This window comes from Vanellus vanellus (assembly GCF_965231255.1).
Source record: "Vanellus vanellus genome assembly, contig: HAP1_SCAFFOLD_34, whole genome shotgun sequence".
NCBI lineage: Eukaryota > Metazoa > Chordata > Aves > Charadriiformes > Charadriidae > Vanellus > Vanellus vanellus.
Genome location: NW_028128340.1, coordinates 2,518,204 through 2,802,534, shown reverse-complemented (window position 1 = coordinate 2,802,534; position 284,331 = coordinate 2,518,204). Strand labels below are relative to the sequence as shown.

The window sequence follows — 284,331 nt, the reverse complement described above, 5'->3', positions numbered from 1 at the left end:
GAGTCTTTATTCCGGTGGTTTAGCGCCCTGCCATCCTGGGTAGCAATCCCAGACTCCTCCAGGGAAGATACCCGAGATGATTTTTCTCCTTGGACAATGCTCCATCCTCTGGGATGCATCCGAGACTTGTCGCAGCTATGTCCCTGAGTCTTTTTTCTCGCGGTTTAGGGTTCTGTCATCCCAGGTAGCAACCCCAGACTCCTCCAGGGAAGACACCCAATATGATTTTTCTCTCTTGACAGTGGTCCATCCTGCGAGATCTACCCAGAATTCCTCCCAGGCGCCTCCCGCAGAGTTTTCTCCAGTGCATTAGGGCCCTGTGATCCCGGGTAGCAACCCCAGACTCCTCCAGGGAAGATACCCGAGATGATTTTTCTCCTGGGACTAAGCTCCATCTTCTGGCATGCATCTGAGATTCCTCCCAGGCATCTCCCAGACATTTTTCCTGTGGTTTGGGTCCCTGTAATCCCGGGTAGGAACCCCAGACTCCTCCAGGGAAGATACCCGAGATGATTTTTCTCCTTAGACAAAGCTCCATCTTCTGGGATGCATCTGAGATTCCTCCCAGGCGTCTCCCGCAAACATTTTTCCTGTGGTTTGGGTCCCTGTAATCCCGGGTAGCAACCCCAAACTCCTCCAGGGAAGATACCTGAGATGATTTTTCTCCTGGGACAAAGCTCCATCTTCTGGGATGCATCTGAGATTCCTCCCAGGCGTCTCCCGCAAACATTTTTCCTGTAGTTTGGGTCCCTGTAATCCCGGGTAGCAACCCCAGACTCCTCCAGGGAAGATACCCGAGATGATTTTTCTCCTTAGACAATGCTCCATTCTCTGGGAAGCATCCGAGACTCCTTGCAGGTATGTCCCTGAGTGTTTATTCCGGTGTTTTGGGGCCCTGTGATCCCGGGTAGCAACCCCAGACTCCTCCAGGGAAGATACCCGATATGATTTTTCTCCTTGGACAATGCTCCATCTTCTGGGATGCATCTGAGATTCCTCCCAGGCGTCTCCCGCAAACATTTTTCCTGTGGTTTGGGTCCCTGTAATCCCGGGTAGCAACCCCAGACTCCTCCAGGGAAGATACCCGAGATGATTATTCTCCTTGGACAAAGCTCCATCCTCTGGGAAGCATCCGAGATTCCTTGCAGGTATGTCCCTGAGTCTTTATTCCGGTGGTTTAGCGCCCTGTGATCCCGGGTAGCAACCCCAGACTCCTCCAGGGAAGATACCCGAGATGATTTTTCTACTTGGACAATGCTCCGTCTTCTGGGATGCATCTGAGATTCCTCCCAGGCGTCTCCCGCAAACATTTTTCCTGTGGTTTGGGTCCCTGTAATCTAGGGTAGCAACCCCAGACTCCTCCAGGGAAGATACCCGAGATGATTTTTCTCCTGGGACAAAGCTCCATCTTCTGGGATGCATCTGAGATTCCTCCCAGGCGTCTCCCGCAAACATTTTTCCTGTGGTTTGGGTCCCTGTAATCCCGGGTAGCAACCCCAGACTCCTGCAGGGAAGATACCCGAGATGATTTTTATCCTTGGACAATGCTCCATCCTCTGGGAAGCATCCGAGACTCCTTGCAGGTATGTCCCTGAGTTTTTATTCCGGTGTTTTGGGGCCCTGTGATCCCGGGTAGCAACCCCAGACTCCTCCAGGGAAGATACCCGAGATGATTTTTCTCCTGGGACAATGCTACATCCTCTGGGCTGCATCCGAGACTCCTTGCAGGTATGTCCCTGAGTGTTTATTCCGGTGTTTTGGGGCCCTGTGATCCCGGGTAGCAACCCCAGACTCCTCCAGGGAAGATACCCGAGATGATTTTTCTCCTGGGACAAAGCTCCATCTTCTGGGATGCATATGAGATTCCTCCCAGGCATCTCCCAGACATTTTTCCTGTGGTTTGGGTCCCTGTAATCCCGGGTAGCAACCCCAGACTCCTCCAGGGAAGATACCCGAGATGATTTTTCTCCTTGGACAAAGCTCCATCCTCTGGGAAGCATCCGAGACTTGTGGCAGCTATGTCCCTGAGTCTTTTTCTCACGGTTTATGGTTCTGTCATCCCAGGTAGCAACCCCAGACTCCTCCAGGGAAGACACCCAATATGATTTTTCTCTCTTGACAGTGGTCCATCCTGCGGGATCTACCCAGAATTCCCCCCACTTCTCCCGCAGAGTTTTCTCCAGTGCTTTAGGGCCCTGTGATCCCGGGTAGCAACCCCAGACTCCTCCAGGGAAGATACCCGAGATGATTTTTCTCCTTGGACAATGCTCCATCTTCTGGGATGCATCTGAGATTCCTCCCAGGCGTCTCCCGCAGACATTTTTCCCGTGGTTTGGGTCCCTTTAATCCCGGGTAGCAACCCCAGACTCCTCCAGGAAAGATATCCGGGATCATTTTTCTCCTTGGACAATGCTCCATCCTCTGGGATGCATCCGAGACTTGTCGCAGCTATGTCCCTGAGTCTTTTTCTCACGGTTTATGGTTCTGTCATCCCAGGTAGCAACCCCAGACTCCTCCAGGGAAGACACCCAATATGATTTTTCTCTCTTGACAGTGGTCCATCCTGCGGGATCTACCCAGAATTCCTCCCAGGCGTCTCCCGCAGAGTTTTCTCCAGTGCTTTAGGGCCCTGTGATCCCGGGTAGCAACCCCAGACTCCTCTAGGGAAGATACCCGAGATAATTTTTCTCCTTGGACAATGCTCCATCCTCTGGGAAGCATCCAAAACTCCTTGCAGGTATGTCCCTGAGTCTTTATTCCGGTGTTTTGGGGCCCTGTGATCCCGGGTAGCAACCCCAGACTCCTCCAGGGAAGATACCCGAGATGATTTTTCTCCTTGGACAATGCTCCATCCTCTGGGAAGCATTCAAGACTCCTTGCAGCTTTTTCCCTGAGTGTTTATTCTGGTGCTTTTAGGCCCTGTCATCCCGGGTAGCAACCCCAGACTCCTCCGTGGAAGATACCCAAGTTGATTTTTCTCCTTGGACTATTGTCCATCCTGCGGGATGCACCCGAGACTCCTCCCAGCTCTGTTTCTGAGTGTTTTCTTCCTGGGGTTTAGGGCCCTGTGATCCCGGGTAGCAACCCCAGACTCCTCCAGGGAAGATACCCGAGATGAGTTTTCTCTTTGGACAATGCTCCATCCTCTGGGATGCATCTGAGATTCCTCCCAGGCGTCTCCCGCAGACATTTTTCCTGTGGTTTGATTCCCTGTAATCCCGGGTAGCAACCCCAGACTCCTCCAGGAAAGATACACGAGATTATTTTTCTCCTTGGACAATGCTCCATCTTCTGGGATGCATCTGAGATTCCTCCCAGGCGTCTCCCGCAGACATTTTTCCTGTGTTTTGGGTCCCTGTAATCCCGGGTAGCAACCCCAGACTCCTCCAGGGAAGATACCCGAGATGATTTTTCTCCTTGGACAAAGCTCCATCCTCTGGGAAGCATCCGAGACTCCTTCCAGGTATGTCCCTGACTCTTTATTCCGGTGGTTTAGCGCCCTGTCATCCTGGGTAGCAACCCCAGACTCCTCCAGGGAAGATACCCGAGATGATTTTTCTCCTTGGACAATGCTCCATCCTCCTGAATGCATCTGAGACTTGTCGCAGCTATGTCCCTGAGTCTTTTTTCCCACGGTTTATGGTTCTGTCATCCCAGGTAGCAACCCCAGACTCCTCCAGGGAAGACACCCAATATGATTTTTCTCTCTTGACAGTGGTCCATCCTGCGAGATCTACCCAGAATTCCTCCCAGGCGTCTCCCGCAGAGTTTTCTCGAGTGCTTTAGGGCGCTGTGATCCCGGGTAGCAACCGCAGACTCCTCCAGGGAAGATATCCGAGATGATTTTTCTCCTTGGACAATGCTCCATCCTCTGGGAAGCATCCGAGACTCCTTGCAGCTTTGTCCCTGAGTGTTTATTCCAGTGCTTTAGGGCCCTGTAATCCCGGGTAGCAACCCCAGACTCCTCTAGGGAAGATACCCGAGATAATTTTTCTCCTTGGACAATGCTCCATCGTCTGGGAAGCATCCGAAACTCCTTGCAGGTATGTCCCTGAGTCTTTATTCCGGTGTTTTGGGGCCCTGTGATCCCGGGTAGCAACCCCAGACTCCTCCAGGGAAGATACCCGAGATGATTTTTCTCCTTGGACAAAGCTCCATCCTCTGGGCTGCATCCGAGACTTGTCGCAGCTATGTCCCTGAGTCTTTTTCTCACGGTTTATGGTTCTGTCATCCCAGGTAGCAACCCCAGACTCCTCCAGGGAAGACACCCAATATGATTTTTCTCTCTTGACAGTGGTCCATCCTGCGGGATCCACCCAGAATTCCTCCCAGGCGTCTCCCGCAGAGTTTTCTCCAGTGCTTTAGGGCCCTGTGATCCCGGGTAGCAACCCCAGACTCCTCCAGGGAAGATACCCGAGATGATTTTTCTCCTTGGACAATGCTCCATCCTCTGGGAAGCATCCAAGACTCCTTGCAGCTTTTTCCCTGAGTGTTTATTCCGGTGCTTTTGGGCCCTGTCATCCCGGCTAGCAACCCCAGACTCCTCCGTGGAAGATACCCAAGTTGATTTTTCTCCTTGGACTATTGTCCATCCTGCGGGATGCACCCGAGACTCCTCCCAGCTCTGTTTCTGAGTGTTTTCTTCCTGGGGTTTAGGGCCCTGTGATCCCGGGTAGCAACCCCAGACTCCTCCAGGGAAGATACCCGAGATGATTTTTCTCTTTGGACAATGCTCCATCCTCTGGGATGCATCTGAGATTCCTCCCAGGCGTCTCCCGCAGACATTTTTCCTGTGGTTTGGTTCCCTGTAATCCCGGGTAGCAACCCCAGACTCCTCCAGGGAATATACCAGAGATGATTTTTCTCCTTGGACAAAGCTCCATCCTCTGGGAAGCATCCGAAACTCCTTGCAGGTATGTCCCTGATTGTTTATTCCGGTGTTTTGGGGCCCTGTGATCCCGGGTAGCAACCCCAGACTCCTGCAGGGAAGATACCCGAGATGATTTTTCTCCTTGGACAAAGCTCCATCCTCTGGGAAGCATCCGAGACTCCTTCCAGGTATGTCCCTGAGTCTTTATTCCGGTGGTTTAGCGCCCTGTCATCCTGGGTAGCAATCCCAGACTCCTCCAGGGAAGATACCCGAGATGATTTTTCTCCTTGGACAAAGCTCCATCCTCTGGGAAGCATCCGAGACTTGTGGCAGCTATGTCCCTGAGTCTTTTTCTCACGGTTTATGGTTCTGTCATCCCAGGTAGCAACCCCAGACTCCTCCAGGGAAGATACCCGAGATGATTTTTCTCCTGGGACAAAGCTCCATCTTCTGGGATGCATATGAGATTCCTCCCAGGCATCTCCCAGACATTTTTCCTGTGGTTTGGGTCCCTGTAATCCCGGGTAGCAACCCCAGACTCCTCCAGGGAAGATACCCGAGATGATTTTTCTCCTTGGGAAGAGCTCCATCCTCTGGGAAGCATCCGAGACTCCTTGCAGGTATGTCCCTGAGTGTTTATTCCGGTGCTTTTGGGGCCCTTTCATCCCGGGTAGCAACCCCAGACTCCTCCAGGGAAGATACCGAAGTTGATTTTTCTCCTTGGACTATTGTCCATCCTGCGGGATGCACCCGAGACTCCTCCCAGCTCTGTTTCTGAGTGTTTTCTTCCTGGGGTTTAGGGCCCTGGAATCCCGGGTAGCAACCCCAGACTCCTCCAGGGAAGATACCCGAGATGATTTTTCTCTTTGGACAATGCTCCATCCTCTGGGATGCATCTGAGATTCCTCCCAGGCGTCTCCCGCAGACATTTTTGCTGTGGTTTGGGTCCCTGTAAACCTGGGTAGCAACCCCAGACTCCTCCAGGGAAGATACCCGAGATGATTTTTCTCCTGGGACAATGCTACATCCTCTGGGAAGCATCCGAGACTCCTTGCATGTATGTCCCTGAGTGTTTATTCCGGTGTTTTGGGGCCCTGTGATCCCGGGTAGCAATCCCAGACTCCTCCAGGGAAGATACCCGAGATGATTTTTCTCCTTGGACAATGCTCCATCTTCTGGGATGCATCTGAGATTCCTCCCAGGTGTCTCCCGCAGACATTTTTCCCGTGGTTTTGGTCCCTTTAATCCCAGGTAGCAACTCCAGACTCCTCCAGGAAAGATATCCGGGATCATTTTTCTCCTTGGACAATGCTCCATCCTCTGGGATGCATCCGAGACTTGTCGCAGCTATGTCCCTGAGTCTTTTTTCTCGCGGTTTAGGGTTCTGTCATCCCAGGTAGCAACCCCAGACTCCTCCAGGGAAGACACCCAATATGATTTTTCTCTCTTGACAGTGGTCAGTCCTGCGGGATCTACCCAGAACTCCTCCCAGGCGTCTCCCGCAGAGTTTTCTCCAGTGCTTTAGGGCCCTGTGATTCCAGGTAGGAACCCCAGACTCCTCCAGGGAAGGTACCCGAGATGATTTTTCTCCTTGGACAATGCTCCATCCTCTGGGAAGCATCCGAGACTCCTTGCAGCTTTGTCCCTGAGTGTTTATTCCAGTGCTTTAGGGCCCTGTGATCCCGGGTAGCAACCGCAGACTTCTCCAGGGAAGATATCCGAGATGATTTTTCTCCTTGGACAATGCTCCATCCTCTGGGAAGCATCCGAGACTCCTTGCAGCTTTGTCCCTGAGTGTTTATTCCAGTGCTTTAGGGCCCTGTAATCCCGGGTAGCAACCCCAGACTCCTCCAGGGAAGATACCCGAGATGATTTTTCTCCTTAGACAATGCTCCATTCTCTGGGAAGCATCCGAGACTCCTTGCAGCTTTGTCCCTGAGTCTTTTTTCTCACGGTTTAGGGTTCTGTCATCCCAGGTAGCAACCCCAGACTCCTCCAGGGAAGACACCCAATATGATTTTTCTCTCTTGACAGTGGTCCATCCTGCGGGATCTACCCAGAATTCCTCCCAGGCGTCTCCCGCAGAGTTTTCTCCAGTGCTTTAGGGCCCTGTGATCCCGGGTAGCAACCCCAGACTCCTCCAGGGAAGATACCCGAGATGATTTTTCTCCTTGGACAATGCTCCATCTTCTGGGATGCATCTGAGATTCCTCCCAGGCGTCTCCCGCAGACATTTTTCCTGTGGTTTGGGTCCCTGTAATCCCGGGTAGCAACCCCAGACTCCTCCAGGGAAGATACCCGAGATGATTTTTCTCCTGGGACAAAGCTCCATCTTCTGGGATGCATCTGAGATTCCTCCCAGGCGTCTCCCGCAAACATTTTTCCTGTAGTTTGGGTCCCTGTAATCCCGGGTAGCAACCCCAGACTCCTCCAGGGAAGATACCCGAGATGATTTTTCTCCTTGGACAATTCTCCATCCTCTGGGATGGATCCGAGACTTGTCGCAGCTATGTCCCTGAGTCTTTTTTCTCGCGGTTTAGGGATCTGTCATCCCAGGTAGCAACCCCAGACTCCTCCAGGGAAGACACCCAATATGATTTTTCTCTCTTGACAGTGGTCCATCCTGCGGGATCTACCCAGAATTCCTCCCAGGCGTCTCCCGCAGAGTTTTCTCCAGTGCTTTAGGGCCCTGTGATCCCGGGTAGCAACCCCAGACTCCTCTAGGGAAGATACCCGAGATAATTTTTCTCCTTGGACAATGCTCCATCCTCTGGGAAGCATCCGAAACTCCTTGCAGGTATGTCCCTGAGTTTTTATTCCGGTGTTTTGGGGCCCTGTGATCCCCAGTAGCAACCCCAGACTCCTCCAGGGAAGATACCCGAGATGATTTTTCTCCTTGGACAATGCTCCATCCTCTGGGAAGCATCCGAGACTCCTTGCAGCTTTGTCCCTGAGTGTTTATTCCAGTGCTTTAGGGCCCTGTGATCCCGGGTAGCAACCCCAGACTCCTCCAGGGAAGATACCCGAGATGATTTTTCTACTTGGACAATGCTCCGTCTTCTGGGATGCATCTGAGATTCCTCCCAGGCGTCTCCCGCAAACATTTTTCCTGTGGTTTGGGTCCCTGTAATCCCGGGTAGCAACCCCAGACTCCTCCAGGGAAGATACCCGAGATGATTTTTCTCCTGGGACAAAGCTCCATCTTCTGGGATGCATATGAGATTCCTCCCAGGCGTCTCCCGCAAACATTTTTCCTGTGGTTTGGGTCCCTGTAATCCCGGGTAGCAACCCCAGACTCCTGCAGGGAAGATACCCGAGATGATTTTTCTCCTTGGACAATGCTCCATCCTCTGGGAAGCATCCGAGACTCCTTGCAGGTATGTCCCTGAGTTTTTATTCCGGTGTTTTGGGGCCCTGTGATCCCGGGTAGCAACCCCAGACTCCTCCAGGGAAGATACCCGAGATGATTTTTCTCCTGGGACAATGCTACATCCTCTGGGCTGCATCCGAGACTCCTTGCAGGTATGTCCCTGAGTGTTTATTCCGGTGTTTTGGGGCCCTGTGATCCCGGGTAGCAACCCCAGACTCCTCCAGGGAAGATACCCGAGATGATTTTTCTCCTGGGACAAAGCTCCATCTTCTGGGATGCATATGAGATTCCTCCCAGGCATCTCCCAGACATTTTTCCTGTGGTTTGGGTCCCTGTAATCCCGGGTAGCAACCCCAGACTCCTCCAGGGAAGATACCCGAGATGATTTTTCTCCTTGGACAAAGCTCCATCCTCTGGGAAGCATCCGAGACTTGTGGCAGCTATGTCCCTGAGTCTTTTTCTCACGGTTTATGGTTCTGTCATCCCAGGTAGCAACCCCAGACTCCTCCAGGGAAGACACCCAATATGATTTTTCTCTCTTGACAGTGGTCCATCCTGCGGGATCTACCCAGAATTCCTCCCAGGCATCTCCCGCAGAGTTTTCTCCAGTGCTTTAGGGCCCTGTGATCCCGGGTAGCAACCCCAGACTCCTCCAGGGAAGATACCCGAGATGATTTTTCTCCTTGGACAATGCTCCATCTTCTGGGATGCATCTGAGATTCCTCCCAGGCGTCTCCCGCAGACATTTTTCCCGTGGTTTGGGTCCCTTTAATCCCGGGTAGCAACCCCAGACTCCTCCAGGAAAGATATCCGGGATCATTTTTCTCCTTGGACAATGCTCCATCCTCTGGGATGCATCCGAGACTTGTCGCAGCTATGTCCCTGAGTCTTTTTCTCACGGTTTATGGTTCTGTCATCCCAGGTAGCAACCCCAGACTCCTCCAGGGAAGACACCCAATATGATTTTTCTCTCTTGACAGTGGTCCATCCTGCGGGATCTACCCAGAATTCCTCCCAGGCGTCTCCCGCAGAGTTTTCTCCAGTGCTTTAGGGCCCTGTGATCCCGGGTAGCAACCCCAGACTCCTCTAGGGAAGATACCCGAGATAATTTTTCTCCTTGGACAATGCTCCATCCTCTGGGAAGCATCCAAAACTCCTTGCAGGTATGTCCCTGAGTCTTTATTCCGGTGTTTTGGGGCCCTGTGATCCCGGGTAGCAACCCCAGACTCCGCCAGGGAAGATACCCGAGATGATTTTTCTCCTTGGACAATGCTCCATCCTCTGGGAAGCATCCAAGACTCCTTGCAGCTTTTTCCCTGAGTGTTTATTCCAGTGCTTTTGGGCCCTGTCATCCCGGGTAGCAACCCCAGACTCCTCCGTGGAAGATACCCAAGTTGATTTTTCTCCTTGGACTATTGTCCATCCTGCGGGATGCACCCGAGACTCCTCCCAGCTCTGTTTCTGAGTGTTTTCTTCCTGGGGTTTAGGGCCCTGTGATCCCGGGTAGCAACCCCAGACTCCTCCAGGGAAGATACCCGAGATGATTTTTCTCCTTGGACAATGCTCCATCCTCTGGGAAGCATCCGAGACTCCTTACAGCTTTGTCCCTGAGTGTTTATTCCAGTGCTTTAGGGCCCTGTGATCCCGGGTAGCAACCCCAGACTCCTCCAGGGAAGACACCCAATATGATTTTTCTCCTTGGACAATGCTCCATCTTCTGGGATGCATCTGAGATTCCTCCCAGGCGTCTCCCGCAGACATTTTTCCCGTGGTTTGGGTCCCTTTAATCCCGGGTAGCAACCCCAGACTCCTCCAGGAAAGATATCCAGGATCATTTTTCTCCTTGGACAATGCTCCATCCTCTGGGATGCATCCGAGACTTGTCGCAGCTATGTCCCTGAGTCTTTTTCTCACGGTTTATGGTTCTGTCATCCCAGGTAGCAACCCCAGACTCCTCCAGGGAAGACACCCAATATGATTTTTCTCTCTTGACAGTGGTCCATCCTGCGGGATCTACCCAGAATTCCTCCCAGGCGTCTCCCGCAGAGTTTTCTCCAGTGCTTTAGGGCCCTGTGATCCCGGGTAGCAACCCCAGACTCCTCCAGGGAAGATACCCGAGATGATTTTTCTCCTTGGACAATGCTCCATCCTCTGGGAAGCATTCAAGACTCCTTGCAGCTTTTTCCCTGAGTGTTTATTCCGGTGCTTTTAGGCCCTGTCATCCCGGGTAGCAACCCCAGACTCCTCCGTGGAAGATACCCAAGTTGATTTTTCTCCTTGGACTATTGTCCATCCTGCGGGATGCACCCGAGACTCCTCCCAGCTCTGTTTCTGAGTGTTTCCTTCCTGGGGTTTAGGGCCCTGTGATCCCGGGTAGCAACCCCAGACTCCTCCAGGGAAGATACCCGAGATGATTTTTCTCTTTGGACAATGCTCCATCCTCTGGGATGCATCTGAGATTCCTCCCAGGCGTCTCCCGCAGACATTTTTCCTGTGGTTTGGTTCCCTGTAATCCCGGGTAGCAACCCCAGACTCCTCCAGGGAATATACCAGAGATGATTTTTCTCCTTGGACAAAGCTCCATCCTCTGGGAAGCATCCGAAACTCCTTGCAGGTATGTCCCTGATTGTTTATTCCGGTGTTTTGGGGCCCTGTGATCCCGGGTAGCAACCCCAGACTCCTCCAGGGAAGATACCCGAGATGATTTTTCTCCTTGGACAAAGCTCCATCCTCTGGGAAGCATCTGAGATTCCTCCCAGGCGTCTCCCGCAGACATTTTTCCTGTGTTTTGGGTCCCTGTAATCCCGGGTAGCAACCCCAGACTCCTCCAGGGAAGATACCCGAGATGATTTTTCTCCTTGGACAAAGCTCCATCCTCTGGGAAGCATCCGAGACTCCTTCCAGGTATGTCCCTGACTCTTTATTCCGGTGGTTTAGCGCCCTGTCATCCTGGGTAGCAACCCCAGACTCCTCCAGGGAAGATACCCGAGATGATTTTTCTCCTTGGACAATGCTCCATCCTCCTGAATGCATCTGAGACTTGTCGCAGCTATGTCCCTGAGTCTTTTTTTTCACGGTTTATGGTTCTGTCATCCCAGGTAGCAACCCCAGACTCCTCCAGGGAAGACACCCAATATGATTTTTCTCTCTTGACAGTGGTCCATCCTGCGAGATCTACCCAGAATTCCTCCCAGGCGTCTCCCGCAGAGTTTTCTCGAGTGCTTTAGGGCGCTGTGATCCCGGGTAGCAACCGCAGACTCCTCCAGGGAAGATATCCGAGATGATTTTTCTCCTTGGACAATGCTCCATCCTCTGGGAAGCATCCGAGACTCCTTGCAGCTTTGTCCCTGAGTGTTTATTCCAGTGCTTTAGGGCCCTGTAATCCCGGGTAGCAACCCCAGACTCCTCTAGGGAAGATACCCGAGATAATTTTTCTCCTTGGACAATGCTCCATCGTCTGGGAAGCATCCGAAACTCCTTGCAGGTATGTCCCTGAGTCTTTATTCCGGTGTTTTGGGGCCCTGTGATCCCGGGTAGCAACCCCAGACTCCTCCAGGGAAGATACCCGAGATGATTTTTCTCCTTGGACAAAGCTCCATCCTCTGGGCTGCATCCGAGACTTGTCGCAGCTATGTCCCTGAGTCTTTTTCTCACGGTTTATGGTTCTGTCATCCCAGGTAGCAACCCCAGACTCCTCCAGGGAAGACACCCAATATGATTTTTCTCTCTTGACAGTGGTCCATCCTGCGGGATCCACCCAGAATTCCTCCCAGGCGTCTCCCGCAGAGTTTTCTCCAGTGCTTTAGGGCCCTGTGATCCCGGGTAGCAACCCCAGACTCCTCCAGGGAAGATACCCGAGATGATTTTTCTCCTTGGACAATGCTCCATCCTCTGGGAAGCATCCAAGACTCCTTGCAGCTTTTTCCCTGAGTGTTTATTCCGGTGCTTTTGGGCCCTGTCATCCCGGCTAGCAACCCCAGACTCCTCCGTGGAAGATACCCAAGTTGATTTTTCTCCTTGGACTATTGTCCATCCTGCGGGATGCACCCGAGACTCCTCCCAGCTCTGTTTCTGAGTGTTTTCTTCCTGGGGTTTAGGGCCCTGTGATCCCGGGTAGCAACCCCAGACTCCTCCAGGGAAGATACCCGAGATGATTTTTCTCTTTGGACAATGCTCCATCCTCTGGGATGCATCTGAGATTCCTCCCAGGCGTCTCCCGCAGACATTTTTCCTGTGGTTTGGTTCCCTGTAATCCCGGGTAGCAACCCCAGACTCCTCCAGGGAATATACCAGAGATGATTTTTCTCCTTGGACAAAGCTCCATCCTCTGGGAAGCATCCGAAACTCCTTGCAGGTATGTCCCTGATTGTTTATTCCGGTGTTTTGGGGCCCTGTGATCCCGGGTAGCAACCCCAGACTCCTCCAGGGAAGATACCCGAGATGATTTTTCTCCTTGGACAAAGCTCCATCCTCTGGGAAGCATCCGAGACTCCTTCCAGGTATGTCCCTGAGTCTTTATTCCGGTGGTTTAGCGCCCTGTCATCCTGGGTAGCAATCCCAGACTCCTCCAGGGAAGATACCCGAGATGATTTTTCTCCTTGGACAAAGCTCCATCCTCTGGGAAGCATCCGAGACTTGTGGCAGCTATGTCCCTGAGTCTTTTTCTCACGGTTTATGGTTCTGTCATCCCAGGTAGCAACCCCAGACTCCTCCAGGGAAGACACCCAATATGATTTTTCTCTCTTGACAGTGGTCCATCCTGCGGGATCTACCCAGAATTCCTCCCAGGCATCTCCCGCAGAGTTTTCTCCAGTGCTTTAGGGCCCTGTGATCCCGGGTAGCAACCCCAGACTCCTCCAGGGAAGATACCCGAGATGATTTTTCTCCTTGGACAATGCTCCATCCTCTGGGAAGCATCCGAGACTCCTTACAGCTTTGTCCCTGAGTGTTTATTCCAGTGCTTTAGGGCCCTGTGATCCCGGGTAGCAACCCCAGACTCCTCCAGGGAAGACACCCGAGATGATTTTTCTCCTTGGACAATGCTCCATCTTCTGGGATGCATCTGAGATTCCTCCCAGGCGTCTCCCGCAGACATTTTTCCCGTGGTTTGGGTCCCTTTAATCCCGGGTAGCAACCCCAGACTCCTCCGTGGAAGATACCCAAGTTGATTTTTCTCCTTGGACTATTGTCCATCCTGCGGGATGCACCCGAGACTCCTCCCAGCTCTGTTTCTGAGTGTTTCCTTCCTGGGGTTTAGGGCCCTGTGATCCCGGGTAGCAACCCCAGACTCCTCCAGGGAAGATACCCGAGATGATTTTTCTCTTTGGACAATGCTCCATCCTCTGGGATGCATCTGAGATTCCTCCCAGGCGTCTCCCGCAGACATTTTTCCTGTGTGTTGATTCCCTGTAATCCCGGGTAGCAACCCCAGACTCCTCCAGGAAAGATACACGAGATTATTTTTCTCCTTGGACAATGCTCCATCTTCTGGGATGCATCTGAGATTCCTCCCAGGCGTCTCCCGCAGACATTTTTCCTGTGTTTTGGGTCCCTGTAATCCCGGGTAGCAACCCCAGACTCCTCCAGGGAAGATACCCGAGATGATTTTTCTCCTTGGACAAAGCTCCATCCTCTGGGAAGCATCCGAGACTCCTTCCAGGTATGTCCCTGAGTCTTTATTCCGGTGGTTTAGCGCCCTGTCATCCTGGGTAGCAATCCCAGACTCCTCCAGGGAAGATACCCGAGATGATTTTTCTCCTTGGACAAAGCTCCATCCTCTGGGAAGCATCCGAGACTCCTTGCAGGTATGTCCCTGAGTGTTTATTCCGGTGTTTTGGGGCCCTGTGATCCCGGGTAGCAACCCCAGACTCCTCCAGGGAAGATACCCGAGATGATTTTTCTCCTGGGACAAAGCTCCATCTTCTGGGATGCATATGAGATTCCTCCCAGGCATCTCCCAGACATTTTTCCTGTGGTTTGAGTCCCTGTAATCCCGGGTAGCAACCCCAGACTCCTCCAGGGAAGATAACCCGAGATGATTTTTCTCTTTGGACAATGCTCCATCCTCTGGGATGCATCTGAGATTCCTCCCAGGCGTCTCCCGCAGACATTTTTCCTGTGGTTTGGTTCCCTGTAATCCCGGGTAGCAACCCCAGACTCCTCCAGGGAAGATACCCGAGATGATTTTTCTCCTTGGACAAAGCTCCATCCTCTGGGAAGCATCCGAGACTTGTGGCAGCTATGTCCCTGAGTCTTTTTCTCACGGTTTATGGTTCTGTCATCCCAGGTAGCAACCCCAGACTCCTCCAGGGAAGACACCCAATATGATTTTTCTCTCTTGACAGTGGTCCATCCTGCGGGATCTACCCAGAATTCCTCCCAGGCATCTCCCGCAGACTTTTCTCCAGTGCTTTAGGGCCCTGTGATCCCGGGTAGCAACCCCAGACTCCTCCAGGGAAGACACCCGAGATGATTTTTCTCCTTGGACAATGCTCCATCTTCTGGGATGCATCTGAGATTCCTCCCAGGCGTCTCCCGCAGACATTTTTCCCGTGGTTTGGGTCCCTTTAATCCCGGGTAGCAACCCCAGACTCCTCCGTGGAAGATACCCAAGTTGATTTTTCTCCTTGGACTATTTTCCATCCTGCGGGATGCACCCGAGACTCCTCCCAGCTCTGTTTCTGAGTGTTTTCTTCCTGGGGTTTAGGGCCCTGTGATCCCGGGTAGCAACCCCAGACTCCTCCAGGGAAGATACCCGATATGATTTTTCTCTTTGGACAATGCTCCATCCTCTGGGATGCATCTGAGATTCCTCCCAGGCGTCTCCCGCAGACATTTTTCCTGTGTGTTGATTCCCTGTAATCCCGGGTAGCAACCCCAGACTCCTCCAGGAAAGATACACGAGATTATTTTTCTCCTTGGACAATGCTCCATCTTCTGGGATGCATCTGAGATTCCTCCCAGGCGTCTCCCGCAGACATTTTTCCTGTGTTTTGGGTCCCTGTAATCCCGGGTAGCAACCCCAGACTCCTCCAGGGAAGATACCCGAGATGATTTTTCTCCTTGGACAAAGCTCCATCCTCTGGGAAGCATCCGAGACTCCTTGCAGGTATGTCCCTGATTGTTTATTCCGGTGTTTTGGGGCCCTGTGATCCCGGGTAGCAACCCCAGACTCCTCCAGGGAAGATATCCGAGATGATTTTTCTCCTTGGACAATGCTCCATCCTCTGGGAAGCATCCGAGTCTCCTTGCAGCTTTGTCCCTGAGTGTTTATTCCAGTGCTTTAGGGCCCTGTAATCCCGGGTAGCAACCCCAGACTCCTCCAGGAAAGATACCCGAGATGATTTTTCTCCTTGGACAATGCTCCATCTTCTGGGATGCATCTGAGATTCCTCCCAGGCGTCTCCCGCAGACATTTTTCCTGTGGTTTGGGTCCCTGTAATCCCGGGTAGCAACCCCAGACTCCTCCAGGGAAGATACCCGAGATGATTTTTCTCCTTAGACAAAGCTCCATCCTCTGGGAAGCATCCGAGACTTGTGGCAGCTATGTCCCTGAGTCTTTTTCTCACGGTTTATGGTTCTGTCATCCCAGGTAGCAACCCCAGACTCCTCCAGGGAAGACACCCAATATGATTTTTCTCTCTTGACAGTGGTCCATCCTGCGGGATCTACCCAGAATTCCTCCCAGGCATCTCCCGCAGAGTTTTCTCCAGTGCTTTAGGGCCCTGTGATCCCGGGTAGCAACCCCAGACTCCTCCAGGGAAGATACCCGAGATGATTTTTCTCCTTGGACAATGCTCCATCCTCTGGGAAGCATCCGAGACTCCTTACAGCTTTGTCCCTGAGTGTTTATTCCAGTGCTTTAGGGCCCTGTGATCCCGGGTAGCAACCCCAGACTCCTCCAGGGAAGACACCCGAGATGATTTTTCTCCTTGGACAATGCCCCATCCTCTGGGAAGCATCCGAGACTCCTTACAGCTTTGTTTCTGAGTGTTTATTCCAGTGCTTTAGGGCCCTGTGATCCCGGGTAGCAACCCCAGACTCCTCCAGGGAAGACACCCAATATGATTTTTCTCCTTGGACAATGCTCCATCTTCTGGGATGCATCTGAGATTCCTCCCAGGCGTCTCCCGCAGACATTTTTCCCGTGGTTTGGGTCCCTTTAATCCCGGGTAGCAACCCCAGACTCCTCCAGGAAAGATATCCGGGATCATTTTTCTCCTTGGACAATGCTCCATCCTCTGGGAAGCATCCAAGACTCCTTGCAGCTTTTTCCCTGAGTGTTTATTCCGGTGCTTTTGGGCCCTGTCATCCCGGGTAGCAACCCCAGACTCCTCCGTGGAAGATACCCAAGATGATTTTTCTCCTTGGACAATGCCCCATCCTCTGGGAAGCATCCGAGACTCCTTACAGCTTTGTCCCTGAGTGTTTTCTTCCTGGGGTTTAGGGCCCTGTGATCCCGGGTAGCAACCCCAGACTCCTCCAGGGAAGATACCCGAGATGATTTTTCTCTTTGGATAATGCTCCATCCTCTGGGATGCATCTGAGATTCCTCCCAGGCGTCTCCCGCAGACATTTTTCCTGTGGTTTGATTCCCTGTAATCCCGGGTAGCAACCCCAGACTCCTCCAGGAAAGATACACGAGATTATTTTTCTCCTTGGACAATGCTCCATCTTCTGGGATGCATCTGAGATTCCTCCCAGGCGTCTCCCGCAGACATTTTTCCTGTGTTTTGGGTCCCTGTAATCCCGGGTAGCAACCCCAGACTCCTCCAGGGAAGATACCAGAGATGATTTTTCTCCTTGGACAAAGCTCCATCCTCTGGGAAGCATCCGAGACTCCTTCCAGGTATGTCCCTGAGTCTTTATTCCGGTGGTTTAGCGCCCTGTCATCCTGGGTAGCAATCCCAGACTCCTCCAGGGAAGATACCCGAGATGATTTTTCTCCTTGGACAAAGCTCCATCCTCTGGGAAGCATCCGAGACTCCTTGCAGGTATGTCCCTGAGTGTTTATTCCGGTGTTTTGGGGCCCTGTGATCCCGGGTAGCAACCCCAGACTCCTCCAGGGAAGATACCCGAGATGATTTTTCTCCTTGGACAAAGCTCCATCCTCTGGGATGCATCCGAGACTTGTCACAGCTATGTCCCTGAGTCTTTTTCTCACGGTTTATGGTTCTGTCATCCCAGGTAGCAACCCCAGACTCCTCCGGGGAAGACACCCAATATGATTTTTCTCTCTTGACAGTGGTCCATCCTGCGGGATCTACCCAGAATTCCTCCCAGGCGTCTCCTGCAGAGTTTTCTCTAGTGCTTTAGGGCCCTGTGATCCCGGGTAGCAACCCCAGACTCCTCCAGGGAAGACACCCAATATGATTTTTCTCCTTGGACAATGCTCCATCTTCTGGGATGTATCTGAGATTCCTCCCAGGCGTCTCCCTCAGACATTTTTCCCGTGGTTTGGGTCCCTTTAATCCCGGGTAGCAACCCCAGACTCCTCCAGGAAAGATATCCGGGATCATTTTTCTCCTTGGACAATGCTCCATCCTCTGGGATGCATCCGAGACTTGTCGCAGCTATGTCCCTGAGTCTTTTTCTCACGGTTTATGGTTCTGTCATCCCAGGTAGCAACCCCAGACTCCTCCAGGGAAGACACCCAATATGATTTTTCTCTCTTGACAGTGGTCCATCCTGCGGGATCTACCCAGAATTCCTCCCAGGCGTCTCCCGCAGAGTTTTCTCCAGTGCTTTAGGGCCCTGTGATCCCGGGTAGCAACCCCAAACTCCTCCAGGGAAGATACCCGAGATGATTTTTCTCTTTGGACAATGCTCCATCCTCTGGGATGCATCTGAGATTCCTCCCAGGCGTCTCCCGCAGACATTTTTCCTGTGTTTTGGGTCCCTGTAATCCCGGGTAGCAACCCCAGACTCCTCCAGGGAAGATACCCGAGATGATTTTTCTCCTTGGACAAAGCTCCATCCTCTGGGAAGCATCCGAGACTCCTTGCAGGTATGTCCCTGATTGTTTATTCCGGTGTTTTGGGGCCCTGTGATCCCGGGTAGAAAACCCAGACTCCTCCAGGGAAGATATCCGAGATGATTTTTCTCCTTGGACAATGCTCCATCCTCTGGGAAGCATCCGAGACTCCTTGCAGGTATGTCCCTGAGTGTTTATTCCGGTGTTTTGGGGCCCTGTGATCCCGGGTAGCAACCCCAGACTCCTCCAGGGAAGATACCCGAGATGATTTTTCTCCTTGGACAATGCTCCATCTTCTGGGATGCATCTGAGATTCCTCCCAGGCGTCTCCTGCAGACATTTTTCCTGTGGTTTGGGGCCCTGTGATCCCGGGTAGCAACCCCAGACTCCTCCAGGGAAGATACCCGAGATGATTTTTCTCCTTGGACAAAGCTCCATCCTCTGGGATGCATCCGAGACTTGTGGCAGCTATGTCCCTGAGTCTTTTTTCTCACGGTTTAGGGTTCTGTCATCCCAGGTAGCAACCCCAGACTCCTCCAGGGAAGACACCCAATATGATTTTTCTCTCTTGACAGTGGTCCATCCTGCGGGATCTACCCAGAATTCCTCCCAGGCGTCTCCCGCAGAGTTTTCTCCAGTGCTTTAGGGCCCTGTGATCCCGGGTAGCAACCCCAGACTCCTCCAGGGAAGATACCCGAGATGATTTTTCTCCTTGGACAATGCCCCATCCTCTGGGAAGCATCCGAGACTCCTTACAGCTTTGTCCCTGAGTGTTTATTCCAGTGCTTCAGGGCCCTGTGATCCCGGGTAGCAACCCCAGACTCCTCCAGGGAAGATACCCGAGATGATTTTTCTCCTTGGACAAAGCTCCATCCTCTGGGAAGCATCCGAGACTCCTTCCAGGTATGTCCCTGATTGTTTATTCCGGTGTTTTGGGGCCCTGTGATCCCGGGTAGCAAGCCCAGACTCCTCCAGGGAAGATACCCGAGATAATTTTTCTCCTTGGACAATGCTCCATCCTCTGGGAAGCATCCGAAACTCCTTCCAGGTATGTCCCTGAGTCTTTATTCCGGTGGTTTAGCGCCCTGTCATCCTGGGTAGCAATCCCAGACTCCTCCAGGGAAGATACCCGAGATGATTTTTCTCCTTGGACAAAGCTCCATCCTCTGGGAAGCATCCGAGACTCCTTCCAGGTATGTCCCTGAGTGTTTATTCCGGTGTTTTGGGGCCCTGTGATCCCGGGTAGCAACCCCAGACTCCTCCAGGGAAGATACCCGAGATGATTTTTCTCCTGGGACAAAGCTCCATCTTCTGGGATGCATATGAGATTCCTCCCAGGCATCTCCCAGACATTTTTCCTGTGGTTTGGGTCCCTGTAATCCCGGGTAGCAACCCCAGACTCCTCCAGGGAAGATACCCGAGATGATTTTTCTCCTTGGACAATGCTCCATCCTCTGGGATGCATCCGAGACTTGTGGCAGCTATGTCCCTGAGTCTTTTTCTCACGGTTTATGGTTCTGTCATCCCAGGTAGCAACCCCAGACTCCTCCAGGGAAGACACCCAATATGATTTTTCTCTCTTGACAGTGGTCCATCCTGCGGGATCTACCCAGAATTCCTCCCAGGCGTCTCCCGCAGAGTTTTCTCCAGTGCTTTAGGGCCCTGTGATCCCGGGTAGCAACCCCAGACTCCTCTACGGAAGATACCCGAGATAATTTCTCTCCTTGGACAATGCTCCATCCTCTGGGAAGCATCCGAAACTCCTTGCAGGTATGTCACTGAGTTTTTATTCCGGTGTTTTGGGGCCCTGTGATCCCGGGTAGCAACCCCAGACTCCTCCAGGGAAGATACCCGAGATGATTTTTCTCCTTGGACAAAGCTCCATCCTCTGGGCTGCATCCGAGACTTGTCGCAGCTATGTCCCTGAGTCTTTTTCTCACGGTTTATGGTTCTGTCATCCCAGGTAGCAACCCCAGACTCCTCCAGGGAAGACACCCAATATGATTTTTCTCTCTTGACAGTGGTCCATCCTGCGGGATCTACCCAGAATTCCTCCCAGGCGTCTCCTGCAGAGTTTTCTCTAGTGCTTTAGGGCGCTGTGATCCCGGGTAGCAACCCCAGACTCCTCCAGGGAAGATACCCGAGATGATTTTTCTCCTTGGACAATGCTCCATCCTCTGGGAAGCATCCGAGACTCCTTACAGCTTTGTCCCTGAGTGTTTATTCCAGTGCTTTAGGGCCCTGTGATCCCGGGTAGCAACCCCAGACTCCTCCAGGGAAGACACCCGAGGTGATTTTTCTCCTTGGACAATGCTCCATCTTCTGGGATGCATCTGAGATTCCTCCCAGGCATCTCCCGCAGACATTTTTCCCGTGGTTTGGGTCCCTTTAATCCCGGGTAGCAACCCCAGACTCCTCCAGGAAAGATACCCGAGATGATTTTTCTCCTTGGACAATGCTCCATCTTCAGGGATGCATCTGAGATTCCTCCCAGGCGTCTCCCGCAGACATTTTTCCTGTGGTTTGGGTCCCTGTAATCCCGGGTAGCAACCCCAGACTCCTCCAGGGAAGATACCCGAGATGATTTTTCTCCTTGGACAAAGCTCCATCCTCTGGGAAGCATCCGAGACTCCTTGCAGGTATGTCCCTGATTGTTTATTCCGGTGTTTTGGGGCCCTGTCATCCCGGGTAGCAACCCCAGACTCCTCCAGGGAAGATACCCGAGATGATTTTTCTCCTTGAACAATGCTCCATCTTCTGGGATGCATCTGACATTCCTCCCAGGCGTCTCACGAAACATTTTTCCTGTGGTTTAGCGCCATGTCATCCTGGGTAGCAACCCCAGACTCCTCCAGGGAAGATACCCGAGATGATTTTTCTCCTTGGACAAAGCTCCATCCTCTGGGAAGCATCCGAGACTCCTTCCAGGTATGTCCCTGAGTCTTTATTCCGGTGGTTTAGCGCCCTGTCATCCTGGGTAGCAATCCCAGACTCCTCCAGGGAAGATACCCGAGATGATTTTTCTCCTTGGACAAAGCTCCATCCTCTGGGAAGCATCCGAGACTCCTTGCAGGTATGTCCCTGAGTGTTTATTCCAGTGCTTTAGGGCCCTGTGATCCCGGGTAGCAACCCCAGACTCCTCCAGGGAAGATACCCGAGATGATTTTTCTCCTTGGACAAAGCTCCATCCTCTGGGATGCATCCGAGACTTGTCACAGCTATGTCCCTGAGTCTTTTTCTCACGGTTTATGGTTCTGTCATCCCAGGTAGCAACCCCAGACTCCTCCAGGGAAGACACCCATATATGATTTTTCTCTCTTGACAGTGGTCCATCCTGCGGGATCTACCCAGAATTCCTCCCAGGCGTCTCCCGCAGAGTTTTCTCCAGTGCTTTAGGGCCCTGTGATCCCGGGTAGCAACCCCAGACTCCTCCAGGGAAATTACCCGAGATGATTTTTCTCCTTGGACAATGCTCCATCCTCTGGGAAGCATCCGAGGCTCCTTGCAGCTTTTTCCCTGAGTGTTTATTCCGGTGCTTTTGGGCCCTGTCATCCCGGGTAGCAACCCCAGACTCCTCCGTGGAAGATACCCAAGTTGATTTTTCTCCTTGGACTATTGTCCATCCTGAGGGATGCACCCGAGACTCCTCCCAGCTCTGTTTCTGAGTGTTTTCTTCCTGGGGTTTAGGGCCCTGTGATCCCGGGTAGCAACCCCAGACTCCTCCAGGGAAGATACCCGAGATGATTTTTCTCTTTGGACAATGCTCCATCCTCTGGGATGCATCTGAGATTCCTCCCAGGCGTCTCCCGCAGACATTTTTCCTGTGTTTTGGGTCCCTGTAATCCCGGGTAGCAACCCCAGACTCCTCCAGGGAAGATACCCGAGATGATTTTTCTCCTTGGACAAAGCTCCATCCTCTGGGAAGCATCCGAGACTCCTTGCAGGTATGTCCCTGAGTGTTTATTCCGGTGTTTTGGGGCCCAGTGATCCCGGGTAGCAACCCCAGACTCCTCCAGGGAAGATACCCGAGATGATTTTTCTCCTTGGACAATGCTCCATCTTCTGGGATGCATCTGAGATTTCTCCCAGGCGTCTCCTGCAGACATTTTTCCTGTGGTTTGGGGCCCTGTGATCCCGGGTAGCAACCCCAGACTCCTCCAGGGAAGATACCCGAGATGATTTTTCTCCTTGGACAAAGCTCCATCCTCTGGGATGCATCCGAGACTTGTGGCAGCTATGTCCCTGAGTCTTTTTTCTCACGGTTTAGGGTTCTGTCATCCCAGGTAGCAACCCCAGACTCCTCCAGGGAAGACACCCAATATGATTTTTCTCTCTTGACAGTGGTCCATCCTGCGGGATCTACCCAGAATTCCTCCCAGGCGTCTCCCGCAGAGTTTTCTCCAGTGCTTTAGGGCCCTGTGATCCCGGGTAGCAACCCCAGACTCCTCCAGGGAAGATACCCGAGATGATTTTTCTCCTTGGACAATGCCCCATCCTCTGGGAAGCATCCGAGACTCCTTACAGCTTTGTCCCTGAGTGTTTATTCCAGTGCTTTAGGGCCCTGTGATCCCGGGTAGCAACCCCAGACTCCTCCAGGGAAGACACCCAATATGATTTTTCTCCTTGGACAATGCTCCATCTTCTGGGATGTATCTGAGATTCCTCCCAGGCGTCTCCCGCAGACATTTTTCCCGTGGTTTGGGTCCCTTAAATCCCGGGTAGCAACCCCAGACTCCTCCAGGAAAGATATCCGGGATCATTTTTCTCCTTGGACAATGCTCCATCCTCTGGGAAGCATCCAAGACTCCTTACAGCTTTTTCCCTGAGTGTTTATTCCGGTGCTTTTGGGCCCTGTCATCCCGGGTAGCAACCCCAGACTCCTCCGTGGAAGATACCCAAGTTGATTTTTCTCCTTGGACTATTGTCCATCCTGCGGGATGCACCCGAGACTCCTCCCAGCTCTGTTTCTGAGTGTTTTCTTCCTGGGGTTTAGGGTCCTGTGATCCCGGGTAGCAACCCCAGACTCCTCCAGGGAAGATACCCGAGATGATTTTTCTCTTTGGATAATGCTCCATCCTCTGGGATGCATCTGAGATTCCTCCCAGGCGTCTCCCGCAGACATTTTTCCTGTGGTTTGATTCCCTGTAATCCCGGGTAGCAACCCCAGACTCCTCCAGGAAAGATACACGAGATTATTTTTCTCCTTGGACAATGCTCCATCTTCTGGGATGCATCTGAGATTCCTCCCAGGCGTCTCCCGCAGACATTTTTCCTGTGTTTTGGGTCCCTGTCATCCCGGGTAGCAACCCCAGACTCCTCCAGGGAAGATACCCGAGATGATTTTTCTCCTTGGACAAAGCTCCATCCTCTGGGAAGCATCCGAGACTCCTTACAGCTTTGTCCCTGAGTGTTTATTCCAGTGCTTTAGGGCCCTGTGATCCCGGGTAGCAACCGCAGACTCCTCTAGGGAAGATACCCGAGATAATTTTTCTCCTTGGACAATGCTCCATCCTCTGGGAAGCATCCGAGACTCCTTGCAGGTATGTCCCTGAGTGTTTATTCCGGTGTTTTGGGGCCCTGTAATCCCGGGTAGCAACCCCAGACTCCTCCAGGGAAATTACCCGAGATGATTTTTCTCCTTGGACAATGCTCCATCCTCTGGGAAGCATCCGAGACTCCTTGCAGCTTTTTCCCTGAGTGTTTATTCCGGTGCTTTTGGGCCCTGTGATCCCGGGTAGCAACCCCAGACTCCTCCGTGGAAGATACCCAAGTTGATTTTTCTCCTTGGACAAAGCTCCGTCTTCTGGGATGCATCTGAGATTCCTCCCAGGCGTCTCCCGCAGACATTTTTCCTGTGTTTTGGGTCCCTGTAATCCCGGGTAGCAACCCCAGACTCCTCCAGGGAAGATACCCGAGATGATTTTTCTCCTTGGACAAAGCTCCATCCTCTGGGAAGCATCCGAGACTCCTTGCAGGTATGTCCCTGATTGTTTATTCCGGTGTTTTGGGGCCCTGTGATCCCGGGTAGCAAGCCCAGACTCCTCCAGGGAAGATACCCGAGATAATTTTTCTCCTTGGACAATGCTCCATCCTCTGGGAAGCATCCGAAACTCCTTCCAGGTATGTCCCTGAGTCTTTATTCCGGTGGTTTAGCGCCCTGTCATCCTGGGTAGCAATCCCAGACTCCTCCAGGGAAGATACCCGAGATGATTTTTCTCCTGGGACAAAGCTCCATCTTCTGGGATGCATATGAGATTCCTCCCAGGCATCTCCCAGACATTTTTCCTGTGGTTTGGGTCCCTGTAATCCCGGGTAGCAACCCCAGACTCCTCCAGGGAAGATACCCGAGATGATTTTTCTCCTTGGACAATGCTCCATCCTCTGGGATGCATCCGAGACTTGTGGCAGCTATGTCCCTGAGTCTTTTTCTCACGGTTTATGGTTCTGTCATCCCAGGTAGCAACCCCAGACTCCTCCAGGGAAGACACCCAATATGATTTTTCTCTCTTGACAGTGGTCCATCCTGCGGGATCTACCCAGAATTCCTCCCAGGCGTCTCCCGCAGAGTTTTCTCCAGTGCTTTAGGGCCCTGTGATCCCGGGTAGCAACCCCAGACTCCTCTACGGAAGATACCCGAGATAATTTCTCTCCTTGGACAATGCTCCATCCTCTGGGAAGCATCCGAAACTCCTTGCAGGTATATCACTGAGTTTTTATTCCGGTGTTTTGGGGCCCTGTGATCCCGGGTAGCAACCCCAGACTCCTCCAGGGAAGATACCCGAGATGATTTTTCTCCTTGGACAAAGCTCCATCCTCTGGGCTGCATCCGAGACTTGTCGCAGCTATGTCCCTGAGTCTTTTTCTCACGGTTTATGGTTCTGTCATCCCAGGTAGCAACCCCAGACTCCTCCAGGGAAGACACCCAATATGATTTTTCTCTCTTGACAGTGGTCCATCCTGCGGGATCTACCCAGAATTCCTCCCAGGCGTCTCCTGCAGAGTTTTCTCTAGTGCTTTAGGGCCCTGTGATCCCGGGTAGCAACCCCAGACTCCTCCAGGGAAGATACCCGAGATGATTTTTCTCCTTGGACAATGCTCCATCTTCTGGGATTCATCTGAGATTCCTCCCAGGCGTCTCCCGCAGACATTTTTCCTGTGTTTTGGGTCCCTGTAATCCCGGGTAGCAACCCCAGACTCCTCCAGGGAAGATACCCGAGATGATTTTTCTCCTTGGACAAAGCTCCATCCTCTGGGAAGCATCTGAGACTCCTTGCAGGTATGTCCCTGATTGTTTATTCCGGTGTTTTGGGGCCCTGTGATCCCGGGTAGCAAGCCCAGACTCCTCCAGGGAAGATACCCGAGATAATTTTTCTCCTTGGACAATGCTCCATCCTCTGGGAAGCATCCGAAACTCCTTCCAGGTATGTCCCTGAGTCTTTATTCCGGTGGTTTAGCGCCCTGTCATCCTGGGTAGCAATCCCAGACTCCTCCAGGGAAGATACCCGAGATGATTTTTCTCCTTGGACAAAGCTCCATCCTCTGGGAAGCATCCGAGACTCCTTCCAGGTATGTCCCTGAGTGTTTATTCCGGTGTTTTGGGGCCCTGTGATCCCGGGTAGCAACCCCAGACTCCTCCAGGGAAGATACCCGAGATGATTTTTCTCCTTGGACAAAGCTCCATCCTCTGGGAAGCATCCGAGACTCCTTGCAGGTATGTCCCTGATTGTTTATTCCGGTGTTTTGGGGCCCTGTGATCCCGGGTAGCAACCCCAGACTCCTCCAGGGAAGATACCCGAGATAATTTTTCTCCTTGGACAATGCTCCATCCTCTGGGAAGCATCCGAAACTCCTTCCAGGTATGTCCCTGAGTCTTTATTCCGGTGGTTTAGCGCCCTGTCATCCTGGGTAGGAATCCCAGACTCCTCCAGGGAAGATACCCGAGATGATTTTTCTCCTTGGACAAAGCTCCATCCTCTGGGAAGCATCCGAGACTCCTTCCAGGTATGTCCCTGAGTGTTTATTCCAGTGTTTTGGGGCCCTGTGATCCCGGGTAGCAACCCCAGACTCCTCCAGGGAAGATACCCGAGATGATTTTTCTCCTGGGACAAAGCTCCATCTTCTGGGATGCATATGAGATTCCTCCCAGGCATCTCCCAGACATTTTTCCTGTGGTTTGGGTCCCTGTAATCCCGGGTAGCAACCCCAGACTCCTCCAGGGAAGATACCCGAGATGATTTTTCTCCTTGGACAATGCTCCATCCTCTGGGATGCATCCGAGACTTGTGGCAGCTATGTCCCTGAGTCTTTTTCTCACGGTTTATGGTTCTGTCATCCCAGGTAGCAACCCCAGACTCCTCCAGGGAAGACACCCAATATGATTTTTCTCTCTTGACAGTGGTCCATCCTGCGGGATCTACCCAGAATTCCTCCCAGGCGTCTCCCGCAGAGTTTTCTCCAGTGCTTTAGGGCCCTGTGATCCCGGGTAGCAACCCCAGACTCCTCCAGGGAAGACACCCGAGGTGATTTTTCTCCTTGGACAATGCTCCATCCTCTGGGAAGCATCCGAGACTCCTTGCAGGTATGTCCCTGATTGTTTTTTCCGGTGTTTTGGGGCCCTGTCATCCCGGGTAGCAACCCCAGACTCCTCCAGGGAAGATACCCGAGATGATTTTTCTCCTTGAACAATGCTCCATCTTCTGGGATGCATCTGACATTCCTCCCAGGCGTCTCACGAAACATTTTTCCTGTGGTTTAGCGCCCTGTCATCCTGGGTAGCAACCCCAGACTCCTCCAGGGAAGATACCCGAGATGATTTTTCTCCTTGGACAAAGCTCCATCCTTTGGGAAGCATCCGAGACTCCTTGCAGGTATGTCCCTGAGTGTTTATTACGGTGTTTTGGGGCCCTGTGATCCCGGGTAGCAACCCCAGACTCCTCCAGGGAAGATACCCGAGATGATTTTTCTCCTGGGACAAAGCTCCATCTTCTGGGATGCATATGAGATTCCTCCCAGGCATCTCCCAGACATTTTTCCTGTGGTTTGGGTCCCTGTAATCCCGGGTAGCAACCCCAGACTCCTCCAGGGTAGATACCCGAGATGATTTTTCTCCTTGGACAATGCTCCATCCTCTTGGAAGCATCTGAGACTCCTTACAGCTTTGTCCCTGAGTGTTTATTCCAGTGCTTTAGGGCCCTGTGATCCCGGGTAGCAACCCCAGACTCCTCTAGGGAAGATACCCGAGATAATTTTTCTCCTTGGACAATGCTCCATCCTCTGGGAAGCATCCGAAACTCCTTGCAGGTATGTCCCTGAGTTTTTATTCCGGTGTTTTGGGGCCCTGTGATCCCGGGTAGCAACCCCAGACTCCTCCAGGGAAGATACCCGAGATGATTTTTCTCCTTGGACAAAGCTCCATCCTCTGGGATGCATCCGAGACTTGTCACAGCTATGTCCCTGAGTCTTTTTCTCACGATTTATGGTTCTGTCATCCCAGGTAGCAACCCCAGACTCCTCCAGGGAAGACACCCATATATGATTTTTCTCTCTTGACAGTGGTCCATCCTGCGGGATCTACCCAGAATTCCTCCCAGGCGTCTCCCGCAGAGTTTTCTCCAGTGCTTTAGGGCCCTGTGATCCCGGGTAGCAACCCCAGACTCCTCCAGGGAAATTACCCGAGATGATTTTTCTCCTTGGACAATGCTCCATCCTCTGGGAAGCATCCGAGACTCCTTGCAGCTTTTTCCCTGAGTGTTTATTCCGGTGCTTTTGGGCCCTGTCATCCCGGGTAGCAACCCCAGACTCCTCCGTGGAAGATACCCAAGTTGATTTTTCTCCTTGGACTATTGTCCATCCTGAGGGATGCACCCGAGACTCCTCCCAGCTCTGTTTCTGAGTGTTTTCTTCCTGGGGTTTAGGGCCCTGTGATCCCGGGTAGCAACCCCAGACTCCTCCAGGGAAGATATCCGAGATGATTTTTCTCCTTGGACAATGCTCCATCCTCTGGGAAGCATCCGAGACTCCTTGCAGGTATGTCCCTGAGTGTTTATTCCGTTGTTTTGGGGCCCTGTGATCCCGGGTAGCAACCCCAGACTCCTCCAGGGAAGATACCCGAGATGATTTTTCTCCTTGGACAATGCTCCATCTTCTGGGATGCATCTGAGATTCCTCCCAGGTGTCTCCCGCTAACATTTTTCCTGTGGGTTGGGTCCCTGTAATCCCGGGTAGCAACCCCAGACTCCTCCAGGGAAGATACCCGAGATGATTTTTCTCCTTGGACAAAGCTCCATCCTCTGGGATGCATCCGAGACTTGTGGCAGCTATGTCCCTGAGTCTTTTTTCTCACGGTTTAGGGTTCTGTCATCCCAGGTAGCAACCCCAGACTCCTCCAGGGAAGACACCCAATATGATTTTTCTCTCTTGACAGTGGTCCATCCTGCGGGATCTACCCAGAATTCCTCCCAGGCGTCTCCCGCAGAGTTTTCTCCAGTGCTTTAGGGCCCTGTGATCCCGGGTAGCAACCCCAGACTCCTCCAGGGAAGATACCCGAGATGATTTTTCTCCTTGGACAATGCTCCATCTTCTGGGATACATCTGAGATTCCTCCCAGGCGTCTCCCGCAGACATTTTTCCTGTGGTTTCGGTCCCTGTAATCCCGGGTAGCAACCCCAGACTCCTCCAGGGAAGATACCCGAGATGATTTTTCTCCTTGGACAATGCTCCATCTTCTGGGATGCATCTGAGATTCCTCCCAGGCGTCTCCCGCAAACATTTTTCCTGTGGTTTGGGTCCCTGTAATCCCGGGTAGCAACCCCAGACTCCTCCAGGGAAGATACCCGAGATGATTTTTCTCCTTGGACAAAGCTCCATCCTCTGGGAAGCATCCGAGACTCCTTGCAGGTATGTCCCTGATTGTTTATTCCGGTGTTTTGGGGCCCTGTGATCCCGGGTAGCAAGCCCAGACTCCTCCAGGGAAGATACCCGAGATAATTTTTCTCCTTGGACAATGCTCCATCCTCTGGGAAGCATCCGAAACTCCTTGCAGGTATGTCCCTGAGTTTTTATTCCGGTGTTTTGGGGCCCTGTGATCCCGGGTAGCAACCCCAGACTCCTCCAGGGAAGATACCCGAGATGATTTTTCTCCTTGGACAAAGCTCCATCCTCTGGGATGCATCCGAGACTTGTCACAGCTATGTCCCTGAGTCTTTTTCTCACGATTTATGGTTCTGTCATCCCAGGTAGCAACCCCAGACTCCTCCAGGGAAGACACCCATATATGATTTTTCTCTCTTGACAGTGGTCCATCCTGCGGGATCTACCCAGAATTCCTCCCAGGCGTCTCCCGCAGAGTTTTCTCCAGTGCTTTAGGGCCCTGTGATCCCGGGTAGCAACCCCAGACTCCTCCAGGGAAATTACCCGAGATGATTTTTCTCCTTGGACAATGCTCCATCCTCTGGGAAGCATCCGAGACTCCTTGCAGCTTTTTCCCTGAGTGTTTATTCCGGTGCTTTTGGGCCCTGTCATCCCGGGTAGCAACCCCAGACTCCTCCGTGGAAGATACCCAAGTTGATTTTTCTCCTTGGACTATTGTCCATCCTGAGGGATGCACCCGAGACTCCTCCCAGCTCTGTTTCTGAGTGTTTTCTTCCTGGGGTTTAGGGCCCTGTGATCCCGGGTAGCAACCCCAGACTCCTCCAGGGAAGATACCCGAGATGATTTTTCTCCTGGGACAAAGCTCCATCTTCTGGGATGCATATGAGATTCCTCCCAGGCATCTCCCAGACATTTTTCCTGTGGTTTGGGTCCCTGTAATCCCGGGTAGCAACCCCAGACTCCTCCAGGGAAGATACCCGAGATGATTTTTCTCCTTGGACAATGCTCCATCCTCTGGGATGCATCCGAGACTTGTGGCAGCTATGTCCCTGAGTCTTTTTCTCACGGTTTATGGTTCTGTCATCCCAGGTAGCAACCCCAGACTCCTCCATGGAAGACACCCAATATGATTTTTCTCTCTTGACAGTGGTCCATCCTGCGGGATCTACCCAGAATTCCTCCCAGGCGTCTCCCGCAGAGTTTTCTCCAGTGCTTTAGGGCCCTGTGATCCCGGGTAGCAACCCCAGACTCCTCTACGGAAGATACCCGAGATAATTTCTCTCCTTGGACAATGCTCCATCCTCTGGGAAGCATCCGAAACTCCTTGCAGGTATGTCACTGAGTTTTTATTCCGGTGTTTTGGGGCCCTGTGATCCCGGGTAGCAACCCCAGACTCCTCCAGGGAAGATACCCGAGATGATTTTTCTCCTTGGACAAAGCTCCATCCTCTGGGCTGCATCCGAGACTTGTCGCAGCTATGTCCCTGAGTCTTTTTCTCACGGTTTATGGTTCTGTCATCCCAGGTAGCAACCCCAGACTCCTCCAGGGAAGACACCCAATATGATTTTTCTCTCTTGACAGTGGTCCATCCTGCGGGATCTACCCAGAATTCCTCCCAGGCGTCTCCTGCAGAGTTTTCTCTAGTGCTTTAGGGCCCTGTGATCCCGGGTAGCAACCCCAGACTCCTCCAGGGAAGATACCCGAGATGATTTTTCTCCTTGGACAATGCTCCATCTTCTGGGATTCATCTGAGATTCCTCCCAGGCGTCTCCCGCAGACATTTTTCCTGTGTTTTGGGTCCCTGTAATCCCGGGTAGCAACCCCAGACTCCTCCAGGGAAGATACCCGAGATGATTTTTCTCCTTGGACAAAGCTCCATCCTCTGGGAAGCATCTGAGACTCCTTGCAGGTATGTCCCTGATTGTTTATTCCGGTGTTTTGGGGCCCTGTGATCCCGGGTAGCAACCCCAGACTCCTCCAGGGAAGATACCCGAGATAATTTTTCTCCTTGGACAATGCTCCATCCTCTGGGAAGCATCCGAAACTCCTTCCAGGTATGTCCCTGAGTCTTTATTCCGGTGGTTTAGCGCCCTGTCATCCTGGGTAGCAATCCCAGACTCCTCCAGGGAAGATACCCGAGATGATTTTTCTCCTTGGACAAAGCTCCATCCTCTGGGAAGCATCCGAGACTCCTTCCAGGTATGTCCCTGAGTGTTTATTCCGGTGTTTTGGGGCCCTGTGATCCCGGGTAGCAACCCCAGACTCCTCCAGGGAAGATACCCGAGATGATTTTTCTCCTTGGACAAAGCTCCATCCTCTGGGAAGCATCCGAGACTCCTTGCAGGTATGTCCCTGATTGTTTATTCCGGTGTTTTGGGGCCCTGTGATCCCGGGTAGCAACCCCAGACTCCTCCAGGGAAGATACCCGAGATAATTTTTCTCCTTGGACAATGCTCCATCCTCTGGGAAGCATCCGAAACTCCTTCCAGGTATGTCCCTGAGTCTTTATTCCGGTGGTTTAGCGCCCTGTCATCCTGGGTAGGAATCCCAGACTCCTCCAGGGAAGATACCCGAGATGATTTTTCTCCTTGGACAAAGCTCCATCCTCTGGGAAGCATCCGAGACTCCTTCCAGGTATGTCCCTGAGTGTTTATTCCAGTGTTTTGGGGCCCTGTGATCCCGGGTAGCAACCCCAGACTCCTCCAGGGAAGATACCCGAGATGATTTTTCTCCTGGGACAAAGCTCCATCTTCTGGGATGCATATGAGATTCCTCCCAGGCATCTCCCAGACATTTTTCCTGTGGTTTGGGTCCCTGTAATCCCGGGTAGCAACCCCAGACTCCTCCAGGGAAGATACCCGAGATGATTTTTCTCCTTGGACAATGCTCCATCCTCTGGGATGCATCCGAGACTTGTGGCAGCTATGTCCCTGAGTCTTTTTCTCACGGTTTATGGTTCTGTCATCCCAGGTAGCAACCCCAGACTCCTCCAGGGAAGACACCCAATATGATTTTTCTCTCTTGACAGTGGTCCATCCTGCGGGATCTACCCAGAATTCCTCCCAGGCGTCTCCCGCAGAGTTTTCTCCAGTGCTTTAGGGCCCTGTGATCCCGGGTAGCAACCCCAGACTCCTCCAGGGAAGACACCCGAGGTGATTTTTCTCCTTGGACAATGCTCCATCTTCTGGGATGCATCTGAGATTCCTCCCAGGCGTCTCCTGCAGACATTTTTCCCGTGGTTTGGGTCCCTTTAATCCCGGGTAGCAACCCCAGACTCCTCCAGGAAAGATACCCGAGATGATTTTTCTCCTTGGACAATGCTCCATCTTCAGGGATGCATCTGAGATTCCTCCCAGGCGTCTCCCGCAGACATTTTTCCTGTGGTTTGGGTCCCTGTAATCCCGGGTAGCAACCCCAGACTCCTCCAGGGAAGATACCCGAGATGATTTTTCTCCTTGGACAAAGCTCCATCCTCTGGGAAGCATCCGAGACTCCTTGCAGGTATGTCCCTGATTGTTTTTTCCGGTGTTTTGGGGCCCTGTCATCCCGGGTAGCAACCCCAGACTCCTCCAGGGAAGATACCCGAGATGATTTTTCTCCTTGAACAATGCTCCATCTTCTGGGATGCATCTGACATTCCTCCCAGGCGTCTCACGAAACATTTTTCCTGTGGTTTAGCGCCCTGTCATCCTGGGTAGCAACCCCAGACTCCTCCAGGGAAGATACCCGAGATGATTTTTCTCCTTGGACAAAGCTCCATCCTTTGGGAAGCATCCGAGACTCCTTGCAGGTATGTCCCTGAGTGTTTATTACGGTGTTTTGGGGCCCTGTGATCCCGGGTAGCAACCCCAGACTCCTCCAGGGAAGATACCCGAGATGATTTTTCTCCTGGGACAAAGCTCCATCTTCTGGGATGCATATGAGATTCCTCCCAGGCATCTCCCAGACATTTTTCCTGTGGTTTGGGTCCCTGTAATCCCGGGTAGCAACCCCAGACTCCTCCAGGGTAGATACCCGAGATGATTTTTCTCCTTGGACAATGCTCCATCCTCTTGGAAGCATCTGAGACTCCTTACAGCTTTGTCCCTGAGTGTTTATTCCAGTGCTTTAGGGCCCTGTGATCCCGGGTAGCAACCCCAGACTCCTCTAGGGAAGATACCCGAGATAATTTTTCTCCTTGGACAATGCTCCATCCTCTGGGAAGCATCCGAAACTCCTTGCAGGTATGTCCCTGAGTTTTTATTCCGGTGTTTTGGGGCCCTGTGATCCCGGGTAGCAACCCCAGACTCCTCCAGGGAAGATACCCGAGATGATTTTTCTCCTTGGACAAAGCTCCATCCTCTGGGATGCATCCGAGACTTGTCACAGCTATGTCCCTGAGTCTTTTTCTCACGATTTATGGTTCTGTCATCCCAGGTAGCAACCCCAGACTCCTCCAGGGAAGACACCCATATATGATTTTTCTCTCTTGACAGTGGTCCATCCTGCGGGATCTACCCAGAATTCCTCCCAGGCGTCTCCCGCAGAGTTTTCTCCAGTGCTTTAGGGCCCTGTGATCCCGGGTAGCAACCCCAGACTCCTCCAGGGAAATTACCCGAGATGATTTTTCTCCTTGGACAATGCTCCATCCTCTGGGAAGCATCCGAGACTCCTTGCAGCTTTTTCCCTGAGTGTTTATTCCGGTGCTTTTGGGCCCTGTCATCCCGGGTAGCAACCCCAGACTCCTCCGTGGAAGATACCCAAGTTGATTTTTCTCCTTGGACTATTGTCCATCCTGAGGGATGCACCCGAGACTCCTCCCAGCTCTGTTTCTGAGTGTTTTCTTCCTGGGGTTTAGGGCCCTGTGATCCCGGGTAGCAACCCCAGACTCCTCCAGGGAAGATATCCGAGATGATTTTTCTCCTTGGACAATGCTCCATCCTCTGGGAAGCATCCGAGACTCCTTGCAGGTATGTCCCTGAGTGTTTATTCCGGTGTTTTGGGGCCCTGTGATCCCGGGTAGCAACCCCAGACTCCTCCAGGGAAGATACCCGAGATGATTTTTCTCCTTGGACAATGCTCCATCTTCTGGGATGCATCTGAGATTCCTCCCAGGTGTCTCCCGCTAACATTTTTCCTGTGGGTTGGGTCCCTGTAATCCCGGGTAGCAACCCCAGACTCCTCCAGGGAAGATACCCGAGATGATTTTTCTCCTTGGACAAAGCTCCATCCTCTGGGATGCATCCGAGACTTGTGGCAGCTATGTCCCTGAGTCTTTTTTCTCACGGTTTAGGGTTCTGTCATCCCAGGTAGCAACCCCAGACTCCTCCAGGGAAGACACCCAATATGATTTTTCTCTCTTGACAGTGGTCCATCCTGCGGGATCTACCCAGAATTCCTCCCAGGCGTCTCCCGCAGAGTTTTCTCCAGTGCTTTAGGGCCCTGTGATCCCGGGTAGCAACCCCAGACTCCTCCAGGGAAGATACCCGAGATGATTTTTCTCCTTGGACAATGCTCCATCTTCTGGGATACATCTGAGATTCCTCCCAGGCGTCTCCCGCAGACATTTTTCCTGTGGTTTCGGTCCCTGTAATCCCGGGTAGCAACCCCAGACTCCTCCAGGGAAGATACCCGAGATGATTTTTCTCCTTGGACAATGCTCCATCTTCTGGGATGCATCTGAGATTCCTCCCAGGCGTCTCCCGCAAACATTTTTCCTGTGGTTTGGGTCCCTGTAATCCCGGGTAGCAACCCCAGACTCCTCCAGGGAAGATACCCGAGATGATTTTTCTCCTTGGACAAAGCTCCATCCTCTGGGAAGCATCCGAGACTCCTTGCAGGTATGTCCCTGATTGTTTATTCCGGTGTTTTGGGGCCCTGTGATCCCGGGTAGCAAGCCCAGACTCCTCCAGGGAAGATACCCGAGATAATTTTTCTCCTTGGACAATGCTCCATCCTCTGGGAAGCATCCGAAACTCCTTCCAGGTATGTCCCTGAGTTTTTATTCCGGTGGTTTAGCGCCCTGTCATCCTGGGTAGCAATCCCAGACTCCTCCAGGGAAGATACCCGAGATGATTTTTCTCCTTGGACAAAGCTCCATCCTCTGGGAAGCATCCGAAACTCCTTGCAGGTATGTCACTGAGTTTTTATTCCGGTGTTTTGGGGCCCTGTGATCCCGGGTAGCAACCCCAGACTCCTCCAGGGAAGATACCCGAGATGATTTTTCTCCTTGGAGAAAGCTCCATCCTCTGGGCTGCATCCGAGACTTGTCGCAGCTATGTCCCTGAGTCTTTTTCTCACGGTTTATGGTTCTGTCATCCCAGGTAGCAACCCCAGACTCCTCCAGGGAAGACACCCAATATGATTTTTCTCTCTTGACAGTGGTCCATCCTGCGGGATCTACCCAGAATTCCTCCCAGGCGTCTCCTGCAGAGTTTTCTCTAGTGCTTTAGGGCCCTGTGATCCCGGGTAGCAACTCCAGACTCCTCCAGGGAAGATACCCGAGATGATTTTTCTCCTTGGACAATGCTCCATCCTCTGGGAAGCATCCGAGACTCCTTACAGCTTTGTCCCTGAGTGTTTATTCCAGTGCTTTAGGGCCCTGTGATCCCGGGTAGCAACCCCAGACTCCTCCAGGGAAGACACCCGAGGTGATTTTTCTCCTTGGACAATGCTCCATCTTCTGGGATGCATCTGAGATTCCTCCCAGGCGTCTCCCGCAGACATTTTTCCCGTGGTTTGGGTCCCTTTAATCCCGGGTAGCAACCCCAGACTCCTCCAGGAAAGATATCCAGGATCATTTTTCTCCTTGGACAATGCTCCATCCTCTGGGATGCATCCGAGACTTGTGGCAGCTATGTCCCTGAGTCTTTTTCTCACGGTTTATGGTTCTGTCATCCCAGGTAGCAACCCCAGACTCCTCCAGGGAAGACACCCAATATGATTTTTCTCTCTTGACAGTGGTCCATCCTGCGGGATCTACCCAGAATTCCTCCCAGGCGTCTCCCGCAGAGTTTTCTCCAGTGCTTTAGGGCCCTGTGATCCCGGGTAGCAACCCCAGACTCCTCCAGGGAAATTACCCGAGATGATTTTTCTCCTTGGACAATGCTCCATCCTCTGGGAAGCATCCAAGACTCCTTGCAGCTTTTTCCCTGAGTGTTTATTCCGGTGCTTTTGGGCCCTGTCATCCCGGGTAGCAACCCCAGACTCCTCCGTGGAAGATACCCAAGTTGATTTTTCTCCTTGGACTATTGTCCATCCTGCGGGATGCACCCGAGACTCCTCCCAGCTCTGTTTCTGAGTGTTTTCTTCCTGGGGTTTAGGGCCCTGTGATCCCGGGTAGCAACCCCAGACTCCTCCAGGGAAGATACCCGAGATGATTTTTCTCCTTGGACAAAGCTCCATCCTCTGGGATGCATCCGAGACTTGTGGCAGCTATGTCCCTGAGTCTTTTTTCTCACGGTTTAGGGTTCTGTCATCCCAGGTAGCCACCCCAGACTCCTCCAGGGAAGATACCCGAGATGATTTTTCTCCTTGGACAATGCTCCATCTTCTGGGATGCATCTGAGATTCCTCCCAGGTGTCTCCCGCTAACATTTTTCCTGTGGGTTGGGTCCCTGTAATCCCGGGTAGCAACCCCAGACTCCTCCAGGGAAATTACCCGAGATGATTTTTCTCCTTGGACAAAGCTCCATCCTCTGGGAAGCATCCGAGACTCCTTGCAGGTATGTCCCTGATTGTTTATTCCGGTGTTTTGGGGCCCTGTGATCCCGGGTAGAAAACACAGACTCCTCCAGGGAAGATATCCGAGATGATTTTTCTCCTTGGACAATGCTCCATCCTCTGGGAAGCATCCGAGACTCTTTGCAGCTTTGTCCCTGAGTGTTTATTCCAGTGCTTTAGGGCCCTGTAATCCCGGGTAGCAACCCCAGACTCCTCCAGGAAAGATATCCGAGATGATTTTTCTCCTTGGACAATGCTCCATCTTCTGGGATGCATCTGAGATTCCTCCCAGGCATCTCCCGCAGACATTTTTCCTGTGGTTTGGGTCCCTGTAATCCCGGGTAGCAACCCCAGACTCCTCCAGGGAAGATACCCGAGATGATTTTTCTCCTTAGACAATGCTCCATTCTCTGGGAAGCATCCGAGACTCCTTGCAGGTATGTCCCTGAGTGTTTATTCCGGTGTTTTGGGGCCCTGTGATCCCGGGTAGCAACCCCAGACTCCTCCAGGGAAGATACCCGAGATGATTTTTCTCCTTGGACAATGCTCCATCTTCTGGGATGCATCTGAGATTCCTCCCAGGTGTCTCCCGCTAACATTTTTCCTGTGGGTTGGGTCCCTGTAATCCCGGGTAGCAACCCCAGACTCCTCCAGGGAAGATACCCGAGATGATTTTTCTCCTTGGACAAAGCTCCATCCTCTGGGATGCATCCGAGACTTGTCGCAGCTATGTCCCTGAGTCTTTTTCTCACGGTTTATGGTTCTGTCATCCCAGGTAGCAACCCCAGACTCCTCCAGGGAAGACACCCAATATGATTTTTCTCTCTTGACAGTGGTCCATCCTGCGGGATCTACCCAGAATTCCTCCCAGGCGTCTCCTGCAGAGTTTTCTCTAGTGCTTTAGGGCCCTGTGATCCCGGGTAGCAACTCCAGACTCCTCCAGGGAAGATACCCGAGATGATTTTTCTCCTTGGACAATGCTCCATCTTCTGGGATGCATCTGAGATTCCTCCCAGGCGTCTCCCGCAGACATTTTTCCCGTGGTTTGGGTCCCTTTAATCCCGGGTAGCAACCCCAGACTCCTCCAGGAAAGATATCCAGGATCATTTTTCTCCTTGGACAATGCTCCATCCTCTGGGATGCATCCGAGACTTGTCGCAGCTATGTCCCTGAGTCTTTTTCTCACGGTTTATGGTTCTGTCATCCCAGGTAGCAACCCCAGACTCCTCCAGGGAAGACACCCAATATGATTTTTCTCTCTTGACAGTGGTCCATCCTGCGGGATCTACCCAGAATTCCTCCCAGGCGTCTCCCGCAGAGATTTCTCCAGTGCTTTAGGGCCCTGTGATCCCGGGTAGCAACCCCAGACTCCTCCAGGGAAATTACCCGAGATGATTTTTCTCCTTGGACAATGCTCCATCCTCTGGGAAGCATCCAAGACTCCTTGCAGCTTTTTCCCTGAGTGTTTATTCCGGTGCTTTTGGGCCCTGTCATCCCGGGTAGCAACCCCAGACTCCTCCGTGGAAGATACCCAAGTTGATTTTTCTCCTTGGACTATTGTCCATCCTGCGGGATGCACCCGAGACTCCTCCCAGCTCTGTTTCTGAGTGTTTTCTTCCTGGGGTTTAGGGCCCTGTGATCCCGGGTAGCAACCCCAGACTCCTCCAGGGAAGATACCCGAGATGAGTTTTCTCTTTGGACAATGCTCCATCCTCTGGGATGCATCTGAGATTCCTCCCAGGCGTCTCCCGCAGACATTTTTCCTGTGGTTTGATTCCCTGTAATCCCGGGTAGCAACCCCAGACTCCTCCAGGAAAGATACACGAGATTATTTTTCTCCTTGGACAATGGTCCATCTTCTGGGATGCATCTGAGATTCCTCCCAGGCGTCTCCCGCAGACATTTTTCCTGTGGTTTGGGTCCCTGTAATCCCGGGTAGCAACCCCAGACTCCTCCAGGGAATATACCCGAGATGATTTTTCTCCTTGGACAAAGCTCCATCCTCTGGGAAGCATCCGAGACTCCTTGCAGGTATGTCCCTGATTGTTTATTCCGGTGTTTTGGGGCCCTGTGATCCCGGGTAGAAAACCCAGACTCCTCCAGGGAAGATATCCGAGATGATTTTTCTCCTTGGACAATGCTCCATCCTCTGGGAAGCATCCGAGACTCCTTGCAGCTTTGTCCCTGAGTGTTTATTCCAGTGCTTTAGGGCCCTGTAATCCCGGGTAGCAACCCCAGACTCCTCCAGGAAAGATATCCGAGATGATTTTTCTCCTTGGACAATGCTCCATCCTCTGGGAAGCATCCGAGACTCCTTGCAGGTATGTCCCTGAGTGTTTATTCCGGTGTTTTGGGGCCCTGTGATCCCGGGTAGCAACCCCAGACTCCTCCAGGGAAGATACCCGAGATGATTTTTCTCCTTGGACAATGCTCCATCTTCTGGGATGCATCTGAGATTCTTCCCAGGTGTCTCCCGCTAACATTTTTCCTGTGGGTTGGGTCCCTGTAATCCCGGGTAGCAACCCCAGACTCCTCCAGGGAAGATACCCGAGATGATTTTTCTCCTTGGACAAAGCTCCATCCTCTGGGATGCATCCGAGACTTGTGGCAGCTATGTCCCTGAGTCTTTTTTCTCACGGTTTAGGGTTCTGTCATCCCAGGTAGCAACCCCAGACTCCTCCAGGGAAGACACCCAATATGATTTTTCTCTCTTGACAGTGGTCCATCCTGCGGGATCTACCCAGAATTCCTCCCAGGCGTCTCCCGCAGAGTTTTCTCCAGTGCTTTAGGGCCCTGTGATCCCGGGTAGCAACCCCAGACTCCTCCAGGGAAGATACCCGAGATGATTTTTCTCCTTGGACAATGCTCCATCTTCTGGGATACATCTGAGATTCCTCCCAGGCGTCTCCCGCAGACATTTTTCCTGTGGTTTCGGTCCCTGTAATCCCGGGTAGCAACCCCAGACTCCTCCAGGGAAGATACCCGAGATGATTTTTCTCCTTGGACAATGCTCCATCTTCTGGGATGCATCTGAGATTCCTCCCAGGCGTCTCCCGCAAACATTTTTCCTGTGGTTTGGGTCCCTGTAATCCCGGGTAGCAACCCCAGACTCCTCCAGGGAAGATACCCGAGATGATTTTTCTCCTTGGACAAAGCTCCATCCTCTGGGAAGCATCCGAGACTCCTTGCAGGTATGTCCCTGATTGTTTATTCCGGTGTTTTGGGGCCCTGTGATCCCGGGTAGCAAGCCCAGACTCCTCCAGGGAAGATACCCGAGATGATTTTTCTCCTTGGAGAAAGCTCCATCCTCTGGGCTGCATCCGAGACTTGTCGCAGCTATGTCCCTGAGTCTTTTTCTCACGGTTTATGGTTCTGTCATCCCAGGTAGCAACCCCAGACTCCTCCAGGGAAGACACCCAATATGATTTTTCTCTCTTGACAGTGGTCCATCCTGCGGGATCTACCCAGAATTCCTCCCAGGCGTCTCCTGCAGAGTTTTCTCTAGTGCTTTAGGGCCCTGTGATCCCGGGTAGCAACTCCAGACTCCTCCAGGGAAGATACCCGAGATGATTTTTCTCCTTGGACAATGCTCCATCCTCTGGGAAGCATCCGAGACTCCTTACAGCTTTGTCCCTGAGTGTTTATTCCAGTGCTTTAGGGCCCTGTGATCCCGGGTAGCAACCCCAGACTCCTCCAGGGAAGACACCCGAGGTGATTTTTCTCCTTGGACAATGCTCCATCTTCTGGGATGCATCTGAGATTCCTCCCAGGCGTCTCCCGCAGACATTTTTCCCGTGGTTTGGGTCCCTTTAATCCCGGGTAGCAACCCCAGACTCCTCCAGGAAAGATATCCAGGATCATTTTTCTCCTTGGACAATGCTCCATCCTCTGGGATGCATCCGAGACTTGTGGCAGCTATGTCCCTGAGTCTTTTTCTCACGGTTTATGGTTCTGTCATCCCAGGTAGCAACCCCAGACTCCTCCAGGGAAGACACCCAATATGATTTTTCTCTCTTGACAGTGGTCCATCCTGCGGGATCTACCCAGAATTCCTCCCAGGCGTCTCCCGCTAAGTTTTCTCCAGTGCTTTAGGGCCCTGTGATCCCGGGTAGCAACCCCAGACTCCTCCAGGGAAATTACCCGAGATGATTTTTCTCCTTGGACAATGCTCCATCCTCTGGGAAGCATCCAAGACTCCTTGCAGCTTTTTCCCTGAGTGTTTATTCCGGTGCTTTTGGGCCCTGTCATCCCGGGTAGCAACCCCAGACTCCTCCGTGGAAGATACCCAAGTTGATTTTTCTCCTTGGACTATTGTCCATCCTGCGGGATGCACCCGAGACTCCTCCCAGCTCTGTTTCTGAGTGTTTTCTTCCTGGGGTTTAGGGCCCTGTGATCCCGGGTAGCAACCCCAGACTCCTCCAGGGAAGATACCCGAGATGATTTTTCTCCTTGGACAAAGCTCCATCCTCTGGGATGCATCCGAGACTTGTGGCAGCTATGTCCCTGAGTCTTTTTTCTCACGGTTTAGGGTTCTGTCATCCCAGGTAGCCACCCCAGACTCCTCCAGGGAAGATACCCGAGATGATTTTTCTCCTTGGACAATGCTCCATCTTCTGGGATGCATCTGAGATTCCTCCCAGGTGTCTCCCGCTAACATTTTTCCTGTGGGTTGGGTCCCTGTAATCCCGGGTAGCAACCCCAGACTCCTCCAGGGAAATTACCCGAGATGATTTTTCTCCTTGGACAAAGCTCCATCCTCTGGGAAGCATCCGAGACTCCTTGCAGGTATGTCCCTGATTGTTTATTCCGGTGTTTTGGGGCCCTGTGATCCCGGGTAGAAAACACAGACTCCTCCAGGGAAGATATCCGAGATGATTTTTCTCCTTGGACAATGCTCCATCCTCTGGGAAGCATCCGAGACTCTTTGCAGCTTTGTCCCTGAGTGTTTATTCCAGTGCTTTAGGGCCCTGTAATCCCGGGTAGCAACCCCAGACTCCTCCAGGAAAGATATCCGAGATGATTTTTCTCCTTGGACAATGCTCCATCTTCTGGGATGCATCTGAGATTCCTCCCAGGCATCTCCCGCAGACATTTTTCCTGTGGTTTCGGTCCCTGTAATCCCGGGTAGCAACCCCAGACTCCTCCAGGGAAGATACCCGAGATGATTTTTCTCCTTAGACAATGCTCCATTCTCTGGGAAGCATCCGAGACTCCTTGCAGGTATGTCCCTGAGTGTTTATTCCGGTGTTTTGGGGCCCTGTGATCCCGGGTAGCAACCCCAGACTCCTCCAGGGAAGATACCCGAGATGATTTTTCTCCTTGGACAATGCTCCATCTTCTGGGATGCATCTGAGATTCCTCCCAGGTGTCTCCCGCTAACATTTTTCCTGTGGGTTGGGTCCCTGTAATCCCGGGTAGCAACCCCAGACTCCTCCAGGGAAGATACCCGAGATGATTTTTCTCCTTGGACAAAGCTCCATCCTCTGGGATGCATCCGAGACTTGTCGCAGCTATGTCCCTGAGTCTTTTTCTCACGGTTTATGGTTCTGTCATCCCAGGTAGCAACCCCAGACTCCTCCAGGGAAGACACCCAATATGATTTTTCTCTCTTGACAGTGGTCCATCCTGCGGGATCTACCCAGAATTCCTCCCAGGCGTCTCCTGCAGAGTTTTCTCTAGTGCTTTAGGGCCCTGTGATCCCGGGTAGCAACTCCAGACTCCTCCAGGGAAGATACCCGAGATGATTTTTCTCCTTGGACAATGCTCCATCTTCTGGGATGCATCTGAGATTCCTCCCAGGCGTCTCCCGCAGACATTTTTCCCGTGGTTTGGGTCCCTTTAATCCCGGGTAGCAACCCCAGACTCCTCCAGGAAAGATATCCAGGATCATTTTTCTCCTTGGACAATGCTCCATCCTCTGGGATGCATCCGAGACTTGTCGCAGCTATGTCCCTGAGTCTTTTTCTCACGGTTTATGGTTCTGTCATCCCAGGTAGCAACCCCAGACTCCTCCAGGGAAGACACCCAATATGATTTTTCTCTCTTGACAGTGGTCCATCCTGCGGGATCTACCCAGAATTCCTCCCAGGCGTCTCCCGCAGAGATTTCTCCAGTGCTTTAGGGCCCTGTGATCCCGGGTAGCAACCCCAGACTCCTCCAGGGAAATTACCCGAGATGATTTTTCTCCTTGGACAATGCTCCATCCTCTGGGAAGCATCCAAGACTCCTTGCAGCTTTTTCCCTGAGTGTTTATTCCGGTGCTTTTGGGCCCTGTCATCCCGGGTAGCAACCCCAGACTCCTCCGTGGAAGATACCCAAGTTGATTTTTCTCCTTGGACTATTGTCCATCCTGCGGGATGCACCCGAGACTCCTCCCAGCTCTGTTTCTGAGTGTTTTCTTCCTGGGGTTTAGGGCCCTGTGATCCCGGGTAGCAACCCCAGACTCCTCCAGGGAAGATACCCGAGATGAGTTTTCTCTTTGGACAATGCTCCATCCTCTGGGATGCATCTGAGATTCCTCCCAGGCGTCTCCCGCAGACATTTTTCCTGTGGTTTGATTCCCTGTAATCCCGGGTAGCAACCCCAGACTCCTCCAGGAAAGATACACGAGATTATTTTTCTCCTTGGACAATGGTCCATCTTCTGGGATGCATCTGAGATTCCTCCCAGGCGTCTCCCGCAGACATTTTTCCTGTGGTTTGGGTCCCTGTAATCCCGGGTAGCAACCCCAGACTCCTCCAGGGAATATACCCGAGATGATTTTTCTCCTTGGACAAAGCTCCATCCTCTGGGAAGCATCCGAGACTCCTTGCAGGTATGTCCCTGATTGTTTATTCCGGTGTTTTGGGGCCCTGTGATCCCGGGTAGAAAACCCAGACTCCTCCAGGGAAGATATCCGAGATGATTTTTCTCCTTGGACAATGCTCCATCCTCTGGGAAGCATCCGAGACTCCTTGCAGCTTTGTCCCTGAGTGTTTATTCCAGTGCTTTAGGGCCCTGTAATCCCGGGTAGCAACCCCAGACTCCTCCAGGAAAGATATCCGAGATGATTTTTCTCCTTGGACAATGCTCCATCTTCTGGGATGCATCTGAGATTCCTCCCAGGCGTCTCCCGCAGACATTTTTCCTGTGGTTTGGGTCCCTGTAATCCCGGGTAGCAACCCCAGACTCCTCCAGGGAAGATACCCGAGATGATTTTTCTCCTTAGACAATGCTCCATTCTCTGGGAAGCATCCGAGACTCCTTGCAGGTATGTCCCTGAGTGTTTATTCCGGTGTTTTGGGGCCCTGTGATCCCGGGTAGCAACCCCAGACTCCTCCAGGGAAGATACCCGAGATGATTTTTCTCCTTGGACAATGCTCCATCTTCTGGGATGCATCTGAGATTCCTCCCAGGTGTCTCCCGCTAACATTTTTCCTGTGGGTTGGGTCCCTGTAATCCCGGGTAGCAACCCCAGACTCCTCCTGGGAAGATACCCGAGATGATTTTTCTCCTTGGACAAAGCTCCATCCTCTGGGATGCATCCGAGACTTGTCGCAGCTATGTCCCTGAGTCTTTTTTCTCACGGTTTATGGTTCTGTCATCCCAGGTAGCAACCCCAGACTCCTCCAGGGAAGACACCCAATATGATTTTTCTCTCTTGACAGTGGTCCATCCTGCGGGATCTACCCAGAATTCCTCCCAGGCGTCTCCCGCAGAGTTTTCTCCAGTGCTTTAGGGCCCTGTGATCCCGGGTAGCAACCCCAGACTCCTCCAGGGAAGATACCCGAGATGATTTTTCTCCTTGGACAATGCTCCATCTTCTGGGATACATCTGAGATTCCTCCCAGGCGTCTCCCGCAGACATTTTTCCTGTGGTTTCGGTCCCTGTAATCCCGGGTAGCAACCCCAGACTCCTCCAGGGAAGATACCCGAGATGATTTTTCTCCTTGGACAATGCTCCATCTTCTGGGATGCATCTGAGATTCCTCCCAGGCGTCTCCCGCAAACATTTTTCCTGTGGTTTGGGTCCCTGTAATCCCGGGTAGCAACCCCAGACTCCTCCAGGGAAGATACCCGAGACGATTTTTCTCCTTGGACAATGCTCCATCCTCTGGGAAGCATCCGAAACTCCTTGCAGGTATGTCCCTGAGTCTTTATTCCGGTGTTTTGGGGCCCTGTGATCCCGGGTAGCAACCCCAGACTCCTCCAGGGAAGATACCCGAGACGATTTTTCTCCTTGGACAAAGCTCCATCCTCTGGGATGCATCCGAGACTTGTGGCAGCTATGTCCCTGAGTCTTTTTCTCACGGTTTATGGTTCTGTCATCCCAGGTAGCAACCCCAGACTCCTCCAGGGAAGACACCCAATATGATTTTTCTCTCTTGACAGTGGTCCGTCCTGCGGGATCTACCCAGAATTCCTCCCAGGCGTCTCCCGCAGAGTTTTCTCCAGTGCTTTAGGGCCCTGTGATCCCGGGTAGCAACCCCAGACTCCTCTAGGGAAGATACCCGAGATAATTTTTCTCCTTGGACAATGCTCCATCCTCTGGGAAGCATCCGAAACTCCTTGCAGGTATGTCACTGAGTTTTTATTCCGGTGTTTTGGGGCCCTGTGATCCCGGGTAGCAACCCCAGACTCCTCCAGGGAAGATACCCGAGATGATTTTTCTCCTTGGACAAAGCTCCATCCTCTGGGCTGCATCCGAGACTTGTCGCAGCTATGTCCCTGAGTCTTTTTCTCACGGTTTATGGTTCTGTCATCCCAGGTAGCAACCCCAGACTCCTCCAGGGAAGACACCCAATATGATTTTTCTCTCTTGACAGTGGTCCATCCTGCGGGATCTACCCAGAATTCCTCCCAGGCGTCTCCTGCAGAGTTTTCTCTAGTGCTTTAGGGCCCTGTGATCCCGGGTAGCAACCCCAGACTCCTCCAGGGAAGATACCCGAGATGATTTTTCTCCTTGGACAATGCTCCATCCTCTGGGAAGCATCCGAGACTCCTTACAGCTTTGTCCCTGAGTGTTTATTCCAGTGCTTTAGGGCCCTGTGATCCCGGGTAGCAACCCCAGACTCCTCCAGGGAAGACACCCGAGGTGATTTTTCTCCTTGGACAATGCTCCATCTTCTGGGATGCATCTGAGATTCCTCCCAGGCGTCTCCCGCAGACATTTTTCCCGTGGTTTGGGTCCCTTTAATCCCGGGTAGCAACCCCAGACTCCTCCAGGAAAGATATCCGGGATCATTTTTCTCCTTGGACAATGCTCCATCCTCTGGGATGCATCCGAGACTTGTCGCAGCTATGTCCCTGAGTCTTTTTCTCACGGTTTATGGTTCTGTCATCCCAGGTAGCAACCCCAGACTCCTCCAGGGAAGACACCCAATATGATTTTTCTCTCTTGACAGTGGTCCATCCTGCGGGATCTACCCAGAATTCCTCCCAGGCGTCTCCCGCAGAGTTTTCTCCAGTGCTTTAGGGCCCTGTGATCCCGGGTAGCAACCCCAGACTCCTCCAGGGAAGATACCCGAGATGATTTTTCTCCTTGGACAATGCTCCATCCTCTGGGAAGCATCCAAGACTCCTTGCAGCTTTTTCCCTGAGTGTTTATTCCGGTGCTTTTGGGCCCTGTCATCCCAGGTAGCAACCCCAGACTCCTCCGTGGAAGATACCCAAGTTGATTTTTCTCCTTGGACTATTGTCCATCTTGCGGGATGCACCCGAGACTCCTCCCAGCTCTGTTTCTGAGTGTTTTCTTCCTGGGGTTTAGGGCCCTGTGATCCCGGGTAGCAACCCCAGACTCCTCCAGGGAATATACCCGAGATGATTTTTCTCTTTGGACAATGCTCCATCCTCTGGGATGCATCTGAGATTCCTCCCAGGCGTCTCCCGCAGACATTTTTCCTGTGGTTTGATTCCCTGTAATCCCGGGTAGCAACCCCAGACTCCTCCAGGAAAGATACCCGAGATGATTTTTCTCCTTGGACAATGCTCCATCTTCTGGGATGCATCTGAGATTCCTCCCAGGCGTCTCCCGCAGACATTTTTCCTGTGGTTTTGGTCCCTGTAATCCCGGGTAGCAACCCCAGACTCCTCCAGGGAAGATACCCGAGATGATTTTTCTCCTTGGACAAAGCTCCATCCTCTGGGAAGCATCCGAGACTCCTTGCAGGTATGTCCCTGAGTCTTTATTCCGGTGTTTTGGGGCCCTGTGATCCCGGGTAGCAACCCCAGACTCCTCCAGGGAAGATACCCGAGATGATTTTTCTCCTTGGACAAAGCTCCATCCTCTGGGCTGCATCCGAGACTTGTCGCAGCTATGTCCCTGAGTCTTTTTCTCACGGTTTATGGTTCTTTCATCCCAGGTAGCAACCCCAGACTCCTCCAGGGAAGACACCCAATATGATTTTTCTCTCTTGACAGTGGTCCGTCCTGCGGGATCTACCCAGAATTCCTCCCAGGCGTCTCCCGCAGAGTTTTCTCCAGTGCTTTAGGGCCCTGTGATCCCGGGTAGCAACCCCAGACTCCTCCAGGGAAGATACCCGAGATGATTTTTCTCCTTGGACAATGCTCCATCCTCTGGGAAGCATCCGAGACTCCTTACAGCTTTGTCCCTGAGTGTTTATTCCAGTGCTTTAGGGCCCTGTGATCCCGGGTAGCAACCCCAGACTCCTCCAGGGAAGACACCCGAGGTGATTTTTCTCCTTGGACAATGCTCCATCCTCTGGGATGCATCTGAGATTCCTCCCAGGCGTATCCCGCAGACATTTTTCCCGTGGTTTGGGTCCCTTTAATCCCGGGTAGCAACCCCAGACTCCTCCAGGAAGATATCCGGGATCATTTTTCTCCTTGGACAATGCTCCATCCTCTGGGATGCATCCGAGACTTGTCGCAGCTATGTCCCTGAGTCTTTTTTCTCACGGTTTATGGTTCTGTCATCCCAGGTAGCAACCCCAGACTCCTCCAGGGAAGACACCCAATATGATTTTTCTCTCTTGACAGTGGTCCATCCTGCGGGATCTACCCAGAATTCCTCCCAGGCGTCTCCCTCAGAGTTTTCTCCAGTGCTTTAGGGCCCTGTGATCCCGGCTAGCAACCCCAGACTACTCCAGGGAAGATACCCGAGATGATTTTTCTCCTTGGACAATGCTCCATCCTCTGGGAAGCATCCGAGACTCCTTCCAGGTATGTCCCTGAGTCTTTATTCCGGTGGTTTAGCGCCCTGTCATCCTGGGTAGCAACCCCAGACTCCTCCAGGGAAGATACCCGAGATGATTTTTCTCCTTGGACAAAGCTCCTTCCTTTGGGAAGCATCCGAGACTCCTTGCAGGTATGTCCCTGAGTGTTTATTCCGGTGTTTTGGGGCCCTGTGATCCCGGGTAGCAACCCCAGACTCCTCCAGGGAAGATACCCGAGATGATTTTTCTCCTTGGACAATTCTCCATCCTCTGGGATGGATCCGAGACTTGTCGCAGCTATGTCCCTGAGTCTTTTTTCTCGCGGTTTAGGGATCTGTCATCCCAGGTAGCAACCCCAGACTCCTCCAGGGAAGACACCCAATATGATTTTTCTCTCTTGACAGTGGTCCATCCTGCGGGATCTACCCAGAATTCCTCCCAGGCGTCTCCCGCAGAGTTTTCTCTAGTGCTTTAGGGCCCTGTAATCCCGGGTAGCAACCCCAGACTCCTCCAGGGAAGATACCCGAGATGATTTTTCTCCTTGGACAATGCTCCATCCTCTGGGAAGCATCCGAGACTCCTTACAGCTTTGTCCCTGAGTGTTTATTCCAGTGCTTTAGGGCCCTGTGATCCCGGGTAGCAACCCCAGACTCCTCCAGGGAAGACACCCGAGGTGATTTTTCTCCTTGGACAATGCTCCATCTTCTGGGATGCATCTGAGATTCCTCCCAGGCGTCTCCCGCAGACATTTTTCCCGTGGTTTGGGTCCCTGTAATCCCGGGTAGCAACCCCAGACTCCTCCAGGGAAGATACCCGAGATGATTTTTCTCTTTGGACAATGCTCCATCCTCTGGGATGCATCTGAGATTCCTCCCAGGCGTCTCCCGCAGACATTTTTCCTGTGGTTTGGGTCCCTGTCATCCCGGGTAGCAACCCCAGACTCCTCCAGGGAAGATACCCGAGATGATTTTTCTCCTTGGACAAAGCTCCATCCTCTGGGAAGCATCCGAGACTCCTTGCAGGTATGTCCCTGATTGTTTATTCCGGTGGTTTAGCGCCCTGTCATCCTGGGTAGCAATCCCAGACTCCTCCAGGGAAGATACCCGAGATGATTTTTCTCCTTGGACAAAGCTCCATCCTCTGGGAAGCATCCGAGACTCCTTGCAGGTATGTCCCTGAGTGTTTATTACGGTGTTTTGGGGCCCTGTGATCCCGGGTAGCAACCCCAGACTCCTCCAGGGAAGATACCCGAGATGATTTTTCTCCTGGGACAAAGCTCCATCTTCTGGGATGCATATGAGATTCCTCCCAGGCATCTCCCAGACATTTTTCCTGTGGTTTCGGTCCCTGTAATCCCGGGTAGCAACCCCAGACTCCTCCAGGGTAGATACCCGAGATGATTTTTCTCCTTGGACAATGCTCCATCCTCTGGGAAGCATCCGAGACTCCTTACAGCTTTGTCCCTGAGTGTTTATTCCAGTGCTTTAGGGCCCTGTGATCCCGGGTAGCAACCCCAGACTCCTCTAGGGAAGATACCCGAGATAATTTTTCTTCTTGGACAATGCTCCATCCTCTGGGAAGCATCCGAAACTCCTTGCAGGTATGTTCCTGAGTTTTTATTCCGGTGTTTTGGGGCCCTGTGATCCCGGGTAGCAACCCCAGACTCCTCCAGGGAAGATACCCGAGATGATTTTTCTCCTTGGACAAAGCTCCATCCTCTGGGATGCATCCGAGACTTGTCACAGCTATGTCCCTGAGTCTTTTTCTCACGGTTTATGGTTCTGTCATCCCAGGTAGCAACCCCAGACTCCTCAAGGGAAGACACCCAATATGATTTTTCTCTCTTGACAGTGGTCCATCCTGCGGTATCTACCCAGAATTCCTCCCATGCGTCTCCCGCAGAGTTTTCTCCAGTGCTTTAGGGCCCTGTGATCCCGGGTAGCAACCCCAGACTCCTCCAGGGAAGATACCCGAGATGATTTTTCTCCTTGGACAAAGCTCCATCCTCTGGGAAGCATCCGAGACTCCTTGCAGGTATGTCCCTGATTGTTTATTCCGGTGTTTTGGGGCCCTGTGATCCCGGGTAGAAAACCCAGACTCCTCCAGGGAAGATATCCGAGATGATTTTTCTCCTTGGACAATGCTCCATCCTCTGGGAAGCATCCGAGACTCCTTGCAGGTATGTCCCTGAGTGTTTATTCCGGTGTTTTGGGGCCCTGTGATCCCGGGTAGCAACCCCAGACTCCTCCAGGGAAGATACCCGAGATGATTTTTCTCCTTGGACAATGCTCCATCTTCTGGGATGCATCCGAGATTCCTCCCAGGCGTCTCCTGCAGACATTTTTCCTGTGGTTTGGGTCCCTGTAATCCCGGGTAGCAACCCCAGACTCCTCCAGGGAAGATACCCGAGATGATTTTTCTCCTTGGACAAAGCTCCATCCTCTGGGATGCATCCGAGACTTGTGGCAGCTATGTCCCTGAGTCTTTTTTCTCACGGTTTAGGGTTCTGTCATCCCAGGTAGCAACCCCAGACTCCTCCAGGGAAGACACCCAAGATGATTTTTCTCTCTTGACAGTGGTCCATCCTGCGGGATCTACCCAGAATTCCTCCCAGGCGTCTCCCGCAGAGTTTTCTCCAGTGCTTTAGGGCCCTGTGATCCCGGGTAGCAACCCCAGGCTCCTCCAGGGAAGATACCCGAGATGATTTTTCTCCTTGGACAATGCTCCATCTTCTGGGATACATCTGAGATTCCTCCCAGGCGTCTCCCACAGACATTTTTCCTGTGGTTTCGGTCCCTGTAATCCCGGGTAGCAACCCCAGACTCCTCCAGGGAAGATACCTGAGATGATTTTTCTCCTTGGACAATGCTCCATCTTCTGGGATGCATCTGAGATTCCTCCCAGGCGTCTCCTGCAAACATTTTTCCTGTGGTTTGGGTCCCTGTAATCCCGGGTAGCAACCCCAGACTCCTCCAGGGAATATACCCGAGACGATTTTTCTCCTTGGACAATGCTCCATCCTCTGGGAAGCATCCGAAACTCCTTGCAGGTATGTCCCTGAGTCTTTATTCCGGTGTTTTGGGGCCCTGTGATCCTGGGTAGCAACCCCAGACTCCTCCAGGGAAGATACCCGAGATGATTTTTCTCCTTGGACAAAGCTCCATCCTCTGGGAAGCATCCGAGACTCCTTGCAGGTATGTCCCTGATTGTTTATTCCGGTGTTTTGGGGCCCTGTGATCCCGGGTAGCAAGCCCAGACTCCTCCAGGGAAGATACCCGAGATAATTTTTCTCCTTGGACAATGCTCCATCCTCTGGGAAGCATCCGAAACTCCTTCCAGGTATGTCCCTGAGTCTTTATTCCGGTGGTTTAGCGCCCTGTCATCCTGGGTAGCAATCCCAGACTCCTCCAGGGAAGATACCCGAGATGATTTTTCTCCTTGGACAAAGCTCCATCCTCTGGGAAGCATCCGAGACTCCTTGCAGGTATGTCCCTGAGTGTTTATTACGGTGTTTTGGGGCCCTGTGATCCCGGGTAGCAACCCCAGACTCCTCCAGGGAAGATACCCGAGATGATTTTTCTCCTGGGACAAAGCTCCATCTTCTGGGATGCATCTGAGATTCCTCCCAGGCGTCTCCCGCAAACATTTTTCCTGTGGTTTGGGTCCCTGTAATCCCGGGTAGCAACCCCAGACTCCTCCAGGGAAGATACCCGAGATGATTTTTCTCCTTGGACAATGCTCCATCCTCTGGGATGCATCCGAGACTTGTCGCAGCTATGTCCCTGAGTCTTTTTTCTCACGGTTTATAGTTCTGTCATCCCAGGTAGCAACCCCAGACTCCTCCAGGGAAGACACCCAATATGATTTTTCTCTCTTGACAGTGGTCCATCCTGCGGGATCTACCCAGAATTCCTCCCAGGCGTCTCCCGCAGAGTTTTCTCCAGTGCTTTAGGGCCCTGTGATCCCGGGTAGCAACCCCAGACTCCTCTACGGAAGATACCCGAGATAATTTCTCTCCTTGGACAATGCTCCATCTTCTGGGAAGCATCCGAAACTCCTTGCAGGTATGTCACTGAGTTTTTATTCCGGTGTTTTGGGGCCCTGTGATCCCGGGTAGCAACCCCAGACTCCTCCAGGGAAGATAACCGAGATGATTTTTCTCCTGGGACAAAGCTCCATCTTCTGGGATGCATATGAAATTCCTCCCAGGCATCTCCCAGACATTTTTCCTGTGGTTTGGGTCCCTGTAATCCCGGGTAGCAACCCCAGACTCCTCCAGGGAAGATACCCGAGATGATTTTTCTCCTTGGACAAAGCTCCATCCTCTGGGAAGCATCCGAGACTTGTGGCAGCTATGTCCCTGAGTCTTTTTCTCACGGTTTATGGTTCTGTCATCCCAGGTAGCAACCCCAGACTCCTCCAGGGAAGACACCCAAGTTGATTTTTCTCTCTTGACAGTGGTCCATCCTGCGGGATCTACCCAGAATTCCTCCCAGGCGTCTCCCGCAGAGTTTTCTCCAGTGCTTTAGGGCCCTGTGATCCCGGGTAGCAACCCCAGACTCCTCCAGGGAAGATACCCGAGATGATTTTTCTCCTTGGACAATGCTCCATCTTCTGGGATACATCTGAGATTCCTCCCAGGCGTCTCCCGCAGACATTTTTCCTGTGGTTTCGGTCCCTGTAATCCCGGGCAGCAACCCCAGACTCCTCCAGGGAAGGTACCCGAGATGATTTTTCTCCTTGGACAATGCTCCATCTTCTGGGATGCATCTGAGATTCCTCCCAGGCGTCTCCCGCAGACATTTTTCCTGTTGTTTGGGTCCCTGTAATCCCGGGTAGCAACCCCAGACTCCTCCAGGGAAGATACCCGAGATGATTTTTCTCCTTAGACAATGCTCCATTCTCTGGGAAGCATCCGAGACTCCTTGCAGGTATGTCCCTGAGTGTTTATTCCGGTGTTTTGGGGCCCTGTGATCCCGGGTAGCAACCCCAGACTCCTCCAGGGAAGATACCCGAGATGATTTTTCTCCTTGGACAATGCTCCATCTTCTGGGATGCATCTGAGATTCCTCCCAGGTGTCTCTAGCAAACATTTTTCCTGTGGGTTGGGTCCCTGTAATCCCGGGTAGCAACCCCAGACTCCTCCAGGGAAGATACCCGAGATGATTTTTCTCCTTGGACAAAGCTCCATCCTCTGGGATGCATCCGAGACTTGTGGCAGCTATGTCCCTGAGTCTTTTTTCTCACGGTTTATGGTTCTGTCATCCCAGGTAGCAACCCCAGACTCCTCCAGGGAAGACACCCAATATGATTTTTCTCTCTTGACAGTGGTCCATCCTGCGGGATCTACCCAGAATTCCTCCCAGGCGTCTCCTGCAGAGTTTTCTCTAGTGCTTTAGGGCCCTGTGATCCCGGGTAGCAACCCCAGACTCCTCCAGGGAAGATACCCGAGACGATTTTTCTCCTTGGACAATGCTCCATCTTCTGGGATACATCTGAGATTCCTCCCAGGCGTCTCCCGCAGACATTTTTCCTGTGGTTTCGGTCCCTGTAATCCCGGGTAGCAACCCCAGACTCCTCCAGGGAAGATACCCGAGACGATTTTTCTCCTTGGACAATGCTCCATCCTCTGGGAAGCATCCGAAACTCCTTGCAGGTATGTCCCTGAGTCTTTATTCCGGTGTTTTGGGGCCCTGTGATCCCGGGTAGCAACCCCAGACTCCTCCAGGGAAGATACCCGAGATGATTTTTCTCCTTGGACAAAGCTCCATCCTCTGGGCTGCATCCGAGACTTGTCGCAGCTATGTCCCTGAGTCTTTTTCTCACGGTTTATGGTTCTTTCATCCCAGGTAGCAACCCCAGACTCCTCCAGGGAAGACACCCAGTATGATTTTTCTCTCTTGACAGTGGTCCGTCCTGCGGGATCTACCCAGAATTCCTCCCAGGCGTCTCCCGCAGAGTTTTCTCCAGTGCTTTAGGGCCCTGTGATCCCGGGTAGCAACCCCAGACTCCTCCAGGGAAGATACCCGAGATGATTTTTCTCCTTGGACAATGCTCCATCCTCTGGGAAGCATCCGAGACTCCTTACAGCTTTGTCCCTGAGTGTTTATTCCAGTGCTTTAGGGCCCTGTGATCCCGGGTAGCAACCCCAGACTCCTCCAGGGAAGACACCCGAGGTGATTTTTCTCCTTGGACAATGCTCCATCCTCTGGGATGCATCTGAGATTCCTCCCAGGCGTATCCCGCAGACATTTTTCCCGTGGTTTGGGTCCCTTTAATCCCGGGTAGCAACCCCAGACTCCTCCAGGAAGATATCCGGGATCATTTTTCTCCTTGGACAATGCTCCATCCTCTGGGATGCATCCGAGACTTGTCGCAGCTATGTCCCTGAGTCTTTTTTCTCACGGTTTATGGTTCTGTCATCCCAGGTAGCAACCCCAGACTCCTCCAGGGAAGACACCCAATATGATTTTTCTCTCTTGACAGTGGTCCATCCTGCGGGATCTACCCAGAATTCCTCCCAGGCGTCTCCCTCAGAGTTTTCTCCAGTGCTTTAGGGCCCTGTGATCCCGGCTAGCAACCCCAGACTCCTCCAGGGAAGATACCCGAGATGATTTTTCTCCTTGGACAATGCTCCATCCTCTGGGAAGCATCCGAGACTCCTTCCAGGTATGTCCCTGAGTCTTTATTCCGGTGGTTTAGCGCCCTGTCATCCTGGGTAGCAACCCCAGACTCCTCCAGGGAAGATACCCGAGATGATTTTTCTCCTTGGACAAAGCTCCTTCCTTTGGGAAGCATCCGAGACTCCTTGCAGGTATGTCCCTGAGTGTTTATTCCGGTGTTTTGGGGCCCTGTGATCCCGGGTAGCAACCCCAGACTCCTCCAGGGAAGATACCTGAGATGATTTTTCTCCTGGGACAAAGCTCCATCTTCTGGGATGCATATGAGATTCCTCCCAGGCATGTGGCAGACATTTTTCCTGTGGTTTGGGTCCCTGTAATCCCGGGTAGCAACCCCAGACTCCTCCAGGGAAGATACCCGAGATGATTTTTCTCCTTGGACAATGCTCCATCCTCTGGGAAGCATCCGAGACTCCTTACAGCTTTGTCCCTGAGTGTTTATTCCAGTGCTTTAGGGCCCTGTGATCTCGGGTAGCAACCCCAGACTCCTCCAGGGAAGACACCCGAGGTGATTTTTCTCCTTGGACAATGCTCCATCTTCTGGGATGCATCTGAGATTCCTCCCAGGCGTCTCCCGCAGACATTTTTCCCGTGGTTTGGGTCCCTTTAATCCCGGGTAGCAACCCCAGACTCCTCCAGGAAAGATATCCGGGATCATTTTTCTCCTTGGACAATGCTCCATCCTCTGCGATGCATCCGAGACTTGTCGCAGCTATGTCCCTGAGTCTTTTTCTCACGGTTTATGGTTCTGTCATCCCAGGTAGCAACCCCAGACTCCTCCAGGGAAGACACCCAATATGATTTTTCTCTCTTGACAGTGGTCCATCCTGCGGGATCTACCCAGAATTCCTCCCAGGCGTCTCCCGCAGAGTTTTCTCCAGTGCTTTAGGGCCCTGTGATCCCGGGTAGCAACCCCAGACTCCTCCAGGGAAGATACCCGAGATGATTTTTCTTCTTGGACAATGCTCCATCCTCTGGGAAGCATCCAAGACTCCTTGCAGCTTTTTCCCTGAGTGTTTATTCCGGTGCTTTTGGGCCCTGTCATCCCGGGTAGCAACCCCAGACTCCTCCGTGGAAGATACCCAAGTTGATTTTTCTCCTTGGACTATTGTCCATCCTGCGGGATGCACCCGAGACTCCTCCCAGCTCTGTTTCTGAGTGTTTTCTTCCTGGGGTTTAGGGCCCTGTGATCCCGGGTAGCAACCCCAGACTCCTCCAGGGAAGATACCCGAGATGATTTTTCTCTTTGGACAATGCTCCATCCTCTGGGATGCATCTGAGATTCCTCCCAGGCGTCTCCCGCAGACATTTTTCCTGTGGTTTGGGTCCCTGTCATCCCGGGTAGCAACCCCAGACTCCTCCAGGGAAGATACCCGAGATGATTTTTCTCCTTGGACAAAGCTCCATCCTCTGGGAAGCATCCGAGACTCCTTGCAGGTATGTCCCTGAGTGTTTATTACGGTGTTTTGGGGCCCTGTGATCCCGGGTAGCAACCCCAGACTCCTCCAGGGAAGATACCCGAGATGATTTTTCTCCTGGGACAAAGCTCCATCTTCTGGGATGCATATGAGATTCCTCCCAGGCATCTCCCAGACATTTTTCCTGTGGTTTGGGTCCCTGTAATCCCGGGTAGCAACCCCAGACTCCTCCAGGGTAGATACCCGAGATGATTTTTCTCCTTGGACAATGCTCCATCCTCTGGGAAGCATCCGAGACTCCTTACAGCTTTGTCCCTGAGTGTTTATTCCAGTGCTTTAGGGCCCTGTGATCCCGGGTAGCAACCCCAGACTCCTCTAGGGAAGATACCCGAGATAATTTTTCTTCTTGGACAATGCTCCATCCTCTGGGAAGCATCCGAAACTCCTTGCAGGTATGTTCCTGAGTTTTTATTCCGGTGTTTTGGGGCCCTGTGATCCCGGGTAGCAACCCCAGACTCCTCCAGGGAAGATACCCGAGATGATTTTTCTCCTTGGACAAAGCTCCATCCTCTGGGATGCATCCGAGACTTGTCACAGCTATGTCCCTGAGTCTTTTTCTCACGGTTTATGGTTCTGTCATCCCAGATAGCAACCCCAGACTCCTCCAGGGAAGACACCCAATATGATTTTTCTCTCTTGACAGTGGTCCATCCTGCGGGATCTACCCAGAATTCCTCCCAGGCGTCTCCCGCAGAGTTTTCTCTAGTGCTTTAGGGCCCTGTAATCCCGGGTAGCAACCCCAGACTCCTCCAGGGTAGATACCCGAGATGATTTTTCTCCTTGGACAATGCTCCATCCTCTGGGAAGCATCCGAAACTCCTTGCAGGTATGTCACTGAGTTTTTATTCCGGTGTTTTGGGGCCCTGTGATCCCGGGTAGCAACCCCAGACTCCTCCAGGGAAGACACCCGAGGTGATTTTTCTCCTTGGACAATGCTCCATCTTCTGGGATGCATCTGAGATTCCTCCCAGGCGTCTCCCGCAGACATTTTTCCCGTGGTTTGGGTCCCTTTAATCCCGGGTAGCAACCCCAGACTCCTCCAGGAAAGATATCCGGGATCATTTTTCTCCTTGGACAATGCTCCATCCTCTGCGATGCATCCGAGACTTGTCGCAGCTATGTCCCTGAGTCTTTTTCTCACGGTTTATGGTTCTGTCATCCCAGGTAGCAACCCCAGACTCCTCCAGGGAAGACACCCAATATGATTTTTCTCTCTTGACAGTGGTCCATCCTGCGGGATCTACCCAGAATTCCTCCCAGGCGTCTCCCGCAGAGTTTTCTCCAGTGCTTTAGGGCCCTGTGATCCCGGGTAGCAACCCCAGACTCCTCCAGGGAAGATACCCGAGATGATTTTTCTCCTGGGACAAAGCTCCATCTTCTGGGATGCATATGAGATTCCTCCCAGGCATCTCCCAGACATTTTTCCTGTGGTTTGGGTCCCTGTAATCCCGGGTAGCAACCCCAGACTCCTCCAGGGAAGATACCCGAGATGATTTTTCTCCTTGGACAATGCTCCATCCTCTGGGATGCATCCGAGACTTGTGGCAGCTATGTCCCTGAGTCTTTTTCTCACGGTTTATGGTTCTGTCATCCCAGGTAGCAACCCCAGACTCCTCCATGGAAGACACCCAATATGATTTTTCTCTCTTGACAGTGGTCCATCCTGCGGGATCTACCCAGAATTCCTCCCAGGCGTCTCCCGCAGAGTTTTCTCCAGTGCTTTAGGGCCCTGTGATCCCGGGTAGCAACCCCAGACTCCTCTACGGAAGATACCCGAGATAATTTCTCTCCTTGGACAATGCTCCATCCTCTGGGAAGCATCCGAAACTCCTTGCAGGTATGTCACTGAGTTTTTATTCCGGTGTTTTGGGGCCCTGTGATCCCGGGTAGCAACCCCAGACTCCTCCAGGGAAGATACCCGAGATGATTTTTCTCCTTGGACAAAGCTCCATCCTCTGGGCTGCATCCGAGACTTGTCGCAGCTATGTCCCTGAGTCTTTTTCTCACGGTTTATGGTTCTGTCATCCCAGGTAGCAACCCCAGACTCCTCCAGGGAAGACACCCAATATGATTTTTCTCTCTTGACAGTGGTCCATCCTGCGGGATCTACCCAGAATTCCTCCCAGGCGTCTCCTGCAGAGTTTTCTCTAGTGCTTTAGGGCCCTGTGATCCCGGGTAGCAACCCCAGACTCCTCCAGGGAAGATACCCGAGATGATTTTTCTCCTTGGACAATGCTCCATCCTCTGGGAAGCATCCAAGACTCCTTGCAGCTTTTTCCCTGAGTGTTTATTCCGGTGCTTTTGGGCCCTGTCATCCCGGGTAGCAACCCCAGACTCCTCCGTGGAAGATACCCAAGTTGATTTTTCTCCTTCGACTATTGTCCATCCTGCGGGATGCACCCGAGACTCCTCCCAGCTCTGTTTCTGAGTGTTTTCTTCCTGGGGTTTAGGGCCCTGTGATCCCGGGTAGCAATCCCAGACTCCTCCAGGGAAGATACCCGAGATGATTTTTCTCTTTGGACAATGCTCCATCCTCTGGGATGCATCTGAGATTCCTCCCAGGCGTCTCCCGCAGACATTTTTCCTGTGGTTTGGGTCCCTGTAATCCCGGGTAGCAACCCCAGACTCCTCCAGGAAAGATACCCGAGATGATTTTTCTCCTTGGACAATGCTCCATCTTCTGGGATGCATCTGAGATTCCTCCCAGGCATCTCCCGCAGACATTTTTCCTGTGGTTTGGGTCCCTGTAATCCCGGGTAGCAACCCCAGACTCCTCCAGGGAATATACCCGAGATGATTTTTCTCCTTGGACAATGCTCCATCCTCTGGGAAGCATCCGAGACTCCTTCCAGGTATGTCCCTGAGTCTTTATTCCGGTGGTTTAGCGCCCTGTCATCCTGGGTAGCAATCCCAGACTCCTCCAGGGAAGATACCCGAGATGATTTTTCTCCTTGGACAAAGCTCCATCCTCTGGGAAGCATCCGAGACTCCTTGCAGGTATGTCCCTGAGTGTTTATTACGGTGTTTTGGGGCCCTGTGATCCCGGGTAGCAACCCCAGACTCCTCCAGGGAAGATACCCGAGATGATTTTTCTCCTGGGACAAAGCTCCATCTTCTGGGATGCATATGAGATTCCTCCCAGGCATCTCCCAGACATTTTTCCTGTGGTTTGGGTCCCTGTAATCCCGGGTAGCAACCCCAGACTCCTCCAGGGAAGATACCCGAGATGATTTTTCTCCTTGGACAAAGCTCCATCCTCTGGGAAGCATCCGAGACTTGTGGCAGCTATGTCCCTGAGTCTTTTTCTCACGGTTTATGGTTCTGTCATCCCAGGTAGCAACCCCAGACTCCTCCAGGGAAGACACCCAATATGATTTTTCTCTCTTGACAGTGGTCCATCCTGCGGGATCTACCCAGAATTCCTCCCAGGCGTCTCCCGCAGAGTTTTCTCCAGTGCTTTAGGGCCCTGTGATCCCGGGTAGCAACCCCAGACTCCTCCAGGGAAGATACCCGAGATGATTTTTCTCTTTGGACAATGCTCCATCCTCTGGGATGCATCTGAGATTCCTCCCAGGCGTCTCCCAGACATTTTTCCTGTGGTTTGGTTCCCTGTAATCCCGGGTAGCAACCCCAGACTCCTCCAGGAAAGATACCCGAGATGATTTTTCTCCTTGGACAATGCTCCATCTTCTGGGATGCATCTGAGATTCCACCCAGGCGTCTCCCGCAGACATTTTTCCTGTGTTTTTGGGTCCCTGTAATCCCGGGTAGCAACCCCAGACTCCTCCAGGGAAGATACCCGAGATGATTTTTCTCCTTGGACAAAGCTCCATCCTCTGGGAAGCATCCGAGACTCCTTGCAGGTATGTCCCTGATTGTTTATTCCGGTGTTTTGGGGCCCTGTGATCCCGGGTAGAAAACCCAGACTCCTCCAGGGAAGATATCCGAGATGATTTTTCTCCTTGGACAATGCTCCATCCTCTGGGAAGCATCCGAGACTCCTTGCAGCTTTGTCCCTGAGTGTTTATTCCAGTGCTTTAGGGCCCTGTAATCCCGGGTAGCAACCCCAGACTCCTCCAGGAAAGATACCTGAGATGATTTTTCTCCTTGGACAATGCTCCATCTTCTGGGATGCATCTGAGATTCCTCCCAGGCGTCTCCCACAGACATTTTTCCTGTGGTTTCGGTCCCTGTAATCCCGGGTAGCAACCCCAGACTCCTCCAGGGAAGATACCCGAGATGATTTTTCTCCTTAGACAATGCTCCATTCTCTGGGAAGCATCCGAGACTCCTTGCAGGTATGTCCCTGAGTGTTTATTCCGGTGTTTTGGGGCCCTGTGATCCCGGGTAGCAACCCCAGACTCCTCCAGGGAAGATACCCGAGATGATTTTTCTCCTTGGACAAAGCTCCATCCTCTGGGATGCATCCGAGACTTGTGGCAGCTATGTCCCTGAGTCTTTTTCTCACGGTTTATGGTTCTGTCATCCCAGGTAGCATCCCCAGACTCCTCCAGGGAAGACACCCAATATGATTTTTCTCTCTTGACAGTGGTCCATCCTGCGGGATCTACCCAGAATTCCTCCCAGGCGTCTCCCTCAGAGTTTTCTCCAGTGCTTTAGGGCCCTGTGATCCCGGGTAGCAACCCCAGACTCCTCCAGGGAAGATACCCGAGATGATTTTTCTCCTTGGACAATGCTCCATCTTCTGGGATACATCTGAGATTCCTCCCAGGCGTCTCCCGCAGACATTTTTCCTGTGGTTTCGGTCCCTGTAATCCCGGGTAGCAACCCCAGACTCCTCCAGGGATGATACCCGAGATGATTTTTCTCCTTGGACAATGCTCCATCTTCTGGGATGCATCTGAGATTCCTCCCAGGCGTCTCCCGCAAACATTTTTCCTGTGGTTTGGGTCCCTGTAATCCCGGGTAGCAACCCCAGACTCCTCCAGGGAAGATACCCGAGACGATTTTTCTCCTTGGACAAAGCTCCATCCTCTGGGATGCATCCGAGACTTGTCGCAGCTATGTCCCTGAGTCTTTTTCTCACGGTTTATGTTTCTGTCATCCCAGGTAGCAACCCCAGACTCCTCCAGGGAAGACACCCAATATGATTTTTCTCTCTTGACAGTGGTCCATCCTGCGGGATCTACCCAGAATTCCTCCCAGGCGTCTCCCGCAGAGTTTTCTCCAGTGCTTTAGGGCCCTGTGATCCCGGGTAGCAACCCCAGACTCCTCTAGGGAAGATACCCGAGATAATTTTTCTCCTTGGACAATGCTCCATCCTCTGGGAAGCATCCGAAACTCCTTGCAGGTATGTCCCTGAGTCTTTATTCCGGTGGTTTAGCGCCCTGTGATCCCGGGTAGCAACCCCAGACTCCTCCAGGGAAGATACCCGAGATGATTTTTCTCCTTGGACAATGCTCCATCTTCTGGCATGCATCTGAGATTCCTCCCAAGTGTCTCCCGCAGACATTTTTCCTGTGGTTTTGGTCCCTGTAATCCCGGGTAGCAACCCCAGACTCCTCCAGGAAAGATACCCGGGATGATTTTTCTCCTTGGACAATGCTCTATACTCTGGGATGCATCCGAGACTTGTCGCAGCTATGTCTCTGAGTCTTTTTTCTCACGGTTTATGGTTCTGTCATCCCAGGTAGCAACCCCAGACTCCTCCAGGGAAGACACCCAATATGATTTTTCTCTCTTGACAGTGGTCCATCCTGCGGGATCTACCCAGAACTCCTCCCAGGCGTCTCCCGCAGAGTTTTCTCCAGTGCTTTAGGGCCCTGTGATCCCGGGTAGCAACCCCAGACTCCTCCAGGGAAGATACCCGAGATGATTTTTCTCCTTGGACAATGCTCCATCCTCTGGGAAGCATCCGAGTCTCCTTGCAGGTATGTCCCTGAGTATTTATTCCGGTGCTTTGGGCCCTGTCATCCCGGGTAGCAACCCCAGACTCCTCCAGGGAAGATACCCAAGTTGATTTTTCTCCTTGGACTATTGTCCATCCTGCGGGATGCACCCGAGACTCCTCCCAGCTCTGTTTCTGAGTGTTTTCTTCCAGTGGTTTAGCACCATGTGATCCCGGGTAGCAACCCCAGACTCCTCCAGGGAAGATACCCGAGATGATTTTTCTCCTTGGACAATGCTCCATCCTCTGGGAAGCATCCGAGACTCCTTGCAGGTATATCCCTGAGTCTTTAGTCCGGTGGTTTAGCGCCCTGTGATCCCGGGTAGCAACCCCAGACTCCTCCAGGAAAGATACCCGAGATGATTTTTCTCCTTGGACAATGCTCCATCCTCTGGGAAGCATCCGAGACTCCTTGCAGGTATGTCCCTGAGCCTTTATTCCGGTGGTTTAGCGCCCTGTGATCCCGGGTAGCAACCCCAGACTCCTCCAGGGAAGATACCCGAGATGATTTTTCTCCTTGGACAATGCTCCATCTTCTGGGATGCATCTGAGATTCCTCCCAGGCGTCTCCCACAGACATTTTTCCTGTGGTTTGTGTCCCTGTAATCCCGGGTAGCAACCCCAGACTCCTCCAGGGAAGATACCCGAGATGACTTTTCTCTCTTGACAGTGGTCCATCCTGCGGGATCTACCCAGAACTCCTCCCAGGCGTCTCCCTCAGAGTTTTCTCCAGTGCTTTAGGGCCCTGTGATCCCGGCTAGCAACCCCAGACTCCTCTAGGGAAGATACCCGAGATAATTTTTCTGCTTGGACAATGCTCCATCCTCTGGGAAGCATCCGAGACTCCTTGTAGGTATGTCCCTGAGTGTTTATTCCGGTGTTTTGGGGCCCTGTGATCCCGGGTTGCAACCCCAGACTCCTCCAGGGTAGATACCTGAGATGATTTTTCTCCTTGGACAAAGGTCCATCTTCTGGGATGCATATGAGATTCCTCCCAGGCATCTCCCACAGACATTTTTCCTGTGGTTTGGGTCCCTGTAATCCCGGGTAGCAACCCCAGACTCCTCCAGGGAAGATTCCCAAGGTGATTTTTCTCCTTGGACTATTGTCCATCCTGCGGGATGCACCCGAGACTCCTCCCAGCTCTCTTCCTGAGTGCTTTCTTCCTGGGGTTTAGGGCCCTGTGATCCCGGGTAGCAACCCCAGACTCCTCCAGGGAAGATACCCAATATGATTTTTCTCTCTTGATAGTGGTCCATACTGCGGGATCTACCCAGAACTCCTCCCAGGCGTGTCCCGCAATGTTTTCTCCAATGCTTTAGGGCCCTGTGATCCCGGGTAGCAACCCCAGACTCCTCCAGGGAAGATACCTGAGATGATTTTTCTCCTTGGACAATGTTCCATCCTCTGGGTTTCACCCGAGAATCCTTCCAGGCTTCTGTTGTTGTCTTTTGTCATGTATTTGAGGGGCCTTAGATCCCTGTAGGACCTCCAGACTCTCCAAAGGGAGATACCTGTGATGGTTTTTTCTCATTGGGAAGTAACCTATCATGTTTTTTCTCTTTTAGGCAAAGCTTTTTACCCCGCAAAAAACCCATGGCTCCTTCCAGGCATCTCCCAGAGACTTTTGATCTCTAGTTGAGGGACCTGATATCACAGGTAGCTACCAAGACTCCTCCAAGGAAGCTTCCTTCTGTTTTGCCAATAGGTCTCTGTTCCTGGATCCATCCAACCCTCCCATTAGCGTTAGGTTAGGGTGTGCGTTCTGTATGAGAATCCCACAGCTCCAGGGACACGTGGCTGGAAAAGGTATGTCGAGGAGGGAACGGCATTGCACCAACATCACTCCCTTGACACTGTCATGGTGTGCTCCCCCTCCCCGCCTTCCAACCTGACCTTTATCTCCCGTGACCCTGCCCAAGCACTAACACCCGTGGTGGTCACAATGGGCACGTGTACTTGTGATGGCTGCCCCCGGCTCGATGTGGTTTCGGGGAAACACATAACACCACAGTAGCCAAGGGCTAACTTGAGCAGTGCTGGTACTGTGGCCAATATGCAGATATGACTATAGGTCAGTCATCTCACCCACATCAATAGTGAACAGCCCAAGAGCCCTTTGAGCTCCCCTGCACGCCAGGATCTCCCCATGAGCGGGGACGCCTCTCAAGGTTACTCCTTGAGCTTCACAGATTCTTTGCCGCAACAGATCCTCAGTCAGTGACTAATAGCACGCGAAACTGTGAAATCTTAGCTAAGTGATAGAAAGGATTGATTGCACATATATAATCCCTTAGACATAAACCGTTGACCCAGTCTGGGACCAGGATTGGATCCAGCTGCACCCAGACTCCTCTCTGAGAAGGAGGTTAGAAAGCAAGGGGCTCCTTTCCGAACCTCAGCCCAACAGGAGGGTCTCCCTGGCAGTTCTGCCTGACCCTGTCCTCCATGCAGGAAATAACCAAGTGTACCTTGCCATCGAATCCTGCTAAAGCACTGTCGCATTTACTCTCAAACTTTGTTAAATCCCTGTTTTGTATCAATAAACGTGTCGCTGCTTCTCTCTACGAGTGAAGTGCATCGCTCCATCCGCAACAGACACCTCTCTCCTCTGGGCCACCCGTGCTGCTGGGGACCTCAGCCTCAGCCCACGCTGCCATTAGCTGCCTGTCAAAGCGCTGCTACGGGATGGTGAAGGCAGGAACAGCTTTCCATCCTTGCTCCTTTTGTGTAGGAGCAGTCGCTGGATGTTTTCCATTTTGGAGCGGGGCTCTGGCGAGTGTGGGAGAGAGTGTTGGGATCGTTACGGTGCAAGGAAAGCGCAGAGCCCCAGTGTTGGTCGGGCTGTGAAAGTGCTGCCGAGGGATAGTGAGGGCAAGCAGTCTAATATGACCGAATTGAATGAAACAATCCAGGAATTCTTTACTTACAGAATCTCACTTGGATACAGCCCACACTAAGGGATGCTGGACTAAATTCACACTCCTTTTCTTTGGAGGAATTCTGAAAGGAAAAGGAACCAAAGAACTGTTACACAATGTAAAATTCTATTGTACAGGAGAAGTTTATTTGTTTGCTTGCTTTAAGAACTAAAGGCGGTTTCAAACCCTAAAAATGCAAGATAACCAAAGTACAGAACGAGATACCCGAGCTAAACAAAAGACATCTCTCTCGTCTGTGCTATCGCCTAGCAGCCAACTACTCCCCTCGATAAATATCACCGTCAGGAGGAGCCCAATTTGACCTCTCCCTGAATGGCAGCTGGACTGCACGCCAGGCGACTCTCCCCGTGGGCAGGGGCGACTCTCAAGGTTAGAGATTCCTTACCTGAGACTGAGAGCCTTCCTCACCCAAGGGGAGAGATGCCTTAGCTGCGGCAGATCCTCAGTAAGTGACTGAGAGCGTGCTGAATTAGTACTAATGAGACATTACTAATCCATGCAGCTACTCAATATTATTGCAAACATTGTATAGATAATTCCGTTAGACATAAGCTGTTCTCCAAGTTTGAGACCGGGGCTCCATAAGGAGTTTAGAAGGCAAGGGGATCCACTCTGAACCTCGTGACTCAATGGGAGGGTCTTCCTTACTCTGCGTCTCCAGTCCCCGTGTGAATCAGCCTAACCTGCTTCTAACTCAGTTTTCCTTTGTATGTTTTTTCCAAGCGGTAGGTAATCATAGAATGGGCTGGGTCGTCTTCAATTGGATCTGGTTGCTCAGAGCCCCATCCAACCTGACCTGGAATGTTTCCAGGTATGGGCCATCTCCCACCTCTTTGGGCAACCTGGGCCAGTGTCTCCCCACCCTCATCATCAAAAAACATAATCTTCCCAGATGCCCCATCCCTGCTTATTGCAGGGGGTTGGACTCAACAACCTCTAAAGGTCCCTTCCAACCCAAATGATTCTATGACACTGTGATTTCACTGATGTTTCCCTGTTGGCTTCTGTTCCGTCAGAAGCCCCTGGCTCATCTCCATAAGACTCCGAGTGTGCTGCACCCAGCACGTCTCAGACCAACAGGCTGAGGGTCCTCGCTGGCGCCCCGTCCCCCTGACCTTAGCATGTTCCCGCAGCTTGTCATGGGCAAGCCTGATCCTATCCCTGACCCCTTCAAGCCTGATCCTGTCCCTGACCCCTTCAAGTCTAGTTTAAAGCTCTGCCAATGAGCCCCACTGGCTCCTGAGCAAAGACCCTCTTCCCCCTTTCAGAAAGCTCAATCCCATCTGACCCCAGCAGGCCTTGCACCATGGAGGCCGCCCTATTTGTGCAAAAAAAACGAAAATTGTGGTGGTGACAGCAGCCACGGAGCCAGGTATTAAGAGACAAGGTCCGTCTGTTCCTTCCAGTGTCGCTGTGCATAACTGGAAGGAGAGAGGAAAAATAGCCGGCGCTCCAGATTCCCTTACCACCCATCCCAAGGCCCTGAAGTCTCTCCGGATCGCCCTCGGACTACGCATTGTGGCTTCGTGGCCACCCACAGGGAAGAGCAGCGCTGGGCAATAGTCCGAGGGCTGTACCAGGCCGGGAAGTTTCCTAGTGACGTCCTTAACCCGGGCCCAGGGGGGCAGCAGACTTCCCCAAGAGGAGGGTCTGCCCGGTGAGTCAGGGGTATGCGATAGAGACAATAACACATTGTGCACTGATTGACTAGCAGTGATTCATAACCTAAAGGACAGGCCTGATAAAAATGGGCGAAGCAAGAAGTCTTGAGATTGCCAAGGACAGCTCCTGATAACGAATAAGAGTGTGCCTTGAAAAGCGGCTGAAACCAACCCTGCGGTCTGGACAAAGACCAAAGAAGAACTGAGTCTGCGCAAGGACAAAGAGTTACTTGCGGTGATGAAGAGGAATCATCAGCCTTCATGGTCACGACCCTCAGCGGCCACCACCAGGAGGCATTGCGCAAGCGCAGTTGGGAGGAGTTTATGGAAATGACTTCTTAGAGCTAATTTTAATACGAAGTGGGGAGAGGTTATGCATATGTATAGGCGTATTGGGAAATCTTATGATTATGTAATTAAGAACTATATATATTTGAGAAGGCCGCTGCATTGGGCGCGCACGATTGTGGTGGGGCGACCCCCCGTGCTGCCCAGCGCTGAATAAATATACCCACTTTACAACCTTCTCAGTTGTGGAGTCTCTGGAGTTTCGTTTCCGCATGTCACCGGCAGATCCGGTCCTCTGTTCCCGTCCCCGTCTCCGGGAGGGCAGAGCGTGGCTCCAGCGGCCCCTCTCTCTCTCGCTCACGCTCCCGGCTGCTCCTCAGCCTTTCTCCTTCCCCCCCGGCTCTGCCGCCAGGCCGAGCGCACCGTCCCCCTGCTCCCCCCTCACGCTGCGCTGCTCTCCGCCGCGGAGCGGGCCGGCCCCGGAGCGGCTCCCTCGGCCACCGGCCGCTCCCTCCGCTGCGGCGCGTTTGAGCCTCCCGCCGTTGCCCGGGCAACGCCCAGGTCTCGCCAGCGGCTGTGGCGAGAGGTACCGGCTGCCGCTCGGCTCCGCTCGGCAACACTCGGCCCCGCTCGGATCGGCTCGTCATCTCGCGGCCCCTCTCGGCCGGTCAGGGCCGTCCCCGAGCGCGGCGGCGGGGCCGGGCTGGCGCAGGGCGGGCAGAGGAGCGGCGGGCGGAGGGGCCGAGCCGCCCCGGGAGGCGGCCGCGGGGCGCTCCCCTCCTGCGCTGCCCCGAGGTCCCGGCCGGTCCGGGGCAGCCGCTCGGTGTCCCTCGGGTCCCCGCTGTCCGGGCGTCGGGGCAGCCCCGGGGCTGGGCTGGGGCCGGCTCCGTCCCGGCGGCCATCCCCCTTTGGCGGGGCAGCCGGCGGGGGGCACGGCCGGACCCTCCTGCCTGCCCCGGGCCCCGCCGCACGGGCTCTGTGCCGCACACACCGTCCCGTCCGTACCCGCCCTCTCCCCCGCTGGGAGGGCGGTGGGGCCACCGCGGGGCGGGCAGAGCCCTGTGGGGCTGCGCCCGGGAGTCACCGAGCGCCGCAGGTTGCCCGATGCGGAGCGAAAGAAGCCCGAGGGGCCGCCCAGAGCAGCCCCCGCAGCGCAGCGCAGCGCAGCGGCACAGGCAGCGGCAGGAGGGGCAGCCCCCGGCCGGGGGAGCCCCCGTCGGGGCGGGTAAGTAGCACAGCCACGTCTGCGCAAGAGGAGCAACGCAGAAGCCTTTTCCCGCCCCGACTGCTCCCGCCAGCGAGCTCGGGGCCGGTGGCACTGACGGCGGCAGCCAGGAGCATCGGGCCCCGAGTCACCGGTGCCGACAGCACAGGCGCCGCTGGAGGCGTCCGCCTCTTCCCGCCCCGACGGGATGCCGAGGGCAAGAGCGGGAAGAGGCCCCCAGACGCAGCCCCGCTGCCTTGCTGCGGCTCCTCTGCTTCCAGTACCTTTCCCTTTCCTTCCACAAGGCCGCCGTATCTTCACCATCTTGACTTTTTTCATGCTGGGAAGCAGAGGCCCGGCTCATACTAGAAACCTCTGCTGCTTCTTGGAGGGAATGAGTGTTTTCTGCCGGGGTAAGACTGATTAAAGACTGATTAAAATAACACCAAGTTCCAAGTTGCTGCTTCTTTTATTAGAATCCCATAGAACAGTTTTTCAAAGGCACATTGCCACTTTGTGACACGCAAGGATCAAAATCTTAAAGCTTGTTGCTCTTTTCCCCAAAACTCTAGGTTGTGCAGAAAAACACATTCCAACCCAACACCTTCAGTACATCAATTTGGAAACATAAACAAAGTAGCATTTCACTTAAAGCATTCACTAGCTGAGACAAGCCATGTGAAAAGCAGAGTTACACAAGAAACAATACCACCAAATAGTCACACTACAAGTTTACCTTTCCACAACAATCAGTGCTTCCAGGTCAGTTCTTTCCACCAAAAAGATGCTGGAGTGGCAAAAAGATGATGCTGGGGAAACAACAAGAGCACGTTACACTGCCAGTCCTTCTCTGAGAATTGTAATGACAAGGCCATTTCTGGCCACCGGAAAGACACAACCCCAGCACAAAACAGACAGGGAAAGACTGAAAAAATAGAGACAACATAAAGAATAACTGGTGCACGGTGATGTTAATTTCAGTTTGCAATGGTGTCTTCAGGAGTGTTATGATTTGAGAGACCCATAACAATTTGTTGTCATTTAGACAATCATTCTATCACCTGATGACCCCTCCCCACCCGGGAAAGGGAAATTGGGAAAAACAAGAAAACCCGAGAGCTGAAGTATAAACAGATTTAATAGAATAAGATTAGATAATTAACATTAACAGCACTAAAGAACTGATATTGATCCCAACACCAATACAGAATATGCAAAGATTATACTCGGCCAATTCTATCAGTAGGAAGCTGTGCACTCCCAGCAGTGGACAGCAAATGTGGGACACTGCGAGCACTACGGCTTCAGGAGGAAGGGAAGGCCTCAGGGCTCCGGCACCAGGGCACGAAGTTCTCAGGATGGCAGCCATCAAGGGAGAGAGAGCACTTCGCAGCAAGCTTTCTAATTTATAATGAGTGTGACGCTGATGGTATGAAATAATCCTGTTGGCCAGCTTGGGTCAAGTGCCCGGGTCTCGCTCCTCCTCATCCCTGCACCTGGCTAGCTCGAAAACACTGAGACCTTGAGACCCACACACCATAGCTGGCTGTAAAGTAAATATTTTCACAAATTCAGACACTGGAGTCTTCTGAAAGTGCAGTTTTCCCAAGTGTTAGAAGAGAAATTAGTCCTGTGTCTCTCAAACCAGGACACCCGCCTACTTGTTTTTCGGCACATGGGAACAGCCTGCTCCTGTGCCTTTAAGACTTCTTTCTTGAAGTATGTCCATCCTTCCTGGACTCCTGTATCCATCAGGGCATCCTCCCAAGGGATTCTGTCTAGCAGTCTTCTGAATAGATTAAAATTTGCCCTCCAGAAATCTAAGGTGGCAGTTTTGTTAACCTTTCTCCTATATAATAGAGTAGATATTTTTTTTAGAGTAGGTTTTTATTTTGAACTCCTTCGATATACATAAATGAATGCTCATTTATCAACATAGATTAAAATAAGGGCTTTTTCTCCATTTCAGTGCCTCACACACACATTCACAGGTTTTAATGGTATTTAATCCCCCCATGAACTTCCAGACATTTTGGGGCTGTGACCCACCTCTTTTGGAGCGACCCCCGCATGACCCTCCCCATCCCCCACTCCCCTGCTCCTCCACCGCAGCACTGCCCCCCGCCCCCCACCCCCCACCCCCGGTGACCTTGGGCTGCCCCAAATGACACCATCGCCCACTCTGACACACACAGAGCCCCACTCGCAGCCTCGAGTGCGGTTTCGGCCGGCTGGCGGCGCGGGGCACGCGGGAGTTGTAGTCCCCGTGCCATTCCCTTGGGGTGCGCATCCGCACGACGCCTCACGCCGTCCCCGCTGTACCGCGCTGCCCGGGGCAGAGCCGCTAGGGCTCGGGAGTGGAACGGGCGGAGCGTGGTGCCGGCGCGTGTTCGTGTGGTGTCTGTGGACGCAGAAACTCCCCCGTGCACCAGGGACCATTGTGCAACAGAAGCATTGGTGCTCACGGAACCCCCACCCTGCACCAGGGGTGATTGTGCAACACAACGGCGGGTGTGCACAGAGGCGCCCTGTGTACCAGGAACACTCGTGTGAGCCTGACTCCGGCACCGCTGCGCGGGACAACGCGGATCCACCGTGCAACTCGCACGTGCACAGAGCCCCGTGCTGGGCAGGGGGCAGATCTGGAGTAGGTTCCCCCCCCAAAAAAAAACATGCAGAGGAAGGTTGGGGATCTGCAGAAACACCTTTTTTTTCTTTTTTTAAATAGGGAGAATACACCTCCCCATCTGCTTCCAACCCCCCCTGCCACCACAGAGGCACTGGGGACAAGGATGCTTTGGGGGTCACCAGCCACCCAGGGGGGGCCACTCATCCTGTAGCAGCGGGTCAGGGTGTCCCCATGACCCTTTCCCGGTCCCTCAGGGGGTGACACCCGTCACAGGACCCCATCACAGCTCACGTGTGGTGTCGGCATCAGCTTGTCCGGCAGTGCAGAGCTCAGCATTGTGGCAGCTGAGGGCAAAGAGGCGGCCAACAGCCAGCAGTGCGACAGCTGCGCAGACACCGAACATGCTCCTGATGCCTGTCTGATGGTTGCTGTCATGGAGAGCCAGTAGATCCAGACAGGCCAGTAAGTTCAAGGGGAGGCAAAACCAGTTCATCACCCCCAGGTCATCCTTCTCAGGCACTACTTTCCATCAGAGCAAACCAATGGCTGGGAAGTAGAGCCCACAGTAGAGTTCAATGAGGAGGAAGTTGAGGAAGGACTCAGCAGGGCTCCTGGCTGGGCTTGGTGGAGAAGGCAAGCATGAAAAGGCAGAAGACCAGGAGGCTGGCAAGGGAGAGGAGGTGGACAGGCTGGAGGTGGTACCTCTGGGAGATGGCCAGGTGATACAGTGGGAAGCTGATGCCCACGGGAGTGCCATGGGGATCCAGGACAGGGGTCCAGAGGAAGATGAAGATGTAGATAACACTTTCAAAAGGAGTCTGGATGGCACCCAGGAGAAGGATGTGCCAGTTGGAGAGGAGGCACTTCAAACCATTGCCACAGGTTTTGGAGATAGCTCATTAATTCCCATAGTTTTCATTCCAATTTTTCATGGCAAAGACCCCTGACAGCACCGGGAGAGGGATGGAGACCATGAATAGAGCCACCAGGCTCAACCTACATGTCCCGCAGGAACGCTGGCACACCTCCAGGAGCCGGACAGGAGCAATGCCGGGGGATAAGGCCCAGGGCGGTGGCACTCCGAGCTGCTGAAGGCACCCAGGTCTGAGCTCTGCAGAGGCCGCTGGCACCGGGCTGTGCAGGAGGCGTTGGCTCGGGCCTCCCAGGGCCTCTCTGAGGGGAGAGCAGGGGCTGACCCATGCCGGGCATGGCCACCTCGGAGCCATGGCACAACCAGTCCCAGCTGGTCCCAGCCGGTCACGGGCGTGGGCATCACCACGGCGACTGCCAGCGCTTTGTGATGGGGGCACTGCATCATGCCCAGCAGCCATTGTGACATGGGTGGCCACAGTGACCGTGGGGTATAGAAGGGGCCAGAGCCCTGGGGTGCCCACTCCCAGGAGAGCACCTGCCTCAGGAGGCAGCATCTCCCCTGGGTGCCCACGGCGGCTCTACGGCACAGGACGCCGAAGACGCCCATGGACAGAGAGGCGAATATGCCATCTCAGCCCAACAAGGGGCTGCTGAGCCTGCGGAAGAGGCGCCAGGTGAGGGATAGGGCAGGAGGGAGAGGCTGCTGGTGGGACGGGGCCACACTGAGCTGCCTTGGTGCCGAGGCCGGGCTGGGTGGCACTCTGGGGGCCACTGTGCCAAGGCAGCCACCTCCATCCCATGCCTTCTCCTTCTTCTGCCCGCAGGTGGGCCAGAGGCCACCAACGCCAGCGCCGCAGGGCAGGCAGAGCCCAGCCTCGTCCCTCCACGGGGTCAGGCTGCCAGAGCTGCCCTGCCCAGAGAGCTTGCAGGCCGCTGGGAGTCGCCACGCACAGGTAGGGAACCTGCGAGAGACGGGGCTGAATGTTTTCCCGACCCTGGGGAGCTGCCAACGGGCAGGTGGGAGGTGCAGGAGAGGACAGGCGGGCTCGGCCCCTGTAGCAAGCTGGACCCCCTGTGCCATGCCCATCAGGCTGCCTGGGCATGCCGGGGATGCTCCTGCGGGGACCAGCCCTCTCCCAGCCGGCTGTGGGAACAGGGCGGCAGCTGCCTGTGGGGCTGAGCGCTGCCCTGGGGGCTGGCGGGGGAGCCCAGACACAGGAGCTCTTCCAGCTGTTACAAGGGGGGCAAGGGCCACCGTCTCACAGCCTCTCTCCTCAGCTTCTTTTGCAGACAGACAGCGTGGCACACATGGAGGCACTGCCCTGCAACCGGATGGTACTGCCCAGCATCGTGGAGAAACTGGAGACTCTGCCCGGGCGGGCAGCGGCACCCAGATACGCACCCGCAGCTCGGCTACCAGCAGCTGACAGCACCCGCTGCAGGCTGCCTGCTCTGCCAGCAGCACCCGCTGCACCTTCTGCCGGGGCATGGGACACGGCCAGCAGCAGTGCAGCCATCAGACACCCACAGCCAGTCCCACCTCCTCGGGGCACCTGCAGTGAGCGGGGCAGACCTGCGAGGGTCAGGAGATTCAGGCCTGCCACGCAGAGCCCTGCGGCCTATACACCAGCTGTGAAGGGGACAGCTCCGTGCCTCACCAGTGAGGTCCCAGGCAAGGTTTTCCGTGGGAGCTGGAGTCACAGCCAGCAGGCAGTGGCACCGTGGGACTGGGCACGTAACAGGGCCCTGTCAATAACAGCAAGAACAGACGAGGTCCAGGTGTCAATGGGAGCAAGGCTCCTGCAGCTCAGCTCTCGCCTGATCCCCATGCATGGGGGGGACACTGATGCTGCCATCAGGGGCCCTGCACCAGCTGCCCGGGGACAGCATATGAGGCCGGGGTGCTGGGGACACGCAGCGGAGCACAACCCAGCAATGTGGGCGATGTGGATCAGGTGCGACCTCTACAAGCGATCACCGGGGGTGCACCACCAGGCTTCCGCAGAGCATGTGGACATCCTATCCATCAAGATGCAGGCTCCGGAGGAGCTGGGGAGGAGCTTCCTGGCCCGCACCGGGCACAGTCTGGCCCAGCTCAGGAATGCCAGCCTGCAGTGTCAGCGGGACTGCCCAGAGGAAAAGGCCTTGGCCGAGGAGGAGTGTCAGAACGACAGTGACAAAGAGCTGACCCAGGGGGAAGACATCAACATCCCCAGCATCTGTGTCAACAACTCCTTGGTCCAGGAGCTCTTCCAGGATGCCCACTCTAGTCCCCAGGAGGGGCCTGGCTGGCCCAGCAGCATGGACACAGAGGGGACTGGAGACAGAGCTGGGGATCTGCAAAGTCCCAGCTATGGTCCCAGGGACATTGAACCAACAGCTTCTGGCCTGGCCGGAGCTCATGAGGAAGAGGGGCAGCACACACCACTCGCTCCTGTGGCACAAGAGGAGGCAGAGGAGCCAGCTTCTGCCTTTGGCGAGCAGGCCCCAGCAGCAGAGGCAAAGAGCCGGGCAGCTGCCCCACACAACCCCGCAGGCTACGAGGCAGCACTGCAGGACGCAGCCTGGTGCATTGTGAGGGAGGTTGTGGCCAGCGCTGTGCTTGTATTCCAACAAGAACAGGCAGCAAGAACACCGGCAGTACCTCAGGGCACCGAGGGTCCGGTGACCACAGAGGCTCATGGAGAGGACAGCACAGCTGTTGTCTCCCCGGCAGCGCAGGAGGATGAAGTGGCTGCTTCAGTGCTCCAAAACGCTCCGGCAGACGGCGCACCCCACTTTGCCCCAGCAGAAGAGGCAGAGAGCCAGGCACCTGCCCCGCACAGCCCCACAGCATATGAGGAGGCTCTGCAGGACGTTGCCTGGCACACTGTGCGGGAGGCCGTGGCTGGTGCTGTGCTTGTGATCCAGCAGGAGCAGGCACAGAGCGCGGACGCAGAGACGGCTGCGAGAACACCTGCAGCACACCAAGACACCGAGCGTCTCTTGGCTGCAGAGCCTCACGTAGAGGCCAGCACAGCCCCTCTCGCCCCAGCTGCAGACGACCAGGGAGGTGCAGCAGCTTCTCCCGTGGCTCAGGAACCTCAGCACCAGGTGAGCCAGGCGCACGTGGCCAGCACCGGGCATCCTGAGTTGCCAAAGGCAGGCGCAGCGCCCAGGCTGTGTGTAGCAGGGAGATGCCTGGTGCCCTCCAGGTCTCCCGCTGACATCCCCTCCCTCCCCTACCTCTGCTCTTGCTCTTCCCCTGCAGGCGCTCTCCGAGCATCCAGGCGGTGCACAGCCCTCCTGTGGCTGCAGGGACGTTCAGGAGGATGTCCCAGGTAGGTCCCTGAGCCGAGGGCAGGCCTGGCTGGGTGCTGCTCATCCCGGCGAGCAGCACCCAGGGCAGGTCGGCAGCACTGCACACACGGGGACTGGCCGTGCTGTGGCCACCCCTCCCTGGGGAACCGCATCGGTGGCAGGGGGCTGGCAGCGGCTTGCCCGTTGCCTGCCCAGCCCCTCACCTACAGCTCTCTGTTCCCCGCAGGCATCGTGGCCCTGCCACACACCCCGGCTCGACAGCGACGGCCCTCCTTCTTCAGGAGGGCGCTCAGGGCTCTGCGCAGGGCTTTCCGCTGTACCTGTATAGCAGGACAGAAAGAACAGTAGTGTCCTGCTGCCAGTGCCAGGTGGGTCCCCAGAGATGGCATCTGGCCCTGAGCCTGCACAGCATCCAGGCAACCGAAGGATGGGTGCATGGACAGCGCCCCAGACATTCATCTGCCCTGAGGACATCGTGCTGCCAGCCTCCGCTCGGCTATGGAGGCTTTCTGAGGCCAATAAAAGATGACAATTTTCCCCCAATGCTTGTCTGTGCCTGGCCCATCTCAGGAGAAAGATGGCTATTGACCAACACCCCCAGGTCCCTTTCTGCCAGGCAGCTTTCCAGCCACACTTCCCCAAGCCCGTAGCACTGCACGGGGTTGTCACCCAAGTGCAAGACCTGACACTTGGCCTTGTTGAAACTCATACCGTTGTCTGCAGCCCAGCCAGCCAGCCTGTCCAGATCCCTCTGTAGAGCCTTCCTACCCACCACTAGATCAACATTCCCACCCAACTTGGTGTCCTCTACAAACTTAGCGAGGCTGCACTCGATCCCCTCCTCCACATCGTTGATAAAGACATTAAACAGAACCGGCCCCAGCACCGAGCCCTGGGGAGCTAGGAGAGCACCCACCCGCCTTGTGCCCACGCAGCCTTACTTTGCCAATAATGAAGATGTTGGAGAGCCTGGTAGCAAAGCTATTGCCATTGGCATCCTTCACGTGACCCACGTCGAATGACCCGGGGTGTCTCTCCCGGTTGGTGATCACTCCAGTATGGCCCAAGTTGGCACGGAATACAGGTGTGAGAAGAGCTGGCACCAGGAGCTGTGGTGAAGGCCTTCCGCTTGGCTCCTTGAGGAGCACCACTGGAGAAGGGCAGCGACAGGGCCACACTGGCCCACGGAGCGGCCACCAGAGCACCTGGGGACACCTGTATGTCCCACAGGAACACTGGCACACTTCGAGGAGCCAAAGAGCTCTCTCTGGTCCCAAGACTCAAGCAACCCCTCCACCAGCTCATTGCTTTTACCTGGTGCCTGCTTGCTTTTGGAATCCCTCCAAGTCCCTATGCCAAACGCCTCCTACACGGGAGGAAACCCTGCTCCAGGTGGTTTCTTGGGAAACCACCCCTTTCCCAAGACTGCCACCACTGCTTCTTTATTTTAGAGAAAAGCTGTTTGGCATTTGTACTTAACTCCTGTACTGCTCTCCACAGTGGGGAACTGCCACATGGGGTGCAAGACCCACCTGTGTCAAACTTGATGAAATCTGTGATCTTGCCTGTCTCCAGGTCAGTCTGGACCGTATCATTCACCTTGATGAGGGGGTCTGGATAGCGGATGGTGCGGGCATTGTGGGTGACCAGATGAGGGATTCCTTTGGTGCCCACGAAGACCTTCCTCGCTTTGCACAGGTTGTACTGCAAACAGAACCCAACGCTGCTTAGCTGAGGCAGTGCAGCACCATGGACCAGGGGACTCTTGTCCCCTGTGGGAAACCTCGGCTGGTCCGAGGGATCAGAATGCGAGTTTAACATTGACCTTGAGCAGATATCCGTGGACCCTTGAAGAGACTGGGGAGTCCTGAGAAGAGCTAAGTAAAAAGATAAGGGTTGGCAAACATCCTGGCTCTGACCAGAGCATGAACAGCGTGTGATGTGAGAGCGTATCGGGCAAAAGTAGAATGCTGAATATATGCATAGATAAGCACCTGGGTAAAGAATATAAAAAAGCACTGCTTGTTAAATAAAGAAATTGGATTGCTGCAACTTGATGTCCAGTGTCGTGTCCGTCCCAACAACGACACACCCTCATTTTGGGGAGGGCTGGGCTGGTTTTGGGGTGGTCCCGGCTCATTTTGGGGAGGGCTGGGCTGGTTTTGGGGTGGTCCCGGCTCATTTTGGGGAGGGCTGGGCTGGTTTGGGGGGGGTTCCGGCTCTTTTTGGGGAGGGCTGGGCTGGTTTCTTCGGCCTCGCAGTGCCCGGGGCGGAGGAAAGCGGTGGCGCGGGGCTGAGGGGCCCTCGTTCTCCTCGGCGCGGCCGCCCCCCGCTGGGGGGCGTGGCCCGGGTCTGCCCCTCGGCGCACGCGCGGGTGGGCGGACGCGAAGGAGAACGTTTCCGGTGTGCGGCGGCGGTCGGGAGGTGCGGCGGTCGGTACCGGGGGAGACGGGGGACCGGGGCGGGGTGGCGGCAGGAGCGGTGGTGCGGAGGTGTCCAGGGCCATTTCGGGGGGTTTGTGGGGTGTCGGGACCGGGCTGGGGGGCTCGGGGGTGGCCTGGGCCTGTTTGGGGGGGGCAGAGCCGAGTGGGGGGTCCCCGGGGAGAACAGGGCCGATTCAGGCTCCCCCGTCCCCCGCTGCCGCCCCCTCACCCCCCGCTCGCTCCCCGCAGGTGGCGGCAGCCCCGGCCGCAGCGCAGGGTGCCCGGGGCCGGCCTGTCCGGGCGCTTGGCTCCGCTCTGGGCTCCGCTCTCAGCCCCCCCCGGCAGGTCAGCCCGGCCGTGCCCCCTTCGCCCGCCTCCAGCCCACGGCCGAGCCCCCCCAGGTACCCCCGAGATGGGTCGGGGGGTGTCAGCGGTGGGCCCCCTGAAGCGGGGGTGGGTGGTGGGCACGGGCATTGCTGGGAGCCCGTGGGCAGCCCTGGGACCCCCTTAAAGCCTACGGAGAGCCCCGGGGCCCCCTTGTCTCCCCCAGAGCCGACGGGGAGCCGTAGCTGTGGAGTCAGCTTAAGGAGTCTGCCCTAAGGACTGCTGCTTTTTGGAGCGTTGGGGGAGGGGGAGGGTTGTCGGTGTGGGGAGTGGAGGTGTGTGGGAGGAGTCCCGTGTCGTGAGGGAGGTTTGGGGATGTTGGGCAGATTTGGGGGAGTGGGGGAGGGGTCCCCTCACTTGGAGCTCACTGGTTCTTTTCTTCCAAACTGTGGGAGGCAGCGGGCGAAGGGGGAAGGCAATAGAGTGGGTTGCTGTATTTCAGTCCTTGGTTGAGAGTCAGCGACTCTGCTCCCTTGCTGCTCAGCAGACTATTAGCTCCGTGGGGCTCTTTCTCCAGGCAGGCTACGACTACAGAAATGGCCCCACTTCCTCGGAAGAGTTGTTAGCGGTGACGTCTCCTGGGAATGTACTGCCTGACATTGGATAGACCTGGCACCACGCAGCAGCTCAGAGCCCCACAGTGTGTGCTTCCACACTCAGTCCCGTCCCCTGCCTGGGAACCCGCTCTTTCTCGGTCCCTGCTGGCAGCTCCTGTGGAGGTTCATGTCCGAGGACCGGCCCCGGTTTCCCCACTGCTCCATCAGCAGCCATGGGAGAGCGGGGTTGTCCTGAGTGTGTGAGCACCACTGGCTCTGTTGCTGCACTGGGCCAGGCCTCCAGGAAGTGGTAGAGGGAGCTCTGGGAAGAGGAGCTGCTCCTCAACAGGCTGCTGCAGTCCTCCGAGTTGTCCAGCGAGCACAGGCTGCAGGGGCTGTTGCGGTGGCCCTCGGGGGGCCCAGGAGCCCGGGGGTTGCCTGGACCAGAAGGAGGTGTCCCCACTGATAGGACCTATAGGCAGCAGAGGAGGGCAGGGGGACGTGGGGGCTTGGGGTGTGCAGGGGGTAGAGAGAGGCATCACTGCTCAGATGGTATATGGTTGGCAGGGAGCCCAGTGGGTCCTGTGGGGCCCGGTGCTCCCTCCTCTCTGCCTCCTCGGTTGCCCTGCAGAAGAGGAGAGTGAAGAGAGCCCGCTGCACCCCGTCTCCTCCGTCGGGGCCCGCAGGCAGCACCCCTTCCTCAGCAGGCGGGCAGGGCTGCCCAGCGCAGGCAGGGCAGGGCACGGGCTGAGGGTCTGGGGCAGGATCTGGGGGTCTCCCCCACACTCCCTGCTTCTCCTGTGTTGACTCTAGCTCCCATCCTTCATCCGCTAGCCGAGAAGCTGCTGAGGGAGGGGACGGAGTGAGCGGCCAGCAGCCCTGGGCACAGCCCCGTCCCTTGGTTTGGCTACTTCCAGTCCGTCTCCTGGACCCCGGGAGCTGGGTGAGTGGGAGCAGCTCCCAGCCCCATGCCACAGCCCCCCACCCCACCCCACGCTGCGGCACAGTGCGGTGCAGCAGTCGCCTACCTGGAGCCGCTTGGTCCGTAGCACAGAAGAGACCGCGCTGAGCCCCATCAAAAGCATCACGCGCGGAGCCAGGTGAGCTGTGGGGGGGACGTTGGAGTCCCTCCTGGCACCAGCTGCGGTGCAGCCACGCAACCCTTTGGTGACCCCATGGGAAACGTTAAAGAAATAAAATGTTGGTCTCTATCCCTGGTGCTGTGGTTCCTCCTCCCATCCCGCGGCTGGGGCTGTGCCCCCCTCAGTGCCCGACCCAGTGGGACAGGCTGGCACTGCTGGCACCCACCAACCTGGGGGGGGGTGGTGGTTTCGGGGGAGCTGGGTGGGCTGGAGAAAGGGAGGAAGCACCTCTTGAAACCGGCTCGGCCCTCTCCAGACACAAAACCCTCCCCAGAGGCACCAGAGGGGACCCCCAGATCCTTGAAGGGCTGCCCCAGACTCCCTCTGGCCTGCAGGAGTCCCCCCCAGGACCCCATAAGGGCTGCCCAGGACCCCTTACACACACCCCAGTGGCGTCCCAAATCTGGGTTCTTTACCTGCTGGGCAAGCCAGTAACACACTGTGTGGGAGCAGCCAGCCAAGCCGGTTTCAGAGCACCAGAGGTGAGAGGCAGGGAGCTGCCATCCCACTCAGCTCCATCTCCGCCATGCCTTGGCTGTGCAGAGAGAACTTGGGGGGAGCTGCAAAACAGCTCAGCCCGGGCTTATCTCCAGATGGCACAGAACAACCAAAACCAAATGGCCCTTAACAAACAAAATGCCCCGAGTCCCATCCCACCACTCTGCCCGTGACGTTGAGTGCTGGACATCACAAATTGGCAACAGAGACTTCGCTATGGCACCACCAGAGGGAAATATCCCAGACAGTGTAATCCACTCGGGCATAATCCTGCACCCTCACCGAGTCAGGAAATATAAACCGCAGGGTCTGGGGAGACAAATGGGGAATCCTCCAAGGATACAGCTGGCCCCTAGGAGATCCGCCCCCCCATCCAGGACGCTGTACAGGGTAACTTCCCCGGGATGGAGCGACCTCACCTGAGAGAGAGAGGGTAAGTGACTAAGAAACATCCGTACGGTATAGGGCATGCGATTGAGTTTGTGACTGGTGCACTCTTCTAAGGCATTAATATCTAGCGCCCTTGTGGTTTGTGTTGCTACTTGTCGGGGGCATTTGTAGCTCGCAATAGTGGATCCCGCTAATTTCTTTTAAACCGCAATAGTGCAATCGCCATCGCACACACAGAACTTGCAGTAGTGATGTATTGGGCCCGTGAGGGAAGTCCAAAGAAATTGTTAATTTGAACCTCTCAGTGAAGTCCTTTTTTCCGTTTCGTCACACTCCCCAAGCCACTGGGTAAAGCGACACCTGGCAAAAAAACCCACACCACCCTCAAAAACCCCACACCACATCCCCCACTCCCCACCCACCCCTTCTCCCCCCATCACAGCCATGGGGCAAACTCCCACCACCACCCCACTCTCAGCTCAGCTATGACCCCCCCCCCCCCCCCTCCCCGAGTCACTGGAAAGAGAGCAATGGAGAGCGAGCTCAGGCTCTTGTGAGCTGGAGAGATTTCTCTTTGTTTTTTTATGTTGTTGTCGTTGGATGGGATTTGTTTGTTTTTTTTTCACAGAACACTTTGCAGTGTGGTGTCACAGCCCCCGGGGCCGGCGCTGGCACCGCCACCTCACCCCCTGGCTCTTGTCCCTCCTCTTGCCCGAAGGCTTTCACCACTTACTTTGCTTGGTTTTTTTAGGGTTTTTTTTCCTTTCTACCTTTCTTTTTTTATATTTGGGGTTGTTGGGTTTTTTTCCCTTTTTTTTTTCTTTTCCCCCCTTTTTATCTCTTTTTCCCTTTTTTCTTCTTTCCCCTCGTTTTTTTCCTCCCCCTCTTTTTTTCTTTTATTTTTTTTTTCTCTTTCTCTTTTTAAACATCTCAAGCTTTCTCCGAAGGAACGGCCCCTGGCTCTCAGCCAGCAGAAGGAGACTATGGAAGAGCTCTGGCACCCGTGGGATTGCTTTCCTTCTCCCGCCTCGCACTCAGTAGAGCGTGTTTTCCAACTCTTTTTTTTTTTTTTTATTAAGAAAATAAACAAAAATAACGTGCCAGCTATCAGTTTTGTAAGGCACACAAAATCTCTAAAAGGGAAACAGAAGCGCAATGTGCTGAGGTAAACCCTGAGGTAGTTTTTGTGTGTGGTTGTGTGTGTGTCATCTGGGGTTGAGGGTTGTATGCGTTTTATTTTTGAAATTAAAAAAAAAAAAATTATTTTGCTAGTGTGTTTTTTTTTTCCCCCAGCCCTGGGCTGACAACCTCTTGGAAACCTGGCTTTCCACCCCTGCCCCTCTTTCCCCCTTCTCTCCTTACAACCGGGATCATTCCCCAAAGTGTTTACAGCCGAGCATGGCCTTTCCTTTAACCTCTAGAAAATCCGGCTTGTGCTAAAAAATAAACATCCTCCTCCTGCCCCCACCCCCTCTGAAATGAAATAAATAAAGAATTAAAATCCTTAAAAAACTTAAAAATCGCCGTTAGTTTCGTTATTGTTACATTAATTCTAAAAACTGATGAGCCGCTGCGCTGCGTGACGCAGCCCAACCTCCCCCCCTGAACACTGGGTGAGCTCCTCTGGCCATGCCTGGGATGAAAACCGGGTGGTTTTTAGGAAATAAAAAAATTTTTAAAAAAGAATAATAACAACTCTCTTTCTCTCTCTCTCTGCCTATGTTAGTCCAACTAAAGGGATAGTGTCGGGAGGTGATGGAGAGAGCCTTCCCCACACCCCTCGGTTGCGCATCCTCACAGTGCCACGTGGAATGGGGGGGGGAGGGGGGAGGTGTGTTTGGGAGGGCTCTTTGGTTTGCTCCCCTGACCTGCTGGGGGTGGGGGAGGGGGGGCAAAGTCTGGCAGTGGGGTTACATTCATTGGGCAGTGCTGGGCATCATTGCGGGAGCCTCCCTTGCTGTGCTGCGAGGCCGGGGCTCCCGGAGCGTGTTTCTGCTCCTGCTGCTTCCCCTGCTGGAGCATTTCCCTCATCTTGCGCTGTGCAGTCTTGGGGAGGAGAGGGGAAAAGCAAGAGGTGGGGGTCAGGGCACTGTTTCTCCCCCTACCACCCACCCCCAAGCCCCCACCGAGCATCTCACTGCTCCCAACTTGTCACTCTGAACAAGCTGTAAGTAATTTCAAGGGTTTTTTTGTTTGTTTGTTTGTTTGTTTTTTGTTTGTTTGTTTTTTGGTTTTTTTTTTTTTTTTTTTAAACTTGTGCTTCCTCCATCGCTCCTCAAGACCACCTGAATTTTTCTGGGGGGCCACCATCCCTCTCGAGTGGACAAGAAACAAGGTTATGGAAGATGCACCCAGGTGGGATGCGCGTGGCTTTGCCCGCACCGAGGAGTCCATTCACACCCTGGGTGCCGCTCTGCACAGCATCCAAAACACACATTTTTAGATCAATCGAGCCAATCTTCAATTTCAGCACTCCCACAGCCGGGGGGAGCTACTGAAACACCTTCAGTGCCTCTTGGGGGCACAGGGACCACCTGAAAGAAGAGCGGCAGGACGCTCGGGTGGTGCTGGGCTCAGCACACACTGCGCCTTTCCTCGGTGGACGGAAGCAGCCGGGGAATATTGGGTAAAGCCACGGCCAAACCGTACTTGACTGGCAAAGAAGTGCCCAATGATTTTAATGATGACCTCCTCGTTCTTGTACAGGGTTTGGTCTCGTGGCACAAGGACTTCCACACTGGTTAAAATTTGCAGTTCATTCACCTGGAGCGAACCACAAGAGGGTTTTGTTGTGGAAGAGCCAAAATGCTCTGCTGCCGGTGTCACCACGGCACCAGGCACCCTGTGTGTCTCCCCCTTCCTTGGGACCAACAAGAACCACCACCAGGACATAGGGGCTGAGGGTCAAGACATCGCCGAAACCACTGTGCACCCGGGATTTGTCCCCCTGGGGTGGGCAGGGGTGACGCCTGATGCCCAACTCTGCGTCCCCGGGGCACCACCACCTACCATCTTGCCACCTTTGCCTATAACATGGCCGGTGGCGAAAGAAGGCACCTTGATGTGGGCTTCAAGCTTCACGTCTTTCGCGTTTTCCTCTTTTATCTTCCCAAAATATTCACCCCTGGGCCTGGGGAGGAGACGGACAGAAAGGAAAACCATCAGGCAGCACCCACTGTGCCTCTCCATCCCCAAAGCTGACGATGTCCCCATGTCCAGCAGCATCAAAACCACTGTACCCAGCAAAGAGCTCCCCTGGCGCTGAGGGAGGCCAAGGCAGGCTGCCAGCACAGTGGTGACCACAGGGATGCCCTCGACTTGTCCCTTACTGTCGCCCCCCCCATAGCCCCCACCCAGCGCACCTTGAACTGAGCCTTGGGAAGCCCCGTGATGACCATCCGCTCGCTGGCCTCGGGACCTTCTGCCGGGGCGATCTGGGGAGCGATGAGGGAGAGGGAGCATGAGCGCAGCCCCCACTTCAGCAAGACCTTCCCTTGGTGGGATGTACCCCCCCAACGCAGGGCAACCGCCCCATGCAGGAGCATCCCCTCCCACCTGAGCTGGGCTGATAACCAGGGTGCTGCAGGCCTGGCCTTCTACTAACGACAGGCTGGAGAGGTGGGCACATGCCAACCTCATGAAGTTCAAGGAGGCCAAGTGCAAGGTCCTACACATGGGTTGGGGCAATCCCCAGCAAAAATCCAGGCTGGGCGGAGAATGGATGGAGAGCAGCCCTGAGGAGAAGGACCTGGGGGTGCTGATTGATGAGAAGCTCAACATGAGATGGCAAGAGAAGCTGTGGCTGCCCCATTCCTGGAGGTGTTCAAGGCCAGGTTGGTCAGGGTTTGGAGCAACCTGGGCGGGTGGGAGGTGTCCCTGACCAGGGCAGCAGGGTGGACTGGATGGTCTTCAAGGTCTCTGTCAACCGAAACCATTCTATGATAATTTGGGGAGCAACACTGTAACCCGCAGACTCCCATTCCCTGCCCTCGGCAGTGGGGAGGGGAAACTGAGGCACAAAACACAGGACCAGCCCCGCGGCCCCTTCCTCACCTTGATGGAGGCACCCAAAAACCGCACCAGCTGCTTGATGTGCTGCCCCTTCTTCCCGATGATGGCCCCCACCGCCTGCGTCCCGATGAACAGGTTCACAAACTCTTGCTCCGGCAGCTGAAGGGGCACAGAAGAGCGAGAGGGTCAGGGGACCGGACGGACAAGGGACAAGGGAGGTGGCTGTCCCCATGTTACCATCCCATGGTAGTAGCTGCTCACCCTCCCAAGGTGCCCAAGTGAAGATCTCCTGGAAAGGGGTAGCAGGCACTTACTGGGTGCTGATGGCGGAAGGCACCGGCCGGTGGGGGCTCCATACACACCCAAGAGGTACATCATTTCCCTCCCTTCACCAGGAGGCTCGTTCCTTGTCCTCCATCCTTCCCACGACTCTACAGCTCCACAGACGAAGCTACAGCCCAAGACACCAGCTCCTGCTCAGGACATTTGCTCCTCTTACACTTAAAAACCCCTCTGGAAAAGCCTCTCCGCCACGGGGCTGCAGCAACACCCGCACATGTCCACCCCCCGTTAACGACGGGCGAGCACCGCATTGAAAAGCCTCCTTAGGAGCAAGGGCAGGGCGAGGCAGCGCCCCAAGAGCCAGCCAACCCCCCGCACACAGCTCAGCGCTCACCACACGCTCGCCGGCCCCCGCAGCAGCGGCTCGAGCGGGGCTGCCCGCGGCCGGCGGTTGGGCGCCGCTCCATCGCAGCCGCTCACCATGGTGGAACGCCGAACGCAGTCCGCGTCCTTCCAGTCGCACCGCAGCCATGGCGCAGCCGGATGCGGCCACCGGAGCTCCGCGCCAGAGGGGCGCAAAGCGCCGTGCGAGCGCGCAGGAAAGGGCTCGGTAAGCCCGGGACTGGCATTCCCTCACCCACCGAGGGCAGAGGAGGCAGGAGGGGGCGCGCAAGAGCCCGCGCCGCCGGGCGGTGCCGCTCGCCTCAGTCCTGCGGGACGCCGGAAAGCTTCTCCGCTCTCGGGGGGGCCCTCCGCTCTCTGGGAGGCTTCTGGGGGGCCCCCTCCGGCCTCTGTGGGGGCCTCTCCCCGAGGGCAGACAGGCCTCTTCCCCTCCTCCGGCCACCCCCCGGCGCCCAGCTGCCAGCCGGGGCCCGGCTCGGGGCTTTCGGAGAAGGGCCAGCGCCTCCCCCAGACAGAGGAGGGCGAGGCGGGACGGCGCCGGCCCGGCCCCACCGCAGGGCAGGGCAGAAGCGGGCCGGGCGGCCCTTAACGGCCCCCTCAGGCAGAGCACAGACGCGGCGCGCCTGCGCGCGCGCACCCACCGCCCCGCCCCTCTCTCCCCCCTCAGCCGCCCCTGTACCGATGGCTGCGGGGGGCCCTCGGCGCCCTCCTCGCCGCCCCCGGCCCCGCCGCCGCGCAAGAGGCCGCCCCCCAGGTCAGCGAGCCGCCCCGCCGCCTCAGGGCCGCCCCCGGGCATCGCCCCGGCGCCCACTCCCCCCCCCGCCTGGGGCCTGCGGTACCCCCGGGGCCTCCTTGGCGGGAGCCCGCCCGGCGCCTCGGCCGGGAGCGGCGTTAGTCGCTCTGTGGGCTCGGGTGCAGGGCGGGGTCTTGCTCTGGGGCTCCCCTGGCTCTGGCCTCGGCCCCTCTGCCCGCCCAGAGCCCCCCCTCCGGGGCGGTGGGGCTCGTGGTGGGCCCCGGCAGCCCCGTGCCCCCCCCGCCCTCTCCCAGCCCGGCAGCCCCGTCCTTCCGGCCCTGTGCGGCGGCTGTGGCTCCTGCCGCTGTGGGCTCGCCCCGGGCCGCAGTCAGAGTCGTTCCCCTGTGATGCTGAGATGACTGTGGCTTCCAGATGTTCCCCCCAAATCCGTGGGCAAAGCCACCCCCTCGTTGGCTTTCCGTCTGCACAGCGGGGGCTTGAAAAGGGAAAAAGAGGGGGTGGAGACTTGGAGTGGTGAAGGAGCGGGGAGCAGCTTAGTACAACTTCCCAGGAGAGAATTCCTCTTTTCTCGCCCTCAAACTGATCCTAAACCTCCAAGTGGCTGGTAAAGTAAAAAAGGACAAAACAAGGCTCTCCCAGGTGCCGGGTGCTCTGGTAAAGCTGGAGAAAGCGGCATTTCTGTTCACAGGCAGTTGCCGTAAGTGCCGTCAGGTATTGAAACTGCGCTTCTCTCAGGACGTAGCCTTGAGCCTGGAGAGCAGCTCAGAAGGAGTTAGCTCCTGCGAACAATTGAGCAGGACGATACAAAGATTTTGCCTTCTTTACTTTTGCCTTCTGAAGTATCAAATATGCTGAGTAAGAATGCATTTTCATGGGAAGATATTTACCTCTAATGCCTACCCCCCGATATTTTCTGCCTGACTTTAATAGCATAGTAATAGCCAATACTCTTGACATTGTATGAAAGGTGCCGTTAGGGACTTCTTTGTGCTCCTGATACAGAGAAGATAGTCCAGAAGCAATGATATCAGCAGGGTTCGGGGGCATAACATTTTAAAAGAAATTCCTTTGTGTAAGAAAGACCAAAGAATTCTTCAAAGAATCCTTGCCGTCTGTCATGACATTTGGGGGGGCAAATAGAGGCAAAAACCCACCTAGGACCATCCTTTGTGCTCCATTCCCAAAGGAAAAAGTGATTGAAGTGGGTGTATGCATGAGTTGCTTTCCCACCTTTTATTTCCTGTCCTCCTTAGACCTTTCTTTGCAAATCAGTGTAGTGATTTACGAAATGAGATGGTGTAGTAATCTCTGGTGTGCTGCTTTCGCTGAGGAAAGAGGAAAACATTACATATAAACTCAATTTTTTGGCGATAGGAACAAATGTAAAATGTTGGGAAGCATTAACGGAATGAGCCAAAGAGGCCTAATGTGCTGCAGCGGGATCATTAGCTCTCTGAGAGCGGTCGTTGGCTGGGAGAGGTTGGGGGGTGTTGAGGAGGGCTGCAGTTAGGTGTATGTGCCTGAGATGATCCCAGGGGCGCTTGGAGGGGGAGGCCTTCGGGATAGGAAAAGTAACTTTGAAAGTTTGGGCCCTGTGAAGGGAAGTCAGCCTGTTGGGAGCTTCCCTAGGGCTGCAAAACACTGTTGTGTGTGTTCTTTCCTCAGCGTTTGGATACCTGTGGACGATGGTGACGAGAGTCCGGCGAAAAAGAAAATATCAGGTATTGCACATTACAGAAGTATTGAATATGCCTGATTTTTCTGAGGTTTCGTGTCCCTTGGAAAAGTCTGGCTTTTGTGCGCTGGCATTGTTCCTGAAACTGTGGCTTTTCAAGCTGTTCTTTCCTTGTGGCTATCTATCCCTATAGCCAATGGCTTGAGGGTGTACGGTAGGGCTTAGCCCTCTGTATGACGTTATCTGCGGTGACTGTGGCAGGGCACAGTACTTTTACTGCCAGCAGGAGATAGCCCAGGTCTCTGGCGGTGAGCCCGCGCCTGTCAGCAGAAAGAGTATTTTAAATCCAAGCTGTGTGCTCCCTCCTGTCTGTATTCGCAATGTACCTCTGTTGGTTTTCTATCATGTTCTTACATGGCCTGTCTTTGTTTTTTAGATTATTCCATCTCTGAACAGAAAGAGAAAGTTTCTGCTGTGGTGCAGTTGCCGACCAAGGCAACCAAACGCCCGGCGGCTTCCGTCAGCGAAGATGCTCCATTCACAGAGTGTGCGGAAGAGGTTAGCGAGGGGTTTGAAATATTAGGATCTGTGCAAGGTGCGAGAGCAAGCAGCTCTCCCTAATGCATCTTGAGGTTGAGCCTGCTCTGAGCCTGTACAGCTGTAGGTGGTTCTTTTCCATTTCTAGCAGACAGCTATGATGTGGGCTGGGTTTGCCTTACTCAAGTCTGCGTTATTCTCTTTCTCGAGTTTGTGGTTAAGGAATCAAAATACACTACCTGACAAGAAAAACTGCGTACTTCCTGTGGATAAACCTCTTTCTGCTCATTATCCACCAGCCCAGGAGAGGATTCCTGTAGGACTTTGGCTCTGTAAAAATGAGCCACCTTGACTGCCTAGTTTGGTTCAAAGGTGTAGTGCTATTTTTCTTATTACCCCATGGAATTAGAGGCCTAAGAGACTGTCGGGCTCTAATTCTTCATTCCTGAGAGAGTCGTTAACTCTTATTTGTACAAAATATATTTTTCAAGGGCTGAATTATCACACTTTGGAATGTTTAGGAGCTGACTGCACGTATGAGAGCCTGTATTCAAAAATTAAAGCGTACCTGTCAAAGATCCTGCAAAGATTGGCATTCTTCTGCAATCTGAACCAACAAGTCATGGTCCCCAAGTCATAGCAGAGCTGACTAAGTCTCAGGAAGTGTGTTTGCTTGGTTTCTCATTCAGGTTATACTCACATTGGTACTTTTTTTTTGTTTTCTTTTAAGATTCGGTCCACTTCTTTTGAGCCTTCAAGTAAAAGACCAAGATTTTCATCGCTCGATGTAGCAATGCTACAAATTGGTAAGGCTGACATCAAGTTATACGACTTGTTTCATTTTCACCCTACCTTGTGTACCGTCCAAGCCTACCCCTGGGGTTCTGTAGGGATTATTGCAGGCACAGGACGAGGCGGCATCTGGGAAGACTTGAGCGTGACCTCTGTTTCTTACCTGCATCCTTGCATTGCTTCTGGAGTGGGGCCGGGCGTTTATCTTGTCATCTCAGTACCAGAGCTGCCTTGGATGCAGTCCTTCCGTTCTGATAGGTCCACTGTTAGCTTGCCAGAAGTAAATTGTTTTCAATGCTTCTTTTAGGTAGTAGATCCCGAGAAGCCTTTTGTATTTCAGGTTTTGGCTGGCAATACCTTGTGCGCACAACTTGCTGTAGTTGCCGGTGTGAAAACCTGAAAATGTCCTCAAGTGACATAACAGAAATAATATGATGATGTGAGAGAGAAAATGACAGTTTATCTTTGTTGAAGCTCGTTACTGTAAACTCATGAACCTCTTCAGTTTCCTTTTAGAGTTCCTGATGCCTTATGCTCTTCCCTCGTAGGTCAGATGCCGTGTGGAACCCATGCTCACCTGACGAAGGAACCACTATCCCATCCTCACAAGATAATTCCACGTCTGAGGTAAAAATCCTTCTGTTTTCTTTGACTTCTTCCCCAAAAGGTTTACTGCCTATGGTAAGGGAGGTCTCCAGCTGCTTCCCCCCTGAAGAACCAATTTTCAACTTTTTCTTTAAACCCAGCTACTTAATTGACGCAGGAGATTAGGTAGAGATTAAAGGTCTGCAGTAAGAGGAAGTGTTGAACTTGAGAGGAGGCTGAGGACACAATCAACAGCGTATCTTCATCTGAAAGTCATGAACATCTCGTGTCTGTCTCCATCATCATCGGTGTACGTGCTTGACAAAGTAGTTGGTGGTGGAGGTGCATATTGGAATGTTCTCTGGATACCATTTCTTTTGCCGTTGATGTTTTCAGCACAATCCGGAATGGCAAACAGAGCATCAAAGCTGGTCCAGACAGCTTCTTACCCCTGAGGCCGCCCATTAAGGAGCGCGCTGCGCCAGAATCCGCCACTTCAGATGAAAATCCATATCATGAAAATGATACAGAAAACAGTTTCTCATGTAATTTTGTGTGCACTGAGTTTAAGTGCACTGCATTTGAGAGCGGGTCAAGACTCTGCTTTGGGCGTCTAATCTGCCAGTCGTTGCTTATTGTGGTTTGGCTCATATTTTGGAGCAGATCTGGAGCATGAGAAAGAGATTCCTTTCAGAGGAAGGTAAACCAGAGAAGGTTCCTGGGGAAGGTGTCTAATGCACTCCAACTGCTACTGAGCATATAGTCCCTGAGGTCAGAGCAGGGCAGGTCTGAAGTAAAATGTCCCAGCAGTGTGGATGTTGTGGACATTGCCATTCTCACTGTCAGCATAATCTTTAACAAATAGATTGAGCAGAATTGGTCAGGGCTGGTTGAAATGAACGCTGTCTTGTCCCGCAGAGTAAAGTGGCCTCCTCAGGTTGATGCAGATATTTGTCGGATGTGCAAAGAATATTTTTTTCTTTTCAAAGAAAAACCCCAAAAGCCACCGTGAATTGGTATACACTGATAACAAATGCCCCACATATAAAAATTGTGATTCTCCTCTGTTGTTCTTTCCTGCCCCAAAGTGTTCAAGCCTCCTCTAAGGAACCAGTGACGACTGTGAGTCACCTGGAAGAACCAAAATACGGAGGAGAGGTCTATCCACGTCCAACACTAAGGACCGGTGAGTATCCCCATGATTCCAATCCGTTCCACTTTGTAGGTAGACTTCAAATCGGAATAGGGCATTTCTTATACACTGGCAGATGATGTTCAAAGCGCTTGCCAGAATTCGAACTTCCTGACCATACAGTCAGCATTCAAAGTTTTTCTTTTTTTTTTTATTTATCACTCAGAAATGGAGAGCTATGTACATCCGATGGTGACTGAAAGTCGACTTCTTGTTTTCTTACTACTGCTTTCCTGTGCAGGTGTCGAATGTATAGATGTTTGCTGCCCGCAGCGGTCGCAGAGAGGTGATACGATCAGGTAGAGTCTCTTTTAATGTAGTAATGAGTAGCTACCTTGCGGCTCCGGAATTGCTCGCAAGCCAGTTGCATCTCCAACACAGCTGCCATGTGAGAGCCGTGCTGCGTGACAAAGAGGGTTGTGCTGGTGTGGTGTTTGCTGTGGGAAGAAAGCCAGTAAGGGTGCGAGTGGTGGCCGTCCCAAGTTGTCCTTGGATGTGCAGAATCCATTTTTGTTTGTGAGTCGTTCTGCCGAGCCATCAAGGAGCTGACATTTCATTTCTTTCACTTGGAAACCCGCATCCTGAGCATAAGGATTAGAGAGCTTGTAAAGCCTGGTGGGACTTGAGGCAGTTTTGGGGACTTAGAGGATGCGTGGGGTTTGACTAGGAGGGGGAAAAAAGCAGCGTGCGGTTGGGTTTAAGAGGCCAGCAGCCTCTCTCAAAGGGGTCTTTTGGTGACAATGCGAATTCTTGTTTTTGAAGCAGGGACATATATCTGGACAACTTTAATGTCTGTGTATTTGTTTGCTCTTCAGAGTCTGTGTGGTTTGAATGACAATCCTCTCCAAATGGGGATAGTCACTCTCTTGACTGGCCTGTAGAAGGCAAGTAAACATCCTGTCGCTGTCCCATTTGGAATTCAGTGTGCTGGCCTTAGTTTCCCGAAGCTCACTCTGTTTGGATGCAAGTCTAGTTGCAGATGTTCCTGTTATACCTTGCAGTAGAACACCCAGCGTGCAGTGTTTATCAGCAGTAGATCACAAAGCACTCGATAGAGGAAGTGCTGGTTGCTTCTCTGTTTTCTAAATAATGCAACTGATAAAGAGAAGGAAAAGGAGTCTTGTACAAGTAAATGGGAAAAAAAAAAAATTGCAAAGCTCCCAGCTCTTCATTCTATCCCAGTCCTGCTGCTAAGAAAGAATGGTGCTGGACGTTGAGGCAATATTGTCACGTGTTGATGTGTGCAACTGGGGCTGTAGTCAGAATAAGCCTTGAAAAAGCCTTTCTTGTCCAGAAGGTGAATTCCTGAGAATTCCATGGGAGAGGACGGATACAAAGCTCACTTCTCTCTCTCCCTCTCCTGGCAGGTACTGCACACCAGAAGAAAACTCTCAGGAAGAGGAAGGAGCAGCGAAACAAACCATCGCGGGGGTAAGCTTGCGTTATTCACAAGGAAAATAGAGCTATTTGTGATCAGAAACTTCAGCACTCTCCACTTCACATGACTTCCTCAACAATATCTGTATTTGCCCAGGTTGTTTTTCCCCGGGAAAGCGGGAGCGTTATTTGATGAGTAGCGCTATGGCAAAGTGTTTTCTGCTACCGTTAATTTTGTTTCTGGACTATTAGGAGCACGCTACACTATAGCATTTTGATTCTTCCCCTTTCATGTGTTGGGTATAGCCTCAAAATCTTTACTGCACAGCCTTAGTTGACCTGCAAAGCTGGACTGGGGTGTCTTTAGTCTTATCTTGTTTGCTGGGATGGGAAGTACATCCCTGACTTCCATCTCTGGTCAGGATTGAGGTCAAAAATAAAATTTTAATCATGGAAATCATAAATAGTAGTCTCACTCTCAACTTAATACCTACACGTGGAGGCTTTGCTGGGGTTCTTAACGCTAGCCCAAGCCAAACGAGCTCTCTGCCTCTCTTGCCTCCAAGTGCAGCACTCCATGGGTGCACAGTTGGAATGCAGTCGTCAATAAAAAGTCACTTTGGGGTTTGCTGTTTGGATGTGTGTACAAAAACTCTTCCAGTTTTCTGTCCTGTCCCCAAGGAAACAAATCTGTGCTTGATTGCTAGCTTAATGTCCGTTTGTCTAACAGAGGCAGCATGGAGCTGAAATCTCAGAAGATGCGTTATTCCAAGGACATCCTATACCTGTTCGGTCCAAAAAGTCAGCCAGCCTCAGTGTGGAAGGAAAGAAAGTGCCAGGCTTGGGAAAAACAGCGGAACGCTTTCCTCCGCTCACAGAGGTACCACAGCCGACAGTCTGTTAGACAAAAGAGAAGGTTGTGACAGAGCTGCAGGGAACTCCTCTTATTCTCGGTGGTTCTTGAGGCTTTTTGAAATCTGAAGAACTTGCATTGAACCTGTTAGCGAGTGTCTGCGGCTGTGACTTCACAGTGAGAGGGTCAGCACTAAAGCTGGTTTGAAGGATTTCGTGTGCTCCAGCGCTCCTTCAGTTGTGCTGCCTTGAGGGTTTGTGGGCCTTCTGTTAGCAGGACAAAAAATGAGTCCAGGTTGAACACCAGTCTCCAGAGCAGTGCTAACCCGACTCATCCAGTTATATTGGATGTGCCTCTTGTCCTACCGTGGTGATAGAACCTGAAAGATCAGCTTGTGCTGGTCCGTGATGCCGTTCCCCAGGGAGTGGGAGTTCAGTTTCCCCTGCTTGTATGAATTTTGGCTGCTTTTATTCTTTGGAGTTGCAGTCTAATTGAGCTCCCCCCACCTTTTCCTGCCTGTTGAGGATGGACTCGGAAAGGGCGGGCAAATGCAGAGTTTACAAAGTCTGCAGAGTTGATGCTGGGTACAAAGGAAACCGGGTGGTTTTCTTATTTTGCTCGCCCAGATTCAAGCAAGAAGGAGATGCTATTGCAGATCAGAGTATTTTATACCACCATCCGTAGTGGTTTCTTTGCATTCCCCGCTGGGGTTGGCTTAAACCTGGGTATTGCGAGGGCCGCGGCAGCACGTGGGAAAGGGGTTTGCCAGAGTTGTGTTCCATTTTCAGCTGCTTTAGCGTGTTTGCTGAGTTTACGGGTTTTATCCCAACGTCCTTGGTGAAAAGAAATGGCAGCAAGCCTGGGCTGTGAAGTTCAAAGTTAGGATGCTGAAACCAACCAAGCAAGGCAAAAGCGCTATCGCTCACTGAGGCAGGAAACCGTCGAAGGCAGTTGCTCTGTCACCTGAGCTGAATTTACAGGCCGTGTTTCAGTGGAAAGCTGCCCCCAGGTCAGCGTGCTCCATGCTCTGTTTCACAAGTCCTTCCCCATTTAATTGTTCCTTTCAGGCCATGGAAAGAGAGGTCAGTGCCGCATTTGGCAGAGGTGAGCCAGATGAGATCATGAGCAGTGCCTTCAAACTAAAGGTCACTCGCGAAGACATCCGCACGCTCAGGAACCTTTGCTGGCTAAATGATGAGGTAAAACCAGCTGCAGCACAGGGCTAGTCTCACTCAGCCTTTATTGAAAAATACCCCTCCGCCCTGTACAGAAGTCCCGTCAACGTTCTTTGACGACCTCCGTGGCAGAGCCTAAAAACCTCTGTAGAAGTCTTATTTGAGGTATTGAAGGGTCGAGCGTTTCTGGAAGTTCCGTTACTTCTTGTATGACGCAGCTTCCCGGAGTTCGTCCGGGTTTTTGGCGTGGGTGGCAGGTGTTTTGATCAAACTGCCGATGTAGCCCCGTGTGAAATTCTGGGGAACAAAAGCCGACAGCTGAGGCTGGAGTTCTCTCCGCTGCGTGCTTAAGGGTGGCCAGAAAAGACATGGTGCTGTATTTTTCATTGGGGAAGGCAGCGTCTTATTTTTACACCTCACGTTTCCTCTTTATGGTACAGGTCGTTAATTTCTACATGGGTCTGCTGATGGAAAGAGGCAAGAAGGAAGGATATCCAGCGGTCCACGCTTTCAGTACTTTCTTTTATGCCAAACTAAGATCTGGTGGCTACGATGCAGTAAGAAGATGGACCAGAAGTGTTGATGTCTTCAAGCAGGACATCATCTTCGTGCCTGTAAACTTGAAAGCGCACTGGACACTAGCCGTGAGTCCCACGGGCTTTTTCTTTAGAATTGGACGGGGAGCAAAAACTGGCAAGAGAAGTCATTTAGGTGTTGGGGGGTGTGCGGCACAAGGTTGTGCTTTGTCTAATGGTCACCTTTTAATAACAGGTCATAGATCTCAGGAGGAAGACCATCATGTACTTGGACTCTCTGGGCCAGAAAGGGGACAAGATTTGTCAGACTTTGCTGTAAGTAACCGCTCCGTCACTGCTTTTATGGTGTGAATGAGGAGAGGGATTTTAGATTGAGTCCCTGTAAGGCGACTGCAAGTTTTCACATGGCTTGTAGATAACCAACCCGGAATCTTGGCGTTGCTTGCTGCGACTTGTCTGGCATCGGCTGCTTATCTGGTGTCACAGCGTCCCCTCCACCCAGGGTCTGGGGTGCCTGGATTCTGCCACCTTCCCGTGAGAGGCACAGCCAAATCCACCATAGCCCCGTGGCACACGTCTACCGGCTTTGTTAGTTGGATCCCAGTATGTGGGATGAAGGCACACGGTGGAATTATGGCATTACAGTTCCTTGCTTGGTTTGTCTCTTTGTCTTCTGATAACATGTGATTTGGGGCTTTTTGACCTCTCTGAAGCAATGGAATCATTGGCCTTGTTCTTGACCATTAGCTCACAGCCTCTCCCTGTGTTTGTAAGTTTCAGATTGGGATTTTTCCTCAAAATCAGCCTTAAATCAGCTGCTGTGAGGATCCTCTGACATTTTACTGTCCTGCCGTTTGTCTTCCTGTGATTCTTCAGCCACTTTATTTTGTTGTTGGCCTAAATTACAGAGATGAAAAGGGATTTTTTTTTCCCTTTTGTTTTAACCAGCCAATACCTGCAAAAAGAAAGCCGGGAAAAAAGAAACCTGGAGCTGAATGTTTTGGAGTGGACTCTTCACAGCATGGAGCCACGTGTACGTGAGCACCCCTTGGGTTTGTAATGCGAACTGTAAGTGCTTCTTTGGGGCCCAGATCCTGGCACGTGACAAAGAAAGGGCTGAGCTGATGTTTCTCGAGGAGTTGATAGTAAAAAGCAGTCCCTAAAGACCGGATTTAAGAAAGGTCACTTAAGAAAAAGGCGGTGCGAACCTCGAGAGGCCTCGCAGGGAGGAGGGCTGCTGCCCCTTCTGGGCCTGCCAAGAATTTGGATTGTAGTGTCCGAGTCCGGGAGGCAGAGGGGAGGGATGGTGTGCAGTGAACTGGGTCTGTTCCTCATGGGCGGGAGTGGGTATCGGGGATTAGGCAAGTAGGGTCAGGAGTGTGCGGTGAGCGCAGTGTCGGTGTGGGTAATGTGCGCTACTTCCAAGTTGCTTTTCTTTTGAGATAGAGGGAAATCCTCCATCTTCTTTGCATTCCTTAGGAGATCCCTCAGCAGCTGAACGGAAGCGACTGCGGTGTCTTTATGTGCAAATACGCAGAGTACATCGCCAGAGAGAAACCGTTCAACTTTACCCAGGTGAGTGAAGGTCATAAACCCCTCCAGCCCCTCTCGCCCAGGGACAGGAGCCGGGGAGGTTAGGCAGCAGCTCTTCATTGTGTCCGGGGCAGGGGCTGAGGTTTCGTACCCCGTTTCGGTGCGTAGTTGCTGGGATCAGAACTTCCAAGTGGCCTGGGCAGGGCAGAGCTGTGGTTCTCCATCCCCGCCTTTGGGAGCTGCTGCCGGTGAGATTCCTCTTGGGCAAGGTACTGCCGCCAGCGGGTTTGGCATATCTGGGCTCGGTATCTTTTGGAGAAATGGCTTCTACCCTTTGACCAGTCAAGACAGCGCTTATTTTTATTGATTTCATTTTACACCGGTCTTTTATTAGCGTGCTTGTAAGCTGTCGCGCAGTCAAGTCAATCTGGTTTTGTCGGGTTGTCGTGTCACCCTCTTAGGAACCGCGTGGGGTGTTGTACCCAAACGGTTGACAGTTCTTAAAGGGAACTTCATATTAAGGACTCCGCGGGGCGTTTATGCCTGTTTGCCGCCTCTTTCTACCGTGATGTCATTATTTAATGGATTTCTCTTCTCTTTTCAGACTCACATGCCATACTTCCGCAAGAAGATGGTGTGGGAGATAATCCACCAACAGCTGCTGTGACACGTGGACTCTTAGAGTTCTTATTTTAATTACGTTTCTTAGACCTTAGTTACATTTCTTAGACCTTTAGTTATTTTCTTAGACCTTTAGTTAGTTTTCTTAGACCTGTAGTTACATTTCTTAGATAAATTTTCCTCTTTAGGTTATGAAGTAGAAGTTAAGATGGTTTATTCCCCCCACCTCCCTTATTTTGGAGACAGTAACTCTGGGGTTTTGGGGGTTTTTTTTGCCAACACCACCAACAGCTGCTGTGAGATGTGCACTATTAGAACAACGCTGTGATCACCTCCGGGTGACTAGTTGTTATTGTAGTTACATTTCTTAGACCTTATTTGGAACAGCAGCAGGCACACAAATTTTCCTCTTCAAGTTATGAAGTAGTGGGTTAAGACAGTTTATTTCCCCGCCCCCCCGCCCCCCCCCCTTATTTTGGAGACAGTAACTCTCTTTGAAATTAGTTAACGCACTTTAAGCGAGAGCCAGAAAGATGGGTGTGACCTCGTTAAGGGCAGAGTGAAGAAGGAACATCGTCAACTTCCATGGCTGAGCCACACGCTCGCGCCTCGCAGCGCACGCGACCACATTACAGACAAATGGGAAACATCTGTGGTGGTGGTTACAGTCGTGTTTGCCCAACTTACCTTCCCAAGGACAACGTGCTGAACTACCGTCTCCTCAAAGAGAGTTTTCCTCTGTTTCTGGAATATCTACCGTCTACTTGATTCCTAAAACTGGATTTGTCATGACCACGGAAAGAAAGCGTTTACCATCTCTTGATTTCTCACCAAAGCCCCTGTCATTTGGGCTGGTTTGGGGTGGTTTGGTTTTTGCTGTCTCCAGGGAGTTATCTAATGTGAAAAGAGAAGTATTTATTTCTTTATATAATTTAAATATTTATTTTAATAAAAAGAGCCTTAATGGAACGAAACTCTCCCTGTGTCCTGGTTTGAGGTAAAACAGAACCAATTTTGTTCAGTAACTTTGCTTCTTAGCGGGGCCTCTTCTAACTACTGAAGTTAACTGCATATGGTGCAGACAGTGTTCACTCTCTCAGAGAGGTCAGACCAATGGTTACAGCTGATGCCCGGGCGTGGGATGCAGAGAGGCTCTTGCTTATACTCATTGCTATAACCCCCACGGCCAAACAACTTTGTTATTTGCCCCGTTGGAGGGTCGGAAGCGGAAAAGCATAGTGGGGTCCCACCTGCGGGGAGGAGCAGACAGGACAGGTGACCCCAAACTGACCAACAGGGTATTCCATCCCATCTGCCTCATGCTCAGTATAAAAGCTGAGGGATCAAAGGGTCAGTGCTCTTCCTTCAATGGCCGATGTCTGAGGGGGACTCTGTTTGTCTGCCTGTGATCCCCATCCTGAATGCCGATCCGGAATCCAGTTCCTGTCCGTCACTGAGTCCAGCCTGGGACTGCCCCAGTGCCAGCCGGTGACGTGATTGTCATCTCGGGAGCTTGATACGGTTTTGTATATATTTTTCATTATTTCTTTTTATTTTATTATTAATATTTCATTAAAGTAGTTTAGTTCCTTCTAAACTCATAAGTCTCTTTTTCCTCCTCTGCCTCTCTCTTTGAAGAGGGGTAGAGGGGAGCATCTGTCGGTCCCGTTTGGGGTCCCCCAGGTCCCCAGTGGTGGATTTGGCCTAAACCACGACAGATTAATTGGCGCCCAACGTGGGGCCCGAGCAGTGCTCCACCAGAGCTGTGATAAGTTGCCCGAATAGTTTGAATTCCAGTTTGCTCAGAGATTAGAACAGACAGCTTGCATCATGTCGTTCTTAGACGAAATCGTGTATCATGCCTTTAAACAGCTTTGTTGGACCTTAATGCAGTCAACTTGGTTTAACCTGCCAAAGGTGTTGCAAACTTCATTTATTCTTTGTCTTTTTATGCGAAGGTTTAAAGGTGCTGTTTTGGTGTGGTTCGCAATTCAGATGTATAACACGATGAGTTGGGTAACGGCTCTACCTGTATATCTCGGGCATCAGGTGATGGGTTCTGTTATTAATTATACTTTCGGTTCTACCTGGGGAATGTTTACTTCGCCCTTTGATACTTATGCTGATGTGACACCCTCAGAGCTGGGGCATGGAAACCTTTTGGGCTCTGGTACCTTCTCAAGATCGTGATTTTGTTGTTGGTGCTCCTGAATGTGTTGCAGGGGTGGTTTCATAGGAAACATGGGCACAGGGGAAGCCGTAGGGGCCATGCGCTGCCGCCACTCAGACCCGCGCAGCCGCTCGGCGATCTGCAGCGGTGCAAACCGCAGCCCCGCCCGGCCCGGCCGCAACCGCCCCCCCACCACAGCGGCACCGGCATCACTGGCAGCCGCCCCCCCCACGGCACCGGCGCCACCGGCAGCCGCCCCCCCCACCGCCACGGCACAGGCGCCTCCGCCGCCGCCTGCACCGGCACCGGCACCCGCACCACCGGCAGCCGCCCCCCCCACCGCAACAACACCGGCCCCTCCGCCGCCCGTCCCGGCACAAGCCGCGCCCCCCCCGCAGCGGCACAAGCCACGCCGCCGCCTCTCCCGGCACAACCTACTGCAGCCACTACAACCAGTACCAAAACTACTCCAACTCCATCAAAATCGGTACAAGCCGCCCCGGTAACCAGGAGCAGGAAGAGGAGGTCAACTCCTTCCCCTGCCCCTTACCACAAAGACCACCTCAAGTCACATAGCTTGGGGGAGAGTTCTGAACAAGATCCAGGGGAGGGTCCTTCAAGACCACAGAAGGGAAAGAGACCTTTGAAAACAGACAAAGGTGAGAGTCCTTCTAGAGCAGATGCTGCAGAGGCCCCTTCCGGGGCAGCCTCACCACAGGAGGACTCAGATGTAGAGGGAGTTGTTCAATCCTTCTCCGTGAAAGATCTGAGAAATATCAGGAAGGACTTTAGTCGTCATGAAGGTGAAACACTTGTCTCCTGGTTGCTCCGATGCTGGGATAGCGGGGCAGATACCCTAGACTGAGATGGCAGAGAAGCTAGGCAATTGGGAAACCTGGCCAAGGATGGAGGGATTGATAAAGAAATTGGGAGAAAGACAAGCACTCTCAGTCTCTGGAGGCGACTGGTGTCAGCCATAAAGCGCAGGTATCCCTTCAAGGACGATATCAAATGCCGTCCAAGTAAATGGACCAACATGGAAAAAGGTATTAAGTACCTGAGAGAATTGGCTGTGCGAGAGGTGATTTATAGTGATGGGCAAGTGATTGTAGACCCTGAGGAAATGCCATGCAAACGGTCTGTGCTGAAAAAGTTTGTACAAAGTGCACCATCAACATATTCCCACACATTGTCAACAATGGTCTGGGGAGGATCCGATACTGACACACCAACTGTAAATGAAGTGGTTAATAAGGTACGACAGTATGAAGACAGTCTCTCTGGTCCCTTCTCTGTGGCAGCCATAGAAAAGCTGACTGTGACCACCGAGAAAATGACTGAGAAACTGACTGAGAAAATAGAGCAAATGACCCAGAGATTAGTTGAGCAAACCGATAAACTGTTTGATAAACTAACCAAGGTGGAGGAAAAACTCCATTCTTCCCCTGTACAGACTCATGTTGCAGCTGCTAAGAGGAAACGCCCTCCTACTCAAGAGAAAAACCACCCTCTGACTCAAGACAAATCAAAGCTGATGCGAGATATCCTGTGGGTTTGCCTCTGTGAATATGCAGAAGACATGAAGAAGTGGGATGGAGAACCTACCTCAGCCCTACAGGCACGGGTGCTTGAGCTGCAAAATGAAGCCGATAGAAGAAAGGATTCTTACAGGAGGAAGGCTGCTCCGACCTACAGTAGGCGATCCTACGGACCAGGTAGGAACCAATCTGATAATCGTAGGTACTACGGTCAACAGTAGAGGTGCCCTGCCTCCAGCCAGGAGGAGGAGAGGGACAACCGAATTTATTGGACTGTGTGGATTCGACGGCCTGGCACATGAGAGCCACAAAAGTATAAAGCCCTGGTGGACACTCGTGCACAGTGGTGGTGCTTTTTTTTTTGCTGTCTCCAGGGAGTTATCTAATGTGAAAAGAGAAGTATTTATTTCTTTATATAATTTAAATATTTATTTTCATAAAAAGAGCCTTAATGGAACAAACCTCTACCTGGTAATAAGAGAGGGTGATTTATTCTTTTTTTTATTTAACTGAAAAAAAGTTGGATGTAGCGATGTGGTTTTTTGCTCCCTCACAATCCCCCAGGAAGAGGATTGGAGCCAGGATGAGCATCGGAGCACAAAAGCCACGAAGCGATGGTCACAATGATCTGAAGGGGCAATCGGGGAGTTGTTCAGCGGTGAGATGAGCAAGCAGCATCCCGAAAATCCGCCCCTGGAGAGGGGTTAGTGGTGTACGGACACTCTCTGTGTTCTGTAAACCCCCTGTGGGGAGCCCCTGCTGCCCCCTTGGCAGCGCCCGGGTGGCTGTGACTGCTGAAAGCTGGTTTGGTGCACTGAGGTGTTAGATGGGGTGGCACAGCCCCTGCCCGCCCCGGGAGGGGGGACACCACCTCTCTGGTGGCACTGGATGGGTGGGAGGGAGGGAGGGAGCACAGCTCTGGGAGCCATGGAGAAAGGCGTGGGGGTGTCCCTCATCGTGGCAGCCCCAGCAGCCCTACCCTGCCACCCGGCCACCCCAAGGGACACCCAAGCCCCATCTTGGTCCTCTCCCCGTTGGGTGACGCCCTTCCACCCACCCCGGAGGTGCGCTCCTCTCCTGCGGGGGGGACGCCCAGCGCTCGCCTGGCTAGAGAAGCACCCGGGGGGGGGGATGGGGGTGGGTGACTGGGGGCATCTGAGCTTCCCAGTTACACGGGCGTAATTAGTGCACCATTAATAACCATTAGTAACCACTTTGGCTCTGCTAACCAACTGCGGCGAGGCCCCCACCCCGCTTTAGCACAGGCTTCCTGATGCCAACACCTCCCCGAGCCACTGGGTAAAGCGACGCCTGGCAAAAAAACACCACCACCCCAAAAAAACCCCACAGCACAGCCCCCACTCCCCACCCACCCCTTCTCCCCCCATCACAGCCATGGGGCAAACTCCCACCACCACCACCCCCCAATCTCAGCTCGGCCATGACCCCCCCGAGACACTGGAAAGAGAGCAACGGAGAGCAAGCTCAGGCTCGTGTGAGCTGCAGAGATTTCTCTTTTTCTTGTGATGATGTTGTCGTTGGGTGGGGTTTGGTTGTTTTTTTTTCACGGAACACTTTGCAGTAGAGGACAAAAATATGGTGTCACAGCCCCTGGGGCCACACTGGCACCGCCACCTCACCCCCCCCCCCCCCCCCTTCGCTCCCGTCCCTCGTCCATCCTCTTCCCAGTGGCTTTCACCACTTTCCTTGCTTGGCTTTGTTTTGTGTTTGTTTGTTTTTTTTTTTTTTTCCTTACAACCTTTTTTTATATTTGAGTTGGGGTTCTTTTTCCCTTTTTTTTCCGCCTTTCTTCCCCCCCTTTTTTCTCTTTCTCCTTTTTTTTTTCTTTTCTCCTTTTTTCTTTTGCTTTTTTTTCTTTTCCCCCTTTTTCTTTCCACCACTTTTTTTTCACCTTTTTTTTTCCTCCTTTTTAACATTTCTCAAGCTTTCTCCAAAGGAACAGCCCCTGGCTCTCAGTTAGCCAAAGAAGACTACGGAAGAGCATTGGCACCCGTGGGAGTGGTTTCCTTCTCCTGCTTCACACTCGGTCGAGATCGTTTTTTCCAACTTTTCCAAAAGTTTTTTCCAACTTTTTTTTTTTAACAAATTAAACAACAAAAAAAGCTCCAAGTATCAGTTTTACAAGGCACACAAAATCTCTAGAAGGGAAACACAAACGCAAGGTGCTGAGGTATGAAAACCTGAGGTGTTTTTTTCTGTGTGGATGTGTGTGTGTCATCTGGGGTTGGGGGTTGTGTGTGCTTTATTTTTTAAATTTTAAAAAAATAATAATTTTGCTAGGGTTTTTTTTTGTTTTTTTTTTTTTGTTTGTTTGTTTTTTTCCCCAGCCCTGGGCTGACAACCTCTTGGAAATCCGGTGTTTCCCCCGTCGTGGTTTGGCCTCAGCCGGCAACAAAGAACCACGCGGCCGCTCGCTCCACTCCCGCAGCCGGGGGCAAAATCGGAAGAAAAAGGCAAAAAACTCGCGGGTTGAGATAAAGGCAGTTTAAGAGAAGAGCAACGGGAAGGGCAAACAATCCCAATAACAGCGGTAAAGGAATAGACGGACGCGATGACAGCGCCTCCGCGCACCGACCGGCCCCGCACCGCCGCAGCCCGCTCCCAGCCGCCACTTCCCGCCCCCTCCCCCGGCGAGCTCCCCCCAGCCCCGGGCATGGCTCACAGGGGATGGGATACCTGTGTCCCTGCCGGCTCCTCGGGGAAATTAACCCCATCCCTGCCGGAACCAGGACACCCCCCGCCCCTCTTTCCCCCCTTCTCTCCTGCAACCCGCATCTTTCAGCCGCGTCGGGGCGGTGATGGAGAGCGAAGGGACAGAGGGACAGCCGGGACAGGGGGACGCAGCAGATGCCAACCCCAGTTTGGGACTCAGGGAAGCAAAGAGGAAAGGGCGCGTGAAAGAGAAATGCCTCTTTGAGGAGACGGGATCCCTTCTCTTGGCTCATACAGGCACTGCTCTTCTCAAAGCCCTTAAGAAATCGCTTTTTAACGCTCCTTTAATTATTATGGGGGGTTTCACCCCCTGCTGGCAATCCTACATCCCTGCTCTACTGGGCATTAGAGAACCACTGGACTAGTTCCTGTCCTTGAACCTCGAGAAAAGCCGGCTTTGGCTAAAAACCAAACATCCTCCTCCCGCCCCCACCCCCTCTGAAAAAAAAAAAAAAAAAATTAAAATCCTTACCGCCTCCCCCACGGCACCGGCGCCACCGGCAGCCGCCCCCCCCACCGCCACGGCACAGGCGCCTCCGCCGCCGCCTGCACCGGCACCGGCACCCGCACCACCGGCAGCCGCCCCCCCCACCGCAACAACACCGGCCCCTCCGCCGCCCGTCCCGGCACAAGCCGCGCCCCCCCCTGCAGCGGCACAAGCCACGCCGCCGCCTCTCCCGGCACAACCTACTGCAGCCACTACAACCAGTACCAAAACTACTCCAACTCCATCAAAATCGGTACAAGCCGCCCCGGGAACCAGGAGCAGGAAGAGGAGGTCAACTCCTTCCCCTGCCCCTTACCACAAAGACCACCTCAAGTCACATAGCTTGGGGGAGAGTTCTGAACAAGATCCAGGGGAGGGTCCTTCAAGACCACAGAAGGGAAAGAGACCTTTGAAAACAGACAAAGGCCAGAGTCCTTCTAGAGCAGATGCTGGAGAGGCCCCTTCTGGGGCAGCCTCCCCACAGGAGGACTCAGATGTAGAGGGAGTTGTTCAATCCTTCTCCGTGAAAGATCTGAGAAGTATCAGGAAGGACTTTAGTCGTCATGAAGGCGAAACACTTGTCTCCTGGTTGCTCCGATGCTGGGATAGCGGGGCAGATACCCTAGACTGAGATGGCAGAGAAGCTTGGCAATTGGGAAACCTGGCCAAGGATGGAGGGATTGATAAAGAAATTGGGAGAAAGACAAGCACTCTCAGTCTCTGGAGGCGACTGGTGTCAGCCATAAAGCGCAGGTATCCCTTTAAGGACGATATCGAATGCCGTCCAAGTAAATGGACCAACATGGGAAAAGGTATGATGTACCTGAGAGAACTGCCTGTGCGAGAGGTGATTTATAGTGATGGGCAAGTGACAGTAGACCCTGATGAAATGCCATGCAAACGATCTCTGCTCAAAAAGTTTGTACAAAGTGCACCATCAACATATTCCCACACATTGTCAACAATGGTCTGGGGAGGATCCGATACTGACACACCAACTGTAAATGAAGGGGTTAAGAAGGTACGACAGTATGAAGACAGTCTCTCTGGTCCCTTCTCTGTGGCAGCCATAGAAAAGCTGACTGTGACCACCGAGAAAATGACTGAGAAACTGACTGAGAAAATAGAGCAAATGACCCAGAGATTAGTTGAGCAAACCGATAAACTGTTTGATAAACTAACCAAGGTGGAGGAAAAACTCCATGCTTTCCCTGTACAGACTCATGTTGCAGCTGCTAAGAGGAAACGCCCTCCTACTCAAGAGAAAAACCACCCTCCGACTCAAGACAAATCAAACCCGATGTGAGATATCCTGTGGGTTTGCCTCTGTGAATATGCAGAAGACATGAAGAAGTGGGATGGAGAACCTACCTCAGCCCTACAGGCACGGGTGCTTGAGTTGCAAAATGAAGCAGATAGGAGAAAGGATTCTTACAGGAAGAAGGCTGCTCCAACCTACGGTAGGCGATCCTACGGACCAGGTAGGAACCGATCTGCTAATCGTAGGTACTACGGTCAACATTAGAGGTGCCCTGCCTCCAGCCAGGAGGAGGAGAGGGACAACCGAGTTTATTGGACTGTGTGGATTCGATGGCCTGGCACATGAGAGCCACAAAAGTATAAAGCCCTGGTGGACACTGGTGCACAGTGTACCCTATTGCCATCGAATCATAAAGGGGCAGAAACTGTCACCATTTCTGGAGTGACAGGCGGATCTCAAGAAATGACTGTATTAGAAGCTGAAGTGAGCCTAACTGGGAATAAATGGGAGAAACACCCCATTGTTACTGGTCCAGATGCTCCGTGCATCCTTGGCATAGACTATCTCAAGAGAGGGTATTTTAAAGACCCAAAAGGGTATCGGTGGGCTTTTGGTATAGCAGCTGTAGAGACTGAGGATGTTACACAGCTGTCTACCTTACCCGGTCTTTCAGATGACCCTTCTGTTGTGGGACTGCTGAGGGTTGAAGATCAGCAGGTGCCAATTGCTACTGCCACGGTGCATCGACGACAGTATTGCACCAACCGAGACTCCCTGATTCCCATCCATAACCTGATTCGCCGGCTAGAGAGCCAAGGAGTGATCAGCAGAACTCACTCACCCTTTAACAGCCCTATATGGCCAGTGCGAAAGTCTGACGGGGACTGGAGATTAACAGTAGACTATCGTGGCCTGAATGAAGTTACACCACCACTGTGTGGTGGTGTGCCAGACATGCTACAGCTGTGCTGCTGTGCCAGACATGCTACAGCTTCAGTATGAATGGCAGTCAAAGGCAGCCCAATGGTATGCTACAATTGACATTGCTCATGCCTTTTTCTCTATTCCTTTAGCGGCAGAGTGCAGGCCACAGTTTGCTTTCACCTGGAGGGGTGTCCAGTACACCTGGAATCGACTGCCCCAGGGGTGGAAACACAGTCCTACTGTTTGCCATGGACTGATCCAGACTGCACTGGAGAAGGGTGGAGCTCCAGAACACCTACAATACATCTATGACATCATTGTTTGGGGTAATTCAGCAGAAGAAGTTTTCCACAAAGGTAGGAAAATAATTAAGATTCTTCTGAAAGCAGGTTTTGCCATTAAAAGAGGTAAGGTCAAGGGACCTGCACGAGAAATCCAGTTTTTGGGAATCAAGTGGCAAGATGGCCGTCGCCAGATCCCAATGGATATAATTAACCGAATAACATCTATGTCCCCACCTACTAACAAAAAGGAAACACAAGCCTTTTTAGGTGTTGCGGGTTTCTGGAGAGAGCATATTCCAGGTTATAGCCAGATTGTGAAACCTCTCTATGAAGTGACTCGAAAGAAAAATGAGTTTATGTGGGGCCCTGAGCAACGACAAGCCTTTGAGCAAATTAAACAAGAGATTGTGCATGCAGTAGCCCTTGGACCAGTCCGAACTGGACGGAACATTAAAAATGTGCTCTCCACCGCAGCCGGGGACAATGGCCCTACCTGGAGCCTCTGGCAGAAAGCACCAGGGGAGACTCGAGGTCGACCTCTGGGATTCTGGAGTCGGGGATATAAAGGCTCCGAGGCCAACTATACTCCAACTGAGAAAGAAATCTTGGCAGCATACGAAGGAGTTAGAGCTGCTTCAGAAGTAATTGGTACTGAGGCACAGCTCCTCCTGGCACCCCCATTACCAGTACTGGGCTGGATGTTCAAGGGTAAAGTTCCTTCTACTCATCATGCCACCGATACTACCTGGAGTAAGTGGGTTGCCTTAATCACGCAGCGAGCTCGAATAGGAAACCCAAATCGCCCAGGAATGGTAGAAGTGATCACAAATTGGCCCGAAGGCAAAGACTTTGGGATGCCACCAGAGGAGGTGGTGACACGTGCTGAGGAAGCTCCACCATATAATGAACTCTCAGATAATGAGAAACAGTATGCCTTGTTTACTGATGGGTCTTGTCGTATTGTAGGAAAACATCGAAGGTGGAAAGCTGCTGTATGGAGTCCTACACGACGAGTCTCGGAAGCTGCTGAAGGACAAGGTGAATCGAGTCAATTTGCAGAGGTAAAAGCCATCCAGCTGGCATTGGACGTTGCTGAACGAGAAAAGTGGCCAATACTCTATCTCTATACTGACTCATGGATGGTGGCAAATGCTCTGTGGGGGTGGCTAAAGCAGTGGAAGCAGAGCAACTGGCAGCGCAGAGGTAAACCCATCTGGGCTGCTGAGCTGTGGCAAGACATTGCCGACCGGCTAGCAAACCTAGTCGTAAAGGTACGTCACGTAGATGCCCATGTACCCATGGGTCGGGCCACTGAGGAACATCAAAACAATCAGCAAGCGGATCAGGCTGCTAAAATTTTCCAGACAGACTTGGACTGGGAACATAAAGGTGAACTATTCTTAGCTCGGTGGGCCCATGACACTTCAGGTCATCAAGGAAGGGATGCAACATATAAATGGGCACGTGACCGAGGCGTGGATTTAACCATGGACGCTATTGCGCAGGGTATCCGTGACTGTGAAACATGCGCCGAAATCAAGCAAGCTAAACAGTTCAAACCTTTGTGGTATGGGGGACGATGGCTGAAATATAAATATGGGGAAGCTTGGCAAGTTGATTACATCACACTCCCTCAAACTCGCCAGGGTAAGCGCTATGTGCTTACAATGGTGGAAGCAAGCACAGGATGGTTGGAAACCTATGCCATACCTCATGCCACTGCCCGGAATACCATCCTGGGCCTTGAAAGGCAAGTCTTGTGGCGACATGGCACTCCAGAAAGAATTGAGTCAGACAATGGGACTCATTTTAAAAACAATCTTATAAGTAATTGGGCAAAAGAACATGGTATTGAGTGGATATATCATATCCCCTCTCACGCACCAGCTTCTGGGAAGATTGAGCGATACAATGGACTGTTAAAAACCACCCTAAAAGCTATAGGAGGTGGAACCTTTAAAAATTGGGACAAGCATTTACAACAAGCTACCTGGTTAGTTAACACCAGGGGATCCTTCAATCGAGCTGGTCCTGCTCAATCAGACCTTTTACATATTGTAGAAGGGGATAAAGTCCCTGTGGTGCATGAAAGGAATTTGTTAGGGAAAACTGTTTGGGTTTTCCCTGCTTCAGGCAAAAGCAAACCCATTCGTGGGACTGTTTTTGCCCAAGGACCTGGATGTACTTGGTGGGTGATGCTGAAGGATGGAGAAGTTCAATGTGTACGTCAAGGGAATTTAACCCTTGGTGAGAATACTCAATCCTGAGCAGTATGATGCTGATCACTACATAATACTAACGGTGTTCAATAAGTGTTTTTCAGAATAACACAGTGGTGATGAAACCTGAGCTAGCTTCATCAAGTGCAGTCCAGCAAGCTCTTCAAGATGAACATGCTACCCCATGGGCACGAACCAGAATGAATTTTGTACCATCTTTCCTGCCCTGAGATGAGATCCTGCAATCATGAACTAAATGGACTTAAAATTTTGTATATAAACATAAACCGTAGATGAGTGACCAGCATATATCCATATCATATATAACTGTGTGTGCGTAAATTTGATGTATAAAAGTAATAGTAATCTGAGCAAGATGCAAATGGTATGGAATAAGGGGTGGAATGTCCTGGTTTGAGGTAAAACAGAACCAATTTTGTTCAGTAACTTCGCTTCTTAGCTGGGCCTCTTCTAACAACTGAAATTAACTGCATATTGTGCAGAAAATGTTCACTCTCTCAGAGTGATAAGACCAATGTTTATAGCTGATGCCCAGGCATGGCATGCAGAGAGGCTCCTGCTTACACTTATTGCCATAACAGCCAAGGCCAACCAACATTGTCATTTGCCACGTTGGAGGGTCGGAAGCGGAAAAGCATAGTGGGGTCCCACCTGCGGGGAGGAGCGACAGGACAGGTGACCCAAAACTGACCAACAGGGTATTCCATCCCATCTGCCTCATGCTCAGTATAAAAGCTGAGGGATCAAAGGGTCACGGGTTCTTCCTTCAATGGCCGACGTCTGAGGAGGACTCTGTTTGTCTGCCTGTGATCCCAATCCTGACTCCGGATCCGGAATCCAGTTCCCGTCCGTCACTGAGTCCAGCCTGGGACTGCCCCAGTGCCAGCCGGTGACGTGATTGTCATCTCGGGAGCTTGACACGGTTTTGTATATATTTTTCATTATTTCTTTTTATTTTATTATTAATATTTCATTAAAGTAGTTTAGTTTCTTCTAAACTCGTAAGTCTCTTTTTCCTCCTCTGCCTCTCTCTTTGTAGAGGAGTAGAGGGGAGCATCTGTCGGTCCCGTCTGGGGTCCCTCGGGTCCCCAGTGGTGGATTTGGCCTAAACCACGACATACCCAAAGAACACACAAGTTAAAAACCGCACATGAGGATAACTCATCACTTTCTTATTGAACCAACATTATATTGATTCTGAATAAATAGTCCATGTTTGTAATTTCTGCTTATAGCAACTACCTGAATTTCTGCAAAATCCGTTATTTAACACAAAGTCCTTCAAAACAGGTTTGTTCTTCAAAGAAACATTTATATTGCACCTGGTGAAAATCCGGGGGTGGGTGTAGGGCTCTCTGTCATTGCATCCATTTCAGCACTGGGGATTTAGGTGTTGATACCTGGGTGATGGCCTTTGGCTCCAGACCCCATCATGTCTCAGGGGATGGCCCAGTCGTACTGACTAGAGACCAAAAGCGGCGTGGTTTTGAGATGCTGCTCCTAGAGCCAGCTGTTAATGTCTGGAACTGGGTGAAACTGACCTTCAAATATTCAAATATTTTCAAATGTGACTTTGTTTTCCTCTAAAAAATTACGCAGAAACCCGTTAAGAAATAACCGGCAACTTGGCACTTACAGATGTCAGCTGGGATGTTGTTCATACCCAGGATACAAACACACGTGTCTATTTGTCACCATAATACTGTTATACCTGGACTACTGAATCACCTCCCCTGTTAATTAAAACCAAGAATTTTTAATCTGCTATGCCAGCAAGTTGAAGGCAAAGAAAGGAATTGTATTGGCATTTGAATAGGGTTGCGTATGATTTTTTTTAGCTGTCATTTTAGGGATCTTCCTAAGTTTCAGTGACATGAAAGATGTACTCGCAAACAGCAATTGAGGTTGCCAAGGTCCACAGAGTAAAAGTGTTGCTTTACTTGGGTATTTGCTAGATCAAATCTTTCTAGTAGTAAAAGTGGTGAGTAGGCAGGTGATGATGTAAGAGAAACGAAAAGTAGTGCGTGTGGTGGTGGGAGGAGGTTGGTAGGGCCACGAGTAGCAATATCTGTTGACAGAGCACAACATGTGAGATGGATGAGACCCCCCTCAGACAGATAACATCAGATTACAATGCGGTGTGTGCAGGTGTACTTCCAGTTCATCGTTTCGAATAAATTTTTCAGGCTTGAACACTGGATGCAGGCTATTGAAGTACAGTACTAGTGTACAAGGCAGTATAATATCTGAAAATCAGAGTATTTATGGAAAAAAAAAATTATAAGTTGGGATTTTTCCCTCAGTCCATTCTAAGAAGAGCTCTTGTCTACCAGGAGTCCTAGTAGACAGCCGGAACCTGGAACGGGGTAAGACTCCAGGGCAGGGAACCAAGACAGATGTCAGAAATCGGGGGAAGCCAAAGTGAGAGCAAGTCATCGAACCATAGAATAATATAATAGTTTAGGTTGGAAAGGACCTTAAAGATAATCCTGTTCCAACTCCCCTGCCATGGGCAGGGACACCTCCCACTAGACCAGGTTGCTCAAAGCTCCATGCACCCTGGCCTTGAACACCTCCAGGGATGAGGCATCCACAACTTCTCTGGGCAACCTGGGCCAGTGCTCAGCAACCTCAGAGTGAAAAATTTCTTCCTCATGTCTAATCTAAATCTCCCCTCTTCCAGTTTGAAGCCATTACCCCTCATCCTATCACTACATGCCCTTGTAAAAAGTCCCTCTCCAGCCTTCTTGTAGGCCCCCTTCAGATGCTGGAAAGCTGCTGTAAGGTCTCCCCCGAGCCTTCTCTTCTCCAGGCTGAACACCCCCAACTCTCTCAGCCTGTCTTCCCAGCAGAGGTGCTCTGATCATCTTCGTGGCCCTCCTCTGGACCCGCTCCAACAGGTCCATGTCCTTGTTATGTGGAGGCATCCAGAGCTGGACACAATAGTCCAGGTGGGGTCTCAGAAGAATGGAATACAGGGGCAGAATCCCCTCCCTCGCCCTGCTGGCCACGCTTCTTTGATGCAGCCCAGGATATGGTTGGCCTTCTGGGCTGTGAGCACACGTTGCCGGCTCATGTTGAGCTTCTCATCGGTCAGCAACCCCAAGTCCTTCTCCTCAGGGCTGCTCTCCATCCATTCTCTGCCCAGCCTGCATTTGTGCTTGGGATTGCCCCAACCCAGGTGCAGGACCCTGCACTTGGCCTTGTTGAACTGCATGAGGTTGGCGTGGGCCCACCTCTCCAGCCTGTCCAGGTCCCTCTGGATGGCATCCCTTCCTTCCAGCGTGTCAACCACTCCAGGCAGCTTGGTGTCAATGAGAAACTTGCTGAAGGCGCACTCAATCCCACTATCCATGTCACCGACAAAGATTGGTTCCCTTTAATCCTGACTCATAAATTCTCTGTCAGCTCCTCATCTATCCCTAGGTGGAGCTCCATGCACTCACTCCAGGTGGTCATGGACATAGAGGGCAACACCCCCTGCTTGTTTCCCCTGCCTGTCCTTCCTAAAGGGCCCGTATCCCTCTATTCCAACACTCCAGTCATAGGCGCCATCCCACCACGTCTCTGTGATGCCAATGAGATCATAGACCTGGAGGTGTGCACACGTCTCTAACTCCTCTTGTTTACTCCCCACGCCGTGTGCGTTTGCATAGAGGCACTTAAGCTGGGTCCCCGTTGAAGGTAACTTAGTGGCTGGAGTGGCTGCAGTTCCTTTGTGCTGTTCTCCAGGTGGCCTTCCTTTGAGGTGTTTACCTGTGTTTCCCCATTGGCTCCTATTGCCTCAGGAGCCCCTGGCTCCTCTTCATAAGACTACGAGTGTGCTGCAGTATACCCAGCACATCTTGGAGCAAGAGGCTGAGGGCCCTCGCTTGCGCCCCATCCCTCATACCTTGGAGTGTCATCCCTTGGCTTGTCACAGCCATCCTGATAACACCCTGCGAGTGTCCCTGCACTGGCCCAGCCTTTCCTGCCCCAGAAAAGCTCCAGAAAGGCCCGGTTTGTGGCCAAAAAGGGGTTCCGCTGCGGCCCTGCCTGTACCAGCACTGCTCATTTCAGCGAGTCGGCATGGCGTGTCATAGATGGATGAAGAAGTGGACTAAACCAGAGTTGTTCCTGGGCCTTATCTCCAGAGCTGTGGACAGGTGTCACCAGAGAACTCCAGAGAGACCTCTAGTCAGAAGCAAACACCTTGAGTTCCTGAAATTGCCCCAGGAAAGGGTAGCCTGTCATATCTGGGCATGTTGAGCCTAACTAACCCCACGGCAAGGGGTTGTGTGCTCTTTCTGTGAGTGCCCATACTGCTTTCAGTGCAGTTTCCACATCCCCCATGTCGGCGCCAGGCAGCTGGTGCTGCCGTGCCCACCACATAGGCATGACATTGGGTCTGTTGTGAGTCAGAGACTGTGCCGAAGAGGCACTGCGGACAAGGGCATCCTGTAGAAGAGCAACGTCCAACACTCAGAAAGAGAAAATGGACGCAGGCCTTTTCCTTTTTACTGCAATATGGATGAATTCAAAGTTCGTGTGCTGCACAATAACATTGCAAATACGAAAAGTGCATTGATTTGTTTTAATACTTAGAAATCTTGTTAAACGAATTCAAGTTTGATTTGACTTACACTACCCAGGGCTAATAATATCCTATTCTGGACACTGACAAAGGCTCTATCAAGATAAAGTGTTGTATCTTACTTTCTCTGGCATGAAATACAACAAATCAGATCTGCAGGAGTGTTATTGAAATGGGTTTGCTAGGATACACATGCTGCTCCTAGGCAAGCAAGAGATGCGGAAGAATAACAGCAAGTGGAATAACAGAAAATGCCCACGCTTCATCTTATTTCTTTGATATTTTTAATATAATGCACAGAATCCTGATTGTATATAGAGCTGCAAATTGGTCAGCTTGAACAACACAAATAGACTTACCATTTTTCATCATTTTTATTTTCAGTCCGTTGCATTTCCTGGCTCTCAGAAAATGCTATCCCTGTACTGGAATGGTTTTGCTGCAAATATTATGGGTAGATATAAATTCCTAAGGAAAAGAATATCTTTTCTGATTTTCTTCTAATTAAGTGCAAATTATTTTTGTGAACTTGATATTCTTTCTCAAAATCTACATTTTGTACTTAGTAAAGAGAATTGTGATTCAGAAAATTGATAGCAAAAGAACGTCTACAAGCCAAAAAAAGGTAATCTTAGCATTGCTAAATCCTCCAAAACTGATGCCATGAGGAGCGATACAGGCCTGCCTATTATTCAGCATGTTTAAACGAGTTTCACAGGTGGGGTCCTGAACTCACTCACTTCAGCCCAGGTATTACTGATTGTGTGTTTCCCTAAGCTGTAAATATCTTAAAAGGTATTGGAAGAAAGAAGGTTTCTGCCTCAAATTAATCTATCCACCAGCTGGAAGAGACAGCCAGCCTTTTTAAAATAGCGTAGAATGGTCAAAATGTTCCTCTTTTCAAAAGGCCTTATTCAGCACTGCCTCATCTGTCCAGTCAGAGGAGTGAGTGCCCATGATTCTTCCTACTCTCTGTAGTTGGGAGATGCTCTCGGAAGAGAGCGTCTTTCCTACTTTCTTGTAGTTGGAAGACATCAACCTCCGCAGAAGATTTTTCCTAAAAGGCACAATCTGTCTATTTAATGATTCCTTCAATATAATGATTTAAAAACTGTACCTGCTGGTCTGAACCTGGACTTGATATTCTAGTTCCCTCCTAATAAAATAATGTTCTTGTCTGCAGATGCCCCATTGCCACAGGGTGTACAAGAAGGGATTCTGCCTCCCGCCCATCATCAAGAATCACTCAGAAATCAAAAGAATATTTTACTACCCATTCACCCTCCACTGATTATAAACCTCAACGACGAGGAGGATGAAAAGGATGATGAAGAGGAAGAGAACTGTAAAGAGTTTTTTCTCTCTTTTACAAGGAAGCAGAATGGGTTTTTTGGACTCCTGCAGTGTATACATCACAACTGATGTATTATAATAACAATTACATTGTTAGAAAAGAGTTGTTGACAAGTTTTGGAAATAGCTTCCAGCTAATCCTCAAAATATTGGAACTGGTAGTTCCCAGATGTGAGTGAGGCAATGTTTTCTAACCCCTGTGAAATGCCTAGCTGTATATTTCAATGGTGGTACAATTCACTTCTTTTTCATTCAATGAAGTTTAAAATGTGATCCACTATTCAGATGATGTGATCCACCATTCAAAAATTCTTAGAATTTGGGGATGAAACCACAAATTCAGGAGGTACTTCTTTCCCAGGAAACAAACTTTGGAACAGGGGCTGTAGACACTCATCACTGAAGGTGAAGTCACAGGTTTGTTTACAAAAGATAGCCGAGTGACCTCAACTTAAATAATTTGTTTGACTGATTTCCTAAACTCTGAAGGCAGTCTCATTTTATTGCAGAAAGTTACTCTCGAGTCTAGCGAAGAGAAACCAGACAAAACTCTTCACTAGATTAACTGCAGTGTCTATATGTATATATTTACATTATTATTTATTCCCTTTTTGTGAACTGTAGTTAAACCGTTGACTGTATCTCACTCAGAGATGAGAGATTCAGAGTGATGGAATGAATTGCACATTCCCAGAGCGTGAGAGAACAACCTACTCTCCTGCATGCACCCTGCAAATGACGGTGCTAGGTCTCAGGCAGCCCCGAGCTGCCTTTGCTTTTCCCGCTGTCCTTTGGGTGAGCGGGCAGGGCTGCCTGTTAGGGCCTCCAAACTCGGTTTCAGTCTGAGTTGGCCACGTTAACTTCAACAACAGAAAGAGCAGGGCTTTGCTCGTCTTAGTAGCCTGAACTGAGACAGATAAGGAGCGCTCATTTCACCAGCTCTGCTGGCAGACGTTACAGGACAGTAACTTTGGGCAGAGGTTTTGTGACAAGCGCTCCCTGGGGACATGTTTAGTCACAAGATTTCCTTTTGGGTGTAAATGAAGGACTGTTTTGCAAATAAGGACTGAAGATTTTTTTTAACTCATTTTAAATCAACAAACATTAACTTCTTAATAGGTGTTGTAACTGCAATTCCATTGCACTTGGCAATACCTAATATTACGGAATCATTTTTCTGTCCAGAAGCAGAGGTTGCAGTGAGAAAAGAAACACCCATGACAGAAATGAAATTCATTGTGGTATTTGATTATTAAGAATTATTGAAGGCCTTTGTATAGATAACTAGTAATCTTTTAAAAATCTATCCTATAGATGTTTCTAATTGGGTGCCTAAGACTGCTGCAGATATTGAAGAGGAAAGAGCAATAAAGGAAATGTGCTATAAATCTGGTAAGTATGGAATTAGTCACTCTTTCCTAAACAGCAGTGCTGCCAATATAGTAAACTTTGCATTTTTTTTCCCTCTTGGGATATATTTAGCTGAGTATTACAAGATTCCGTACCCTCACGAACACCAATCAACAAAACCTGTGTCTTCATCTCAGGAAAATGAGCTATTACCCTTGGAAGCGACCGGGCGAGACTTGCAGAAAGGCAAGTACTTTCCATCTTCTCAGACAATGTTTACCAGTTTTTAAATTACTGTTAGAGGGAGAAACTATGACATCATTTGCCCATCCTCCCCGCTTTTTGAACTTGGTGATGATGAAAGATAGCATATTACAAAGAGGATAGAAATACTTTTAATTTTTCCCCATATATATAGGGGATCAGGCCTAGTACCAGGGGATCAGGCCTAGTTACCAGGGGGTGAGGCCTAGTCAGCATGGGTTTGTGGAAGGCAGGTCCTGCCAGACGAAACTCATCTCCTTCTACGACAAGATTACCAGAATATTGGACAAGGGAAAGGCTGTTGATATTGTATACCTGGGCTTTCAAAAAGCATTCGATACTGTCCCCCATACAATTCTTGTGGAAAAACTGGCTTCGCAGGGCCTGGATGAGCATACGATCCACTGGATCAAGCACTGGCAGACTGTAAGGTCCCAAAGAGTGGTGCTCAGTGGATTTAAATCCAGCTGGCGGCCAGTCACAAGTGGTGTGCCTCAGGGCTCAGTGTTGGGACCATTTCTGTTTAATGTCTTTATTGATGATCTCGATAAGGACATAGGGTGTATCATCAGCAAGTTTGCAGATGACACCAAGTTAAGCAGGAGTGTTGATTCCCAGGAGGATAGGGAAGCTCTACAGAGAGACTTAGATAGATTGGATCATTGGGCCAACATCAATGGTATGAGTTTCAACAAGGGCAAGTGCCAGGTCCTGCACTTGGGCCACAATAACCCCATGCAGCGCTACAGGCCTCGGGAAGTGTGGCTGGAAAGCTGCCTGGCAGAAGAGGACCTGGGGGTGTTGGTGGACAGCTGGCTGAACATGAGCTGGCAGTGTGCCCAGGTGGCCAAGAAGGCCAACGGCTTCCTGGCCTGTATCAGGAATAGTGTGGTGAGCCGGACTAGGGAAGTGATCATCCCCCTGTACTTGGCACTGGTGAGGCCCCACCTCGAGGACTGTGTTCAGTTTTGGGCCCCTCACTACAAGAAGGACATTGAGGTGTTGAAGCGTGTCCAGAGAAGGGCTACAAAGCTGATGAGGGGTCTGGAGGACAAATCTTATGAGGAACGACTGAGGGAACTGGGGTTGTTTAGCCTGGGGACAAGGAGGCTGAGGGAAGACCTTATCACCCTCTACAACTACCTGAAAGGAGGGTGTAGAGAGGTGGGAGCTGACCTCTTCTCCCTGGTGAAAACTGATAGGACGAGAGGAAATGGATTCAAGTTATGTCAGGTGAGGTTTAGATTGGATATTAGGAAACATTTTTTTCACTGAAAGGGTTGTTAAACATTGGAATAGGCTGCCCAGGGAGGTGGTGGATTTGCCATCCCTGGAGGTGTTTAAAAAAAGTGTAGATGTGGTAGTCGGGGACATGGTTTAGAAGTGGTTTTGTCAGGGTAGGTTAATGGTTGGACTTGATGATCTTAAAGGACCCTTCCAACTTCAGCGATTCATCGGTTCTATGATACTTTCCTTCATCTTTTTTCCGTTTCCTCTTGATAGTATTTACTATGTCATAAATTTGACAAGAAGCCTACAGGTGGGATTCTGAGTCTTGTATCTTTCTTTTTGGCAATCTTTTTCAGACATAACAATAATTGTACATCTTTCACTTTATTTTTACATTGCTAATAGAGCTTCATGCAATCTAGTACAGTACATCACTGGGGGGGTTTTGCCTTTCTACTTTCCGTTTCCATGGTTTCTCTGGATAATTGTGGTTTTTCACCTGTCACTTCATCAAGAAATTAAGTGGTAAATAATGTAAATAATCATAAGTTAATCAGGTGATTTTATCTTGCCAGTTCCAGTCATCTCTCCTAAGCTGGGTTCTCCTCTTCAGGTGCCTCCCTGCCTTAATTTCCAATACAAGGAACCTTCTTTCAGACAAAGTAACCCCTACTTTCAGATGAATAAATTTAAGTTAAATGAATCCCAACATCACTGGTTCATCTCAGGGATGAAGAGTAGTTGAAGAATAGAATTTCTACGTTGATGAAATGTGGACAGATTTGTACAGAGATTACAGAGAAAACATTCTTCAAGTGAAGAATACATCTTATCAAATTTCCAGGTTACAAAAGGATAAAGCATTTAAAAAAAAAAAAAAGGTGATCAACATTTTTATCATAGAAACAACCATTACCATTTTCTCTACCTTTATTTTCAGCAGTGCCTGAGCCATGTGGTGGGAAAAGCTCCAAACAAAAGAACCAGCTTGACATAAATAGAAGATTTTGCACCCAAATGGAAAACTACAGTAATACTTACAAGTTTTGTATAAATTGCAACTTTTGAGATTATTGTGCAATTAGTAATTGGAATTAATGGAAATAGTCTGGAATCAACAGAAAATCAGAGTATTAATGATAATGTTTTTTAACCAAGCGCTACAGAAAATGGTTAGTCATTATGCAGCATGCTCTGATGCAAATCAACTGCCTAGAACAAAACCATCATGTTGCCTTGCCTCTAGTGCTTTCACAAGCAGAGATAAAGGAGGGGATTGGATTATAGACTTGTTGAATCTAAAAGCACTTGATGCCTTTGGGAAGGTTTTCAGCGTGGGAACATTCACTTTGTTCAGGTCAAGGATGTCCGTGGCAGAATTGCCTCATTTGGAAGATCCTGTGAGCCTGATGCAAACACTGCAAGTTACAAATTATCTTTACCAGAGAGAAAGTCTGTATTTAATACCAGCTTGTATGTGAGAGACAATGTAGGATTCACCTGATGCCTTCATTGACACTTCAGCTGATGTAACATTCAATTCACGTATCAGACTGAGAGTCTTTCCTGGACCTCTATCTCGTCTCTCATGTAGCCGGAATTAAGAGGCAACGTCTATGTTTTTTTCTATAGACAAATACCCTTCAGGACCTTACAACGCACCAGCTTGGAGGAGAAGAAATCCACATGCAAACCCCTTGTCTAAGTATAAAACAACTCTTCAGGTAACTGTTTGATAGAAATGTTTACAATTCAGTCTTTTTAGTAAAAGCAACATGCCCCTCCCCACCTAGGAAATGTAAAGGCGCTCTTCAAACTTGCCCAGCCGAAACCCTGCAAGATTGTAAGCAACGCTGAGTAGTCTGAAAGAGCAGTTTTGTTGGTGTGCAGACATGTAATTCTGCCTGTATGACTCACCCGTGATTTCTGAGTTTTCACAACATTACTGATATGAAAGCAAAGTACGTCCTTGCCTTTCAAGTGAGGAGCCAGAAGCAGTGGGGTTTGGCTTGTCGCACCGGCCAAAGCACAGCAGACTCTATGAGTGCGATCTGTTTGTCTCTGTTCAATTGCTTGTGAAGCGTCTGCAATAGCGGAATGGTGATCAGCCCAGTTTCCAATTCATAAAAGGACTCGGGCTACAAAACATTCCCGAGACACCCTAAGGACCATGGAAACATTTTACAAGTGTCTCAAAAGCAGAGGTTAGAACCTCTATCTCATGCCTCATGTTGAAAGCTGTTTTGGTGTGAAAGCCAGATTCTGCGATGGTTCAGCTGTTTGTCAGATGTTTGGGTGCTCAGTCTCAGTTTGATCTTGAGATTTTGCCATTTTCGCTGGGCATCAGAACTGTGCACTGAAAGAACTTCACAAGAAAACTTTCCGAATTAACTGAAAAATGCTTTTACATGTATTTTAAAGTACAAAAGACTGGGTAAAGACTGAGAGGAAGAATTGATAAAGGTGTGGAGGGAGCAATGCTGTTGGGGTGCCGTGCTCCCCTTGGCGTGCCTTTTCCAGCCCCACAGTCCCTGGAGCCGGAGGCTTTGTGGCTCTCCGGACCCGAATCCTGACCATAACTGAAACTCGTGGCTGAGGCTGAGCTCCCAAACACTGTGGTGTGGTGGTGCAACACCACCACCACCCCCCGCCCCACTTTGGCCACTCGGTGCTTGGTGCGATTCCCCATCCCTGGGCTACAAACCAACCCAGGAGGTGTCAGGCACATGTATCTGCCAAAGAGAAAGGACCAGAGCGTTAAGGCACCCCTGCAACATGCCTGGCTCCTGCCTCCGGTGTTGCTTGGGACTGTCACTCTCTGACAGCCTACCACATCTGTACCTGGGTCATGGCCCAAAAGGGGGCGATTCCAGAACTTGCAGATCTGGCAAGTTCTGGACTTGCACAACTAGTGGAAAGTACCAGAATATTCCATCGTCCAGTTGGGCTGGAGTGGAAAAATACCCAATGAAAGTAAATTATCTCAGACCCTATGAGCAGCGATTCTAGCGAGACCCTTAGAGCTCTCCTGGATGGCAGTGAGCTGTGGCCAGCACCTCCCCTGAGTCAGGACACTATTCAGGCAGACACCTCGAGGACTGGAGGGCCGGGGCAAGTCAACCCCCCTCGAGTCCCAGTTATCACCCACTGAGGGATCTCTTGAGATTTTCAGCTGACATGGGCCAAACCTGTACCTGTTGTGGATAATTACTACAAATGATCAATAATACAGCATTGGTCACACATTAAGGAAAGGTATAAGATCAAAAGGTTTCTAGGGTAGAACGCAGCCGCAGCCGGTGTGTGAAGAATCCGCTACATCTGCGATTCCCTGTACAATATTGCTTGCAGAGCAACACGGGGAGTGGAGTGGGGTGGAGACTCCAAGGCCAAACCCTGTGATAATCCAGCAAACATGGGAAAGAGATGGCATCACGGAAGAAAAACAGGGCGAAGGATGGAGCAGAGTGGAGACACTGCAGCTAAAACCCTGTGATAAACTGGGAACTTGAGGGCCAAACGGAGCCCTTGAAGGTCTTATAGAACTGATAAACTGCTACTTGTTCCACTGAGCCAACGATCTGTCATTTTTTTGATGAAATGTTGTCCTTTGGTGAACTTTGCTCGTTATAATGTCATTATAATACCAAAACACACCTCCATCCCAAAAGCTACACGTCTCAAAGGTGCGACCACTCCTGCTTGAGTCTGCTCCCTGAATTGTTCGTAAACTATGCCTTTAAATGCGAGGCGAGAAAATTTTACACCAATCGTAATGAAAGTATTTATGACTCGAGTCACTCAAACTCCACCTTGAAGATAAAAAAAAAGTGTAAAAATAGCCCAAGAAAGGGGGGATGTGAGGGAAGACACCATCATGGACTTCTGGGACCAGTCGACGGCCTGAGCCTCTCTTCCCCCCATAAGGACGCTCGTGGGTAAGATGCAAACACTTGGCTATACCAAGTGCTTCCCCAGGAAACCTAGAGATCTCTACAGAGTGGTTTTATAGCTTAGCGCATTTCTAACTGAGCTGTATTACTGACATCTGTAGTATTCGCACGGGCTTTGCAGACAGTCACTGTCACCGGCAATCCAAAAGAACTCGTGTCTCTGTTGTTTGAGCAAACTGCACTGTGTAGGCAGCTCGTCGTTTGGGTTTCTCACGCAACTCGACCGAAGCGTGGCCGTGTTAGTTCATGAGCACGACGGGGCTGAAGGTGCAGTGCGCTATTAGTGTACCCAGAACTGTAACAGTTTGATATATATTATATGTGCCTGGACTGATAGTGGTGAATTGGGCATCACTCAGAATTTAACCCCATCTCTGGGGCGGCCCCACGGCCTCCTGCGAGGCCGGGAGCAGCGTTTCCCTCAGGGCTGGAACTCCCTCCTTCCCCCAACCCCATTCCTGGGCAGCCTTTTCCTCCCTCCCACCTTCTCCCCACATCTCAGCGCTGGGGCAGCCCCACAGGTCTTCCAGGGCTGGGAAAACACTCCTGCCCTTTCTCTTCCTACGGGTTTTGAGAAGAAGAGGCCCCGTCTCCCCAGCCCACACGTGGGGTCTGGGCAGCTCCATGCCTTGTGTTTGAACCGGGAATTGGGATGTTTCAGTTTTCTTCTGTGATCAGGCCTGGTTGTGAAAGGGCCAGTTGTAGTGGTTAGGGTTTGATGGGTGAGGAACAGCAAATCTTATTGAACTTTTCCTTTTTTTAGGTTTTGTTTAGGGGTCTCGTTGTCCTCACACCCTCGAGTTCTGCTCCAGGTCAAGCGAAGCCCCATGGAACTGGCCCTAAGGGCGGCAGTGGCCATGAACCAGCACCCCTTTGGCATGGAGAACATGGTTTATTTCAAGGGGAACCTCCCTGTTTTTTTCCAAAGCGGGGGGCTGGTTTGTAGCGAGGCTTAAAACCCCGGTTTGTGCCTAAACGTGGGGCTGATTTCAACCTCAGGGGCTGCGACTCCTTCCAGCTCCAACTCACAGCCCTGGCTGCACTGTCACCGCACCGGGCTCAGCATTCTCTTGTATTTTGGAGGTTTTTTTACAGATCAGCAGCAGCTGGGGATATTTAGCAGCTGTGTATTGGTGGCAGAATCCATGTCATTATGTGTGTGATGTGTGCTCAGATCTGGTGGGACAGTGAAGAGATAACAACCGGTGGCGCTGTCAGTCACGTCCTCTGGGAGAGACGGTCAGGGCCGTTTGTAGCTGTCCCACCTCAACTGCGAGATCTGTCTCTGGAGCTGCCGGTGCCAAAGCTACTCTTAAGGCAGAGAGAGCGATAGCGGATAACCTGCCTTTTTTTCGGTGCCTTTCTGGGTCTCCAGTCTGTCTGCTCTGTTTGCCCTCTGCCTTGGATCGCACCTTTTCTCCTTTCTTGACGAAAACTGACTTTCTGTTGGGTTTTGTTGCATTTCTAGTGACAAATCTGCTCAACTTCGCCTGCTCCAACGTTGTGCCGGGGGAAAGAGCCAACCTCAAGCATGCCTTGCACCGCCTGCATGACGCTCTGGTAAGAAGCAGATGTTTTCGAATTCCTGCTGGACTAGGACAGCCTTTAGCACTGGGGTGAGCTGGGAGTCGCTCCCGAGTTTTCTTTTCCGCAGGCTCGAATCCCTTTACTAAAGGGGCAGAGTTCTTGCGTGCTGCCTGTTGGCCGCCATCTGCGTTAAGGTCTCGTGGGGTGACAGACGCCATGTATCAATAGGAGCTTGTTTTATCTCTTGTCAATTCTGTGACAATTGGGAGAATAGAAGTCCTCCTACTCCCAGTGCTGGGAATGAAGGAATATTAGCTAAAACCCGAGGTCTACCCCGGAGAAATGTCCTGTCCTTGAGAACTGCACCGTCCCTGGGCGCTCCTTGCTGAGCAAACGCCTCCAGCCTGACCCTGGTGAAGCCCCGAGCGGGTCTGCTTTGCTCCCTCTTCTTCGAAGAAGGGATTTCACACCGCTGACGTGTGGCAGAGGACTCGGCATCTGCTGCGTCTGCACGAGGAGGCTCTACCTGCAGCAGGGATGAGCCCAAAAGGACTCCAGCAGCAAGCAGTCTTCTCCTGGAGGTGGTGGCTGGTGGGGTGCCACAGCTTGGTTCCCAGAGATCTCCACAGGTTCTGGTTTCTTAATACACATCAGTGTGGATTGAGGAAATATTCCCATCGAGTGCCATGGGCAGAGGCGACCCCGACGCGCTGTTGCTGAGCATCGACTGAGCGCCATCTTCCTCCAGTGGGCTGAAGAGTTGACCTGTTGGCCCCTGCTGAGGGGGAATCTAAGTCTTGTTCTCTGAACTCTCGCAGGAGGGTCTGGAGATGTTGCAGTCTGGGGCACCCCAGCGACCTGAATCCCATCCCCTGGCTGATTATCATTACGCAGGTAAACTGGAGGCAGAGCTTGTTCCTTCTCCGGGAATGCGAGCGGGTACTGCCGTTCCCTTTGTTCTGATTGAAAGAAGTGATTTTTAAAAAGGTGCGAGCGACAGTCTCTGTTCTTTGGGTTGGGGAAAACAGTCTTTTTAATCTGTTCTGGTGGGGTTTTGGCACAGGGTGAGTGGTCTAATCGTTTCCATGTCTCTGTTTCTTCCCAGGCGCAGACACTTGGATGCCTCTCGAGGAGCAGTTGTTTAAAGAGGCCTTTTCTGTACACCAGAAGGATTTGCACCTGATACAGAAGAAGGTAAAGCCGTTAGACCGAGACGGGTCTCAGGTTGTTAGCGTGGAGGGGAGTTTTAACCCAGAAAAGTCATCTTTTGAATGGTGTGTTGGAATCCTGTCCTTGGGATGCTGCTTCACGCTAAAAAGATACCGGTACAAGACATAATTTGCCCTAATGTGTAATTACCACAGAATATTTCATATCTCTGGTGCAAAATACCAGAAATACTAAAAGAATACTGACACGTTCCGCTGACCACCACCGTATAACGTACAGTTCTGCCTTCCCAAGGCTTCTTTACAGCCCTTTCAGAAGAAGGAGGCTCATTTTCTGCCTGATCTCACCCATACGTTGTGCTGTGAGAACCAGAGACAAGGGGGGACAGACAAACAGCACTCAACAGATTTGTTGTGGGTCTGTGCCCTAAATGTTTTCCTGCAGTCTTTCCCTCATCAATCACTTCTAGTTTTCTCCCAATAGATTCAGACGAAGACCGTGTCCCAGTGTGTCGAATACTACTACACCTGGAAAAAACGTGTCAGATTTGCCAGTGGTCAAGCTCAAGGGACAGAAGAAAAGCTGAAGGGAAACAAGGAGGAGGTGGAAGAGGCTGAAGAGAAGGTAGAAAAACTGCCCGGGGTTGGTGCGAGATGTCGCTCCTCGATGAAGCTATCGTCCCGGGCTCTGGGAAATAATCCCATTCGCGTTAAACTTGCTGCTGATGATTTTCAGGGATGTTCCGTAACATCCCAGTGCTCCATAAAAGGAATTGCTGGTGACCCGGCTCTGCACAGAGGTTGCCAATACTTTCGTTGTCTGGAAACAGGAATTGGGTTCACAGAATTTATATTTTTTTTTTTGTTGGTAGAAATTGGGTAACCACATCACTTCAGTGCTCAGTACTTCTACACTTTAAACCCGTTGTACAGACTTCTGTGGAGGAAAGGGCTGTTGCACTGAGGACAGTAGGAATTATACAGTTTTTCTTTCAAGGTCTGTCTTTGCACCCCCTCCTCCCTGTTGAATTTCAGTGTTTTTTTAACTGTTTAGTGTTCGGAGGAGCTCACCAGGTCAGGCTGGCGCTGACAGAACGCGTTACACCCAGCACAAAAATAAATCCCTCAATGCTGTGGCCATTGGGGATGTTTCCAGCTAGTTGTTCACTTTAGCTGTCCCCCTTGCTGAGGAGAAGGAGAAATAACTAAAGGCTGTCTGCTTTACAGGCTGCTTGCAGCCCGAAGAAGAGGTGCCGGCTCGGGCCGAAGGAAAACACCAAGAAAAAGCAGAGGAGTTGTGAAAAGACGCCCCGCAGCACGGGCAGTCCCTCCCGCTGTCCCCATGACTCTCCGTGCTGGGGTGGAGGCGCCGGTGATGTGGCTGTTTCCCTGCAGAGAGTTTGGAAGGTTAGCTGGTCGTTTTTCTTCTCGAAACCTGCTGCTTTGGGCTCAAACCGATGGAAACTTTCAAAGGCGCCCAGGGGGAGCTGAGCTAAGGGCAGCTGGAGGGTTCCCCCTGCCCCGCAGCCTTCTGGCGGTATTGTTTGACTTTAAACCCAAAGCTCTGTGTTTTCTGACGTGGGGAGACACTCCCGCCGAGTCGCGAGGTTGGGACCAGACCCCCTTTCCTTTCTCACCTCCTCTGGGAGAGGAGTCCCAGTGTGGCTGTATCCAGCCTCAGCTTCCGACTGGGAAGGAGAGTCCGGAGCCCCGTCTCTGCCCCAGAGTGGCTTTGTTCCAGCTCAAGCTGGGTATCTCCGAAGAGAGTGCCCTGTCGCTTGTCTTCCAGTGCCTTAGAAGGTCTATTCCCTGAGGTGTTCAGGCACCTCTGTGTTCTGCATGCACCGACTTTTTGTCCCAGCAATTTGTTTAATAGCTGCTTTTCCTCTGCGCTGATTGGAGCGACAATGCAGTGGGGATTGTTTCTACTCGTGCAGTTTCACCCTCCTCCCATCTAATCCGCACTTGGGTCTCCTCTGTCTCCTGCTGACTTCAGCTGAAACGCTTTCTCGCTCTCTTTGAAGGCCCTTTCCTCGAATTACAGGCTTGCTCCACTTCATCTGGTTGTGGAAGAATCCCAGCGTTTCTCTATTTTCTCTATGAAGAGGTTCCACTAAAGTTCCTTTTTGCAGTTTGCGGTCCGAGGGCTTCCACGCTGCAGTCACTCGTGCCAAGCAACATCACTCATTCCCAGCAAAGCTGCTCAAGTTTCGATCCACCTTAAATTTAAGCAATCGCACCGTTAATTCTCCTATTTTAATCCCCAACAATCTCTCTTGTTTAACCAGCAAGGTCCCACCAGCCAGGGGTACCGGCAGAAACTGTGTAGGACCACGCAGCAAAACACAGCAGAAACTCACAAAATAAAACTAATGAAACGTGGTCTAAGAAACTAAAAAAAGAAATTAAAAATTTCCGTTTGTTTTCTCCCTTCCAGGGTGTTTGGGAAGGTCAATGGGAGGAATCCTCACATGAAATGCCATCACCCGCGGGACGACTGGAAGGCCCCGACAGTTTTTTTAAAGGGAGGCGAAGCCAAGAGAAGCCCAGATGGTGACCTCCTCCAGCTGGCAACTGGGCAACTGTCATCTCAGACCACCAACGAGGTCAATTTACTCTGTTTAGAAAACCCCAACGACCTCTAGCATGGGGGCAGCACCTGAGCTCTGCAGAGGATCCACCACCACGAGGTCGCCCCCATTCCAGAAAGACCCAGAAGAAGCGAACAGCAGAGAAATAGTTATCGTATTTAATAGCGTTTCCCTCTTAGGTGATAGTCCCGTGTAGGTTTTAGGTCTTCGTTAGCCATCTTTTAGGTCTTAGTTTTAGGCTTTAGTGTTCTTCTGATAGGAGTAAGGTTTGGTTTTCTTCTGATAGGAGTAAGGTTTGGTTTTCAGGAATCATGAAATTTTCAGAGTTGGAAGGGACCTCTAGAGATCATCTAGTCCAGCTCCCCAGCTAAAGCAGGATTACCTAGAGCACATGACTCAGGACTGCATCCAGGCGGGTCTTGAAGATCTCCAGAGAAGGGGACTCCACAACCTCCCTGGGCAGCCTGATCCAGTGCTCGATCACCCTAACCTTAAAGAAGGTTTTTTCTTGTATTTGAATGGAACTTCCAACTTGTGCCCATTGCCGTGTCACTGGGAACCACTGAAAAGAGCCTGGCTCCATCCTCCTTCAACCCACCCTTTAGATACTTAGAAGCAATAAGAAGGTCTCCCCTCAGCCTTCTCTTCTCCACGCCAAAGAGTCCCAGCTCTCTCAGCCTTTCCTCATAAGGGAGATGCTCCAATCCCTTAATCATCTAATCTGCCCTATGCTGGACTCTCTCCGGTAGTTCCCCATCTCTCTTGAAGTGGGGAGCCCAGAACTGGACATATTATTCCAGTTGTGGCTTCACCAGTGCAGAGTAGAGGGGGAAATGACCTCCCTCCACCTACTGGCCCCAGTCAGATTCAACACTTGGCTCCAAATAGGCTGGAAAACTGTCCTTACCCCAATGCACCTCAGAAATCAATCTGCATGAACAGGGAACTGTCACTCTCTGCAAACTCATCACCAGGGGAGCTGGAAAAATATTTATAAAATCTATAGCTACTTAGAGTCCAGACGATAAAAAGCACAGCACAAGTCCCATGAGAGAAACTGCAATGGGAAGAGGTCTTGGTTTGATTGGGTTGCTGGATAACAGCTTCAAGTTAAGGGATTTCTTGAGCTACCGCAACCATTTGCTGATTGTCCTCCTCTTCCTTCCCCCTTGCTCTTCTCCTCACAAATCAATGGCAAAGGACACAAAGGGACAGACTTCCTTCATTGCATCCAAATGCCCCAGTGCTTTACAGGAACACATTTTAAGGAAAAGAGCAACAGAAGTGACTGACAACATGGAAGAAGACTGGGCAATAAACCATTAAAAAAAACCCCAGACAATTAAACGACACCAGAAAATGCAATTGAAATGCCTCCTCTCTTCTTTGGCACTTGGGAAACTTCATCTGGACTCTTCTGTCCCCCTCCTGGTTTCCACAGCCCAAGAAAAGACTTGCTGTGGGCCCAGCCCAAAGCCTTTGGGATGGTGAGGGGCACACAAGAGGCAGGCAGAGGGAGCTGTCTCTGGTCTGCATCAAGAAGAGGAGGCTCGGGGTGGACCCAACTGGTGACTACAGCTGAACAGAAGAAATCCCAGCTAGATAAAAGGAAAAGATTGTCACCATGAGGCTCCTCAGACACAGCACAAGGGCCCAGAGGGGTTGTGAAGCCTGTCCTTGAGGGTACCCAAACATGACTGAACTAAGTCCCAAGCAACGGGATCCAGCTGGGGCTGCTCTGAGCAGAAGCTTGGACTGAAGACCTCCAAGCGTCTCTACCAACCTCTATGCTTCTGTGGTTCTTCAAAGGTGAGCTGTCCTGCCTTCCCCAGATGGGCAGCGACAGCCACAACCTTGTGGAAGGCGGCCTGTCGCACTACCACCCAGGCCCCTACTTCAGATGAAGAGCCACTATCAAGCACGGGGGGCTTTGCCACTTGCAGGGCACTGGGTCAGTGGGAGGGCACTGAGGACCCCCAGCCCTCCTGGAACACTGTTGCTACCATGTTGTTGAGACCCCAGCCACGGGATGAGGAGAGAGTTGGAGCCCAGGGCTCATGAGGGGAGCTGGAAGGTGGTCCCTATGCCCAAGGGGTGGCCCTTCTCTCGGGCAAGCAACATGGCGGGCAGGAGCGAGCCCCAGGAAAGAGGCTTTCGGCCCCCTCGACCCTCCTCCTCTTCCCACATTTGGGCATGTTTCAGGCCACAGCCCCCCCCCGCCCAAACATACCATAGTTGGCCACACGCATCAGCCACAGTCCCAATCAACATCACAATGGCTTCCTGATGTCATCAGCCACCTCACACTGCCTGTTCTTGGGGACCTATAAAAGCAGGGGTCCCTGCAGCTGGCCCACAGTTTGCCGAGCTTCCAGGCCCTCAGATGCCAAGCATGCTTGGAAGGAAGAGGAGCTGGAGCAGCGAGGCGCATGGCTGCCCACCTTTGTGTGGAACGCCGCAGAGCCGCTCCCCGCAACCGCAGAGGAGGCAGGCTCATCCCAGGAGGAGGAAGCTCAATGAGCAGAGGCGGCACACCACTCCTGATGGCACAAGCGCGGATGACCTCGATATTATAATCAGAGGCATGGAGCGCTTGACCATAAGCTCACCAGGAGATCACACAAGCGCGGCTGACCTCGATATTATAATCAGAGGCATGGAGCGCCTGACCATAAGCTCACCAGGAGATGGCGTGGAGCCCAAGCGCATCTGCCTGCCAGGGAACAGCCAGGGCAGTGAGGCAGATGGCTGTCCACTTTGGCCACAGAGCCACTCCCTGCAACCAGGGAGGAGGAAGGCACCTGCCAGGAGGAGAAAGCGCAAGCAGCGGAGGAGGAATGTCAATCCTCATGGCACAGGTGCGAGTGACCTCGCTTCCGCGATCAACGGCACACAGCGCATGGCTGTAAGCCCACGAGAGAACGGCGTGGAGCCCAAGCGCATCTGCCTGCCAGGGAGCAGCCGGCGCAGGGAGGCGGATAGGTGCTCAGCTTGGCATGGGATGCCACAGAGCCGCTTCCGGCAACCATGGAGGAGGAAGGCGCCTCCCAGGAGGAGGAAGCGCAATCGGAGGAGGAGGAGGAGGAGCAACATCATCACCCCCCATGGCATAATTGTGACCGCCCTTGCTTCTGCAATCAAAAGCATGCAATCAACAGCATGCAATGAATGTATGTCTTTAACTTATTAAATTGGGTTGGTGAATGTAAAAGTTCTGGGACTGCTCTTGCTGTTTGTGCCGTAACTAATTTAAGCAATTAAAACTCGTTCCGCTGGGTTGGTGGTGCTGTTATGGTTGGAGAGACCCATAACAATTTATTGTCATTTAGGCAATCATTCTATCACCCTATGAGCCCTCCCCACCCGGGAAAGGGAATTGGGTAAAACAAGGCAAACCGGGAGCTGAAGTATAAACACATTTAGTAGAGTTAGATTAGGTAATTAACATTAACAGCACATTCTCCTTTTGCTCCTCATCACTTGTACGTAAAAAGAACTGAAAATCAAAGAAGCGGCATTGTGTTCACACCTCCTCCCTAAGCCCGCTCCTCACTGCAGGTGCTGCCAAAGCGATGCCAAAAGGTGGGAGTTTGGGGAGAATACCTTGCACAGTATTGAAATACAGGTCCGAAAGCCCCGTATGTGGATTTAAACCACTGCTACCCCACGGAAGGGCTCCACGTGCAGTTTCCTGCTGCGAGTCTCACTGCTGTTCCGCACCGCTTCCAAAAAGTTCTGATGCAAGAAGAGAATGTGGCGCAGGTTCTCTGGCGCCAGGACACCGCGCCGATGCTCCAGGGTGCTTTCCCCGGCAGCGAAGGCCTGGTCTGGCAGGAGGGCGGTGGCGGGGATGGCGAGGTACTGCCGGCTCAGCTGCCCCATGGCCGGGAAGCGATGCTCGTTGCTCTGCCACCAGTGCAGCGGCTGGTGCTGCGCTTGCAGAGGGGCTCCAGGATGTAGTTTTCCAGTTGCTGGTGGATCTCGGGGTTCTCTCCATGGTGTCCTTCCCCAAAAGGATGTCGTAGCTGCTCTGAGATGGGGCGCTGGCGCATGGGTCCTTGCGAGCAGGCAGCTGGCTGCCGGCATCTGCACCTGCGGCTTTGGAATCCGAGTTTGGCACCCCAGACTGGGTGGCAGATGGGGACTGTCAGTTGAAAACCCGCAAAAGCATGGTTCTCACTGGCTGGTGCAGCTCGCTTCTCAGGCTGGGGCTGAGAAACCGCATCTCCTGGAAGCGCTGCCCAAATCAGAGGCCTCTTTGGGTCGGGGGTCCCTTTTTTGGTTTCCTGGTTTGTGCTGGACGGGCCCTTGAGGACACTGCGTGTCCGCTGCGGTGTCCTGGTGCTGTAGTAAAATCCCCAACATGGGTTCAATTACAGCATGTCTGCCTTTACCAAAGACAGCAAACTCTCCTTTGGAGCAGGGAATTTGAACCCTCGCTTTGAATTGGACCTTTGATACCATCTTCATGAATGGAACCGGAAGATTAAGATTTAATTTGAAAAAGGAAAGGGAATTTGGATTAGGGAAATGGAAGGTTCTGGGGAATGATTCTAAAAATTGGTGTTGGCATATTAACGAGACCCAGCAACCTGTATTGGTTAAGCAAACAGGACCACGTGATCGATTCCCTCGGGGAATGCAGTTCCCTTCAGTGTGGAAGACTGCGGAACACGGAGAATGGCATTACGTGCAATCTACTCCTTGGTGTATGGATTGGACAGGGAATCAGTCAAAAGAGAAGATAGGAAAAATTAATTTGCCTCCTGCTTGGATGGCAGAAATCTACGAGAGGCAATAGAAGTCGGATGGTTGAACGAGATCTTGCTTGGCTTTGAGTTTGCCCGGACCGGATGGCTGCAAAGCCTATTGTGAAACCCAATCATTTTTGTGATCGTAGTGATTTTTGTTTGTGTTTTGTTTGGATGTCTTAAGAGTATCGTTATCATGCAATTATTTCAACCTTATGTATTAGTGATATGGGATAGGAAATGAGGCTCACTGAAGTACAGAAAGACTTGGCTAAGTCTCAAAGCGGGGGAATTGTTGTAGTAAAATCGACATAAACCAGGAAAATTAAATGTAAAATGTAATTGAAGCAATAAAGGACACCTGCTGCTGCTCAAGTCCTCTATACTGCCCCAACTCAATTTATTTACCTAATCTCAAAATAGAGAAATAATTAGTAGACACGATTTCTCTATGAGTCAGTTAAGGAACTACCCAGCAGACAGTGTAGCACTGTTGATAAGCAGGGCATTCCTATCAAGAGAGCGACGAACTGTAGGCCTGGTCAGCAAACCCAGAAAACCACTCGGAACTGCCGAGATCAGAAGAAAAGCAGGTAAAAGGTGGTTCCGGCAGGGGGAGATGGTGACCACCCACTCATTGACCACCTCCCCAAACGGTACCACCTATTAAAAACATAAGAGTGGAAAAAGAAGACAGAGTCTGCGCACTCATTTATGTGGGAAGCAAAGAAATCTCGAGCAATCATTACAGGGAATAACAGTGAATATGTATTAATTGTTTGAATATGTAATAATCGATGTGTAAAGGTGAAGCTTTTTGGAACTAAGGTGTGAGCACTCCCGTTTTGGGACAAGCACCCATTTCTGTGCATTAATGGCATAAACAGAGAAATACCTCTGCTCTGTGTGTTACTGGCTTGCCCAGCAGGTAAAGAACCCAGATTTGGGAGGACAGTGGGGTGTCCGTAAGGGTCTCCCCTCAGCCTTCTCTTCTCCAGGCCAAAGAGTCCCAGCTCTCTCAGCCTTTCCTCATATGGGAGATGCTCCAATCCCTTAATCATCTTAGTTGCCCTTCGCTGGACTCGATCCAGCAGTTCCCTGTCCCTCTTGAACTGGGGAGCCCAAAACTGGACACAGTATTCCAGTTGTGGCCTCACCAGTGCAGAGTAGAGGGGGAGAATGACCTCCCTCGACCTACTGGCCACACTCTTCCCTATGCAGCCCAGGATTCCATTGGCCTTTTTGGCGACAAGGGCACATTGCTGGGCCATGGATAATTTACTGTCTACCACAACCCCCAGATCCTTCTCCTCAGAGCTACTTCCCAGCAGGTCCGCCCCTAACCTGTACTGGTGCCTAGCATTCTTCCTCCCCAGGTGCAGGACCTTGCACTTGCTTTTGTTGAACCTCATTAGGTTCTTCTCTGCCCAGCTCTCCAGCCTGTCCAGGTCACGCTGGATGGCAGCACAGCCCTCTGGGGTGTCAGCCACTCCACCCAGTTTGGTATCATCAGCAAACTTGCTGAGGATACACTCTGTCCCCTCATCCAGGTCATTAATGAATATATTAAACAAAATTGGACTGAGTATTGACCCCTGGGGGACACCACTGGTTACAGGCCTCCAACTAGACTCTGTGCCGCTGATCACAACCCTCTGAGTTCTGCCCCGCAGCCAGCTCTCAATCCACCTCACTGTTACCTCATCTAGCCCATACTTCCTCAGCTTCCTAATGAGGATGTTATGGGAGACAGTGTCAAAAGCCTTGCTAAAGTCAAGGTAGATGACATTTGCGACTCTCCCCTCATTCAGCCAACCAGTCATAACATCATAGAAAGCTATCAGATTGGTCAAGCATGATTTACCCTTGGTAAATCCATGTTGACCACTTCCAATAACGTCCTGTTCCTCAACGTGTTTGGAGATGACATCCGGAATGAGTTGCTCCATTACTTTCCCAGGGACAGAGGTGAGACTAACTGGTCTGTAGTTCCCTGGGTCCTCCTTCTTGCCTTTTTTGAAGATCGGAGTGATGTCAGCCTTCCTCCAGTCCTCAGGCACCTCTCCTGTTCTCCATGACCGTTCAAAGACGATGGAGAGTGGTCCAGCAATAACATCCGCCAGCTCTCTCAGCACTCGCGGGTGCATCCCTTCAGGGCCCATGGACTTATGAATGTCCAGCTTGGCCAAGTGGTCTCTGACCCGGTCCTCCTCAACTGAGGGAAAATCTTCCTCTCTCCAGACCTTCTCCTTTGCCTTCAGAGTATGGGATTCGTGAAGGACAGCTTTAGCAGTGAAGACCGAAGAAAAGAAGGCATTCAGGAACTCTGCCTTCTCTGTGTCTTCCACCACTAGGGCACCTGTCTCATTCGCCAGTGGGCCTACATTTTCCCTAGTCTTCCTTTTTCTATTGATATACTGAAAGAATCTCTTCTTATTGTCTTTAACTGCAGTGGCCAAGCTGAGTTCTGAAGTTCACTTGTGCTGTTGTCTGAAGTTTACGTGTGCTGTTTTCTTCTCCTGGCAACGCCAGCAGCAGAGCGGTCGGAGGAGAAGGGTGAGTGCCAGGCTGGTGGTGTGGAGGGGCGTGTGAGTGTGATGTGCACGGTGGCCCCGGAGGGCACTGAGAAGGGTCGGTTGGTCTGGCTGTGCGGGAGGATGTTCTGCCCACGGTGACCGCCCGAGCAAGCGCGGTCTTGGGGAAGCGTCTGGTTGAGCGTTTGTTGGCGTGCTGGAGAAGAGCTGGGCAGATGTCCCAAAGGGCAGCCTTTGGTGGGACCCCCTTCAGCCCAAAGCTTTGTGGGACCTTATTGAAGCCACCCTGGTGAGGACTCTGCTCCTTCCACCCAAGTACTTTACGTTTCACACCGTGGAGTGGTCATTTCTGACTGCACTCTCAGCAGGACCTGGGGCCAGTTGGTGTAGCTTCAACTGTGGAGCTCGAGAGACCTGGCAAGGATGGAGGAGAAGGAATGAGGCTCCTGGTGAAGGGAGGGAAGTGAGGAGGTGCAGTGTCCACGCTGGCCTTGAGGACTGGCTGGGCAGGAGAGAACATGTTGGTGTAGGAGCCATGGAGCAGCCCGTGGCCAGAAGCAGAGAGTGGACACGAGGAGTGTGGGCTCAATGTGAGAGGGAGCACAACCTCGGCGCAGCGGGTTTAACTAGAGGGCTGGGAGCGAGAGCGGCGTCCAGCCTGGGCAGGGGAGCTGGGTCTGCTCCTTCTCCACGTGAGAAATGGTGGTTTGCAGGTAGCATCTGGTTGCACTTGCACTGCCATCGTGACTGTGGCAGTGGAGGATTTTGGCTCTTCCACAACAGAAGCCTCTTGTGGTTCGCTCCAGGTGAACGAACTGTAAAACTTAACCAGCGCGGAAGTCCTTGTGCCACGAGACCAAACCCCGGACAAGAACGAGGAGGTCATCGTTAAAGTCATTGGGCATTTCTTTGCCAGTCAGGTACAGTTTGGCCGCGGCTTTACCCGATCCTCCCCGGCCACTTTCATCCACCGAGGAAAGGCGTGGGGCTTGCTGAGCCCAGCACCACCCGAGCGTCCTGCCACTCTTCTTTTGGGAGGTCCCTGTGCCCCCAAGATGCACTGAAGGTGTTTTGGTAGCTCCCCCCGGCTGTGCGAGCACTGAAATTGAAGATTGGCTCGATTGAGCTAAAAATGGGTGTTTTGAATGCCGTGCAGAGCGGCACCCAGGGTGTGAATGGATTCCTCTGTGCAGGCAAAGCCACCCGCATCCCACCTGGGTGCATCTTCCATAACCTTGTCTCCTGTCCACTCGAGCAGGATCGCAGCCCCCCAGAAAAATTCAGGTGCTCTCAAGGAGCAATGGAGGAAGCACAAGTTAAAAAAAAAAAAAAAAAAAAAACCAAACAAACAAAAAAAAAACCAAACAACACCCAAAACCGCCCCCCGAATTAATTATGGCTTGTCCAGAGTGACAAGTTGGGAGCAGTGAGATGCTCGGTGGGGGCTCGGGAGTGGGTGGTGGGGGGAGAAGCGGTGCCCTGACCCCCACCTCTTGCTTTTCCCCTCTCCTCCCCAGGACTGCACAGCACAAGATGAGGGAAATGCTCCAGCAGGTGAAGCAGCAGGAGCAGAAACACGCTCCGGGAGCCCCGGCCTCGCAGCACAGCAAGGGAGGCTCCCGCCGTGCCACCCAGCACCACCCGATGAATGTAACCCCACTGCCAGATATCCCACACACCCCCTCCCCAAACCCTCCTCCCCCACCCCCAGCAGGTCAGGGGAGCAAACCAAAGACCCCCCCAAACACACAGCCCCCCATTCCCCGCGGCGCTGTGAGGATGCACAGCCGAGGGGTACGGGGAGGGCTCTCTCCATCCCACAGCCTCCCCCTTCCTCCTCCCTCGCTTCCCGACGCTCTCCCTTTAGTTGGACTAACAGAGGCAGAGAGAGAGAGAGTTTTTAGTATTTTTTTTATTATTATTTTTAATTTACTAAAAGCCACCTGTTTTTCACCTCAGGCACAGCCGGAGGAGCCGGAGGATTTTTCAGTTTTGTAAGGATTTTAATTTTTTTTTTTTTTTTTTCAGAGGGGGTGGGGGCGGGAGGAGGATGTTTGGTTTTTAGCCAAAGCCGGCTTTTCTCGAGGTTCAAGGACAGGAACTAGTCCAGTGGTTCTCTAATGCCCGGTAGAGCAGGGATGTAGGATTGCCAGCAGGGGGTGAAACCCCCCATAATAATTAAAGGAGCGTTAAAAAGCGATTTCTTAAGGGCTTTGAGAAGAGCAGTGCCTGTATGAGCCAAGAGAAGGGATCCCGTCTCCTCAAAGAGGCATTTCTCTTTCACGCGCCCTTTCCTCTTTGCTTCCCTGAGTCCCAAACTGGGGTTGGCATCTGCTGCGTCCCCCTGTCCCGGCTGTCCCTCTGTCCCTTCGCTCTCCATCACCGCCCCGACGCGGCTGAAAGATGCGGGTTGCAGGAGAGAAGGGGGGAAAGAGGGGCGGGGGGTGTCCTGGTTCCGGCAGGGATGGGGTTAATTTCCCCGAGGAGCCGGCAGGGACACAGGTATCCCATCCCCTGTGAGCCATGCCCGGGGCTGGGGGGAGCTCGCCGGGGGAGGGGGCGGGAAGTCGCGGCTGGGAGCGGGCTGCGGCGGTGCGGGGCCGGTCGGTGCGCGGAGGCGCTGTCATCGCGTCCGTCTATTCCTTTACCGCTGTTATTGGGATTGTTTGCCCTTCCCGTTGCTCTTCTCTTAAACTGCCTTTATCTCAACCCGCGAGTTTTTTGCCTTTTTCTTCCGATTTTGCCCCCGGCTGCGGGAGTGGAGCGAGCGGCCGCGTGGTTCTTTGTTGCCGGCTGAGGCCAAACCACGACGGGGCAAACACCGGATTTCCAAGAGGTTGTCAGCCCAGGGCTGGGAAAAAAAAAAAAAAAAAACAAACAAAAAAAAACCCTAGCAAAATTATTATTTTTTTAAAATTTCAAAAATAAAGCACACACAACCCCCAACCCCAGATGACACACACACATCCACACAGAAAAAAACACCTCAGGTTTTCATACCTCAGCACCTTGCGTTTGTGTTTCCCTTCTAGAGATTTTGTGTGCCTTGTAAAACTGATACTTGGAGCTTTTTTTTGTGTTTAATTTGTTAAAAAAATAAAAAGACGAGTTGGAAAAAACGATCTCAACCGAGTGTGAAGCAGGAGAAGGAAACCACTCCCACGGGTGCCAATGCTCTTCCGTAGTCTCCTTTGGCTAGCTGAGAGCCAGGGGCTGTTCCTTTGGAGAAAGCTTGAGAAATGTTAAAAAGGAGAAAAAAAAAGGTGAAAAAAAAGTGGTGGAAAGAAAAAGGGGGAAAAGAAAAAAAAGCAAAAGAAAAAAGGAGAAAAGAAAAAAAAAAGGAGAAAGAGAAAAAAGGGGGGGAAGAAAGGTGGAAAAAAAAGGGAAAAAGAACCCCAACTCAAATATAAAAAAAGGTTGTAAGAAAAAAAAAAAAGAAAAAAACAAACACAAAACAAAACCAAGCAAGGAAAGTGGTGAAAGCCGCTGGGAAGAGGAGGGACGAGGGACGGGAGCGAAGGGGAGGGGGGGGGTGAGGTGGCGGTGCCAGTGTGGCCCCAGGGGCTGTGACACCATATTTTTGTCCTCTACTGCAAAGTGTTCCGTGAAAAAAAAACAACCAAACCCCACCCAACGACAACATCATCACAAGAAAAAGAGAAATCTCTGCAGCTCACACGAGCCTGAGCTTGCTCTCCGTTGCTCTCTTTCCAGTGTCTCGGGGGGGTCATGGCCGAGCTGAGATTGGGGGGTGGTGGTGGTGGGAGTTTGCCCCATGGCTGTGATGGGGGGAGAAGGGGTGGGTGGGGAGTGGGGGCTGTGCTGTGGGGTTTTTTTGGGGTGGTGGTGGTTTTTTGCCAGGCGCAGCTTTACCCAGTGGCTCGGGGAGGTGTTGGCATCAGGAAGCCTGTGCTAAAGCGGGGTGGGGGCCTCGCCGCAGTTGGTTAGCAGAGCCAAAGTGGTTACTAATGGTTATTAATGGTGCACTAATTACGCCCGTGTAACTGGGAAGCTCAGATGCCCCCAGTCACCCACCCCCATCCCCCCCCCCGGGTGCTTCTCTAGCCAGGCGAGCGCTGGGCGTCCCCCCCTGCAGGAGAGGAGCGCACCTCCGGGGTGGGTGGAAGGGCGTCACCCAACGGGGAGAAGACCAAGATGGGGCTTGGGTGTCCCTTGGGGTGGCCGGGTGGTGGGGTAGGGCTGCTGGGGGCTGCCACGATGAGGGACACCCCCACGCCTTTCTCCATGGCTCCCAGAGCTGTGCTCCCTCCCTCCCTCCCACCCATCCAGTGCCACCGGAGAGGTGGTGTCCCCCCTCCCGGGGCGGGCAGGGGCTGTGCCACCCCATCTAACACCTCAATGCACCAAACCAGCTTTCAGCAGTCACAGCCACCCGGGCGCTGCCAAGGGGGCAGCAGGGGCTCCCCAAAGGGGGCTTACAGAACACAGAGAGTGTCCGTACACCGCTGACCCCTCTCCAGGGGCGGATTTTCGGGATGCTGCTTGCTCATCTCACCGCTGAACAACTCCCCGATTGCCCCTTCAGCACATTGTGACCATCGCTTCGTGGCTTTTGTGCTCCGATGCTCCTCCTGGCTCCAATCCTCTTCCTGGGGGATTGTGAGGGAGCAAAAAACCACATCGCTACATCCAACTTTTTTTCAGTTAAATAAAAAAAAGAATAAATCACCCTCTCTTATTACCAGGTAGAGTTTTGTTCCCTTAAGGCTCTTTTTATGAAAAGAAATATTTAAATTATATAAAGAAATAAATACTTCTCTTTTCACATTAGATAACTCCCTGGAGACAGCAAAAAACAACCCAACACCACTGTGCACCAGTGTCCACCAGGGCTTTATACTTTTGTGGCTCTCATGTGCCAGGCCATCGAATCCACACAGTCCAATAAAGTCGGTTGTCCCTCTCCTCCTCCTGGCTGGAGGCAGGGCACCTCTACTGTTGACCGTAGTACCTACGATTATCAGATTGGTTCCTACCTGGTCCATAGGATCGCCTACCGTAGGTCGGAGCAGCCTTCCTCCTGTAAGAATCCTTTCTTCTATCGGCTTCATTTTGCAACTCAAGCACCTGTGCCTGTAGGGCTGAGGTAGGTTCTCCATCCCTCTTCTTCATGTCTTCTGCATATTCACAGAGGCAAACCCACAGGATATCTCGCATCAGCTTTGATTTGTCTTGAGTCGGAGGGTGGTTTTTCTCTTGAGTAGGAGGGCGTTTCCTCTTAGCAGCTGCAACATGAGTCTGTACAGGGAAAGCATGGAGTTTTTCCTCCACCTTGGTTAGTTTATCAAACAGTTTATCGGTTTGCTCAACTAATCTCTGGGTCATTTGCTCTATTTTCTCAGTCAGTTTCTCAGTCATTTTCTCGGTGGTCACAGTCAGCTTTTCTATGGCTGCCACAGAGAAGGGACCAGAGAGACTGTCTTCATACTGTCGTACCTTCTTAACCCCTTCATTTACAGTTGGTGTGTCAGTATCGGATCCTCCCCAGACCATTGTTGACAATGGGTGGGAATATGTTGATGGTGCACTTTGTACAAACTTTTTGAGCAGAGATCGTTTGCATGGCATTTCATCAGGGTCTACTCTCGCTTGCCCATCACTATAAATCACCTCTCGCACAGGCAGTTCTTTCAGGTACAATCCCTCCATCCTTGGACAGGTTTCCCAATCGCCTAGCTTCTCTGCCATCTCAGTCTAGGGTATCTGCCCCGCTATCCCAGCATCGGAGCAACCAGGAGACAAGTGTTTCGCCTTCATGACGACTAAAGTCCTTCCTGATACTTCTCAGATCTTTCACGGAGAAGGATTGAACAACTCCCTCTACATCTGAGTCCTCCTGTGGGGAGGCTGCCCCAGAAGGGGCCTCTCCAGCATCTGCTCTAGAAGGACTCTGGCCTTTGTCTGTTTTCAAAGGTCTCTTTCCCTTCTGTGGTCTTGAAGGACCCTCCCCTGGATCTTGTTCAGAACTCTCCCCCAAGCTATGTGACTTGAGGTGGTCTTTGTGGTAAGGGGCAGGGGAAGGAGTTGACCTCCTCTTCCTGCTCCTGGTTCCCGGGGCGGCTTGTACCGATTTTGATGGAGTTGGAGTAGTTTTGGTACTGGTTGTAGTGGCTGCAGTAGGTTGTGCCGGGAGAGGCGGCGGCGTGGCTTGTGCCGCTGCAGGGGGGGGCGCGGCTTGTGCCGGGACGGGCGGCGGAGGGGCCGGTGTTGTTGCGGTGGGGGGGGCGGCTGCCGGTGGTGCGGGTGCCGGTGCCGGTGCAGGCGGCGGCGGAGGCGCCTGTGCCGTGGCGGTGCGGAAGACGGCTGCCGGTGGCGCCGTTGCTCCGGGGGGGGCAGCTGCCGGTGGCGCCGGTGCCGTGGGGGAGGCGGCTGCCGGTGGCGCCGTTGCTCCGGGGGGGACAGCTGCGGCCGGGCCGGGCGGGGCCGCGGTTCGCGCCGCTGCAGATCGCCGAGCGGCTGCGCGGGTCTGAGTGGCGGCAGCGCACGGTCCCCTCCAGCTCCCCCTGCACAGATGTTTCACAAGAAACCACCCCTGCACCACATTCAGGAGCATCAACAACAAAACCACGATCTTAACAAGGTACCAGTCCTTATCCTCAGAGCCCAGAAGGTTGCCATGCCCCAGCTCTGATGGGGTCACATCAGCATAATTATCAAAGGGCGAAGTAAACATTCCCCAGGTAGAAGAACCCTTTGATCCCTTTGGTCTCTTTTCTACTGAGCATGAGGCAGATGGGATGGAATACCCTGTTGGTCAGTTTTGGGTCACCTGTCCTGTCGCTCCTCCCCGCAGGTGGGACCCCACTATGCTTTTCCGCTTCCGACCCTCCAACGGGGCAAATAACAAAGCTGGTTGGCCGTGGGGGTTATAGCAATGAGTATAAGCAAGAGCCTCTCTGCATCCCATGCCTGGGCATCAGCTGTAACCATTGCTCTTATCGCTCTGAGAGAGTGAACGCTGACGGCACAATAGGCAGTTAATTTCAGTTGGTAGAAGAGGCCCAGCTAAGAAGCCAAGTTACTGAACAAAATTGGTTCTCTTTTACCTCAAACCAGGACACAGGGAGAGTTTCCTTCCATTAAGGCTCTTTTTATTAAAATAAATATTTATATTATATAAAGAAATAAATACTTCTCTTTTCACATTAGATAACTCCCTGGAGGCAGCAAAACAAGCCAACCCCAAACCAGCCCAAAGGACAGGGGCTTTGGTGAGAAATCAAGAGATGGTAAACGCTTTCTTTCTGTGGTCGTGACAAATCCAGTTTTAGGAATCAAGTAGACGGTAGATATTCCAGAAACAGAGGAAAACTCTCTTTGAGGAGATGGTAGTTCAGCACGTTGTCCTTGGGAAGGTAAGTTGGGCAAACACGACTGTAACCACCACCACGGATGTTTCCCATTTGTCTGTAATGTGGTCGCGTGCGCTGTGAGGCGCGAGCGTGCGGCTCAGCCATGGAAGTTGACGATGTTCCTTCTTCACTCTGCCCTTAACGAGGTCACACCCACCTTTCTGGCTCTTGCTTAAGGTGCGTTAGCTAATTTCAAAGAGAGTTACTGTCTCCAAAATAAGGGGGGGGGTGTGGGTGTGGTGGAGGTGGGGAAATAAACTGTCTTAACCACTACTTCATAATTTGAAGAGGAAAACTTGTGTACCAAAACCCCAGAGTTACTGTCTCCAAAATAAGGGAGGTGGGGGGAACAAACCATCTTAACTTCTACTTCATAAGCTAAAGAGGAAAACTTGTGTACCAAAACCCCAGAGTTACTGTCTCCAAAATAAGGGAGGTGGGGGGAATAAACCATCTTAACTTCTACTTCATAACCTAAAGAGGAAAATTCGTCTAAGAAATGTAACTAAAGGTCTAAGAAAACTAACTAAAGGCCTAAGAAAAGTAACTAAGGTCGAAGAAACGTAATCAAAAGAAGAGCTCTAAGAGTCCACGTGTCACAGCAGCTGTTGGTGGATTATCTCCCACACCATCTTCTTCCGGAAGTATGGCATGTGAGTCTGAAAAGAGAAGAGAAAGAAAAGAGAAATTAAATAATGACGTCACGGTAGAAAGAGGCGGCAAACACGCATAAACGCCCAGCGGAGTCCTTAATAGGAAGTTCCCTTTAGGAACTGTCAACCGTTTGGGTATAACACCCCACGCGGTTCCTAAGAGGGTGACACGACAACCCGACAAAACCAGATTGACTTGACCGCGCGACAGCTTACAAGCACGCTAATAAAAGACCCGTCTAAAACGAAATCAAGAAAAAGAAGCGGTGTCTTGACTGGTCAAAGGGTAGAAGCCATTTCTCCAAAAGATACCGAGCCCAGATATGCCAAACCCGCTGGCAGCAGTATCTTGCCCAAGAGGAATCTCACCGGCAGCAGCTCCCAAAGGCGGGGATGGAGAACCACAGCTCTGCCCTGCCCAGGCCACTTGGAAGTTCTGATCCCAGCAACTACGCACCGAAACGGGGTACGAAACCTCAGCCCCTGCCCCGGACACAATGAAGAGCTGCTGCCTAACCTCCCTGGCTCCTGTCCCTGGGCGAGAGGGGCTTGGAGGGGTTTATGACCTTCACTCACCTGGCTAAAGTTGAACGGTTTCTCTCTGGCGATGTAATCTGCGTATTTACACATAAAGACGCCGCAGTCGCTTCCATTCAGCTGCTGAGGGATCTCCTAAGGAATGCAAAGAAGATGGAGGATTTCCCTCTGTCTCAAAAGAAAAGCAACTTGGAAGCAGCGCACATTACCCACACTGACACTGCGCTCACCGCACACTCCTGACCCTACTTGCGTAATCCCGAATACCCACTCCCGCCCACGAGGAACAGACCCAGTTCACTGCTCACCATCCCTCCCCTCTGCCTCCCGGACTCGGACACTACGATCCAAATTTTTGGCAGGCCCAGAAGGCGCAGCAGCCCTCCCCCCTGCGAGGTGTCTCAAGGTTCGCACCGCCTCTTTCTTAAGTGACCTTTCTTAAATCTGGTCTTTAGGGACTGCTTTTTACTATCAACTCCTCGAGAAACATCAGCTCAACCCTTTCTTTGCCACGGGCCAGGATCTGGGCCCCAAAGCAGCACTTACAGTTCCCATTTCAAACCCAAGGGGTGCTCACGTACACGTGGCTCCATGCTGTGAAGAGTCCACTCTGAAACATCCAGCTCCAGCTGTCTTTTTTCCCAGCTTTCTTTTTGCAGGTATTGGCTGGTTAAAACAAAAGGGAAAAAAAAAATCCCTTTTCATGTCTGTAATTTAGGCCAACAACAAAATAAAGCGGCTGAAGGATCACAGGAAGACGGACGGCAGGACGGTAAAATGTCAGAGGATCCTCACCGCAGCTGATTTAAGGCTGATTTTGAGGAAAAATCCCCATCTGAAACTTACAAACACAGGGAGAGGCTGTGAGCTAATGGTCAAGAACGAGGCCAACGACTCCATTGCTTCGGAGAGGTCAAAAAGCCCCAAATCACATGTTATCAGAGCACAAAGAGACAAACCAAGCAAGGAACTGTAATGCCGTAATTCCACCGGGTGCCTTGATCCCACATCCTGGGCTCCGACTAACAAAGTCGGCACACGTGTGCCACGGGTCTATGGCGTATTTGGCTGTGCCTCTCACGGGAAGGTGGCAGAATCCAGGCACCCCAGACCCTGGGTGCAGGGGACGCTGTGACAGCAGATAAGCAGTCGATGCCAGACAAGTCGCAGCAAGCAACGCCAAGATTCCGGGTTGGTTATCTACAAGCCACGTGAAAACTGGCAGTCGCCTTACAGGGACTAAATCTAAAACCCCTCTCCTCATTCACACCAGAAAAGCAGTGACGGAGCGGTTACTTACAGCAAAGTCTGACAAATCTTGTCCCCTTTCTGCCCAAGCGAGTCCAAGTACGTGATCGTGTTCTTCCTCAGATCTATGACCTGTTATTAAAAGGTGACCGTTAGGCAAAGCACAACCTTGTGCCGCACACCCCCCAACACCTACATGACTTCTCTTGCCAGTTTTTGCTCCCCGTCCAATTCTAAAGAAAAAGCCCGTGGGACTCACGGCTAGTGTCCAGTGTGCTCGCGAGTTCACAGGCACGAAGAGGATGTCCTGCTTAAAGACATTGACACTCTTGGTCCACCTTCTGACCGACTCGTAGCCCCCAGATGTTAGTTTTGGATAAAAGAAAGTACTAAACGCGTGGACTGCTGGATAGCCTTCCTTCTTCCCTCTTTCCATCACCAGACTCATGTAGAAATTAACGACCTGCACCATAAAGAGGAAACGTGAGGTGTCAAAATAAGACGCTGCCTTCCCCAACGAAAAATACAGCACCACCTCTGTTCTGGCCACCCTTAAGCACGCAGCGCAGAGAACTCCAGCCTCAGCTGGAGGCTTTTGTTCCCAGGATTTCACACGGGGCTACATCGGCAGTTTGATCAAAACACCTGCCACCCACGCCAATAACCCGGACGAACTCCTGGAAGCTGCGTCATACAAGAAGTAACGGAACTTCCCGAAACGCTCGACCCTTCAACACCTCAAATAAGAAGTGTACAGAGATTTCTAGGCTCTGCAGCGGAGGTCGTCAAAGAACGTTGACGCGACTTCTGTACAGGGCGGAGGGGTATTTTTCAATAAAGGCTGAGTGAGACTAGCCCTGTGCTGCAGCTGGTTTTACCTCATCGTTTAGCCAGCAAAGGTTCCTGAGCGTGTGGATGTCTTCGCGAGTGACCTTTAGTTTGAAGGCACTGCTCATGATCTCATCTGGCTCACCTTTGCCAAATGCGGCACTGACCTCTCTCTCCATGGCCTGAAAGGAACAATTCAATGGGGAAGGACTTGTGAAACAGCGCATGGAGCACGCTGACCTGGGGGCAGCTTTCCACTGAAACACGGCCTGTAAATTCAGCTCAGGTGACAGAGCAACTGCCTTCGACGGTTTCCTGCCTCAGTGAGCGATAGCGCTTTTGCCTTGCTTGGTTGGTTTCAGCATCCTAACTTTGAACTTCACAGCCCAGGCTTGCTGCCGTTTCTTTTCACCAAGGACGTGGGGATAAAACCCGTCAACTTAGCAAACACGCTCAAGCAGCTGAAAATGGAACACAACTCTGGCAACCCCCTTTCCCAGGTGCTGCTGCGGCCCTCGCAATACCCAGGTTTAAGCCAACCCCAGCGGGCATCCTCCGTACCGAGGCAGCTAAGTCAGGAGCCTGAAAGAACGTGAAGGTGGGGGACTTCAAAGGGAACGGCAAAGGGGGAAACTGAGGCAGCCGTCCCGCTAACAGAAGGCCCACAAACCCTTAGGGCAGCACAACTGAAGGAGCGCGGGGAGCACACAAAATCCTTCAAAGCAGCTTTAGTGCTGACCCTCGCACTGTGAAGCCACAACCACAGCCACTCGCTAACAGGTTCAATGCAAGTTCTTCAGATTTCAAAGCGCCTTAAGAACCACCGAGAAGAAGAGGACTTCCTTGCAGCTCTGCCACAACCTTCTCTTTTGTCTCACAGACTGTCGCCTACGGTACCTCTGTGAGCGGAGGAAAGCGTTCCGCTGTTTTTCCCAATCTTGGCACTTTCTTTTCCTCCACATCGAGGCTGGCTGACTTTTTGGACGGAACAGGTGTAGGGTGTCCTCGGAATAAGGCATCTTCTAAGATTTCTGTGCCACGCTGCCTCTGTTAGACAAACGGACGTTAAGCTAGCAATCAAGCACAGATTTGTTTCCTTGGGGACAGGACAGAAAATCTTGCTTATATAGAAAACTGGAAGGGTTTTTGTACACCCATGCAACCAGCAAACTCCAAAGTTACTTCTTCTTGACGACTGCATTCCAACTGTGCACCCATGGAGTGCTGCACTCGGAGGCAAGAGAGGCAGAAAGCTCCTTTGCCTTGGGCTAGCGTTAAGAACCCCAGCAAAGCCTCCACGTGTAGGTATCAAGTTGAGATTGAGACTACTATTTCTGATTACCATGACTAAAATTTTATTTTTGACCTCAACCCTGACCAGAGGTGAAAGTCAAAGAGACGTACTTCCTATCCCAGCAAACAAGATAAGACTAAAGACACCCCAGTCCAGCTTTGCAGGTCAACCAAGTCTGTGCGCTAAAGATTTTGAGGCTATACCCAACACGTGAAAGGGGAAGAATCAAAACCGTATAGTGTAGTGTGCAGATAGTAATATCTGGACTAATAGTCCAGAAACAAAATTAACAGCAGCGGAAAACACTTGGCGATAGCGCTACTCATCAAATAACGCTCCCGCTTTCCCGGGGAAAAACAACCTGGGCAAATACAGATATTGTTGAGGAAGTCATGTGAAGAGTGCTGAAGTTTCTCATCACAAAGAGCTCTATTTTCCTTGGGAATAACACAAGCTTACCCCTGCGATGGTTTCTTTCACTGCTCCTTCCTCTTCCGCAGAGTTTTCTTCTGGTGTGCAGTACCTGCCAGGAGAGGGAGAGAGAGAAGCGAGCTCTATATCCGTCCTGTCCCATGGAATTCTCAAGAATTCACCCTCTGGACAAGAAAGGCTTTTGCAAGGCTAAATACAGCACTAGTTTTTAAAGCGGGGAGAAGAATAGGGACAGAATTAGCTACAAAACAGGACTGCTGCAACTGAACCTCCCTCTGCTCCCATCTACACTTTCTCCTCTCTCATGTAAGGGCAGGTCACTGCAGAAAGATGCGTGCATCTTACCGCCGTACAAAATCTCTCCCTGTAGCTGCACCTACTGCCCCCAAAAACCTGTTTCCATAAAGACCGCAAAGCCGTCGCAACTCACAGTCCTGCCAGCTCAGACAGCCAATACCAATGAGGCCGCTGGCCTCTCAAACCCAACTGCACGCTGCCTTTTTCCCCCTCCTAGGCAAACCCCAGGCATCCTTTGGGACTTACAAAGTCCCCAAAACTGCCTCAAGTCCCACCAGGCTTTACAAGCTCTCTAATCCTTCTGCTTAGGATGCGGGTTTCCAAGTGAAAGAAGTGAAATGTCAGCTCATTGATGGCTCGGCAGAACGACTCACAAACAAAAACGGATTCTGCACATCCAAGGACAACTTGGGACGGCCACCACTCGCACCCTTACTGGCTTTCTTCCCACAGCAAACACCACACCAGCACAACCCTCTTTGTCACGCAGCACGGCTCTCGCTTGTGTTGGAGATGCAACTGGCTTGCAAGCAATTCCGGAGCCGCAAGCTAGCTACTTCTCTTTCACAGCACTGAGACGATCAAAGACCGTTGGTCATCTTCGAGACTCTACCAGCGGCTGAAAGAGATACACGCGCAGAGCCAAAAGGAACAAGAAGCATCATTAGAAGAGACTCTACCTGATCGTATCACCTCTCTGCGACCGCTGCGGGCAGCAAACATCTATACATTCGACACCTGCACAGAAAAGCAGTAGTAAGAAAACAAGAAGTCGACTTTCAATCACCATCAGATGTACACAGCTCTCCATTTCTGAGTGATAAATAAAAAAAAAGGAAAAACTTTGAAGGATGACGGTATGGTCAGGAAGTTCGAATTCTGGCAAGCACTTTGAACTCGGAACGTCATCTGCGAGTGTGTAAGAAATGCCCTATTCGGATTTGACGTCTACCTACAAAGTGGAACAGATTGGAATCATGGGGATACTCACCGGTCCTGAGTGTTGCACGTGGATAGACATCTCCTCCGTATTTTGGTTCTTCCCGGTGACTCACAGTCGCCACTGGTTCCTTGGAGGAGGCTTGAACACTTTGGGGCAGGAAACAAACAACAGAGGAGAATCACAATTTTTATACGGGGGGCATTTGTTATCAGTGCGTACCAATTCACGCTGGCTTTTGGGGTTTTTCTTTAAGAAGAACAAAATATTCTTTGCACATCCGACAAATATCTGCATTAACCTGAGGAGGCCACTTTACTCTGTGGGACAAGACAGCGTTCATTTCAACCAGCCCTGACCAATTCTGCTCAATCTATTTGTTAAAGGTTATGCTGACGCTGAGAATGGCAATGTCCACAACATCCATACTGCTGGGACATTTTACTTCAGACCTGCCCTGCTCTGACCTCAGGGACTATATGCTCAGTAGCGGTTGGAGTGCATTAGACACCTTCCCCAGGAACTTCTCTGGTTTAGCTTCCTCTGAAAGGAATCTCTTTCTCATGCTCCAGATCTGCTCCAAAATATGAGCCAAACCACAATAAGCAACGACTGGCAGATGAGACGCCGACAGCAGAGTCTTGACCTGCTCTCAAATGCAGTGCGCTTAAACTCAGCGCACCCAAAATTACATGAGAAACTCTCTTCTGTATCATTTTCATGGTATGGATTTTCATCTGCAGTGGCGGATTCTGGCGCAGCGCACTCCTTAACTGGTGGCCTCAGTGGTAAGAAGCTGTCTGGAGCAGCTTTGATGCTCTGTTTGCCCTTCCGGCTTGTGCTCAAAACATCAACGGCAAAAGAAACGGTATCAAGAGAACATTCCAATGTGCACCTCCACCACCACCTGCTTTGTCAAGCACGTACACCGATGACGATGGAGACAGACACGAGATGTTTATGACTTTCAGATGAAGACCTGCTGTCTTCAACTGGCTAATGGGGAAGTAGAGAGAAGTAAAAGTGAAAATCACAACAACTGCCTTGAAGATACGCTGTTGATTGTGTCCTCAGCCTCCTCTCAAGTTCAACGCTTCCTCTTACCGCAGACCTTTAATCTCTAGCTAATCTCCTGTGTCAATTAAGTAGCTGGATTTAAAGAAAAAGTTTAATATTGGTTCTTCGGGAGGGGAAGCAGCTGACGACCTCCCTTACCATAGGCAGTAAACCTTTCGGGGAAGAAGTCAAAGAAAACGGAAGGATTTTTACCTCAGACGGGGAATTGTCTTGTCAGGACGAGAGAGTGGTTCCTTAGTCAAGCGAGCATGGGTCCCACACGGCATTTGACCTACGAGAGAAGAGCGTAAGGCATGGGTAAGTATAAAAGGAAACTGAAGAGGTTTATGAGTTTACAGTAACGAGCTTCACCAAAGATAAATTGTCATTTTCTCTCTCACATCATCATATGATTTGTGTTATGTCACTTTAGGACATTTTCAGGTTTTCACACCGGCAACTGCAGCAAGTTGCGCGCACAAGGTATTGCCAGCCGAAACCTGAAATACAAAAGGCTCCTCAGGATCTACTACCTAAAAGGACCATTGAAAACAATTTGCTTCTGGCAAGCTAACAGTGGACCTATCAGAACGGAAGGACTGCATCCAAGGCAGCTCTGGTACCGAGACGACCAGATCGACGCCCGGCTCCACTCCAGAAGCAATGCGAGGATGCGGGTAAGAAACAGAGGTCACGCTCAAGTATTCCCAGATGCTGCCTCGTCCCGTGCCTGCCATAATCCCTACAGAACCCTAGGGGTAGACTTGGACAGTACACAAGGTAGGGTGAAAATGAAACAAGTCGTATAACTTGATGTCAGCCTTACCAATTTGCAGCACGGCTACCTCGAGTGACGAAAATCGTGGTCTTTTAGTGGAAGGCTCTAAAGAAGTGGACCCAGGCTTAAAAGAAAACAACAAAAAAGCACCAGCGTGAGTGTAACCTGAATGTGAATCCCAGCAAACACACTTCCTGAGGCGTAGTCAGCTCTACTATGACTTGGGGACCATGACTTGCTGGTTCAGATTGCAGAAGGCGGCAAATCTTGGCGGGACCTTTGACAGGTACGCTTTAAATTTTGAATACAGGCTCTCATATGTGCAGCAATTAAAAGAATACAGTCTTGTCACTGAGTTATCACTCAGTCGGCTTCTAAACATTCCAAAGGGTGATAGTTCGGCCCTTGAGAAATATATTGTGTACAAATAAGAGTTAACGACTCTCTCAGGAACGAAGAACTAGAGCCCGACAGTCTCTTAGCCCTCTAATCCCATGGGGCAATAAGAAAAACTGCACTACACCTTTGAACCAAACTAGGCAGTCAAGGTGGCTCATTTTTACAGAGCCAAAGTCCTACAGGAACGCTCTCCTGGACTGGTGGATAATGAGCAGAAAGTGGTTTATCCAGAGCAAGTATGCAGTTTTTCTTGTCAGGTAGTGTATATTGATTCCTTAACCACAAGCTTGAGAAAGAGAATAACAGTTTGCAAACACACTAAAACTATAAACTTGAACCATTCTCAAGTATCTGGAAGACAACAAACAGTTTGCTCCTCCCGCAGCTGCCAGTGCCGGAGCAGAGGACGCAGGCTTGAGTAAGGCAAACCCAGCCCACATTAGAGCTGCCTGCTAGAAATGCAAAAGAACCACCTACTGCTGTACAGGCTCAGAGCAGGCTCAACCTCAAGATGCAGTAGGGAGAGCCGCTTGCTCTCGCACCTTGCACAGACCCTAACATTTCAAAGCCCTCGCTAACCTCTTCCGCAGACTCTGTGCCGGCAGCATCTTCGCTGACGGAAGCCGCCGGGCGTTTGGTTGCCTTGGTCGGCAACTGCAGCACTGCAGAAACGTCAACTTTCTCTTTCTGCTCAGAGATGGAATAATCTAAAAAACAAAGACAGGCCGTATAAGAACAGGCTAGAAAACCAACAGAGGTACATTGCGAATACAGACAGGAGGGAGCACACAGCTTGGATTTAAGATACTCTTTCTGCTGACAGGCGCGGGCTCAGCGCCAGAGACCTGGGCTATCTCCTGCTGGCAGTAAAAGTATTGGGCCCTGCCACAGTCACCGCAGAGAACGTCCGTCATCTATAGGGCTAAGCCCTACCGGACACCCTCAAGCCATTGGCTATAGGCATAGAGAGCCACAAGGCAAGAAGCCAACAGCTTGAAAAGCCACCGTTTCAGGAACAATGCCAGAGCACAAAAGCCAGACTTTTCCAAGGGACACGAAACCTCAGAAAAATCGGGCATATTCAGTACTTGTGTAATGCGCGATACCTGATTTTTGCTTTTTCGGCGGAGTCTCGTCATCATCATCATCCACAACTATGCAAACGCTGAGGAAAGAACACACACAACAGTGTTTTGCAGCCCTAGGGAAGCTCCCAGCAGGCTGACTTCCCTTCACAGGGCCCAAACTTCCCAAGTTACTTTTCCTATCCCGAAGGTCTCCCCCTCCAAGCGCCCCTGGGATCATCTCAGGCACATACACCTAACTGCAGCCCTCCTCAACGCCCCCCAACCTCTCCCAGCCAACGACCGCTCGCAGAGAGCTAATGATCCCGCTGCAGCACATTAGGCCTCTTTGGCTCATTCCGTTAATGCTTCCCAACATTTTACCTTTCTTCCTATCGCCAACAAATTAAGTTCGTTTCGGAAATCCCTACACTGAGTTGCAAAGAAAAGTCTAAGGAGGACAGGACATAAAAGGTGGGAAAGCAACTCGGGCATACACCCACTTCAATCACTTTGTCCTTTGGGAATGGAGCACACAGGTTGGTCCGAGGTGGGTTTTTTCCTCTCTTTGCCCCCCCAAATGTCAGGACAGCCGGATCCTTTGAAGAACTCTTTGGTCTTTCTTACACAAAGGAATTTCTCTTGAACTGTTATGCCCCCGACCCCTGCTGATAGCATTGCTTCTGGCCGGGGAGATGGGGGGGGAGTGGGCGCCGGGGCGATGCCCGGGGGCGGCCCTGAGGCGGCGGGGCGGCTCGCTGCCCTGGGGGGCGGCCTCTTGCGCGGCGGCGGGGCCGGGGGCGGCGAGGAGGGCGCCGAGGGCCCCCCGCAGCCATCGGTACAGGGGAGGCTGAGGGGGGAGAGAGGGGCGGGGCGGTGGGTGCGCGCGCGCAGGCGCGCCGCCGTCTGTGCTCTGCCTGAGGGAGCCGTTAGCGGCCGCCCGACCCGCTTCTGCCCCTGCCCTGCGGTGGGGCCGGGCCGGCGCCGTCCCGCCCGGCCCGCCTGGCCCTGCTCTGTCTGGGGGAGGCGCTTGCCCTTCTCCGGAAGCCCCGAGCCGGGCCCCGGCTGGCAGCTGGGCGCCGGGAGGCCGGGGAGTGCCCGGAGGAGGGGAAGAGGCCTTCGGGGAGAGGCCCCCACGGAGGCCGGAGGGGCCCCCCAGAAGCCCTCCAGAGACGGAGGGGCCCCCCAGAAGCCTCCCAGAGAGCGGAGGGGCCCCTCGGAGAGCGGAGAAGCCTTTCGGCGTCCCGCAGGCCTGAGGCGAGCGGCAGCGCCCGGCGGCGCGGGCTCTCGCGCGCCCCCTCCTGCCTCCTCTGCCCTCGGTGGGTGAGGGAATGCCAGTCCCGGGCTTACCGAGCCCTTTCCTGCGCGCTCGCACGGCGCTTTGCGCCCCTCTGGCGGGGAGCTGCGCTCGCTGCACCCGGCTGCGCCATGGCTGCGGTGCGACTGGAAGGACGCGGACTGCGTTCGGCGTTCCACCATGGTGAGCGGCTGTGACGGAGCGGCGCCCGACCGCCGGCCGCAGGCAGCCCCGCTCGAGCCGCTGCTGCGGGGGCCGGCGAGCGTGTGGTGAGCGCTGAGCTGTGTGCTGGGGGGTTGGGCTGGCTCTTGAGGCGCTGCCTTGCTCCTAAGGGGGCTTTGAAATGCGGTGCTCGCCCCTCGTTAACGAGCTGTTTCCTGTGGGGTGGAAATGTGCGGCTGTTGCTGCAGCCCCGTCCTGGAGAGGCTTTTTTTCCAGGGCTGGGAGCGAGAGCGGCGTCCAGGCTGGGCAGGGGAGCCGGGTCTGCTCGTCCTCCAGCTGAGCAGTGGTGGTTTGCAGGTAGCATCCGGTTGCACTTGCTGGAATGCAGAGCAGGAGAGAGTTGTGTCGTGGTTTTCCCCTGCAGATGCGGGACACGGGCGGCAAGGTGGCAGCGTGGGGGGAGTGGGGGTAACTGGGAGCCCCCGTCTGCCTCCCAGCCCCATGGCGCTGGATGCAGCTCAGATGCACCCACGCTCTGTGAGGGGGGGTTTGAGGGCCTGAAGGGTTGTCCCCGTGTCCCTGCCGGGCTTATGGTGGTATCTTGCTGCTGTGCGTGGGTCTGGGGGTGGCCGGGAAGGGTCTGGCATGCTGGGGCCATCACTGACCCTCATTTTCTCTCCCACCATAGAGCTCCTCGGCATAGCTCTCAGCCAGCTCTCGGCGGAGCTCCCCCAGCCAGCGCCTTCCCACATCAGCACCCTTTAGGTGCCTGGCCCCCCTCTCCAGGAGATCTTTGCTGGGGCACCTTGGGAGAGTGGGCAACCACTACCATGGGATGGTGGGATGGGGACAGCCACCTCCTTTGTCCCCTGTCCAGCTGGTGCCCTGACCCTCTCACTCTTCCATGCCCCCGCAGCTTCCGGAGCAAGAGGTTGTGAACGTGTTCATCGGGACGCAGGCGGTGGGGGCCATCATCGGGAAGAAGGGGCAGCACATCAAGCAGCTGGTGCGGTTTGCGGGTGCCTCCATCAAGGTGAGGAAGGCGCTGCGGGGCTGGTCCTGTGCTTCGTGCCTCAGTTTCCCCTCTGCACTGCCGAGGTCAGGGAATGGGAGTGTGCGGGGAGCAGTTTTGCTCCCCAGCTTATCACAGAACGGTTGAGGTTGGAAGGGACCTTGAAGATCATGGAGTCCCACCCCCCTGCCCTGTTCAGGGACACCTCCCCCCAGCCCAAGTTGCTCCAAGCCCCGTCCAACCTGGCCTTGAACACCTCCAGGGCTAGGGCAGCCACAGCTTCTCTGGGCAAGCTGGGCCAGTGATTCACCACCCTCACAGTGAAAAATTTCTTCCTGTTATCTCCTCTAAATGTCCCCTCTTCCACTTTGAAGGCACTCCGCCTCGTCCTGTCACCCCATGCCCTTGTAAAAAGTCTCTCCCCAGCTCTCCTGTACCCGTTGGCATGGGCCCACCTCTCCCGCCTGTGTTTAGTAGAAGGCCAGGCCTGCAGCACACTGGTTATGAGCCAGGCTCGGGTGGGAGGGGATGCTCCTGCATGGGGGGATTGCCCTGCGTTGTGGGGGGACATGCCACCGAGGGAAGGTCTTGCTGAAGCGGTGGCTGCACTCACGCTCCTTCTCCCCCATACTTCCCCAGATTGCACCGGCAGAAGGTCCCAAGGGCAGCGAGCGCATGGTCATCATCACAGGGCCGCCCGAGGCTCAGTTCAAGGTGCGCTGCGTGGGGGCTGTGGGTGTGGGGGACAGTAAGGGCCAAGTTGAGAGCGTCCCTGTGGTCAGCACTGTGCTGCCAGCCTGGCTTGGCCTCCCTCAGCGCCAGGGGAGCTCTTTGCTGGGTACCATGATTTTGATGCTGCTGGACGTGAGGACATTGTGAATGGACTCCTCGGTGCGGGCAAAGCCACCCGCATCCCACCTGGGTTCATCTTCCATAACCTTGTCTCCTGTCCACTCGAGCGGGATGGCGGCCCCCCCCCCAAAAAATTGAGCCTCTCTCAAGGAGCGATGGAGGAAGCACAAGTTAAAAAAACCCAGAAACCTGAAATTAATTAGGGCTTGTCCGGGGTGAAAAGTTGGGAGCGGCGAGATGCTCGGTGGGGGCTCAGGGGTGGGTGGTGGTGGGAGAAACAGTGCCTTGACCCCCAACTCTTGCTTTTCCCTTCTCCTCCCCAAGACTGCACAGCGCAAGATGAGGGAAATGGTCCAGCAGGTGAAGCAGCAGGAGCAGAAACACGCTCCGGGAGCCCCGGCCTCGCAGCACAGCAAGTGATGCTCCTGTCGTGCCGCCCAGCACCGCCTGATGAATGTAACCCCACTGCCGGACAACCCCCTCCAACCTCCTCCCCCACCGCCAGCAGGTCAGGGGAGCAAACCAAAGACCCGCCCAGACACACAGCCCCCCATTCCCGCGGCGCTGCGAGGATGCGCAGCTGAGGGGTACGGGGAGGGCTCTCTCCATCCCACAGCCTCCCCCTTCCTCCTCCGTCGCCTCCCGACGCTGTCCCTTTAGTTGGACTAACAGGGGCAGGTTTTGGTACCTCAGCACCTCACGCTTGTGTTTCCCTTTTAGAGATTTTGTGTGCCTTGTAAAACTGAGAGTTGGAGCATTTTTTTATTAATTTTTTTAATAAAAAAGAATGAGTTGGAAAAAACCATGTCGAGCGAGTGCGAGGCGGGAGAAGGAAAGCAATCCCAGGGGTGCTGACGTGCGGAAAGAAACTCCCCAACTCGGGGCGAGTTACAAAGCAGCATGTTTATTGCAGCGCTGGGTGCAAGGGGGATGGCTCCCAACTCGCCCAGGGGCTGGTAAAGCAAGCGTTCCTTTCTGATGCAAAGGCGTACGTATTCATTAGTGTAGGCTGGGAATAGGCACCACTCTGGTCATGATCTGTGGGTTGTTGTGGAGGAAGACTCCCAGTCTTCCTGCCGGTGTACTTTTCCCCTTTGGCTCAAGAGTGCTGCTGTGGCTGAGCTCTGAGCCGCCAGACCGGTTCTCAGCAGATGGTTACTTCGCGCAGACAATAAGGCCCTGAATAGCCCTTCCTGTTCTCTGGATGGCTCTGGGTGGCTCTGCTCCTCTGCTGCTTCTAAGGTCGGGCTGCCCCAGTGTCATCATTGAGGAGCCTTTTGTCTATCCAGTTCTCACTTGTGGGTGTTCCTGCCCATGTCAGTGCCAGAGCTCTTCCGTAGGCTCCTTCTGCTAGCGGAGAGCCAGGGGCCGTTCCTTCAGGAGAAAGCTTGAGAAATGTTTAAAAAGAGAAAAGGGGGAAAAAAAAAAAAGGGAAAGGAGGAAAAAAAAAGTGGGAAAAGAAAAAAGAGAAAAAGAAAAAAAGGGGGAAAAAGCAAAAAAGGTCAAAAGAAAAAAGGGGTAAAAGAGAAAAAAGGGGGAAGCGAAAACATATTAAAAAAAGAAAGGTAGAAAGGAAAAAAAACCAACCAAACCAAGCAAGGAAAGTGGGAACAGCTGCGGGGCAAGAGGAGGGACAGGAGCTGGGGGGGGGGAGGTGGCAGTGCCGGCGCTGACCCCGGGGGCTGCGACACCACGTTTTTGTCCTCTACTGCAAAGTGTTGTGTGAAAAACAACCAAGCAAAACCCACCCAACGACAACATCAAAAACCAAAGAGAAATCTCTGCAGCTCACAGGAGCCTGAGCTTGCTCTCGGTTGCTTTCTTTCCAGTGTCTTGGGGGCGTCACAGCCGAGCTGAGATTGGGGTGTGGTGGTGGTGGGAGTTTGTCCCATGGCTGTGATGGGGGGAGAAGGGGTGGGCGGGGAGTGAGGGATGTGGTGTGGGGTTTTCTTTGGGTGATGGTGTTTTTTTGCCAGGCGTCGCTTTACCCAGTGGCTCAGGGAGGTGTTGGCATCACAAAGCCTGCGCTAAAGCGGGGTGGGGGCCTCGCCGCAGTTGGTTAGCAGAGCCAAAGTGGTTATTAATGGTTCTTAAGGGCGCCCTAATTATGCCCGTGTAACTGGGAAGCTCAGATGCCCCCTAAGCACCCCCCCGGTGCTTCTCTAGCCAGGCGAGTGCTGGGCGTCCCCCCCTGCAGGAGAGGAGCGCACCTCCGGGGTGGGTGGAAGGGCGTCACCCAACGGGGAGAAGACCAAGATGGGGCTTGGGTGTCCTTGGGGTGGCCGGGTGGCGGGGTAGGGCTGCTGGGGGCTGCCACGATGAGGGACACCCCCACGCCTTTCTCCATGGCTCCCAGAGCTGTGCTCCCTCCCTCCCTCCCACCCATCCAGTGCCACCGGAGAGGTGGTGTCCCCCCTCCCGGGGCGGGCAGGGGCTGTGCCACCCCATCTAACACCTCAATGCACCAAACCAGCTTTCAGCAGTCACAGCCACCCGGGCGCTGCCAAGGGGGCAGCAGGGGCTCCCCAAAGGGGGCTTACAGAACACAGAGAGTGTCCGTACACCGCTGACCCCTCTCCAGGGGCGGATTTTCGGGATGCTGCTTGCTCATCTCACCGCTGAACAACTCCCCGATTGCCCCTTCAGCACATTGTGACCATCGCTTCGTGGCTTTTGTGCTCCGATGCTCCTCCTGGCTCCAATCCTCTTCCTGGGGGATTGTGAGGGAGCAAAAAACCACATCGCTACATCCAACTTTTTTTCAGTTAAATAAAAAAAAGAATAAATCACCCTCTCTTATTACCAGGTAGAGTTTTGTTCCCTTAAGGCTCTTTTTATGAAAAGAAATATTTAAATTATATAAAGAAATAAATACTTCTCTTTTCACATTAGATAACTCCCTGGAGACAGCAAAAAACAACCCAACACCACTGTGCACCAGTGTCCACCAGGGCTTTATACTTTTGTGGCTCTCATGTGCCAGGCCATCGAATCCACACAGTCCAATAAAGTCGGTTGTCCCTCTCCTCCTCCTGGCTGGAGGCAGGGCACCTCTACTGTTGACCGTAGTACCTACGATTATCAGATTGGTTCCTACCTGGTCCATAGGATCGCCTACCGTAGGTCGGAGCAGCCTTCCTCCTGTAAGAATCCTTTCTTCTATCGGCTTCATTTTGCAACTCAAGCACCTGTGCCTGTAGGGCTGAGGTAGGTTCTCCATCCCTCTTCTTCATGTCTTCTGCATATTCACAGAGGCAAACCCACAGGATATCTCGCATCAGCTTTGATTTGTCTTGAGTCGGAGGGTGGTTTTTCTCTTGAGTAGGAGGGCGTTTCCTCTTAGCAGCTGCAACATGAGTCTGTACAGGGAAAGCATGGAGTTTTTCCTCCACCTTGGTTAGTTTATCAAACAGTTTATCGGTTTGCTCAACTAATCTCTGGGTCATTTGCTCTATTTTCTCAGTCAGTTTCTCAGTCATTTTCTCGGTGGTCACAGTCAGCTTTTCTATGGCTGCCACAGAGAAGGGACGAGAGAGACTGTCTTCATACTGTCGTACCTTCTTAACCCCTTCATTTACAGTTGGTGTGTCAGTATCGGATCCTCCCCAGACCATTGTTGACAATGGGTGGGAATATGTTGATGGTGCACTTTGTACAAACTTTTTGAGCAGAGATCGTTTGCATGGCATTTCATCAGGGTCTACTGTCGCTTGCCCATCACTATAAATCACCTCTCGCACAGGCAGTTCTTTCAGGTACAATCCCTCCATCCTTGGACAGGTTTCCCAATCGCCTAGCTTCTCTGCCATCTCAGTCTAGGGTATCTGCCCCGCTATCCCAGCATCGGAGCAACCAGGAGACAAGTGTTTCGCCTTCATGACGACTAAAGTCCTTCCTGATACTTCTCAGATCTTTCACGGAGAAGGATTTAACAACTCCCTCTACATCTGACTCCTCCTGTGGTGAGGCTGCCCTAGAGGGGGCCTCTCCAGCATCTGCTCTAGAAGGACTCTGGCCTTTGTCTGTTTTCAAAGGTCTCTTTCCCTTCTGTGGTCTTGAAGGACCCTCCCCTGGATCTTGTTCAGAACTCTCCCCCAAGCTATGTGACTTGAGGTGGTCTTTGTGGTAAGGGGCAGGGGAAGGAGTTGACCTCCTCTTCCTGCTCCTGGTTCCCGGGGCGGCTTGTACCGATTTTGATGGAGTTGGAGTAGTTTTGGTACTGGTTGTAGTGGCTGCAGTAGGTTGTGCCGGGAGAGGCGGCGGCGTGGCTTGTGCCGCTGCAGGGGGGGGCGCGGCTTGTGCCGGGACGGGCGGCGGAGGGGCCGGTGTTGTTGCGGTGGGGGGGGCGGCTGCCGGTGGTGCGGGTGCCGGTGCCGGTGCAGGCGGCGGCGGAGGCGCCTGTGCCGTGGCGGTGCGGAAGACGGCTGCCGGTGGCGCCGTTGCTCCGGGGGGGGCAGCTGCCGGTGGCGCCGGTGCCGTGGGGGAGGCGGCTGCCGGTGGTGCCGTTGCTCCGGGGGGGGCAGCTGCGGCCGGGCCGGGCGGAGCCGCGGTTCGCGCCGCTGCAGATCGCCGAGCGGCTGCGCGGGTCTGAGTGGCGGCAGCGCACGGTCCCCTCCAGCTCCCCCTGCACAGATGTTTCACAAGAAACCACCCCTGCACCACATTCAGGAGCATCAACAACAAAATCACGATCTTAACAAGGTACCAGTCCTTATCCTCAGAGCCCAGAAGGTTGCCATGCCCCAGCTCTGATGGGGTCACATCAGCATAATTATCAAAGGGCGAAGTAAACATTCCCCAGGTAGAAGAACCCTTTGATCCCTTTGGTCTCTTTTCTACTGAGCATGAGGCAGATGGGATGGAATACCCTGTTGGTCAGTTTTGGGTCACCTGTCCTGTCGCTCCTCCCCGCAGGTGGGACCCCACTATGCTTTTCCGCTTCCGACCCTCCAACGGGGCAAATAACAAAGCTGGTTGGCCGTGGGGGTTATAGCAATAAGTATAAGCAAGAGCCTCTCTGCATCCCATGCCTGGGCATCAGCTGTAACCATTGCTCTTATCGCTCTGAGAGAGTGAACGCTGACGGCACAATAGGCAGTTAATTTCAGTTGGTAGAAGAGGCCCAGCTAAGAAGCCAAGTTACTGAACAAAATTGGTTCTCTTTTACCTCAAACCAGGACACAGGGAGAGTTTCCTTCCATTAAGGCTCTTTTTATTAAAATAAATATTTATATTATATAAAGAAATAAATACTTCTCTTTTCACATTAGATAACTCCCTGGAGGCAGCAAAACAAGCCAACCCCAAACCAGCCCAAAGGACAGGGGCTTTGGTGAGAAATCAAGAGATGGTAAACGCTTTCTTTCTGTGGTCATGACAAATCCAGTTTTAGGAATCAAGCAGATGGTAGATATTCCAGAAACAGAGGAAAACTCTCTTTGAGGAGACGGTAGTTCAGCACGTTGTCCTTGGGAAGGTAAGTTGGGCAAACACGACTGTAACCACCACCACGGATGTTTCCCATTTGTCTGTAACGTGGTCGCGTGCGCTGTGAGGCGCGAGCGTGCGGCTCAGCCATGGAAGTTGACGATGTTCCTTCTTCACTCTGCCCTTAACGAGGTCACACCCACCTTTCTGGCTCTTGCTTAAGGTGCGTTAGCTAATTTCAAAGAGAGTTACTGTCTCCAAAATAAGGGGGTGGTGGTGGTGGTGGTGGTGGTGGTGGTGGGGAAATAAACTGTCTTAACCACTACTTCATAACTTGAAGAGGAAAACTTGTGTACCAAAACCCCAGAGTTACTGTCTCCAAAATAAGGGAGGTGGGGGGAACAAACCATCTTAACTTCTACTTCATAAGCTAAAGAGGAAAACTTGTGTACCAAAACCCCAGAGTTACTGTCTCCAAAATAAGGGAGGTGGGGGGAACAAACCATCTTAACTTCTACTTCATAAGCTAAAGAGGAAAACTTGTGTACCAAAACCCCAGAGTTACTGTCTCCAAAATAAGGGAGGTGGGGGGAATAAACCATCTTAACTTCTACTTCATAACCTAAAGAGGAAAATTCGTCTAAGAAATGTAACTAAAGGTCTAAGAAAACTAACTAAAGGCCTAAGAAAAGTAACTAAGGTCGAAGAAACGTAATCAAAAGAAGAGCTCTAAGAGTCCACGTGTCACAGCAGCTGTTGGTGGATTACCTCCCACACCATCTTCTTCCGGAAGTATGGCATGTGAGTCTGAAAAGAGAAGAGAAAGAAAAGAGAAATTAAATAATGACGTCACGGTAGAAAGAGGCGGCAAACATGCATAAACGCCCAGCGGAGTCCTTAATAGGAAGTTCCCTTTAGGAACTGTCAACCGTTTGGGTACAACACCCCACGCGGTTCCTAAGAGGGTGACACGACAACCCGACAAAACCAGATTGACTTGACCGCGCGACAGCTTACAAGCACGCTAATAAAAGACCCGTCTAAAACGAAATCAAGAAAAAGAAGCGCTGTCTTGACTGGTCAAAGGGTAGAAGCCATTTCTCCAAAAGATACCGAGCCCAGATATGCCAAACCTGCTGGCGGCAGTACCTTGCCCAAGAGGAATCTCACCGGCAGCAGCTCCCAAAGGCGGGGATGGAGAACCACAGCTCTGCCCTGCCCAGGCCACTTGGAAGTTCTGATCCCAGCAACTACGCACCGAAACGGGGTACGAAACCTCAGCCCCTGCCCCGGACACAATGAAGAGCTGCTGCCTAACCTCCCTGGCTCCTGTCCCTGGGCGAGAGGGGCTTGGAGGGGTTTATGACCTTCACTCACCTGGCTAAAGTTGAACGGTTTCTCTCTGGCGATGTAATCTGCGTATTTACACATAAAGACGCCGCAGTCGCTTCCATTCAGCTGCTGAGGGATCTCCTAAGGAATGCAAAGAAGATGGAGGATTTCCCTCTGTCTCAAAAGAAAAGCAACTTGGAAGCAGCGCACATTACCCACACCGACACTGCGCTCACCGCACACTCCTGACCCTACTTGCCTAATCCCCGATACCCACTCCCGCCCACGAGGAACAGACCCAGTTCACTGCTCACCATCCCTCCCCTCTGCCTCCCGGACTCGGACACTACGATCCAAATTTTTGGCAGGCCCAGAAGGCGCAGCAGCCCTCCCCCCTGCGAGGTGTCTCAAGGTTCGCACCGCCTCTTTCTTAAGTGACCTTTCTTAAATACGCTCTTTAGGGACTGCTTTTTACTATCAACTCCTCGAGAAACATCAGCTCAGCCCTTTCTTTGTCACGTGCCAGGATCTGGGCCCCAAAGAAGCACTTACAGTTCCCATTTCAAACCCAAGGGGTGCTCACGTACACGTGGCTCCATGCTGTGAAGAGTCCACTCTGAAACATCCAGCTCCAGCTGTCTTTTTTCCCAGCTTTCTTTTTGCAGGTATTGGCTGGTTAAAACAAAAGGAAAAAAAAAAATCCCTTTTCATCTCTGTAATTTAGGCCAACAACAAAATAAAGCGGCTGAAGGATCACAGGAAGACGGACGGCAGGACGGTAAAATGTCAGAGGATCCTCACTGCAGCTGATTTAAGGCTGATTTTGAGGAAAAATCCCAATCTGAAACTTACAAACACGGGGAGAGGCTGTGAGCTAATGGTCAAGAACTAACAAAGTCGGCACACGTGTGCCACGGGGCTATGGCGTATTTGGCTGTGCCTCTCACGGGAAGGTGGCAGAATCCAGGCACCCCAGACCCTGGGTGCAGGGGACGCTGTGACAGCAGATAAGCAGTCGATGCCAGACAAGTCGCAGCAAGCAACTCCAAGATTCCTGCTTGGTTATCTACAAGCCACGTGAAAACTGGCAGTCGCCTTACAGGGACTAAATCTAAAACCCCTCTCCTCATTCACACCAGAAAAGCAGTGACGGAGCGGTTACTTACAGCAAAGTCTGACAAATCTTGTCCCCTTTCTGCCCAAGCGAGTCCAAGTACGTGATCGTGTTCTTCCTCAGATCTATGACCTGTTATTAAAAAGTGACCGTTAGGCAAAGCACAACCTTGTGCCGCACACCCCCCAACACCTACATGACTTCTCTTGCCAGTTTTTGCTCCCCGTCCAATTCTAAAGGAAAAGCCCGTGGGACTCACGGCTAGTGTCCAGTGTGCTCGCGAGTTCACAGGCACGAAGAGGATGTCCTGCTTAAAGACATTGACACTCTTGGTCCACCTTCTGACCGACTCGTAGCCCCCAGATGTTAGTTTCGGATAAAAGAAAGTACTAAACGCGTGGACTGCTGGATAGCCTTCCTTCTTCCCTCTTTCCATCACCAGACTCATGTAGAAATTAACGACCTGCACCATAAAGAGGAAACGTGAGGTGTCAAAATAAGACGCTGCCTTCCCCAACGAAAAATACAGCACCACCTCTGTTCTGGCCACCCTTAAGCACGCAGCGCAGAGAACTCCAGCCTCAGCTGGAGGCTTTTGTTCCCAGGATTTCACACGGGGCTACATCGGCAGTTTGATCAAAACACCTGCCACCCACGCCAATAACCCGGACGAACTCCGGGAAGCTGCGTCATACAAGAAGTAACGGAACTTCCCGAAACGCTCGACCCTTCAACACCTCAAATAAGAAGTGTACAGAGATTTCTAGGCTCTGCAGCGGAGGTCGTCAAAGAACGTTGACGCGACTTCTGTACACGGCGGAGGGGTATTTTTCAATAAAGGCTGAGTGAGACTAGCCCTGTGCTGCAGCTGGTTTTACCTCATCGTTTAGCCAGCAAAGGTTCCTGAGCGTGTGGATGTCTTCGCGAGTGACCTTTAGTTTGAAGGCACTGCTCATGATCTCATCTGGCTCACCTTTGCCAAATGCGGCACTGACCTCTCTCTCCATGGCCTGAAAGGAACAATTCAATGGGGAAGGACTTGTGAAACAGCGCATGGAGCACGCTGACCTGGGGGCAGCTTTCCACTGAAACACGGCCTGTAAATTCAGCTCAGGTGACAGAGCAACTGCCTCCGACGGTTTCCTGCCTCAGTGAGCGATAGCGCTTTTGCCTTGCTTGGTTGGTTTCAGCATCCTAACTTTGAACTTCACAGCCCAGGCTTGCTGCCGTTTCTTTTCACCAAGGACGTGGGGATAAAACCCGTAAACTTAGCAAACACGCTCAAGCAGCTGAAAATGGAACACAACTCTGGCAACCCCCTTTCCCAGGTGCTGCTGCGGCCCTCGCAATACCCAGGTTTAAGCCAACCCCAGCGGGCATCCTCCGTACCGAGGCAGCTAAGTCAGGAGCCTGAAAGAACGTGAAGGTGGGGGACTTCAAAGGGAACGGCAAAGGGGGAAACTGAGGCAGCCGTCCCGCTAACAGAAGGCCCACAAACCCTTAGGGCAGCACAACTGAAGGAGCGCGGGGAGCACACAAAATCCTTCAAAGCAGCTTTAGTGCTGACCCTCGCACTGTGAAGCCACAACCACAGCCACTCGCTAACAGGTTCAATGCAAGTTCTTCAGATTTCAAAGCGCCTTAAGAACCACCGAGAAGAAGAGGACTTCCTTGCAGCTCTGCCACAACCTTCTCTTTTGTCTCACAGACTGTCGCCTACGGTACCTCTGTGAGCGGAGGAAAGCGTTCCGCTGTTTTTCCCAATCTTGGCACTTTCTTTTCCTCCACATCGAGGCTGGCTGACTTTTTGGACGGAACAGGTGTAGGGTGTCCTCGGAATAAGGCATCTTCTAAGATTTCTGTGCCACGCTGCCTCTGTTAGACAAACGGACGTTAAGCTAGCAATCAAGCACAGATTTGTTGAAGTTTCTGACCACAAAGAGCTCTATTTTCCTTGGGAATAACACAAGCTTACCCCTGCGATGGTTTCTTTCACTGCTCCTTCCTCTTCCGCAGAGTTTTCTTCTGGTGTGCAGTACCTGCCAGGAGAGGGAGAGAGAGAAGTGAGCTCTATATCCGTCCTGTCCCATGGAATTCTCAAGAATTCACCCTCTGGACAAGAAAGGCTTTTGCAAGGCCTATTCTGACTAGCCCCGGTTGCACACATCAACATGTGACAATATCGCCTCAACTTCCAGCACCGGTCTTTCTTAGCAGCAAGACTGGGATAGAATGAAGAGCTGGGAGCTTTGGAAGTTTGGTTTTTTTTTCCCATCTACTTGTACAAGACTCCTTTTCCTTCTCTTTATCAGTTGCATTATTTGGAAAACAGGGAAGCAACCAGCACTTCCTCTGTCGAGTGCTTTGTGATCTGCTGCTGATAAACACTGCATGCTGGGTGTTCTACTGCAAGGTATAACAGGAACATCTGCAACTAGACTTGCACCCAAACAGAGTGAGCTTCGGGAAACCAAGACCTGTTTCCATAAAGACCGCAAAGCCGTCGCAACTCACAGTCCTGCCAGCTCAGACAGCCAATACCAATGAGGCCGCTGGCCTCTCAAACCCAACTGCACGCTGCCTTTTTCCCCCTCCTAGGCAAACCCCAGGCATCCTTTGGGACTTACAAAGTCCCCAAAACTGCCTCAAGTCCCACCAGGCTTTACAAGCTCTCTAATCCTTCTGCTTAGGATGCGGGTTTCCAAGTGAAAGAAGTGAAATGTCAGCTCATTGATGGCTCGGCAGAATGACTCACAAACAAAAACGGATTCTGCACATCCAAGGACAACTTGGGACGGCCACCACTCGCACCCTTACTGGCTTTCTTCCCACAGCAAACACCACACCAGCACAACCCTCTTTGTCACGCAGCACGGCTCTCGCTTGTGTTGGAGATGCAACTGGCTTGCAAGCAATTCCGGAGCCGCAAGCTAGCTACTTCTCTTTCACAGCACTGAGACGATCAAAGACCGTTGGTCATCTTCGAGACTCTACCAGCGGCTGAAAGAGATACACGCGCAGAGCCAAAAGGAACAAGAAGCATCATTAGAAGAGACTCTACCTGATCGTATCACCTCTCTGCGACCGCTGCGGGCAGCAAACATCTATACATTTGACACCTGCACAGAAAAGCAGTAGTAAGAAAACAAGAAGTCGACTTTCAATCACCATCAGATGTACACAGCTCTCCATTTCTGAGTGATAAATAAAAAAAAAGGAAAAACTTTGAAGGATGACGGTATGGTCAGGAAGTTCGAATTCTGGCAAGCACTTTGAACTCGGAACGTCATCTGCGAGTGTGTAAGAAATGCCCTATTCGGATTTGACGTCTACCTACAAAGTGGAACGGATTGGAATCATGGGGATACTCACCGGTCCTGAGTGTTGCACGTGGATAGACGTCTCCTCCGTATTTTGGTTCTTCCCGGTGACTCACAGTCACCACTGGTTCCTTGGAGGAGGCTTGAACACTTTGGGGCAGGAAACAAACAACAGAGGAGAATCACAATTTTTATACGGGGGGCATTTGTTATCAGTGCGTACCAATTCACGCTGGCTTTTGGGGTTTTTCTTTAAGAAGAACAAAATATCCTTTGCACATCCGACAAATATCTGCATTAACCTGAGGAGGCCACTTTACTCTGTGGGACAAGACGGCGTTCATTTCAACCAGCCCTGACCAATTCTGCTCAATCTATTTGTTAAAGGTTATGCTGACGCTGAGAATGGCAATGTCCACAACATCCATACTGCTGGGACATTTTACTTCAGACCTGCCCTGCTCTGACCTCAGGGACTATATGCTCAGTAGCGGTTGGAGTGCATTAGACACCTTCCCCAGGAACTTCTCTGGTTTAGCTTCCTCTGAAAGGAATCTCTTTCTCAGGCTCCAGATCTGCTCCAAAATATGAGCCAAACCACAATAAGCAACGACTGGCAGATGAGACGCCGACAGCAGAGTCTTGACCTGCTCTCAAATGCAGTGCGCTTAAACTCAGCGCACCCAAAATTACATGAGAAACTCTCTTCTGTATCATTTTCATGGTATGGATTTTCATCTGCAGTGGCGGATTCTGGCGCAGCGCACTCCTTAACTGGTGGCCTCAGTGGTAAGAAGCTGTCTGGAGCAGCTTTGATGCTCTGTTTGCCCTTCCGGCTTGTGCTCAAAACATCAACGGCAAAAGAAACTGTATCAAGAGAACATTCCAATGTGCACCTCCACCACCACCTGCTTTGTCAAGCATGTACACCGATGACGATGGAGACAGACACGAGATGTTTATGACTTTCAGATGAAGACCTGCTGTCTTCAACTGGCTAATGGGGAAGTAGAGAGAAGTAAAAGTGAAAATCACAACAACTGCCTTGAAGATACGCTGTTGATTGTGTCCTCAGCCTCCTCTCAAGTTCAACGCTTCCTCTTACCGCAGACCTTTAATCTCTAGCTAATCTCCTGTGTCAATTAAGTAGCTGGATTTAAAGAAAAAGTTTAATATTGGTTCTTCGGGGGGGAAGCAGCTGACGACCTCCCTTACCATAGGCAGTAAACCTTTCGGGGAAGAAGTCAAAGAAAACGGAAGGATTTTTACCTCAGACGGGGAATTGTCTTGTCAGGACGAGAGAGTGGTTCCTTAGTCAAGCGAGCATGGGTCCCACACGGCATTTGACCTACGAGAGAAGAGCATAAGGCATGGGTAAGTATAAAAGGAAACTGAAGAGGTTTATGAGTTTACAGTAACGAGCTTCACCAAAGATAAATTGTCATTTTCTCTCTCACATCATCATATGATTTGTGTTATGTCACTTTAGGACATTTTCAGGTTTTCACACCGGCAACTGCAGCAAGTTGCGCGCACAAGGTATTGCCAGCCGAAACCTGAAATACAAAAGGCTCCTCAGGATCTACTACCTAAAAGGACCATTGAAAACAATTTGCTTCTGGCAAGCTAACAGTGGACCTATCAGAACGGAAGGACTGCATCCAAGGCAGCTCTGGTACCGAGACGACCAGATCGACGCCCGGCTCCACTCCAGAAGCAATGCGAGGATGCGGGTAAGAAACAGAGGTCACGCTCAAGTATTCCCAGATGCTGCCTCGTCCCGTGCCTGCCATAATCCCTACAGAACCCTAGGGGTAGACTTGGACAGTACACAAGGTAGGGTGAAAATGAAACAAGTCGTATAACTTGATGTCAGCCTTACCAATTTGCAGCACGGCTACCTCGAGTGACGAAAATCGTGGTCTTTTAGTGGAAGGCTCTAAAGAAGTGGACCCAGGCTTAAAAGAAAACAACAAAAAAGCACCAGCGTGAGTGTAACCTGAATGTGAATCCCAGCAAACACACTTCCTGAGGCGTAGTCAGCTCTACTATGACTTGGGGACCATGACTTGCTGGTTCAGATTGCAGAAGGCGGCAAATCTTGGCAGGACCTTTGACAGGTACGCTTTAAATTTTGAATACAGGCTCTCATATGTGCAGCAATTAAAAGAATACAGTCTTGTCACTGAGTTATCACTCAGTCGGCTTCTAAACATTCCAAAGGGTGATAGTTCGGCCCTTGAGAAATATATTGTGTACAAATAAGAGTTAACGACTCTCTCAGGAACGAAGAACTAGAGCCCGACAGTCTCTTAGCCCTCTAATCCCATGGGGCAATAAGAAAAACTGCACTACACCTTTGAACCAAACTAGGCAGTCAAGGTGGCTCATTTTTACAGAGCCAAAGTCCTACAGGAACGCTCTCCTGGACTGGTGGATAATGAGCAGAAAGTGGTTTATCCAGAGCAAGTATGCAGTTTTTCTTGTCAGGTAGTGTATATTGATTCCTTAACCACAAGCTTGAGAAAGAGAATAACAGTTTGCAAACACACTAAAACTATAAACTTGAACCATTCTCAAGTATCTGGAAGACAACAAACAGTTTGCTCCTCCCGCAGCTGCCAGTGCCGGAGCAGAGGACGCAGGCTTGAGTAAGGCAAACCCAGCCCACATTAGAGCTGCCTGCTAGAAATGCAAAAGAACCACCTACTGCTGTACAGGCTCAGAGCAGGCTCAACCTCAAGATGCAGTAGGGAGAGCCGCTTGCTCTCGCACCTTGCACAGACCCTAACATTTCAAAGCCCTCGCTAACCTCTTCCGCAGACTCTGTGCCGGCAGCATCTTCGCTGACGGAAGCCGCCGGGCGTTTGGTTGCCTTGGTCGGCAACTGCAGCACTGCAGAAACGTCAACTTTCTCTTTCTGCTCAGAGATGGAATAATCTAAAAAACAAAGACAGGCCGTATAAGAACAGGCTAGAAAACCAACAGAGGTACATTGCGAATACAGACAGGAGGGAGCACACAGCTTGGATTTAAGATACTCTTTCTGCTGACAGGCGCGGGCTCAGCGCCAGAGACCTGGGCTATCTCCTGCTGGCAGTAAAAGTATTGGGCCCTGCCACAGTCACCGCAGAGAACGTCCGTCATCTATAGGGCTAAGCCCTACCGGACACCCTCAAGCCATTGGCTATAGGCATAGAGAGCCACAAGGCAAGAAGCCAACAGCTTGAAAAGCCACCGTTTCAGGAACAATGCCAGAGCACAAAAGCCAGACTTTTCCAAGGGACACGAAACCTCAGAAAAATCGGGCATATTCAGTACTTGTGTAATGCGCGATACCTGATTTTTGCTTTTTCGGCGGAGTCTCGTCATCATCATCATCCACAACTATGCAAACGCTGAGGAAAGAACACACACAACAGTGTTTTGCAGCCCTAGGGAAGCTCCCAGCAGGCTGACTTCCCTTCACAGGGCCCAAACTTCCCAAGTTACTTTTCCTATCCCGAAGGTCTCCCCCTCCAAGCGCCCCTGGGATCATCTCAGGCACATACACCTAACTGCAGCCCTCCTCAACGCCCCCCAACCTCTCCCAGCCAACGACCGCTCGCAGAGAGCTAATGATCCCGCTGCAGCACATTAGGCCTCTTTGGCTCATTCCGTTAATGCTTCCCAACATTTTACCTTTCTTCCTATCGCCAACAAATTAAGTTCGTTTCGGAAATCCCTACACTGAGTTGCAAAGAAAAGTCTAAGGAGGACAGGACATAAAAGGTGGGAAAGCAACTCGGGCATACACCCACTTCAATCACTTTGTCCTTTGGGAATGGAGCACACAGGTTGGTCCGAGGTGGGTTTTTTCCTCTCTTTGCCCCCCCAAATGTCAGGACAGCCGGATCCTTTGAAGAACTCTTTGGTCTTTCTTACACAAAGGAATTTCTCTTGAACTGTTATGCCCCCGACCCCTGCTGATAGCATTGCTTCTGGCCGGGGAGATGGGGGGGGAGTGGGCGCCGGGGCGATGCCCGGGGGCGGCCCTGAGGCGGCGGGGCGGCTCGCTGCCCTGGGGGGCGGCCTCTTGCGCGGCGGCGGGGCCGGGGGCGGCGAGGAGGGCGCCGAGGGCCCCCCGCAGCCATCGGTACAGGGGAGGCTGAGGGGGGAGAGAGGGGCGGGGCGGTGGGTGCGCGCGCGCAGGCGCGCCGCCGTCTGTGCTCTGCCTGAGGGAGCCGTTAGCGGCCGCCCGGCCCGCTTCTGCCCCTGCCCTGCGGTGGGGCCGGGCCGGCGCCGTCCCGCCCGGCCCGCCTGGCCCTGCTCTGTCTGGGGGAGGCGCTTGCCCTTCTCCGGAAGCCCCGAGCCGGGCCCCGGCTGGCAGCTGGGCGCCGGGAGGCCGGGGAGTGCCCGGAGGAGGGGAAGAGGCCTTCGGGGAGAGGCCCCCACGGAGGCTGGAGGGGCCCCCCAGAAGCCCTCCAGAGACGGAGGGGCCCCCCAGAAGCCCTCCAGAGACGGAGGGGCCCCCCAGAAGCCTCCCAGAGAGCGGAGGGGCCCCTCGGAGAGCGGAGAAGCCTTTCGGCGTCCCGCAGGCCTGAGGCGAGCGGCAGCGCCCGGCGGCGCGGGCTCTCGCGCGCCCCCTCCTGCCTCCTCTGCCCTCGGTGGGTGAGGGAATGCCAATCCCGGGCTTACCGAGCCCTTTCCTGCGCGCTCGCACGGCGCTTTGCGCCCCTCTGGCGGGGAGCTGCGCTCGCTGCACCCGGCTGCGCCATGGCTGCGGTGCGACTGGAAGGACGCGGACTGCGTTCGGCGTTCCACCATGGTGAGCGGCTGTGACGGAGCGGCGCCCGACCGCCGGCCGCAGGCAGCCCCGCTCGAGCCGCTGCTGCGGGGGCCGGCGAGCGTGTGGTGAGCGCTGAGCTGTGTGCTGGGGGGTTGGGCTGGCTCTTGAGGCGCTGCCTTGCTCCTAAGGGGGCTTTGAAATGCGGTGCTCGCCCCTCGTTAACGAGCTGTTTCCTGTGGGGTGGAAATGTGCGGCTGTTGCTGCAGCCCCGTCCTGGAGAGGCTTTTTTTCCAGGGCTGGGAGCGAGAGCGGCGTCCAGGCTGGGCAGGGGAGCCGGGTCTGCTCGTCCTCCAGCTGAGCAGTGGTGGTTTGCAGGTAGCATCCGGTTGCACTTGCTGGAATGCAGAGCAGGAGAGAGTTGTGTCGTGGTTTTCCCCTGCAGATGCGGGACACGGGCGGCAAGGTGGCAGCGTGGGGGGAGTGGGGGTAACTGGGAGCCCCCGTCTGCCTCCCAGCCCCATGGCGCTGGATGCAGCTCAGATGCACCCACGCTCTGTGAGGGGGGGTTTGAGGGCCTGAAGGGTTGTCCCCGTGTCCCTGCCGGGCTTATGGTGGTATCTTGCTGCTGTGCGTGGGTCTGGGGGTGGCCGGGAAGGGTCTGGCATGCTGGGGCCATAACTGACCCTCATTTTCTCTCCCACCATAGAGCTCCTCGGCGGAGCTCTCAGCCAGCTCTCGGCGGAGCTCCCCCAGCCAGCGCCTTCCCACATCAGCACCCTTTAGGTGCCTGTCCCCCCTCTCCAGGAGATCTTTGCTGGGGCACCTTGGGAGAGTGGGCAACCACTACCATGGGATGGTGGGATGGGGACAGCCACCTCCTTTGTCCCCTGTCCAGCTGGTGCCCTGACCCTCTCACTCTTCCATGCCCCCGCAGCTTCCGGAGCAAGAGGTTGTGAACGTGTTCATCGGGACGCAGGCGGTGGGGGCCATCATCGGGAAGAAGGGGCAGCACATCAAGCAGCTGGTGCGGTTTGCGGGTGCCTCCATCAAGGTGAGGAAGGCGCTGCGGGGCTGGTCCTGCGCTTCGTGCCTCAGTTTCCCCTCTGCACTGCCGAGGTCAGGGAATGGGAGTGTGCGGGGAGCAGTTTTGCTCCCCAACTTATCACAGAACGGTTGAGGTTGGAAGGGACCTTGAAGATCATGGAGTCCCACCCCCCTGCCCTGTTCAGGGACACCTCCCCCCAGCCCAGGTTGCTCCAAGCCCCATCCAACCTGGCCTTGAACACCTCCAGGGCTAGGGCAGCCACAGCTTCTCTGGGCAAGCTGGGCCAGTGATTCACCACCCTCACAGTGAAAAATTTCTTCCTGTTATCTCCTCTAAATCTCCCCTCTTCCACTTTGAAGGCACTCCGCCTCGTCCTGTCACCCCATGCCCTTGTAAAAAGTCTCTCCCCAGCTCTCCTGTACCCGTTGGCATGGGCCCACCTCTCCCGCCTGTGTTTAGTAGAAGGCCAGGCCTGCAGCACACTGGTTATGAGCCAGGCTCGGGTGGGAGGGGATGCTCCTGCATGGGGGGATTGCCCTGCGTTGTGGGGGGACATGCCACCGAGGGAAGGTCTTGCTGAAGCGGTGGCTGCACTCACGCTCCTTCTCCCCCATACTTCCCCAGATTGCACCGGCAGAAGGTCCCAAGGGCAGCGAGCGCATGGTCATCATCACAGGGCTGCCCGAGGCTCAGTTCAAGGTGCGCTGGGTGGGGGCTGTGGGTGTGGGGGACAGTAAGGGCCAAGTTGAGAGCGTCCCTGTGGTCAGCACTGTGCTGCCAGCCTGGCTTGGCCTCCCTCAGCGCCAGGGGAGCTCTTTGCTGGGTACCATGATTTTGATGCTGCTGGACGTGAGGACATTGTGAATGGACTCCTCGGTGCGGGCAAAGCCACCCGCATCCCACCTGGGTTCATCTTCCATAACCTTGTCTCCTGTCCACTCGAGCGGGATGGCGGCCCCCCCCCCCAAAAAATTGAGCCTCTCTCAAGGAGCGATGGAGGAAGCACAAGTTAAAAAAACCCAGAAACCTGAAATTAATTAGGGCTTGTCCGGGGTGAAAAGTTGGGAGCGGCGAGATGCTCGGTGGGGGCTCAGGGGTGGGTGGTGGTGGGAGAAACAGTGCCCTGACCCCCAACTCTTGCTTTTCCCTTCTCCTCCCCAAGACTGCACAGCGCAAGATGAGGGAAATGGTCCAGCAGGTGAAGCAGCAGGAGCAGAAACACGCTCCGGGAGCCCCGGCCTCGCAGCACAGCAAGTGATGCTCCTGTCGTGCCGCCCAGCACCGCCTGATGAATGTAACCCCACTGCCGGACAACCCCCTCCAACCTCCTCCACCACCCCCAGCAGGTCAGGGGAGCAAACCAAAGACCCGCCCAGACACACAGCCCCCCATTCCCGCGGCGCTGCGAGGATGCGCAGCTGAGGGGTACGGGGAGGGCTCTCTCCATCCCACAGCCTCCCCCTTCCTCCTCCGTCGCCTCCCGACGCTGTCCCTTTAGTTGGACTAACAGGGGCAGGTTTTGGTACCTCAGCACCTCACGCTTGTGTTTCCCTTTTAGAGATTTTGTGTGCCTTGTAAAACTGAGAGTTGGAGCATTTTTTCATTAATTTTTTTAATAAAAAAGACTGAGTTGGAAAAAACCATGTCGAGCGAGTGCGAGGCGGGAGAAGGAAAGCAATCCCAGGGGTGCTGACGTGGGGAAAGAAACTCCCCAACTCGGGGCGAGTTACAAAGCAGCATGTTTATTGCAGCGCTGGGTGCAAGGGGGATGGCTCCCAACTCGCCCAGGGGCTGGTAAAGCAAGCGTTCCTTTCTGATGCAAAGGCGTACGTATTCATTAGTGTAGGCTGGGAATAGGCACCACTCTGGTCATGATCTGTGGGTTGTTGTGGAGGAAGACTCCCAGTCTTCCTGCCGGTGTACTTTTCCCCTTTGGCTCAAGAGTGCTGCTGTGGCTGAGCTCTGAGCCGCCAGACCGGTTCTCAGCAGATGGTTACTTCGCGCAGACAATAAGGCCCTGAATAGCCCTTCCTGTTCTCTGGATGGCTCTGGGTGGCTCTGCTCCTCTGCTGCTTCTAAGGTCGGGCTGCCCCAGTGTCATCATTGAGGAGCCTTTTGTCTATCCAGTTCTCACTTGTGGGTGTTCCTGCCCATGTCAGTGCCAGAGCTCTTCCGTAGGCTCCTTCTGCTAGCGGAGAGCCAGGGGCCGTTCCTTCAGGAGAAAGCTTGAGAAATGTTTAAAAAGAGAAAAGGGGAAAAAAAAAAAAAAAGGGAAAGGAGGAAAAAAAAAGTGGGAAAAGAGAAAAAGAAAAAAAGGGGGAAAAAGCAAAAAAGGTCAAAAGAAAAAAGGGGTAAAAGAGAAAAAAGGGGGAAGCGAAAACATATTAAAAAAGAAAGGTAGAAAGGAAAAAAAACCAACCAAACCAAGCAAGGAAAGTGGGAACAGCTGCGGGGCAAGAGGAGGGACAGGAGCTGGGGGGGGGGAGGTGGCAGTGCCGGCGCCGACCCCGGGGGCTGCGACACCACGTTTTTGTCCTCTACTGCAAAGTGTTGTGTGAAAAACAACCAAGCAAAACCCACCCAACGACAACATCAAAAACCAAAGAGAAATCTCTGCAGCTCACAGGAGCCTGAGCTTGCTCTCGGTTGCTTTCTTTCCAGTGTCTTGGGGGTGTCACGGCCGAGCTGAGATTGGGGTGTGGTGGTGGTGGGAGTTTGTCCCATGGCTGTGATGGGGGGAGAAGGGGTGGGCGGGGAGTGGGGGATGTGGTGTGGGGTTTTCTTTGGGTGATGGTGTTTTTTTGCCAGGCGTCGCTTTACCCAGTGGCTCAGGGAGGTGTTGGCATCACAAAGCCTGCGCTAAAGCGGGGTGGGGGCCTCGCCGCAGTTGGTTAGCAGAGCCAAAGTGGTTATTAATGGTTCTTAAGGGCGCCCTAATTATGCCCGTGTAACTGGGAAGCTCAGATGCCCCCTAAGCACCCCCCCGGTGCTTCTCTAGCCAGGCGAGTGCTGGGCGTCCCCCCCTGCAGGAGAGGAGCGCACCTCCAGGGCGGGTGGAAGGGCATCACCCAAGAGGGAGAGGACCAAGATGGGGCTTGGGTGTCCTTGGGGTGGCCGTGTGGCGGGGTAGGGCTGCTGGGGGCTGCCGCGATGAGGGACACCCCCACGCCTTTCTCCATGGCTTCCAGAGCTGTGCTCCCTCCCTCCCTCCCACCCATCCAGTGCCACCGGAGAGGTGGTGTCCCCCCTCCCGGGGCGGGCAGGGGCTGCTGCCACCCCACCTAACACCTCAACGCACCAAACCAGCTTTCAGCAGTCACAGCCACCCGGGCACTGCCAAGGGGGCAGCAGGGGCTCCCCAAAGGGGGCTTACAGAACACAGAGAGCGTCCGTACACCGCTGACCCCTCTCCAGGGGCGGATTTTCGGGATGCTGCTTGCTCATCTCACCACTGAACGACACCTCGATTGCCCCTGCAGCACTGTGTGACCATCGCTTCGCGGCTTCTGTGCTCCGATGCTCCTCCTGGCTCCAATCCTCTTCCTGGGGGATTGTGAGGGAGCGAAAATCCACATCGCTACATCCAACTTTTTTTCAGTTAAATAAAAAAAAAAGAATAAATCACCCTCTCTCATTACCAGGTAGAGGTTCGTTCCCTTAAGGCTCTTTTTATGAAAATAAATATTTAAATTATATAAAGAAATAAATACTTCTCTTTTCACATTAGATAACTCCCTGGAGACAGCAAAAAAAAAAGCACCACCACTGTGCACCAGTGTCCACCAGGGCTTTATACTTTTGTGGCTCTCATGTGCCAGGCCATCGAATCCACACAGTCCAATACAGTCGGTTGTCCCTCTCCTCCTCCTGGCTGGAGGCAGGGCACCTCTACTGTTGACCGTAGTACCTACGATTATCAGATTGGTTCCTACCTGGTCCATAGAATCGCCTACCGTAGGTTGGAGCAACCTTCTTCCTGTAAGAATCCTTTCTTCTATCGGCTTCATTTTGCAACTCAAGCACCTGTGCCTGTAGGGCTGAGGTAGGTTCTCCATCCCTCTTCTTCATGTCTTCTGCATATTGACAGAGGCAAACCCACAGGATATCTCGCATCGGCTTTGATTTGTCTTGAGTCGGAGGGTGGTTTTTCTCTTGAGTAGGAGGGCGTTTCCTCTTAGCAGCTGCAACATGAGTCTGTACAGGGAAAGCATGGAGTTTTTCCTCCACCTTGGTTAGTTTATCAAACAGTTTATCGGTTTGCTCAACTAATCTCTGGGTCATTTGCTCTATTTTCTCAGTCAGTTTCTCAGTCATTTTCTCGGTGGTCACAGTCAGCTTTTCTATGGCTGCCACAGAGAAGGGACCAGAGAGACTGTCTTCATACTGTCGTACCTTCTTAACCCCTTCATTTACAGTTGGTGTGTCAGTATCGGATCCTCCCCAGACCATTGTTGACAATGGGTGGGAATATGTTGATGGTGCACTTTGTACAAACTTTTTGAGCAGAGATCGTTTGCATGGCATTTCATCAGGGTCTACTCTCGCTTGCCCATCACTATAAATCACCTCTCGCACAGGCAGTTCTTTCAGGTACAATCCCTCCATCCTTGGACAGGTTTCCCAATCGCCTAGCTTCTCTGCCATCTCAGTCTAGGGTATCTGCCCCGCTATCCCAGCATCGGAGCAACCAGGAGACAAGTGTTTCGCCTTCATGACGACTAAAGTCCTTCCTGATACTTCTCAGATCTTTCACGGAGAAGGATTGAACAACTCCCTCTACATCTGAGTCCTCCTGTGGGGAGGCTGCCCCAGAAGGGGCCTCTCCAGCATCTGCTCTAGAAGGACTCTGGCCTTTGTCTGTTTTCAAAGGTCTCTTTCCCTTCTGTGGTCTTGAAGGACCCTCCCCTGGATCTTGTTCAGAACTCTCCCCCAAGCTATGTGACTTGAGGTGGTCTTTGTGGTAAGGGGCAGGGGAAGGAGTTGACCTCCTCTTCCTGCTCCTGGTTCCCGGGGCGGCTTGTACCGATTTTGATGGAGTTGGAGTAGTTTTGGTACTGGTTGTAGTGGCTGCAGTAGGTTGTGCCGGGACGGGCGGCGGAGGGGCCGGTGGTGTTGCGGTGGGGGGGGCGGCTGCCGGTGGTGCGGGTGCCGGTGCCGGTGCAGGCGGCGGCGGAGGCGCCTGTGCCGTGGCGGTGGGGGAGGCGGCTGCCGGTGGCGCCGGTGCCGTGGGGGAGGCGGCTGCCGGTGGTGCCGTTGCTCCGGGGGGGGGGCAGCTGCCGGTGGCCCCGGTGCCGTGGGGGAGGCGGCTGCCGGTGGCGCCGTTGCTCGGGGGGGGCAGCTGCGGCCGGGCCGGGCGGGGCCGCGGTTCGCGCCGCTGCAGATCGCCGAGCGGCTGCGCGGGTCTGAGTGGCGGCAGCGCACGGTCCCCTCCAGCTCCCCCTGCACAGATGTTTCACAAGAAACCACCCCTGCACCACATTCAGGAGCATCAACAACAAAACCACGATCTTAACAAGGTACCAGTCCTTATCCTCAGAGCCCAGAAGGTTGCCATGCCCCAGCTCTGATGGGGTCACATCAGCATAATTATCAAAGGGCGAAGTAAACATTCCCCAGGCAGAAGAACCCTTTGATCCCTTTGGTCTCTTTTCTACTGAGCATGAGGCAGATGGGATGGAATACCCTGTTGGTCAGTTTGGGGTCACCTGTCCTGTCGCTCCTCCCCGCAGGTGGGACCCCACTATGCTTTTCCGCTTCCGACCCTCCAACGGGGCAAATAACAAAGCTGGTTGGCCGTGGGGGTTATAGCAATGAGTATAAGCAAGAGCCTCTCTGCATCCCATGCCTGGGCATCAGCTGTAACCATTGCTCTTATCGCTCTGAGAGAGTGAACGCTGACGGCACAATAGGCAGTTAATTTCAGTTGGTAGAAGAGGCCCAGCTAAGAAGCCAAGTTACTGAACAAAATTGGTTCTCTTTTACCTCAAACCAGGACACAGGGAGAGTTTCCTTCCATTAAGGCTCTTTTTATTAAAATAAATATTTATATTATATAAAGAAATAAATACTTCTCTTTTCACATTAGATAACTCCCTGGAGACAGCAAAACAAGCCAACCCCAAACCAGCCCAAAGGACAGGGGCTTTGGTGAGAAATCAAGAGATGGTAAACGCTTTCTTTCTGTGGTCGTGACAAATCCAGTTTTAGGAATCAAGGAGACGGTAGATATTCCAGAAACAGAGGAAAACTCTCTTTGAGGAGACGGTAGTTCAGCACGTTGTCCTTGGGAAGGTAAGTTGGGCAAACACGACTGTAACCACCACCACGGATGTTTCCCATTTGTCTGTAACGTGGTCGCGTGCGCTGTGAGGCGCGAGCGTGCGGCTCAGCCATGGAAGTTGACGATGTTCCTTCTTCACTCTGCCCTTAACGAGGTCACACCCACCTTTCTGGCTCTTGCTTAAGGTGCGTTAGCTAATTTCAAAGAGAGTTACTGTCTCCAAAATAAGGGGGGGGGGGTGGGGGGTGGTGGAGGTGGGGAAATAAACTGTCTTAACCACTACTTCATAATTTGAAGAGGAAATCTTGTGTACCAAAACCCCAGAGTTACTGTCTCCAAAATAAGGGAGGTGGGGGGAACAAACCATCTTAACTTCTCCTTCATAAGCTAAAGAGGAAAACTTGTGTACCAAAACCCCAGAGTTACTGTCTCCAAAATAAGGGAGGTGGGGGGAATAAACCATCTTAACTTCTACTTCATAACCTAAAGAGGAAAATTCGTCTAAGAAATGTAACTAAAGGTCTAAGAAAACTAACTAAAGGCCTAAGAAAAGTAACTAAGGTCGAAGAAACGTAATCAAAAGAAGAGCTCTAAGAGTCCACGTGTCACAGCAGCTGTTGGTGGATTATCTCCCACACCATCTTCTTCCGGAAGTATGGCATGTGAGTCTGAAAAGAGAAGAGAAAGAAAAGAGAAATTAAATAATGACGTCACGGTAGAAAGAGGTGGCAAACAGGCATAAACGCCCAGCGGAGTCCTTAATAGGAAGTTCCCTTTAGGAACTGTCAACCGTTTGGGTACAACACCCCACGCGGTTCCTAAGAGGGTGACACGACAACCCGACAAAACCAGATTGACTTGACCGCGCGACAGCTTACAAGCACGCTAATAAAAGACCCGTCTAAAACGAAATCAAGAAAAAGAAGCGGTGTCTTGACTGGTCAAAGGGTAGAAGCCATTTCTCCAAAAGATACCGAGCCCAGATATGCCAAACCCGCTGGCGGCAGTATCTTGCCCAAGAGGAATCTCACCGGCAGCAGCTCCCAAAGGCGGGGATGGAGAACCACAGCTCTGCCCTGCCCAGGCCACTTGGAAGTTCTGATCCCAGCAACTACGCACCGAAACGGGGTACGAAACCTCAGCCCCTGCCCCGGACACAATGAAGAGCTGCTGCCTAACCTCCCTGGCTCCTGTCCCTGGGCGAGAGGGGCTTGGAGGGGTTTATGACCTTCACTCACCTGGCTAAAGTTGAACGGTTTCTCTCTGGCGATGTAATCTGCGTATTTACACATAAAGACGCCGCAGTCGCTTCCATTCAGCTGCTGAGGGATCTCCTAAGGAATGCAAAGAAGATGGAGGATTTCCCTCTGTCTCAAAAGAAAAGCAACTTGGAAGCAGCGCACATTACCCACACCGACACTGCGCTCACCGCACACTCCTGACCCTACTTGCCTAATCCCCGATACCCACTCCCGCCCACGAGGAACAGACCCAGTTCACTGCTCACCATCCCTCCCCTCTGCCTCCCGGACTCGGACACTACGATCCAAATTTTTGGCAGGCCCAGAAGGCGCAGCAGCCCTCCCCCCTGCGAGGTGTCTCAAGGTTCGCACCGCCTCTTTCTTAAGTGACCTTTCTTAAATCCGGTCTTTAGGGACTGCTTTTTACTATCAACTCCTCGAGGAACATCAGCTCAACCCTTTCTTTGTCACGGGCCAGGATCTGGGCCCCAAAGAAGCACTTACAGTTCCCATTTCAAACCCAAGGGGTGCTCACGTACACGTGGCTCCATGCTGTGAAGAGTCCACTCTGAAACATCCAGCTCCAGCTGTCTTTTTTCCCAGCTTTCTTTTTGCAGGTATTGGCTGGTTAAAACAAAAGGAAAAAAAAAAATCCCTTTTCATCTCTGTAATTTAGGCCAACAACAAAATAAAGCGGCTGAAGGATCACAGGAAGACGGACGGCAGGACGGTAAAATGTCAGAGGATCCTCACTGCAGCTGATTTAAGGCTGATTTTGAGGAAAAATCCCAATCTGAAACTTACAAACACGGGGAGAGGCTGTGAGCTAATGGTCAAGAACTAACAAAGTCGGCACACGTGTGCCACGGGGCTATGGCGTATTTGGCTGTGCCTCTCACGGGAAGGTGGCAGAATCCAGGCACCCCAGACCCTGGGTGCAGGGGACGCTGTGACAGCAGATAAGCAGTCGATGCCAGACAAGTCGCAGCAAGCAACGCCAAGATTCCTGCTTGGTTATCTACAAGCCACGTGAAAACTGGCAGTCGCCTTACAGGGACTAAATCTAAAACCCCTCTCCTCATTCACACCAGAAAAGCAGTGACGGAGCGGTTACTTACAGCAAAGTCTGACAAATCTTGTCCCCTTTCTGCCCAAGCGAGTCCAAGTACGTGATCGTGTTCTTCCTCAGATCTATGACCTGTTATTAAAAGGTGACCGTTAGGCAAAGCACAACCTTGTGCCGCACACCCCCCAACACCTACATGACTTCTCTTGCCAGTTTTTGCTCCCCGTCCAATTCTAAAGAAAAAGCCCGTGGGACTCACGGCTAGTGTCCAGTGTGCTCGCGAGTTCACAGGCACGAAGAGGATGTCCTGCTTAAAGACATCGACACTCTTGGTCCACCTTCTGACCGACTCGTAGCCCCCAGATGTTAGTTTCGGATAAAAGAAAGTACTAAACGCGTGGACTGCTGGATAGCCTTCCTTCTTGCCTCTTTCCATCACCAGACTCATGTAGAAATTAACGACCTGCACCATAAAGAGGAAACGTGAGGTGTCAAAATAAGACGCTGCCTTCCCCAACGAAAAATACAGCACCACCTCTGTTCTGGCCACCCTTAAGCACGCAGCGCAGAGAACTCCAGCCTCAGCTGGAGGCTTTTGTTCCCAGGATTTCACACGGGGCTACATCGGCAGTTTGATCAAAACACCTGCCACCCACGCCAATAACCCGGACGAACTCCGGGAAGCTGCGTCATACAAGAAGTAACGGAACTTCCCGAAACGCTCGACCCTTCAACACCTCAAATAAGAAGTGTACAGAGATTTCTAGGCTCTGCAGCGGAGGTCGTCAAAGAACGTTGACGCGACTTCTGTACAGGGCGGAGGGGTATTTTTCAATAAAGGCTGAGTGAGACTAGCCCTGTGCTGCAGCTGGTTTTACCTCATCGTTTAGCCAGCAAAGGTTCCTGAGCGTGCGGATGTCTTCGCGAGTGACCTTTAGTTTGAAGGCACTGCTCATGATCTCATCTGGCTCACCTTTGCCAAATGCGGCACTGACCTCTCTCTCCATGGCCTGAAAGGAACAATTCAATGGGGAAGGACTTGTGAAACAGAGCATGGAGCACGCTGACCTGGGGGCAGCTTTCCACTGAAACACGGCCTGTAAATTCAGCTCAGGTGACAGAGCAACTGCCTTCGACGGTTTCCTGCCTCAGTGAGCGATAGCGCTTTTGCCTTGCTTGGTTGGTTTCAGCATCCTAACTTTGAACTTCACAGCCCAGGCTTGCTGCCGTTTCTTTTCACCAAGGACGTGGGGATAAAACCCGTCAACTTAGCAAACACGCTCAAGCAGCTGAAAATGGAACACAACTCTGGCAACCCCCTTTCCCAGGTGCTGCTGCGGCCCTCGCAATACCCAGGTTTAAGCCAACCCCAGCGGGCATCCTCCGTACCGAGGCAGCTAAGTCAGGAGCCTGAAAGAACGTGAAGGTGGGGGACTTCAAAGGGAACGGCAAAGGGGGAAACTGAGGCAGCCGTCCCGCTAACAGAAGGCCCACAAACCCTTAGGGCAGCACAACTGAAGGAGCGCGGGGAGCACACAAAATCCTTCAAAGCAGCTTTAGTGCTGACCCTCGCACTGTGAAGCCACAACCACAGCCACTCGCTAACAGGTTCAATGCAAGTTCTTCAGATTTCAAAGCGCCTTAAGAACCACCGAGAAGAAGAGGACTTCCTTGCAGCTCTGCCACAACCTTCTCTTTTGTCTCACAGACTGTCGCCTACGGTACCTCTGTGAGCGGAGGAAAGCGTTCCGCTGTTTTTCCCAATCTTGGCACTTTCTTTTCCTCCACATCGAGGCTGGCTGACTTTTTGGACGGAACAGGTGTAGGGTGTCCTCGGAATAAGGCATCTTCTAAGATTTCTGTGCCACGCTGCCTCTGTTAGACAAACGGACGTTAAGCTAGCAATCAAGCACAGATTTGTTGAAGTTTCTGACCACAAAGAGCTCTATTTTCCTTGGGAATAACACAAGCTTACCCCTGCGATGGTTTCTTTCACTGCTCCTTCCTCTTCCGCAGAGTTTTCTTCTGGTGTGCAGTACCTGCCAGGAGAGGGAGAGAGAGAAGTGAGCTCTATATCCGTCCTGTCCCATGGAATTCTCAAGAATTCACCCTCTGGACAAGAAAGGCTTTTGCAAGGCCTATTCTGACTAGCCCCGGTTGCACACATCAACATGTGACAATATCGCCTCAACTTCCAGCACCGGTCTTTCTTAGCAGCAAGACTGGGATAGAATGAAGAGCTGGGAGCTTTGGAAGTTTGTTTTTTTTTTCCCCATCTACTTGTACAAGACTCCTTTTCCTTCTCTTTATCGGTTGCATTATTTGGAAAACAGGGAAGCAACCAGCACTTCCTCTGTCGAGTGCTTTGTGATCTGCTGCTGATAAACACTGCATGCTGGGTGTTCTACTGCAAGGTATAACAGGAACATCTGCAACTAGACTTGCACCCAAACAGAGTGAGCTTCGGGAAACCAAGACCTGTTTCCATAAAGACCGCAAAGCCGTCGCAACTCACAGTCCTGCCAGCTCAGACAGCCAATACCAATGAGGCCGCTGGCCTCTCAAACCCAACTGCACGCTGCCTTTTTCCCCCTCCTAGGCAAACCCCAGGCATCCTTTGGGACTTACAAAGTCCCCAAAACTGCCTCAAGTCCCACCAGGCTTTACAAGCTCTCTAATCCTTCTGCTTAGGATGCGGGTTTCCAAGTGAAAGAAGTGAAATGTCAGCTCATTGATGGCTCGGCAGAACGACTCACAAACAAAAACGGATTCTGCACATCCAAGGACAACTTGGGACGGCCACCACTCGCACCCTTACTGGCTTTCTTCCCACAGCAAACACCACACCAGCACAACCCTCTTTGTCACGCAGCACGGCTCTCGCTTGTGTTGGAGATGCAACTGGCTTGCAAGCAATTCCGGAGCCGCAAGCTAGCTGCTTCTCTTTCACAGCACTGAGACGATCAAAGACCGTTGGTCATCTTCGAGACTCTACCAGCGGCTGAAAGAGATACACGCGCAGAGCCAAAAGGAACAAGAAGCATCATTAGAAGAGACTCTACCTGATCGTATCACCTCTCTGCGACCGCTGCGGGCAGCAAACATCTATACATTCGACACCTGCACAGAAAAGCAGTAGTAAGAAAACAAGAAGTCGACTTTCAATCACCATCAGATGTACACAGCTCTCCATTTCTGAGTGATAAATAAAAAAAAAGGAAAAACTTTGAAGGATGACGGTATGGTCAGGAAGTTCGAATTCTGGCAAGCACTTTGAACTCGGAACGTCATCTGCGAGTGTGTAAGAAATGCCCTATTCGGATTTGACGTCTACCTACAAAGTGGAACGGATTGGAATCATGGGGATACTCACCGGTCCTGAGTGTTGCACGTGGATAGACGTCTCCTCCGTATTTTGGTTCTTCCCGGTGACTCACAGTCGCCACTGGTTCCTTGGAGGAGGCTTGAACACTTTGGGGCAGGAAACAAACAACAGAGGAGAATCACAATTTTTATACGGGGGGCATTTGTTATCAGTGCGTACCAATTCACGCTGGCTTTTGGGGTTTTTCTTTAAGAAGAACAAAATATTCTTTGCACATCCGACAAATATCTGCATTAACCTGAGGAGGCCACTTTACTCTGTGGGACAAGACAGCGTTCATTTCAACCAGCCCTGACCAATTCTGCTCAATCTATTTGTTAAAGGTTATGCTGACGCTGAGAATGGCAATGTCCACAACATCCATACTGCTGGGACATTTTACTTCAGACCTGCCCTGCTCTGACCTCAGGGACTATATGCTCAGTAGCGGTTGGAGTGCATTAGACACCTTCCCCAGGAACTTCTCTGGTTTAGCTTCCTCTGAAAGGAATCTCTTTCTCAGGCTCCAGATCTGCTCCAAAATATGAGCCAAACCACAATAAGCAACGACTGGCAGATGAGACGCCGACAGCAGAGTCTTGACCTGCTCTCAAATGCAGTGCGCTTAAACTCAGCGCACCCAAAATTACATGAGAAACTCTCTTCTGTATCATTTTCATGGTATGGATTTTCATCTGCAGTGGCGGATTCTGGCGCAGCGCACTCCTTAACTGGTGGCCTCAGTGGTAAGAAGCTGTCTGGAGCAGCTTTGATGCTCTGTTTGCCCTTCCGGCTTGTGCTCAAAACATCAACGGCAAAAGAAACGGTATCAAGAGAACATTCCAATGTGCACCTCCACCACCACCTGCTTTGTCAAGCACGTACACCGATGACGATGGAGACAGACACGAGATGTTTATGACTTTCAGATGAAGACCTGCTGTCTTCAACTGGCTAATGGGGAAGTAGAGAGAAGTAAAAGTGAAAATCACAACAACTGCCTTGAAGATACGCTGTTGATTGTGTCCTCAGCCTCCTCTCAAGTTCAACGCTTCCTCTTACCGCAGACCTTTAATCTCTAGCTAATCTCCTGTGTCAATTAAGTAGCTGGATTTAAAGAAAAAGTTTAATATTGGTTCTTCGGGAGGGGAAGCAGCTGACGACCTCCCTTACCATAGGCAGTAAACCTTTCGGGGAAGAAGTCAAAGAAAACGGAAGGATTTTTACCTCAGACGGGGAATTGTCTTGTCAGGACGAGAGAGTGGTTCCTTAGTCAAGCGAGCATGGGTCCCACACGGCATTTGACCTACGAGAGAAGAGCGTAAGGCATGGGTAAGTATAAAAGGAAACTGAAGAGGTTTATGAGTTTACAGTAACGAGCTTCACCAAAGATAAATTGTCATTTTCTCTCTCACATCATCATATGATTTGTGTTATGTCACTTTAGGACATTTTCAGGTTTTCACACCGGCAACTGCAGCAAGTTGCGCGCACAAGGTATTGCCAGCCGAAACCTGAAATACAAAAGGCTCCTCAGGATCTACTACCTAAAAGGACCATTGAAAACAATTTGCTTCTGGCAAGCTAACAGTGGACCTATCAGAACGGAAGGACTGCATCCAAGGCAGCTCTGGTACTGAGACGACCAGATCGACGCCCGGCTCCACTCCAGAAGCAATGCGAGGATGCAGGTAAGAAACAGAGGTCACGCTCAAGTATTCCCAGATGCTGCCTCGTCCCGTGCCTGCCATAATCCCTACAGAACCCTAGGGGTAGGCTTGGACAGTACACAAGGTAGGGTGAAAATGAAACAAGTTGTATAACTTGATGTCAGCCTTACCAATTTGCAGCACGGCTACCTCGAGTGACGAAAATCGTGGTCTTTTAGTGGAAGGCTCTAAAGAAGTGGACCCAGGCTTAAAAGAAAACAACAAAAAAGCACCAGCGTGAGTGTAACCTGAATGTGAATCCCAGCAAACACACTTCCTGAGGCGTAGTCAGCTCTACTATGACTTGGGGACCATGACTTGCTGGTTCAGATTGCAGAAGGCGGCAAATCTTGGCAGGACCTTTGACAGGTACGCTTTAAATTTTGAATACAGGCTCTCATATGTGCAGCAATTAAAAGAATACAGTCTTGTCACTGAGTTATCACTCAGTCGGCTTCTAAACATTCCAAAGGGTGATAGTTCGGCCCTTGAGAAATATATTGTGTACAAATAAGAGTTAACGACTCTCTCAGGAACGAAGAACTAGAGCCCGACAGTCTCTTAGCCCTCTAATCCCATGGGGCAATAAGAAAAACTGCACTACACCTTTGAACCAAATTAGGCAGTCAAGGTGGCTCATTTTTACAGAGCCAAAGTCCTACAGGAACGCTCTCCTGGACTGGTGGATAATGAGCAGAAAGTGGTTTATCCAGAGCAAGTATGCAGTTTTTCTTGTCAGGTAGTGTATATTGATTCCTTAACCACAAGCTTGAGAAAGAGAATAACAGTTTGCAAACACACTAAAACTATAAACTTGAACCATTCTCAAGTATCTGGAAGACAACAAACAGTTTGCTCCTCCCGCAGCTGCCAGTGCCGGAGCAGAGGACGCAGGCTTGAGTAAGGCAAACCCAGCTCACATTAGAGCTGCCTGCTAGAAATGCAAAAGAACCACCTACTGCTGTACAGGCTCAGAGCAGGCTCAACCTCAAGATGCAGTAGGGAGAGCCGCTTGCTCTCGCACCTTGCACAGACCCTAACATTTCAAAGCCCTCGCTAACCTCTTCCGCAGACTCTGTGCCGGCAGCATCTTCGCTGACGGAAGCCGCCGGGCGTTTGGTTGCCTTGGTCGGCAACTGCAGCACTGCAGAAACGTCAACTTTCTCTTTCTGCTCAGAGATGGAATAATCTAAAAAACAAAGACAGGCCGTATAAGAACAGGCTAGAAAACCAACAGAGGTACATTGCGAATACAGACAGGAGGGAGCACACAGCTTGGATTTAAGATACTCTTTCTGCTGACAGGCGCGGGCTCAGCGCCAGAGACCTGGGCTATCTCCTGCTGGCAGTAAAAGTATTGGGCCCTGCCACAGTCACCGCAGAGAACGTCCGTCATCTATAGGGCTAAGCCCTACCGGACACCCTCAAGCCATTGGCTATAGGCATAGAGAGCCACAAGGCAAGAAGCCAACAGCTTGAAAAGCCACCGTTTCAGGAACAATGCCAGAGCACAAAAGCCAGACTTTTCCAAGGGACACGAAACCTCAGAAAAATCGGGCATATTCAGTACTTGTGTAATGCGCGATACCTGATTTTTGCTTTTTCGGCGGAGTCTCGTCATCATCATCATCCACAACTATGCAAACGCTGAGGAAAGAACACACACAACAGTGTTTTGCAGCCCTAGGGAAGCTCCCAGCAGGCTGACTTCCCTTCACAGGGCCCAAACTTCCCAAGTTACTTTTCCTATCCCGAAGGTCTCCCCCTCCAAGCGCCCCTGGGATCATCTCAGGCACATACACCTAACTGCAGCCCTCCTCAACGCCCCCCAACCTCTCCCAGCCAACGACCGCTCGCAGAGAGCTAATGATCCCGCTGCAGCACATTAGGCCTCTTTGGCTCATTCCGTTAATGCTTCCCAACATTTTACCTTTCTTCCTATCGCCAACAAATTAAGTTCGTTTCGGAAATCCCTACACTGAGTTGCAAAGAAAAGTCTAAGGAGGACAGGACATAAAAGGTGGGAAAGCAACTCGGGCATACACCCACTTCAATCACTTTGTCCTTTGGGAATGGAGCACACAGGTTGGTCCGAGGTGGGTTTTTTCCTCTCTTTGCCCCCCCAAATGTCAGGACAGCCGGATCCTTTGAAGAACTCTTTGGTCTTTCTTACACAAAGGAATTTCTCTTGAACTGTTATGCCCCCGACCCCTGCTGATAGCATTGCTTCTGGCCGGGGAGATGGGGGGGGAGTGGGCGCCGGGGCGATGCCCGGGGGCGGCCCTGAGGCGGCGGGGCGGCTCGCTGCCCTGGGGGGCGGCCTCTTGCGCGGCGGCGGGGCCGGGGGCGGCGAGGAGGGCGCCGAGGGCCCCCCGCAGCCATCGGTACAGGGGAGGCTGAGGGGGGAGAGAGGGGCGGGGCGGTGGGTGCGCGCGCGCAGGCGCGCCGCCGTCTGTGCTCTGCCTGAGGGAGCCGTTAGCGGCCGCCCGGCCCGCTTCTGCCCCTGCCCTGCGGTGGGGCCGGGCCGGCGCCGTCCCGCCCGGCCCGCCTGGCCCTGCTCTGTCTGGGGGAGGCGCTTGCCCTTCTCCGGAAGCCCCGAGCCGGGCCCCGGCTGGCAGCTGGGCGCCGGGAGGCCGGGGAGTGCCCGGAGGAGGGGAAGAGGCCTTCGGGGAGAGGCCCCCACGGAGGCCGGAGGGGCCCCCCAGAAGCCCTCCAGAGGCGGAGGGGCCCCCCAGAAGCCCTCCAGAGACGGAGGGGCCCCCCAGAAGCCTCCCAGAGAGCGGAGGGGCCCCTCGGAGAGCGGAGAAGCCTTTCGGCGTCCCGCAGGCCTGAGGCGAGCGACAGCGGCCGGCGGCGCGGGCTCTCGCGCGCCCCCTCCTGCCTCCTCTGCCCTCGGTGGGTGAGGGAATGCCAATCCCGGGCTTACCGAGCCCTTTCCTGCGCGCTCGCACGGCGCTTTGCGCCCCTCTGGCGGGGAGCTGCGCTCGCTGCACCCGGCTGCGCCATGGCTGCGGCGCGACTGGAAGGACGCGGACTGCGTTCGGCGTTCCACCATGGTGAGCGGCTGTGACGGAGCGGCGCCCGACCGCCGGCCGCGGGCAGCCCCGCTCGAGCCGCTGCTGCGGGGGCCGGCGAGCGTGTGGTGAGCGCTGAGCTGTGTGCTGGGGGGTTGGGCTGGCTCTTGAGGCGCTGCCTTGCTCCTAAGGGGGCTTTGAAATGCGGTGCTCGCCCCTCGTTAACGAGCTGTTTCCTGTGGGGTGGAAATGTGCGGCTGTTGCTGCAGCCCCGTCCTGGAGAGGCTTTTTTTCCAGGGCTGGGAGCGAGAGCGGCGTCCAGGCTGGGCAGGGGAGCCGGGTCTGCTCGTCCTCCAGCTGAGCAGTGGTGGTTTGCAGGTAGCATCCGGTTGCACTTGCTGGAATGCAGAGCAGGAGAGAGTTGTGTCGTGGTTTTCCCCTGCAGATGCGGGACACGGGCGGCAAGGTGGCAGCGTGGGGGGAGTGGGGGTAACTGGGAGCCCCCGTCTGCCTCCCAGCCCCATGGCGCTGGATGCAGCTCAGATGCACCCACGCTCTGTGAGGGGGGGTTTGAGGGCCTGAAGGGTTGTCCCCGTGTCTCTGCCGGGCTTATGGTGGTATCTTGCTGCTGTGCGTGGGTCTGGGGGTGGCCGGGAAGGGTCTGGCATGTTGGGGCCATCACTGACCCTCATTTTCTCTCCCACCATAGAGCTCCTCGGCGTAGCTCTCAGCCAGCTCTCGGCGGAGCTCCCCCAGCCAGCGCCTTCCCACATCAGCACCCTTTAGGTGCCTGTCCCCCCTCTCCAGGAGATCTTTGCTGGGGCACCTTGGGAGAGTGGGCAACCACTACCATGGGATGGTGGGATGGGGACAGCCACCTCCTTTGTCCCCTGTCCAGCTGGTGCCCTGACCCTCTCACTCTTCCATGCCCCCGCAGCTTCCGGAGCAAGAGGTTGTGAACGTGTTCATCGGGACGCAGGCGGTGGGGGCCATCATCGGGAAGAAGGGGCAGCACATCAAGCAGCTGGTGCGGTTTGCGGGTGCCTCCATCAAGGTGAGGAAGGCGCTGCGGGGCTGGTCCTGCGCTTCGTGCCTCAGTTTCCCCTCTGCACTGCCGAGGTCAGGGAATGGGAGTGTGCGGGGAGCAGTTTTGCTCCCCAACTTATCACAGAACGGTTGAGGTTGGAAGGGACCTTGAAGATCATGGAGTCCCACCCCCCTGCCCTGTTCAGGGACACCTCCCCCCAGCCCAGGTTGCTCCAAGCCCCATCCAACCTGGCCTTGAACACCTCCAGGGCTAGGGCAGCCACAGCTTCTCTGGGCAAGCTGGGCCAGTGATTCACCACCCTCACAGTGAAAAATTTCTTCCTGTTATCTCCTCTAAATGTCCCCTCTTCCACTTTGAAGGCACTCCGCCTCGTCCTGTCACCCCATGCCCTTGTAAAAAGTCTCTCCCCAGCTCTCCTGTACCCGTTGGCATGGGCCCACCTCTCCCGCCTGTGTTTAGTAGAAGGCCAGGCCTGCAGCACCCTGGTTATGAGCCCGGCTCGGGTGGGAGGGGATGCTCCTGCATGGGGGGATTGCCCTGCGTTGTGGGGGGACATGCCACCGAGGGAAGGTCTTGCTGAAGCGGTGGCTGCACTCACGCTCCTTCTCCCCCATACTTCCCCAGATTGCACCGGCAGAAGGTCCCAAGGGCAGCGAGCGCATGGTCATCATCACAGGGCCGCCCGAGGCTCAGTTCAAGGTGCGCTGGGTGGGGGCTGTGGGTGTGGGGGACAGTAAGGGCCAAGTTGAGAGCGTCCCTGTGGTCAGCACTGTGCTGCCAGCCTGGCTTGGCCTCCCTCAGCGCCAGGGGAGCTCTTTGCTGGGTACCGTGGTTTTGATGCTGCTGGACGTGAGGACATTGTGAATGGACTCCTCGGTGCGGGCAAAGCCACCCGCATCCCACCTGGGTTCATCTTCCATAACCTTGTCTCCTGTCCACTCGAGCGGGATGGCGGCCCCCCCCCCAAAAAATTGAGCCTCTCTCAAGGAGCGATGGAGGAAGCACAAGTTAAAAAAACCCAGAAACCTGAAATTAATTAGGGCTTGTCCGGGGTGAAAAGTTGGGAGCGGCGAGATGCTCGGTGGGGGCTCAGGGGTGGGTGGTGGTGGGAGAAACAGTGCCCTGACCCCCAACTCTTGCTTTTCCCTTCTCCTCCCCAAGATTGCACAGCGCAAGATGAGGGAAATGGTCCAGCAGGTGAAGCAGCAGGAGCAGAAACACGCTCCGGGAGCCCCGGCCTCGCAGCACAGCAAGTGATGCTCCTGTCGTGCCGCCCAGCACCGCCTGATGAATGTAACCCCACTGCCGGACAACCCCCTCCAACCTCCTCCCCCACCGCCAGCAGGTCAGGGGAGCAAACCAAAGACCCGCCCAGACACACAGCCCCCCATTCCCGCGGCGCTGCGAGGATGCGCAGCTGAGGGGTACGGGGAGGGCTCTCTCCATCCCACAGCCTCCCCCTTCCTCCTCCGTCGCCTCCCGACGCTGTCCCTTTAGTTGGACTAACAGGGGCAGGTTTTGGTACCTCAGCACCTCACGCTTGTGTTTCCCTTTTAGAGATTTTGTGTGCCTTGTAAAACTGAGAGTTGGAGCATTTTTTCATTAATTTTTTTAATAAAAAAGACTGAGTTGGAAAAAACCATGTCGAGCGAGTGCGAGGCGGGAGAAGGAAAGCAATCCCAGGGGTGCTGACGTGCGGAAAGAAACTCCCCAACTCGGGGCGAGTTACAAAGCAGCATGTTTATTGCAGCGCTGGGTGCAAGGGGGATGGCTCCCAACTCGCCCAGGGGCTGGTAAAGCAAGCGTTCCTTTCTGATGCAAAGGCGTACGTATTCATTAGTGTAGGCTGGGAATAGGCACCACTCTGGTCATGATCTGTGGGTTGTTGTGGAGGAAGGCTCCCAGTCTTCCTGCCGGTGTACTTTTCCCCTTTGGCTCAAGAGTGCTGCTGTGGCTGAGCTCTGAGCCGCCAGACCGGTTCTCAGCAGATGGTTACTTCGCGCAGACAATAAGGCCCTGAATAGCCCTTCCTGTTCTCTGGATGGCTCTGGGTGGCTCTGCTCCTCTGCTGCTTCTAAGGTCGGGCTGCCCCAGTGTCATCATTGAGGAGCCTTTTGTCTATCCAGTTCTCACTTGTGGGTGTTCCTGCCCATGTCAGTGCCAGAGCTCTTCCGTAGGCTCCTTCTGCTAGCGGAGAGCCAGGGGCCGTTCCTTCAGGAGAAAGCTTGAGAAATGTTTAAAAAGAGAAAAGGGGGGAAAAAAAAAAGGGAAAGGAGGAAAAAAAAAGTGGGAAAAGAAAAAAGAGAAAAAGAAAAAAAGGGGGAAAAAGCAAAAAAGGTCAAAAGAAAAAAGGGGTAAAAGAGAATAAAGGGGGAAGCGAAAACGTATTAAAAAAGAAAGGTAGAAAGGAAAAAAAACCAACCAAACCAAGCAAGGAAAGTGGGAACAGCTGCGGGGCAAGAGGAGGGACAGGAGCTGGGGGGGGGAGGTGGCAGTGCCGGCGCTGACCCCGGGGGCTGCGACACCACGTTTTTGTCCTCTACTGCAAAGTGTTGTGTGAAAAACAACCAAGCAAAACCCACCCAACGACAACATCAAAAACCAAAGAGAAATCTCTGCAGCTCACAGGAGCCTGAGCTTGCTCTCGGTTGCTTTCTTTCCAGTGTCTTGGGGGTGTCACGGCCGAGCTGAGATTGGGGTGTGGTGGTGGTGGGAGTTTGTCCCATGGCTGTGATGGGGGGAGAAGGGGTGGGCGGGGAGTGGGGGATGTGGTGTGGGGTTTTCTTTGGGTGATGGTGTTTTTTTGCCAGGCGTCGCTTTACCCAGTGGCTCAGGGAGGTGTTGGCATCACAAAGCCTGCGCTAAAGCGGGGTGGGGGCCTCGCCGCAGTTGGTTAGCAGAGCCAAAGTGGTTATTAATGGTTCTTAAGGGCGCCCTAATTATGCCCGTGTAACTGGGAAGCTCAGATGCCCCCTAAGCACCCCCCCGGTGCTTCTCTAGCCAGGCGAGTGCTGGGCGTCCCCCCCTGCAGGAGAGGAGCGCACCTCCAGGGCGGGTGGAAGGGCATCACCCAAGAGGGAGAGGACCAAGATGGGGCTTGGGTGTCCTTGGGGTGGCCGTGTGGCGGGGTAGGGCTGCTGGGGGCTGCCGCGATGAGGGACACCCCCACGCCTTTCTCCATGGCTTCCAGAGCTGTGCTCCCTCCCTCCCTCCCACCCATCCAGTGCCACCGGAGAGGTGGTGTCCCCCCTCCCGGGGCGGGCAGGGGCTGCTGCCACCCCACCTAACACCTCAACGCACCAAACCAGCTTTCAGCAGTCACAGCCACCCGGGCGCTGCCAAGGGGGCAGCAGGGGCTCCCCACAGGGGGTTTACAGAACACAGAGAGCGTCCGTACACCGCTGACCCCTCTCCAGGGGCGGATTTTCGGGATGCTGCTTGCTCATCTCATCACTGAACGACACCCCGATTGCCCCTGCAGCACTGTGTGACCATCGCTTCGCCGCTTCTGTGCTCCGATGCTCCTCCTGGCTCCAATCCTCTTCCTGGGGGATTGTGAGGGAGCGAAAATCCACATCGCTACATCCAACTTTTTTTCAGTTAAATAAAAAAAAAAGAATAAATCACCCTCTCTCATTACCAGGTAGAGGTTCGTTCCATTAAGGCTCTTTTTATGAAAATAAATATTTAAATTCTATAAAGAAATAAATACTTCTCTTTTCACATTAGATAACTCCCTGGAGACAGCAAAAAACAACCCAACACCACTGTGCACCAGTGTCCACCAGGGCTTTATACTTTTGTGGCTCTCATGTGCCAGGCCATCGAATCCACACAGTCCAATAAAGTCGGTTGTCCCTCTCCTCCTCCTGGCTGGAGGCAGGGCACCTCTACTGTTGACCGTAGTACCTACGATTATCAGATTGGTTCCTACCTGGTCCATAGAATCGCCTACCGTAGGTCGGAGCAGCCTTCCTCCTGTAAGAATCCTTTCTTCTATTGGCTTCATTTTGCAACTCAAGCACCTGTGCCTGTAGGGCTGAGGTAGGTTCTCCATCCCACTTCTTCATGTCTTCTGCATATTCACAGAGGCAAACCCACAGGATATCTCGCATCAGCTTTGATTTGTCTTGAGTCGGAGGGTGGTTTTTCTCTTGAGTAGGAGGGCGTTTCCTCTTAGCAGCTGCAACATGAGTCTGTACAGGGAAAGCATGGAGTTTTTCCTCCACCTTGGTTAGTTTATCAAACAGTTTATCGGTTTGCTCAACTAATCTCTGGGTCATTTGCTCTATTTTCTCAGTCAGTTTCTCAGTCATTTTCTCGGTGGTCACAGTCAGCTTTTCTATGGCTGCCACAGAGAAGGGACCAGAGAGACTGTCTTCATACTGTCGTACCTTCTTAACCCCTTCATTTACAGTTGGTGTGTCAGTATCGGATCCTCCCCAGACCATTGTTGACAATGTGTGGGAATATGTTGATGGTGCACTTTGTACAAACTTTTTGAGCAGAGATCGTTTGCATGGCATTTCATCAGGGTCTACTGTCACTTGCCCATCACTATAAATCACCTCTCGCACAGGCAGTTCTCTCAGGTACATCATACCTTTTCCCATGTTGGTCCATTTACTTGGACGGCATTCGATATCGTCCTTGAAGGGATACCTGCGCTTTATGGCTGACACCAGTCGCCTCCAGAGACTGAGAGTGCTTGTCTTTCTCCCAATTTCTTTATCAATCCCTCCATCCTTGGCCAGGTTTCCCAATTGCCAAGCTTCTCTGCCATCTCAGTCTAGGGTATCTGCCCCGCTATCCCAGCATCGGAGCAACCAGGAGACAAGTGTTTCGCCTTCATGACGACTAAAGTCCTTCCTGATACTTCTCAGATCTTTCACGGAGAAGGATTGAACAACTCCCTCTACATCTGAGTCCTCCTGTGGGGAGGCTGCCCCAGAAGGGGCCTCTCCAGCATCTGCTCTAGAAGGACTCTGGCCTTTGTCTGTTTTCAAAGGTCTCTTTCCCTTCTGTGGTCTTGAAGGACCCTCCCCTGGATCTTGTTCAGAACTCTCCCCCAAGCTATGTGACTTGAGGTGGTCTTTGTGGTAAGGGGCAGGGGAAGGAGTTGACCTCCTCTTCCTGCTCCTGGTTCCCGGGGCGGCTTGTACCGATTTTGATGGAGTTGGAGTAGTTTTGGTACTGGTTGTAGTGGCTGCAGTAGGTTGTGCCGGGAGAGGCGGCGGCGTGGCTTGTGCCGCTGCAGGGGGGGGCGCGGCTTGTGCCGGGACGGGCGGCGGAGGGGCCGGTGTTGTTGCGGTGGGGGGGGCGGCTGCCGGTGGTGCGGGTGCCGGTGCCGGTGCAGGCGGCGGCGGAGGCGCCTGTGCCGTGGCGGTGGGGGGGGCGGCTGCCGGTGGCCCCGGTGCCGTGGAGGAGGCGGCTGCCGGTGGCGCCGTTGCTCCGGGGGGGGCAGCTGCCGGTGGCGCCGGTGCCGTGGGGGAGGCGGCTGCCGGTGGTGCCGTTGCTCCGGGGGGGGGCAGCTGCCGGTGGCCCCGGTGCCGTGGGGGAGGCGGCTGCCGGTGGCGCCGTTGCTCCGGGGGGGACAGCTGCGGCCGGGCCGGGCGGGGCCGCGGTTCGCGCCGCTGCAGATCGCCGAGCGGCTGCGCGGGTCTGAGTGGCGGCAGCGCACGGTCCCCTCCAGCTCCCCCTGCACAGATGTTTCACAAGAAACCACCCCTGCACCACATTCAGGAGCATCAACAACAAAACCACGATCTTAACAAGGTACCAGTCCTTATCCTCAGAGCCCAGAAGGTTGCCATGCCCCAGCTCTGATGGGGTCACATCAGCATAATTATCAAAGGGCGAAGTAAACATTCCCCAGGTAGAAGAACCCTTTGATCCCTTTGGTCTCTTTTCTACTGAGCATGAGGCAGATGGGATGGAATACCCTGTTGGTCAGTTTTGGGTCACCTGTCCTGTCGCTCCTCCCCGCAGGTGGGACCCCACTATGCTTTTCCGCTTCCGACCCTCCAACGGGGCAAATAACAAAGCTGGTTGGCCGTGGGGGTTATAGCAATGAGTATAAGCAAGAGCCTCTCTGCATCCCATGCCTGGGCATCAGCTGTAACCATTGCTCTTATCGCTCTGAGAGAGTGAACGCTGACGGCACAATAGGCAGTTAATTTCAGTTGGTAGAAGAGGCCCAGCTAAGAAGCCAAGTTACTGAACAAAATTGGTTCTCTTTTACCTCAAACCAGGACACAGGGAGAGTTTCCTTCCATTAAGGCTCTTTTTATTAAAATAAATATTTATATTATATAAAGAAATAAATACTTCTCTTTTCACATTAGATAACTCCCTGGAGACAGCAAAAAACAAACAACCCCAAACCAGCCCAAAGGACAGGGGCTTTGGTGAGAAATCAAGAGATGGTAAACGCTTTCTTTCCGTGGTCGTGACAAATCCAGTTTTAGGAATCAAGGAGACGGTAGATATTCCAGAAACAGAGGAAAACTCTCTTTGAGGAGACGGTAGTTCAGCACGTTGTCCTTGGGAAGGTAAGTTGGGCAAACACGACTGTAACCACCACCACAGATGTTTCCCATTTGTCTGTAATGTGGTCGCGTGCGCTGCGAGGCGCAAGCGTGCGGCTCAGCCATGGAAGTTGACGATGTTCCTTCTTCACTCTGCCCTTAACGAGGTCACACCCATCTTTCTGGCTCTTGCTTAAGGTGCGTTAGCTAATTTCAAAGAGAGTTACTGTCTCCAAAATAAGGGGGGGGGGGGGTGTGGTGGTGGGGAAATAAACTGTCTTAACCACTACTTCATAACTTGAAGAGGAAAACTTGTGTACCAAAACCCCAGAGTTACTGTCTCCAAAATAAGGGAGGTGGGGGGAATAAACCATCTTAACTTCTACTTCATAACCTAAAGAGGAAAATTCATCTAAGAAAAGTAACTAAAGGTCTAAGAAATGTAACTAAGGTCTAAGAAACGTAATTAAAATAAGAACTCTAATAGTCCATGTGTCACAGCAGCTGTTGGTGGATTATCTCCCACACCATCTTCTTGCGGAAGTATGGCATGTGAGTCTGAAAAGAGAAGAGAAAACCATTAGATAATGACATCACGGTAGAAAGAGGCGGCAAACAGGCATAAACGCCCAGCGGAGTCCTTAATATGAAGTTCCCTTTAAGAACTGTCAACCGTTTGGGTACAACACCCCACGCGGCTCCTAAGAGGGTGACACGACAACCCGACAAAACCAGATTGACTTGACTGCGCGACAGCTTACAAGCACGCTAATAAAAGACCGGTGTAAAATGAAATCAATAAAAATAAGCGGTGTCTTGACTGGTCAAAGGGTAGAAGCCATTTCTCCAAAAGATACTGAGCCCAGATATGCCAAACCCGCTGGCAGCAGTATCTTGCCCAAGAGGAATCTCACCGGCAGCAGCTCCCAAAGGCGGGGATGGAGAACCACAGCTCTGCCCTGCCCAGGCCACTTGGAAGTTCTGACCCCAGCAACTACGCACCGAAACGGGGCACGAAACCTCAGCCCCTGCCCCGGACACAATGAAGAGCTGCTGCGTAACCTCCCCGGCTCCTGTCCCTGCACGAAAGGGGCTGGAGGGGTTTATGACCTTCACTCACCTGGGTAAAGTTGAACGGTTTCTCTCTGGCGATGTACTCTGCGTATTTGCACATAAAGACGCCGCAGTCGCTTCCGTTCAGCTGCTGAGGGATCTCCTAAGGAATGCAAAGAAGATGGAGGATTTCCCTCTGTCTCAAAAGAAAAGCAACTTGGAAGTAGCGCACATTACCCACACCGACACTGCGCTCACCGCACACTCCTGACCCTACTTGCCTAATCCCCGATACCCACTCCCGCCCACGAGGAACAGACCCAGTTCACTGCTCACCATCCCTCCCCTCTGCCTCCCGGACTTGGACACTACAATCCAAATTCTTGGCAGGCCCAGAAGGGGCAGCAGCCCTCCTCCCTGCGAGGCCTCTCGAGGTTCGCACCGCCTTTTTCTTAAGTGACCTTTCTTAAATCCAGTCTTTAGGGACTGCTTTTTACTATCAACTCCTCGAGAAACATCAGCTCAGCCCTTTCTTTGTCACGTGCCAGGATCTGGGCCCCAAAGAAGCACTGACAGTTCCCATTTCAAACCCAAGTGGTGCTCACGTACACGTGGCTCCATGCTGTGAAGAGTCCACTCCGAAACATTCAGCTCCAGGTTTCTTTTTTCCCGGCTTTCTTTTTGCAGGTATTGGCTGGTTAAAACAAAAGGGAAAAAAAAATCCCTTTTCATCTCTGTAATTTAGGCCAACAACAAAATAAAGCAGCTGAAGGATCACAGGAAGACGGACGGCAGGACGGTAAAATGTCAGAGGATCCTCACTGCAGCTGATTTAAGGCTGATTTTGAGGAAAAATCCCAATCTGAAACTTACAAACACAGGGAGAGGCTGTGAGCTAATGGTCAAGAACAAGGCCAATGATTCCATTGCTTCAGAGAGGTCAAAAAGCCCCAAATCACATGTTATCAGAAGACAAAGAGACAAACCAAGCAAGGAACTGTAATGCCATAATTCCACCGTGTGCCTTCATCCCACATACTGGGATCCAACTAACAAAGCCGGTAGACGTGTGCCACGGGGCTATGGTGGATTTGGCTGTGCCTCTCACGGGAAGGTGGCAGAATCCAGGCACCCCAGACCCTGGGCGGAGGGGACGCTGTGACACCAGATAAGCAGCCGATGCCAGACAAGTCGCAGCAAGCAACGCCAAGATTCCGGGTTGGTTATCTACAAGCCATGTGAAAACTTGCAGTCGCCTTACAGGGACTCAATCTAAAATCCCTCTCCTCATTCACACCAGAAAAGCAGTGACGGAGCGGTTACTTACAGCAAAGTCTGACAAATCTTGTCCCCTTTCTGGCCCAGAGAGTCCAAGTACATGATGGTCTTCCTCCTGAGATCTATGACCTGTTATTAAAAGGTGACCATTAGACAAAGCACAACCTTCTGCCGCACACCCCCCAACACCTAAATGACTTCTCTTGCCAGTTTTTGCTCCCCGTCCAATTCTAAAGAAAAAGCCCGTGGGACTCACGGCTAGTGTCCAGTGCGCTTTCAAGTTTACAGGCACGAAGATGATGTCCTGCTTGAAGACATCGACACTTCTGGTCCATCTTCTTACTGCATCGTAGCCACCAGATCTTAGTTTGGCATAAAAGAAAGTACTGAAAGCGTGGACCGCTGGATATCCTTCCTTCTTGCCTCTTTCCATCAGCAGACCCATGTAGAAATTAACGACCTGTACCATAAAGAGGAAACGTGAGGTGTAAAAATAAGACGCTGCCTTCCCCAATGAAAAATACAGCACCATGTCTTTTCTGGCCACCCTTAAGCACGCAGCGGAGAGAACTCCAGCCTCAGCTGTCAGCTTTTGTTCCCAGAATTTCACACGGGGCTACATCGGCAGTTTGATCAAAACACCTGCCCCCCACACCAAAAACCCGGACGAACTCCGGGAAGCTGCGTCATACAAGAAGTAACGGAACTTCCAGAAACGCTCGACCCTTCAATACCTCAAATAAGACTTCTACAGAGGTTTTTAGGCTCTGCCACGGAGGTCGTCAAAGAACGTTGACGGGACTTCTGTACACGGCAGAGGGGTATTTTTCAATAAAGGCTGAGTGAGACTAGCCCTGTGCTGCAGCTGGTTTTACCTCATCGTTTAGCCAGCAAAGGTTCCTGAGCGTGCGGATGTCTTCGCGAGTGACCTTTAGTTTGAAGGCACTGCTCATGATCTCATCTGGCTCACCTCTGCCAAATGCGGCACTGACCTCTCTCTCCATGGCCTGAAAGGAACAATTCAATGGGGAAGGACTTGTGAAACAGCGCATGGAGCACGCTGACCTGGGGGCAGCTTTCCACTGAAACACGGCCTGTAAATTCAGCTCAGCTGACAGAGCAACTGCCTCCGACGGTTTCTTGCCTCAGTCAGCGATAGCGCTTTTGCCTTGCTTGGTTGGCTTCAGCATCCCAACTTTGAACTTTAGAGCCCAGGCTTGCTGCCATTTCTTTTCACCAAGGACGTTGGGATCAAACCCGTAAACTCAGTAAACACGCTAAAGCAGCTGAAAATGGAACACAACTCTGGCAAACCCCTTTCCCACGTGCTGCCGCGGCCCTCGCAATACCCAGGTTTAAGCCAATCCCAGCGGGGAATGCAAAGAAACCACTACGGATGGTGGTATAAAATACTCTGATCTGCAATAGCATCTCCTTCTTGCTTGAATCTGGGCGAGCAAAATAAGAAAACCACCCGGTTTCCCTTGTACCCAGCATCAACTCTGCAGACTTTGTAAACTCTGCATTTGCCCGCCCTTTCCGAGTCCATCCTCAACAGGCAGGAAAAGGTGGGGGGAGCTCAATTAGACTGCAACTCCAAAGAATAAAAGCAGCCAAAATTCATACAAGCAGGGGAAACTGAACTCCCACTCCCTGGGGAACGGCATCACGGACCAGCACAAGCTGATCTTTCAGGTTCTATCACCACGGTAGGACAAGAGGCACATCCAATATAACTGGATGAGTCGGGTTAGCACTGCTCTGGAGACTGGTGTTCAACCTGGACTCATTTTTTGTCCTGCTAACAGAAGGCCCACAAACCCTCAGGGCAGCACAACTGAAGGAGCGCTGGAGCACACGAAATCCTTCAAACCAGCTTTAGTGCTGACCCTCGCACTGCAAAGTCACAGCCGCAGACACTCGCTAACAGGTTCAATGCAAGTTCTTCAGATTTCAAAAAGCCTCAAGAACCACCGAGAATAAGAGGAGTTCCCTGCAGCTCTGTCACAACCTTCTCTTTTGTCTAACAGACTGTCGGCTGTGGTACCTCTGTGAGCGGAGGAAAGCGTTCCGCTGTTTTTCCCAAGCTTGGCACTTTCTTTCCTTCCACACTGAGGCTGGCTGACTTTTTGGACCGAACAGGTACAGGATGTCCTTGGAATAACGCATCTTCTGAGATTTCAGCTCCATGCTGCCTCTGTTAGACAAACGGACATTAAGCTAGCAATCAAGCACAGATTTGTTTGCTTGGGGACAGGACAGAAAACTGGAAGAGTTTTTGTACACACATCCAAACAGCAAACCCCAAAGTGACTTTTTATTGACGACTGCATTCCAACTGTGCACCCATGGAGTGCTGCACTTGGAGGCAAGAGAGGCAGAGAGCTCGTTTGGCTTGGGCTAGCGTTAAGAACCCCAGCAAAGCCTCCACGTGTAGGTATTAAGTTGAGAGTGAGACTACTATTTATGATTTCCATGATTAAAATTTTATTTTTGACCTCAATCCTGACCAGAGATGGAAGTCAGGGATGTACTTCCCATCCCAGCAAACAAGATAAGACTAAAGACACCCCAGTCCAGCTTTGCAGGTCAACTAAGGCTGTGCAGTAAAGATTTTGAGGCTATACCCAACACATGAAAGGGGAAGAATCAAAATGCTATAGTGTAGCGTGCTCCTAATAGTCCAGAAACAAAATTAACGGTAGCGGAAAACACTTTGCCATAGCGCTACTCATCAAATAACGCTCCCGCTTTCCCGGGGAAAAACAACCTGGGCAAATACAGATATTGTTGAGTAAGTCACGTGAAGTGGAGAGTGCTGAAGTTTCTGATCACAAATAGCTCTATTTTCCTTGTGAATAACGCAAGCTTACCCCCGCGATGGTTTGTTTCGCTGCTCCTTCCTCTTCCTGAGAGTTTTCTTCTGGTGTGCAGTACCTGCCAGGAGAGGGAGAGAGAGAAGTGAGCTTTGTATCTGTCCTCTCCCATGGAATTCTCAGGAATTCACCTTCTGGACAAGAAAGGCTTTTTCAAGGCTTATTCTGACTACAGCCCCAGTTGCACACATCAACACGTGACAATATCGCCTCAACGTCCAGCACCATTCTTTCTTAGCAGCAGGACTGGGATAGAATGAAGAGCTGGGAGCTTTGCAATTTTTTTTTTTTCCCATTTACTTGTACAAGACTCCTTTTCCTTCTCTTTATCAGTTGCATTATTTAGAAAACAGAGAAGCAACCAGCACTTCCTCTATCGAGTGCTTTGTGATCTACCGCTGATAAACACTGCACGCTGGGTGTTCTACTGCAAGGTGTAACAGGAACATCTGCAACTAGACTTGCATCCAAACAGAGTGAGCTTCGGGAAACTAAGGCCAGCACACTGAATTCCAAATGGGACAGCGACAGGATGTTTACTTGCCTTCTACAGGCCAGTCAAGAGAGTGACTATCCCCATTTGGAGAGGACTGTCATTCAAACCACACAGACTCTGAAGAGCAAACAAATACACAGACATTAAAGTTGTCCAGATATATGTCCCTGCTTCAAAAACAAGAATTCGCATTGTCACCAAAAGACCCCTTTGAGAGAGGCTGCTGGCCTCTCAAACCCAACCGCACGCTGCTTTTTTCCCCCTCCTAGTCAAACCCCACGCATCCTCTAAGTCCCAAAAACTGCCTCAAGTCCCACCAGGCTTTACAAGCTCTCTAATCCTTATGCTCAGGATGCGAGTTTCCAAGTGAAAGAAATGAAATGTCAGCTCCTTGATGGCTCGGCAGAACGACTCACAAACAAAAACGGATTCTGCACATCCAAGGACAACTTGGGACGGCCACCACTCGCACCCTTACTGGCTTTCTTCCCACAGCAAACACCACACCAGCACAACCCTCTTTGTCACGCAGCACGGCTCTCGCATGGCAGCTGTGTTGGAGATGCAACTGGCTTGCGAGCAATTCCGGAGCCGCAAGGTAGCTACTCATTACTACATTAAAAGAGACTCTACCTGATCGTATCACCTCTCTGTGACCACTGCGGGCAGCAAACATCTATACATTCGACACCTGCACAGGAAAGCAGTAGTAAGAAAACAAGAAGTCGATTTTCAATCACCATCAGATATACACAGCTCTCCATTTCTGAGTGATAAATAAAAAAAAAAAAGAAAAACTTCGAATGCTGACTGTATGGTCAGGAAGTTCGAATTCTGGCAAGCGCTTTGAACATCATCTGCCAGTGTATAAGAAATGCCCTATTCTGATTTGAAGTCTACCTACAAAGTGGAACGGATTGGAATCATGGGGATACTCACCGGTCCTGAGTGTTGCACGTGGATAGACGTCTCCTCCGTATTTTGGTTCTTCCCGGTGACTCACAGTCGCCACTGGTTCCTTGGAGGAGGCTTGAACACTTTGGGGCAGGAAACAAACAACAGAGGAGAATCACAATTTTTATACGGGGGGCATTTGTTATCAGTGCGTACCAATTCACGCTGGCTTTTGGGGTTTTTCTTTGAAAAGAAAAAAATATCCTTTGCACATCCGACAAATATCTGCATCAACCTGAGGAGGCCACTTTACTCTGCGGGACAAGACAGCGTTCATTTCAACCAGCCTTGACCAATTCTGCTCAATCTATTTGTTAAAGGTTATGCTGACGCTGAGAATGGCAATGTCCACAGCATCCACACTGCTGGGACATTTTACTTCAGACCTGCCCTGCTCTGACCTCAGGGACTATATGCTCAGTAGCAGTTGGAGTGCATTAGACACGTTCCCCAGGAACCTTCTCTGGTTTACCTTCCTCTGAAAGGAATCTCTTTCTCATGCTCCAGATCTGCTCCAAAATATGAGCCAAACCACAATAAGCAACGACTGGCAGATTAGACGCCCAAAGCAGAGTCTTGACCCGCTCTCAAATGCAGTGCACTTAAACTCAGTGCACACAAAATTACATGAGAAACTGTTTTCTGTATCATTTTCATGATATGGATTTTCATCTGAAGTGGCGGATTCTGGCGCAGCGCGCTCCTTCATGGGCGGCCTCAGGGGTAAGAAGCTGTCTGGAGCAGCTTTGATGCTTTTTTTTGCCATTCCGGATTGTGCTGAAAACATCAACGGCAAAAGAAATGGTATCCAGAGAACATTCCAATATGCACCTCCACCACCAACTACTTTGTCAAGCACGTACACCGATGATGATGGAGACAGACACGAGGTGTTCATGACTTTCAGATGAAGATACGCTGTTGATTGTGTCCTCAGCCTCCTCTCAAGTTCAACACTTCCTCTTACCTCAGACCTTTAATCTCTAGCTAATCTCCTGTGTCAATTAAGTAGCTGGGTTTAAAGAAAAAGTTGAAAATTGGTTCTTCGGGGGGGAAGCAGCTGGAGACCTCCCTTACCATAGGCAGTAAACCTTTCGGGGAAGAAGTCAAAGAAAACAGAAGGATTTTTACCTCAGACGTGGAATTATCTTGTGAGGACGGGATAGCGTTTCCTTCGTGAGGTGAGCATGTGTTCCACACGGAATTTGACCTATGAGAGAAGAGCGTAAGGCATCAGGAACTCTCAAAGGAAACTGAAGAGGTTCATGAGTTTACAGTAACGAGCTTCAACAGAGATAAATTGTCATTTTCTCTCTCACATCATCATATTATTTCTGTTATGTCACTTGAGGACATTTTCAGGTTTTCACACCGGCAACTACAGCAAGTTGTGCGAACAAGGTATTGCCAGCCAAAACCTGAAATACAAAAGGCTTCTCGGGATCTACTACCTAAAAGGAGCATTGAAAACAATTTGCTTCTGGCAAGCTAACAGTGGACCTATCAGAATGGAAGGACTGCATCCAAGGCAGCTCTGGCACTGAGATGACAAGATAAACGCCCGTCCCCACTCCAGAAGCAATGCAAGGATGCAGGTAAGAAACAGAGGTCACGCTCAAGTCTTCCCAGATGCTGCCTCGTCCCATGCCTGCAATAATCTGTACAGAACCCCAGGGGTAGGCTTGGACGGTACACAAGGTAGGGAGAAAATGAAACAAGTCGTATAACTTGATGTCAGCCTTACCAATTTGCAGCATTGCTACATCGAGCGATGAAAATCTTGGTCTTTTAGTTGAAGGCTCAAAAGAAGTGGACCGAATCTTAAAAGAAAACAAAAAAAGTACCAACATGAGTGTAACCTGAATGTGAATCCAAGCAAACACACTTCCTGAGACTTAGTCAGCTCTGCTATGACTTGGGGACCATGACTTGCTGGGTCAGATTGCAGAAGAATGCCAATCTTTGCAGGACCTTTGACAGGTACGCTTTAATTTTTGAATACAGGCTCTCATATGTGCAGTCAGCTCCTAAACATTCCAAAGTGTGATAGTTCAGCCCTTGAAAAATACATCTTGTACAAATAAGAGTTAACGACTCCCTCAGGAATGAACAATTAGAGCCCGACAGTCTCTTAGGCCTCTAATTCCATGGGGTAATAAGAAAAAGAGCACTACACCTTTGAACCAAACTAGGGAGTCAAGCAGTCGGTGGCTCATTTTTACAGAGCCAAAGTCCTACAGGTATCCTCTCCTGGGCTGGTGGATAATGAGCAGAAAGAGGTTTATCCACAGGAAGTACGCAGTTTTTCTTCTCAGGTAGTGTATTTTGATTCCTTAACCACAAACTCGAGAAAGAGAATAACGCAGACTTGAGTAAGGCAAACCCAGCCCACATTATAGCTGCCTGCTAGAAATGGAAAAGAACCACCTACAGCTGTACAGGCTCAGAGCAGGCTCAACCTCAAGATGCATTAGGGAGAGCTGCTTGCTCTCGCACCTTGCACAGATCCTAATATTTCAAACCCCTCGCTAACCTCTTCCGCACACTCTGTGAATGGAGCATCTTTGCTGACGGAGGCCGCCGGGCGTTTGGTTGCCTTGGTCGGCAACTGCACCACAGCAGAAACTTCAACTTTCTCTTTCTGCTCGGAGATGGAACAATCTAAAAAACAAAGACAGGCCATATAAGAATATGATAGAAACCCAACAGAGGTACATTGCGAATACAGATAGGAGGGAGCACACAGCTTTGATTTAAAATACTCTTTCTGCTGACACGCGTGGGCTCACCACCAGAGACCTGGGCTATCTCCTGCTGGCAGTAAAAGTATTGTGCCCTGCCACAGTCACCGCAGATAACGTCATACAGAGGGCTAAGCCCCACCATACACCCTCAAGCCATTGGCTATAGGGATAGATAGCCACAAGGAAAGAACAGCTTGAAAAGCCACAGTTTCAGGAACAATGCCAGCGCACAAAAGCCAGACTTTTCCAAGGGACACGAAACCTCAGAAAAATCGGGCATATTCAGTACTTGTGTAATGTGCGATACCTGATTTTTGCTTTTTCGGCGGAGTCTCGTCATCATCATCATCCACAACTATGCAAACGCTGAGGAAAGAACACACACAACAGTGTTTTGCAGCCCTAGGGAAGCTCCCAGCAGGCTGACTTCCCTTCACAGGGCCCAAACTTCCAAAGTTACCTTTCCTATCCCGAAGGTCTCCCCCTCCAAGTGCCCCTGGGATCATCTCAGGCACATACACCTAACTGCAGCCCTCCTCAACACCCTCAACCTCTCCCAGCCAACGACCGCTCGCAGAGAGCTAATGATCCCGCTGCAGCACATTAGGCCTCTTTTAATGCTTCCTAACATTTTACATTTGTTCCTATCGCCAAAAACTTAAGTTCATTTTGTAAATCACTACACTGAGTTGCAAAGAAAAGTCTAAGAAGGACAGGAAATAAAAGGTGGGAAAGCAACTTGTGCATACACCCACTTCAATCACTTTGTCCTTTGGGAATGGAGCACAAAGGTTGGTCCTAGGTGGGTTTTTGCCTCTATTTGCCCCCCCAAATGTCATGACAGACGGCAAGGATTCTTTGAAGAATTCTATGGTCGTTCTCACACAAAGTAATTTCTTTGAAACTGTTATGCCCCCAAACCCTGCTGATATCATTGCTTCTGGCCGGGGAGATGGGGGGGGGACGACTGGGAGATGGTCTAGATGATCTCTAGAGGTCCCTTCCAATTCGGAGAACTCCGTGATTCCGTGAGTCGGCGCCGGGGGGAGTGGACGCCGGGGCGATGCCCGGGGGCGGCCCTGAGGCGGCGGGGCGGCTCGCTGACCTGGGGGACGGCCTCTTGCGCGGCGGCGGGGCCGGGGGCGGCGAGGAGGGCGCCGAGGGCCCCCCGCAGCCATTAGTGGAGGGGAGGCTGAGGGGGGAGAGAGGGGCGGGGCGGTGGGTGCGCGCAGGCGCGCCGCGTCTGTGCTCTGCCTGAGGGGGCCGTTAAGGGCCGCCCGGCCCGGTTCTGCCCCTGCCCTGCGGTGGGGCCGGGCCGGCGCCGTCCCGCCTCGCCCTCCTGTGTCTGGGGGAGGCGCTGGCCCTTCTCCGAAAGCCTCGAGCCGGGCCCCGGCTGGCAGCTGGGCGCCGGGAGGCGGGGGGTGCCCGGAGGCGGGGAAGAGGCCCTCAGGGAGAGGCCCCCACAAAGGCCGGAGGGGGCCCCCCAGAAGCCTCCCAGAGAGCGGAGGGCCCCCCCGAGAGCGGAGAAGCTTTCCGGCGTCCCGCAGGACTGAGGCGAGCGGCACCGCCCGGCGGCGCGGGCTCTTGCGCGCCCCCTCCTGCCTCCTCTGCCCGCGGTGGATGAGGGAATGCCAATCCCGGGCTTACCGAGCCCTTTCCTCCGCGCTCGCACGGCGCTTTGCGCCCCTCTGGCGCGGAGCTCCGGTGGCCGCATCCGGCTGCGCCATGGCTGCGGCGCGACTGGAAGGACGCGGACTGCGTTCGGCGTTCCACCATGGTGAGCGGCTGCGATGGAGCGGCGCCCGACCGCCGGCCGCGGGCAGCCCCGCTCGAGCCGCTGCTGCGGGGGCCGGCGAGCGTGTGGTGAGCGCTGAGCTGTGTGCGGGGGGTTGGCTGGCTCTTGGGGCGCTGCCTCGCCCTGCCCTTGCTCCTAAGGGGGCTTTTCAATGCGGTGCTCGCCCGTCGTTAACGGGGGGTGGACATGTGCGGGTGTTGCTGCAGCCCCGTGGCGGAGAGGCTTTTCCAGAGGGGTTTTTAAGTGTAAGAGGAGCAAATGTCCTGAGCAGGAGCTGGTGTCTTGGGCTGTAGCTTCGTCTGTGGAGCTGTAGAGTCGTGGGAAGGATGGAGGAGAAGGAACGAGGCTCCTGGTGAAGGGAGGGAAGTGAGGAGGTGCAGTGTCCAGCCCGGCGTCGAGGAGTGTCTGGGCAGGAGGGGACACGTTGGTGTAGGAGCCGTGGAGCAGCCCGTGGCCCGAAGCAGAGGGTGGACACGGGGAGTGTGAGCTCAATGCGAGGAGGAGCACAAAACCTCGGCGTGGTGGGTTTAAATGGAGGGCTGGGAGCGAGAGCAGCGTCCAGCCTGGGCAGGGGAGCTGGGTCTGCTCGTCCTCCATGTGAGCAATGGTGGTTTGCAGGTAGCATCTGGTTGCACTTGCTGGAATGCAGAGCAGGAGAGAGTTGTGTCCTGGTTTTCCCCTACAAAGGCAGGACACAGACGAAAACATGGCAGTGAGGGGGGTGTGGGGGTAACTGGGAGCCCCTGTCTGCCTCCCAGCCCCATCGCGCTGGGTCGGGGCTGCAGCTCACCCCAATGCACCCTCGGGTGCACCCACTCTCTGTGAGGGGGGGTTTCAGGGCCTGAAGGGTTGTCCCCGTGTCCCTGCTGGGCTCACAGTGGTGGCACACTGCTCTGTGTGGGACTGGGAGTGGCCGGGAAGGGTCTGGCACGCTGAGGCCGTCGCTGACCCTCGTTTTCTCTCCAACCATAGGGCTCCTCGATGTACCTCTTGGGTGTGTATGGAGCCCCCCCCGGCCGGTGCCTTCCGCCATCAGCACACAGTAAGTGCCTGGTACCCCTTTCCAGGAGATCTTCACTTGGGCACCTTGGGAGGGTAAGCAGCTACTACCATGGGATGGTAGCATGGGGACAGCCACCTCCCTTGTCCCTTGTCTGGCTGGTCCCCTGACCCTCTCGCTCTTCTGTGCCCCTTCAGCTGCCGGAGCAAGAGTTTGTGAACCTGTTCATCGGGATGCAGGCGGTGGGGGCCATCATCGGGAAGAAGGGGCAGCACATCAAGCAGCTGGTGCGGTTTTTGGGTGCCTCCATCAAGGTGAGGAAGGGGCCGTGGGGCTGGTCCTGCGTTTTGTGCCTCAGTTTCCCCTCCCCACTGCCGAGGGCAGGGAATGGGAGTCTGTGGGTTACAGTGTTGCTCCCCAAATTATCATAGAATGGTTTCGGTTGACAGAGACCTTGAAGACCATCCAGTCCACCCTGCTGCCCTGGTCAGGGACACCTCCCACCCGCCCAGGTTGCTCCAAACCCTGACCAACCTGGCCTTGAACACCTCCAGGAATGGGGCAGCCACAGCTTCTCTTGCCATCTCATGTTGAGCTTCTCATCAATCAGCACCGCCAGCTCCTTCTCCTCAGGGCTGCTCTCCATCCATTCTCCGCCCAGCCTGGATTTTTGCTGGGGATTGCCCCGACCCATGTGTAGGACCTTGCACTGGGCCTCATTGAACTTCATGAGGTTGGCATGTGCCCACCTCTCCAGCCTGTCATTAGTAGAAGGCCAGGCCTGCAGCACCCTGGTTATCAGCCCAGCTCAGGTGGGAGGGGATGCTCCTGCATGGGGCAGTTGCCCTGCGCTGGGGGGGGACATCCCACCAAGGGAAGGTCTTGCTGAAGTGGGGGCTGCGCTCATGCTCCCTCTCCCTCATCGCTCCCCAGCTCGCCCCGGCAGAAGGTCCCGAGGCCAGTGAGCGGATGATCATCACGGGGCTGCCTGAGGCTCAGTTCAAGGTGCGCTGGGTGGGGGCTATGGGGGCGGCGACAGTAAGGGACAAGTCGAGGGCATCCCTGTGGTCACCACTGTGCTGGCAGCCTGGCTTGGCCTCCCTCAGCGCCAGGGGAGCTCTTTGCTGGGTACAGTGGTTTTGATGCTGCTGGACATGGGGACATCGTCAGCTTTGGGGATGGAGAGGCACAGTGGGTGCTGCCTGATGGTTTTCCTTTCTGTCCGTCTCCTCCCCAGGCCCAGGGGTGAATATTTTGGGAAGATGAAAGAGGAAAACGCGAAAGACGTGAAGCTTGAAGCCCACATCAAGGTGCCTTCTTTCGCCACCGGCCATGTTATAGGCAAAGGTGGCAAGATGGTAGGTGGTGGTGCCCCGGGGATGCAGAGTTGGGCATCAGCCGTCACCCCTGCCCACCCCAGGGGGACAAATCCCGGGTGCACAGTGGTTTCGGCGATGTCTTGACCCTCAGCCCCTATGTCCTGGTGGTGGTTCTCGTTGGTCCCAAGGAAGGGGGAGACACACAGGGTGCCTGGTGCCGTGGTGACACCGGCAGCAGAGGATTTTGGCTCTTCCACAACAAAACCCTCTTGTGGTTCGCTCCAGGTGAATGAACTGCAAATTTTAACCAGTGTGGAAGTCCTTGTGCCACGAGACCAAACCCTGGACAAGAACGAGGAGGTCATCATTAAAATCATTGGGCATTTCTTTGCCAGTCAAGTACGGTTTGGCCGTGGCTTTACCCAATATTCCCCGGCTGCTTCCGTCCACCGAGGAAAGGCGCAGTGTGTGCTGAGCCCAGCACCACCCGAGCGTCCTGCCGCTCTTCTTTCAGGTGGTCCCTGTGCCCCCAAGAGGCACTGAAGGTGTTTCAGTAGCTCCCCCCGGCTGTGGGAGTGCTGAAATTGAAGATTGGCTCGATTGAGCTAAAAATGGGTGTTTTGAATGCTGTGCAGAGCGGCACCCAGGGTGTGAATGGACTCCTCAGTGCAGGCAAAGCCACGCGCATCGCACCTGGGTGCATCTTCCATAACCTTGTCTCCTGTCCACTCGAGAGGGATGGTGGCCACCCAGAAAAATTCAGGTGGTCTTGAGGAGCGATGGAGGAAGCACAAGTTTAAAAAAAAAAAAAAAAAAACAAACCCCAAAAAACAAACAAACAAAAAAAACCAAACAAACAAAAAAAAAAACCCTTGAAATTACTTACAGCTTGTCCAGAGTGACAAGTTGGGAGTGGCGAGATGCTCGGTGGGGGCTTGGGGGTGGGTGGTAGGGGGAGAAACAGTGCCCTGACCCCCACCTCTTGCTTTTCCCCTCTCCTCCCCAAGACTGCACAGCGCAAGATGAGGGAAATGCTCCAGCAGGGGAAGCAGCAGGAGCAGAAACACGCTCCGGGAGCACCGACCTCGCAGCACAGCAAGGGAGGCTCCCGCAACGACGCCCAGCACTGCCCAATGAATGTAACCCCACTGCCAGACTTTGCCCCCCCTCCCCCACCCCCAGCAGGTCAGGGGAGCAAACCAAAGAGCCCTCCCAAACACACCTCCCCCCTTCCCCCCCCATTCCACGTGGCACTGTGAGGATGCGCAACCGAGGGGTGTGGGGAAGGCTCTCTCCATCACCTCCCGACACTATCCCTTTAGTTGGACTAACATAGGCAGAGAGAGAGAGAAAGAGAGTTTTTATTATTCTTTTTTTAAAAATTTTTTTATTTCCTAAAAGCCACCCGGTTTTCATCCCAGGCATGGCCAGAGGAGCTCACCCAGCGTTGAGGGGGGGAGGTTGGGCTGCGTCACGCAGCGCAGCGGCTCATCAGTTTTTAGAATTAATGTAACAATAACGAAACTAACGGCGATTTTTAAGTTTTTTAAGGATTTTAATTCTTTATTTATTTCATTTCAGAGGGGGTGGGGGCAGGAGGAGGATGTTTATTTTTTAGCACAAGCCGGCTTTTCTACAGGTTAAAGGAAAGGCCGTGCTCGACCGTAAACACTTTGGGGAATGATCCCGGTTGTAAGGAGAGAAGGGGGAAAGAGGGGCAGGGGTGGAAAGCCAGATTTCCAAGAGGTTGTCAGCCCAGGGCTGGGGGGAAAAAAAAACACACTAGCAAAATAATATTTTTTTTTTTTAATTTCAAAAATAAAACGCATACAACCCTCAACCCCAGATGACACACACACAACCACACACAAAAACTATCTCAGGGTTTACCTCAGCACATTGCGCTTCTGTTTCCCTTTTAGAGATTTTGTGTGCCTTACAAAACTGATAGCTGGCACATTATTTTTGTTTCTTTTCTTAATAAAAAAAAAAAAAGAGTTGGAAAACACGCTCTACTGAGTGCGAGGCGGGAGAAGGAAAGCAATCCCACGGGTGCCAGAGCTCTTCCATAGTCTCCTTCTGCTGGCTGAGAGCCAGGGGCTGTTCCTTCGGAGAAAGCTTGAGAGATGTTTAAAAAGAGAAAAAGAAAAAAAAAATAAAAGAAAACAAGGGGGGGAGGAAAAAAACGAGGGGAAAGAAGAAAAAAGGGAAAAAGAGATAAAAAGGGGGGAAAAGAAAAAAAAAAGGGAAAAAAACCAACAACCCCAAATATAAAAAAAGAAAGGTAGAAAGGAAAAAAAACCCTAAAAAACCCAAGCAAAGTAAGTGGTGAAAGCCGTCGGGCAAGAGGAGGGACGAGAGCCAGCAGTGAGGGGGCGGTGCCAGCGCCGGCCCCGGGGGCTGTGACACCACACTGCAAAGTGTTCTGTGAAAAAAAAACAAACAAATCCCATCCAACGACAACAACATCAAAAAACAAAGAGGAATCTCTCCAGCTCACAAGAGCCTGAGCTCGCTCTCCGCTGCTCTCTTTCCAGTGTCTCGGGGGGGGGGGGGGGGGGGGGGGGGGGGGTCATAGCTGAGCTGAGAGTGGGGGGGTGGTGGGAGTTTGCCCCATGGCTGTGATGGGGGGAGAAGGGGTGGGTGGGGAGTGGGGGATGTGGTGTGGGGTTTTTGAGGGTGGTGTGGGTTTTTTTGCCAGGTGTCGCTTTACCCAGTGGCTTGGGGAGTGTGACGAAACGGAAAAAAGGACTTCACTGAGAGGTTCAAATTAACAATTTCTTTGGACTTCACTCACAGGTCCAATACGTCACTATTGCAAGTTCTGTGTGTGCGATGGCGATTGCACTATTGCGGTTTAAAAGAAATTAGCGGGATCCACTATTGCGAGCTACAAATGCCCCCAACAAGTAGCAACACAAACCACAAGGGCGCTAGATATTAATGCCTTAGAAGAGTGCACCAGTCACAAACTCAATCGCATGCCCTATACCGTACGGATGTTTCTTAGTCACTTACCCTCTCTCTCTCAGGTGAGGTTGCTCCATCCCGGGGAAGTTACCCTGTAACGTCCAGCGTCCTGGATGGGGGGGACAGATCTCCGAGGGGCCAGCTGTATCCTTGGAGGATTCCCCATTTGTCTCCCCAGACCCCGCGGTTTATATTTCCTGACTCGGTGAGGGTGCAGGATTATGCCCAAGTGGATTACACTGTCTGGGATATTTCCCTCTGGTGGTGCCATAGCGAAGTCTCTGTTGCCAATTTGTGATGTCCGGCACTCAGCGTCACGGGAAGAGTGGTGGGATGGGACTCGGGGCATTTTGTTTGTTAAGGGCCATTTGGTTTTGGTTGTTCTGTGCCATCTGGAGATAAGCCCGGGCTGAGCTGTTTTGCAGCTCCCCCCAAGTTCTCTCTGCACAGCCAAGGCACGGCGGGGATGGAGCTGAGTGGGATGGCAGCTCCCTGCCCCTCACCTCTGGTGCTCTGAAACCGGCTTGGCTGGCTGCTCCCACACAGGGAGGCGTGTGCATCAGGAAGCCTGGGCTAAAGCGGGGTGGGGGCAGTTGGTTAGCAAAGCCAAAGTGGTTATTCATGGTTATTAATGGCACACTAATTACGCCCCTGTAATGCGGAAGCTCAGATGCCCCCTAACCACCCCACCCCACCCCCCCGGTGCTTCTCTAGCCAGGCGAGCGCTGGGCGTCCCCCCCGCAGGAGAGGAGCGCAGCTCCGGGGTGGGTGGAAGGGCATCACCCTCTTGTGGTTCGCTCCAGGTGAACGAACTGCAAAACTTAACCAGTGCGGAAGTCATTGTGCCATGAGACCAAACCCTGGACGAGAACGAGGAGGTCATCGTTAAAATCATTGGGCATTTCTTTGCCAGTCAGGTACGGTTTGGCCGTGGCTTTACCTGATCTTCCCCGGCCGCTTTCATCCACCGAGGAAAGGCGTGGGGCTTGCTGAGCCCAGCACCACCCGAGCACCCTGCCACTCTTCTTTTGGGTGGTCCCTGTGCCCCCAAGAGGCACTGAAGGTGTTTCGGTAGCTTCCCCCCGGCTGTGCAAGTGCTGAAATTGAAGATTGGCTCGATTGAGCTAAAAATGTGTGTTCTGGAGGCCGTGCAGAGCAGCGCCCAGGGTGTGAATGGACTCCTCTGTGCAGGCAAAGCCACCCGCATCCCACCTGGGTGCATCTTCCATAACTGCACAGCGCCAGATGAGGGAAATGCTCCAGCAGGTGAAGCAGCAGGAGCAGAAACACACTCCAGGAGCCCCGGCCTCGCAGCACAGCAAGGGAGGCTCCCGCCGTGCCGCCCAGCACCGCCCGATGACTGTAACCCCGCCGCCAGACATCCCCCCCCCTCCCCCACCCCCAGCAGGTCAGGGGAGCAAACCAAAGACCCCCCCAAACACACAGCCCCCCATTCCCCGCGGCGCTGCGAGGATGCACAGCCGAGGGGTACGGGGAGGGCTCTCTCCATCCCACAGCCTCCCCCTTCCTCCTCCCTCGCCTCCCGACGCTCTCCCTTTAGTTGGACTAACGTGGGCAGGTTTGGGTACCTCAGCACCTCACGCTTGTGTCTCCCTTTTAGAGATTTTGTATGCCTTGGAAACCTGAGAGTTGGAGGGTTTTTTTATTAATTTTCTAATAAAAAAAGAAACGAGTTGGACAAAACGATGGGAATAGGCAGCACTGTGGTCATTCTCTCCGGGGCGTTGTGGAGGAAGGCTGCCAGTCTTCCTCCCAGTGTACTTTTCCCCGTTGGCTCCAGACTGCTGCTGGGGCTGAGCTCTGAGCCGCCAGAGCGGTTCTCAGCAGACGGTCACTCGGCGCAGACAATGAGGCCCTGAATAGCCCTTCCTGTGCTCTTGATGGCTCCGGACGGCTCTGCTCCTCTGCTGCTTCTAAGGTGGGGCTGCCCCAGTGCCCTCACTCAGGAGCCTTTTGTCTGTGCAGGTCTCACTTGTGACAGGGGGTGGGGGTGTTGCCAAACTAACTGCTGTGTTGCGATGTGTGAGTGGGTGTTCCTGCCCGTGTCAGTGCCAGAGCTCTTCCGTAGGCTCCTTCTGCCAGCGGAGAGCCAGGGGCCGCTCCTTCAGGAGAGAGCTTGTTTAAAGAGAGGAAAAAAAAAAAGCGGGGGGGGGGGGGGGGGGGGAAGTGGGAAAAGAAAAAAGGGGAAAAAAGAGAAAAAAAGGGGAAAAAAGTGAAAAAATAAGAAAAGTGAAAACGGGGGAAAAGGGAGAAACAGAGAAAAAAGGGAGATAAGGAAAAAAACAAAGGGAAAAAGAACAAAGAGGAAAAAGAGGAAAAAAGTAAAAAAAGAGAAAAAGTAAAACGGGGAAAAGGAGAAACAGAAAAAAGGGGGAAAAGGCAAAAAAAAGGGAAAAAGAAAAAAAGGGAAAAAAGAGAAAAAAGGAGGGGGAAGCGAAAAACAAAAGGGAGAAAGAAGAAAACCCCACATATTAAAAAACAAAGGTAGAAAAGAAAAAAAACCAAACAAACCAAGGAAGGAAAGTGGGAACAGCCGCCGGGCAGGAGGAGGGACAGGAGCCGGGGGAGGGGGGAGGGGGGGGGAGGTGGGGGGAGGTGGTGGTGCCAGCGCCGGCCCCGGGGGCTGCGACACCACGTTTTTGTCCTCTACTGCAAAGTGTTCTGTGAAAAAAACAACCAAATCCCACCCAACGACAACATCAAAACCCAAAGAGAAATCTCTCCAGCTCACACGAGCCTGAGCTCGCTCTCCGTTGCTCTCTTTCCAGTGTCTCGGGGGGGGTCACGGCCGAGCTGAGATTGGGGGGTGGTGATGGTGGGAGTTTGCCCCATGGCTGTGATGGGGGGAGAAGGGGTGGGTGGGGAGTGGGGGATGTGGTGTGGGGGTTTTTTTGGGGGGTGGTGGTTTTTTGCCAGGCGTCGCTTTACCCAGTGGCTGTGGGAGGTGTTGGCATCAGGAAGCCTGCGCTAAAGCGGGGTGGGGGCCTCGCCGCAGTTGGTTAGCAGAGCCAAAGTGGTTATTAATGGTTATTAACAGCACAGTAATTAGGCCCGTGTAATGGGGAAGCTCAGATGCCCCCTAACCAACCCCCCCCCGGTGCTTCTCTAGCCAGGCGAGCGCTGGGCGTCCCCCCCGCAGGAGAGGAGTGCACCTCCGGGGTGGGTGGAAGGGCGTCACCCAACGGGGAGAGGACCAAGATGGGGCTTGGGTGTCCCTTGGGGTGGCGGGTTAGGGCTGTTGGGGGCTGCCATGACGAGGGACACCCCCACGCCTTTCTCCATGGCTCCCACAGCTCTGATCCCTCCCACCCATCCAGTGCCACCAGAGAGGTGGTGTCCCCCCTCCCGGGGCGGGCAGGGGCTGTGCCACCCCATCTAACACCTCAATGCACCAAAGCACCTCACTGGGGGAGGGACCCTGTGCCTGGTAGCCCCGTGCGCCCCAGCACTGTAAGGATGGGGCTGAGCCCCCACCACGGCCACCCTGTGCAAACCAAAGACCCCCCCAAACACACCCCACTCCCCCCATTCCCCGCGGCGCTGCGAGGATGCACAGCCGAGGGGTACGGGGAGGGCTCTCTCCATCCCACAGCCTCCCCCTTCCTCCTCCCTCGCCTCCCGACGCTATCCCTTTAGTTGGACTAACACAGGCAGAGAGAGAGAGAAAGAGAGGTTTTATTATTCTTTTTTTTTTAATTTTTTATTTTTTATTTCCAAAAAGCCACCGGGTTTTCATCCCAGGCATGGCCAGAGGAGCTCGCCCAGCGTTGAGGGGGGGAGGTTGGGCTGCGGCGCACAGCGCAGCGGCTCATCAGTTTTTAGAATTAATATAACACTAACAAAACTAAGGGTGATTTTTAAGTTTTGTAAGGATTTTAATTATTTATTTATTTATTTCATTTCAGAGGGGGCCGGGGCGGGAGGGGAACATTTGTTTTTTAGCAAAAGCCGGCTTTTCTAGAGGTTAAAGGAAAGGCCGTGCTCAGATGTAAATGCTCCCCTCCAGCGTCCTGGATGGGGGGGACGGATCTCCGAGGGGCCAGCTGTATCCTTGGAGGATTCCCCATTTGTCTCCCCAGACCCTGCGGTTTATATTTCCTGACTCGGTGAGGGTGCAGGATTATGCCCAAGTGGATTACACTGTCTGGGATATTTCCCTCTGGTGGTGCCATAGCGAAGTCTCTGTTGCCAATTTGTGATGTCCGGTGCTCAACGTCACGGGAAGAGTGGTGGGATGGGACTCGGGGCATTTTGTTTGTTAAGGGCCATTTGGTTTTGGTTGTTCTGTGCCATCTTGAGATAAGCCCGGGCTGAGCTGTTTTGCAGCTCCCCCAAGTTCTCTCTGCACAGCCAAGGCACGGCGGGGATGGAGCTGAGTGGGATGGCAGCTCCCTGCCTCTCACCTCTGGTGCTCTGAAACCGGCTTGGCTGGCTGCTCCCACACAGTGTGTTACTGGCTTGCCCAGCAGGTAAAGAACCCAGATTTGGGACGCCACTGGGGTGTCCATAAGGGGTCCTGGGCTGCCCTTATGGGGTCCTGGGGGGGGGGGGGGGGGGAGTCTTGCAGGCCAGAGGGAGTCTGGGGCAGCCCTTCAAGGATCTGGGGGTCCCCTCTGGTGCCTCTGGGGAGGGTTTTGTGGCTGGAGAGGGCCCAGCTGGTTTCAAGAGGTGCTTCCTCCCTTTCTCCAGCCCACCCAGCTCCCCCGACACCACCACCCCCCAGGTTGGTGGGTGCCAGCAGTGCCAGCCTGTCCCACTGGGTCGGGCACTGAGGGGGGCACAGCCCCAGCCGCGGGATGGGAGGAGGAACCACAGCACCAGGGATAGAGACCAACATTTTATTTCTTTAACGTTTCCCATGGGGTCACCAAAGGGTTGCGTGGCTGCACCGCAGCTGGTGCCAGGAGGGACTCCAACGTCCCCCCCGCAGCTCACCTGGCTCCACTCGTGATGCTTTTGATGGGGCTCAGCGCGGTCTCTTCTGTGCTACGGACCAAGCGGCTCCAGGTAGGCGACTGCTGCACCGCACTGTGCCGCAGCGTGGGGTGGTGTGGGGGGCTGCGGCGCGGGGCTGGGAGCTGCTCCCACTCACCCAGCTCCCGGGGTCCTGCAGAGGGACTGGAAGAAGCCGAATCAAGGGATAACGGATGCAAGAGCCCACGCGCAGGAGCAGAGAGGTGAGTGGCCCTGGCACCGAGCACCGTGCAAACAGCCCACACCCCACGGCAGCCCTGAGCCGGGGCTCTGCCAGGGGCTGCCGGCCGCTCACTCCGTCCCCTCCCTCAGCAGCTTCTCGGCTAGCGGATGAAGGATGGGAGCTCAAGTCGACACAGGAGAAGCAGGGAGTGTGGGGGAGACCCCCAGATCCTGCCCCAGACCCTCAGCCCGTGCCCTGCCCTGCCTGCGCTGGGCAGCCCTGCCCGCCTGCTGAGGAGGGGGTGCTGCCCGTGGGCTCCAGCGGAGGAGACGGGGTGCAGCGGGTCTCTTCTCTCTCCTCCTCTGCAGGGCAACCAAGGAGGCAGCGAGGAGGGAGCACCAGGCCCCACAGGACCCACTGGGCTCCCTGCCAACCATATACCATCTGAGCAGTGATGCTTCTCTCTACCCCCTGCCCCCCCCCACCAAGCCCCCACGTCCCCCTGCCCTCCTCTGCCGCCTATAGGTCCTATCAGTGGGGACAGCTCCTTCTGGTCCAGGCACCCCCCGGGCTCCTGGGCCCCCCGAGGGCCACCGCAAGAGCCCCTGCAGCCTGTGCTCGCTGGCCAACTCGGAGGACTGCAGCAGCCTGTTAAGGAGCAGCTCCTCTTCCCACAGCTCCCTCTACCACTTCCTGGAGCCCTGGCCCAGTGCAGCAACAGAGCCAGTGGTGCTCACACACTCAGGACAACCCCGCTCTCCCATGGCTGCTGGTGGGGCAGTGGGGAAACGGGCTGGTCCTCAGCCAGGAGCTGCCAGCAGGGACCGAGAAAGAGTGGGTTCCCAGGTAGGGGATGGACAGGACACAGAGGCCCACGGACGAGCACCTGTCCCCCGGAAGGCCCCCAGCCATGGACATGGACAAGGTGGAGCGGGTGCTGAAGATCACCCGCACTTTCCAGGCCTTGAAGGCAAAGACGGAGGAGTCCTGCAAGACCACGGGCAGGGAGTGTGGCCAGGCAGACCCAGGGCTGTGCAGGACAGGAAGGTGCCCGCGGCAGGGCTGCGCCTGGCTGTGGGGCTACTTGAAGGGCTGGTGGAGATGCAACTAGCCGTGTCTGCTTCTGCCAGCCCTGCAAGCGGTGACAGCACCAGGCCCAGAAGACCAACAGTGCCCCGAATACTGAGCGGCTGTGGGGTGTGGGGCCAGGAACCCCTCTGGGGTACCCCCTATGTGAAACGTTAAAGAAATAAAATGTTTGTCTCTAGCCCTCGTGCTGTCCTTCCTCCTCCTGTCCCACGGCTGTGGGTGCTCCCCCGAGGGAGCAGGCTGCAATCAGCAAGCACTGTGTGTTGAGCTCCCCTGCTCACAGCCATGCTCCGCCTGAAGGCGGCGAGGCAGAAGCAGTCTCCAGCCAACTTGGGCGCAAAAAGGTTCATCTGACTCAGTGGGTGAGGAAGGGCCCGTTTCAACTCTGTACCTCTGGCATTCTCAGGTCGGAGGATTTGATGGAGCCAACTGAGAGAGGCAGCATACGCTGCGGGGCTCTGAGCTGCTGCGTGGTGCCAGGTCTATCCAACGTCAGGCAGTACGTTCCCAGGAGACTTCACTGCTAACAACTCTTCCGAGGAAGTGGGGCCGTTTCTGTTGTCGTAGCCTGCCTGGAGAAACAGCCCCACGGAGCTAATAGTCTGCTGAGCAGCAAGGGAGCAGAGTCGCTGACTCTCAACCAAGGACTGAAATACAGCAACTCACTCTATTGCCTTCCCCCTTCGCCCGCTGCCTCCCACAGTCTAGAAGAAAAGAACCAGGGAGCTCCAAAGGAGGGGACCCCTCCACCACTCCCCCAAATCTGCTCAACATCCACAAAGCTCCCCAAAGACACGGGACTCCTCCCACATACCTCCACTCCCCACACCGCAACCCTCCCCCTCCCCCAACGCTCCAAAAAGCAGCAGTCCTTAGGGCAGACTCCTTAAGCTGACTCCACAGCTACGGCTCCCCGCCGGCTCCGGGGGAGACAAGGGGGCCCCGGGGCTCTCCGTGGGCTTTAAGGGGGTCCCAGGGCTGCCCACGGGCTCCCAGCAATGCCCGTGCCCACCACCCACCCCCGCTTCAGGGGGCCCAGCGCTGACACCCCCCGACCCATCTCGGGGGTACCTGGGGGGACTCGGCCGTGGGCTGGAGGCGGGCGAAGGGGGCACGGCCGGGCTGACCTGCCGGGGGGGGCTGAGAGCGGAGCCCAGAGCGGAGCCAAGCGCCCGGACAGGCCGGCCCCGGGCACCCTGCGCTGCGGCCGGGGCTGCCGCCACCTGCGGGGAGCGAGCGGGGGGTGAGGGGGCGGCAGCGGGGGACGGGGGAGCCTGAATCGGCCCTGTTCCCCCCGGGGACCCCCCACTCGGCTCTGTCCCCCCCAAACAGGCCCAGGCCGCCCCCCGCGCCCCCCAGCCCGGTCCCGACACCCCACAAACCCCCCGAACTGGCCCTGCACACCTCCGCACCACCGCTCCTGCCGCCGCCGCCCCGCCCGCCCGCCCGCCCACTCTCCCTCTCCCTCTCCCGCTCCCGCTCTCCTCGGCCCCGGTCCCCCCCATCTCCCCCGGTACCGACCGTCGCAGCTCCCGACCGCCGACGCACACCGGAAACGTTCTCCTTCACGTCCGCCCAACCGCGCACGCGCCGAAGGGCAAACCCGGGCCACGCCCCCCAGCGTCGCCGCGGCGAAAGCGGGCGAGAGGGGCGGGGCCGCGCCGAGGAGAACGAGGGGGCTGCGCCCCACCGCAGCCCCGCACCGGGCACTGCGAGTTCGAAACCATCCCTGCCCTCCCCAAAATCAGCCGGGACCGCCCGAAACCAGCCCAGCCTTCTCCAAAAGGAGACGGACGTCCGCCTGCAGAGCTCCGCCAGCCCCCCCGACGGACATCACGGGGATGGGGGGAAAGAAAACAACCAGAAAGGTACTGAAAATAACGTGGAGACGGTGCTTAGAGATCCTTCCGAGAGGCAAAACACGGCCTTTGTTCTCATTTTCGAACACGGGGTTTCGCAGTGCTTCGCGGGCAGTGGTTATCCAGGGGCATCAGCTATCCCGGGAAGCGAACGTTCCCATCCCGTGTGGCAAAAATCCACTCGCATGAATAACTTAGACAAAACCCGCCCACAAAAGGACAAGAGGCACCTTTGGTCACCCTTTGCTTGAAGCTTCGCTAAAACTGTATCCTCAGATTGGCCCTGTCCTGCAGTTTCTTTCCCAGAGTTTTGCCCCAAACCCACGCTTCTAGCCCCGGTCCCCAAGCCCTCCCTCGGGGCCCACCGCCTTTCCCCAGCCCAGCCTGTCCTTAAAGCTTTTCTTTCCACACACAGCCCTTTCCACTCACCTCCCTCCGGGGCCTCCTCTCTCACAGGCACCTCACAGCCCTGCAAACCTCCCTCTCACGAAAACCCATTCCCCCCTCGCTCCCCCCTCACACAACACCTCTTCCCCTCACACACTCGCTCCCACCCCCCCCACCATCCTCTCTTCCTCTCTCCTCCCCTCCCCCCATCTTTCGCCCCCCCTTCCCCTCTCCTCCCATTCAAAATGGCCCTTCCCTCCCCCTCTCGCCTTTTCCTGCCTCAGCCCCCGCCCCCCGCTCAGGTGACACCGCACACAGCCGCCATGAGGCGCGGCGGGGAGGGCCGGGGCTGTGAGAGGCGATGGCGGGGAGGGAATTTTTTTTCCTCTTCATTTCATCTCCTCAGGCTTCGGGCAGCCCCGCGTGGGCGGCTGGAGATCCCCCCCTCCCCTTCCAGGAGTGGCCCCGGCCCTGGGGCGGCCCCCGCCTCCCTCCTCCCCACAGGCTCTCCTCAGGGAGAGCCCCCAGATCTGTCCCCTGGGCGGCTCCACAGCCTCCTGTGTGTCCGGGAATGGGGTTTCCCTCAGGGAGAGCCCCCAAATCCATCTCTGTCATTGCCCTACAGCCTCCTGCATGGCTGGGAGCAGTGATTCCCTCAGGGATAGATCCCCCCTCATCCCCAAACCTATCCCCAGGGTGGTCCCACAGCCTCCTGCATGGCTGGGAGCAGTGTTTCCCTCAGGGAGAGCCCCCAAATCCATCCCCAGGGTGGTCCCACAGCCGCCTGTGTGGCCAGGAACGGCGTTTCCCCCATGGATGGAGCCCTCTCCTTCCCCCTACCCCACTCCTGGGCAGCCTTTTCCTCCCTCCCACCTTCTCCCCACAGCTCTTCCAGGGCTGGGAAAACACTCCTGCCCTTTCTCTTCCTGCGGGTTTTGAGTAGAGCCCCCTGTCTTCCCAGCCCACACGTAGGGTCTGGGCAGCTCCACGCCTTGTGTTTGAAGCGGGAATTGGGATATTTCAGTTTTCTTCTGCGATCAGGCATGGTTGTGAAAGGGCCAGTTGTAGTGGTTAGGCTTTGGTGGGTGAGTAACAGCAAATCTTATTTAACTTTTCCTTTTTTTCAGATTTTGTGTAGGGGGCTCGTTGTCCTCACGCCCGCGAGTTCTGCTCCAGGTCAAGCGAAGCCCCATGGAACTGGCCCTAAGGGCGGCGGCGGCCATGGACCAGTGCCCCTTTGGCGTCGAGAACGTGGTTTATTTTGAGGTGAATCTCCCTGTTTGTCTTGAAAAGCGGGGGGCTGGTTTGTAGCGAGGCTTAAAACCCCGGGTTGTGCCTGAGTGTGGGGCTGATTTCAACCTCAGGGGCTGCGACTCCGTCCTCAGGGGCTCCGACTCACAGCCCTAGCAGCACCATCAGCGCGCCAGGCTTGGCATTCTCTTGTATTTTGAAGGGTTTCTTACGGATCAGCAGCAGCCGGGGATATTTAGCAGCTGTGTATTGGTGGTGGAATCCGTGTGGTGAAAAGATCTTTGGGGTAAAGAGGTGAATAGGTGGTTTGTTTTTTTTTTCACCTCGAGAATGTTTCTTGTTGCCTTGTACCTGTAAAAAGATGTTCAAGTCGTTAAGGTGTTCAAATCGTTTCATAAAATTACCCCCTAGACAGGAATATGTTTTGTGGTTGGTTTGGGTTTTTTTATAAGAGTCCTTTCAGCCTGCTCTCCAGGTGGAAATGGGCAATGCAAAGGCATTACAATGACAGATTTGCTAAATATGTTGCCAAGGTCTCTATTAGTGGCTTTTCCTGAAGCGGGGAAAAGACGTCCTGTTTAATTCTTGTTTGCATTTCAAATTCTCTGTGAAATGGATTAAGCAGAGAGGGCTTCTTTTTGTGGGTCTGCCCTTGGGAGGAGAGCGCCTTTAGGAAAAGGCTTTTCTGGAGGGGACAGAGAACTTAATTGCTGATGGCTATAAAAGCGCGCCCTGTTTGGGTGCTTTGAATTTTCCAGTGTGGGAAAAGCCGCAGAAGTGTGTATTTCTGTCCAGCTGCAGAGAAATGGGTAATACTGAGCCCTACAATAGCTTGGTTGTTTTTTTTCCCCTGTGTGATGACTGGTGTGGAGGGAGTTTGTACCAAAGAGTCAACTTCTGATTGTGGGCAGCCCCTGTTTTAGGAAGTGTTGCACAGATTGCTTATCGATGCAACTGCTGCCGCGACTCCTGCACTCCCTGCTGCTGTCAAGCTTTTATTACTTGTTCTGAAAAGCTCTCGAAATACGTGCTGAGCTGCGCGGCTCCCCCGAGCCAGGTGGCCACGGCCACTGCCTCCTCGGCTCCTGTTGGCCATGGCTGACTATTTTCAGCAGGATTCGAGTATGTCTGTGTGCTCCTCCTTCCCTTTTAGCCATCTGTTATTTGAGTTTGGGACTCGGAGGCCTTACTGTCTTCCTGCACTCTGTTTTTTATCACTTTTGACAGTTCTGGATTCACCAATAACAGTACTCAGCGCTTACATCTGGAACGCCCTGAAAACAATGAACTCATTAGTCCAGGGCCAAAGGTTTAGAAATAAATTGAACAAGGTCAAGCCTTGGGATCTTTAGTAACGTGATTCGGAGCCTCTCACCTGGCTTCTTGGTGGAGCTGGCACAGAGGTCGGTGATAATCCAAAACTGCAGAGCGAGCTGGGTGCCCGTGGAAGGGGAACCGCACTCTCAAGTGGAAATACTTGGGGTCTCGTTGCCTGTGGGAGGGAAAGGGACGTCAAGAGTCAACCTAAAGGAACTTCTCACCTTCAGAGGTCGCGCTCTGGAGGTGACGGTTAATTGAGGGGAGTCGTGGAAGCGTGCCTTACTGAGCAACATGCTGCTGCCGGCCCGAGACTAAATGTCTCCAAACTTTGGGGTTGGTTTAAGTGCTCTTTGGTTATTAGCTGGATGTCACTCTTACAAGCACCTCTTGCCCTGTCTGGAGGGGTTTGCTGCTGCCTCCTGCATTGGGCCAAGGGGACCGGCAGCCTTCAGGACAGGGACTTTCTCAAGTGCAGAGGTTAAACCCAGTGTGTGCTGCTTAAAAACTGCTCTGGGTGTTAGTGCGGCGGTCACGGTGAGAAATGTGTTGGCTTAGGGGAGCCTGAGATTTGCATTCCTCTTAACTGCGGGGGATTTTGGGGAGCCTGGGTGGTACAATCCCCTTCCTGCTCCCAGATTCCTGTCGCTGACCCGTCAGCGGGGTGTTAGCAGAGCTGATGCCCGCAGCAGCTGAGGGTCGGCATGATCCCGGCATCGCCGGAGCTCTGGAGCTGAGGAATGGGAGCGTGGCCCATTTCCATCACAGCTTGTGAGGGAAATAGTGCGGTTTGATATAGCCGGGGTGCGTAAACGGGGATTCCTCTTTGCACGTGTGCTTACAGGGTGCACGCACGTGTGTTACTTGGAGTGTTTCTTAATGCCTGTGAAGCTTTACGAGATTGGTTAATGAGCGTTGCTTTGCTGCGCAAGTGCAAAGTGTTATTTTCATGGAGAAACCAGCTCAGATGTTCCATTTATTTTTCTTTTTTTAAAGGCAGAATGCCTATTTTAAAGCTTTCCTTGCAGGCAGAATGACATCTGCTTTTGAGGATTGTTTCTTTCCCTGCAGGGTGGGAAAATCTACAGCCTCGCTAAGGCCGCAGAGGAAGAAAACTTGTCAGTTTCCTGGAGCAAACTGCAGTTTGGAGAGGGGGGTGGTTTGCCAGAGCGCCTTTTAGCACCTCGTCGGGCACATTTCTTTTCCCTGGGGGGGCTGAGGTTTAACATGGCCTTTTCATTTGCCTAGCTTTTGGTTGTATGAATTAATGGGTGTTTCAATGGGAACCACAAGACCTAATTTCTCAGTTGCCGTCTTAAAAACTGTGCAGGGACGGAAGTGGGACAGGGAGGTGACTGGAGTGAAACGCTGAAGGCTGTTAAGGCTGGAATAAGGAATGGCAGGGCTTGTTCTGGTCACCCAATATGACAATAAAAGGCCACGAGTTCCTCGTGGAGGTAAAGAAGTGACAATCTGGGAGGGCGTTCAGGGATTTGCCTCATCGAAGGGTTTCCAGGGGAATACGGGGGTCACTCTCCATCTCATTCCTGGTGAGCTGCCTGCCTGTTAAGACCGTTACTGCATTATAACCACAGAGACAGGCCCTGAGTTTAGGTTTGGGAAGCCATTAGCTAATTTTGTGGTTAATGCTTTTTTCTTTTAGAGTGAGTCTGTGACTCGGTTCTCTCTGCTGAAGATGAGACACGTCCTTCCCTCTGCTTTGGCAATGGCCGCTTTCCTTGGGCACAGGGACCGCACACCCCTCTGGTCCTTTCTCTGTAAGTAAATTGTGGCTGTGCCGCCTTCCTGCCCGGCCTGGGGAGCTTGTCCTTTACTGAATGAGAAAGCAAGTTTTTCCCTGGAAGGAAAAAAAGAGATTTAAAAATCTCTGTCCTTCTGTGCAGCACTGCCATCCCAATGCAGCCTCGGGAGAGGCACCTTTCCTCCAGTGCTGGAACCATGGCAGGGAAGGGACCTGCTATATTGTTAGATGGATGAATTTTATTGTTCTTTGGCAAGAAATGAATATGGTGACAATTGTTACCCAGTCCAGCCGGCCTTAGTGGTCAGCCCCCTCCTCCCTTTCCCTGTGGGAAGGCTCCGAGGATCTCCCGGGCTATAGGAACAGGCAGGCAGTAAGGATGCTGCGCTGGGAAGCTTTGACTGCCTTTGCTATCTTCCTCCTGTGAATGGAGAGATGGATCCTCAGCACTTTGGAGCTCACCTTCCCCAAAAGCTGAGTTTGCCATTTGTTATCCACAAATGATGCAATTTTCTGTGCAGGAAACAGGATTTTTCAGAAATTCCAGCACGGTATGGGAAGAAAACGCTCCTGGAACTTTTAATGCAGGTCATTCCTTTTTGGTGTCGCAATTAAAAAGTGACGTCTGTAACTTTGAAACAAATATTTGTACATATTTGTCAATGGGTGCAATTCACGTAGTCGCTGGAAGGAGAAGGGATCTTAACCACCTCTCTTATTTCAGGCTGTATCCTGATAACGCCGGGGATTGATGTCCCGCTGGGGATTTTTCTCCAGTTCCCATCTTTTGCGGCTAATTGAGCGGCAGAGATTTTCCAGCTAGACAGGCAGTGAGCTCTACGGAGGGAATGCGAGTGCAGATCTAACGTTGACTGTGATTAAACTATATTGTTAAAAGACTCCTGCCTTGCAAAGAAAGTCTGGAAAAGTGAAAAAGGATGTGCCTTTCTCCTTTGGGATTGCTTTTGTGTCAGAGGGGATGGAAACAGCCCACTGGGGTTTTGCTCCGCTCTTGGCTTTGGCTTGGAAAAAGCCCGAAACGGCTCAATCCCTGTGGGGCCGACTGTGACCCAGGTGAGGGGCAGCTGTGCCAGGAGATCCGGAGGGTCCATCTCCACACCTTCCGTGTCCAGTGAGAGATTTCCCCGAAAAGAGGGAAGTTCTGGGAGAATGGGGAGTGGTGCAATGATGAGGGTGGCGAGGAAGGCTAAAGGATGGTCTTGATGATTTTTACCGTGAGCGGGTTTTTTCATATATCTTTTGGGCAGAATGGCCGGGGACTTTGTGTTTAGGCCGATGAAGGTCAACTCTAAAATCCGCATTGGGCCATGAGTTCCAGCCCAGCGGTCAGAATAACCGCAAACCCTGGGGAAAGGGGGCTGAGGAGCGGGTGCGTGGTTGGTTCGGCGCTGGGGCTCTGCCAGCCGTCGCTGTTGCCGTTGACCTTCTCCCTGTGGATCGGCCACTTCTCCCACTGCCCCACAGGACTGCGGAGGGTCATGGAGGGTTATTTTTGGCTGGAGTATACCCCTGTGCTGGCCAGAAATGGCCAGAGCTAGCCCAGGCTGGGCTTGCCACTCAGGCTGACCTCATGATGCCGGTTGCCGGCCTCCCGCCTTCTGCACAACATTCCGACGGTGGTCTTGGCCCACCGTTGCAGCTCTTCTGCTGCTGGCTGTCGGTCTTGGAGTGAACTTTGCGAGTTTGCTCAGGCTTTTGAGGAAGGAAGCGGCAATTTTCTTGCCCGATGGGGCGCAAAAGGGCTCACGTGGTGGAACGGTAATGCTGTTGGTGGCGAGAAGGGGCTGTGGGAGTTGTCAGAGGGCAGTTGGTGATGCTGTGCTGGGAAATAACTGCCATACCTGACACGTCCCCTCCTTCGAAGCGGGTGCGTGCTATCGTGCTGTTCCCAGCTCTGCTTTCTCACCTCCTCTGCCTTAACAATTTCAGTCATGTCAACATTGGCAGCGACTTTCAGGCCGAGATCCCAGACCTGCAGGATAGATCCCGGTTGGAAGAGGAGGAGGAGGGAGCGTCGCTAGTGTGGAAGCCCTGGGGAGACATCGCAACGAACCTGGAAACAAAGGACAGAGGTTTCTCTTAACGCTTTTCTTGTCAGTTCCCCCCCGAGATACTAAGGGTCGAAAACTGCACGTTTTCACAGCAGCTGTTTGTCCGTTGGGACCCTGTCCCTCCTTTCCTTGACAGCATTCGTGGCTGGTAGCACCCGAGGGTGCTCAGATCTGATGGGACAGTGAACAGATAACTGGTGGCACTCTCAGTCGCGTCCTCTGGGAGAGACGGTCAGGGGTGTTTGTATCTGTCCCACCTCAACTGCAGCGACCTCGGTAGAGGGAAGATCTGTCTCTGGAGCTTCTGGTCCCAAAGCTGCTCTGAAGGGAGAGAGAGCGATAGTGGATAACCTGCCTTTTTTGCAGTGGCTTTTCTGGGTCTCCAGTCTGTGTGCTCTGTTTGTCCTCGGCCTTGTATCGTACCTTTTCCTCTTTCTTGATGGGAACTGACTTTCTGTTGGTTTTTGTTGCATTTCTAGTGACAAATCTGCTCAATTTCGCCTGCTCCAATGTGGTGCCGGGGGGAAGAGGCAACCTGGAGCACGCCTTGCACCGCCTGCATGAAGCCCTGGTAAGAAGCAGCTATTTTCGAATTCCTGCTGGAGTAGGACAGACTTAATTACTGGGGTGAGCTGGGAGTCGCTCCTGAGTTTTCTGTTCCGCAGGCTCGAATCCCTTTGCTAAAGGGGCAGAGTTCTTGCGTGCTGCCTGTTGGCCGCCGTCTGCATTAAGGTCTTGTGGGATGACAGACCCTGTGTATCAATAAGAGCTTGTTCTGTCTCTTGTCAATTCTGACAATTTGGAGAATAGAAGTCCTCCTACTCCTGCAGGCAGCTCTGCCTGCAGCAGGGACGAGCCCAGAAGGACTCCAGCAGCAAGCAGTGGCCGTTGGGGTGCCACAGCTTGGTCCCCGGAGATCTGCGCGGGTTCTGGTTTCTTAAAACACATCAGTGTGGATTGAGGAAATATTCCCATCGACTGCCGTGGGCGGAGGTGACCCCGACGCGCTGTTGCTGAGCATCGACTGAGCACCGTCTTCCTACAGTGGGCTGAAGAGTTGAGGTCCCTCCTGAGGGGGAATCTAAGTCTTGTTCTCTGAACTCCCGCAGGAGGGTCTGGAGATGCTGCAGTCTGGGGCACCTCAGCGACCTGAATCCCATCCCCTGGCTGATTATCATTACGCAGGTAAAGTGGAAGCAGAGCTTGTTGCTTCTCCAGGAATGCGAGCGGGTACTGCCGTTCCCTTTGTTCTGATTGAAAGAAGTGATTTTTAAAAACGTGCGAGCAGCGGTTCGTGTTCTTCGGGGCAGGGAAAATAGTTGTTTTAATCTGTTCCAGGGGTCTTTTGGCATGGGGAGTGCCTTGTCCCTGTGTTCCAGCCCACTGCTGTCCTGTACAGTGATGCCCCACGCTGCTGTACGCTCCTCCTTTTGCATGCCGGCTTCACGGCAGCTCTGCTGGCAGCCATAACTGCTCGTGCTAACGAACTCCCTGCGGCATTGGCTAATCACTTTCCACAGGAGGAGAGATGTGGATGTGTGATGAATAACTTGTGCGGATTTCAGGTAGGCTGCGAGTGGTCTAATCATTTGCACGTGGCTGTTTCTTCCCAGGCTCAGACACTTGGACGCCCCTGGAGGAGCAGTTGTTTAAAGAGGCTTTTTATGTGCATAAGAAGAATTTCCACCTGATCCAGAAGAAGGTAAAGCCGTTAGACCAAGGCGGGTTGCGGGTTGTTAGTGTGGAGGGGAGTTTTAACCCAGAAAAGTCATCTTTTGAACGGCGTGTCGGAATCCTGTCCTTGGGATGCAGCTTCATGCTAAAAAGACACCGGTACGAAACATAATTTTCCTAATGTGTAATTACCAAAGAAATTGAATCTCTCCGGTACAAAATATGGGAAATATTAAAAGAATAATGACACATTCCGCTGACCATCGGCGTATAACGTACAGTTCTGCCCTCCCAAGGCTTCTTTACGGCCCTTTCAGAAGAAGGGGGCTCGTTTTCGGCCTGATCTCACCTGTGCATTGTGCTGTGGGGACTGCAGACAGAGTGGGGGACAGACAAAGAGCACTGGATAGATTTGTTGTGGGTCTGTGCCTTCGGTGTTTTCCTGCAGTATTTCCCTCATCGATCGCTTCTGTTTTTTTCCTGACAGATTCAGACGAAGACCGTGGCCCAGTGTGTGGAATATTACTACACCTGGAAAAAACACGTCAGGTTTGGCGCCACCCGACCAGGACGGACAGCCAAAAGGCTCCAGCGAGGCACGGATGAGGTGGAGGTGGCTGAAGAGAAGGTAAGAGAACTGCCGGGGGTGGGTGCGAGATGCCCCATGGACGCATTGTCTCGGGCTCTGGGAAACGATCCCCTTCGCATTAAACTTGCTTCTGATGATTTTCGGGGATGTTTCATGACGTCCCAGTGCTCCGTCACAGGAACTGCCGGTGACCCGCCTCTGTGTGGGTCTTGCCAAAATGTTCCTTGCCAGGAAGCAGAAATGTGGCTCACAGAAATACATATTATTTAGGGGTTTTTTTGATGGCAGACACTGGGTAAGCATGTCCCTTCAGTTCTCTGTAATTCTACTGTTCTGCTGAGGACAGTAGAAATAATATGGTTTTGCTTTCACCATCTGTCTTTGCACCCCATCCTCCCCGTCGAATTTCAGCATTGTTTTGGCTGTTTTAGCGTTCAGAGGAGCTCAGCGGGGCAGGCTGGGGCTGATAGAACGCGTTCCACCCAGCACACAAATAAACCCCTCACTGCCTGGGCTGTTTGGGGATGTTTCCAGCCAGTTTTTCGCTTTAGCTGTCCCCCTTGCTGAGGAGCAGGAGAAATGAGCACAAGCTGTCTGGTTTACAGGCTGGTTGCAGCCCAAAGAAGAGGCGCCGGCTTGGGCCCACCAAGAAGCAGAAGAGCAGTGAAAAGACGCCCCGTGGCACAGGCAGTCCCTCCCGCCATCCCGGGGACGCTCCGCGCGGGGTTGGAGGCGCAGGCGATGCAGCTGGGTTTCCCTGCGGGCAGTGTGGAAGGTGAGCTGCTCGCTTTTTCTTCTTGAAACTCACTGCTTTGGGCTCAAACAGATGGAAACTCTCCGAGATGGCTGGGGGGGAGCAGAACTAAGGGCAGCTGGAGGATTCCCCCTGTCCCGCTGCCACCTGCTGCTTTTGTTGGACTTTTAGCTGAAACCGCTGTGTTTTCCTGTGCCTTTGAACGCCTCACGGTCTCTTCCCTGAGGTGTTGGGGCACCTGTCCCATGCCGCACATGGCCACGTGTTGTCACCACCATTTGTTTAATAGCCGCTTTTCCTCTGCGCCTGTTGGAGCAACGAACCTGTCGGGATTGTTCCTGCTCAGTTCCATCCTCCTCCCGTCTCCCCTGCACTCGGGGCTCCTCCGTCTCCCGCTGACTGCAGCCTCAACGGTTTCTCTCTCTCTCTTTGAAGGCCCTTTCCTCCCATTACAGGCTCAGGGCGGTTCATCTCCTTGGGCGAGAATCCCAGCGTTTCTCCTTTGTTTGGCTGAGAAAAAGGTTCCACTGAAGTTCCTTCTTGCGGTTTGCGGCCCGAGGTCTCCCGCGCTGCAGTCGCTCGTGCCAAGCGACATTGCTCGTGCCACGCAGAGCCACTCGAGTTTCAGTCCGACCCGATTTTGATCCATCGTGATGTTAATTCTCCTATTTTAATCCCCAATGATCTGCCGTGTTTAACCAACGAGGTCCCACCCAGCCGGGGGTACTGGCAGAGACTGTGTGGCACCACGCAGCAAAACGCACAAGAAACTCACAAAATTAGAAGTAATAAAACGTCGTCTAACAAATTTTTTTTTCTTAGAAAAGGAGTTAAAAATCCCCGTTTGTTTTTTCCCTTCCAGGGTGTTTGGGACAGTCAACGGGAGGAACGCGCATGTGAAATACCATCGCCCACGGCAGGATCGGAAGGCCCTGGGGACGTCTTCAAAGGGCGGCGAAGCTGGCAGAAGCCCAGAGGGTGACCTCCTCCCGTTGGCAACTGGGCAACTGCCGGTGCAGCCCAGCAACCAGGTCCCTTTCCTCCACTAAGAAAACCCCACCCACCATCTCTCGCCTCCGGCAGCGCCTGAGCTCTGCGGAGGGTCCACCACCACGAGGTCACCCCCGCTCCAGAAAGACCCAGAAGATAAGAACAGCAGAGAATAAGGTATTGTATTTAATAGTGTTTCCCCCTTAGGTGATAGTGACGTGTAGATTTTCGGTCTTAGTTAGGCATCTTTTAGCTCTTAGTTTTAGGCTTTAGTGTTGTTCTGATAGGAGTAAGGTTTGTTGTTCTTCTGAGAGGAGTAAGGGTTTTTTTTTTATGTGTTCTCCTCAATTTATTAAATTGAGCTGTTGAACGTTCAAGTCCTGGGGCTGCTCTTGCTGGGTTTGAGCCAGAAATAATCGAAGCTGTCAAAACCCGTTCTGTGCGGTTGGTGGTGCGAAGCAAAGGAGAACCTGGGCCTGCGCCACACAGTGCTGTTCCCGGGTTGGTTTTCCCACTGGAGAGCGCAGCGGCACTGCCATGACAAAGCCGGCAGCAGGATTGGGGCGGGTGAAGGCATTGGATGTCTGCGAGGCCTCTTGGTTATTTGCCAGAGTCGGCGTTGGCCTTTCGTGCTGCACTGTAGCGCCCATCGGTGTTTGTTTGCACAAATAACGCAGCGTTTGGCAGTGACAATGGTGGTTGGGTTAGTTCAGGGAATGACATCTAAAGAAGGGGGCTGGTCTCTGCTGGCGGTGTACCGGGAGGGAGAAAAGGTTTACTTTTCGTTGCCAGGCCACCTGATTTTCATGGCTTTGGTTTTTTGTTTTTTTTTTTTGTTTTGGTTTGGTTTTTTTTTTGTGTGGCTGAATATTCCCGCCCGGTTGAAGCAAATCTGTATTTTGGTTCTGTTTTGTCTTTAAAGTATTGATCTTCAGGTCTGGGCCATGGTAAACTTCTTTCCCCGAAGCGCCCGCTTTGCAGAGCGGGTACGAACATTCTCCTTTTGTTTCCCATCACTTGTATTTATAAAAAAACTACCCTAAAAGTCAGAAGAGGCATCGGCGTGTTCACACCTCTTCCCTAAGTCTGCTCCTCACTGCCGGTGCTGCCCAAGCGATGCCAAAAAGGCGGGAGTTTGGGAAAAATACCCGGCACCCTATCTAACTGTGGTGTCCAAAACCCCGCGGGTCGATTTAACCCCCCACTGACCCAAGGAAGGGCTCCACGTGCCAGTTCCTGTTCCAAGTCTTGTTGCTGTTTCACATTGATTCTAAAAAATCAGAATGTGGATGCAAGAACAGAATTTGGACCAGATTCTCCAGCACCAGGACAGTGCACCGATGCTCCAGGGCGCTTTCCCCAGCAGCGAAGGCCTGGTCTGGCAGGAGGGCGGTGGCAGGGATGGCGAGGTACTGCCGGCTCAGCCGCCCCACGGCCGGGAAGCGATGCTCGTTCTTCTTCCACCAGCTGGTGCTGTGCTTGCAGAGGGGCTCCAGGATGTAGTTTTCCAGTTGCTGGTGGATCTCGGGCATGCTCTCCATCGGGTCCTACCCCAGAAGGATGTCGTAGCTACTCTGAGACGGGGCGCTGGCGCATGGGTCCTTGCGAGCAGGCAGCTGGCTGCCGGCATCTGCGCCCGTGGCTTTGGAATCTGAGTTTGGCACCCCAGACTGGGTGGCAGATGGGGACTGGTGGTTGCAAACCCACAACAGCGTGGTTCTCGCTGGCTGGTGCAACTCGCTTCTCAGGCTGGGGCTGAGAAACTGCATCTCCTTGAAGCGCGGGTCCAAAACAGAGGCGATAACTGCTGGGCTTTCGAGCACTTTCTCGAATGCAGTTCCCTTCAGTTTGGAAGACGGCAGAACACGGAGAATGGCATTACCCGCGATCTCCTCCTTGGTGTATTGATTGGACAGGGAATCAGTCAAAAGAGAAAATAAGAAAAATTAATTTGTTTTCTACTTGGATGGCAGAAATCTACGAGAGGCAATAGAAGTCGGATGGTTGAACAAAATCTTGCATGGCTTTGAGTTTGCCCTGAGCTGACAGCTGCAAAGCCTATTGTGAAACCTACTCATTTTTGTGATCGTAGTGATTTTTGTTTGTGTTTTGTTTGGATGTCTTAAGAGTATCGTTATCAAGCAATTATCTCCCCCCCAGCCCCGCCATGCCCACCAGCAGCAACGGGCCGATGGGATCCTCAGCTGTCAGGTGGGGGGCAGCGGCACCAGGGCAGGGAGGGCGATGCCTGGTACCCCCGGGCGGGCCATGCCGACGGTGTGGCTGGAGAATGCTCCATGGCTGCTCACTGCGGCATTTCTCATGGCTGGGGGGAAACACGTTGGGAGCAGGGGGTGGGGGTGAATGGGGGAGGCAAAGCATCTGCAAGGGGCTGTGAGGGCCATGGAAAGGGGAGTGAAGGGCATCTGCAAGGTTGGAGGGGGTAAGGAGGGTGGTAGGTGTCTAAAATAGGGTGCTGGGGGTGTGCAAGGAGGGGGGACAGCAGGCCGCTGAAAGGGGGTGTAAGGCATCAGCAAGGCATCTGCAAGGCAGAGGGGTGGGGGCTCAAAGGGGGAGGCGAGGGGTACCCAAGTTGGGTGCGGGAGGGATGTGAGGAGGGGAGGAAGGCACCTGGGCAATGCCTGTTGGGGGTCTCCCCACCAGACCCCCCCTCCTCCGCATCTCGATGTGACCCCCTGGTGATGCTGTGGCCCTTCAGAGCAGGGGGACAAAGGCCACTGTCCCCACAGAGCCCCATGCCACCCGGTCACCTCAGCTATTGTCCCACCGGGCGCTTGCACGGATGCGCCCGGTGTTGGGGTGCAGGCAGGAGGTGGCTGGGTGGTCCCCCCCTCTTTCTGCATCTCCTTGGCCCGGGGGAGGGCCTGTCCGCCCCCCCGCTGCACCCATGGGACCCGGCTGCAGGAGGTGCTCTCGGGGGCAAACGAGAGGTGGGGAATTAATTAATCTGCCCTGAAATTACAGCTCACAGGAAAGACTGAGAGGAATTTGCGTCTCTGCCAGCAAGGGAAGACGGTCACGTCCTGGTGATGCTCAGCTGTGACCTGCGTGTGTGTCCCCCCTCACAGCCCCACTTTGGGGCTCTGGAGATGTGTCCTCTCCCAGGTCCAGTCCCCGTCACAGCCCAAATCCTGGCTCAGGAGCCGGAGGGGTCCCTGCAGGGGATGGTGCTGACCCCCACGATAGCAAAGGAGGGAGCCACAGGACCGGTGGCTTCGTCTGGGTAGGATGGAGATGGAAAGGGGCGAGGAGGGGGGTCTCCTGCTCCACCACTAGAGCAGCTCCCCCAGTTTGGCCCCTCATCCCCTTATAACACTGGGATCAGTGTTATTAATTACACTTTGCGCGAGATTAATTACATCAATCCTCCCTCCTGCTGCTGGTGGCCAGTCCAGCTTGCGAGTGACGGAATGAGGGGGCTGAGATGGGAAGTTTGCCTGCTCGTGCGATGCTTTTGGCCTCCCCTGGCACCGGGAGGACTCAAAGCCGGACCTGAACCTCTGCTTTGTGCTTTTCCTCATCCTCAATTACACCAAAGCTTCCCCAGGGAAAGATTTTTCTTTCTAACTGGAGGAGTTGCACTGAGACAGGTAAACTGAGGCAGGACAGTCAAAAGTCCCTCTCTCTCCTGCTGGGACAAAAAAAAACCCTGCAGCAAAATAATAATTTGGAGAAGTTTTCTTGAGAGGGAACAACACTCTCTGCTCCGAAAGTCAAAAGTGAGCTTGCCATCCCCTTTCCCAGCCCAGTTTCGATGATTTGATGTTTTCCAGGCGCCTGGCAGCAGCGGAGAAGGACAAAGAGGGAAGGCGAAGTGTCTGCAAGTGCTGGTACCCATCCTGGGATGGGATAATTTGCTTTCTGGAGGCATCTCTCCATCCTGCTCCATCCCATCCCAAGCCCACGCGTCCACAGATCCCATAGACTTATTAAATCCTTAAATCCTCCAGCGATTTCCTCAATGAAATAACCTTTCTGAGTCCATTTGGGTGTCTTAATCGGGAAAAAGAGGGTTTTGAGTGGCACCGTTTCCTTCGGTGGCATCTCTGTGCGAGGTTTGCCGCGATTTCTGCTGCAACAACTGGGGAAGGGCGATGGGATTCTCGGAGTGTCTTGCCACGGACCCGCTTGGCTTCTTTCTCCTGTATTTGCGCCTGAAGCTTTAATACTAAATAATAAAAAAGCAGCAGAGATCTGAGCTTGGATCCCGATGGGATTTTAACGGATTAGACCTCATTGTCACCCTCCTTCGCTGTGTTATTTTACATCCCATGTCACCTTTCAGGGCGAGCTGGGGCTGTCAACCTTTGTGCTGAGCAGCGCCGGGGAGGAAGTTCGTGACAGCAAATGGATCTGTAGGCTGGAAATGAGGGATTAGCTCCGCTCGGAACATAAAGTAGGGCTGGAGATAGCTGGCGGAAGCGAGGAGAGTAAAACATGGGGCTTCCCTGGACATTTCCGTACAGCGTAGGACTTGGTCTGGCTAACGAGGGTTTATGGAAGCCGCGAAGGGACGGAGGCTGTGCCGAAGGGAGACCTCCCTGAAACACCCTGATTTGATGCAGGAAATGTTGATGAAAATCAGGGCTGCCCCATAACGGGCATTTCCCCAATGGTTTGTGCCTCACGTGGTCTTTTGGCAGTTTGGGCTTTCAAATACACCCAAACACTGTGTAACACCTTTTGCCCTGCCGAGATGCAGCGTTTCCACCCCTTTTCTCTATTCTGGAGAGTTTTTCCTCAAAACAGAGCAGGTTTCTCCCCATCCGCTAAGTTTTCCAAGCGGGATCAGTATTGGGGTGTATAGCTTTAAATAACTGCCGGGGTCACCCTGAACATTCCGATCCCAGCAACGGTCGCTGTTTATGTGCTGGAGATGGTGCAGACTGGGAGTCACTGGTCTGCAGTCGGAGGGTTTGGTCCTCTGATTGATCTGGAGGCTCAGTTATCCCCCAAAACCGGTGACCGACTTGAGGATGAAGCAGGAGGAGCGTCCCAAAATGACACTTCTGGAAGAGTTACAGGTGGGAGGGCTGTGCCGAGGGTCTGCGCATCCCCCAAAAAGGGGGGGAGACTTCCCAAAATCCCACTGGCATGTCGCCAGAGCAGGGAAGGATGCGGGGGGACGATGCTTTGTGCCCTGCCGGGGGCAGGTTTAGCATCGTGGGTGGGAGCACGGAGCCAAAATGGTTTCTGAGAGAGAAGCAGACTTTCCCCATGTTGCTCGGGGGGGATTTGGGGAGCTGTGATGCCCAAATCGCTCCGTTTATTCCCACTCTGACACCCCTGTAACACACTCAAGCTCGCTATTGTATTTAAATTGCGATTTTATTTCAATTGTGATTGTATCTAAGTTGCGATTTAATTTAAACAGTGATTTAATTCAAATTGGGGTTTTATTTCGGTGGCGATTTTACTTAAATTGTGATTTAATTCAAATTGGTGTTTTACTTAAGTAATGATTTTACTAAAATTGCCATTTAAAGCGATTTGATTAAGCCCCTTTTGTCCCGTGCCTTTTCTGAGGATGGGGTTTGGGTTTTTGAGTTTTTTTTCCGGTAAATCTGGAGGGGAGTAGACGCATTGCTAAGAAGGGACGGAGGGTGGTGGAGATCGGCGTGGGAGAGAGGACGGGAAAGCCACAGGCGCGTCATAATCCGGCTGCCGGGTGACGCGGGCGAGTGCCGGGAGGTGGCGGGGAGGTCGCAGCAAGTCGGCTTTGAAATTAGTACTCGGGGGCCAGAAAAAACTCATTCCCAGATGGGAACGTTTGTTCCTTTTGCTCATTAAATTAACTGGTGAGCGGGAGGTGTGAGCTTCCCGAGTGTCGCTGCTGTGCGGCAGCAGATGATGCCATTCAGTCGAAGCAGGGATTTGGGGGATAAAAAGCAGATTTCTGGTGTTTTGCTCTTCTCTAAAGAGAATGGTTTCCTGGAGGCCCTTTCAAAGTTGCAGTTGCGACTCGAGTGTGAGACGTGGTTGGGTTTTTATTTCTTTGAGCGTGGTGATCCCGGTGATGCCCTTCCCCAGCCCAGGGGCAAGGGGAGAAGAGAACGCCTGTAATTCTCCTTCAGCTTTTAAGGCACAGATGCTCTTTGTGCAGCGCTGGCAGTGGTATTTCAGCCAAGGAGGGCATTAGCTGTTAGTCTTTGGCTTTTCTTTTGAGGAGAAAAACGCAGTTTTGTGTGGAAAGCGGGCTTGCAGCAAGAGAAGCCCGAGCCTGGTTGGGCTGAAGTCGAAGCTTCACCCTTGCAGATTCTTGAGGGCCTTTGGAGGTTGATGGTGGCCATGTCCTGTGGCCAAGTGCCATCTAGTGAGTCCTGCAGGTATCACTTTTGGAGAATGAAACTGGCTGTGCTCAAAAGTGTGGAGTTGGGTTCCCCCACCCCACTCCACCCCCAGTTTGGAAATCCCTTTTTTAATTTTAATTTTTCGAAAGGAACCACAAGAACGAAGCAGGAGGTTTGGGTTTGGTTTGAAACACTCAACTGTCTCCCCTTTTAGTAAATCCTTCCAGACTCACGGTGTATACAATACAGGTGACATTACAGGTGGTTTTATTTGGGTATGGGAATAAAAACCTCCAAGTCCGTGTTTTTTGGGCTGTGCCTGGAGGAGGAGACACACAGAGGTGTGATGCTCTTGGGCTCGCATGGCGCAGGGATGGGTGATGACTGGGAGGACGTAAGGGAGCTCTCCTCACCTGGTCCCAACTTGTATCTTCTTCTCCTCACTAAACAGAGACACGACGAGGAGGCGGTGATTGACCAGGGAAGAACGAGCACCGCTGTCACTATTCACTATGAGAAGGAGGAGCTGGAAGGTGAGTCGGGAGAGGTGCCACCAGCCCCACGCGTTTTCCCGTCGCGCTAAGTCCCTGCCGCGTCCTGTGCTCAGCGTATGCATCACCTGCAGCGAAACGTGGCGTGCTTCTAAATAAACAAGCACAGTTATTTTCACATTGTTTTAATATTATGGCTTTTAGACAGAGGGGAAAAAGCCCCCATGGCATCTGCGGTGTGAGCGTTGGCCACAGAGCTTGGTAGTTCCCAGCTTGTTTTCTCAGAGGCTGCTCTTGGCTTGGAGAGGTCAGGAGAATAATTTGATGGCTGCAGACACAGGGCTGTGATTTTCTTTTTTTTTTGTTCCAGACTTCATTATCACAGGACTGATTGGATCTCCTCTTGTTGCCTTGTGCCATACAAAGATTTTAAAAATAATTACCTTCTGTCGCTGCTTAATGAGCCGGTCTGAGTGTTGTCCAGCCAAAGCTGGAATTTTAGACAAGGGTTGATATTTTCAGGGCACTTTTAGGTGACCCGGAGCCATCGCTTGTTGTTGCTCTGTTGTTGCAAAGTTAGAGTAAAACAGGCTTGGAAAAAGGGAGGGGTCTCTGACATTCAGGGATGCAGCGAAACTAAAATGAAGAGAAGTTGGTGTTTCCTCCTGGGATGGATGCGCTGGTTTAATCGTGGCAGCGGCGTCAACCATCTCCGCAATATCGAGAGTGATGCGAACACTGCTTTTTTCGCAGGCCACCGCACCCTGTCCGTGGGCGTGCGGATGCCGCTGGTGAGGCAAAGCCACCGGCGCCACCGGCACCACCGACCCCACCGCCAGAAGCATCGGAAGAAGGAACGGGAGAAGGACTGTGCCCCAATGGAGCAGGGCTACCACTGTAAGTCCCGCCGCAGTGTTCACGAGCCTTCTCGGGGCTGCGTGGGTGCCGGGGTCCTCTGCAAGCAGGTCTGTGTGGCTGATTTGTGTGGTTTGCTGTTCTTCTGAGGGAAAGTGGCATTATTTGGGAGGCAGTTGAAGGCATAATGGATTGAGGCTGGTCTTCCGTAGAGGGATCCTGCCTTTAAAAATGGAAACGTGGGGAAGGAAAGTGGCCCGTCCTTATGCAGAGGTGGAACAGATGCTTCTCCTTCTCCGTGGCTCTGTGCAAGCCTGGCCAGACCCGGGGGAGAGGGGCTAGCCCAATATTTAGGGCTGAACTGGTGCCAATCGATGGCCACTTTGCGTGTGAGCGTGACGGGTCGAATGCAGGTGTGGTAACGGGATTTATCCTCTGCCCCCAGACACCCCATCCCAGCGGGTGCAGTTCATCCTCAGCACCGAGGAGGACGAGCAGCATGTTCCCCACCACTTGTTCACTGAGCTGGATGAGATCTTCCTGAAGGCGGGTGAAGATGCCGAGTGGAAGGAAACGGCAAGGTAAATCCCTGCCGCCGGCTGCGGTGGCGGCCGTGGGCTCTGCCTTCCGCTCTCTGGAACGCGAAGCTTTTGCAGCTGCAGGTGCCGATGCGCGGAGCCTTCTCCTCTTGCCGCCCCGTAGCTGCACCGAAGGGGTTGCAGAGCTGAGGCTGTTTTCTTGCAACGGGGCTGATCGTGCCCGATGTCCGCAGGTGGCTGAAGTTTGAGGAGGACGTGGAAGATGGCGGCGAGCGCTGGAGCAAGCCCTACGTGGCCACGCTGTCCTTGCACAGCCTCTTTGAGCTGCGGAGCTGCATCAGCAACGGGATGGTGCTGCTGGATGTTTGTGCCAACAGCATTGAAGAGATCGCAGGTACTGAGCACGCTGCGTCCCGCCGGGAACGGCTGAGCTCAATTTGCCGCGGTGCCCTTCACTCCCGTATCAAACCCTGCCCCAATGGCACATCCTTTTCCAGAAGTTGCGCTGTGTTTTTAAATCGTGGGTTGCTTTTTGGATGTAGACTGGGTGTACAACAGTCACATCAGCTTTTTCTCCCAGTATGGGAGCCTTTTGAAAGCAATTTGTGGTGTCAGAGAGGCGATTAGAGAATATTCTCTGGCCAGAAAGGAGTGTCAGGGCTTGGCAGGCTGCTCTCAGAAACACGGAGTCTGCGTAAGAGCTGAACCTCCTTAAATAAGCTACTTACTACAAGCTGTTTCCTCCCATTCTTTGTTTTGTTTTTTTCCTATTGCCTTAACATCCAGGATTTAAGAGCTTTAAAGGCAGAGTTTATATGGCAGGTGACCAAGCAGCATATTTCTGTGGGGAAGATAATTGAAGTTAATTGAAAAAGCGGCTTTGGAGAAATTATCTTTGACTGGCAGGTCTCCATTCAGCCCTTGCAAGAGCTGGAGAAATCGGAGCCGTTATTAGCACGTTTCTCCCTGTGTTTGGCAAATTGCAGTCGATGGGCAAAGGAAACTCTGGGAAAGTCTGTGCTAGAGATTGCTTATAATTTGTTGAAATGTGTCGAGTCTAGAGAGTCTGTCTAGAAACGCCAGATCGGGCAAAAAAATGTCATTATCTAGGATGGGGAATAATTATCTGAGCGGAGTGATGAATAAGCACTTTGATGATGGCTTTTAGCAAAAGAGAATTCTTCCTTTTGCTGCAAAGGCTGAACTGCGTTAAAACGTCTTGCTAAGCAAGGCTGAGCCTGCGTTAGGGTATCCTGCGTGTCGCAGCCTTCGCCGGGGGCTTGAGGGGTCGGGGCTTGGGGACTTTCTGCTCTGACGGCTTCGTTTCCTGTTGCCATCTCCAGATATGATCCTGGGCCAGCAAGAGCAGTCCGCGGGGTTTGATGAGTGCACGCGGGAGAAAGTTCGAGAAGTGCTTTTGAAGAAACATCACCATCAGAACGAGAAGAAAAGAAACAACCTTCTCCCCATCGTCTGCTCGTTTCCTGACATGAGCAAGAAGCAGTTAGACGTGCATCCCCTCGACAAGCCAGGTGAGGGTTCCTGCAGGGTTTGGTACCCGATGAGGGTTTCTGCCAGGCTTTGGCACCAGGTGAAGGTTTCTGCAGGGCTTTGGCCCCATTAGACTTCTCCTGGCAAAGGAGAAGTGTCCCGATTGCTCCTTGCTTTTCTTTCTGAGTGTCTTTCTTTCTCCTTCCAACCCAAACACTCACTCCTCACCCATCTCCCACCACTGCAGAAGCTAAAAATGGGGTGAACCGTGACACCAATGCAATGGACCTAAGCAAGGTGAGACACTCATAGCTTTCTTACACCTTTAGGGCCAGATTTGCTCTTGCAAACTTGGCTGCAGAGTGTTCTGCAGAGTGCGGTGCGCTTTGCTTTTGGGGTAATGGCCTGAAAATCCTTTGTCATGCCCAGGCTGAGCTGCGCTTCATGAAGAAAATTCCCACCGGGGCTGAAGCGTGCAACGTGCTCATAGGAGAGCTGGATTTCCTTCGCCAGCCCATCGTGGCATTTGTCCGCCTGAGCCCAGCTGTCCTCCTCTCGGGCATGACGGAAGTTCCCATCCCAACGAGGTCTGAATGAGAAGCGCAAAGTTTGTATTTAAAAAAAAACACCACAACAAACCACCAAATTGCACGCATCAGTTGGGCGTCCCAGGGGAACACGGCCAGTGGGAGCAAGCACGTTTCTCCCACCCACATCTCTGTGCTTTCATTTCTCCCTTCCCTGCTGGAGCTTTTAAACCCATTGGCCAATTTTAATGAAAGTTGGCCCCAAACTCAAATTTGCATTTGGTTTTGATGCGTTTCAAATTCATCACTGGAGTCGGTGAGCCTACACGTCCCCCCTGGAGCCACGCTCTGGGCTGGGAGCTCCCAGGGATTTCCTTGGGTGCCCTTTGAGTGAGGCCATGTTCTTCTCTCTCATTTTGGTTTTCTTGCCTAGGTTCCTGTTTGTTTTGCTTGGACCAGGAGGAAAAGCCCATCAGTACCACGAGATCGGCAGGTCCATGGCTACTATCATGACGGATGAGGTGTGACGAGATAAGAGATATCTCCGGGTCATTTTTTTGGGCTTTCTTCACCTCTTCCTGTCTCTGTAGTAGTGAGGAAGAGGGTTTGTTGTCCCTGTTAGCTGCCTGCTGGAGGCTAAAATCCCACCTGGGCTGCAGCCCGTGCCTCATCCTTCTCCCCAGGGTCCCCAGCACGCTGTCCCCAGTGGTGGCATTGCCAGGGCCAGTGAAACTTCTCCTCTTGAAGCAGAAGGCTGTGGTGTGCCATGGGGGACGGGAGCCTGGTGGAGATGGTTACAAATACTGTGATGCACAGATTTTTGCTTTGGGGGGAATATTTCCTGCCACTTCCAACAGGCGATTTGGGGGAAATGACCTTGCATTTAGCCAAGAGCTTATTGCACTGGTTAGGACATCCGAGATGGGTCATGCTCTCACCAGGTTGTCTCCTACGGCAGGTTTTCCACGATGTTGCCTATAAAGCCAAGAACCGGGCTGACCTGGTGGCTGGCATCGATGAGTTTCTGGATCAGGTCATGGTTTTGCCGCCAGGAGAGTGGGATCCCTCCATCCGAATTGAGCCCCCGAAAAACGTCCCTTCGCAGGTGGGTGCTGCGGCAGAAGGAGGCACGAGGGGGATGGGCAGGAGGGCAGCACGGCTGGGGGTGCTGCTCAGGGGCCCAAATTCATAGGTCACGTACCCAGCCCAAAAAGCAAAACAAGCCAGTGGCTGCAAAGACATATCTTTATCTTATTTCCATTTTAACAGGAAAAAAGGAAGGTGCCAGAAGCTCTCGATGACAGCGCTTCTCACAGCAAGCCGGAGAAGCACAGCGGTCCTGAACTGGAGCGGACAGGAAGGTGTGAACTGAAATAGTTTGGTGGGGTGTTTTTCTGTTTGCCCCTAAAATCTGAGCGCACACCTCCCTTCTAGCAGAGTTTTGGGGTTAACTGGGTCAGTGAAGGGGCTCCAGGTTCCCAGCTTGGTCCCCTGGGCTGGGTGGGTGGGAGATTTGGGCAGCTGGGCTGAGCCGCAGCATGGTTGCACACAGGTTTTCTTGCTTTGGGGTGGAAGCAGATGTGTAAGTACCTCCAGGTAGAGCTCTGCTGCTTCTCAAAGTGAGGGACTGTTGCAATAAGAGGGGACGGGCTCTCAGGTTTGGTCTCCTTTTCTTTTTGTTGGAGGGTTTTTTCATATGCCTCAGTTTCTACTGGGGCTAAAATGGGAGAAGGAGACTTCTTTTTAGCAACGGAAGTTACTCTGTGCTTGCGATTGTCCTTCCTCAGCCAAGAAAACTTAACGCTGTCTTCCACGAAAATGGTTTGGTTTTTTTTTTTCCTTCCTCCAGGCTCTTTGGAGGTTTGATCCGGGATGTGAAGCGAAAAGCCCCCTGGTTCTGGAGTGACTTTCGGGATGGTCTGAGCCTGCAGTGTCTGGCGTCCTTTCTCTTCCTCTACTGTGCCTGCATGTCCCCCATCATCACCTTCGGGGGACTGCTGGGGGAGGCGACCAACGGCCACATAGTGAGCACCTCTCTCTGTTGGGTGGCACGGGGGAGGACAAAACTCATGCAAAAGTCCTTGCTGCAGTGAATTTGCACTTGTTTTTTTCCCTCTAATGACTTAATTACTCGCTGCTGCCTCTCTTCCCCGGACAGAGTGCCATGGAGTCGCTGCTGGGCGCATCCATGACCGGCGTGGTGTATTCCCTCTTTGCTGGCCAACCTCTCACCATCCTCGGCAGCACCGGCCCCGTCCTCGTGTTCGAGAAGATCCTCTACAAATTCTGCAAGTAAGGCTGGCTGCTGCGGCCAGGTGCTGCGAGCGCCTTTGGAAGAAGTCAGGGATGGAGAAAGGATGTTTTTCTTAGTGGTAGTTGGTAGATTTAAGTTGTCTTCTGTGTCACAGAAGATCATGCGCTGCTGCTTTAGTATGTGACGGTGCAGGAGCCCTCGGTCTCTGAAGGATGGATGGGTGGTTCGGAGCTTTTAGGGTTAAAGTGAAAGAGCAGGAGGAGAAACCACAAGGATGTGGATGCCCGAGATGGGCTGCACAGGGAAGATGAGACAAATGACTCTGGTTTGGGAATGAGGGAAGATTTGCTTTCCTCTCAGTACAAACTCGGGCACTTTTTTGCATGATTTTTGCTGGAAGTGGATATATATTTTACCCACATATCCAAAGAGTTTTCTGGTCCAATGTTTTGATGATTTTTGAGAAAGCAGGAGCTTTTCAGGCGAAATGGATATTTTCCATGACAGTCTTTTTGTTGTGGCAACTGTGATGGGAGATTAACCCCCTTATTGCAATTAAATTTATTATGAAGCCCCAACTTGCTGGCAGCAGGTGACTGGGGGCAAACCCAGCAGTTTTTGCTGTTAGGGCATCGGGGTGATGTGGGAGAACACCACCTTCCACAACAGGGACCTGACCTCAATTAGCCTCCGAGGCATTAACACAAGGTAATTGTTAAATAAGGATAATTAAATAATTAGCCTCTCCTCCTGCGGGCCCACACCCTGCGCCGCAGCCCCGAGGCTGTCTGTGGTAGGACCGGAAACTGCATTTACCATCCGCAGCCTTGACGCGCTCCTGAATTGCTGCCGACTTTCCCGGAAGGAAGGCACGGCTTGGAGTCTCTTGCTGCCCTCTCCACCCTGCGTTTTCTTTTGCTTTCCCAGGGACTACGCACTCTCCTATCTCTCTCTCCGGGCATGCATTGGTCTGTGGACCGCCTTCTTCTGCATAGTGCTGGTGGCCACCGATGCTAGCTCTTTGGTGTGCTACATCACCCGCTTCACCGAAGAAGCCTTCGCCTCCCTCATCTGCATCATCTTCATCTACGAGGCTCTGGAGAAGCTGAGTCACCTGCGAGTGACCTACCCTGTGCACACGCACAGCAAGCTGGACTTCCTCACCATCTCCTAGTGGGTTTCTTCCTCCTAAAACACCGCTGCCCCTTGGCAGGAGCTCAGGGCTGCACCTCCATCGCCTTCCCCTCACCCCTGTCTTGGCTTCTCTCCTCCCAGCTGTAAGTGTGAGGCACCGACCCATCCCAGCAACGAAACCCTGCAGTTCTGGGAGAGCAACAAGATCAATGTGTCTGGCATCACCTGGGAGAACCTCACGGTGACTGTAAGTGCCCCGAGTCACTGCTTCCTCGTGCCGCGACCGCGGGGTCCAGGGGCACTGGCCTGGTGCAAAGCTCAGAGCCCTTCAGGTGATGGTGGGCTTCAACTTGTGCCAGTGCTGCTCTGAAAAGTCATTACTTCAGTGTGTTTAACCTCCTTGGGCCTGGGAAGGAGAGTCCACCTCTCCACCTCATCCCCGACATGGTGGGCAATAACTGTCATCCTCAGGACAGCGGTTCTGTCTGGGAGCAAGGTTCAGTGGGTGCTTTGGTTATTGGAGAAGTTGGAGGACTTCAGTTCATGCTTGAAGGCCATAATTAGCTTCCTTAATTGGTTCCTAGTAACTCCAGGCCTTGCTTTCTTACTCAGCGCTGTCTGAAGGTACGTGCATAAACTTGCATGTCTGAGCAGACCCTTGGGCCGTTGTTGCTGGAAGCAGAGCTCAGGCACAGGGTGGGACGCTCTTATGGACATCTTCACCCCCCTTGGCTGTGTCCTGTGAGCCCGCCCCTGGGAAGGGACAATTTGTCTCTTCTCCTTTCCTGTCACTGTTGTCTTAGCCCTCCTTCCCCGTTCCCTCTTTCACTCTCCCCAAGAGTTTCCAGTGTTTCCTTCCCCTCTGGTGTCTTCTTCAGCCACGGTTACCTGCTGTTCAAGCAGAGGATGTGCCATAGGTCTGTGGTACAGTGTCCCATCACATCTCCTCTCTCCGCTGTCTGTGTAGTTCCATGTGTCACTTATTCAGCTGCTGTTGATCGTTAAATATAAATCTCCGCTAGCTGCAGCAGTCCCGAGGTCACAGATCTTGGAGCAAGATCCTCCAAACCCCCTAGTTATCCGAGGTTTCCTTGCCGCATGTGCACTACCTTTGTGTCCTGATGCTCTGTTTCCCCAGGAATGTCGGTATTTGCATGGAGAGTTTCGTGGACCTGCCTGTGGACACGATGGCCCCTACACGCCCGATGTCCTCTTCTGGTGCTGCATCCTCTTCTTCTCCACCTTTGTCCTGTCGGGCTTATTGAAGAAGTTTAAAACCAGCCGCTACTTCCCGACCAGAGTAGGTAGAAGACGGTGGCCAGCAGCAGCCTCCACACTCATTTCCCAAAATGGCTTTCCCGGAGCACTAAGCAGTGTTTGCCACCGCTTGGTCAAACTGGGAAATATTGGACCTTGAAGGCCAAACTTGGATGTCCCTCACTCATTTCCAGGAGTGCAAAACGATCGTAGCGTTTCCCACCTGCCCCGCGACCTGCCCCGGAGCGTTTTTTTGCCCAGGCAGTGGGAAATCGGGTCTTCCAAAGCTGGTTGTTTGTTGTTTTTTTGTTTGTGTTTTTTTTTCACCTTGTGTGCCCAAGGGGAAAGTTGATTCAAATGAGGAGCTGCCATAGAAAAAGACACAAAAGACACTGTTTCTTCCTTTTGAGGAGCAAATGATGCCTCAGTGCCTTATTCCCATTGTAGCTGTGAGTGCAGCTGTAGAGGCAGACGTCTGTTTCCTTATTTTTTAATATTTATTGGCTTTTTTTTTAAGGTTTGAATTTAAACCACCCTTTTCCACCTAATTAAACTTTTTTTATTGCCTGACACCAGATCTCGCAGGTACAAACACAGCAACAGCATCTAACCGAGGGATTTGGCTGCATCTTCTCAGAGTGGTGGGAATGTGTTTACCAGCCTTAATGCTGTTGATGTCTTTAACTTTTCCATCTCACGGTATGGCCCCGTTTGTGCTGTCCCTTTCAGCTCTGCTTTCTTGCCCCAGGTACGGTCTGCAGTAAGTGACTTTGGTGTCTTCCTCACCATTGTCGTCATGGTGCTCGTTGACTTCCTGGTTGGGATCCCATCGCCGAAGCTCCATGTCCCCCACATGTTCAAGGTAATGTGGTGTTTTGGTGTGGAGCTGCTTTCAGCCCTTGGGGATGCCACAAGGTGATGCTGGGACAGGACAGGGCTGAGTCTGGAGATGCTGGTGGTGTTACCATCTCCTCTTCCACCTCCGAGTGCATTGTTTCCTTCTGGAAAGAGGAAGCCAGCCCCAAAACTTGATACCTACAGAAGTATGTATAGGTGCTTGCGACAAGGACGCTGGCACTGCTGAACCCCGTAGGAGAGGGTGACATGAAGGCAGGGCCAGGAGATGAGGCGGCACAGCGATGGAGAGGAAAATCAAAGCCAGTGAAGTGGCTGGGCTGGGAGTTGATCCTGATGTGTGTTTTGGCTTTGTTGCAGCCTACCAGAGACGACCGCGGGTGGTTGGTCAACCCCATAGGGCCCAACCCTTGGTGGACGGTGTTGGCCGCGCCCATCCCAGCTCTGCTCTGCACCATCTTGATATTCATGGATCAGCAGATCACGGCTGTCATTGTCAACAGGAAAGAGCACAAGCTGAAGGTAAGGGGCTGCAAGAGCTGACCCCATTCCCACCCCACTCTGGGCTGCAGGTGTGGGGAGAAGCTCCTATGCCAAGTGCTTTGTGAAGGCGTTGGTTTGGGACAATGTCAGGCTGTGTAGCAGGATGCTCTGCTGGATTAGTGATGTCACAGGGAGCAAACGAGGGCAGTTCAGATGAGCAATCTTTTGGAGGAACAAATTAATTTTCAAGCACTATAGAAGCGTGTTTTTGTTTCAAAACGCCAGCAGGAGCTGGGGGAACGAACTGTTTTGACACACTGCCAGGGATAACTCGGGGTCACGCCTTGCTTGCCAGTGGTAGAACTTTCTTTATGAATGAAAATAGTCTATTTTGTTTGGGTTTTTTTTTGAGAAGTAGCTATTGCACAAACCTCCCAAATCCACTTGGTCTGAACTCCTGCCAGATTTTCACGCAAGGTGCTTGCGCAGACCGGATCCATCCTTATTTTTGCCAATTCTTCTCTTAAATTTTCAAGAGGGTGACTTGCGCCCAAGTAGGGTTTGAGTCTGAGTCGCGACGTTGTCCTCGCTCTTGTGCTGTGAGATGCTCTGTTCCTTGTTTTGCTGCCCACAGAAAGGATGCGGGTACCACCTGGACCTTTTCATGGTGGCCGTGATGCTCGGGGTGTGCTCCGTGATGGGGCTGCCCTGGTTTGTGGCTGCGACTGTCCTGTCCATCACCCACGTGAATAGCCTCAAAGTGGAGTCTGGCTGCTCAGCTCCAGGAGAACAACCCAAGTTTCTGGGGATACGAGAGCAGAGAGTCACCGGCTTGATGATCTTTGTGCTCATGGGCTGCTCTGTCTTCTTCACTTCGGTGTTAAAGGTAAGAGGAAAATGCAAAACGCCCAACAAGCGTGAACTTTTTGGAGGTTATACAAAAAACATCCCCTCCATCCAGGCCTGAGTAGGTGTGGAGCAGAGGAGGAGGCGATCCCAAACCTTGAGGCTTGGCCCACGGTGGGAAGCAGCCTCAGTTATACTTTCCAGCCCTTCACACCCCAGTTTGGTGTCCTCGAGGCAAGCGAGCAGGACAACTGCTTTAATTCCCAGGTGTCTCTCAGGCCCACCTGTGTTTATGGGTTCCGATGAAGCGGATTCAGACCAGTACACTGCTCTCTTTCAAGCAGGCAGCACCTTATGGGATGCAATTTGCTCCCCCAAATGCCTCCCAACAGCCTTTCCCAGTAGCTAAACACACCAAAATCATCCCCGTGGGCTTCCTTGTGTGTTCCTCCCTGTTACGGTTTGAGAGACCCATAACAATTTGTTGTCATTTAGACAATCATTCTATCACCCGATGACCCCTCCCCACCTGGGAAAGGGAAATTGGGAAAAACAAGAAAACCCGAGAGCTGAAGTATAAACAGATTTAATAGAATAAGATTAGATAATTAACATTAACAGCACTAAAGAACTGATATTGATCCCGACACCAATACGGAATATGCAAAGATTATACTCAGCCAATTCTATCAGTAGGAAGCTGTGCACTCCCAGCAGTGGACAGCAAATGTGGGACACTGCGAGTGCTACGGCTTCAGGAGGAAGGGAAGGCCTCAGGGCTCCGGCAGCAGGGCACGAAGTTCTCAGGATGGCAGCCATCAAGGGAGAGAGAGAACTTTGCAGCAAACTTTCTAATTTATAATGAGTGTGATGTTGATGGTATGAAATAATCCTGTTGGCCAGCTTGGGTCAAGTGCCCGGGTCTCGTTCCTCCTCATCCCTGCACCTGGCTAGCTCGAAAACACTGAGACCTTGAGACCCACACACCACAGCTGGCTGTAAAGTAAATATTTTCACAAATTCAGACACTGGAGTCTTCTAAAAAAGCGAAGATTTTCCCAAGCATTAGAAGAGAAATTAGTCCTGTGTCTCTCAAACCAGGACACTCCCACAAAGTCACCTCAGCTCTAGGCTAAAAGGAGGCACTTCGCTTTTGGGTGTTGCCGCAAGAATGTGTAGAAATGTTCTTCTGCCGTCACAGAACGTGGCGTACAGTAGCATGGGTGAAATGGTCTATTTTCCTCCAACCTTTCAGGAAAATAGGATTATTCTAATGAAACGTAACTCAGAAGCTCAGCCTAAAGCAGAGCATTCACTCACTCACTCGCACGCACAAAACCTCTACAGGTTAAGAGGTGACACATCTCCAACCCTGTGGAAACTGGAAAGTTTTAGGCAATTTTAGGCAGTGCCTCTAGAAGAAAGCACTAATACTGAAAAAGCAATTAAAAAATAAATTATTGCATTCTTTTTTTTTTTAATTTCCCAGTTTATACCCATGCCTGTGCTTTACGGTGTCTTTCTCTACATGGGCGTGTCATCGCTCAGAGGGATTCAGGTACGGACTCTTACAGCGTGCAGCTCCCTGCTGTGTCATCTCCAGAGAGGCGGGAAAAAAGCAGTGGGGTGGGAGAAAACCTCCCCAAAAGCAGGCAGTGAAAGTATTTTGTATAAGGAAAAGATTGGTGGGGGCACAGGAGGTACGTAGGGCGGGAGGACCAGGCAAGTTCAGCGCACTCTGCGTCACGGTTTGGGACAGGGCAGTGTTTGGTGTGGTGAAAATGGGGGAATTCAGTGCAAAGCGAAGGCGATTTCTACTGCCGGTGGGAATCCTCGCTGGGGGATTCAGTGGGCTGAGAAATGCCAAATAACAAACAGAAGAATAGAATATATTAAAAATATATTTTTATAGAAGAACAGGGAGGGGGGGTGAGATGATCTGAGGAGGACCTGGGGGTGCGGACTGATGAGAAGCTCACCGTGAGCCGGCAATGCACGATCGCAGCCCAGAAGGCCGACCACATCCTGGGCTGCATCAGCAGTGTGGCCGGCAGGGCGAGGGGGGGATTGTGCCCTCTGCTGTGCTCTGCTCTGGGGAGACCCCCTGCAGTGCTGCCTCCAGCTCGGGGGGCTGCAGCACAGGAGAGACATGGACCTGGTGGAGCGGGGCCAGAGGAGGCCCCGGAGATGCTGGGAGGGCTGGAGCCCCTCTGCTGGGAGGACAGGCTGGGAGAGTTGGGGGTGTTCAGCCTGGAGAAGAGAAGGCTCCGGGGAGTCCAGTGCCTAAAGGGGCTCCAGGAGAGTTGGGGAGGGACTCTGGATGAGGGAGGGGAGCGATGGGACGAGGGTGTATGGTTTGACACTGACAGAGGGCAGATTGAGATGAGATATCAGGGAGAAATTTTTCCTGTGAGGGTGGTGAGGCACCAGCGCAGGTTGCCCTGAGAATCTGTGGCTGCCCCATCCCTGGAGGTGTTCAAGGCCAGGTTGGACGGGGCTTGGAGCAACCTGGGCTGGTGGGAGGTGTCCCTGCCCAGGGCAGGGGGTGGGACTGGCTGGTCTTCGAGGTCCCTTCCAACCTAAACCCTTCTGTGATTCTATAATAGAAGGATGTGGAATAATTGCACTTTGGTGGGCAGCTCTCATGGACACACTGGTTTATAGATGGAGCAAAGGGAAAACGGGTGCTGCTCCTGGGAGGAACAAAGTGGGATCCAGGATTTCTCACTGCACGCGAGATCCTGAAAACTCCTTCCATGTCCCAACAGGGCCGGAAACTTTCCGCAGCCCCAAGGGGTAACTTTTCCGCTTTTATTTTGCAGTTCTTTGACCGCTTGAAGCTCTTTTGGATGCCGGCAAAACACCAGCCGGATTTCATCTACCTGCGGCACGTTCCCTTGCGGAAGGTGCATTTCTTCACCTTGATCCAGCTCATCTGCCTCGTCCTGCTCTGGGCCATCAAGGTGTCCCGTGCTGCCATCATCTTTCCCATGATGGTAAGAGCCGGTGCTGCTCAGCAGCGGGATGTTTGCAGCGTCGGAGTGAGACGTAGCATCATCTCAGACCTCACCCCCTCTTCCTTCTTATTTTGTGAAGGTTTTGGCTCTCGTGTTTGTCCGGAAAGTGATGGACTTCTGCTTCTCAAAGCGGGAGCTCAGCTTTTTGGATGACCTTATGCCAGAAAGCAGGAAGAAGTTGTCCGATGCCAAAAATGAAGCCAAAGAAGAAGAGGTGATGCTTGCTGGGTGCTCGGGGCTGGATGTCTCCCTCGGGCTCTGAGATTGCCTCTTTCTGTCAGAGCTTCTCTTGAAATGTTGGGGGAAGATCCGAACTCAATAGAAATAGATCCTGACAGCCTGGATCCCGCATCATAACCTTGTTTTTAAATTAGCAGTGAGCTTAACACTTGAATAGCGGTATAATTTTTAAAGGTGCCATTTATAATAAACATTATCATTATGATGGAAAGATTTGCTCATAAGGGTGGTTTTAACCCCCCCCAAAATGTTTGGAGTGAAAGGTCCTTCCCCGGCTGCGCTAACAGAAGGTCAGAAGGAGAGGGCAGCACGTGGGCTTTGCTGGGTCTTTAGTTTATCTCCACTTCGATCATAGACAGACAACTTTGATTTGTCCCTTTTTATGTCAGGACTCCCAGGAGATGATGGAAGCTGCTGCTGCAAACTCCGTTCGGCTGCAGCTGGGCAAGACCAGCAGCGCGGGTATCCCAAAGCCAAGCAGCGACAGGTAAAGCCCCACCAAGCAGCAGGACCCCCGGCAAGATTAGCCTGAAGGGGGTTGGCAGAATTTTCTCCACGTTTATCTTTGCTGAGCATCCCAGCGCCATGCACTCAGCTTGGTGGGAAGAGCAAATTTATGGGCAGGGTGGGCGGCAGAGCGCTGGCACAGCTGCCCAGAGAGGTGGGGGAGTCTCCCACTCGGGAGCCATTCCAAACCCGCCTGGAGGTGTCCTGTGCCACTGCTGTAGGTGCCCCTGCTCTGACAGGCGTGGGACTGGGGGAGCTCCAGAGGGCCCTTCCAGCCCTGACCAGTCTGGGATTCTGTGCAGAGCCTTTGCACAGAGCTGTAGCTCTGCGGCTCTCCGGCTCGCCTTCCAAACCTCCTCATCCCGCCCAACCCGCTGTGCTTATGCGCAGCTTTGGTTCTCCTCCCCCCCGTTCCTCTTGCTGGTGCTGATGCGCTGGGTGGCGTCAGTTCCCGCAGTCACAGATTGCTGTCTCAAATATTTATTGCAGGACTGATCCTTCGGAGATTAATATCTCGGATGAGGTGTCGAAAACAACCATGTGGAAGGCTCTCACTATGAGCACAGAAACAGTCTGAATCGGGGGAGGAAAGAGGTAAAGGATCGCGTGGGAACGTGGCCGTGCTCCTTTGCAAGCGGCGGCACGTGAATACGGCTTTTTGTATTTTTTTGCCGGCAATGCCGAGCAAGCGGCGAGGGCTGCGGCACAGGAACCAGCTCCTCTCTGCCGGCGCGGTCCCACGAGTGGGGCAACAGCCCCACTGATGACGCTCTCCCTCCTTTTCTCTCTCCTCCCTCCCCCCCGACTCCAGTTTTCATGTGTAGGAATCTTGACTTTGAAGGAGAGGCGTGAGAATGTGACTCGGGGATGTGCCCACGCAGACATGGGCAGAAACCGCTTTTATTTTGTTTTCCAGTTGGAGGATTCCCCTTTAAGCCACGGCGATGGTTTCAGCTGTCCTTGGTGTGCTTCAGGCATTCCCTCTCTCCAGAGCAGCAAACTGAGGTGCACATGACAGTCAGTGGGAGTTCGGTGGTGTTCCGCCTCGCGTGTTCGTGTGTGGGTTGTTGCCGTTTTGTAGCGGTAGAGGGACTGCTGCCGCCTCATCGTTCAGTGTATTTTTTTAATATCTCACTCCTCCTCTTCTGTTTCTCTTTTTTTTTTTGTTCCCCCAAAATAAACTCTGAATGTTTCTGTTGTATGTGACGCATTCTCCACTTTCTTCTTCATCGCGACCAGGTTCTCGGGTCTGGTTTGGGGTCCTGCCTTCAGTTCGCCCTCCTGTCTCTCCCTGGCAGGAGAGGGATGCCCTCCGTGGCGGGGCAGCGCGGAGTGCCCGAGCGGTTGGGCCGAGGCGAAGGAAAAGCATTTGCTCCCTGCGCTCCAGTTTTACATTGGAGTTTTTTTGGAATTTTTGTTTGTTTGTTTGTTTGTTTTTATTATAATTATTTTTCTTGTTTCGGCTCTGCCGTCAGCCTGGAAGCTGCAAAAGGCAGAAACGGCGCCTTCTCCTCCCCCGGCTGTTAAATTAATATAAGGCAGCGCTTCAGATCAAACCCCTCCAATCCGCCGGGTGGTGGCGGGAGCGGCCAGGCGAGACCTGGGGCTCTGTGTCCCCGGGCTGCCCCTCCGCTGTCCCTCCGCTTTCCTTCCTTTTCCCTCCCTGGCTCTCTCGCTGTGGTGTTTTTTCCTCCTCCCCTCTCCTCACAAAGCCTCTCGCAGGGTGGGATGAGCCCGGAGGCAAGTGGGAAGGTGCCTTTTCCTCCTCCTTTTTCCTGCCCCTTTGCAGGAAGAAGCTGTTGAGCAGAGATGGTTCTTGTGCTCTCTTCCCATCTCGGTGGGGTCGTTGGGCTGCGGCGTGGGGCCGCGGAGCCCGGGAGGAGAGGACAACCCCGAAGAAAAGGTCCCCTTGCTGCCCTCCACCAGCAGCGGTGGGATGGGTGCAGGGACCCTCCTGCCATCGGCTTATCCCGTCCCCTGTGGGAGCCTTTTTCTGCAGCAAACCGACCCAAAATGACAACGGCACGTTGGTGCTTCTTGCTAAATGGGGAGGGGGGAGAAAAACAAATCATCTATCAGTTTGCTCTGTAAGGATGGAAGCGGCGCATCCCCAAACAGGGCCAAAATCAGGCGGCTTTTACGGGATGGGGTTTTGCAAAGCGGCTGGTGCCAGTGCCCCACGGTGACGGTCGGAGGGGGAAGAAACTGGTTGAGCCCTTAAAAAGAGGAAAAGAAAAAGGCTCGGAGGAAGGGAAAGGTGCAGCACCGGGGTTTCCTTGCTGCTGTTCCTCCGGGATGGCCATGCACGTCCCCTCCATGCTGCCCTCCGGGCAGGACCGTGCTCGCTGCTCCGGCTCTGCCTCCCCGGAGGGGAAAGGTCCCAGAGCAGGAGAGTCCCCGTCTCTCCCCCCTTCCCAAAAGAAACTTTAATTTAATCGTTACGCTGGTGACCCACAGTGGCTGGGGGGCTGGGGGGTGTGGTACCAGCCCTATTGCTGCCCTGCTCTTAAAATGGAATTATACACTTCTAATATAGGACAATTTGTTTTTTTTTTTTTCCATTTTGTTTTGCTCCCTGTAAAAGGAGGGAGTGGGGCTGAGCTTCACTCCCTCCTGGCCGGGACCAGGGCCAGAGACTGGGATTGTTTTCGGCACGTGCCGGGCATCACTCCAGCAGAGACAGAAAGGAAGAAAATCACCCTGGAGGGAAAACGCGGCCGGTTTTGGGGCAGAGCGGGCTGAGTCCGGCTCTGCATCTCCCCCCTCCCCAGGGGCCACAAAACCTTGGTGGCTGCCTCCAAAATTCCTTACTTAAAAAGTAAGTCAGAGACCAGTTAAGCAACCTGGACATCCATAAATCAATGGGTCCAGATGGGATGCACCCGCGGGTGCTGAAGGAGCTGTCAAGTCATTGCTGGACCACTCTCCACCATCTTTACCAAGTCTTGGGAAATGGGCGAGGTGCCTGAGGACTGGAGGAAAGCAAATGTCACTCCAGTCTTCAAAAAGGGCAAGAAGGAGGACCCGGGTAACTATAGACCGGTCAGCCTCACCTCCATCCCTGGGAAACTGATGGAGCAGCTTATCCTTGGTGCCCTCTCAAGGCATATCAAGGATAAGAGGATTATTAGGGGCAGTCAGCATGGCTTTTCCAAGGGGAAGTCATGCTTGACCAACCTCATAGCCTTTTATGAGGAAATAACGAGATGGATGGATGATGGCAGAGCGGTGGATGTGGTCTACCTTGACTTCAGTAAAGCATTTGACACGGTCTCCCACAGCATCCTCATGGCTAAACTGAGGAAGTGTGGACTGGATGACCGGATAATTAGGTGGATTGCGAACTGGCTGAAGGAGAGAAGCCAGAGAGTCGTAGTCAATGGGGCAGAGTCCAGTTGGAGGCCGGTAACCAGCGGAGTGCCTCAAGGGTCGGTACTGGGGCCCATGTTATTCAATATATTCATTAATGATTTAGATGAGGGAATTGAGTGTACTATCAGCAAGTTTGCTGATGACACTAAGCTAGGAGGAGTGGCTGACACGCCAGAGGGCTGTGCTGCCATCCAGAGAGACTTGGACAGGCTGGAGATTTGGGCAGGGAATAACTTAATGAAATACAACAAGGGAAAGTGTAGGGTCCTACATTTGGGCAGAAACAACCCCAGGTTCCAGTATAGGATGGGGAGCTACCTGTTAGAGAGCAGTGTAGAGGAAAGGGACCTGGGGGTCCTGGTGGACAGCAGGATGACCATGAGCCAGCACTGTGCCCTTGTGGCCAAGAAGGCCAATGGCATCCTGGGCTGTATTAGAAGGGGGGTGGTTAGCAGATCGAGAGAGGTCCTCCTTCCCCTCTACTCTGCCCTGGTGAGACCGCATCTGGAATATTGTGTCCAGTTCTGGGCCCCTCAGTTCAAGAAGGACAGAGAGCTGCTGGAGAGAGTCCAGCGTAGGGCAACTAAGATGATTAAGGGAGTGGAGCATCTCCCTTATGAGGAAAGACTGAGGGAGCTGGGTCTCTTTAGTTTGGAGAAGAGGAGGCTGAGGGGTGATCTTATTAGCGTTTATAAATATATAAAGGGGGAATGTCATGAGGATGGAGCCAGGCTCTTCTCAGTGGCGACCAGTGATAGGACAAGGGGTAATGGATTCAAGCTGGAACACAAGAGGTTCCACTTAAATTTGAGAAGAAACTTCTTCTCAGTGAGGGTGACAGAGCACTGGAACAGGCTGCCCAGGGAGGTTGTGGAGTCTCCTTCTCTGGAGACATTCAAAACTCGCCTGGACGCCTTCCTGTGCAACCTCATCTAGGTGTTCCTGCTCCGACAGGGGGATTGGACTAGATGATCTTTTGAGGTCCCTTCCAATCCCTAGCATACTGTGATACTGTGATAAAGCAAATTTCCCCGGCACGGCCCTATTCTGCATTCGAAGCTCGGGGGTTTTTGCTGCTTACAGGGTGAGATTTTTTATTTATTTATGTATTTATTTTTAATTAAATGAAAGCTGAGGTCTTGGTTAACAACGTGACTGAGCCACCTAAAAGGCGGCTGTAACCCCCCGGGCTGACTGTGGGACACAGTACTGCGCCTGTCCCCCCCTTTGTGCCCCGTGATCCCACGGCCGGCTCCGTATTTTGGGAGGATTTAATATTTCCCTGTGCAGAGGAGAATTTTACGGGGAGGAGTCGGGAGGAAAAATCCCTCTCAAAGCTGCTGCTGGAGTCGCTTTAGGAATCAAAAGAGATATCCCTGCAGTGACCCGCAATGCTTTAGTTGGCAGCAAAGCCCCTTCCCAGCGAGGCGGGACGGGGGCTGCTGTGCGCTTTGGTGCCTTCAAACAGCTCCTCACACCCCCGGGGGCCCCTCGAAAGAAGTTTCCTAAAATGATGCGCATAATAGAGATCATTAAGCGGGGGGGGGTGGGGGGTGGGGGTGTAATGTAAAAAGGTAATATAAAAGGGTGGGGGGGTTAAATTATTTTAATCCCCCCCCAGTGCACTACATGTAGAAATGCAGCAATTCTTTTTCTTGCGCAGATGCTGAAATATATTTATTTTATTGTAAGAGATGATCTAGTTTGGAAACACTCCGTGTTGTAAATAAAACGGGGGGAGGGGGGGAATCCCCCAAGCAAATCTGTGTTAGTTATAACTTTGAATCTTTGTGTGGTTTTGTGTCTGGGTTTAGTTTTTTTGTTTCATTGGGGTTTTTAAATTTATTTTGGGTTCATTCTGTGGAACACAAATGACACAAATCCCTGTCGCCGTCGCGTGGGTCCCGTCGGTGGAGCGTCACTGTGGACTGAGGGGTTCCCCCCGCCGGAGCCGGGACTGTCGGCCCTTTTTCTCTTGTTGCCCATTGAACGTAATGGGAAAAAGAATGGAATAAACCTCTCGTTTGTCTCACTGCGCCGCTGCCGTGTCTTTGGGAGGGCGGGGAGGAGGCGGAGGGGGCTGTGGAGCTTTTTTTGGGGGGGGGGGCTGGAGGGGATGGGGGAGTGGGCAGCACTGATTTTTGGGGGAAAGCCCATTTGCCTGGGGCTGGGGGTGGGGAACCAGCTGACTGGGGAAAGGGCTGAAATTAGGGGGTTTGGGGGTTGAAAAATTTAATGACTTAACTATGTTTTGGTTTTTAATTTATTTTTTTTTTAATTTGGGTTATTAAATTTGGGGGTTTAAATTTTGTTGTTTACTTTAATTTGGGTTTTTAAATGTTTTTTTTATATATAATTTTGGTTGTTTCTCTGTGCAAGTAATTGCAATGAGCTCTGTGTTGCAGGAGGGAGGGGACAGCAGTGTCACACGTGTCCCCTCTGCCAGACCGTGGGGTGCTCAGGGAGCTCAGAAAGGGGAGTGGGGGGAGGGAGGGGCCGGCGCACAACAGAAATTGAGCATTTCTTCCTCCCTACATTCTTGGGGGTATATTTTTGTCCATTTGCAATAGTTAATTAGCATTACATAAAATCCAAAGAGATTCTAGTTATCTTTCATATAGTATTTTTTTTATTCATTTCTTTCAAACCCCCCTCTGGCACAGGTCTGTGGGGTCAGGCAGGCGCATCCCCAGTGCCCTTTTACCTAAAACTTGAGGAATTGAGTGAAAAAAGAGGGCACCTGAGCCAAGCCAGGGGTCAGAGCCTGGAAATCCCAGGGGACTGGTGGCGTGCGGGATCCCCACGCGATGCTCGGAGGCATTGGAGACGTCAGAAACCGGCTGCCGGATTTAGGGAAGGTTTTATTATGATTTAGGGAAAGCTGCAGGATCCGCGGTGCTGTGGGAGCAGTTACAGAGAAAACTGAGCCGGAGAAATCGTGGTTTGAAGGGGCGGTCGAGCCGCGGAGGCACTTACCTTCTGCAAAGACAGCCGTTCCCCTAAAAGCAAGATCCTCTTTTCCTCCTTCGAGCTGGTTGTGGCTGAACTCTTCTCCTCACCGGTGCCTTTAAGCTGGTTAGCAGGATGCTAAAAGCTGATGGGTAGGTCACCGCTACTCCTGGTTTTAGTCGGATGGGTCGTTATGAATCATTACAGCGTTTTTTAAGTGGGGCTGTTGCAAAAAATACAGTTGTTGCAGTATTTCCCACCTTACGCCTTCAGCGAGGGGCTGGTTTGGTGGTTGGGTTCAGGTTTTTTTTTGTGTGTGTTGTTGTTGCTGTTTCTCTTTTCTATTTTTCTCCACTCTTTGGATCAAAGGAGTGACCTGTGGGTTTCCTCCTTTCAGGTGAGATGGCCCCGTGGTGCCACAGCCCATCTCGCAGGGAGGAATGATTTCTCTGCCCACGGGGCCGCCCTTTCCGACACCTTTGGTTTGAGTTGAAAAAGTTAAGAAACAAAGAAGAGGAAAAATGTAAAAGAAGCCTTTGGGTACCCAAGCACCGGCTGCTGCTTTTCGCCGAGTGAAACTCGGGTGGGAGCTCATCAGCTGGACAGACACCATCATAGACTCACGGAACGGTTTGGGCTGGAAGGGACCTTGAAGATCATCGAGTTCCACCCCCCCACCATGGGCAGGGACATCTCCCACTAGACCCAAGCCTGGTTTCATCCCCCAAGGTCAGATCTGCAACTGGGGCCGTTCCCCACCAAGTGTCAAGGACCGGCGCAGGAAGTGCAATTCTGGGGCTCTGGTGGATTAAAGGAGCTGCTTCGGTCCCTCAAGATACCCTAAAAAAAACAGAACAGGGGCAGAATCCACCCAGTGTGAAGGAGTTACAGCAAGTTCTAGGAACTTTAAGCTGTTGGCGTAAACACACCCCTGGCTTTTCCATCATTGCTCGCCCCTTGATGATTTGCTCAGGAAGGGAAAATCCTGGGAATGGACTGACCAACATACCAATGCCTTGGAATTGCTAATAAAAGAGCTGAGGTTATTCCAACAACTTGGTCCTATACATCCAACTGACCCTGTCCATGTAGAATGGGGGTTCAGTGAACGTGGTTCTCACTGCACTTTGGCAGAAGGGACCCACACACCTCCACTCCCCACACCGACAACCCTCCCCCTCCCCCAACGCTACAAAAAGCAGCAGTCCTTAGGGCAGACTCCTTAAGCTGACTCCACAGCTCCCCGTGGGCTTTGGGGGAGATAAGGGGGCCCCGGGGGTCTCCGTGGGCTTTAAAGGGGTCCAAGGGCTGCCCACGGGCAGAGAGAGGGGTAGGAGAAGAAAAAAGGAGAAGAAGAGGTGGGTCGAGGGGGGAGGGGAGAATGGTGGGGGGAATGGTTGGGGGTGTGGGAGTGAGCGTGTGAGGGGGGAGTGAGGGGAATGAGTGTTTGTGTGAGGAAGGAGTGGGGGAAATGGCTCTTAATGTGAGGGGAATGGATGTTTGTGAGGGGGGAATAGATTTTCGTGAGCGGGAGAGGTGAAGGAGCGGAGGTTTGCAGGGCTATGAGGTGCCTGTGAGAGAGGAGGCCCCGGAGGGAGGTGAGTGGAAAGGGCTGTGTGTGGAAAGAAAAGCTTTAAGGACAGGCTGGGCTGGGGAAAGGTGGTGGGCCCCGAGGGAGGGCTTGGGGAGCGGGGCTAGAAGCGTGGGTTTGGGGCAAAACTCTGGGAAAGAAACTGCAGGACAGGGCCAATCTGAGTATACAGTTTTAGCGAAGCTTCAAGCAAAGGGTGACCAAAGGTGCCTCTTGTCCTTTTGTGGGCTGGTTTTGTCGAAGTTATTCATGCGAGTGGACTTTTGCCACACGGGATGGGAACGTTCGCTTCCCGGGATAGCTGATGCCCCTGGATAACCACTGCCCGCGAAGCACTGCGAAACCCTGTGTTCAAAAATGAGGATAAAGGCCGGGTTTTGCCTCTCAGAAGGATCTCTAAGCACCGTCTCCACGTTGTTTTCAGTACCTTTCTGGTTGTTTTCTTTCCCCCCATCCCCGTGATGTCCGTCGGGAGGGCTGGCGGAGCTCTGCAGGCGGATGTGGGGCTCATTTTGGTGAGGGCTGAGCTGATTTCAGGGAGTCCCGGCTCATTTTGCGGAGGATTGGGCTGGTTTAGGGGGGGTCCCGGCTGATTTTGGGGAGGGCTGGGCTGGTTTCGGCCTCGCAGTACCCGGGGCAGAGAGAAGCGGTGGTGCGGGGCTGAGGGGGCCTCGTTCTCCTCGGCGCGGCCCCGCCCCACTCGCTCGCCGTTGCCGCGGCGACGTTGGGGGGCGTGGCCCGGATCTGCCCCATGGCGCATGCGCGGTTGGGCGGACGCGAAGGAGAACGTTTCCGGTGTGCGGCGGTGGTCGGGAGCTGCGGCGTTCGGTACCGGGAGAGACGGGGGGACCGGGGCCGAGGGGGGCGGGAGCGGGGTGGGGGTGGGGCGGCGGCGGCGGCAGGAGCGGTGCGGAGGTCTCCGGGGCCAGTTCGGGGGGTTGTGGGGTGGCGGGACCGGGCTGGGGGGCTCGGGGGGCGGCCTGGGCCTGTTTGGGGGGGGCAGAGCCGAGTGGGGCGTCCCCGGGGGAAACAGGGCCGATTCAGGCTCCCCCGTCCCCCGCTGCCGCCCCCTCACCCCCCGCTCGCTCCCCGCAGGTGGCGGCAGCCCCGGCCGCAGCGCAGGGTGCCCGGGGCCGGCCTGTCCGGGCGCTTGGCTCCGCTCTCAGACCCCCCGGCAGGTCAGCCCGGCCGTGCCCCCTTCGCCCGCCTCCAGCCCACGGCCGAGTCCCCCCAGGTACCCCCGAGATGGGTCGGGGGGTGTCAGCGCTGGGCCCCCTGAAGCGGGTGGTGGGCACGGGCATTGCTGGGAGCCCGTGGGCAGCCCTGAGACCCCCTCAAAGCCCACGGAGACCCCCCGGGGCCCCCTTATCTCCCCCGGAGCCGACGGGGAGCCGTAGCTGTGGAGTCAGCTTAAGGAGTCTGCCCTAAGGACTGCTGCTTTTTGGAGCGTTGGGGGAGGGGGAGGGTTGTCGGTGTGGGGAGTGGAGGTGTGTGGGAGGAGTCCCGTGTCTTTGGGGAGCTTTGGGGGTGTTGGGCAGATTTGGGGGAGTGGGGGAGGGGTCCCCTCCTTTGGAGCTCCCTGGTTGGTTTCTTCTAAACTGTGGGAGGCAGCGGGCGAAGGGGGAAGGCAATAGAGTGGGTTGCTGTACTTCAGTCCTTGGTTGAGAGTCAGCGACTCTGCTCCCTTGCTGCTCAGCAGACTCTTAGCTCCGTGGGGCTGTTTCTCCAGGCAGGCTACAACTACAGAAACGGCCCCACTTCCTCGGAAGAGTTGTCAGCGGTGATGTCTCCTGGGAACATACTGCCTGACGTTGGATAGACCTGGCACCACGCAGCAGCTCAGAGCTCCACAGTGTATGCTTCCACGCTCAGTTCCGTTCCCTGCCTGGGAACCCGCTCTTTCTCGGTCCCTGCTGGCAGCTCCTGTGGAGGCTCCTGGCCGAGGACCAGCCCCAGTTTCCCCACTGCCCCACCAGCAGCCATGGGAGAGCGGGGGTGTCCTGAGTGTGTGAGCACCACTGTCTCTGTTGCTGCACTGGGCCAGGGCTCCAGGAAGTGGTAGAGGGAGCTCTGGGAAGAGGAGCTGCTCCTCAACAGGCTGCTGCAGTCCTCCGAGTTGGCCAGCGAGCACAGGCTGCAGGGGCTCTTGCGGTAGCCCTTGGGGGGCCCAGGATCCCGGGGGGTTCCCTGGACCAGAAGGAGCTGTCCCCACTGATAGGACCTATAGGCGGCAGAGGAAGGCAGGGGGACGTGGGGGCTTGGGGGGGTCAGGGGGTAGAGAGAGGCATCACTGCTCAGATGGTATATGGTTGGCAGGGAGCCCAGTGGGTCCTGTGGGGCCCGGTGCTCCCTCCTCGGTTGCCCTGCAGAGGAGGAGAGAGAAGAGACCCGCTGCACCCCGTCTCCTCCGTCGGGGCCCGCGGGCAGCACCCCCTCCTCAGCAGGCGGGCAGGGCTGCCCAGCGCAGGCAGGGCACGGGCTGAGGGTCTGGGGCAGGATCTGGGGGTCTCCCACACACTCCCTGCTTCTCCTGTGTCGACTTGAGCCTCCCATCCTTCATCCGCTAGCTGAGAAGCTGCTGAGGGAGGGGACGGAGTGAGCGGCCGGCAGCCCCCGGCACAGCCCCGGCTCAGGGCTGCCGTGGGGTGTGAGCTGTTTGCATGGTGCTCCGCGCCAGGGCCACTCACTGCTCTGCTCCTCTGGGCGGGCTCTCGCGTCCGTCGTCCCTTGCTTTGGCTTCTTCCAGTCCCTCTGCAGGACCCCGGGAGCTGGGTGAGACGGGAGCAGCTCCCAGCCCCGCGCCGCAGCCCCCCACACCACCCTACGCTGCAGCACAGTGCAGTGCAGCAGTCGCCTACCTGGAGCCGCTTGGTCTGTAGCACAGAAGAGACCGCACTGAGCCCCATCAAAAGCATCACGAGCGGAGCCAGGTGAGCTGCGGGGGGGATGTTGGACTCCCTCCTGGCACCAGCTGCGGTGCAGCCGCGCAACCCTGGGGTGCCCCCCATGGGAAATGTTAAAGAAATAAAACGTTGGTCTCTATCCCTGGTGCTGTGGTTCCTCCTGCCATCCCGCGGCTGGGGCTGTGCCCCCCTCAGTGCCCGACCCAGTGGGACAGGCTGGCACTGCTGGCACCCACCAACCTGGGGGGGTGGGGGTGTCAGGGGAGCTGGGTGGGCTGGAGAAAGGGAGGAAGCACCTCTTGAAACCAGCTCAGCCCTCTCCAGCCACAAAACCCTCCCCAGAGGCACCAGAGGGGACCCCCAGATCCTTGAAGGGCTGCCCCAGACTCCCTCTGGCCTGCAAGATTCCCCGCCCAGGACCACATAAGGGCCACCCAGGATCCCTAACGGACACCTTAGTGGCGTCCCAAATCTGGGTTCTTTACCTGCTGGGCAAGCCAGTAACACTCTGTATGGGAGCAGCAAGCCAAGCCGGTTTCAGAGCACCAGAGGTGAGAGGCAGGGAGCTGCCATCCCACTCAGCTCCATCTCCGCCGTGCCTTGGCTGTGCAGAGAGAACTTGGGGGGAGCTGCAAAACAGCTCAGCCCGGGCTTATCTCCAGATGGCACAGAACAACCAAAACCAAATGGCCCTTAACAATCAAAATGCCCCGAGTCCCATCCCACCACTCCTCCCGTGATGTTGAGCGCTGGACATCACAAATTGGCGACAGAGACTTCGCTATGGCACCACCAGAGGGAAATATCCCAGACAGTGTAATCCCCTTGGGCATAATCCTGCACCCTCACCGAGTCAGGAAATATAAACCGCGGGGTCTGGGGAGACAAATGGGGAATCCTCCAAGGATACAGCTGGCCCCTCGGAGATCCATCCCCCCCATCCAGGACGCTGGAGGGGAGCATTTACAGCCGAGGACGGCCTTTCCTTTAACCTCTAGAAAAGCCGGCTTTTGCTAAAAAGCAAACGTCCCCCTCCTGCCCCTGCCCCCTCTGAAATGAAATAAATAAAGAATTAAAATCCTTGCAAAACTTAAAAATAGCCGCTAGTTTCGTTATCGTTACATTGATTGTAAAAACTGATGAGCTGCTGTGCTGTGCGCCGCAGCCCAACCTCCCCCCCCCAACGCTGGGCGAGCTCCTCTGGCCATGCCTGGGATGAAAAACCGGTGGCTTTTAGGAAATATCAAATAAAAAATTAAAATAAAAAAAAGAATAATAAAACCTCTCTTTCTCTCTGCCTGTGTTAGTCTAACAAAACGGATGGCGTCGGGAGGCGAGGGAGGAGGAATGGGGAGGCTGTGGGATGGAGAGAGCCCTCCCCGTACCCTTCGGTGGTGCATCCTCGCAGTGCCGCAGGGAATGGGGGAGGGGGGGTGTTTTTGGGAGGGGTCTTTGGTTTGCACAGGGTAGCAGTGGTGGGGGCTCAGCCCCATCCTTACAGTGCTGGGGCGCATGGGGCTACCAGGCACAGGGTCCCTCCCCCAGTGAGGTGCTTTGGTGTGTTGAGGTGTTAGATGGGGTGGCACAGCCCCTGCCCGCCCCGGGAGGGGGGACACCACCTCTCCGGTGGCACTGGATGGGTGGGAGGGAGGGAGGGAGCAGAGCTCTGGGAGCCATGGAGAAAGGCGTGGGGGTGTCCCTCATCGTGGCAGTCCCCAGCAGCCCTACCCCGCCACCCGGCCACCCCAAGGGACACCCAAGCCCCATCTTGGTCCTCTCCCCGTTGGGTGACGCCCTTCCACCCACCCCGGAGGTGCGCTCCTCTCCTGCGGGGGGGACGCCCAGCGCTCGCCTGGCTAGAGAAGCACCGGGGGGGGGTGCTTAGGGGGCATCTGAGCTTCCCCATTACACGGGCCTAATTACTGTGCCGTTAATAACCATTAGTAACCACTTTGGCTCTGCTAACCAACTGCGGCGAGGCCCCCACCCCGCTTTAGCACAGGCTTCCTGATGCCAACGCCTCCCCGAGCCACTGGGTAAAGCTGCGCCTGGCAAAAAAACACCACCCCCCGAAAAAACCCCACACCACATCCCCCACTCCCCACCCACCCCTTCTCCCCCCATCACAGCCATGGGGCAAACTCCCACCACCACCACCCCCAATCTCAGCTCGGCCGTGACCCCCCCGAGACACTGGAAAGAGAGCAACGGAGAGCGAGCTCAGGCTCGTGTGAGCTGCAGAGATTTCTCTTTGGGTTTTGATGTTGTCGGTGGGTGGGATTTGGTTGGTTGTTTTTCACAGAACACTTTGCAGTAGAAGACAAAAACGTGGTGTCGCAGCCCCCGGGGCCGGCGCTGGCACCGCCCCCTCCCCCCCCCCCCCCTCCCCCGGCTCCTGTCCCTCCTCCTGCCCGGCGGCTGTTCCCACTTTCCTTCCTTGGTTTGTTTGGTTTTTTTTTTTCCCTTTCTACCTTTCTTTTTTAATATGTGGGGTTTTCTTCTTTCTCCCTTTTGTTTTTTGCTTCCCCCTCCTTTTTTCTCTTTTTCCCCTTTTTGCTTTTTCCCTTTTTTTTTGCTTCCCCCCCCCCTTTTTTTTCTGTTTCCACCTTTTCCCCCGTTTTCACTTTTCTCCTTTTTTCACTTTTTCCCCCTTTTTTTCTCTTTTTCCCCTTTTTTCTTTTCCCACAATTCCCCCCCCCCCCCTTTTTTTTTTTTTCCTCTTTTTAAACAAGCTCCCTCCTGAAGGGGCGGCCCCTGGCTCTCCGCTGGCAGAAGGAGCCTACGGAAGAGCTCTGGCACTGACACGGGCAGGAACACCCACTCACACATCGCAACACAGCAGTTAGTTTGGCAACACCCCCACCCCCTGTCACAAGTGAGACCTGCACAGACAAAAGGCTCCTGAGTGAGGGCACTGGGGCAGCCCCACCTTAGAAGCAGCAGAGGAGCAGAGCCGTCCGGAGCCATCAAGAGCACAGGAAGGGCTATTCAGGGCCTCATTGTCTGCGCCGAGTGACCGTCTGCTGAGAACCGCTCTGGCGGCTCAGAGCTCAGCCCCAGCAGCAGTCTGGAGCCAACGGGGAAAAGTACACTGGGAGGAAGAATGGCAGCCTTCCTCCACAACGCCCCGGAGAGAATGACCACAGTGCTGCCTATCCCCATCACTTTTCCAACTCGTTTTTTTTTTATTAAAAAATTAAAAAAAAATAATACTCCAACTCTCAGGTTTCCACGGCACACAAAATCTCTAAAAGAGAGACACAAGCGTGAGGTGCTGAGGTACCCAAACCTGCCCACGTTAGTCCAACTAAAGGGATAGCGTCGGGAGGCGAGGGAGGAGGAAGGGGGAGGCTGTGGGATGGAGAGAGCCCTCCCCGTACCCCTCGGCTGTGCATCCTCGCAGCGCCGCGGGGAATGGGGGGCTGTGTGTTTGGGGGGGTCTTTGGTTTGCTCCCCTGACCTGCTGGGGGAGGGGGGGGGGGATGTCCGGCGGCGGGGTTACATTCATCGGGCGGTGCTGGGCGGCACGGCGGGAGCCTCCCTTGCTGTGCTGCGAGGCCGGGGCTCCCGGAGCGTGTTTCTGCTCCTGCTGCTTCACCTGCTGGAGCATTTCCCTCATCTTGCGCTGTGCAGTCCTGAGGAGGAGAGGGGAAAAGCAAGAGGTGGGGGTCAGGACACCGCTTCTCCCCCCACCACCCACACCCGAGCTGCCACCGAGCATCTCAATGCTCCCAACTTTTCACTCCAGACAAGCTGTAACTAATTTCAAGTTTGTTTTTTTGGTTTGTTTTGTTTTTGCTTTTTTTTTTTTTTTTTTAACTTGTGCTTCCTCCATCGCTCCTCAAGAGCGCCTGAATTTTTTTGGGGGGCCGCCCTCCCTCTCGAGTTGACAAGAGACAAGGTTATGGAAGATGCACCCAGGTGGGATGCGCGTGGCTTTGCCCGCACCGAGGAGGCCATTCACACCCTGGGTGCTGCTCTGCACAGCATTCAAAACACCCATTTTTAGATCAGTCAAGTCAATCTTCAATTTCAGCGCTCGCACAGCCAGGGGGAGCTGATGAAACACCTTCAGTGCCTCTTTTGGGTGGTCCCTGTGCCCCCAAGAAGAGCAGCAGGACACTCGGGTGGTGCTGGGCTCAGCCACCCCGCGCCTTTCCTCAGTGGACGAAAGCGGCTGGGGAATATGGGGTAAAGCCATGGCCAAACCGTACCTGACTGGCAAAGAAATGCCCAATGATTTTAACGATGACCTCCTCGTTCTCGTCCGGGGTTTGGTCTCATGGCAAAAGGACTTCCGCACTGGTTAAGTTTTGCAGTTCATTCACCTGGAGCGAACCACAGGAGGCTTCTGTTGTGGAAGAGCCAAAATCCTCTGCTGCTGGTGTCACCATGGCACCAGGCACCCTGTGTGTGTGTCTCCCTTCCTTGGGACCAACGAGAACCACCACCCGGACATGGGGGCTGAGGGTCAAGACATCGCTGAGACCACTGAGCACCCGGGATTTGTCCCCCTGGGGTGGGCAGGGGTGACGGCTGATGCCCAACTCTGCGTCCCCGGGGCAAAGGGGGGGGGGGGGGCACCCATGCACCCCCCCCCCCCCCCCCCCCCCCCCCCCCCCCCGACTGTCTTGCCACCTTTGCCTATCACACAGCTGGAGGCAAAGGAAGGCACCTTGATGTGGGCTTCAAGCTTCACTTCTTTTGGGTTAAAGAAGTTATCCTCTTTCAGCTTCCCAAATATTCACCCCTGGGCCTGGGGAGGAGACGGACAGAAGGAAAACCATCAGGCACCACCCGCTGTGCCTCTCCATCCGCAGAGGGGATGATGTCCCCATGTCCAGCAGCATCAAAACCACGGTACCCAGCAAAGAGCTCCCCCGGCGCTGAGGGAGGCCAAGCCAGGCTGCCAGCACAGTGGTGACCACAGAGACGCTCTCATCTTGTCACTTAGTGTCCCCCCCACCCACAGCCCCCACCCAGCGCACCCTGAACTGAGCCTCGGGCAGCCCCGTGATGATAACTATCCGCTCGCTGCCCTCGGGACCTTCTGCCAGGGTGATCTGGGGAGGGATGGGGGAGAAGGAGCATGAGCACAGTGCCCACTTTGGCAAGACCTTCCCTCCGTGGGATGTCCCCCCCACAACGCAGGGCAACCTCCCCATACAGGAGCATCCCCTCCCACCTGAGCTGGGCTGATAACTGGGGTGCTGCAGGCCTGGCCTTCTACTAACGACAGGCTGGAGAGGTGGGCACATGCCAACCTCATGAAGTTCAACCAGGCCCAGTGCAAGGTCCTGCACCTGGGTCGGGGCAATCCCCAGCACAAATCCAGGTTGGGCAGAGAATGGATGGAGAGCAGCCCTGGGGAGAAGGACCTGGGGGTGCTGATTGATGAGAAGCTCAACATGAGCCGGCAACACGTGATCACAGCTCAGAAAGCCACCCGTATCCTGGTATCCTGGGCTGCATCAGAAGAAGTGTGGCCAGCAGGGCGAGGGAGGGGATTCTGCCTCTCGGCTGCACTCTGGGGACACCTCTCTGCAGTGCTGCCTCCAGCTCAGGCGGTTCCAACAGTAGCAGGACACAGACTTGGTGGAGTGGGGCCAGAGGAGGCCCTGGAGATGCTGTGAGGGCTGGAGCCCCTCTGCTGGGAGCACAGGCTGAGAGAGTTGGGGGGTTCAGCCCGGAGAAGAGAAGGCTCCAGGGACACCTTAGAGCCCCTTCCAGTCCCTAAACGGCTACAGGAGAACTGGGGAGGGACTTTTTACAAGGGCATGGAGTGATAGGACGACAGGGAATGGCTTCAAACTGGAAGAGGGGAGATTGAGATGAGATATCAGGAAGAAATTTTTCATTGTGAGGGTGGTAAATCACTGGCCCAGGTTGCCCAGAGAAGTTGTGGCTTCCCCATCCCTGGAGGTGTTCAAGGCCAGGTTGGTCGGGGTTTCGAGCAACCTAGGGTGGTGGGAGGTGTCCCTGACCAGGGCAGCAGGGTGGACTGGATGGTCTTCAAGGTCTCTGTCAACCCATTCTATGATAATTTGGAGAGCAACACCGCAACCCGCAGACTCCCATTCCCTGCCCTCAGCAGTGGGGAGGGGAAACTGAGGCACGAAGCACAGGACCAGCCCCGCAGCACCTTCCTAACCTTGGTGGAGGCAACGCAAACCGCACCAGCTGCTTGATGTGCTGCCCCTTCTTCCCGATGATGGCCCCCACCCCCTGCGTCCCAATGAACAGGTTCACAGCCTCTTGCTCCAGCAGCTGCGGGGGCACAGAAGAGCGAGAGGGTCAGGGGACCGGCCGGACAAGGGATAAAGGAGGTGGCTGTCCCCATGCCACCATCCCATGGTAGTAGTTGCCCACCCTCCCAAGGTGCTCAAGCGAAGAAGGGGTGCCAGGCATTTACCGGGTGCTGATGGGGGAAGGTGCCAGCCAGGTGAGCTCCATACAGACCCGAGAGGTATGCTGAGGAGCTCTATGGTGGGAGAGATAATGAGGGTCAGTGACGGCCCCAGCGTGCCAGATCCTTCCCCGCCGCTCCCAGCCCCATGCACAGCAGCGTGACACCAGTGTGAGCCCAACAGGGACACGGGGACAACCCTTCAGGCCCTGAACTCCTCCCCTCACAGAGGGTGTGTGCACCCGAGGGTGCATTGGGGTGAGCTGCAGCCCCAACCCAGCGCGATGGGGCTGGGAGGTGGATGGGGGCTCCCAGTTTCTCCCACTCCCTCCCCGCTGCCATGTTTCCACCCGTGTCCTGCCTTTGTAGGGGAAAACCAGGACACAACTCTCTCCTGCTCCGCGTTCCAGCAAGTACAACCAGATGCTACCTGCAAACCACCATTTCTCAGGGGGAGAAGTAGCAGACAGAGCTCCCCTGCCCAGGCTGAGGGCCGCTCTCGCTCCCAGCCCTCCATTTAAACCCCCCACGCCGAGGTTTCGTGCTCCTCCTCGCATTGAGCCCATGCTCCCCGTGTCCACCCTCTGCTTCGGGCCACGGGCTGCTCCATGGCTCCTACACCAACGTGTTCCCTCCTGCCCAGACACTCCTCGACGCCGGGCTGGACACTGCACCTCCTCACTTCCCTCCCTTCACCAGGAGCCTCGTTCCTTCTCCTCCATCCTTCCCACGTCTCTACAGCTCCACAGATGAAGCTACAGCCACAGATGTGATAAGCTCAGCACTGTTTGTTCACCAAAACTAGAAACTTACATTGTTACATTGTTTTACAAAAAGGCAATTGCTGAACCTGCTGTTGCAAGATAGCCAGCATCCTGTTGAGCGAGCAAGGCTAAAACTGCAAAGGTCAGGTTATGCAAACAAAGTAGGATGCGAAAAAGACTTGGAGGAGGGGAGGGGGGCTCATGAAGACGAAGAGTACATGATGTGAGGAAGACATGAATCTTTCATCCCTGCGACAACCAGGAGGAAAAGGAAAGCAGAAAACGACCCCCTAGCAACAAGTCGTGTCGTGCAGATGCAGAGTACCTCTCTACCGGAAAAAGAAGAGTATAAAACCAGGGACTTTCGGGAACCGGGCGCGAGCCGTCGGCGGAGTGAGACTCCCGGGCCGCCGAGCGCTGTTTTGCTTGCTGCCACTTGCTAAATAAATATTCCAAATTTTTAATTGACTCTGTCTCGCATCAATTTGTGGGATCAAATTATAACAACCGACACCACGTCCTGCTCAGAACATTCGCTCCTCTTACACTTAAAAAACCCTCTGGAAAAGCCTCTCCGCCACGGGGCTGCAGCAACACCCGCACATGTCCACCCCCCGTTAACGACGGGCGAGCACCGCATTGAAAAGCCCCCTTAGGAGCAAGGGCAGGGCGAGGCAGCGCCCCAAGAGCCAGCCAACCCCCCGCACACAGCTCAGCGCTCACCACACGCTCGCCGGCCCCCGCAGCAGCGGCTCGAGCGGGGCTGCCCGCGGCCGGCGGTTGGGCGCCGCTCCATCGCAGCCGCTCACCATGGTGGAACGCCGAACGCAGTCCGCGTCCTTCCAGTCGCACCGCAGCCATGGCGCAGCCGGATGCGGCCACCGGAGCTCCGCGCCAGAGGGGCGCAAAGCGCCGTGCGAGCGCGGAGGAAAGGGCTCGGTAAGCCCGGGATTGGCATTCCCTCACCCACCGCGGGCAGAGGAGGCAGGAGGGGGCGCGCAAGAGCCCGCGCCGCCGGGCGGTGCCGCTCGCCTCAGTCCTGCGGGACGCCGAAAGGCTTCTCCGCTCTCGGGGGGGGGGGAGCCCTCCGCTCTCTGGGAGGCTTCTGGGGGGCCCCTCCGGCCCCTGGAGGGCCTCTGTGGGGGCCTCTCCCCGAGGGCAGACAGGCGTCTCCCCCGCCTCCGGGCACCCCCCGCCTCCCGGCGCCCAGCTGCCAGCCGGGGCCCGGCTCGGGGCTTCCGGAGAAGGGCCAGTGCCTCCCCAAGACAGAGGAGGGCGAGGCGGGACGGCGCCGGCCCGGCCCCACCGCAGGGCAGGGGCAGAAGCGGGCCGGGCGGCCGCTAACGGCTCCCTCAGGCAGAGCACAGACGGCGGCGCGCCTGCGCGCGCGCACCCACCGCCCCGCCCCGCCCCTCTCTCCCCCCTCACCCTCCCCTCCACTAATGGCTGCGGGGGGCCCTCGGCGCCCTCCTCGCCGCCCCCGGCCCCGCCGCCGCGCAAGAGGCCGCCCCCCAGGGCAGCGAGCCGCCCCGCCGCCTCAGGGCCGCCCCCGGGCATCGCCCCGGCGCCCACTCCCCCCTCCGCCTGGGGCCTGCGGGACCCCCGGGGCTCCTTGGCGGGAGCCCGCCCGGCGCCTCGGCCGGGAGCGGCGTTAGTCGCTCTGTGGGCTCGGGTGCAGGGCGGGGTCTTGCTCTGGGGCTCCCCTGGCTCTGGCCTCGGCCCCTCTGCCCGCCCAGAGCCCCCCCTCCGGGGCGGTGGGGCTCGTGGTGGGCCCCGGCAGCCCCGTGCCCCCCCCGCCCTCTCCCAGCCCGGCAGCCCCGTCCTTCCGGCCCTGTGCGGCGGCTGTGGCTCCTGCCGCTGTGGCGTCTCTCAGGACGTAGCCTTGAGCCTGGAGAGCAGCTCAGAAGGAGTTAGCTCCTGCGAACAATTGAGCAGGAGGATACAAAGATTTTGCCTTCTTTACTTTTGCCTTCTGAAGTATGAAATATGCTGAGTAAGAGTGCATCTTTATGGGAGGGTATTTGCCTCTAATGCCTACCCCCCAATATTTTCTGCCTGACTTTAATAGCATAGGAATAGCCAATACTTTTGACATTGTATGAAAGGTGCCGTTAGGGACTTCTTTGTGCTCCTGATACAGAGAGAAGATAGTCCAGAAGCAATGATATCAGCAGGATTTGGGGGCATAACAGTTTAAAAGAAATTCCTTTGTGTAAGAAAGACCAAAGAATTCTTCAAAGAATCCTTGCCGTCTGTCATGACATTTGGGAGGGCAAATAGAGGCAAAAACCCACCTAGGACCAACCTTTGTGCTCCATTCCCAAAGGACAAAGTGATTGAAGTGGGTGTATGCCCGAGTTGCTTTCCCACCTTTTATTTCCTGTCCTCCTTAGACTTTTCTTTGCAACTCAGTGTAGTGATTTACGAAATGAGATGGCGTAGTAATCTCTGGTGTGCTGCTTTCCCCGAGGAAAGAGGAAAACTTTACATATAAACTTAATTTTTTGGCAATAGGAACAAACGTTAAATGTTAGGAAGCATTAACCGAATGAGAAAAAGAGGCCTAATGTGCTGCAGCAGGATAATTAGCTCTCTGAGAGCGGTCGTTGGCTGGGAGAGGTTGGGGGATGTTGAGGAGAGGTGCAGTTAGGTGTGTGTGTGCCTGAGATGATCCCAGGGGCGCTTGGAGGGGGAGACCTTCGGGATAGTAAAAGTAACTTTGGAAGTTTGGGCCCTGTGAAGGGAAGTCAGCCTCTTGGGAGCTTCCCTAGGGCTGCAAAACACTGTTGTGTGTGTTCTTTCCTCAGCGTTTGGATACCTGTGGACGATGGTGACGAGAGTCCGCCGAAAAAGAAAACATCAGGTATTGCACATTACAGAAGTATTGAATATGCCTGATTTTTCTGAGGTTTCGTGTCCCTTGGAAAAGTCTGGCTTTTGTGCTCTGGCATTGTTCCTGAAACTGTGGCTTTTCAAGCTGTTCTTTCCTTGTGGCTATCTATCCCCATAGCCAATGGCTTGAGGGTGTACGGTAGGGCTTAGCCCTCTGTATGACGTTATCTGCGGTGACTGTGGCAGGGCACAATACTTTTACTGCCAGCAGGAGATAGCCCAGGTCTCTGGCGCTGAGCCCGCGCCTGTCAGCAGAAAGAGTATTTTAAATCAAAGCTGTGTGCTCCCTCCTGGCTGTATTCGTAATGTACCTCTGTTGGTTTTCTATCATGTTCTTACATGGCCTGTCTTTGTTTTTTAGATTATTCCATCTCTGAACAGAAAGAGAAACTTTCTGCTGTGGTGCAGTTGCCGACCAAGGCAACCAAACGCCCGGCGGCTTCCGTCAGCGAAGATGCTCCATTCCCAGAGTGTGCGGAAGAGGTTAGCGAGGGGTTTGAAATATTAGGATCTGTGCAAGGTGCGAGAGCAAGCAGCTCTCCCTACTGCATCTTGAGGTTGAGCCTGCTCTGAGCCTGTACAGCTGTAGGTGGTTCTTTTCCATTTCTAGCAGGCAGCTCTAATGTGGGCTGGGTTTGCCTTACTCAAGTCTGCGTTATTCTCTTTCTCGAGTTTGTGGTTAAGGAATCAAAATACACTACCTTACAAGAAAAACTGCATACTTTCTGTGGATAAACCTATTTCTGCTCATTATCCAACAGTTCAGGAGAGGATTCCTGTAGGACTTTGGCTCTGTAAAAATGAGCCACTGACTGCTTGACTCCCTAGTTTGGTTCAAAGGTGTAGTGCTATTTTTCTTATTACCCCATGGGATTAGAGGGCTAAGAGACTGTCGGGTTCTAATTCTTCATTCCTGAGAGAGTCGTTAACTCTTATTTGTACAAAATATATTTTTCAAGGGCTGAATTATCACACTTTGGGATGTTTAGGAGCTGACTGCACGTATGAGAGCCTGTATTCAAAAATTAAAGCGTCCCTGTCAAAGGTCCTGCAAAGATTGGCATTCTTCTGCAATCTGACCCAGCAAGTCATGGTCCGCAAGTCATAGCAGAGCTGACTAAGTCTCAGGAAGTGTGTTTGCTTGGATTCTCATTCAGGTTATACTCACATTGGTACTTTTTTTTGTTTTCTTTTAAGACTCGGTCCACTTCTTTTGAGACTTCATCTAAAAGACCGAGATTTTCATCGCTCGATGTAGCAATGCTGCAAATTGGTAAGGCTGACATCAAGTTATACGACTTGTTTCATTTTCACCCTACCTTGTGTACCGTCCAAGCCTACCCCTAGGGTTCTGTACGGATTATTGCAGGCACAGGACGAGGCAGCATCTGGGAAGACTTGAGCGGGACCTCTGTTTCTTACCTGCATCCTTGCATTGCTTCTGGAGTGGAGCTGAGCGTTTATCTTGTCGTCTCAGTGCCAGAGCTGCCTTGGATGCAGTCCTTCCATTCTGATCCGTCCACTGTTAGCTTGCCAGAAGTAAATTGTTTTCAATACTCCTTTTATGTAGTAGATCCCGAGAAGCCTTTTGTATTTCAGGTTTCGGCTGGCAATACCTTGTGCGCACAACTTGCTGTAGTTGCTGGTGTGTGCTCGTTACTGTAAACTCATGAACCTCTTCAGTTCCCTTTCATAGTTCCTGATGCCTTACGCTCTTCTCTCGTAGGTCAAATGCCGTGTGGAAGCCATGCTTACTTGACTAAGGAAACACTATCTCGTCCTCACAAGACAATTCCACGTCTGAGGTAAAAATCCTTCTGTTTTCTTCGACTTCTTCCCCAAAAGGTTTACTGCCTATGGTAAGGGAGGTCTCCAGCTGCTTCCCCCCAGAAGAACCAATTTTCAACATTTTCTTTAAACCCAGCTACTTAATTCACACAGGAGATTAGCTAGAGATTAAAGGTCTGCGGTAAGAGGAAGTGTTGAACTTGAGAGGAGGCTGAGGACACAATCAACAGCGTATCTTCATCTGAAAGTCATGAACATCTCGTGTCTGTCTCCATCATCATCGGTGTACGTGCTTGACAAAGTAGTTGGTGGTGGAGGTGCATATTGGAATGTTCTCTGGATACCATTTCTTTTGCCGTTGATGTTTTCAGCACAAGCCGGAAGGGCAAACAGAGCATCAAAGCTGCTCCAGACAGCTTCTTACCACTGAGGCCACCCATGAAGGAGTGCGCTGTGCCAGAATCCGCCACTTCAGATGAAAATCCATATCATGAAAATGATACAGAAAACAGTTTCTCATGTAATCTTAAGTGCGCTGGCAATAGCATTTGAGAGCGGGTCAAGACTCTGCTTTCGGCGTCTAATCTGCCAGTCGTTGCTTATTGTGGTTTGGCTCATATTTTGGAGCAGATCTGGAGCATGAGAAAGAGATTCCTTTCAGAGGAAGGTAAACCAGAGAAGGTTCCTGGGGAACGTGTCTAATGCACTCCAACTGCTACTGAGCATATAGTCCCTGAGGTCAGAGCAGGGCAGGTCTGAAGTAAAATGTCCCAGCAGTGTGGATGTTGTGGACATTGCCATTCTCACTGTCAGCATAATCTTTAACAAATAGATTGAGCAGAATTGGTCAAGGCTGGTTGAAATGAACGCTGTCTTGTCCCGCAGAGTAAAGTGGCCTCCTCAGGTTGATGCAGATATTTGTTGGATGTGCAAAGAATATTTTTTTCTTTTCAAAGAAAAACCCCAAAAGCCACCGTGAATTGGTATACACTGATAACAAATGCCCCACATATAAAAATTGTGATTCTCCTCTGTTGTTTGTTTCCTGCCCCAAAGTGTTCAAGCCTCCTCTAAGGAACCAGTGACGACTGTGAGTCACCTGGAAGAACCAAAATACGGAGGAGAGGTCTATCCACGTCCAACACTAAGGACCGGTGAGTATCCCCATGATTCCAATCCGTTCCACTTTGTAGGTAGACTTCAAATCAGAATAGGGCATTTCTTATACACTGGCAGATGATGTTCAAAGCGCTTGCCAGAATTCGAACTTCCTGACCATACAGTCAGCATTCAAAGTTTTTCTTTTTTTTTTTTTAATTATCACTCAGAAATGGAGAGCTATGTACATCCGATGGTGACTGAAAGTCGACTTCTTGTTTTCTTACTACTTCTTTTCTGTGCAGGTGTCGAATGTATGGATGTTTGCTGCCCACAGTGGTCGCAGAGAGGTGATATGATCAGGTAGAGTCTCTTTTAATGTAGTAATGAGTAGCTACCTTGCGGCTCCGGAATTGCTCGCAAGCCAGTTGCATCTCCAACACAGCTGCCATGCGAGAGCCGTGCTGCGTGACAAAGAGGGTTGTGCTGGTGTGGTGTTTGCTGTGGGAAGAAAGCCAGTAAGGGTGCAAGTGGTGGCCGTCCCAAGTTGTCCTTGGATGTGCAGAATCCGTTTTTGTTTGTGAGTCGTTCTGCCGAGCCATCAAGGAGCTGACATTTCATTTCTTTCACTTGGAAACTCGCATCCTGAGCATAAGGATTAGAGAGCTTGTAAAGCCTGGTGGGACTTGAGGCAGTTTTTGGGACTTAGAGGATGCGTGGGGTTTGACTAGGAGGGGGAAAAAAGCAGCGTGCGGTTGGGTTTGAGAGGCCAGCAGCCTCTCTCAAAGGGGTCTTTTGGTGACAATGCGAATTCTTGTTTTTGAAGCAGGGACATATATCTGGACAACTTTAATGTCTGTGTATTTGTTTGCTCTTCAGAGTCTGTGTGGTTTGAATGACAATCCTCTCCAAATGGGGATAGTCACTCTCTTGACTGGCCTGTAGAAGGCAAGTAAACATCCTGTCACTGTCCCATTTGGAATTCAGTGTGCTGGCCTTAGTTTCCCGAAGCTCACTCTGTTTGGATGCAAGTCTAGTTGCAGATGTTCCTGTTACACCTTGCAGTAGAACACCCAGCGTGCAGTGTTTATCAGCAGTAGATCACAAAGCACTTGATAGAGGAAGTGCTGGTTGCGTCTCTGTTTTCTAAATAATGCAACTGATAAAGAGAAGGAAAAGGAGTCTTGTACAAGTAAATGGGAAAAAAAAAAAAATTCCAAACCTCCCAGCTCTTCATTCTATCCCAGTCTTGCTGCTAAGAAAGACCGGTGCTGGAAGTTGAGGCGATATTGTCACATGTTGATGTGTGCAACTGGGGCTGTTGTCAGAATAAGCCTTGAAAAAGCCTTTCTTGTCCAGAGGGTGAATTCTTGAGAATTCCGTGGGAGAGGACAGATACACAGCTCACTTCTCTCTCTCCCTCTCCTGGCAGGTACTGCACACCAGAAGAAAACTCTCAGGAAAAGGAAGGAGCAGCGAAACAAACCATCGCAGGGGTAAGCTTGTGTTTTTCACAAGGAAAATACAGCTATTTGTGATCAGAAACTTCAGCGCACTCTCCACTTCACATGACTCACTCAACAATATCTGTATTTGCCCAGGTTGTTTTTCCCAGGGAAAGTGGGAGCATTATTTGATGAGTAGCACTGTCGCAAAGTGTTTTCCGCTGCCGTTAATTTTGTTTCTGGACAATTAGGAGCACGCTACACTATAGCATTTTGATTCTTCCCCTTTGATGTGTTGGGTATAGCCTCAAAATCTTTACTGCACAGCCTTAGTTGACCTGCAAAGCTGGACTGGGGTGTCTTTAGTCTTATCTTGTTTGCTGGGATGGGAAGTACATCTCCGACTTCCACCTCTGGTCAGGATTGAGGTCAAAAATAAAATTTTAATCATGGAAATCATAAATAGTAGTCTCACTCTCAACTTAATACCTACACGTGGAGGCTTTGCTGGGGTTCTTAACGCTAGCCCAAGCCAAACGAGCTCTCTGCCTCTCTTGCCTCCAAGTGCAGCACTCCATGGGTGCACAGTTGGAATGCAGTCGTCAATAAAAAGTCACTTTGGGGTTTGCTGTTTGGATGTGTGTACAAAAACCCTTCCAGTTTCCTATATAAGCAAGATTTTCTGTCCTATTCCCAAGCAAACAAATCTGTGCTTGATTGCTAGCTTAACGTCCGTTTGTCTAACAGAGGCAGCGTGGCACTGAAATCTCAGAAGATGCGTTATTCCGAGGACACCCAACACATGTTCAGTCCAAAAAGTCAGCCAGCCTCAATGTGGAAGGAAAGAAAGTGCCAGGCTTGGGAAAAACAGCGGAACGCTTTCCTCCGCTCACAGAGGTACCACAGCCGACAGTCTGTTAGACAAAAGAGAAGGTTGTGACAGAGCTGCAGGGAACTCCTCTTATTCTCGGTGGTTCTTAAGGCTCTTTGAAATCTGAAGAACTTGCATTGAACCTGTTAGCGAGTGTCTGCGGCTGTGACTTCGCAGTGCAAGGGTCAGCACTAAAGCTGGTTTGAAGGATTTCGTGTGCTCCAGCGCTCCTTCAGTTGTGCTGCCCTGAGGGTTTGTGGGCCTTCTGTTAGCAGGACAAAAAATGAGTCCAGGTTGAACACCAGTCTCCAGAGCAGTGCTAACCTGACTCATCCAGTTATATTGGATGTGCCTCTTGTCCTACCGTGGTGATAGAACCTGAAAGATCAGCTTGTGCTGATCCGTGGTGCCGTCCACCGGGGAGTGGGAGTTCAGTTTCCCCTGCTTGTATGAATTTTGGCTGCTTTTATTCTTTGGAGTTGCAGTCTAATTGAGCTCCCCCCGCCTTTTCCTGCCTGTTGAGGATGGACTTGGAAAGGGCGAGCAAATGCAGAGTTTACAAAGTCTGCAGCGTTGATGCTGGGTACAAGGGAAACCGGGTGGTTTTCTTATTTTGCTCACCCAGATTCAAGCAAGGAGATGCTATTGCAGATCAGAGTATTTTATACCACCATCCGTAGTGGTTTCTTTGCATTCCCTAGGCAGACTTAGATGGGAACATGCAAATTGGGACCAGTTGCGTGCACAAGCTGGACTCCCCATTGCCTGACTCCAGTGTAGCTGCCTCAGTTTCCCCCTTTTCCGTTCTCTTTGAAGTCCCCCACCTTCACACTCTTTCAGGCTCCTGACTTAGCTGCCTCGGTACGGAGGATGCCCGCTGGGGTTGGCTTAAACCTGGGTATTGTGAGGGCCGCAGGAGCACGTGGGAAAGGGGTTTGCCAAACTTGTGTTCCATTTTCAGCTGCTTGAGCGTGTTTGCTGAGTTTACGGGTTTTATCCCAACGTCCTTGGTGAAAAGAAACGGCAGCAAGCCTGGGCTCTAAAGTTCAAAGTTGGGATGCTGAAACCAACCAAGCAAGGCAAAAGCGCTATCGCTCACTGAGCCAAGAAACCGTCGAAGGCAGTTGCTCTGTCAGCTGAGCTGAATTTACAGGCCGTGTTTCAGTGGAAAGCTGCCCCCAGGTCAGCGTGCTCCATGCTCTGTTTCACAAGTCCTTCCCCATTGAATTGTTCCTTTCAGGCCATGGAGAGAGAGGTCAGTGCCGCATTTGGCAAAGGTGAGCCAGATGAGATCATGAGCAGTGCCTTCAAACTAAAGGTCACTCGTGAGGACATCCGCACGCTCAGGAACCTTTGCTGGCTAAATGATGAGGTAAAACCAGCTGCAGCACAGGGACAGTCTCATTCAGCCTTTATTGAAAAATACCCCTCCGCCGTGTACAGAAGTCCCGTCAACGTTCTTTGACGACCTCCGCGGCAGAGCCTAGAAATCTCTGTACAGGTCTTATTTGAGGTATTGAAGGGTCGAGCGTTTCTGGAAGTTCCGTTACTTCTTGTATGACGCAGCTTCCCGGAGTTCGTCCGGGTTTTTGGTGTGGGGGGCAGGTGTTTTGATCAAACTGACGATGTAGCCCCGTGTGAAATTCTGGGAACAAAAGCTGACAGCTGAGGCTGGAGTTCTCTCCGCTGCGTGCTTAAGGGTGGCCAGAAAAGACATGGTGCTGTATTTTTCATTGGGGAAGGCAGCGTCTTATTTTGACACCTCACGTTTCCTCTTTATGGTACAGGTGGTTAATTTCTACATGAGTCTGGTGATGGAAAGAGGCAAGAAGGAAGGCTATCCAGCGGTCCACGCATTCAGTACTTTCTTTTATGCCAAACTAACATCTGGGGGCTACGAAGCAGTAAGAAGATGGACCAGAAGTGTCGATGTCTTCAAGCAGGACATCATCTTCGTGCCTGTGAACTTGCGAGCACACTGGACACTAGCCGTGAGTCCCACGGGCTTTTTCTTTAGAATTGGACAGGGAGCAAAAACTGGCAAGAGAAGTCATTTAGGTGTTGGGGGTTGTGCGGCACAAGGTTGTGCTTTGTCTAATGGTCACCTTTTAATAACAGGTCATAGATCTCAGGAAGAATACGATCACGTACTTGGACTCGCTGGGCCAGAAAGGGGACAAGATTTGTCAGACTTTGCTGTAAGTAACCGCTCCGTCACTGCTTTTCTGGTGTGAATGAGGAGAGGGGTTTTAGATTTAGTCCCTGTAAGGCGACTGCCAGTTTTCACATGGCTTGTAGATAACCAACCCGGAATCTTGGCGTTGCTTGCTGCGAGTTGTCTGGCATCGGCTGCTTATCTGGTGTCACAGCGTCCCCTCCGCCCAGGGTCTGGGGTGCCTGGATTCTGCCGCCTTCCCGTGATAGGCACAGCCAAATACGCCATAGCCCCGTGGCACACGTCTACCGGCTTTGTTAGTTGGATCCCAGTATGTGGGATGAAGGCACACGGTGGAATTATGGCATTACAGTTCCCTGCTTGGTTTGTCTCTTGGTCCTCTGATAACATGTGATTTGGGGTTTTTTGACCTCTCCGAAGCAATGAACTTAGGTTTGTGTGGAAGCCTCTGTTGGAATTGTTGGTCTCATTCTTGACCATTAGCTCACAGCCTCTCAGCGTGTTTATAAATTGAAGATTGGGATTTTTCCTCCCAAATCAGCCTTAAATCAGCTGCTGTGAGGATCCTCTGACGTTTTCCCGTCCTGCCGTTCATCTTCCTGTGATCCTTCAGCCACTTTATTTTGTTGTTGGCCTAAATTACAGAGATGAAAAGGGATTTTTTTTTTCCCTTTTGTTTTAACCAGCCAATACCTGCAAAAAGAAAGCCGGGAAAAAAGAAACCTGGAGCTGAATGTTTCGGAGTGGACTCTTCACAGCATGGAGCCACGTGTACGTGAGCACCACTTGGGTTTGAAATGGGAACTGTAAGTGCTTCTTTGGGGCCCAGATCCTGGCACGTGACAAAGCAAAGGGTCCCTAAAGACTGGATTTAAGAAAGGTCACTTGAGAAAGACGCCGTGCGAACCTCGAGACACCTCGCAGGGAGGAGGGCTGCTGCCACTTCTGGGACTGCCAAGAATTTGGATTGTAGTGTCCGAGTCCGGGAGGCAGAGGGGAGGGATGGTGCGCAGTGAACTGGGTCTGTTCCTCGTGGGCGGGAGTGGGTATCGGGGATTAGGCAAGTAGGGTCAGGAGTGTGCGGTGAGCGCAGTGTCGGTGTGGGTAATGTGCGCTACTTCTGAGTTGCTTTTCTTTTGAGACAGAGGGAAATCCTCCATCTTCTTTGCATTCCTTAGGAGATCCCTCAGCAGCTGAACGGAAGCGACTGCGGCGTCTTTATGTGCAAATACGCAGAGTACATCGCCAGAGAGAAACCGTTCAACTTTACCCAGGTGAGTGAAGGTCATAAACCCCTCCAGCCCCTTTCGCGCAGGGACAGGAGCCGGGGAGGTTACGCAGCAGCTCTTAATTGTGTCCAGGACAGGGGCTGAGGTTTCGTACCCCGTTTTGGTGCGTAGTTGCTGGGGTCAGAACTTCCAAGTGGCCTGGGCAGGGCAGAGCTGTGGTTCTCCATCCCCGCCTTTGGGAGCTGCTGCTGGTGAGATTCCTCTTGGGCAAGATACTGCCGCCAGCGGGTTTGGCATATCTGGGCTCGGTGTCTTTTGGAGAAATGGCTTCTACCCTTTGACCAGTCAAGACACCGCTTATTTTTATTGATTTTGTTTTAGACCGGTCTTTTATTAGCGTGCTTGTAAGCTGTCGCGCAGTCAAGTCAATCTGGTTTTGTCGGGTTGTCGTGTCACCCTCTTAGGAGCCGCGTGGGGTGTTGTACCCAAACGGTTGACAGTTCTTAAAGGGAACTTCATATTAAGGACTCCGCTGGGCGTTTATGCCTGTTTGCTGCCTCTTTCTACTGTGACGTCATTATTTAATGGATTTCTCTTCTCTTTTCAGACTCACATGCCATACTTCCGCAAGAAGATGGTGTGGGAGATAATCCACCAACAGCTGCTGTGACATGTGGACTATTAGAGTTCTTATTTTAATTACTTTTCTTAGACCTTAGTTACTTTTCTTAGGCCTTTAGTTAGTTTTCTTAGACCTTTAGTTACATTTCTTAGACGAATTTTCCTCTTTAGGTTATGAAGTAGAAGTTAAGATGGTTTATTCCCCCCACCTCCCTTATTTTGGAGACAGTAACTCTGGGGTTTGTTTTTTTTTTTTTGCCAACACCACCAACAGCTGCTGTGAGATGTGCACTATTAGAACAACGCTGTGATCACCTCCGGGTGACTCGTTGTTATTGTAGTTACATTTCTTAGACCTCATTTGGAACAGCAGCAGGCACACAAATTTTCCTCTTCAAGTTATGAAGTAGTGGGTTAAGACAGTTTATTTCCCCGCCCCCCCCCCCCCCCCCCCCTTATTTTGGAGACAGTAACTCTCTTTGAAATTAGCTAACGCACCTTAAGCGAGAGCCAGAAAGATGGGTGTGACCTCGTTAAGGGCAGAGTGAAGAAGGAATGTCGTCAACTTCCATGGCTGAGCCGCACGCTCGCGCCTCGCGGCGCACGCGACCACATTACAGACAAATGGGAAACATCCGTGGTGGTGGTTACAGTCGTGTTTGCCCAACTTACCTTCCCAACGACAACGTGCTGAACTACCGTCTCCTCAAAGAGAGTTTTCCTCTGTTTCTGGAATATCTACCGTCTACTTGATTCCTAAAACTGGATTTGTCACGACCACGGAAAGAAAGCGTTTACCATCTCTTGATTTCTCACCAAAGCCCCTGTCATTTGGGCTGGTTTGGGGTGGTTTGTGTGGGAGCCAGTCCTTGGAAAATAGACCGTGTGTATAGCAAATTGTGAAGAACGCCTTAACCTTGAGACTAGATAACAGGAAAGTTGGCAGAAAGAGTAAAACAAGAGCAGGTGTCCGCAAGAAAAATAACGCTTGAGCAAGACTAAACAATATGCTAATGTTAACCAATCATGGGTGAAATAACCCTGCATGCTCGCCGCATGCACAAAGCGAGACAGCCAATCAAACAATGCGTGATCGCGTGTACAAGATATGAATGACTATATATGTAACCCGAGTGTTAACAATAAACGGAGCTTAGCGGAGATTGACGCTAACATACATCGTATCGGTGTGTTTGCTCCCCTCCACCTGGCCGCAACAGGTTTGATTTTTGCTGTCTCCAGGGTGTTATCTAATGTGAAAAGAGAAGTATTTATTTCTTTATAAAATTTAAATATTTATTTTAATAAAAAGAGCCTTAATGGAAGGAAATTCTACCTGTGTCCCGGTTTGAGGTAAAACAGAACCAATTTTGTTCAGTAACTTGGCTTCTTAGCGGGGCCTCTTCTAACTACTGAAGTTAACTGCATATTGTGCAGACAGTGTTCACTCTCTCAGAGAGGTCAGACCAATGGTTACAGCTGATGCCCGGGCGTGGGATGCAGAGAGGCTCCTGCTTATACTTATTGCTATAACCCCCACGGCCAAACAACTTTGTGATTTGCCCCGTTGGAGTGTCGGAAGCGGAAAAGCATAGTGGGGTCCCACCTGTAGGGAGGAGCGGACAGGACAGGTGACCCCAAACTGACCAACAGGGTATTCCATCCCACCTGCCTCATGCTCAGTATAAAAGCTGAGGGATCAAAGGGTCAGTGCTCTTCCTTCAATGACCGATGTCTGAGGGGGACTCTGTTTGTCTGCCTGTGATCCCCATCCTGAATGCAGATCCGGAATCCAGTTCCCGTCCGTCACTGAGTCCAGCCTGGGACTGCCCCAGTGCCAGCCGGTGACGTGATTGTCACCTCTAGGGCAGCCTCACCACAGGAGGACTCAGATGTAGAGGGAGTTGTTAAATCCTTCTCTAGGAAAGATCTGAGAAATATCAGGAAGGACTTTAGTCGTCATGAAAGTGAAACACTTGTCTCCTGGTTGCTCCGATGCTGGGATAGTGGGGCAGATACCCTAGATTGAGATGGCAGAGAAGCTAGGCGATTGGGAAACCTGGCCAAGGATGGGGGGATTGATAAAGAAATTGGGAGAAAGACAAGCACTCTCAGTCTCTGGAGGCGACTGGTGTCAGCCATAAAGCGCAGGTATCCCTTTAAGGACGATATCGAATGCCATCCAAGTAAATGGACCAACATGGGAAAAGGTATTAAGTACCTGAGAGAAATGGCTGTGCGAGAGGTGATTTATAGTGATGGGCAAGCGATAGTATCACAGTATCACAGTATCACAGTATCACAGTATCACAGTATGCTAGGGATTGGAAGGGACCTCAAAAGATCATCTAGTCCAATCCCCCTGTCGGAGCAGGAACACCTAGACGAGGTTGCACAGGAAGGTGTCCAGGCGAGTTTTGAATGTCTCCAGAGAAGGAGACTCCACAACCTCCCTGGGCAGCCTGTTCCAGTGCTCTGTCACCCTCACTGAGAAGTTTTTTCTCAAATTTAAGTGGAACCTCTTGTGTTCCAGCTTGAATCCATTACCCCTTGTCCTATCACTGGTCGCCACTGAGAAGAGCCTGGCTCCATCCTCATGACATTCCCCCTTTATATATTTATAAACGCTAATAAGATCACCCCTCAGTCTCCTCTTCTCCAAACTAAAGAGACCCAGCTCCCTCAGTCTTTCCTCATAAGGGAGATGCTCCACTCCCTTAATCATCTTAGTTGCCCTACGCTGGACTCTCTCCAGCAGCTCTCTGTCCTTCTTGAACTGAGGGGCCCAGAACTGGACACAATATTCCAGATGCGGTCTCACCAGGGCAGAGTAGAGGGGAAGGAGGACCTCTCTCGATCTGCTAACCACCCCCCTTCTAATACAGCCCAGGATGCCATTGGAAATGCCATGCAAACGGTCTCTGCTCAAAAAGTTTGTACAAAGTGCACCATCAACATATTCCCACCCATTGTCAACAATGGTCTGGGGAGGATCCGATACTGACACACCAACTGTAAATGAAGTG

The 284,331-nt window shown here is 52.8% G+C and overlaps 1 protein-coding gene across 1 annotated transcript; it reads left to right on the top strand.

The window, feature by feature from the left end:
- Positions 1–74,910: 74,910 nt before the first annotated feature.
- On the top strand, positions 74,911–251,777 carry LOC309684557 (electroneutral sodium bicarbonate exchanger 1-like; the record flags this gene model as incomplete). The annotated part of the gene is made up of 24 exons (XM_082500453.1): positions 74,911–74,919; positions 237,156–237,237; positions 237,949–238,092; positions 238,496–238,631; positions 238,823–238,983; positions 239,933–240,121; positions 240,268–240,377; positions 240,510–240,667; positions 241,041–241,128; positions 241,566–241,712; positions 241,877–241,968; positions 242,457–242,631; positions 242,766–242,899; positions 243,789–244,034; positions 244,137–244,242; positions 245,134–245,295; positions 246,001–246,114; positions 246,468–246,629; positions 247,225–247,476; positions 248,926–248,994; positions 250,259–250,432; positions 250,533–250,667; positions 251,083–251,180; positions 251,690–251,777. The coding sequence occupies 24 exons, from the start codon at positions 74,911–74,913 to the stop codon at positions 251,775–251,777; spliced, it is 3,231 nt and encodes a 1,076-aa protein (XP_082356579.1).
- Between the last annotated feature and the right edge of the window lie 32,554 nt (positions 251,778–284,331).